The sequence below is a fragment of the Panthera onca genome, chromosome F1, assembly GCF_046562875.1.
Source record: "Panthera onca isolate mPanOnc1 chromosome F1, mPanOnc1 haplotype 2, whole genome shotgun sequence".
Classification (NCBI taxonomy): domain Eukaryota; kingdom Metazoa; phylum Chordata; class Mammalia; order Carnivora; family Felidae; genus Panthera; species Panthera onca.
Window position 1 is genome coordinate 37,337,916 of NC_138355.1, and position 270,329 is coordinate 37,608,244.

The following is a 270,329-nucleotide window of genomic DNA, read 5'->3' on the forward strand; positions in this document are numbered from 1 at the left end:
GTGGGCAGGGCGTTGGGCGCAAAGAAGCCCGGCGGCTCCCACTTCCCGGCCTTGGAGGTACGGACTGTCACGTCTTCGTCACCTTCGCCTCCTCGCCAGACAACAAAACTGGAGAAGATGGGTGTCCGGCCAACCGAGGTTCAGGCTCTGATCACACCATGTGCTACCCGGGTGGCCTCGGGACCCGCGGCTTGACTTGCAGGTCGCCAGGTTCTGCGTCTGTAAAATGGGCCAATAGTACTCACCTGGAAAGATTTCTGAGGATGATGCCGCACGTGGGTGTTCTGCCAAGCACCGTGGTGGGAACAGGGCGGGCACCCGCCCAAGCCGGCCCTTCCCATTCTACTTGGGTGACCATAAGCAACAAGGGAAGGTATCATTTAATCTAAATAAAGAAACCTGAGTGAAATGATCACTTGCTATCGGTTCTGAGAGTTTCGGATCTCAAAGGAACCAACCTCGCTGGCTTCATCCAGCCTCACTCCCACGGCCCCGGGCGTGCCCGCCGCCATCAGACTGAATCCCTCAGAGAGCCTGGCCAGCTCAGTTCCAGCCGAAGCTCTGAGAGCGACTGTCGCCTGAACCATCCTGGGCCACCGAAGCCAGGGAGGGCAGTGCGGGGCTTCCTGGCTAGCAAGCAGGGAAGGACCCCCCCAAAACGTAACTTTGTAATACATCTCCGGCCACCAGGGTCCATGCCTTTCTAATTCCTACACAGTAGAGGAGTGTTCACGGGGGCACCCTGGCCACTCCCGCTCTTCTCTGCCCGCCTGGAAGGCGTGGGTGTGTGTGCACTGCCCGGCAGTGAGTGCCAACTCCAATGTGGGTGTGTCTTGTGACTCCCTGGGGGAAGGTAAGTGGGAGGGCCTCTTTTGATCTGTAGCATTTCCCAGCAGAGACATGGGAGGGAAAGAGCCCCAAAGTGATAGGGAGACCATGCAGCCACCCCGTAAGCAAAAGGGTACTTCTAAGGAGCCCAGTTCTTTTCCCTGGAAAACCAAACAAGAGAATGAACTACAGTTAACAGCAGTGGAGAAGTAAGTTTGGCTCTGGAAGAAACTTCTAGATTTTAAGACAACGTCCCCATATGCTTGCCTGACTCTCCCGGATTCACAGCCAGTATCTTATTTGATTCTTGTGAAGCAGAGGATACAAGGCACGGGATATTGTTTCCACTTTCTAGATGAGGAAAGGGAGGCACCGAGAGGCTTCGCCAGGGATTATGTGACCCAATCGACGGTATCTCCTCTTTTTTGGAATCTCTTAGAAAGAATAGAGGAGGAAGGTCGTTTGTCAGACTCTCAGTGCCAGGCACAGAGCAGCAGCCAAAGTCATGAGCAGAGGACCTCACCCAGCCCTCACCTTCCGAGCTCGATGCCCAGCAACGGTCCACACTCCTGCCCTGACCCATTACCTTGCCCATTCGCAGGATTCTTGCAGACTGTTCCAGGGAATCATTAGGTAGGTGTAGGCTGCGATTGGTTGGGCCTCACAGAGAATATTCTCCTCTCAGAGCAGCATACTCGATGCGTGGGGGCGGGGAGGGGGCTTAGGGAAAGAGGGCGAGGTATACAGGACATAAGCTCAGCTTGTGCGAGGTTTAGCGAGAAAAAGAGTGAAATCCTGCCTTGTTTGATCTGGAGCCTTAACAGGCTCGCTACTGTTTAAAGTACACAGGAAAGCAGGATTTGTGAAGAGATGAGAGGGGAGGCGAGAGGGGGGTGACATCTTTATGAATGGTACTGAGGATCCCGGAGCAGGTGCCCTGCTGCTGCGTCCTGGGCCCATGTCCCCACCGCCCAGCCCGGGGCTCAGCACTCTGGCACCCCGGCGGCCTCTCCTCCATTCACCGGACTTGGCCCACACACTCCGGTTTGGCCCGTCAGACCAATCCCTTTGTTCCCAACAATGTGGGGGGCAGAGGAGGCTGCTGCTTCTGCACTGTGGCCGCCCCACAGCGTCTGCCGAGCGAAGGTGAAGCACAGCGTGGGAGACAGAGCAGCCCCCCCCCCACAAGGGAAGCGTGTCCCTGCCTTGAAATGGGAAGTCTCAGGGTCAGGGCAGGTGAAAGATGATGCTGGAGTAGAGACAGCTCGAGTTGGTGGCGGCATCGGGGACCTCAACTTTGGGAGCTACGTGCAACCCTGGCTACAGACCATGCACCGCCCAAGTGTCACCCGTTGGCAAGCATGAGCCCCTGACCTCTGACCACCGGTCCTCCAGTCACACAGCGTCCCAGGCCCAGCCCCCATCACACTCAAGGCACCCTAAATATATGCGCACACACACTGGCGGGCAGCGTTCCCATGCAAAACGCTGATGGCTTGCCACCCCCCTCCCACCTCTGAAAGGGAGCCGACTTCATGCTGAAAGCCTGCCAAAGTGTGGCTGGCTTCCAGCACCAAAAATACCTCCCGTGATTCGAGGGGCTACCGCCCTGGCATCTATTTGTGGGGCTGGAGCTGGTGCTGCGGCAGAGACAGGACTCCCTCTGGGGATCGGCTGGTGGCCCATTTGGGTTCATTCTCCCCAAAGTCGGCGGCCCGCCTTCAAGGGCCTGAGGAGGCCTGCTCAGCCAGACTTGCCCTCTGCAGGAGAAAGACTGACTCACTTCTCCCAGAGAAAACTCAGCTCCATTTCTAGAATGCTGTTGCCCGGTCCTTTACCACTTATCTGATCTTCCTCCCCAAGTCACCCATCTAGTGACAAGAGAAGAAGAGTCCTAGGGCCTGGAATGATAATGCAGCAGCCACAGATGACTTTGTAGGGGTGAGTTTCCAGGAGCACTGTGGCCATGGCAGGGGTGGGTGGGTCAGGGTGGAGGAAAACCCTGTTGAACTTAAAAGGATTTTCTAAAGATGACGATTTGGCATAAGACAAACAGGTGCCCATCCATCCATCCATCGATTCATCCATTCATTTGGTAAGTATTTATTAAGCACCCACGACTTGCCCGGAACTGTGCTAGGCTGTGACTATCTGTCCTTGTGGAAGGATGGACCACAAGGCATTGGCAAAGGCTCTGTGAGTCCCCAAGGGCTATGGGTTTGACATCGGCTGGACAGGATGGGAAGAAGACATTAAGGGCCAGATAGATATCAGGAAACTTGAGTTCCTGAAAGACACAGATCTGAGGGTATGGAACGTATTGGCACGATTATTAGCACGATTTCTTAAAAAAAAAAAAAAAAATACGTGTGGAAGAGATCATCATGCACGGTATACAATTCCATTAAAGGAAGAAATCTCATAAACTTATTGTTGATAAATAGTATTTGTAGAATGTATGAATGAATACCCAGTGATCAAAGGGATGTGCTTACTGGAGCACCTTTAAAGACCAAAGGCTCATGTATATTGTCATTGCCGCATGGGGTGTTATATTTAAATACAAACTTGAACTCGAGTTGTCCTTTTTTTAATTCCCGAGATATATTGTCATAATTACGTACTTCACTAATAAGACCCATGTTTGTTCTAGCCTATTGGGACTAAAAATATGGACAAATCTTTCCATTTTAATGATACGATGAATTCTTCTGGCACTTTTACATGGATCTATTTTAAGTCCACCAAATATCTGAAGATTGAAGGTAGAAATTCCCATCTTACAGGTGGACGTACTGAGGCCCAGAAGTGTTAAGTATGCTTCATCCAGGGCACCGCCCAGTGGACCGGGTTAGCGTTCTTCTGTTATGCTGACCACAAGTACTCCCATCACCTCACAGGACTCAGATCTTAGACCAAGTCCAGTGACAATGAGGAACCTTGGTGACACTGTGTCACGCTGCCCTACCTGTCTTCTCTCTCTCTTCTTTCTGTCTTCCTCTGTCTTCATTCAGGAAGCATAGGGGAGACTAAGGATGAAGGATAGAGTGAGTGGAGGGGTCTGTTTCATTTTATTCTTTCTTACTCTTCATTCTAGGATTTATTTCTGGACTGTGGATGGGGGACATAGTATTAAACAATTATTTAAATTGTATATTAATCTTCCCAAGATGTGATTAAATTGAAGCATGGGGAAGAGATGTGACCCACCCCCCCCCCCCCCCCGCCTTCCAGGGTCACACAGCATTTGATATAAAACCAGAAGGTCCTCATTTTCAGCCTCAAGCTTTATCAGCTGGATATTTTCAACCCTACCTCTGGCTCTCTTGGGTGTAGTGGCCAGACTGATGTTCCATGTATGCAACAAATGGGAGAAATGTTGCTCCAAAATCTTCCACCATCTTCTTCAAATCATATTCTTTACTAAATTGTGGTTTACATACAGCCTGCTCAGAGATAAGAGGGTAGACCAGACGGTCTGGATGGGGAGACAAGATCTACTTATAAAGAGAAATAAATAATAATACAGGGTAACTTATGATAATTGCCTGGAGGGGTGCCAACAATAAATGCTAAAGAAGTTCAAAGAAAAAAGCAGGTATGGATCAGGGAAAACAGCTTAGACAGATTCTGGGTGGCTCCCCAGGACACAACCAGGAGACACTGGTGAAAGTCACAGGGACACAAATTTCAGCTAATTACAACGGCGAAAGAACTTTTGAAGCATTAGCTAATTTCTGTAGATGAAGTAACGTCTAAATATTCCTGCACACGCACCCTATACTGTGTTGAATGGACGATTTGCACGACCACCTGTGAGTCTAAATTTCTAACCACCACCAACCCCTTTTTCTAAGCTCCTGCTCTAAGAATTTCAAGCGGTTTCCCTCCAGGGTTTCCGGGAGTGATTTTTTTTTTTTTTTTTTTTTTTTTTTTCCTATTTATACCACTGAGGACTGTGGCCACGAGAGGGCAGTAGATGGAGTTTATCAGAATACTTGAACATGTTGAGTAAACTCGAGTGTGCTCTAATGACGAGCAGGGACTACGCAGATCCTGCGAACTCACTGGGGTCCAGCTTGCAGGCCTCTTTTGGAAAGCAGAGTCCAGGCCCTGCAGACTTACTGAGACTATATGGCACGGAATCAATAGTCGTAAAAGCACCGAGGCATTGCCATCCGGAATCCAGAAACCTCTCACCTTAGGTTATTAAAATAAGTTATCTTACCTCCACCTCTCTGATTCCCCTACCAGGCAAGCTCCCAGAGCCTGAATCTGGAAAGCGCCTCTCTGGTCCGCCCCCCCCCCCCCACCCCACCCCACCCACCCACGCATGCCAGATGCCCAGGATCCCTAACAGAGCTGGAAGCTCGAGCTTCAGAGCAAGGCTCATCTTTGCATTATGAAAATAATAATTAATAACAACAACTTCAAACCTCATTTGACAGCTCGTTGGCTTTTTGAAATTCACCAGCAGAGGAAATTTGCTCCCACCAATTCCGAGACCTTCTTCTCAACCTCATTAGCCAAGGCCCTTTCCTCCCCACTCACCCCTCACTTATATTAAAGATGAAGAAGCGGGGTGTGTGTGTGTGCAGGAATGGGGGGGGTGACAGGTGATGCGGGGGGGGGGGGGAAGCACATCCTCACTGCCCTCACCTACTCTGCTTGAGTCCTGAGCTCCTCACACCCGGGGCTAAACCACCTGAGCTCTCAAGGCCTCCACCCGAATCCCCAGGCCCTGGCAGATTTTCCTTGCCCCCTTGGCCACTTAAGGTGGCCGGCGGGTCCGGGCTGAGCTGGGCGCAGGGCGGGCAGCCTGGCGGCCTCCCCGCGCCAAACCTGATTCTCCTTTGTTGACAGCTGGAGGAGGAGGAGGCAGTCCCGGCGGGCGGGGGCAGGGGCGAGGGGGGTTGGGGCGGGGGGGCTGGCGGGCGCGGCGGTGCCAGCGGCGGGCGCGGCCCCGGCCCGGCGGGCGCGGCCGGCAGGGAGAGGGTTAACGCGCGCGGCCTCTATGATAATGAGCTGCATGGTAATATAGGGAGGCCGGCGCTGAGGGCTCAGCCGCCGCCGCCGCCGCCGCCGCCGCCGCCGCCGCCGCCACCGCGGGAGCCGGAGCTGCCGGGCGCAGCGGCGTCCGCGCCAGACTGGAGCGGGAGGGTGGCCGAGCGCAGTTGCTGGGAATTTGTCAGCCGGGAGGGCGAGCGGTCGGGAGAGAGACCTCGCGAGCTGGGGAGCGGTGGGGAGCGCGAGCGCCGGAGCGAGCCGAGCCAGCCCCGAAATAGCTCTAGAAAGCCAGGTTCCCGGAGGAAATGGGACTGTGACCGAACCGGGGAGCAAGAAGGGAAGGAAGCGCCGGGCTTGCTGATGTCAGAGGAGCCCGTAAAGTCGCGCTGGAAAAATCTGAAGGCAGCCGGGGCTCTGCTGCTTCCCCGGGAGAGACACCGCCAGCCACCCCCACACGCCCCCTCGGCGCCTCCGGGTTCCCCCCGCGAGCCGGCGACAGCGCGCCGCGGGGCTGCTGCGGGGCGACGGGGGACTGAGGGGCGCGCGGACCGGAGACCGAGGGGCCACTTCAGGAATACAGATAAGTGGCTGGCGGCTGGACGTGGATTTTAATGAATTTGGACTCCATGTGGATTTGGTCGTCCCCGTGATTGGGAGCTGCGGGCAGCGAAAGGGGCAGCGCGCCACCCTCGGCAGCCGGCGGCCGAGGCGGACGGGCCGAGAGCGGAAGGACAGACCGACGTCGCCGAGCTGGGTAAGCGGCGCCTGGGGCCGGGCGCTCCGAGTCGCCGGCGTCCTCCGCCCCTCTCCCCCGAGCGCGCGCCGCTGCCGCGGCCGTCTGCCTGGTCGGGGTCCCGGGCCCGAGCCCCGGGGCTCGGCTGCGGCGCGCGAGTCCCCGCGCGGGCTCGGCCACTTTCGCGGGCCGGAACGCGGCGTGCGCGCCGGTGCGGGCGGACTCGGAGCCGCCGCCTCCAGCCCCCGGCTTCCCCGCCGGCCACCGGCTCCTGGCGGCGAGGGCGCTCCGCGGCGCGGCTCAGGCACGCACCTGCTGGCACTCTGCGGCTTTCGGGAGCACGGAGGCGGCGGGGCTGTCCCGAGAGCTGGCGCCCAAAGCGGGCCTCGGTGGCAGGAGCAAAGGGAGCCCGAGGCCACTGTGGCCAACGCTCCATTTGGGGGCGTTCACTCTGGTGCCGGAGTCCCTGGCGGCCGCTGGCTGTTCCTTCCGATCGGGGGACTCGGGAATGGAAGGGGAATGCATCCTCTGCGCGGGGTCCCCGAGGTTCAGGGAGCGATTTCAAGGCACTGAGTGGGGAGAAGTGCTCCACGACCCTCTCCGTGCTCCCTCGTGGTCAAGCACCCATCGGCACCATCCTCTGGTTTGAGCAGCCCGAGAGGATTGGGGGCTGAGGTAGGAGCTTGCCCAGGGTGGGAGAAGCTCCTTACAAACCATTTGAAAAGATTTCCCTCCAAGTGTTCCTTCTTGCCCCACCCCACAAGTGATGTAGGGATCTTAGAACATTCTAGCTCTCTTTCTCCATCCCACAGGTAGTCTCTATAAATGGTACTCATGGTCTGGATGGGCCAAGAAGAGAGTCGCCAGAAACTGCCATTCCAGGACCGTGGCAAATGTCCACCTGTTTGGCATGACCCTTGCTTTAGCAGGAGCTGCCTGCTCCAACTCAGCTCTGAGTGATAGATCATGGGGGATGGGGTGGGTAAAAGACTTGGAAGCAGTTAAGTCAGTTAAGAGACTAGGAATGAGAGCCCCATGAAATGGCAGTGGAATCTGATCAGGTCTCCTGTAGGAATGTAAGATCCTAGGGTAACAGTGGCATGCCAGAAGCGCCTATGGAAGGGAGATAGCAGGGACAAGACCAGTTTGAAGTCGGGGGGGGGGGGGGGGGGCTGCCAGCTGGAGCTCGCGGCAGTGGCGTGGGGGCCTGGCAGATCAGAGGAACCCACAAAAATTGTGAGATCCATTCATTCCCTTCCTGCTGTTCCTAAGCGCAGTGGACAGGGTCTATGACCTGCTGAGTAAGATAGGTATCTGGGCTGGGCTGGGCTTTTAGGACTAGGAGTCAGGTTTAGCCCTCCCCTCCCCACACAGTAGCAGGCTCCTGTCTTGCTGGGCTTCTTTCCCAGACCTTGAAACTTCATTCTTCCCTCTGGGCAGGCCTTGGATTCTGGGGCCTTCAACAGAGCAACAGAGCCCCGGAAGAGATAGCTGTGGCTGGAGGAATTCAGCCATTCCTAATTGAAATGCACAACTTTTGTGCAATCACCCCGGAAAGCTCCTGGAGTTGCTCGCAGCAGCCCTCTCTCCTCTGACCTCCTGGCAAGAGAGGAGAATTCATTAACTTCCCCTTCACCTCGCACAACACCGTTTGAACTAATTACCTGTGATCTCTCCTCCTTGGCCGGGGGGGGGGGGGGGGCTCGACGGGGGTGGGGAGTGGAATGAGGAGAGGGGGTAGGGAACCAAGAGCAATCTGTCAAGATGCCTTAGCAAGGTATTACCTGAAAGAGCCTTTCCCCTCTGTCCGCCCAGCGACCCTCTTCAGGGACCCGCTGATAAAGGGAGGGCACTGCAGGCTGCCCTCTCCGCTCCCTCACTGTCCTCAGCAAATTGCATTAGGACAGGGCAAATTGGCTTGCAAAGCAGTTAAATGGAAATGATATGTGGAGCAATGTGCATTGGGGGTGAGGATTAGCAGGATCCGAAGGGGTAAAGTACCGGAAGGTCTCCTCTGCTGGGGAGTCCCCCCGAAACCCTTCTCTTTAACAGGACGGGAGGATTGGGGTATCCCACTGTCCCGAGCAGGGCAGAGGGGCTGGTTGGCCTTTGAACCCAAGTCCCCATGAAGAGCAAAGGGTGTTGCCCCATATCCGTCCCCTAAAAGAAACCATGTCAGTGCAAGGCTGGCGACTCCCCTTTCAGAGTTGGGCCGAGCACCTATCCCCATCCCCAAAGAGCCGGGAACCATCCACCCCCCAACACACTTGACCATCAAAAGCCGTAGGTGTGCTGAATGTAAAAGTTCACCGTCTGTTAGGCTGGAGTCTGCTTAAAACGAGGTTAAAAAGAAAACCCTCAAAGGGTTTTCTCCAGTAGGCCCCTTTCCCATTTGCAAATACTTGCGATGAGTCCGTTCATCTTTATTTCATGGGCATGTTACAAGAAGACCCACGAGCAGGAGGGGAAACCGGTGACACAGTTAAATAGACGAGGTGCCGGCTGGCGGCAGGCTAAACTCCCCAGCTCAGGTACTATGGAATATTTACACCATTTGGGGGTGCATAGTCTCTGGCCTGCCTCCTTTGCTACAGCTGCCTCCCCAAAATATGAGCTTTGTTGTGGGGGCAGACGATTCCTGTCCCCAGCAACCACAGCCCCCCCCCCCCTCCCCAGCTGTCTCTCTGCATTGCCACACAGCTGTCTCCACGCACACAGACTGGGGCCCGATATACTTCCGTCTATCATGGCAAGTGGAGAGGTAGGGAGCTCCAAGCCAAGCCAACCCCCCCCCCGCCACCCCATTCTGATCATAAAGAGACGAGAGCATTGTGTTACAGTCTGTTAACTACAAATAATTCAGGACTGTCCCCAGGAAACTGCTGGAAACAGGCTCTGAGGTGCTGTCGTTTTGCAGCTTATCTGCACACCCACCCCCATCACTACCACCCTCACCCAGGGGCAGTCTATTATCAATTCATTAGACGTGAATATTCTGTTTCTACCCCTTCACATATGCTCTGTTCCAACAATGATGAATGGAACCGATTCCCTTATGGGAAACAGTTTTTTCACTTAGTTACAAAGATTTCATGCCTGATTAGAGTAAATGAAGGCTGGGTGTGCGTCCACTTCTTTTTTGGTCATTTCTAAAGGTGAGCCCTGTGGAGAAAAAGAAAGACAGTTCTTCCCGGGGTCAAACGGCCGGTTCCAAGGCACCCTGGGAGGGGTGGATGGTAAGAACGAGACACCCCTTTTCTCCTCGGCTTAGCCCTCGGGCTCTCTGGGGCCCCATTCCCTGGCACTGGGGCATATGGAACTTCTTTATCTAGCTCCGCACTGTTCCATCTGGAATTCGAGGGCAGAAATAGAGGCGAGAAAGTTCTTTGTTGGGGGGCAGGGTCCCTACCGGGTAAGAGTGTCAAGGAAGAGGAGGAAGGGAGGGTGAGAGCTGAATGAAAAGGCTCAGGCCTGAGCAGTGCAGAAGTTCCCTGCTCCTATGGTTGGTTAACCATTAACCCCCTGCCCTGCCCTGGCCAGATCTCCAGCTTGGGGGAAAGGATATGTCTCAGAAGCCCAGGAGCCTGGCAGGTGTTCTGTGACCCCCTCTGGCTCAGCAGAACATTTGTTCTGTCTCCTCTTCCTGCTCCAGCCGGAGGCACAGTCCTGGCCTCCGCCCACCCTCTCCCCTCCTCTTCCCTGGCAAGGGCACCCTCTGCCCACCCCCTGCCAGCTGTCCCTTCACCAGGCATCCCCTGTTGTTCGCGTGGCAGCACGCGTGTGTGACCGGGAAGCAGGGGGGATGGTGGGGCGAACTGATGGAGGGGAGCCAACTGGTTCCGCTCAAGACCCCAAAGCCAGAGCTCTAAACTCGGGTTATACAAGGTTTCGAGCATATGTATCAACCCGGGCCGCCCAAGTTCGCTTGGGGCATGGGGTCAGGGGGGAGTTTCTGTCCAAGTTCTCCAGGAACACTGGACTGTCCTAGTGCCTCTGGGATCTGGCTGGCGGGTCCCTATGTGGGCTCTTGGAGTAGGCCATTTGATCCCAGGCCACGTCAGAGCTTTTCCAGTTCATCAGACCTGGCGTCTTGAACTTCAGGAAAACAAACAAACAAACAAAACAAACAAACAGCAGATGAACCAAGCACGCAGACCAGGAGTCAGGTGCACAGGGACAGACCCAAGTCCTGGTGTAGAAACAGTCACAGATACACAGAGAAGCAGGGTGACAGCACAGGAAGATAAGGACAGAGACACTGACAGTGTGAACGGAGCACCAAGAGCTGAGAGCAAACACACAAAACAAGTGGGAAAGACCCGTCCAGTTGAGGCAGAAGGGATTTCTTCTGTCTTCCCAGGCAAGGGGAGGCTCTGTCTGGGCAGCCATGGGAAGCTGAAGTAGCAGGTTATGTCCACTAGAGGGGGCGCTTGAAAACCAGGCTTGGCCCTAAACAGTGGTTTTTGTGTCTTTCTTTCTTTTCTTTTCTTTCCTTTTTTTTTTTTTTTTTTTGAGAAGAAAAAATTAGATATATTAGAGACTCCCAGCTGTCACTACCCAGAGACTACAGCTGGTAGGGTCCTATTGCCAGTGGGACCTCTGGGCCACCATCATTACGTGGAGGTGGCCCATCACTGTGTACAGCAAGGGAGAGATCTGGCCCACAGGGTGTGGGGGGGGAGGGGCAGGGGAAGGGGATGCCCTCTCAAGTTAGCAGACAGTCCGGTCTGCTGGCTTGCCCGACAAGAGGCTCTTGCCTTTCTTTATCAGCAGTAGAAGTTCTTGGCCCAAGCCTTCACCTGCCTTTCCCACCCCCCTCCCAAAGTCCCCCCCCATCCTTCTTCCAGCTCCCTAAATGTGGATTTGCGAGATCCTTACAGATGATGGCAAAGCTGCTCCTTGAGGAGACTTTTTTTAAAAAGACTTTTCAGGAACTGAACGCATGTCAATGTCGTATCGCTGATTTAAACTTGGTCTTCATGTTCTCGGTGGGAACCTTTCTCTGAACCATAATTCCCCCCCCCCCTTTCATTTCAGCAGAGGACAATATGGAGAGGGAGCAGAGTCCAGAGGCTTTGAGATAATAACTGTCTAACAGGAATATGGAAAAATATTGAAGTTGGAGGATGGGCAGAGGGCCAGGAAGTAGCATCTCTTCAGATCTGATACCAGCCTCTGATATTCCTTCTGGGCTTCCCATTGGCTTCTGTTTACCTGGGGTCAAAGCAGAGGGAGGGAAGGGAGGAGAGAGAAAAGAAAAAAGAAAAACCAGATAAATGTATCAGGTTATGAAAGTTTAATCCTGCTTTTCCTTGGCTAAAATTACCTTCAGTATGGGAGATAAAAGGCAACGGAGTTGCCCTCGGAAAGTTCAACTTGTCTTTGAGAAGGGAGGGGTTGGAGGGATCCTGGGGCTCAGCATTACTAGCCCTTGAATGAACCTCTTTCCTCTGTGCCCCCCACAACAACATTCCCTCTGAAGCTGAGCAAGAGTGAGAGAGAGAGAGAGAGAGAAGGAGAGAGGAAGGAGGCTTCGGACAGAGGTACCTCCAGCACTCTTCTGCGTGGTCAGGGAGCTCACCTCCCAGGTTATCTCTTCCTATGTTTAAGCACCCTCCCTTCCCTCTGGCTTGTTTAGGGATGGGGGATGGGAGGGGGGTGAGAGAGAACCCCCGGGGAGAACCCCTCCAACTTTAGCCTTGGTTTTTGAATTGTTATGCCACCAGTCTCGCCCTTGCACTGAACCAAATAGGACACCGAAAGCAGGAATTGGAATCCATTTACGTTTAGACAAATAGAAATCTGTCGCTTGTGCAGTGGTAGGAATGTAGTACCAAGTTTGAAAAAGTAATAGATCCTCCCTTCTAGAAACAGTATCCTGCGGGGAGGGGGAATTAACATCAGCCAAGTATCCTCCAAGGAAACTTCAGTATAAGTCAGGATGGAGTTAACAGCGGGGCAGGGGCGGGGGTGGAGGGCGCATCAGGGGAGGTGAAGGCACAGACGCCCGTGGTGGAAGCTTTGGCTCCAGTCCGTGGAAGGTGCAGATTTCCAGGAGAGACTCACGTCCCTGAGAACTGTGGTTTCCTGTCAAGCATGACTGTCTGACATTCTGTCATTCCTCAGCTGCTCAGAACTACCCCTCATTCTCCTCCACGGATTTTAAAACTGACAACGCCGTAGTTTTCTGTTAGTCAACATCCGAGAGCATGATCTCGGAGGCCCCACACTCCCGAGGGGTTTTCACCTTGCATTCTATGCAAATTGCAGCCCTTTCCTGCCTCTAGAGCTGGCAGCATGATGCCGCTGTGGTTCATCAGGAAATGTTATTACTCATCGGTATTCACATGTAAGTGTCCAGAATCCTGCTGTTCCCTCGCCCACTCTTGCCTGAATGAACTCATTAAGTGGATCAGACCCCAGAGGAAAAAACTCGGATTTTATCCCTCCACCTCGGCTGGGCAAGAGAGCCATCTCTGGCCTGTTGGCTACCTGGAGGAAGAGCCCATCTCTTTTAAGGTTTCTGTCCAGAAAGAAATCAGGGAGGATAAATGAAAGGTGGTTAAAAGGAGATTTCGGGTCTAAGTAAAAACTTTATCCAGTCCTGTGTTGGAGGGTTGTGGTCTCCTTGCACCTTAAAATTGTTCACGTAAGATCTGGGGTGGGCAGACCCTGAACTGGGATGGAGGGAACAAGGGGGCGTCCTTGGGTTCTAAGAGGCTTTTGATCTAGGTATGCATATGTAAACATATATATATATATATATATATATATATATTTGTATGTGTATATGATGTGTGTGTGTATGAAGAGAGGAGTTTATGACAGCCCCCCCAGCCCCCCCAAATGTAAAGACCCACTAGACCCTAGTGCCTGCGGTCTTTTTCTGTCATCAGTTTCTACTTTCAGCTCTGGTTGTGGAAGGGGGTTTTCAGAACTAACCCCGGTACCTGCCCCATGTCCCAAAGTCGTAGGCCGCTCACTCTCAGAGTGAACGAGTAATCCAGGGACAAGGCGGGCTGAGAATGTCAGGGGAACCCGAGTGTCACTGCTCTGGAACTCTGGACACGCCGTTGAACTTCTCTGAGCCGGAGGCAAAGCAGATGTTCCTCCCATTAAGGGAGAGAGGGAAGGTTCAGGAGGAGAGGAAAAGGAGGTAAACAAAACAAAACAAAACAACAATAACAACAACAACACACAAAACAAAACAAAAAAAACCCACAAAAACCAAAAAAGCCTGCCTGCCCTGTAAAGGCAGGGGGACCAGAGAGCAGACAGAAGTGACAAGAGGGGATGTTGCTGCTTTGAAGTGGTTTCCTGCTTCATAAAAGCGAAAGCCCTCGGCTGGGCTGGGTAAATATTACGTTGGCCTCTGACCTCCCACCTCCCTTGACTGCTCCCCAGGCTTCCCATTTTTTTTTTTTCTCCCGAGCACCAGAGATACCTGAGGGAGAAGAGCCTGCTTCCTCAACTTCAGGGTCCCCAGCAGGAACCTTGGTCAAAGCCCGATGGGAAGACCGGGCTCCTTCCCTGTCCCCAGACACGAGAACCCTCTCTTGGGTCAGCGAGCCCTACCTGGTCTCCGCTCCGTGTTGGCGGGTAGCAGCGTGTTCCAAGAGAGAGGCGGTCAGGATTTCACAGTCACCTGACAAGACTGACCCCCACCCTCACCCCAGCCACCTAGACTTTCCCGACAAGTCCTTTGACATCCTGTGGAATTAAACCCCATACCACCGGGGTTTCTGTTGGGCAAACACTCCTCTGAGTTTTCTCTAGAAGTAAACAAAATTCAAGCCCGCCACCCCACTAAGAGTGACCCCCCAGGGTGTGGAGCCCTTCACTTCTCCGGGCCGGAGAACCCCTCTGGGAGACACTGAGGAAAATGTTGTGAGCTGCACGTGACATGGGGAAGCCACACCTGGCACCCTTGCATAGGAGGTTTGGACCCTACCGAGAGGGGTGTCGGAACAGATGGCCAGGAAGGATCTGGTGTCGGAAGAAGGTCCTGATGCACAGGAACAAAGGGCCTTCCTTCACACTTGTCACTTTTCCCTCCTCCTATAAGATTTCTCACCTGCCCACTGGGGCCCACCCACCATTTGCTCTCTGATTACAGGAGGGAGGCAAGGAGAGCCACAGGAAACTCTCTGAGAATTGGCTCCTGCCCCTTACCCTGCACCTCAGTTTCTCCATTTGTATGGCGGAAATGAGCGCTTTTCATGACTATCCAAGCACCCCCATTTGCCTTTGTCTCTGGAGCCAGGCATAGGAAGATGGTGAGGGGACTTGGAAAAATGACAGTTGTTGCAAATGTGCAAAACTATTCTAAAATTTAGAGCAGGAATAAAGCCAAGCTGGGGACATTTTTCTTCCCTCCCTCTCTCTCTCTCTGAATTTGTTTGGAACTTTCTGAGAAAATAAGATTTTATTTAAAGAAAATGTATATGCTAAAGGTTCTTCTATATAAAAGTAGTTAAAAGACTCAATGGAGACTGGAAACTGACAGGCAAGCCACGTGTATGGCTCATGGTTAACATTTAACCAGTGGGGCTGGAATTTGAATTCCGAATTTGCTACTGCTGGGGTTTTGGTGCCTGCAGCTTTAAGAGTAGAACCGAGAGATAGTATCATAGAACTGGTAAGTTGGCATTTTTCTGGGCGTCAGCCTCCCATGGCAGGACAAGGGGCAGATCTCACGGGCCCCTGGCCACCTGCCTGCAATGAGGCTTACATCTCTCCTGCATGCAAGGGACAGTCTGTCCTGTCGTGGGACAGACTCAGTATGAAGGACCCTGGCGGGAGCGGGGACCCAGAGCCCAAGCTGGACCATGAGCCTCAGGGATTAGGTCCTTGGCTGGTGCTGATCACTGGACAAAGCAGCAGGGTGTCTACTGAGATACATCGGCTGTCTTTTCTTAGCCCATGAAGCTCCCCTACATCCAGCCGAGGCACAAGGAGCCGTGGCCCTCGTTGGAAACACAGCACGGGAAGACGGCTCTGAGAGGACAGGGTCCTGTGCGTTGCCAGCCCTGTCCAGGAGCCTGCTGTGGAAAGTGAGTCCGACAAAGCACCTAGATTTTCTTCTGTAAATCACTTTGGAGAACACAGCTTGAATGACAATAGAAATGGGTGTTCTGTGTAGAATCCCTGAGAAGCACTTCTGAGCGTTTGATAGCTTTCACCCAGGCTCACGTCATAGGTGTGATGCCTGAGTCCACACTGGGTGAGTAGATTGCCCTGAGGCACACAGCGAGTGGCCTTGCACTGGCCTGCACGTTCGTGGGGGCTCCTCTGTCCCAGCCCACCCCAGCACTCTTGAACTGCCCGCTTAGCCACGTTCTCTTCCCGTCTCTCAGTCCCCAGCTGTGCCCAGCGACCTCCCCACTCTGTCTTGGGTTGGAGCAGGCAGGTGCCTCACGGTGCAGCTCTAGTCCCTGAGAACCCATGTCTGCCCTCCTCTGCTGGTCCCGGGACACCCGGACCACCTCTCCACGGTGCTGCGCCATGTGGTGTATGTAGAAAGGCCCCCCCCTCTTCGGTGGCTCCGACCGGCTTTCTTCCATCCACCACAAGCCTTGCTATTTGCACAGTCAATGGCTCTGGCAAGGCCGAGCCACCCCTCCCTCCCCGAGAGGCACTGTGGGCACTGTTTGTGTCTCAGTCTCTATAGACTCAGCATTGACAACTTGAAGAGGGTGAGACAATGACCAAAGCAGCTGCCCGCAGACTGTGCTGGCTGGGACACGGCCGGGGAGCGTCAGGCCGGCCAGAGTTTGTGTACCCTGCACCTGTGAGCTTTCTCAGGCAGCCACGGCCAACGCACAGGGGGAACTGGGATCCAGAGGCCCTGGTCCAGGCCACCTGATTGGCTCCCACCGCATGCCCACAGCTTTCTTGGCCAAGCTTTCCCCCAGCTGTGTAGTCCCTCAGGGCCTGGAGGAAAAAGCAGGGTCCTGGCCCCGGGAAGCAGCCATTTAGAACCTCGGGACAGGGAGAGGCAGAATGCCCGTCCAGGTTAGAGAAAGACAGGAAGCTTCGCCAGAAGCCTGCCCAGGTAGAAGAAAGGTACATTACTTGTAGAGATTGAAGTTATTGCAATATGATTTAATTTGATTTGAACATGCATTTATTGAATATCTACCACGTGCCAAGAGTAATGGGAGGAATGTCACCATCCGGGCTCTTGACAGGCTTGCAATATGGCAAGAGAGGCAGAGGGATGCAAATAAATGATGCTCAGACAGGTTGAGTGTAAGTATCGCAGGAGGGTGGCGGAGAGGGAGATTAACCAGAGCCATCTGACCCGGAAGGGGCCGCCGAGGGAGGGGATGAGCCCTACTTCATTTAGGGAATTTAAACAGAGGTTGGAAGGTGACAGCCAGGTCTCCAGAAGGGATTCCTCTGTGGAGCAGAAAGGTATAATGGGTGACGGCTGAGATCCCCACCCACTGGAGTCCCTGTTTGCTGCTCAGTAAATACGATGGAGGAAGAGGCTCCATTGGAAGTGAAGTTGACTGTTGGCCCTGGCTCGGGCTCGTGAGAATGACCCGGAGCTGCTGGCCTTCCTTCCATAGTAAATCAATCTGGTTCTCACTCCTTCGCCCCCACGACTCCCCTCAGAGCAGCGTGCCAGGAAGGCTAGGCTGGGCTAAGCCCTGGTCTCCCCTGGAGCCAGAATTCTCCGTAATCACGTTCAAATGAGTACTCCGTCTCCAAGCAGGGGCAGACCGGTAGGAAGCGAATCTTGGTCAGCTCTCTGCCTGCACAGCTCCGACTTCTAATCGTTGTCATAAGCGGGACGGAAACAGCTGCTCACTCCAGTCTATTATCAGCTTGGTTGGAGACAGAGAAATTTAAATGACAGTACGATGCTTAGCGAAGAAACGAAAGTCTGTGTTAAAAATAAAGAAAACAAGACAGCTTGTTTCATCGAAATGGAAGGGTTATTAAACAGCCCTGAATTAATCAGTGATCTGCCAGGGCTGGGAATTGCAGAGCAGCAGAGGGCCAGGGGAGAGACCTAGGAGAGGGTGGGTGGGTGGGAGAGCAGTCCCAGAGGGGGCAGGAGATGCCTTTGTCTTTGGGCTGGCTGCGGGGACGCGGGAAACGTGCTGGTCTTCAGAGGGGGAGGCGGCAGCTAATTCTCTGCCCCACAGATACGAACAGATAGGGGGCCCCCAGCTACTCCCCTTACAAAGCCCTGCTTCTGGAATCTTGCCATCAGCCACCACCTGCACCAGCCCTGGGGATTCTCTACCCTGTGCCTTCCCACCAGCCAGGACCGAGGGGGAGCCAAATGGCTTTGTGTGGATGGCCAGATGCCCCCCACCAGGCCTTTTCCTCTTTCATGGGGGTGGGTCCCCAAGAACTCAAGCGTGAGTTAGGCTCCTGATGCCCCACCCCCCATTCCGCAACACATCCCTGAGGATGACCAGAGTCTTGCCCACCTGGAGGCAGAGAGCGATCCCTGGAGCAGGTGATCTCTCCTGGGAGATCTCAGCTGGTGGCTCTTCCCTCCAACCCCAGGCAGCAGGGTGACATGTTTGACCCCGGGAGCCCGAAGTCCCCCCCTCAACACATCTAGTTCCTTTGCCAAAATATTCCACCCCAGATATACCTGTCTTCTCACCTGTGAGGGGGTCCTGCTGTGGCCGCTGTCCCTCACAGGCTGCGGGAGGGGTAGGTCAATGACATAGCATATGGGAAATGCTCAATGAACCCTCAAATCACTGCACACATGGCTGTTTGCATTATGGGGGAGGGGGGAACCAGGTGCTGAGAACTAAATGGCAGAAGAAAGGATTTCCAGAGGGCACAAGATGGGTCTGGTAGAGACACAGACTTGCTCACCCCTTGGCAGGGGCACGCGAGGAGAGGCGGTGGCCAAGCACACCCGCAAGCACACCCGTGTGCACGTGTGCACCCATCCGGGTGTGCAACATGTTGGATCTTGAATCAATCACTCCAAGAGCATTTTCTCTGCTCTTTGACCTCAACATTCTTTCTCCTCACCCCTCCCTCCCCCCTGCTTCCCTCCTGGCTGTTTACCCTTTTCCAGGCTCCTCTCTCACACCCCATTCATCATCCGGGCCAGATTCTCACTCAGGGAGTTCTTTTCATCTCCTGCCCCAGGTCCCCCAGCGCTGCACCAGCCTGCATTCCCCCTGCTTTCCCTCCAGCACATTCTTCTCCCCACGTCAGCTTCTCTGATAATTGTGCACTTCACTTTCCCTCAAAGTTAGAGCGGGGGTCCTCGATGTCCCGAGGGTCTCAGGAAGTCTCTCTTCTCCCCTGTCTACTCATCAAGGGGCTTAATGCCACTCCAGGTGTTAAGGGTCCTGCAGACCGCGTGCCTGTGCATCTCAGCTCAGACAAGCCCCGTAAGCAGACAGATCTCTTTCGGGAATGCCAACCACCTCCCAGCCCTACATGGCTCCCTTTTATCCGGCTCCAGAGCACTTCCCCTGCTCGGTGTGCATGAGTGTGAATGTGCCTGTTACTTAAGAGAGGCTGCCTGGCAGCTCAGGATCTTTTCTGCAGGAGCTCAGCGTCTCAGACAAAGAGAGGAAAATAATAGAAACAGAAGGTGGGAAGGTACAGGGTGGGGACCCAGCCTGCTTAAGAAGCTTCCCCTTAAAAAGGAGTTACAACTTTGTATTCGAAGGCGGGCTGTCAGTTCAGAAAAGCACTGGAGAGGAGGAGATGCGGGGGAGGATCGGGGAGGGGAGTTTCACCCTACATGCTGGCCAGAGCCGGTCTGGGAAGAGCCCGGAGAACACTGAGCTCCAGCTCAGGGACTGTCTTCAGCATCGTCTCCTCCTCCTCCTATGGGCCAGCTTTCCTCTCTCCTCCTTCCCTCCCTCTTTCCTGCCAAGGGCACCTGGATGAATCACCAAGAACAGCAGAAGTGGCCCTTAAATCACCCTCAAGGTGAGAGGAAGTGGGGGTTGAGGTGGAAAGCCTGGGGCTCAGGGGACTGGGGAGAAGGGCTACAGGGACCCGCGACACCCAGTTCCTCCCGAGAGGCCAGGACCCTCAGGAGGTTCCGCGGCATAAGAATCACCTGGCTGAAACGGAGCCTCCAGCCTTCATCCCCAGCACACACAGGGCAGCCCTTGCTGCCGAGGAGGTGGTGTCCTTGCACAGTGTTTCTCCAAAAACAGAAACCAGAGTAATTGATGTTTATTCAAAGCTTGTGGGGTTAGCAGAACGCTTTCACATTCACTATCTCGTTGAGCCTCACCAACAACCCTGTGAGGTGTCCTTCAACAGATGGAGGCTCCAAAAGGTTAAATAACATGTTCAAGGTCACCGAACTAGGAAGTGGTTGAGCGAGACCCGAGCCCAGGTCTCCTCTCTGCACCTGCTGCCTGGCTACAGGCACTGCAGTGAGCTTGACCCCCTGACGGAAGAACCCTGTTCTGAAGCCTCCCTAGGGGAATCGCAGCCCACCCCACTCTACTCTTGATCCCTCTCGCTGTCAGTTGGCCGCTTACTATTATAGACACGTCGTGTGATCTGTGAACTTGTGCAGGTTGTGGCTTTGGAGCCCTCTTGCCAAGACTTTTCCTGCATGAAAAGTTGTGCATCCTGTGCTATGCATTCTTCACCAGCAGAGCTGGCGCCCCGCCCCCCCGCCCCCACACACACCCCAGCTGATCCTTCTTCATCCTTCTCCCCACCTCATTCACCTCCCAGTGACACTTGCTCTTTCCCCAGCGGGTTCAAGATGAACACCAGCCAGGGTCCTTCACTACCTCCACCCGTTATGACAAATGGTTGAGCCCCGTGTGTTAGTCCACACCATGTCTAAGGGCAGACTAGTCGCTGAGAAATGCAAAGGGGCATCCCCGTCTCCCCCTCCCCTGCGCTCCGTGATTCAGACTGAGCACAGAACGGAGCGAAAGGCGTCCTGCTACCCCTGCACGAGATGCTGAAGAGCACGAGGGATTATTCCTGCACTCCAAGAGCCTCTGATTCGATGGATAGGACACAGTCGCATAGCGAGGGAGCCACCCTGGCAATGCAGTGTGTGCTAAAAACAACAGTTGCTGAATGACTTTGGAGGAGAGACAGGCAATTGGGGCAGGGAGGTCCTAGAGGTTTCCTGAAGCTTTGAAGGATGGATGGGGTTTGGATAGGCAAAGAAGAAAGTGGAGACTGGTGTTCCAGGCAGAGGCAGCTGCAGAGGTGAAATTCTGCAAGGTGTCCTGGGGACTCCACACGTGAACCAGTTTGTTGGGAGTGGAGTGCCTTTGGGAGAGGTGGAAAGGGAAGCTGGACAAAGAAGAGCCAGCTTGAGGAGAACTTGAACTTGGGTGCTTGGCCGTCCAACCTCAAGCCTCTCTGGGCAACCGAGGGGGTTTCCATGGGTGGATGTCACACTCTGGCCATGTGCCTGGCAAAGTGAGACAAGGAATTTGAGGCACGAGGCACACTGGGCAGGGTGTCTGTGGCTGAATTAGCTGCCAGTGGCTTTCAGGGTCCGTGTCTGCAAATAGTCTCCGGGACAGACTGACATGTGCCTTTTTCGGGGAGACGCCACCAGGCTTGCTGGTCAGGAGGCCCACTCTCGAACTTTGGGGAAGCCTGAGTTTTGGGAAAGGACAGTATTAAAAAATGTATCTCGATCTGGCACGAATGGCTCCTTTTCCTGCAGCGAGGGTGAAGCAGCAATGATGGGGAGAGCTTCTTGTTTCTAGAGCACTTCCGTGACCGGCCTTGGGAGCCACCAGGGAGGAGAGAGGCAGGGGCTTCTGCGGGAGAAGCAGGAAGTGCCGGGGACTCAGGCAGGGTGGGGGTGGGCCATTACAGTTTTCCTTCAAGAGGAGAACGACTGGGCAATTTATGGAGAAAGTAAGTGGGATTGAGGGCCAATCCATTGCCTGAGAGCTGAGATGAATGCCTGGGGTTTTGTTTGGATTTTTTCTTCCCTCTCCTTTTCTTTCCCTTTCCCTCCCACTGCTGTGAATCGGAGCTGTGTCATTATTCTTTGAAAACATTACGGTTAATGGCAGCATAATATGCCATTATATGGAGTAACTGTAATTTATTTAACAATTTAGTCAGGCACTTTCTACCCTGTGTCCTGCTCTCCTGCCCCATTTCAACCTCAGAGTTCGTGGCTCTCCTGCCTACAGTAAGGATGGGGTGAGAAGGTAGGAGACACATCTCCAGGCTTCTTGGAAAGGTCATTTGAAATGCCCCTGAAAAGAGAGGTCGCCAGCTAGCAAACCTCTTGCCACAAAACAGCCCCAGAATCCACCTTGTAACCGATATCTCGACCCGTGCCGCCCTACCCCAGCCTGCTCCATTACTGAAATAAAATGGGAGCCTCAGGTTTTGACCTTTAAAATAAAGTACTTGCCCGATCTTACTGATCATTCTACTGATTTTTTTTTTTTTCCCAGACCAGCGATAAGGGGGTTTGGTCACAAAAGTAACATCTAAATAGGTAGGCAGGGTGTAAGGGTGAGGACAACATGGGCATCAGAAAGTCCTGCTTCCTAGCAAAATGACACTGGCCTAGTTAGTCATCCTGCCTGAGATTCAGGTTTTTCATCTGTGAAATGGGTAGGAGAATACCCATCTTGCAAGATAATCACAGAATTCTCCATCGCATATGGAAAGGATATAGCACAGGGTGCCACGTAGCAAGTGGGTAATAAACGCTAATAATAACGTTAGCCCCCTTTTATTATTATTGTTCTAGGAAACAAATGGCACTTGCTGTTTTATGAAACTCATGGCCCTCAGGTTATGAAGTCTCCTAGTATGAATCTGACTCGACTTAGCAAAGCCGTAGCCCCCCTTTTATGCCTAGTCTGCCTTTGGAAGGAGCCTGAGAAGTCCTTTTTCTATCCTTTAAGCCCATAACGTTGACCAGAACAGTAACCCCACTTCTACGATGGTTGAAGCAGGGTCCGGCTTAGAGTCACGGGAAAAGCGGGGTGACCTTTCTAGGCCCCACGCAGTGCAGAGGGCAGTCTTGCTCCGGGGCCTGATGCTCAGAGTCCTGCTAATTCGCAGAAATTCTTTCTGCCCCAGGGGTGAGGTGGCCATGGCAAGGCGTGTTCCTCCCTGGCCATCCCCCAGAGGGGGTTGAAGAGGGCAGAGCCCACGGAAGGGGGAGGGGGAGGGGGAAGGGGTGGCGGGGAAGGCAGCTGCTTGAAATTGATTGCTCCTGTAGTTTAGTTTAGACCATGGGCTCTCTCAGCGCTGCCCGGGTGGCGACCTTTAGATAATAAAGGGAATTCTGGGAGCTTTCTGACAGGCCCATGACATATGGGGCAGGTCTGCGGGGTCAGGCGGTGTATCTCCCTGCTCCCGGCCCCAGGGTAATGAATCTTGTTTTGACTTTGCAAAGCCAGCCAGGCAGTGCCCCAGAAAGGAGCCGGGCCCCCTCCCCTCCGCCACCCCTCAAGTGAGTGTGCGTCTTTGGAACCCTTCATAATTCAGGGAGACAACGCCAAGCTTTTACAGCCTGTGAGGGGACAGGACAAACACTGCATGTTTTGCTAAGGCCCTGGGAGAGCTGGTGTGGTTTCCAGGGCCCCGTCAGATCCCACTGGGAGAGCTGGGGGAAAAAAAAAAAAAAAAAAAAAGCAACAGAAAACCCTCGCCTGGCAGTGGTTCCCGGGGGCAGGGCCAAAGGAAGAGCCGGAGTGGGGTGGAGGGAGTCGCAGCTTCTCCCATAGGGCTCTGGGGGCCTGCAGGTGACATACCAACTGTCCTGGGCGGGAGCAAGCAGACGGGATAGGAAACACGCTGCAGGAAGAGCCGGACTGGTGAGACATGGCAGATGCCGATTCTGACCCCACTGGTGCCAAAGCAGTGGAAGGCAGCGCAGCGGAGTTCTCCGGGTGAAAGGGTGTGCACCCTTGCTGCCCTCAGTTCCCACACAGATGTGAAGAACCCGATGTCTCTGATGCCTCGGCCCTGCGATGGCTTCTGCAAACGCGCGCGTGCATGGGCACGCGCGCACACCCATTTTCTTTAAAAGAACGACCCCCACCCCCCCCCCCCCCCGCCAGCCAAGATGGTAGAGTATCTTATCCACCCCCTGCTGTGTTAGCTGGCTAGGGCTGCTGTGACCAAGTGCCCGGAACTGGGCGGCTGCAGCAGCAGAAATGTGTTGGCTCACAGTTCCGGAGGCTACAAGGCAAGATGTCTGCAAGGCTGGCTCCTTCCAAGGGCCATGAGGGAAGGGTCTGTTCCAGGACGTTCTCCCTGCCCCATCGCTGGCCGTCTTCTCTCCGTGTCTCTCCACTCGATCCTTCCTCTGTGCCTGTCGGCCTCTGTGTCCAAGTCTCTCCTTTCTGTAAGGACACCAGGCATTTGGATTAGGGCCCAACCTAATGACCTCATTTTAATTTAATTACGTCTATAAAGTCACCGTCTCCAAATACAGTCACATAACTGGAGGTCGGGACTTGGATAGACAAATTTGGGGGGTTCGTGATTGAATCCCTGACGCCTGCCTGCCCGCCTTTCTTGCCAGCACCCCCAGCGTCTGCACTCTGCCCCATCACTCTGCCTCTGCCCGCTGTGGCATCTGAGACGTAGGGTCCATGGCCGTCACGTCGTCATGTGGGATCCAGAGCGGAGAACCACCCACAGCTCTGGTCACCAAGCCTCACTGCCTCACTGCCCGGAATATGGGTTCCTCTTGCACCGCTGATGAGGATTGGTAGAGCCTCCTCAGATTTCCTTCTCTTACTCCTTGGTTCTCGGACGTTGGCCCTGGCTTCCCCACCTGTGACAGGAGTCCCCCACACTGACTGGTAGGGCATCTCCCCTCTCACCATGCAAGAAGGTGGCTGGATAGAAACCATCACCAAAAGTTGTCTTCACGCCCAGGGGAGGGCCACAGTATCATCGATTTCACCTTCTCAGGGAAGGATGCCAGGAGGGCATGTAGGCAGAGGCCCGTTTTCTCCCTCACTTTCTTCCTCTCGCTCTGGGGCGAGATGTAGCCACTTTGCCTCACATAACAACACAGAGTCTGGGGAAAAAATGACATTCGATTAATGAAGCAAATGCAGCTGGTATAGCAGTGACATCTAAATTGTTCCTTTGGTCCCTTTATTTTCTGTAGGAAATTCTCCCTCTCCCCACAACCCCCCCCCCCACCTTTTCCCTTTAAATCGCGTGCATAAAATACGCTAATAACAATCTTCGGTGTCTGTGCATGAGTGACAGCTGAAATAAGAAAAAGACTAATCGTACCTCCTGCAGCCCTGTCACATGGAGATTAAATGAGCCTCCCTCCCGCCCCTCCATGTTCCCCGCCCCCTCCCCCACTCTCTCCTCTCTCTCTGGGTCTCTCCTCAATGAGAATCATGGGCATTTGAATAATAATATTATAGACGCCATCAGGGTGACAGTGGGGAAAAAATCAGCCCAAACCCATGATTATTCCTTCAATCTAATAATTATTTAAATACCAGATAGCTCCTTTTACTCTAATTGAGGCCTTTCAGCTGTCGGCATTACCCGGGGCCTTTGCGCTCGCCCTCTCGCTCACCTTGTGCTACCCAACGTGCCTGGACTACCTCCGAGGTCCGTGTTAGACAGAGTGACGCTCAGGATGTTTGCATGTATGACTGTGCGGATGACATTATGACAGGTCCTTCAAGATCGTGCCGCCACAGGGAACGAGCCAGGGCCCCAGAATCTCACACGTAGACCTTTTATCTTCGTAGACCTGAATTCATAGAAGTCTTAAACCCAAAGGAGCCTTCTGAGGTCACTGGGACCAGTCCCCTGCCTCTGGGTAAATGTATTCCTGGACAGCGGTGGGGAAAATTCACTGTTAGAAAAGTCCAGGCTCCTTGGCAGGAAGCCCAGGAGTCCTCTCCAGATGGGATGTCCCCCTGAATATCTAACTTCAGTCTCTCCTGTTGCAGTTCTAACTCTTTGGGAAGAAGGGGCTTCCTGGGCTGAGACTACATCTGACCCGTCTGTGAGGTCACCTACCCCCCAGAGGGATGTGGCATGGGATACCACAGCCCCCAAGTCACAATGTGGGTGCCCTTCCTGCATGTGACAACTGCAGAGGCTTAGAATAGGTCAGAAGAGGTCATTCTCCCGACACAGAAAGGAGCCATGGGCGGTGGCTTTCTCACCCCCCACGGCCCTCAATCCCTGGCCTCCTTGAGCCTGCCCCCTGTACCCGCTCCTCGCCCAGGCCAGGCTCAGGCCGGCCCCTCACGGGACTGCCACCAGCAGAGTCACCTTCTCTCCCCCAAACTGGGCGGTCTCCAGGCAGAACACAACTGACCCCCAGGACCCTTTCACCTGCAGCAGAGGAAGCACTAGACTTTTTGTCACCAGGTCCAGCCTGTCCCTGACTCATCTGGGGTCACAGTGGACAATTTGTCTTCTTTCCGTGGGCTTTTGTTTCTTTGTTAAAAAAGAAGAAGAAGGAGAAGAAAGAAAAGTAGTGGATTGAAGCAATCTTACAATCCCATTTAGCACAGGCCCCGCTCCCTGCGTGTCGGGCCCTCCTCCTCAGAAGGGAGAGCTGGCAGAGAGGACGGACTTCGCTCTGCCGCGGGCGAGGAACGAGCTGGAAGGGCAGCCCGGGAACAGCGGCTGACTCCTTCTCTGACTGCACGGCCTTCATTGCCACTTGTGCCTTCTCTCTGTCCCCATCCTGGCTGTGTGAGCCACCTGCTCGGTGCAGTTGCAATTACGGGCACCTTTTGCCATTATTGTTAGGAACGATATCACGGGCAGGATGATGCCGGTGATGCCGATGTGGTGGTCCCAAAGTGGTGGCCGTGCCAGTAAAATGGAGATAGTGGCGGTGGTGTTGCTGCAGAGGGGTCCCAGGGGTGAGATCTTCTACCAGGAAGGTTGACGCAGTTCGGCAAAAAAAAAAGGTATCCCGACTGTAAGCCCTCTTCCCACTGGCTCCTTCAGCAATAAGGGAGGCGGAATGAGCCCACAGAGGCGTGAGCACCCAGGTGTCCCAAAAAAGGCAACAGGGCAGGGAGGCAGGGAGGAGGGAGTCTGCCCTGAGCTGAGCAGCGAGTGTCTGATTGTCATCTCCTCCCTGCTTTGCCCTTGGCACCGACAGCAACGGGTCTGGGAGGTATTAGATGCCTCGACTGCCTGTCACCAACACCTGCCTCCTGAATCCTGATCGGGACGGGGAGGGGGGGGGGGCGACATCAAGCCCTCCAAATAAAATATTTAGTGGCACTTGCTTCCCAAAGAGGCAAGTGTGCCTCTCCTTGGCGTCAGGAGTGCTCTGAGTAAGGTGTCTCCGCGGGCTTGGCTGATAGAACGCACATCCTGGTTGGGACTAGGGTTGGGGAGAAGACAGAATAAGCAAGTTTCGCCTCTTGAGAATGCATGTGGCAAAGTGACTTCACAAACAGTCACAGAGAGAGAGAGAGAAACAGACAGAGAGGAAGAGAGAGAGAGAGAGAGAGGTGACAGGAAGAAGGAGGCATCATGGAGAGAAAACTCCCGAGGTTGACATCAGACAATTGGGGTTAGGAAGAAATGCTAGGGTCCCCAAGTCATAGGCACATGCTCACTGGTTTCTACCAAACCGAGGATGGAAACTTCATTCTAAGACCGATCATGGAATGATGGCGTTCAAGAAGAGCTGGAAATATTGACAAATAAATTATTAATAGCATGGGCTGATGTATCTCGAACATTTCCAACGGGCTGGACGTCATTCCAAGCACTTTATCTGTGTTAACGGACTTCTTTGTAATAATCTGATGAGGTAGATGCCGCTACTAATCCCATGTTATGTAGATAGTGACATAGCATCACAGAATGGCTGAGGACCTTGACCAGGTTTACACAGCTGTCAGCTCTGTTTGAATCCAAGCATCTTGAGTTCAGAGCTCATGCATTTAACCATTAGAGCACACTGCCCGTCACCAGAGGCACAACCGTTCTGCTTTCCGCTGAACTCAGACAGGAGACTCAATCCTTGCGAGCGGGGCCCCGCTTTGGGATGGCTACCTGGTAATAACCAGCCTTGGCATGGAGAGACGGAAGCTCTCAACTTGGCTGTTAAGTCTGTTGTCCTTGTGAAAGCCACACTCCCAACGTGGACTGTGAGCGTCCCCTGGCCAGCCCTGCACGACAGATCGTGCCTCCTCTTAACCCCAATTCACCAGGGCCCACGGCTGCCAGATCACAGGCCCTAGGGGCCGTCTGTCCCAGAGCAGATGCTGACTGAGGGACAGAAGGGAAAAGCCCACTGTGGCGGTCTGGTGAGAACTCCTGGCCTAAGCAGCCTTACCAGGGAGCCTGGAAGGACCTCAGTCTCAATTACACATTCTAGGAGCAAAAGGAAAGAAGCTCAAGGTATCACTTCACCTGAAAGAAGAGATCTTACAAACTGGTTAATTCAAGCCCCCTTAATTTTAAGATGAAGAAACAGGCTCAGGGAGATGCCAAACAAGATTAATGCCATAGTACTCCTGGGTGACACAGGCAGGATTTGAATCCCTGGCTCTTCCTCCTGCCCCATGACTTCATACCTTCTAGGCATCGGGCCAGTTTTCCCATTCATACTTCATAGCTCCCAGGATTCTGCACTCCACCAGCCTCCCTGCAGGCTGCAGAGAGCCATGTTGGGACTTGTGCAATAGTATGATAGAGAAGATCACCGTGGATCCATTCCCTTCCCGCGATTCAGGCTTCACTGGGTCAGAGAGCGCCAGGGTTCAGAGGTCTACCCGCAATGTTTGTTGTCATGGAAAGGAAGAATATGAACAAATAACGGAGCTCAAGAGCTCTGGCAGGATTCCTGAAACACAGTCTCCTCGAGAGGCTTCCGTGATAATAATCACGGCTGACACCGGTTGAGCACTCACCGTGCACCGGGCGCCGTGCTCAGAGGTCCCCGTGCCATCTCATTCACTCTCATGACAACCTTAGAGGTAGATTCTTTTTTTTTTTTTTTTTTTTTTGAGTTTAAGAATCTATTTTATCTTTAATTAGTACATAGCATAGAGGTAGATTCTATAATCGCCCCCAGTCTGCCAGAAAGAGACGGGAGACTTGACTTGCCCCGGGGCCCAGATGTGTCCACCAAGCCTGCCTAACAACAAAAGCCACCCCCTATTCACACTGCCTCACGTGGATAGTGGGCAGGGGGCTGAGGTGGTTGATCTTAACCTCACACCGTGTCCTTTGAAGTTATCTCTGCTCCCAGAACCTTCTTCCTCCTGCCACGGGCTGACCGTGTATGTGCGGGCGTGTTGTGGAGAAGGCAAGAGCATCACGCCCACCAGCTCGGTGCCCGGGTGTCTCAGAGCACACTTTCTAAAAGACCAAACCCCATGTGCAGGGCGGTGACACTTAACCACCCTCCTCACAGCTCCTGGTGGGAGACCGCACTCCGCCTGAAACCAAAGGAGCTTTTCTACCCAGAGACGGGGACATGCTCGGAATGGTCTCGCGTAGTTTCCGGGAACCGGCTGGAGAACGTGAGCATTCTGTTATTTCCTTTCCACAGCTCCTCTTGAGGAATTCACGTCCTGCTACCGGCCCCAGGACGCAGCTAAAAATAACCTCTGGTTTTCAAACCGAAAGCTCTGTCTGTCAGGAGGCTTTGCCGGTGCGCGCGTGGGGCCGGAAGGGCTGTGTCAGAGTCGCTGAGGTCAGCCTGGGCCTCATGCCGCTGTTGCCTTCCTCTTTCCAAGGAAGCCTGGGGCCTCATGAGTCACCCCAGAGCACCCCAGTGGAGCCTGGTTGGAAGAGGGCCGTCAGGTGGGGCCTCCCTCTGGCACCATGGTGGCTGTCGGGCCTTGAGGAGGGGCCTTTCTAAAGATACAGAGCGAACGCTGTGCGGATTTCCAAGGTGGCGCCTGTTCTGATTCTAACCCGTTCCGGCCAGAGTAAGGGGGCCGAAGGGGACGTGACGCTCCTAAGCTGCCTTGGAGCAAAGTCTCCATCCTTGGTACGGGTGTTTCCATTCCTGCCGCCCCCTGAGCCCAGAGTTCCGTCTGGACTTGCCTGAGAAGGTTGCTGGACAGTCTGTCCAGCTGGAGAACAGATTTGTCTGCCAGACAGCTCGCTGCCTCCTCCTGCTGCTGCCACCTGCTGCTTCAGCCACTGTCCCTGTCCCTAGAAGTCAGAGACGGTGCTTAGAGATGGGACAGGCTCTACTCTCTCATCCTCTGCCCGGGAGTCTAGAAGCTCTCCACAGGAGCCCCACCGTGCCCTTCTGGGCAGCTTCCGTAGAATACAGAAAAAGCTTTAGAGCTTGGGGATCAGAGAAAAAGGAGCAAAGGAGTCAGGACAGGAGGGCGACTGGGCTTCAGACAGGACAGGCTGAGGCCTGGCGTTGACTTCGCGAATCCTTAAACAGTCACGGGGCCCCAGCAGTGGCTGAATGAGGCTGATCCTCAACTCGCCTCCCTTTGTGCCCACATTTTCCAAACCCAGAACTCTTGCCCAGGCAGGTAACGCGGGACTCAGGTAGCCAGTCCCCCTCCGCAAGGAGGCCTGGCTCCTCCCGTGCTGCTCCTGCAGAGAAGCAGAAGTTGAAGTAAGTTCCACCCGACCCGGCCACCTGCTCACCGGAGAGGCAGAGCGACCCCCCCCCCCATCCCCACCCCCACCATCCCAAAGCAGGGTGGAAGGGATCCACCCTGCTCCCTGGGGCTCCTCAGGCTCCCGAATGGTCCATGTGGAAACCCCAGTCCTGACAGTGTCTGTGTGGTTCATTTTTCTAACAAGTTCTAACAGCTAACCATCAGGGCTTCTTCTTTCTGGAGAGGACGAGGCTGAGGGGCAGTGGCAAGCAGTTTTTCAGGATGAGCATCTCTTCTATTTCCCTGTAGAGCACAGAGCACGAGAAGGTAATGAAATGCAGCGTGTGAGGGGCTGGAAGTCTGAAATAAGAAGGAATTTTATTTGCGGTATCAGACTCTGGGAGTAGTTGACCTGGAGAGCCTGGAAGAGGGCCTTCTAAACAAGCTTTTAAAAAACAGGCGAGATTTCCACTCGACAGGGAGAGGACAGCCGTGACATCTGGGGAGGGAAGACCGGCCTTAGTGCCGATGCCGGGATCGACCGGCTGGGTGAACTTAAGCAGTCTTTTAACCTCTCTGAGATAAAAAACGATGTCTTAAGAAGACAGAAATAGAGATGCTTTGTAAAGTAAAAAAAAAAAAAAAAAAAAAAAAAAAAAAAATGTATTTTACAGCGTAAAGGCTGGAGACCAAAATAGATAACAGGATTCCCTGAACATCGCAAAGAGGGGGGAAAGTATATTAAAAATAGAAAAACCAAAATACAGAAGGAAGAGACTCAGAGCTAGTCGGGATTGGGACCCTGGGTCAAGCCATCCTATTCCCTCTTCCCAGGATTTATTTTCAGTCTGACCACCCTGCCTTGTGTTTTCCAGAATCATGTGAGGGCCGGCCGGGAAGGTGGAGTAGATGAGAACCCAGAGGATCTGTGTCCTCGTCCCCGCCCCACTCAGAATGGAACAGAGGAGGCCCTGGCCACGGGCTGCAGAGGTTGACGGCTGGTCTGTGGTCCTGCTCTCTGTGGTCTGGGTGCTGCTGGCCCCCGGGGCGGCCGGCATGCCTCAGTTCAGCACCTTCCACTCGGAGAACCGGGACTGGACCTTCAACCACCTGACCGTCCACCGAGGCACGGGCGCGGTATACGTGGGGGCCATCAACCGGGTGTACAAGCTGACGGGCAACCTGACCATCCAGGTGGCTCACAAGACGGGGCCGGAAGAGGACAACAAGTCCTGTTACCCGCCCCTCATCGTGCAGCCCTGCAGCGAGGTGCTGACCCTCACCAACAACGTCAACAAGCTGCTGATCATTGACTACTCGGAGAACCGCCTGCTGGCCTGCGGGAGCCTCTACCAGGGCGTGTGCAAGCTGCTGCGGCTGGACGACCTCTTCATCCTGGTGGAGCCCTCGCACAAGAAGGAGCACTACCTGTCCAGCGTCAACAAGACCGGCACGATGTACGGCGTGATCGTGCGCTCCGACGGCGAGGACGGCAAGCTGTTCATCGGCACGGCCGTGGACGGCAAGCAGGATTACTTCCCGACCCTGTCCAGCAGGAAGCTGCCCCGCGACCCCGAGTCCTCCGCTATGCTCGACTACGAGCTGCACAGCGACTTCGTCTCCTCCCTCATCAAGATCCCCTCCGACACCCTGGCCCTGGTCTCCCACTTCGACATCTTCTACATCTACGGCTTCGCCAGCGGGGGCTTCGTCTACTTCCTCACGGTGCAGCCGGAGACCCCCGAGGGCGTGGCCATCAACTCGGCGGGGGACCTGTTCTACACGTCCCGCATCGTGCGCCTCTGCAAGGACGACCCCAAGTTCCACTCCTACGTGTCCCTGCCCTTCGGCTGCACGCGGGCCGGGGTGGAGTACCGCCTCCTGCAGGCCGCTTACCTCGCCAAGCCCGGGGACTCCCTGGCCCAGGCCTTCAACATCAGCGGCCAGGATGACGTGCTCTTTGCCATCTTCTCCAAAGGCCAGAAGCAGTATCACCACCCGCCCGACGACTCTGCCCTCTGTGCCTTCCCCATCCGGGCCATCAACCGGCAGATCAAAGAGCGCTTGCAGTCCTGCTACCAGGGCGAGGGCAACCTGGAGCTCAACTGGCTGCTGGGGAAGGATGTCCAGTGCACCAAGGCGGTAAGGAGGCGCTCGCCTCACTCTCGTCCCCATCCGTGGTCCCGGCAGCCTCTTTCCTGCCGGCGCGCCGTTGCACACCCTGTTGTACCCAGCAGGAGTCTGAAATGAGAGAGGTTTTCAAGTTCCTGTTATCTGGTTGTGACCAGTAACACGGAGTCTGACCTATACCAGACACTTGGGGCATGTTTGTTGATCCATTGAGTCATTAGATTGATATGTATATATGTGTGTGTATATGTGTGTGTATATATATATATATATATATATATATATGTATGTATGTGTGTATACATATATATGTGTGTGTACATATATATGTATGTGTGTATATGTATATGTACATATATATGTGTGTGTACATATATATATGTATGTGCGTATATGTATATGTCCATATATATGTGTGTGTATATATATGCGTGTGTATATCTATATATGTATGTGTGTATATGTATATATACATATATATGTGTGTGTACATATATATGTATGTGTGTATATGTATATGTACATATATATGTGTGTGTACATATATATGTATGTGTGTATATGTATATGTACATATATATGTGTGTGTATATATGTGTGTGTATATCTATATATGTATGTGTGTATATGTATATGTACATATATATGTGTGTGTGTATATATATGTGTGTGTATATATATATATATATACACATACATACACATATGTATGTGTGTATGTGTGTATGTGTGTATACGTATAGTGCCTGCATCATACCTGGCACACCATTGTAGGCACTGCAGGCTTCAGTGGTGAACCAGACAGCAAAGTTCCCTGCCTTCATGGATCTTTCATGAGCGCAGTGAGATAAATAAATACATAAGGTGTGTTGTCTGTCAGAGGTCAGTAATTACTGTCGAGAAAAATAAAGTAGGGAAGAAGGAGAGGCAATACCCAAGAAGGTTGATTCATTGGAAAAGTGGCATTTGAGCAAAGACTGAGGAAGGTAAGGAAGTGAGTCATGTTGATATCTAGGGAAAACATTCCAGAGAAGGAGCAGCAAGAACAAAGAATTCAAGGCATGCTGGGAGTGTGTGAGGAGCAGTAGAGAGCATTCGGGAGAAAGAGTGGTAGGGGATGAGGCCGGCCAGTGGTGACGGGGACCAGATCGTCCACATGCAGGGCTCTGTGGGCCACTGGGAAGACAAGTGAGGGAGCCGAGGAGGCAAATGGATATGTAAGTTAGAGGAGCAGGAAAGGAGTCAAGCTTGACTGGTAGATTGAAGACTGGGGAAGAAGAATCAGGAGTCTGGACAAAGGGAAAAGAAGAGAGTAAGGGAGGCTCAGGATCCAGACCTGAGGACAACATATGTAAAAACATCAGTGGCAAACACTGTCCTGACAGAGGGTCAAGATGCCATCTAAGCGGTCACCACCGTGATCCATCCATCCATCCATCATCCATCTGCCTACCCATTCCTCCCTCCATCCATTCAGCACCCACCCATCCACCCATCTATCCATCCATCCATTCATCCCTCTCTCCATCCTTCCATTCATCCTCTCTACCCATCCATCACCCATCCATCCATCCATCCATCCAACCATTTAATAAGAGGGTATTAAATATGTTCCGAGTGCCTATCACTGTCCTGGGCACTGGGGATGCAAACATAAAACAATGTGATAACTACTCTTACAATATCTCATGATCTAGTGGGAGAGAGAGAGAGAAAGGGAGCGATAAAGAGAGGGAGATAGTGGCTACGAGTTTGGACTTCAGAGACAAAGATCACAGTTCAGATTCTATCTGTGCCACTTCCTCGCTTCAGAAGTAATGTAACATCTCTACATTATCATCCGCGAAATGGGGCTCATACCGCCTGCCTCATGGGCTGATCCGATGAGATAATACATCACAAAGATTAGGGCCAGGTTAGGTTTACCGTTATTAGTTAACTATTGTGATGTGTGACAAGTGCTAAGATAGATTTCTGTGCAAAGTGCTGCAGACTTTGGATCTGCAGCCTGGGGAAAAAAATCTGAGACCAAGGGGCCCATATGGCCTTCTGAGTATCCTAAATCGAGGGAGCCTACTGTTAGGACCAAAAGTCACTTCTTAAAGCAAGAAGACAGGTCATGCCTAGTCTATGCTTCTGTTCACAGCATCATTTGCTTGGTATGATAGGATAGTGGTTAGGACAATAGACTTTGAAGTCCAACGGATTTGTACTTAAAAATCGGTTCTGCCACTCAAAACTGTATCACTTTGGGCAAGCTATGTACCTGGTCTGAGCTGTATTTTTTTCATCTTTAATATAGAGCTAATAATACCCTCATGTATGATTATTATGGAGATCAAATAGAAAATGTTCATAAAATCCTTAGTGCAATCCTTGACACTTAATAAGCATTCAGTAAATGGAAGTTATAATTATTAATATTAGCCATAATAACAAAGAAACAGTTATTTGCTGTTATTTCACTTTTATTAAATGGGGACGTTGAATTGGATAATCTCCAGAGTTCTTTACGGCCCTGAAATTCTGTAACCTAGGGTCCCCAGCCAGTGAGAAAAAGCGGAAAGGGAATGCAAGGGTTAACCCCCTTTGCAGAGTCCTGCCTGGTTCCCATTGCCCAGAGGGGGCCTTGTCAGGAGGAAACCGCTGATTCCTGCCTGCTTCTGAGCCAGAGGGAAGAGGAAGCCACCACCCTTCTCTGGCTCCAGTGGCTTGCAGAGAGACAAGCCCGGGCTAGTGACCAAAGAGCAGCAAAGGCACTGGGATAGAGGTGACAGTAGGCGGGACCAGGGCCTCAAAGAACAGCCCCTCATCAGCCCCCCTGCCCCACCCCTGAAAATCACACTCATCTGGTGCAAACTTTACAGCATGGTGGGCAGGGAAGCTGAAAGAAGAGCCACTTAAAATCCTTATCATCTAAGGAGTCCCAGACCTGGGCATCCAGAAATCTTTGGTGGCCTTGGAGAGGGTTAAGGATTGGTGAGAGAAGCTGTGGTCCCAGGGCTTAATTTTAACATAGTCTCTGGACTAGCATGGAGCTCTCAGATGAAGAACTTGAGCTTTGCCCCTACAAAAGGGATAAGGAAGAGGGCTGTCACTCATTGAGTGGAAGCGATGTACTGAAGACTGAGCTGGGCAATTTAAGTGTCATCTCATTTGATCTCATTTGATCCTCACTATAACCCTATGAAGCAAAGAGGATCATCCCCCTTTGGCAGATGGAAAAACAAAGGCTCACAAAGATGAAGTCAATTGCTTAAATCGACACAACTATAAATGACCAAGCAGGGGTTTGAGTTCAGTTCAGCCCATATGACTTCTGAGTCCAAGCTCTTTCTGTTTAGCCATGCTGCTGCTAAGGAAAGCCATAGTTCAAGCTGTCACCATTTGGGCAAAGATAAAGGGGCTTCCGATGTCTGGAAACACCTGACAATTTAGAGAAGAGAGAAAGAAATACCAGCCAACTCCAGGGGCTCAGGAAAAAAAAAACCCAAAAAACAAAAACAAAAACTCAAAAAACCATTTCCCTTACAGTTCTGGAGATTCTAGAATCAGGAATGATAAAGAGAAATCCACAATCACTGGCAAGGTTTTTTGCTTCTGTCGTCATTACTCAGAAACTGGCTTGGGCTATGCCTGTGCCCAGACTCTGCAGCCTTACCAGCCCTTTTGTGGAAAGGAAGCTAAAGCCTTGAATCAAGAACTTTCAGGACTAAAGAAAGCTTGACCATCACCTGGTCTAATACTTTCACTTTATAGATGAGAAAACTGAGGCTCAGAGAGGGCCCATGACATACCAAAGTCACATGGCTAATTAGTGGTAGAAACAGGACCACAATGTAGATTTCTTGTGTCTTACCAGGGTACCTGCTGCCTATGGTGTAGGGATGAGAAAGGAAAGTGGAAAACCTAAAAAGTGGCAACTGATTCCTGCAACCTGACTTTCTAAGGAACTAGACATTTCCATCATTCGGTCTAGTGATGTGCTCATAAATATTAAATGGCTGGTTCTCTGCAGGCAGTCTGGGTGGGTGGGGGACACTTAATTAGAAGCATTAGCCAATTTTCCTGGTGCAAATACTCCCACCACAGCTGATTTTAAGCCACCAGCGTGATGCCACTGTAGTTAGACATGCACACAGTCATCCCTTGTGAGCTGTCCAGCAGGCCACTGCTTTGCTCCCTTCTCAAGGAACTTATCCCTTCTGCTGTGTGGGTCTCCCCATTATTTAGAGTTGTTCAAGGTCATCCTTAACCAGAATATCAGTCCCTTTCCTAAAGAATGCATACACACACACACACACACACACACACACACACACACACACACACATAAGGGCAGCTCCTCCTACCAGTATCAGCCCTCTACAGAACACCAAGGAAACACAAGGCGCAAGTCTCTATTCCCGTTGGATCCGAGAAGGGAATGGAAGGGAAGTCCCTATTTTAGCCATCACATGCCCCAGCTCATAAACCAATTATTCCAAGGAAATAGACTGTCAGTGAGTGATGCACCAGCCTGCTGTTCCCTGGGAAGGGTGAGAGGAGGAAGCCGGAGACAGTTTGCAGGTTTCTCCCTCATGCTTTCTATGTTTCCCACAGTAGTCATTTCCTTCCCCGCTCCGGAATACCTGTTCAGACCCAGAAGGAACAGCTGCTGCAAGACTCTGGGCTCTTTCTGGCCCAAAGTCTGCAGCCTCTGCCCGTGGGATTCTTGGTTGTGCGTCAACCGGGGTGCCTCGGAGGCCCCTCCTGGCCCAGCCCCAGGCTAGGCGCTGTGCAGGCAGGACAAACCCTTTGGCAGCCCCCCTCTTCCAGGAGCATGGTCTTTTTTGTTAACTGAATGCAATCTTAGAAATAATCCGCTTAATATCCCGTGTTCCCAACCCCCGAAGAGGATATGACTGTTCCAAGTTTACACAGCCACTTAGCAGCAGGGCAGAGGCTAGAATTCAGGTCTTCCCCCTTTGGGTTAAGCTATTCTTTCATTTGTTCAGGGTGATCGTCTTTCATAGATGCTCTAGTGTCCACCGAAATACACTCTTTTTTTAAAAACAAATATTTATTTATTTATTTATTTTTAATTTTTTAAACGTTTTATTTTAGTTTTTTGAGAGACAGAGAGAGACAGAGCACGATTGGGGAAGGGGCAGAGAAAGAGGGAGACACATAATCCAAAGCAGGCTCCAGGCTCCGAACTGTCAGCACAGAGCCTGACGTGGGGCTCGAACCCATGGACCGTGAGATCATGACCTGAGCCGAAGTTGGACGCTCAACCGACTGAGCCACCCAGACACCCCTAATGTTTATTTATTTTGAGAGAGAGAGAGAGAGAGTATGTGTGTGCACACAAACAGGGGAGGGGCAGAGAGAAAGGAAAGAAAGAATCCCAAGCAGGCTCTGCACTACAGAGCCTAATGTGGGGCTCGAACTCATGAACTGAGAGATCATGACCTGAGCCAAAATCAAGCGTTGGATGCTTACCCAACTGACCGGTGCAGACACTGCTGAAAGACACTCTATACAGGCACACCACCAGACCCTTCAAAAACCTGGTAATGGGAAGAATATCGCCTGTAGAATTATCTTTTATTTATATCTACATGAACATTATTGAAAACCTATCATGTACAACAGTAGAAACTGTATAATTTAACAAAATCTCTGCTGCACAGGTTATTTCGTCTGCTCCTCAGAAAAATGGTCAAGTAGTATCACAAATGAGGAAACTGAGGTCTATGTGACTTAAGTAACTTTGCCAAAGTATAAGGGCCTGTCCCATGTTTGATGACCCTTTTCGTTCTATCCCCAGTATAGCATGGGGTGAATAATTGAATGGCTTAAAATTCCTTATGCCTAAAGGGAGACCTTGCAGCCCAAGACACAAACAAGAACCCCTCTCCAGTTGGTAGAAATCCTACGATGCTGCCTCCAGACTGAATCTCCTCTGTCTAAAGAGCAGGATCCCTATACAATGGTATGGTCCGCAGGGACATTAAAGTGATCAGAAAATGAGTGCCTGAAATCAGCTTTCCCAGTTGCCCCTGGATCTCTCAGCAGAAGGGTAGATGGGTGGCTACAATATAGTGTGATAAAGGCTCTGGATCCTTCTCTCTGGTTTCGCAGGAGCCAACGTGGGATTTGCGAGTCAGTTGGTGAGATGCTTTTGTTTGAGGCGTATGTTAGGTTCCTGAACCTCGTGTCTGTACCTCTCTGAGGCCTTGTGCCCTAGGGCTGGTGGTTGGGTGCGGGCTCGTATAGGGACTCTGCCATACTTCTGCTGTCACTTACCCCAATTCCCTCCCTTCCCTCCAGCCCGTCCCCATTGATGACAATTTCTGTGGACTGGACATCAACCAGCCCCTCGGAGGCTCGACTCCAGTGGAGGGACTGACCCTGTATACTACCAGCCGGGACCGCATGACCTCAGTGGCCTCCTATGTTTACAATGGCTACAGCGTGGTTTTTGTGGGGACGAAGAGTGGCAAGCTGAAAAAGGTAAGAGTCTGTGAACCCAGACACGCCAATGCCTTCCAGCCCCTTCTGGAAGGTTGCTGTTGGTGGACATTTAACACAGGCAACTCTTCCCTTTCTTGGGCAGGGGGGTTAGCATGGGGGTGGGTAGGTAGGGGTTAATTTTGTGGCGTATCTTCTAGCTGCTGCTTCCAGTCATTAGTGAGTGAGTGTCTAGGGAACGTGAGCATATTTCGGTACTGCCCAGACTTCACGGGATTAGGAAGGTACATCACCCGAAGGGAGGGAAATAGAATCATCCTTTATCTCCAAATCAAGTAGAACCGATGCTTTGACCATCTGTATTTTGAATCGCCCACCTCACACATCCCTTCCCACGGTTTATAGAGTTGATTGTACTGGTCAGAAGTCTTTGCTGCGTCCTGGTTGAAGCAGGTCATGGGTCCCACATCCAAGGACCCAGGCAAAGGATCGTGCTGCTTTGATGATGGCCTGGGGTGGCTGGGTGACTTACCGCTCTCCTGCCCTTCCTCTTCCCACGATCACAGACTCTTCCCCGCCCTTCCACTCCCCGCGCCAGGCTTGAGCTGCCAGGAGGAAGTCGACATCTTATCTCATGCCTGCCCTGGGCCCCTCTGCCAGCTGGAGGGCACTGGCTGGCTGGGGCCGGCAGCACGGAAGGCTGAAACCAGCAGCTTGTGCCTGCTTGTCTAGCGCTTAGGGTGCAGAGACGAAGCACCGTCTGGTTCATTATGTGGGATTACAGCAGCCACATTCTTTCCGGTCCCAACTAATCCCCTTTTCCCAAGCTTACCCTTCTGCCACCTTTCCCCAGTCCCGCCACCTGTGGGTGCAAGACCTCACCGCATCTCATGCTTTGATGTTGACGTCACCCCTGCGGCCCTTTCCCCCTAATCCATTTAGAGCCTAGGGAGAGAGATGTCTTTGGGGAATGTGGAAGGAGGGTGGCAGGGAGGGAACCTGAGGAAGAATTTCCGCCTTCTGCTTGTGCTGAGCTCAGAGAAGGTGAGAAAAACAGGTCTAGGTTTGTGTGGAGGTGCTGAACTTTCCAGACCTCTTCTGGTTCGCCTGATACTAAGGTCCTTTAACCCTTTTCTCGCTCTGTGGAGAGACTGTCACTTGTTTCTGTCCTGTGCCCCTACTCTGCCTGGGACTGTGGACCTTGGCTTGCCCTCTAGGCACAGGGAAGAGAGTATGGGTGTGGTTCCCCCACTTGCCGTCCCAGAATGGGGGGAGCGGGGAGTTGCCTGAGGAGACTCTACCGAGATTTAAAAGTGGCATATTCCACTGGGCAGCGTTGAGGGTGAACCTCTAAGGCTGGCAACTTCCCTGCAGGGTCATCTACCTGTTCAGCCAGGTGGAGAGTACCTTGCTTGGGAGCGTGGGGCCGAGGAGCCTACAGGGAGTTGAAATGCAGCCTGAAGTCTCTCTGTCAAGCCATGCACCCTCAGGTCTAAAGATCCATCCAGAGGAGCTCCTCTTACAAAGTCATCTGCCCACAGAGACCGCCTTTTTCTAAATCGCACAAAGGTTTCCTGGGGGCCAGCGGCACCCACACGCAGGCTGGTGTTCCGTTTCCTCCCCTGTTCTTCCGGTGCCTTCCCTCCCTGTTCTGGATCGTTTGTGTGACTGTTGGTCTCCTTTATTCTCTTGAAAGCTTTGTGCAAGCCAGGGGTCGTGCTCTATTCGTATTTATTTACCTCCTTCTGCCCGGTTCTTGCACCAAGTGTTTACACAGGGGAGAGGCCCTGAAAGTGCTTTTGAAAAATAGAACCATTCTAAGACATCTGGGATATCGTCCGGCCCAGTACGCACATAGCTCGGCAGAAACACTGAGGCCCAGAGAAAACCAGTGAGTTGCCCAAGCATAGAGACCAGGACAAGTTGCTTCTTGCCCCGACAGTCCATTTGACACCCCCTTTTACTTAAAGAAGCAGCCACAGAGCACGGGGAGGTAGGATGAGAACAACCTTCAGGCCCAGGCTTGTTGAGGAGGTCAGCCAGGGACCAGTGCTCCCATTCTCGACGGTCCCGGGTCAGACTTAAGGAATGGACATTTGCCGAACGGGCGGACGAGGGCCGAATGAAGCAAGAACGATCCAGCCAGACGCAAAGCGATCCTTGTGCCGACGTTCCCCTATCTCTGTACGTCTTGTACACACAGGGGGCTGCTTGGGGCAGCTTTCCAAGCCACACACCCAAGTTAGCCAAGTTCTCTTGGCCTTGTTGGAATCTCGGCAGACGAGTCGCCACGGAGGCAAGTCAGCGGGTTCAAGGGCAAGGCTAGGGGCGTGGCTGCCCACGGCTTGTCCCAACCTGCAAGTTGGCTGCTCCTCTCAGCCTTCACTTGGCCTTTCTTTGGCTGTTTCTATGAGCTCATAACACCCCTCCTTCTCCTGTGCAGCCCGCCCTTCCTTTCCACCCACGCTCCTTTGAGGCACCTGATACTTACACCCTGGCTCCCACTGGCCTCCCATTTACCCACCCACTTGCCCTCACTCTCTCCAGAGCAACAGCCCATGAGGAATTTGTGGAATGTCCCCAGGAAACTCTACCGTGGCCCAAACCCCATAGCTCTTTCAACACAGGAAGGAAAATAAAGGAAAAAAGAAACGAGCTAAGAGCGTGGAGAGGGGAGGGAAGCAGGGTGCGTCAGAACCGCTCACTTCTTCCCTGCCTGACCAGGCATCTGTCAGACCGCCGGACTGCCCTCATCCAGTGCAGCCATAGGAACAGGATGTCCCTGTGTGGGGACATGTGGAGGAAGTGGAGACTCACCAGAAGTAGCATGACCATGAGGTGCTCTTATGTGCTGTCACTTGTTTGCTCATGTACCATCCTCCGCTAGACGCGGAGCATCCCAGACTAGGCCCCTGCCTCCTGAGTCACAAACACGTGGACAGAACAGGCAGAATAAGAGGAGACCTCAAAACCAAGGTGTGCAATACCGGCCTAGGCTAAGGGTCAGTGCATCACAGGTGATAAGACAGGCCGTGACTCACCCCAGGGATGGAACAATGGCAGAGAAACCAGCCACGGAAGTGTGACCAACCTTGAAGCCTTTACTGAAGAGGAGGAATAGCAGAATTTGCTTAAAGACCGAACGGGACAGAAAACGAATGAATTGACCAATGGGTGAGAGAGAAGGGCGTGCTAGACCTGGGGTGCCGCCCCGAGAAGGTGCAAACCGGTGCATGCAAGGTCTAGAGGGCACAGAGGGGTTTGGGAGATTGGTGAGGGGAAAGTCAAGGCGGAGCGCTGTGAGCGTCTGGCCCTGAGAGGACCAAGTGAAAAGGATCTTGGGGGTTTTGCTGACTCCAAGGTCAAGGGAGCCAACCGTGTGATGCAGCTTTCCTGATGTTAATTAGTCTTCACCGCGCTAACGGGAGAAGACTTTCCAGGTCATGAGACATGCTGGACTTAGGCTATGTGAAGAATATTCTTAAGAGGATAATAACTCAAGGAAAGAAGAGTGAAGGAGGAAGCAAACCAGCTTTCTTCAGATAATATAATTTACTGAGCACTTATGTGTCAGGTGTTATTCTGAGAGTTTTATATCTATTAACTCACTTAATGTTGACATGACTCTATGAGGTAGGTGCTGTTATCACCTCCATTTTACAGATGAAGAAATAGAGTCCAAGCAAGGTAAAGGCATTCATCTGAGGCCCCAGAGCTAGTAAATGGCAGAGCCGTGATTTGAACCTTCATCTGGTTTCCCAGTTTGCGTGCTTAGCCATTAAGCTGTGGAAAGTCAATTAGACTGACTTGGTGTGGCTCCAGAGGGCAGAATAGAACCAACGGGCAGGAGTTATAATAAAGCACATTTGTACTTATTATAAAGAGGAAGTTTCTGGTAGCCAAAACTGTCCCAGCATGGAGAGAATTGACTCAAGAGGGAATGATCTCCCAGTCAGTGGAGATAATATTTTTTTAAATGTTTTATTTATTTTCAAGAGAGAGAGGCAGAGCACAAGCTGGGGAGGGGCAGAGAGAGAGGGAGACACAGAATCCGAAGCAGGCTCCAGGCTCCGAGCTGCCAGCACAGAGCCCGACGCGGGGTTCGCACGCACGCACCGTGAGATCGTGACCCGAGCCGAAGTCGGTTGCTTAACCAACCAACCAACCAACCAGGCCCCCCGGGCAGTGGAAATATTTAAGCAGAGACTGGACAGTCACCGACCAGGCATGCTGTAGAGGGGCTCCTGCACCCACCACGTGACCTTTATGCCACGACTATTCCACGGACTCCCTCAGTAGAAGGGCAGGCTGTGGCAGAGAGGAAGCACAAGGAGAGGGAAGCCAAGGCACCCTGGGTGTGGGCTTTGAAGTCACAGGTTGGGTTCAGCTTGCTCCCAGAATGTAGCAGAAAGCCCTCAGCATCCAGGAAGAGGTGCTGGGCACAGACAGGGCAGGGCAGGCCTGGGGCGAGATGTAGGGGAGGGGAAAGCAGGATATTCTGCGGGGCGGGGGGCGGGGAGGGGGCACAGCGGACTGTGATGACACCCCGCCCCTAGGCTAAGGGCAGGCTGAGAGTCTAGACTGAGAAGGGAGGCAGGGAGCTAATGTCGAAGCAGATGGAAGAGGCATAGCGGCCACAGGAAGTGCAAACTCATTGATTAGGACTTCCCAGCTGGAAGGGAGGAGCCCAGGAGGCGGTTCGAGCCTAAGTCCTGGGGCATAGGAGGGCAGGAGGTAGGCTGAGGAGACCGAAGCTACCAGGACGTGGGAGGGAGGACTCTCTCCAGGTTCAGAGCAGAGTCCTGGTTCCTTGTCTCCCTGCCTCAGTCCCAGCTTTATATCCCCGCGCGTCTCCCTTAGCCCCTCAGCCCCGGGGCCTTACACAGCAGCGGACCTCGTTGGCTGTCTGTTCTCTGTCCCCACTGGAAAGCTCCCCTGCTCCTCAGGGGCTGGTGAAGTGTCCTTTACCCTGCCCCTTCAAGCACTGTGGATAGCACCCTCCTCAGACCCCTCACAGCATGTAATTTTGCTCTGACGGCATCCGACATGGGAGCAGCTACTAATGTGTCCACTTATCTTGAGATTCACAGACCCTGAAGGACAGGGACCCTCTTTTTCACATTTACGTCACCCTTTCCCGTGGTCAGATCCAACATCTCTCACACATTAGGTGCTCATTAAATTTAGCTCCCGTGTATTGGGAACCGCCTTCATGCCAGACCCCCATTTGCACCGACTGGGATAGAACCAGATGCCAAGAGTGACTGCTGTTGATGTGGCCGGTTTGCAAGGGAAGGAAGCTATGCTCTGGTGGATGTGTCAGGGGTTGGGGTGGCGGCGGGATGAGGAGTCAAGAAAACGGGAGAGCTGCTGGTGGGTAACAGGGAAAAGAGTCTGAAAAGGACATGTGGACGAGGGTGGGCGGTACTCTCAGAGACGATGACCGGGGTGGAAGAAGGGGACCGTGTTTATACTGTTGCCTGGAGATGCCCAGAATAGCATGGCCAGCCATCTGCCTCCTTTGGATCAGATGTGGGTTTGCTGACAGCAGGGAGCAGGTGCAAAGGCCCAGGTAACCACTGCCCTGCCCCCATCCTGCCAGCCCTCTGTTTATAGGATTCTCAGACGGCTTTAGAAATCCACAGAGATTTAGCCCTCTTCAAGTTCTGGGGAGAGCCCTGGCCTCTTCTGGCACCACCTCCTTTCCCATTAGCTAACCAGCATGGCCGCGGAAATGCCTGAGAAATTCTTGAGGAAAATTCTGTCTTTCCCTGAGGGACATACCAACCAACCCAAGGTCTCCAGTCCGCAGCCCACAGGAAGCCCCGGCGTCCCGATCCCATTCTTCTTTTTCCAATTTCACAAACGGTTTGCTCAGCAAAGCCAGGAAAACTGAAGCTCCTTTGCAGGAGCGGCTTAGGCGCTGGAGAGAATCCATCGAGAGCACCAAAGTAATAACGTTCCTAAGCTCCAGGGTGACTGCTCAGTTTTTTGATAACACTTAGTGTTTTTGATAACACTTAGTTACAAGATACTCTTCTGCTTTTCGTCTGGAAATACTTCAATTGCGTGTGGCCACGGGCCCCTACATCTCTGCCCCATTTTGCAGATGTGGAAAACTGAGCCACGGAGATATTAAGTATCCCACCCAAGGTTCTACGGCCCCTCCGTTGGCAATCTTGACATTGGCACTCATACATCCTCCCCAAACACACAGAAGTTCCGAACCTGTTACTTGGCTTCCTCGTGGGGTGGAGTCGTCTTGGTGGACAGAGGGCCAAATTGGATGAAAAGCTGAGAAACATGCCTTTCTGTCTGTGCCAGCCCCACCAAACAATAGCCACTCGTTCCTCTGAGTGGAAATGATTCACTCCTTTCTCAGTGTGAACCCCGAATCAAGTAAACAACCAGGGCTGCGGGTCCAGTTCTGGTAGACCTCGGCTCTCCTGGCCCTCATGACGGCCAACCCGACGCCCTACCCCTCCTCGGGCATCTCAGCAGTGCTGGGGGCTGGGGTAGTGTGGGGCAGACACCCTCGCCCACTTCCCCAGAGCCTGCATGGAAGAGCCGGGGTAGTGGCTCTGAGCTCACCACCCCATCCCTGGTAATGAGTTTGGCTCCCTGCCCAGGCTCCCACCGCCAAGCGCGCTGTTTGTTTTGTTGTTTTATAGGCCTCTTGGGTCCCAAGAACTGGTCTTCTGAAAGCTGGGAACGGCAGCACTTGGTCGGCACCCGGAAGGAGGCATATTTTTACAGAATCCCCCCACACCCCCACCCCGGGCCACCGCATCCCTCCGCTTGACCATGACAGGTGGAGAGAGAGGGGGCGTGGGTTTCTATCCAGAGCCCCAGCTGACCCCGGGGAAGGAAGTCCTGATCTCCCGGAGCCATTCTGAAAGGGGAGAAGCTACAGATTCATTTATGTTGTGCTCCTTTTGTGCAGCTCCAATGTATGCTTGAGTCCTGGCCCGTCCCTGGAGCAGGCATCAGGCTGTGTATTCAGCAGGCTGCTTGGCAATCCAAGAGTGGGCCCCTGGAGCTCAAGGCTTTATCTCAGGACAGGTGAAACGCAGGAAACTGTGTTTCAGGGCCGAGGTGGGGGAAGGGGAAATGATTCAAGCTCACAGAATCCGGGTGACCCACATAGTTTCCACCGAAAATTTAAGGGGCCAATGTGCTAAGGGGCAGAGCTCTCATCTTTAGGAAAATACAAAGCGCATCCTTTGAGGCCAGTGAGCCTTGCCTGCCCTTTGATACAGGACATGGGACGTGTATCTCAGGGTTGGAAGGGACCTCCAGGGACCATCTGGTCTGTTCTGCCTGCAGGTTAGAAACCGATTTGCATAGGAAGAGTGTATGAGCTTGTGGGCTATAGTCCTGACTTAAGCTTCAGTGTCCTCATGTAAAGTGTGAGCAGTGACAGTATTTGCCTTGTGAGAGTCTGATGGGGACGAAGTGAAATGATTCATTCCTGAACTATAAATGAGCGAGTACCTACTATGTGCCATTTTCCGGGTCTGCAGTTGTGGACAAAAGTGTCAGAAATGTCTGTCCTGTTGAAGTCTATATCTTACTGTCGGAAGACAGACCAAAAATAATTAATTAAAAAGTAAGCACAATATATACTATGTTAGGAAGAGGAAAAGCGCTAGTAGAACAAAATAGAGCATAACGAATTAATCCGTATATAGCCCCATGCCAGGTTTGAGCATATTTGCTCTTTTTTTGTTGTTTATTTTTTATTTTTTAATTTTTTTTAACGTTTATTTATTTTTGGGACAGAGAGAGACAGAGCATGAACGGGGGAGGGGCAGAGAGAGAGGGAGACACAGAATCGGGAGCAGGCTCCAGGCTCCGAGCCATCAGCCCAGAGCCCGACGTGGGGCTCGAACTCACGAACCGTGAGATCGTGACCTGAGCCGAGGTCGGTTGCTCAACCGACTGAGCCACCCAGGCGCCCCTTTGTTGTTTATTTTTGAGAGAGAGAGAGAGAGAAAGAGGCAGAGAGAGCCCAAGCAGGGGAGGGGCAGAGAGAGAGAGAGACAGAGAGGGAGACACAGAATTCTAAGCAGGCTCCTGGCTCTGGCTGTCAGCACAGAGCTGGACAGGGTGTTTGAACCCATGAACTACGAGATCATGACCCGAGCCGAAGCTGGACACTTGACCGACTGAGCCACCCAGGCTCTCCGAGAATATTTGCTCTTAAATATCACTACTGGTGTTACTTAACTTGCAAGCCTCAATTTATTTCTTCTGTGGAGTGGGGGTAGTAAGAAACACTTTGCGTAGTCGTCCGAAGGACTGAGCGAAGTCGTGTATGAAAAAGCGTTTAAACTATAGCGCTTGGCATAACCGTGCTTTGCGTTATTGTTACGAACATCTTCGAGGCTTCCCCCAAATCCCACTTCTTGTCTGACTCCCTTGGGGGGAGTGGAGCTGTCACATCAGCCTCCTTTTTTAGTGACATGTTTGCAAGGTCAGATAGAGGAAGAGAATCCTGCCCCCTTCCTCCCAGCCCTGAGTCATGGGAAAAAATATTTAGAAGACTAGACCAGCTGAGCCAAACTAATCTAATCCTGTTGGACATTGGCACCCAGCTGCATTAGTCACCAGTGAGAGCTTTCCGAGAGTTTCACCAAACAATATGAACTGACCCCGCCCCAGGGCGGGGCCGGGGGAAGCGGCTGGTTGCTCTTGCCGCTTTGCAGAGTTAACTAGAATAGAGCCATTCTCTGTCCTTTGCATGCTCCCAAGCAGACCACAATATCCTAGTGCTGTACCCCCTGCCTCAGATTAACTATGGAGTTGGGGGGGCAGGGGAGGGACGGGGGGCGCCTAGTTTCCTCAACTGGTCCACTGATGTTGTCTTGCAAGATGTCTCTGCATATCAGAGATGACAGATGTAAAGTACCGATTACAGAGCCCGATGCATAGTAGGTGCTTAATCAAATGGCAGCCATTGCTGCTGCTATTGCTATGAATGTGACTCACACGGTGTTCCTGCTACTACTTCTGTGCTATCACCATGCTTTTCTTCCAGGGCCCGGTGCCCCTTGGATTCTATTAGCTCATTAATCCCGTAACATTTTCTGATGAACAGGAAGGGTCGGGATATTTCTCTGCGCTGTCGCAGATGATGATATTGAAATTCAGAGAGGTTAAGGGCTTGCTCGGGGCTCTGGGGTCAATCAAGGGAAGATGTGGGAACCGGAATCGGGGCTACAAATACTTCACATGGAGGTGGGCCCAGCATATACCTAGGTCACTTCTACAGTCCAAGATGAGGAAGTTGAACTCTTGCAGCTGCTTAAACTTTGGTTGCCTTCTTACCCTGGGTCCTTCTATCGTGTGCTGAGAAAAACAGGAAATACATGGAGACACAAGGTGGTGAAGGTCGATCTCAGTTTCTGTCCTTTGAGGCCCTTCCTAAGATTCCATGCCCCTCCTAGCATGGCCTCTAGAAAGGTCTGTAGGCTCCAAGGTAGGACAGAACCTCAGGAGTGCGTGTCTCTGTGCTTGTCCTGCTCAGCCTCCACTCCTGTACCATGTTGTGGTTTTCTAAATTGAAAGTTACTGCCACCAGCTAGGTGTCCCCATTTCACCTGGAAGGACAGGCCTTAGTAACAAATTGGGGATTCTCACCTTTACAGTTCAGGGGTGGGTGAGAACAGCAGCCCCTGGGAGGGGGAGGGGGGAGGAGTTGGGCCCCAGCAGGGGGCAGGGCCCCCAGGGAGAAGGTGGACTCCCTCATGCAAGGTAAGAATCTTGTCCTGATTTTATAGCTGGAAAGGACCTCAGAGACTGGTCCAGCCTCCAGACTTCGCGTGGGTGAGATAGCTATTGTTATGTTTTATAGATGAGACAGCTGATGCCCAGAAAAGTGACATGATCCGCTCAAAATCACTCAGGTTCTTAGCATCAGAGGCAAGACTCAAATCCAGGGACTTCAGTTCCAATTTGTGGTCTTTTCTCTTTCTGTCATGTGGAAGAATATTCCCTCTGCACGAAACCTCAGATTAACCTCCGCCTTTCCCTGCCAGGCAAGCATTCCCTGAGCAGAACCTATGGGGTCATTCTCTTGGGGACAAGAGTCTAGCTGCGCTTTCTGTCCCAGGCCTGACTTGGGAGAGGGGAGGGGCGGTGACCAGCATCCAGGAGCCCTCATTCCACTGCCTTGGGGACCTTAGCTGAGCCTGGCCAGCAAGGAGGTGTACTTAACCACAAAATGCTTGCCTTGGGGCTGAGATGTTCTGACATATCAGAACAACACTGAATTGGGAGTCTCAAATCTTACATGTTAGTCCTCTCTAGACATGCCACGTTTTGGGTGGGATTTTTATTGGGGGGTGGGGGGGGAGCAGGTTCTGTTATAACTTTAGCACTTACTATGTGCTAAGCGCTGAGCTAAGTGTTGTTTGTTTTTTGTTTTTTTTTCAGTTAAGCCTCTTAGTACCCTAGTAAGAGAAGGTTGAATATTCTGTCTATTTTCTGTACGAATACACTGAGGCCCAACAGAGTTACATTGCTACTTAGTCACATTGCTACCTAGCAGACAGCTGGAATGTGAGTCCAGATCTGGCTCCAGACCTGTGCCTTGTTAACCCCTAGCTTTAGCACCCTGTCGGTCTTCTCTTCGAGCCCGTTGGTCCATCTGTAACCTACCACCTGCCCTTCAGAGCGATGCGAGAAGATGCACGAGAGAAGAGCGGAAGGGCCAATGCTTTTACACTCCTTCGAGCAAAAGTGCCCTGGAAACCCGGGACACGGCAGCTGTCACCTCGGCACACGCTGCCTTGTATCACCCCCTCAGGCCTCCTCCTCCCCCTCCCCACCCATCTCAGCCTGGGCCACAATGGATGGGGTGGCAGGCTTTTGTGCCACACGCAGTCCCCAGCTGACTCCCCTTTCTCCAGGCATCATTGTTTGCCAGGAGCCTTCTGAAGGGAAGACAAAGGAGTGTGGCTGACAAGGCCAAGAGCTGCCGTGTAAAGCGTGGGGCCTCAGCCCATCACCCGTGCGTCCCTAGGAGCCCCGGGGCTCTTCTTCAAAGATGCTGTCTGGGATCTTTTGTGTGCCAGTCATACCCATTCAGAGCTGGCAGGGCAAAGGTTCCTGGGGGGGTGGTAGGAGAACACCGAAAAATGGAGTCATTTTGATCTGGCAAAATTGGAAGAGACATTAATGCAATAGTTAACAGCTAGGGGGATGGGCCCGAATGCTTGTTCTCTGTTTATGGGGCTTATGCAATTCCATCAATATTGATGCCTGATGCCTTTGATTCTGACACTAATCATTGCTATGAATTAAATTTGCAGCCATATAATTAGGATTGCTATTAATAGGGCCCTGAGCTAAGCACTACGATGCCGCATGTCTTTTTCTTGATAGAAAATGGCATCCTTGGAACTCTGCTAATGGGGCGCACCTGGGATTTGCCAAGAATGATGTGAAAATTATACATTCTATATTTGTATTGGGCCTTTACTGAAATACCAGCAAGCAAAGGTGAGGCTGGAGGAAAGGTTGTCTCCTGCCCAATGATGTGGGCAGCAATTAGGTGGGTCTTCAGTTCTATAAAGTCTTTAGGAATGGATATTCCAGAGCCAATGTGGTTGCTCATGGTCAAGTCCTCGGATACTTCACTCAGGAAGGTCTTCCCAAAGTCTAATTGAGAATCCCCAATTTGTTACAAGGCAGCTTAGGCTAAGAGACTGGATACTGTGGTGCTTATTTTTCAAACTTTAACATGGCTATGAGTCACCTGAGGGAAGAGGAATGTTTCTTTATGCTCTAAGCTTGGTTGAAAGGGGCCGAGCCCCTACGGATAGGCCCAGTTGGGCCTCATTTCTAGGCAGCTGATTGGGCAAGATCCCCACTCACAACTGATTCCGAGGCCCCTTACCCAGAGAGTTCTCTGGACCACAGAGCCCTGGTTAACCTCACAGGTAAAAGAACCCACTGCTACACGCGGTGGGAAAGAAAGAGCTCTTTCTCATGATGAGATGCTTTTCTAGGTAAATTTGTAGCACGTTTGTCTACTGGGGTGTCCTGTCTGTGATTCGCAGCAGTCCCCCGGTTCAGCAGTACCCCATTCACCCTCAGTCTGGGTGATTCATCATGCACACGAGGCTTCGCTAACCCTTTGCTAACAAGAGCACATGTGGTGACCCCCACCCCCCGCCTTATCACTTGGAATAATAATATACACCAGTTGACATAAGGGATGCATTAGTCCCTGCTCTTTTGACCTTCAGACTGAAAATAATTTGTCCTCCAAATCATCATTTATTGATTTTTGTCCTCTCATATTTTTAAGTCCTCATGAGAAGACATTGGTTTGAGTTCAAGTCTTAACCCTACTATTTATAAAGCATATGACCCTGGCTACGTTCCTGAACCTCTTGGAAACTGGGAGTTGAAGGTGATGATCATACTGTCTGCTTCATAAAGATGATAATAAGGTTCGAAAAGTATCTGAATTGCTTATCACAGGTCTTTTGCACCTAAGAACATTCCCCACTCCCCTCTTCTCTGTCTCCTGTCACAGAGACCCAGGTACGGAGGACGATGGCTTCGGAAGAATGCTACTTTATCTTCCTCCCCTGCTCAGGGACAGCACATGGGAAATCAATTCCTCCAAAACAGATGGTGTGCTGGAACATGAGTTCCACATGTCCTCAGTCCTTTCACCGCGCACTGAAAGGCTCAACAGGGAATTGAGGTCCTTGAGGACCTTGACCATCCTTGAGGTCAGGGCCGACGGCTCCCACACTACTCACAGAGTACTTGGAGGCTGTGGGGAAAAGGGTGAGACCATCTGAACGTCACCTAGAATAGAGGCTCTTTTTACACAGGACTTGTATGCCTTTCTGCCTTCTGCAGCACACATCCACTGTACGTCTGACCACTCCGTGCAGGTGCATGCTTACAGGCAAACGTGTGGATAGCCAGCCATTGGCCAACGGCCAACCTTAACCAGAGATGCAGGTACTTTTTCACATGAACCCCTAGAACACAGTGTGTGTGGTTGAACCCTCGAGTACCTGAACTTTTCATTAATTAACCAACAAGTGTTCTACTCTTCATACCCGAAGTTGAGAGGGGATGGAGATTCTTCCTGGGCTATTGTTGGAGTTGCAGTTGCTTTTGTTTCCACTAGGTAGAGAACACTAATCACAGAATTTCAGTCCCTTAATATTGGAAATTAGCCTGAGGTTGCACAAGTACACGGTTACTCATATATGCCTTCAAGCACGCATTCAACATAATTATACTCACCGCGTCCGGTTGTCTTGTCACTTGCAAGGTCTTGGCTCATGCGAACAAGACCCAAAATTGGCTGACCCGAGGAGGCAGTATCATGCACCCACAGATCCTCCTGCACCTCCAGTCCTTCCAGGAGGTACTCTGGAAGCCATAAAACAGAGTAGCTTCAGTCTCGGACAGACTGATGGTATTCCCAGAGGAATGGCCACAGTCAGAGAAACAGAGGGAAAAATATGCCCAACCTCCCCCTACCATCAAATCAAAGAAATAAAAAATCTGTCTCCTTGGTGCCTCCCCAATATTTATGTCTGAGCTCAGCAGACACCCCTGGGCTGCAGCCAGTCTGTGTATTAGCATTAGTCCATTACGCTTTTTATGATGCATGTTACCCACCCTCCACCCCCCCGTGCAACATTTTATGACTGTCCTTTTCATTTCTGGAAAGAGCTTCACAGAATGGCAGATGCCTGCATTTCCCCACTCTTTGGGGAGCTATTTGTAGGCAGCCTGTCCCAGGCCATAAACAACGGGAGATAAACCACAGCCAGTGGCAGTAAATGCATCCAAGGCCAAGGAGGTGCAAAAGTAGGGGGGGGCTGGGGTGAGCTTGGTGCTGTGTGTACAAGGCCAGCGGCCAGGGGTTCTGGGGTAGATGCTACCCACAGAAGGAGAGCCGAGGGGCTGGTGTGGAAATGGGATGTCTCCCAGATTTCCACGAAAGTTAGAGGGCCATCCTACCACTCTCCCTCATGCCTGTCCCCCCCACTGAGGGCACTGGTCCCCTAACTGTGATCAGAACCAGTGAACTTTCCAGTGAGAAGAGGATCCTTCCCTTCGGCATCATTCTCTCCTGCCTGTTCCTATTGCTACATAGATTACTTTGTGCCACTCATCTCCCGTAGATGCTTCTGGATCTTGGAGCAACTCCCTGCAAGTTTCTCTTGCCTTCTCCCACCCTCTCTCCCCATGACACTCATCCCAACCTCTTCCTCCTCTAATACTCTTACCCTTTTTCATGCCCAAGACCAACTCTTACCAATCAATCACCACTACTTCTAGCTCATTAAAACTTCAGCCAGGACTCTGGTGGCCATGGCAGTGATATTTATCTATTTCAGCTTTGAGCTGCACCCACCAGCAAGTCACTTGTGACACTGCAGGAGACAGCACCTGGAGCCAGCTTTCCTCCATAAAAGGCACCCCTGGGAGAAGAAAACCAAATTCTGAATGAATAATTGGTCGAGTAGAGATTGCGGATTCTTCCTACACACACAAACAGCAACTGAAAGCAAAGAATAAAGCAAAGATAAGAGGGGGGTAGGATGTGGAGAAGAAAAGCTGGCAAGGCCCTGAATTATTAGCGCCTTGAATGGTTTTCTTTCTTATCAACCCCGTCTTAGGGGCAGGACGTAGACAGAGGGTGGAGGTGATGTTCTTGTTCTCCTCCTTATTTGGTTTTGGACTCCACATCAAGTGGAAACATGTAGATGAAAGTGATGTGCGTTTAAAATGTATGTACACATCAGACTGCTGGAGATAGTAGCTATTATACTGCGTGTATGTTTTTTTGCAGTAAGCTGCTAAATTATTTATTGGGCACTGGGCTTTAATCTCGTAAACCTGCCTGCGGGCCCCAGGCACCGGCAGCCTGAGCACTGCATAAAACACATACGTCGGGCGGGCGGCACAGAGCACTCTGGTGACTCTGGGTAGTGATTGTTCATTTTCACTTGTTCCCCCCGCCGCCCCCGATCAGCTCATTAACAGCAGGCAGACCCAATCAAGAGCCTTCTCGTTTCCCCATCACTGAGAATTTGGAAGTTGATTGGCACCTCCAACCTGAGCACAACCTTAGCAAGAGGCTATTCCCAGAGGCTGTCCTTAGCTGAAGGATAGGAGCCATAGACGAGGGAGCGGATGGATCCAGAGCCACTGGATGTTGCCAGGATTGTCCAGAGCTAAGCGCCCTTAAGCTATGAGTTCCCCCCGCAACTTCAAAAACTCATCGATGGGTGACTGGGCGAATCATTGCATATCTCGGGCCTGAATTTGTCCCTTTTAAGTAAAAGTGGTCTCCATTATCGTCTCTGGTTCCCAGTCCAGAAGGTACCTCTCTTGGTATGAATCTCCTATCGTCTCTGCATGCCACGATAATAACAACACCCTTAAACGTGTTTAGTGGTTTCAGGAATATAAAGAGCTTTCGTATATATTTTACCCATGCTGACTGAGCTCATCCAGTAATCCTAACAAGCCACTGGTTGTTGATTTTAGGGATGAAGAAACTGGCCCAGAGGGGTCAAGTGATTTACCCAGCATCACCCAGCAGTGGCACTCACATTGGAACCTAGATGCCCATCCTTGGTCTGTTCTAATCATTGCCTAGATACGGAAGCTCACTAGCATGAGGCTAGTGTGGAAACCGAGGCACAGATCATTTTTGACAGCCAGTTCCCCTCGGGCTGTGTGGGGGCAGCGTTAACACCCTTGTCATAGAAGGTTGTGCTTGAACCCGGGGCCTCTGCTCTTTCTGAGCAAACGAAGCAATATTCCAGGACTGTCTGGGTTTCACTATTCACTGTACTGTGACCCCCCCATCTTAGATCTCCCCTTTGCGACACAGAGGGAGGGAGACCCGATAGGAAGATATGGCAGAAGTTGAATGCACGGCATTTTAAACCTGTGTTCCAGGACTCAGGGGGCCATGATATACCAAAAAAAAAAAAAAAAAGAAAGAAAAAAATGTTATGTAAACATTTACATATCTATAATTTTTATGTGGACACCCCATTGCTTGCATCAGATTCTCAAAGCTAAAAATACGAAACTAAAATGTTAAGACTCCTTATCTAATGGCTTTTAAGCGGTGTGCCTCTGAGCCCTAGAGTGACCCAATCTCCCATCTCCACCCTTTTTTAATCAAAGCATCTTGCTCTCCTCTGTTTTTACATATGTCAGGGTTATGAGCCTGACTTTTTTGTTGCTGCTTAAGAAAAACAGGTTCAAATGACAGACGACGAAATGCTGGGCTAAGTAGTAGTTAAGAAGAGTCCAGACCCAAGAGCCAAAATATTCTGGAGTCCACTCCTGGCTGTGCCCATTCGTGTATGGTGACGTAGTAAGTAAGAGTCACTTCACTTCTCTGTGCCTGACTCCCCATCTGCACATTGCACACTAGTTTCTGCCTCCCAGGCTTGTTGTGAGGGACATGGAAATGAGTGAGTACATGTAAAGCACACAGATCAGTGTCCGCAGTAGAATCAGTGCTCAATAGGTCTATCCTATTATTGTTATATGTATTGTCATCGCCCTTTTTCCTTTCCCTGTCCCTCAGCAGTTTTAGGACCGAGGCTGTATTTATCATCTCTGTGCCTATAGTACCAACCAATGTAGCAGACATTCGGTAAATGTTTAAAAAGGAAGAAAGGAAAAGGAAGGAATGGGGAGGGGGAGGGAAGGAAGAAATCCTAAGACCCGGGTCATCTCTCTGTTCCAGTGTGAAGGCATCTTCTCGAAGTGAGTCAGAGGGACTTCTAGGTGTGAGCCATGCCACCAAGGAAGGTAGGACCTAGGGGCTCCTACCGACGTCTGTGGCTGGCCGCGGCAAAGGATGAGGTTCTCTGGGAAGTGCGTGTGATTCCAGCCGTCACAACTCATACACAGAAATTCAAGCCATGGTTGCTGCAGGAGAACCCCTTTGGGACTGGCCTTTCCCAGAGGGGAAAATTCCTTCAGCCTCACCTAGCTCAAAAGCCTCCCTCCTGTCGGTGCTCCACCGGCCGATCCTGGCAGGTTCCAGGTCTGCACCAAAAGACAGCTGGTGACGGAGACACCCATAAGGGGGGCAGTGGGTGCCCATCAGACCTCTCTGTGATCCCATCAACCTTCAAGGGGACAGAACTAAGGAGACTGTATTCCTGCCAAGGCTTTGAAGATGGAGTGTGTTCATTCATACGTTCACCCCCCCCCCCCCCCCCGTTCAAAACGGTGACCATTACTGTCAGTGCCTACCATAGGCTTTCAAATACCTTACGTGGTGGTAATATTCCTTGAAGCCAGTATTTCTCAACTGGGGTGATTCTGTGGGCATTTGGCAAAGTCTGGAGACATTTTTGAGTCTCAGGTCTGGGGCAGGAGATGTTACTGGCATCTAGTGGAGAGAGGGCAGGGATGCTGCTGAACATCTCACACGTGCGCAAAACAGCCCGCACAACAAAGCATCGTCCTGTCCTCAAATGTCAGGCGTACTGAGGTTGAGAAACGCCGATCGGGGCCACAAATACCTCTCGTGCCGACCACTGTGCTAAGCACTTCTCCCCGTTTACTCCTCTTCACTGTCCTGCATCACAGGTGCCGTGACTATGGATCTTGCCAGGTGAGAAAACTAAATCGCAGGGAGGCTAACTCATTTCCCCATTCGTTCATGTAATACTTACTGGACAACTCAGCAAGCCAAACCCAGGGGGGCCGGCCCCAAAGTCGCCCCAAAGTCTGTGCTCATTCCAAACCATGCTATAGCTGTCTGCACAAGGTCAGGAAGGAGAAAACATGAAATAAGTGAGTGAGGGAGAAGCCTACGTTTGGGGAGGAGAGTATGGTTGATAAATGCCATTGCTTCTGAAAAAAAGATATTACTTTCCCCTTTCCCGCCTCCTTCTTTCCCTCTCCCCCACACGCATGCGCATACGCACACATCAACAATGGAACAACATCCTGGAGGTCCCCGTTTGCCTTCAGGTTTATTTTGGTGTGGGTGGTGATTTTAGCTGGAGATTGCACCCTCCTGCCCCTCCCCACAAAGTGTTTCTCGTCTCACAAACACGGCCAACCCTTTGGCTGGGAAGACGGTGGAAATATTTCTCCTACTCCTGAAGTGTCTTGATAAAGATCTGCTCGCTGCCAGCCTCCGGCTTCTCCTCGAGCTGATTTAGTGCGTCCCGTAGGAGGTGTGGGATTTGTTGGTAGCTCCTGACTCGTGAGCTGTTTGGACAGGGGCAGCGTGTGTGATGGCAAGAATTCGGACTCTCGAGTCAGACCATCTTGTTTCAGATTGCATCTACCTGCTAGGTAGACGCCTTTGGAGGAATTCGCCTTCTTGAGCTTTGGTTTCTTCCCCTGCAAAACGAGATTGATGATCCCTACATCGAAGGGCGCTTTGAAACTTAAATGAGGTCAGGTATGGTCATCATTTAGTGTGGTGCTGGGCAAAGAGCGGGTACTGGGAAACGCTAGGCAATGTGCACATCAGCCCTGGCTTGGCTCTTTCCAGGGGCTCCGACAGATGAGAAGGGATAGTCCGTGCACCCTCCTGGTGGGCTTCCCTGTCTGCGCGGGTTTCCTCAGGAGTCCTGTGTGTAGGTCGTCCCAGGCACCTGAATCAACCGCAAGACCAACGTCTTGCCCTGTCTCTGTGGTGAGTCAGCTGACGGAGACCACAGTCACCACCCGCCCCGCCCCCCGCCCCGACGTGCTCATGTGAATACGAGTCAGACATGTTTCCCATCGAATCAGCAGAAACCCAAAGAATGGCATGGAAGCGTGAAGCAGTGGTGGCAGTTGAGCCTTTCAGAAGACGTATCATTTGAGACGTGAAATCATTGAAGGCTCCGAGGCTGGGAGGGATCCTCAAAATGTCCTCCTTGTTGCCCTCCCCTCACCACTGTCCTTTTGCTCTGCTCCTGGTCCTTCTCACGACAGAGGAGTTTTTAGAATGGACACTCGTTCATTGAAAGCCTACTATGCAACAGACCCTTCACCCCCGCCCCCCCCCCAACATAGCCCACCCTCCCATCCTGGGCACACGGCACGCAACCCATCTGGGGCAGGAGGCCACGTGCATTGCTCTAAGGAGCCTCGGAGGAGGGACTTCCTTATTTCTCTGCTGTCTTGCCCGTGTGGCCTCCCGAGCCTCAAGGTCAGGAAGATCCAACTTAATGCCCCACCGTGTGCAGTCTACTCTTGCATTTCTCGTCTCAGTCAGTTCTGACGGCAGTTCTAGAGGCGGGCATTCTTATCTCCATTTTGAAGATGGGGCAGACGACATTCCCAATAGATTATCTCAGTTGGTAAATCTTGAAGCCTAGACGTAAACCCTAGTTTTGTGACACAGAGTTCTCACCACCACCGCCCCACCCCCCACGATGTCTTGGGTCCCTTGTTGTACCTTTCCTTACATCCTAACCTAAAGTGGCCATTCAAACAATATATTTGGAAGACTGTGGGTTATGGGCCATGGGAGACGTAAAGGACCATAGGACAAGGGCCCTTTCCTCAGGTACCTTCTACGATCTATTGGAAGGCATGGGACGTGTTTGCCCCCCTTCCCGCTTCCCCTAAAGACAGGACATTGCACATTCTTCTCTCAAAGATTCTGGCTATGCAGCAGCAGCCATGAAGCAATGTGGAGCTGGGGAAAAGGAGTCCAGAAATCAAGTGGCCTGGGCTCTAGCCCTGGCTGTACAGCCATTGACCTTGGAGAAGTCACCCTGGTCCCTTACCTATAAAAGAGACATGGATAATTCTGGTTTCTGCCTCACAGGGTTAAGGGGCAGATTTAGTGAGACATAGTAGGGGTGAAAGCGTCTGGAAAACTGTAGCCCGCTGTCCAGATATAAGGGGTCGGTGCTCTCCACCCTTCCCTCCCCATGTGATTAGTTGCCCCAGACCCTCAAGACACATTTCTGTTGCTGATCACCACTGTACCCTGACCATATGTCCTGGAAGCAGGGCAATTATAGCGACATGCTTGAACTGCTGTCCCAAAGCCTACCCCCTTCTCCCCATCGATTTCATAGGTTACCCATGTGACGGCAGGTTAAAAAGCCACCCCCCATTAAAAACAAAAACATAGAATGAGCAAGTCCCTAGAGAGAGAACCTGACAGCCGCAGGTTATATACCAAAAGTATGTGACCTGGTAATGCCCTGCGGGGGGGGCGGGGGAGGGGGTGGGGGGACACAAGGAACTTTTACAAAATGTTGGTCATTGTCCCAACAGGAAGGGTAGCAACAGTCCGGGGAGGGGAGGGTACCCCGAAGACCTCTTCCCACGGTTCCAGCTGTGGTGGTCTCTTCCAGGGAAGGTGTTTGATTGGCGAGGCTTTCAGGTTTGCCTGCACGAAGTCAGCTAGAGGGAACTCAGCCGTAAGTACAGAGCAGAAAAGGATGTCCGACCTCGGGTGTTTCTGAGGAATGCGATCGTTGTTAAGGCTCTGTGGCTGCTGCCCGACTGCCTTCCAAATCCAGCCTCTTACACACCACGGAGCAGAGATCAGCTAGGTAACGGAAAACATCTTCCTGTGGCTGGCCTCCGACACGCCCCTGCCAGTCTGGGAGCTATTACCTTTTCCAGATGTGGAATAATTGCAGGGCTAATCACGCCTGGGGTCTGCTGGGATCCGTCTCCGAGGGACTCCGGGCCCTTTTATTTAATCCTCATGACGGTCACTAACAATAAAGAAGAAAGTGGCAGATGCTGAGTAGAGGAGCTAAGATAGCTGCCCAAAGACACAGCAAGCTGCCATGACTTCCAGCCGAAAATTCTTAGGTCCGCAAAACACAGAAAAATATGTCTCTTGTCCCTCCCCCTTACTTCCTACAGGAAGAATTTTGCACGAAATCACGTTGCAATTCTCAGAGCAGCTACCTCTCTGCAGATGTGGGGCCACCTACTCCCACCCCATTTTCTCCATCACCGCCCCCTGCCTCCAAAGCCTACCTTCCCGAAAGACGTTCTTGACATTGTCATTAAACAGCTGCCAGCAACACCTGCCGACATTCTCCCTTGCAAAGATAACAACCCAACTTAAAAAAAAAAAAAAATACCAAACAAGAAAGGCTACAGGAGGTATAACTATGGGTTCAAAGGGTTTTTTTTTTTTTTTCGGTTTTTGCCAAATTGCCTTTATCCTGCATTTCTCTGCCGATTCTCCTTTGCACTTTCCACATTCTACTTATGAATCCCCTCCTCCAAACCCTACTTTGAAAATCAAGAAAAGAAAACCCATTTCAGGACTAAATACTGTGTCAACATGTGGCTGGCATCTCCCTACCTCAAAGAGAAGCCGCAGGCAGGGGCTGTCTCCACCCACCGAAGGTATTATAGTGGAGGGGGAAAAGAAATGGAAGAGCCAGTCTTCCTCTCCTCCCTTCCTGGGCCTCCTTCCAACAAATGCTGATGCAGGCTGATTTAGAGAAGGTTCTCAGAACCTGTGCCTAATGATAACCGCCTTAGAAAGTCATTACTTGAGTGGCTTTGCCAGCTCTGTTCTCATACCCTGGAGTTTCTCCTGTTCATTCAAGAAGCCATCACAGGGAGACCCATCACGTCTCTGCTCACTGCCCCAGGGCTTGCTAAGCCTTGATAGAGGCCTTCAGTCGGCCCCGCCATCCTGCCCACGGGGGACTAGCCCACTTGGAAACCGCCAGCACCCCATCCTTACCCACAGCATCCCTCCATGCCATGGGATCCTGCCGCCCGACTAATTCCCTCCTTCTGCCAGCTGGAGCTCAGATACTAAGCCTATTATTTTTTTTTTTTAAGATGATAGGTCAAAAGCAATGGATTTTTTTTTTTTTTTCTTTTAGACAGAGGGCCAATGAGGAATAAAGTGGCAGCTTCAGGAAACTGAGCTGTATTTTGTGGTTGCCAGGGGCTTGGAGCCTGGTGAGGGCTGGAGGGGTTCGGTTTCTAGAAGCGGAGTTCAAAGGAGCTTTGCAAAGGTCAACCCGAAGCTGTATTTGTGGGAACCATCAAACCGATGACTCGGCTGGTTTTCTATTGTGTCATGGAAAAGGCTTCTAGGGAATTCTTGCCAAGTCTTTAGAAGAAAAGATATATATAGCTAAAGATGTGTATATTTATAGAGGGATGTATGGATATATTTATGCCAGTCATGCCCATTAGCTCTGCACGGAGGAGGAAGGGGCCTCTGGAAGGGAGAGTACGGCATCAGGATCTCCCTGCAGCTTTTCCAAGCCCTTGGGAGAAGGAAACGGGAGCATATCCTGGAAGTACAGGGATCTTTGGCTTTTGTCCCCAGGAGCCCCCTCCAGGACAGAGAGAAGCTTCCTAGTAGGAGCCAAGCCTGTGAGCCCCGAGTTTTCCTTTGAACGATTCAGGCAGGTCCCTGCGGTCCAGAGGACATCTTGGAAGGAAATCTTTCTAGGGGTCTGTGATCCCTGAGTAACCTAATCTTCAGAGCGGAGTGTGGGAGGCAAGGAGTCCATATGGGAAATTGCAGGGATGCCGAGGGGGAGGGGGTGAGGCCTGAAGGTTTGATGCCCGAAAGAAGGGAAGGAATGGCTCCGAAGTCATTTGCTTTCCACCTGTGGGAGCAAAGCTTAATTGGACTGTTGGCTTTGGAGGGGCCCCCACCCTGATTTTAGAGGCATTCGGAGACTTGCCTGCTTAGCTGGAACCATCTGCTGTCCCCCCCACCTCCCCCCGGAGCTTGGAGGAACAGCTGAGGCTTACTGAGAATGGGCCAAAGATCCTTTCCAGAATCTCCCTGGAGCTATGTGGGGTGTGTGTGTGTGTGTGTGTGTGTGTGTGTGTGTGTGTGTGAGAGAGAGAGAGAGAGAGAGAGACACGTGTGTGCCCACGCATGCATATGCAGCTCAGGGACCTGTGTGTGGTGTGTACGTGTGTGTGCGTGCAGGTGCTCTCCCTGACTTCTCTGCCCGCCGGGGGACCTCTCGAAGTAGGGAGAGCAGCTGGACCCATGAGTGAGCTGGTGGCAGGTCTAGCTGGGCGTGCCCGGGATCTGGCTCTGCATCTCTCATTCCATCTCTCGCATGTCAACAGCTTTCAAAATTGACTGAAGCGTAACCACTTGCCTCATCCCCAGTCTGTGCCCCTCCGTCCCCGTCCCTACCCACACCCACCCCAGTGGAGGCCCGGGGTGCGATGAGTAAGTCAGGTAGGCTAATGACGCTACACCCACCTTATCGCGGAGTGCCCTGGGTGTACCGCGCTTGTGTCTGCAGCAGGAGGTGGGGATGGGAGGCAGGATATGATTGCAAAACCCATTTGGCTGTAGCTCCCCAGGCAAACTGACAGGCAGCCTACTAGCAAAGAGACTCAAGGTCTGAAGAAAGCATACAGGTTGGCAAACGAACAGAAGAGTTGTGACATGCTTACACCTCTGCCCACCCCTCCTGGCCCGGCTGCCCCCACCGGCGGCCTGGGACCAGGGGGCGGCGCATGATGCAGCCGTGGACATCTGCCCTCCCTCCGTCTCTGCCATTTCATTTCTCATCTGTCAGCAGCAGCTCATGGCCGCTGATGGTCAGCAGAGTCAAAGAGGCCCTGCAGACCTCTTATTCCGGCTCCCTCTGCTCCCTGTCCCCTGCCGCGGAAGGTTAAGGGGGACAGAGGAAGAAAGAGACAGGAAGGGAGAAGGAGGGTGAAAGGAAGTGTTAGTGACATTTAAGAAAGTGACTTCATAGGGCTTCACTGCCCTGCCTCCGGATTCGGGATGAACCTTGTCTGCTTTATAAGCCATCAGTGGCTTCTCCCCTGTCTGAGTCGTCAGACCCTGGTGCCCACCCCCCTTCTCCCCCTGCACACAGGAACACATGTGCCTCTCTCGTCCAATGGCAGGTCCATCTGTGACCTTTATTCTTCTGACCTCACGGCTGGAGAGGAAGGGAGCCCCAGAAGAGCTTTCACTCCCTGTGCTAGACTGAGGAAATTCTTCCCTCCTCCCCGACCTCAGCCTTCCCGTTTCCTCCAGGTACAGAGGAGGAAGCTAGGAAAGGCTGTCTTTCTGGGCCGGGATGTTGGCAGCCCCGGCTGGATTCCACATGTGGTGAAAGCCTGGTAGGAGGGAAGTGACGCTTCTGATCCCAGCCCCTCGGCCTCCGTGGGCTCCCCTGGCCAGGGAGGTGACCACCCTGTGAAGTTCTATGAATTAACAAGGTGGCCCAGCAGCAGGTCCCCCCCCCACCCCGAGAGACAGCTGAGCTGCCCTTCCTGGGGTGGGCAAGAACCCCGCCCTACTGGATGCAAGCCCCCTGCGCAGCTGTGCTTAGCCTGAGCCAGGGCTTCGAGCCCCTTTCTTGTCTCACAACTGCAGGCGACAGCAGAAAAGCTCTCGTTTCTGCTACCAACCAGCCGAGGACGGCGGGTCTCCCTCCCCCTCTGCAAAATGAGAAGACCCTTCTAGAGCTAACCTTCCCCGAATGGAATTTCCCAAACTGCCCACCCCTGTGGGCTGAGCAAAGCACTTTTAGTAGCCATGGAAATGCAGTAGAACCCTCTCGTGGTTTTCTGCTGGTCCCGATCACTCAAGGAAGAGACCTGAGCGAGCATCTCCTCTCCCTGAAGGGGTCAGGCCGTTCACGGCGTTTGGAGCTGAGTTAAGTGCTGAGCTGGACTGAACAGGGCCTGGAAAGAAGGAGGACAGAGACCAGGTAAACGGGCTTCTGTTTGCGTAGCAGTAAGAGCACAAGGCGCTCAAGTGAGATCACGGAAGGACTTCCTACATCAGCTGGCTTCTCAGGGGCATCTAGCCTCTCCTTTCCCAGCAAAGTTTCCGAAGAAGAAAATGGGAGGTGTACGTTTGCATCTTGAGTTATTTTTCAGGGCGTGATTAAAAAACACATGTTCTCCTCGTATCTACACCAGCGCTGCCCGGCCCCAGCACCAGCCCTGGTCCCTACCTTCCCAGCCCTGCGGGGGCCTGGTCTGCAGATGGTGGCAAAAGATGGGCTCTGGGCGGGAGAAGGTCTCGCCAGAGAGCGGGGGTGACTCCCCCCCCCCCCAGCCCCTCACTGACTTCTGACCTCTGCACCTCTCTTGCTAGTGATTCCTAAATTACTGAGCTGTCTAACCCTCTCTGGGGACGAGAGGAGCAAGCAGGGCTGACGAGAGGTGGAGCAGAGAAAGTATGAGGTGGAGGTCAGGGGTCGTTTCACAGTATGTTTTGGCAAAGGAGGCCTGTGGAGCAGCCAGTGGGATCAGGCTTTCATCCTTCCAGAACTTCCCCAACAAGGAAAGCAAAAGCTGTCACTTGAGCGGTCATTTGGAGCATGTGCTCTGGGCAACAGGGCCTCCCTGCCTCAGGGTCCAGCGACCTGGGTGGGTGCGGTGACAGCCACAGCCTTACCTGGTGCCCCTCCCGCTACGCCTCTTCTCAGCTGGGGAGGTGACCAAAGTGCCTGGGAAGGCCACAGCCTCTCTTTGAAGGGGCTGCTCTGCCCTCGGAACAGAAGGGCTCCCCAGCGCCCCAGGCAGGAGGGAGCTTCTGTGATGCCGCCTCATTGCCCTCCGTGGTGCCATCTTGTTCCAGAGCACCACACACGCGCATTTCCGCCTCCTGCACAGGTCCATTAAGGTCTAAAAGGAAAGAGGAGGTCGTAGGCTCGGGTCTGGAGGATAGAGTCTCCCTGCTGAGTGAGTGCTGAGCTTAGGGATGGGGGTGGAAGGCTGGGAGTTTGGTGTTCGAGAGGAGCAAGCCCCCTGTTGTCCCTTCTCAAACCTGGGCAGGAGGGAGACACCAAGAGCGTCACCCGACCAGGGCCATAGCAGCTGCTTTCTTTCCCCTGCTGCCTCTGCTCTCCTGTCCACATCCCAGCTGAGGTGTCTTCTGCCCCAGCCGCCCGTGGCCACTTTGGGGTGAGGGGCAGTGGCCGCAAATAGGGGCGGGAGCAACCCCAGACAATGAGCGGGTCTTCCCTGGAGCAAGTCTCCAAAGATTTGGGCCACGGTGTTGCGCGGCGTGTTTCTGTGTTCTGTCCGCCACTTGCTAACCGTGTAACTTCGGGCAGGACACTTAGCCACCGGGACTCTCCATGGCCTCCTCTGCAAAATGGGGATTCACTGGAAGGTAGAGGCATGTGCAGGGCCCGACACATGGGAAATGCACGATCCGTGTTAGCTCTTTTTTTTGTTCTGTGCTGTCTCCCAGCTCTCTTCCGTGTTGGTGGCTCTCTGACACGTGCACGGTGACGGTCCACTCCCAGGCCGCTATGGCCAAGGCACGGACTGAGCAATGAGCCCTTTCCTCTCACCCTGCTTCCAGCCGTCCAGGCACAGAGGTGCCCGCTCAGGCCCCCCGACCCCAACCCCTGGTGCGGAGGCGTTTCCTCTGTTGACAGCCTGAAGACAGGTCATTTTTCTTCTCTTCCCATATAATGGCCTTTACTCCCCTCCCCTCCACCCCCTTTTCAAACCTTAATGACTTTAACATACACCCGGTTCTTTAAAAAAAAAAAAAAAAAAACAAGCCCCCAGTGAGCTGCCCCAAACCTCTTGTAGTGCAGGAGAAACAACCCAAGCACATGTTCACAAGTCACTGCTTGCGATGACAGGGGGCCTTGTGCTAATTTCCTCCTGTGTTTGAAGCCCAGCGTGGGGGTGGGGCGGCAGGCAGCAAGAGGGAAGAGACGGAGGGCTTGGGTATTTGGTTGTTCCCTTTGATCCTCCTAGAAACGCTGTAGCATTTGGGGAAATATTTCATCCTGGGAAATCTTGAAGAATAAGAAAGATGGGTTGTGCGGGTGGCGGGGGCTGATGTGGAAGGAGAATGCTACCAGATGACCTTTTCTCTCCTTGAGATTCTGAATCTCCACTCTGCCTTGTTTCTCTGAGCAAGGGAGGGAGGAGATGATCTCGAAGGGGAGACTCCAGCTCAAAAGCTCTCACGGATTTGCTGAAGCCTCCTACCCCAGCACACGTGGTTTCTGCATCTGGTTTCTCTGTGTGGCTTCCCCGAGAGGCATGGAGGCCAGCCAGGCCCCAGCGCCCTCACCTTCTCAATGTGGGCAGCATCCAGGGTGAGCCTCGTGGTAGATAGCCTACCTCTGGCTATCTCCTGGCCTCCTGGGCTGGCACCTGGTCTGCAAACTGAATAGCCCCGGGATGATCTTTCAGGCATAGAAGGCGGGCACTGCCTACCCCTTGGCTGCCTGCCCAGCCCTGCACCTGCCCCGACTCAGGGCTGACCCCCATTCCAGGAGGGGCAAGTTGACTGACCACAGGGAGGGGCCGGCGGAAGGGAGGGAGGGCTCCAGGCTAGGAGCCCCTGGCTGCACCCCCACCCATGGAGACAGAGCTGGCTGGGATCCAGGTTTTCCTCTAAAGCAGCAGCAAATGCACCAAAGCCACAACTCTACCCCTTGACCGAAGCCGGGAAAGTGCCTGTCTGACCTCACGTTATTGGTGCTATTATCATCATTATTGGTAATATCGCCATCATCATCCTGTAATTTACCAGTTTCAATGGCGGGGAGGCTTAGGCCCCCTCTGAGTGTTCATGTTAAGAGAAAATGAGCTGTGGCAGCCTCCCCGCCTCTCTCCTTCTCCCCCTTACCACCCACAGGGCCTCGCCTCCTGTCCTGTCACCATGGACGCTCTCTGGCCCCTGCCCAACACATCTTCACCCTTGAGGGGGCACGGTGTGGCAGGGTTAGATGCCAGGGCATGGGGGTGGCACCTGTCCCTCTTCTTAGAGACAAGGACAAGACTTCAACCCTTGCCCTAAAACCGGTGGTTCTCAAGCTTGGGACTGCATCCAAATCCCCTGGAGACCTTGTGATGGTCCAGATTGCTGGGCCCTGCCCCCAGAGTTTCAGATTTAATGGACATGGGACCAGCCTAAAAATGTGTTCTTCTCAGATGCTGATTTTGCAAGTTCCCAGATGACGCTGATGCTCTCGTTCTGGGGACCACACCTTGAAAACCACTGCCCTAAATCATCCTAAATTGGGTATGTTGAAGGGGTGAGCCACCTGAACGCCCCCTCTCCTCCCATCCTCATGGGTGCAGGTGTCTGCCTTGTGCCTCATTCACTACCCTCCAAGCTGAGTTCCCAGCCAGGGGGCGGAGGGCCCAGGTGCAGCGTGAGGTAAGACAGTGCTGCTCGCTCTCGAGCATAAGGACCCCTTGGAGAGAAGGCAGAAGCAGGCAACACCCCCGTGCCCACCCCCTGAAGATTTGTTCCTTCACTTGGTATTTTAGGCCTTCCTCAGGGGGAGGCTGAGGCCAGCCTGACTCACTGAGTAAACCTTTGTCAGGAACACTGGGTCCCCGCCAAGCTCTCCTCCCTCTTTCTTCCCCACCTGTTCCTCTAGCTGAGCCTCAGGCTCATTAGAGAGTGACAGTGTCCCCGTGTGCACTGTCCCCACGCCCGTGAGAGGACAGGTACCCAGAGGGCTCAACGCGTGCGTTGATTCTCAAAGCAAGCCTCCCACGATTCCGTGCTGTCGCCTCTGCCCTCCCCCCTCTACTACAAAGAGCTCAGGGCTTCTCCTCCAGAAGCGGTGCCCTGGGAGCAGAGATCTTCTCTCTCATCCCTCTGGTAGGAAGAGGAGGAAAGAAGATATGGGGTGACACTTGGTGAGCTCCTACTACACGGCGGAGACCGTGCTAGATTCAGTGCACACAGTCAGCACGACTGTTTTCCCCCCGATACCGGCTCCGGTCCTCCCTGATACTTGCTAAAACCCCAAGCTTGTTTTAAATAGCAGGTTCAAAAGCTCAGGACACACACTACGCCCAGGTAACAAATAAGGGATGGACAAGTGTGGCCCAGTGGGTCTCGAACTGGAGTGAGAGCTCATCAGAATTACTGCGAGCTCCTTAGGATACACACTGCATAGCCCGGGGCTGGGGTGGGGCCCGAGGATATGCATTTCTACTAAGTTCCAGGTGGGGCTGATGCGGCTGGTCTGGAGACCACACTTAGGAGAACCGATGGCCTAGCTCTGTGGCCCACTGAGTAGGCTCTGGCTGGCTGTCATGCTCTGTTTCACTTCATCAGAATGTTACTTTCACCCCCACATCAACTCATACTCTTTCTGAGTTCTTCTGAGTTCACTAAGGAAAAATGTGACCAGCTTGCTAATTCCATGTTGTTGCTTCATTCATTCAAAAGATAATCATTATTATCGTAAACACTTCTGTAGCGCTTACTAAATGCCAGTGTCCTGGAGCTTTGCATATATTAGCTCTTTTAATCCTCATAATGACGCTATGAGGTATCCGTAATTATTAGCCCCGTCTTACCGATGAAGCAACGGAGGCTGGGAGAAGCAAAGGTTACGCAGTTAATCAGGGGCTGAGCAGGGATTCACATCAGGCAGGTTGGTTCTGGAATCTGTCCTCCTAAGCCGTCCTCGACTCCCTGCACATCAGTTATGAGTTAGGCACTGTGCTGGACCCTGAGTGGGTTAGGTGGGAAAAACACAAAAATGCCAGTGGCGTTTTGCCACGGTGTAACAAATGGAATGTCCTGGGAGAGCACGTGCTGAGGGCCGAAAGCAGAAAGAACAACTGACTTGGCCTGGAAAAGTTGGAGAAGGCATCAAAAAAAGAGCAGGCATTCAAGCTCAGGTTATAAATACAAGAAGGAGTTTTCCTAAAGGCTGCTCTCCAGCAGCAGCCAAAACAGTCTCGCAGACACCGTGTGCACGACTGCAGCAAGCGCGGGGCCTGTGAGTGGGGTGACGCCCCAGGAACCCAGGGCTCCAGGAGGAAGGGAGGAGGTGGAGAGGACCAGCCGCTGCCGTGGCAAGCAAGGGCCAGGTGGTAAGCGATCTGGAATGGCAGGCATGAGGGTTGGACTTCGCTAACCGACGGGGAGCTCTTTAAGGTCTTTGAGCAAGTCAGGGACATAACCGGATGTGTAACTGTGAAAGATAACTCCAACTCCGAAGTTTAGCCTTTGATCCAGCATGGGCCAGACACACCAATAGCTAATCCCCACCCCACCCCACCCCACCCCACCCCCGCTTCTTCAGCCACTTACTTCCCCTGAAAAAGATCACTCTTTCCTTGGCTCCTTCTGTCTAGACAGCACCCCTTGACTCTGTTTCTCCCTTTGGGGTTTTTTTCTAGTTCTATTTCCCATTTTTCTCAAGGCTTTTACGACTGGTAACAACCTAATTCTGTCCTTCTCGCCCATTATCTCTGGTTCTTATTCTCTGTGACCCCAAGTCATGTTGTTATATAGCCTCAAAGCCCATGTTCGGGTTGACCAAGCCTCTTGCTCTGGCAAGTAAGGGAATGCTGGGATACATGGGGACTACAAGAACTACAGTGGTCATAGCCCTACCCACACCCATGGAACCGGATGGGTCCCAGAGTTAATTACAGGCCATTTGGACCCCCTCGGCAGTGCTCACCTCCGCTGAATTTCTTTTTTTTTTTTTTTTTTATTGTTTATTTTATTTTGAGAGACAGAGAGAGAGACAGAGAGACAGCAAGGGAGGGGCAGAGAGAGGATCCCAAACAGGCTTTGCACTGTCAGTGTAGAGCCCAACGTGGGGCTCCGTTCCATCTCTCGTCACGTGAGATCGTGACCTGAGCTGAGGTCAAGGGTTGGATGCTTAACCAACTGAGCCACCCATGTGCCCCGCCTTCACTGCATTTGAAAGGCTTTTCCAGGTCCATCTAACCTGACTCATCATCGGATTGTAAACGCGAATGGCAACTAATGCCAGGAGCAACACCCTTCCACCTTCATTCCCTCACCTGTTAAATGGCAATGAGTCTTTCCCCGTTTATTCAGCAGATATTTTGTGCTTTAGGTTAACCTGACTTTGAAAGCATTTTGTAAGCTGTGAAGCACCAGAGGTGGAAGGAAGGTACATCAGGCTGGTTGCTTGAGACAGAAATGGAATTGAGCCATCCATCAATTCACTTCAGACAAAACCCCAAGATACCACTCAATGGGAGGCCGACCCACGTCCAACCCTATACCCATCCTGATGAGTCCCTACGTATCTTTTAACTATCTTTTGAACTCTAGGGTCTTCTGTCTTGGGCTGTCAGGTCTTTTCTGGCGCTTTCTTAAGAAGCCTGCCTTTCTTACATCCTTTCTCCAGCCTGACCCTTGCCCCTGGGGCCTCGGGTTGTAGCTCGCACCCCTCCACTCGGACTGTGGCCAACCTTTCCAGATTTCCAGTCCTTTCCCCAGGAGGACAGTTGACTACGGGTGTGGAGGCAGCTGGTCCGGGACCTTCCAGCAGAGGCAGGATATAGAGCTTGCGAGGTTGCCTAGAATTTGAGGGGGTACGAATAAAGTTAGGCCTCGTCCTCCCTAGTAGGACCTTTCAGAGGTCATTTTACCTCTGTGTCTTCCCGCAGGCCGGGAAGCTTCTGTCCTTTCCTACTTGCATGCTGGAGCTTTTGTCTCCCTTTCAGAGAACGGCAGCCCTAGAGGGATCGAGTGGGGCAGGAAGGACGGACCTCCTCCCAAAATGAATGGCTCCACTTGCCCAGCAGCTGGTTATAGTCCATATGTGAGCCCACATTTCACTGTCAGGTGCTGAGCTGGGATGAGTGGACCTGAGCGGAACACCACCCCCGCTGTTCCTGACCTAGCGTATCCCTCCCCGTCCATCCCCCACCCGTGCTCCCCCGCTTAGCCTTCCTTTGCATTCTCCCTCAGTCTAGCTTCTGAGGCCTCTTCAGGTGAAGGGTCTCCAGATGTTCCGCATCACTCGTCATATGCCTCCGCCCGACGATTTCTGCTGGATCAGCCAGTTTGCTCACCGCTGCAGGGCTAGTCGATGTGCTATTGAGTTCTGTTTTCTGCAGGGTCTGGGAGCTCCCACAGACCTGCCAGCGTGCAGGGTTCCAACCACAGCTGGCTCCCAGCTGACCCAGCTCCCCCCCCAGTGACAGTGATTGGCCGGGCCTGGCCAGAGAGCTCCCGGCACCAGAGAGGTGTCAGATCAGCAGGGGCCAGATCCAATTGTCCTTACATCCCAGAGACATCGAAGGAGACCAGGAGATACCCGCTGATTTCCTTGGGGAGATTTCTCCCGAGTCCGCCGTTGCAGTCTTGGGAATGTTGTCACTTGGCAGCAGCAAACTTGAGGGTCTATAGGAGGAGAGGAGGCAGGAGGGCTGGTGCAGAGTGGGGGTCGTACCGTGGGGCGCGAGTCACGGGGGAAACTTCCAGCACCGGAAGTGGGCAGAGCGTTCAGCAGAGCGCCAGGCCCGGCCTGTGGTCCTGGCGTGCTAACCGCTTCTCACTCTGATGGTGTCTCGGGGCCAGTTCAGGTGAGCTCTTTCTCGACGTGCCTCTGATGCCCTTCTTAGCCCTCCCCCTCCTATTTTGTCCTCTTCTCCCCCACGCCCACCGCCGGCCCTTCTCCTCCATATGGCCTCCACATCTGGCTGATGACCCTCCAGAGATTTTGACAGTGTCCTCTCCCTTCCCTCAGCAGCTGTGATGTCCTCCCACCCTCACCCGCTGTGTCTCCTTATGACTCTGCCTTCCGTGCTCCTCCCTGCCTCCCCCAGGTGCCCTGTAAGAATAGAACAAGACCACGGGCTCTCCGAAGAGTTGTCCCTTCTCGCCCCATTCCCACAGCCCCCCCTCCCACAACCATAGGCTGTGAGGCCCTCCTTCCTGCCTTTGGAAGCCCCTCTCACTGACAGAAGCCAAGACCAGACTGTGGGCTGGGCCCCTCCATTTCCATGCAAGCCCCAGACAGATTTGCAGAGACCAGTCTCAGCAGGACTGCAGACTCTGGCCTCTGACCCCAGTACCCTCCTTGGAGGGGGCTCAGCATGAGGAAGAAGATCCACATATTTCGCTAACTTCTCTTCTTTCCAACCATCTGCGTCCTTGGGCCCCTAATTCTGTCCCTGGTGGGGCTATGTGCCTGCGTCTAGGTGTCCCTACACACATCACATTTGGCACCCCGCGGCCCGTGTAGCATTCCCAGGCAGGACGGAAGAAACGTTAAGTCCAGCAGACTGGGGCAGCAGATGTGGCTGAGAGCAATTCTGGCTGGCTCAGAGCTGCCCATCCCTCCGCGGGTCAGGCCTGTAATGACAGGGTTAATTTGACTTCCCCTCCACCTCAGCCCAAATATGGCTGGCTCATGCTAGTTCAGCTGGTAACATTTTCATTGGCAAATCCCCTGCCCGCCCTTGAGACGGCTTCCGCATACACACAGGGTCCAGAGCTGGGTCTGCCCGGAGCCAGAGCCTTGGCCCGAAATCTTGGCCAGACTTGGCGGCTTAGTACCAAAGCACTGGTCCTTTTTTCCCACGGCAGACGGACCGAGTAGAGTGGCAAGAGGGCCGAGCAGGGCTGTGCGTGGATCCTGGCTTTGCCACGTAATAGCTGTGTGACCTTGAGAACTTCGCTTACACACTCTGAGCTTTGCTCTTCTCATTTTCTAACGAGCATCATAACATCGGACTCGTAGGACTTGTTGGAAGATTAAATACGATAAGATAGTCACATGTAGTAAGCGCTCAGCAAATGCTAGTTAAGTCTGAATCTGAAAGGTGCCCACAGTGTGGGGAAATAGCAGCACAGGCTTGGTAAAACCCTTAGAAGGGCTCGCTGGCCCGACACGCTTGTTTGGTGATAGTGGGACGGCAGTGCTGGGAAACACACTGAACGCTTCCTGTGGCAGGTCAGGCTCTAAGAGTTGGGCACGGATTCGTAATCCTGCACCAGCCCATTTTACGAACGAGGAAATTCAGCTCATGGAGGTTAACTGCTTGGCCCCAAGGGGCACAGCAACATCACGCTACAGCCAGGAGTCAAACTGAGTGAGCAGGACTCCGGGCTTCGCTCTCAGCCACTGCCCTCCTCTGCCTTCAGATGTGCCATGGAGGCAGCTCCGGCCCAGAGAGGGCAGGGACCTACTCAGGGTCACCCGGCTCCTGATCTCCTCTCTCCCAGGCCTGGGTTTCTTTCCATGGCATCGGGCTGATTGGCCACATTCTTCAGGAGGTGTTAGAGGGACCCATCTTCTCTCAGCCAGCCAGCCCCAGAGCAACTCAGTTACCCCTTTCTCCTCCCCTGCTTGAGAAAGTGTCCCCTGAACACAAAGAACAGCTTTGTTCAGGTTCAAGGTGATTGCCAGGTGAGGCCAGAGTCCAGCCAGCCCTCCCTTCTGTACAGATAAGCAGTGGACCTGGTACTTCTGGGGGGTACTCTGCGGTCAGCCCTCTCTGCCTCCAGAATCTTTTAGAAAGAGAAGACAGCTTCTTTGGGACAGTTACCACCCCAAACCTCAGAGGCCTAGCTCTCCAGCAGTGAGATCAGGGTCAGGGCACGTGCTCTGCTCAGCCTGCCCTTGCTGAGATCAGGCTCCTGTGAGCCCTGCGCGTCACCTGCAGACGTGGGCAGTGCTGTAGGCATATCTAGCAGGTGGAAGCATCAGAAATGGAAGAAGATGGGACAGCAGTAAATCGCAGGTACTTAGGAGTTGTTTTTAAGGCAGTGGCAAAATAAAGAGCTAGAAGTAGAACAGAGCAGTCCCTTTCCCAAGGCAAAATGCGAGCATCCCAGGCGTTTACTAATGGGATCCCACCTACCTTTCCCATTATACTTCCCCCAGCTCAGAAATGTTACTCTGTGAGTTAAGAGACCCGAAACAGGGGCTTTCACATAGGTCTGGAAGCCTAATGTGAATCTCTTTCTCAGAGCCACGCTTCCTGATGCTGTTAACTGAGCACCTACTATGTGCCAGGCACTATGCTAAATGCTTCCCATGCCGTTTCTTAATTACGTATTTGTTTTTAAATGTGTATTTATTTACGTTTGAGAGAGAAAGAGAGAGAGAGAGCACAAACTGAGGAGGGGCACACACACACACACACACACACACACACACACACAGAATCCGAAGCAGGCTCCAGGCTCGGAGCTGTTAGTGCAGAGCCAGACGTGGGGCTCGAACCCACTGACTGAGCCACCCAGGCACCCTGCAGTTTCTTATTTGATCCCCACACACAATCCTCTAGGTAGAAGCGATTATCCTCATTTAATAAAGAAATTAATGTTTAGAGAGTCGATTAGGTAATTTAAGCAAGTTTCTTAAACTCTCCGTGCTTCAGTTCCCTTACCTCTAAAGCAGGGACTAGCCTTCATAATTTTATTTTGAAGACTAAATGAGATGGTGCATATAGAATATTTACAATAGCATTTGGCCATAATAAGCGTTCAGTTGGAGTTAACTATGATTATGAGTACGATTGCCATTATGTCTGAAAGCCCCCCACCCCATTCCCCAGATACTGAAATCTTACTAGTGCTTTAGGCTGCAGCAGCGGCAATGCTGTTCTCTGATAGGGACAGTTTGCCTCTGCCTCTTTCCAAGTTTGTCAAGTGCGAAGCAAACCGACCCACTTACCTTTAATCTGTGTCCCCTTGTCCCATCTTGCAGTCACATTGCAACCCTTGATGAGATGGTACCACTCAGCTCAGCAGCACTGAGAGTGACACTCCCTCCAGGAAGTCCTCCCTCCCCAGCCCCACCCGAGCCCTGAATTCCTGGCACGACCACCATCTGTATCAGGCCCTTGCTCACCAGCATTGCTCCCTGTTATTTTTCTTTCCCTGTCTTGTCCTCTTTATTAGATCCTGGGATTCCCTAGAACAAGGACTGCATTTTATTTATCTTCATCCTGAGAGGATGTGTATCGTAGCTTAAAGGACTTGTTGGTTGGTGGATCGCCCAATCACGGTTAATGGTTCATCAAAAACAGTACGGGTTAGAGGGTAGAAGGCAATTTTCGCCAGCGTGAGGTCTCTTCCAAAGGCCCAAACAATTGTGGGATCACGGAATCCTGTTGCGAAGGCTATTTGAATTCGTCCACCAGATTCATCCCGTCTTCTTGTGCTTGGCTGAACTGGCCCCTTTATGAGCACCCCCACAGATAACTCTGGCCTGCTAGCCAGCCTCTTACCCCCCATCTGGCAGGCATCCAGCCCCACAGGGCCTCCTGTTCCCCTGCCTCTGTGGGTGGCTGGGCCTCTCCCCCTGGCTGTGGTTCAGATCCCACCCGCCCCCCGCTTCCCCTCAGCCTGTCAATCACCAGTCTCTGGAGATGGTCCCCAAGGCCCATCCCATTCTCCCCAGCCTCCAGTCACAAATGACTGCTCCAAGGCAGGCTGGTCTTTGTTTAACGTTCCTTTCATTTGACTTTGGGCTAAAGAGGAAGATAAATGACACTCTGTCTCTTTAAGGTAAAAAAGAGGCATTTTTTAAAAAAGACCTCTATTTTTTTTTTTTTTTTTTTTTTTTTTTTTTGCCTTTTAAGAGGAAAAAAAAAATCCTCCAAGTTATTAGGGGAAAGAAAATCATTTGACTTAAGCAGCCTCTGGCAGTCTGGTGATGCTGAAACAATATACCTGTCAGCATCTATCAGGTTTGGAAAACAAAGCCATCTGCATATGGGGAAGTGAAGGGGGGCTGGGGAGTGAGAGGAGATGGTGAATATCTAATGAGGGATGCACAGGGCACCCCCATACCTCACTGCCAAAGTCCTTGGAGATCCTGGTTTCCGCGGTTGGCGGGGACCAGAAAAGCCCAGACATTTGGGGAGGGAGTAATAAGCCTGGAATTTAATATTTTTTTTTTTTGCAACTAGTAAAGGTTTTTAAAGTGTATCCAACCTAAGCCCTTTATTTGGTGGGTGGGGGACAGGTAAAGAAAGTCAAGACCATAAAACAGAAGTGACTTGCTCAAAGCCACAACTGATTTGTGCCCGAGACCGGGACTAGAGTCCGCTATTCTTAGACCTGTGGGGTTTGTTCTCCTCTGCTGACTGAAGTCCCCTTTCTCACCTGTTGAGCATGCTGTCTGTTCTTCCCCCACCCCCATCCCCCCAAGCACTGCCCCGAATCTGTCTTCCGCCCCCCACCCCGGGGGGGGGGGGGTTCTCCAGATTCCGCACCTGTGATCCCCAGTGTCACCTCCAAGTTCAGGTCTGAGTCTCTCTGACTCCTTGGTACTCCCAGCTCCCCAAGGCTGGGGTCACTCTGGAGCGTACAGGAGAGAGGCACCCCTCTAGGAGAGGCGGCATGGCTTATTTCCAGATAGGGCCACGTGCACCCAAAATAGACTTTTGAATGGGGCACAGTCTGCCCTGGGGCTGGGCCCCTGCAACGTCTAGTCCACTGTGGGAGACAGAGAAATATTCACGACGAGTCCAAGTTCCAGCAGCCTCAAGGCTGATGGTCCACGGCTCGGCCAATCATGTGTAACCCATCTGAACTTTCCCTGGGTCTTGTCGTCACTCCATTAATCTGCACTCGTTTATCAGCTTTTTAGTATGTGTCATGTCTGGGTCTGGAGCGTGTGGCCTGTCACTCCGTCTGCTGTGACTCTCAAAGGTCAGCGTCTTCTTTCCTCTGGCTCTCTGCAGCAATGGGGCACGCAGTACAGGACGGGGCGGGTCTTCACCCCAGCACTGGTGTTCCAAGTCCAATAACTTGGTCTGGAAGCATCGACAGACCTGAGTGAGGACAATCACAACTCTCTTTCTCTCTCTCTGTCTCTCTCTCGGGAATTCACTCTGAAGAGTGCAAAAGTGGGCTCACAGTCAGCTCTGCCCAGTAGAAAACTGCCCAAGGACCCCGGGGTCTTTTGAAGTGAATATGAGGGTACAGTCTAGGGTCCTGGAACCCGAGGAGCCCAGCCTTCTGCCTCACCGAGGTCCCACTTCCCGCACCTGCTGCAAAGTCCTCTTTCCATGGCCTCATGTCCTGGTTAAAACTGGGACTTACCGGGATGATATAACCTGGCCACAGACGGCCAATTGAGACTGTGTTGGGCCCGTTAGCCCTCAGGAGCAGTGTCTGTCATTCTTAGAAAACTCACACACACTTCATCTTCTTTCGGCCTTTAGTTTCCTTTTATCAAAAGATGAGAAGTGCCCCAAGCACGTAGAGCCTGCTGAAGGCACCAGAAAGAGCCCTTGAATCAGACACCTGAGTGTTTAATCCCAGGCTAGCTGTTGGGCTTTGAGGAAGACATTCAACCTCTCTGAGCCTGTTTATTCTTCTGCAAGATGTGGCATTTACACCCATTGCACGGGATTGGCATGAAGATTAAATAAGAGAGATTATATCTTTCAAGTATTTCCTGAACATCTGCTACATGTCGGTCACTCTTCTAAGGGTTGGGGATACATCAGTGAGCAAAGCAGAGAAGATCCTGTTGCCTTCTAGGGACCTGTTTAAAATTCCAGTGAGTATGCCCCGAACTGAAATCTGAGCGGAAGGCATCGTCCCATCCCTGTAGCTCATCCCCCTCCTCCGACCAGGTGCCCCCACTCCCCATCCAGATGTAGGTGTCACTGTGCCCGCTTTCCTTATAACAAAACCAAAGGCCCAGAGGTTTAGGTCACTTGCCCAGTGTTGCACAGCCAGGAAGTAGCCCCAGCAGGATTTGAACCCAAGCCTTCGGACTCTAACGCCCTGCCCTTCCGGGTCCACGGGGCTGTGTCCTATCGCAGGTCCGCTTTGTCACCCATCTCAGTGGTAACAACGCCGGGTCCCCAAAGCCAGAGGGTGATCGTCTGGATGGAGTCAGGGGGGCAGAGTGGAGGCAGGGGCAGCACGCAGGCGCTGGCGTTTGTGTCTGTGTGTGTCGGGGGGGGGGGGGTTGACGACGGGGAGCTCAGTAGGGAATTGGTATTTGGGCTGCTAAATAACCACAATTTGTATTAAGCAGAAACATAGTCATTATGCACCCTGGGCAGGCTGCTGTGGCCGACTCCGTTACAAGGCGGGAGGCTGACGGTGCTTTGGCCAAGAGCTTCCACCAGGGCTCCTGAGATGCCCTTCCAGGGGCAGGATGTGAGGAGCAGGTGGTGGGGAAGCAGGAAGAGAGGGGGACTGGACTTAAGCACCTCATCTTCAGCTGACGTGTGCCTCACCCCTCCTACCTCGATGGGCCTCTCGTCCGTCAGGCCGTTCACGTTCTCATTAACACAAGCAAATACGCATCCCAGCACTGGGCGGGGGACACATGTGTTGATATTTAATTATGTAGCGTTTGCTGGGTATATTACGGCCCCTCCAGGGAATGGCGGCTGCAGACAATGAGTTGCAATGGAGTCCATTCAAAACTACTTAGTTAATTAATGCGTTAGCTGCTCCCGTTGCCATGAGAAGGCTGCGGGAGACAGGACACCAGGTATTTTCCTGGGGTCTCCTCTCCCTTCCCGTTCCTCTCTCCCTCAGAGCCCTTTTCTTCCAGATGCTGTATGAAATTCTCAGCAGTCAGGGCAGCCTCCGTTAGGAGCTGTGGTCCAAGATTTACTGGGCGAAGGGGGTAGTAGCTTGGCACCGACATAGGCAGGTGGAGCTTGGAAGTTACAAGTGGATTCCCTTTGTCTGTTGGTGCCGGTCTCCAGGACCTAGAGACTCTGCAAGTCAACTTGCTGACATGCCAGCATAGCCCCGAGCCCCGCGCTCTATTTCGGGAACACTCTCTCCCGCTGTAGCCGCAGGTGCAGAATCAGGTGCTGAGTTGCACAGAATCCTCTCGCCTGGGATTGAGAGTGGCTTGGGGCCTGGGAGGAAGGGGTGCTGTGAGGGTGCCTGGTGAGGTGTGAGGGACGGAAGCCAGAGGTTAGGAGCCCATCCATGAGAACTGCCAGGAGAGAGACCCTTTCCCCCTCAGTTCCTGCCCACATGTGTGTCCCCCACCCTCCTCCCCGTTCCCGGCCTCCTTCCTGCCTGTGGTTAATTATCATGTCAATGCATGACGCCCTCATTTTGTGTTCTTTGCAAATCTCATTACTGCACCGCTTTGCACATTTGTTGATTTTCCTTTCCTCGCCCCCTGCCCCATGGACTTTATCTCTCATTCTTTTGAACTCTCCGGAACAATTTCCAAATCAGTCTACAGGCACTTGTCATTAAGCCTCGAAATTTTCTGTATGGCTTCCTCAGGGCCGAGGCCCTGATCACAGCCCACTCCCCGTGCCTAGCACCAGGCTCAGCACCGTGGGCATTCGACAGCATCTGAACTGATGCATTCCGTCCTCCTCAGCTCTTCAGGACCTCCCTGAGGTGGGTGATCATGTCCTTTTTTCTTCTGGAATCCCTGCTCCCACATCAGTGGGCAGAGCCTGTTGAGGGTTCAGGCCACTCTGAATGCCTGTCTGTGTTACTTCCAATCACCTGGTATCAACTCCTCTGGCAGCTACCTGAGGCTGAGAACTCACCTTAGGAGGTGGGGCTGGGGGTGGAACCAGGTGACTCCCGTGTCTCTGGGGGAGTTCCCAGTCAGTTGCGATTTCTTTTTCCTCTTCTCCAAAATCTTGCTATTTTTGGTTGATTTCTTGCCCTACTGTTGTCACACCATGATTTTTTGCCGTACTACGAGAAAGGTAATGTGCTCTTACCTGGGGTGGAGGGATGGGGGTCCCTTCTCAGCGTCCTCTCTCCTTGGGCCATTGGAGACTGGTCCTGCCTCGTGTGGAAAGTAACCCTCTGTTTATCTGCACAGAATAAATAGTCCTCAGCTGTAGCAGGAAATTAAGCCTTAGGGGAGGCTTTCTGAACAGGAAGGAAGAATATAGTAAGCACTGAATCAGCTTGCTGATGAATGTTGTAGGAAATTTGTTCTCTTTAGTCCAAAAATGAGACCCAGATCCCCTGGCCCACATAGAAGATGAAGTTTCACCCGGAAGCTCGGGGCTCCTGTCGATTTTGGGGTGCTGCAGCCACAAGCTTCCGTCTGGGTCCTGAGGGAGTGAGGTCATGTGGCCCCAAGGCCAGCCTAGTGCTAGACCAGCCTGGACCCCGTAGAGGCAGCTGGGCCCGTGGGCTTTAAAGACAAGTATAATTGAGTGAGGATTTGCCCTAGGTTGTTGGGGATAGCCCCAGGGGGTTCTCCCTTGTAGGAAGATGAGGGGGAGCGAAACGTTGAGAGAATAAAGAATGCAAGACGAGCCCTGGACAGGGGATCAGAAAACCCTCACTGGAGTACACACTCCCCCACTTCCTAAATACGTGACCTTGGGCAAGTCTCATAAACACTCAGAGCCTTGTTTCCCCATATATCGAATTAGGATAATAATTCTCACCTCGCAGGCATGTTACATGGCGGCAGTGAGGTACTGCATGTAGAAACACTTCAGAAGCAATAAAAACCTTCTATAAATGTAGGGTATTATTATTCCCATCCATCCAGAACTTGGTTCCTTTTCTTGGGTAAGAGAACGTACGCTATAAAATGAATCAGAACCTGGGTATCCACCTCCCCGGGCAGAGAGGCCCAGGCAAATTGTGCCACCTGATACGCGGCTACCCAGGCCCTTATAAAACAGGCAAAAGGAATCCCTCCCTCTCCACACTCCTTTGCAAGTTCAAATGCAAAGTGATGGCAGATTCAAGTTGGAGGCAAGAGAGAAGCCAAGGGTCTAGCACCTTTGGTTCCATTCCTGACTTCCTGTCCCAGAGGCGTCCCATCACTGTAATCGTCATGGCAGGGCCCCCACCTAAGCCTCTTTGCTAACAGAGTATTTTTAACCTGCCACCTCCTTCCGCTTTGCCCATCTGCAGACAAGGGTCCTGGCGAGATAACAGAATCCATTAGTGCCGCTAGCGTTAGGCAGTGCCTGCTAAATACGTCCGGAGGAGCTCCCCCCCACCCGGACACTCGATCGGAGGGTGAGGCCGCCTGGCTCTGGGGCCAGGGTGAAGGAGGCTCCAGCTGGACCCTGAAAGGCGTTCGCGGTGCCCCTGCCCAGGAGTCTGCACAGGATGGTTCCCGCCCTGGCTTGGTGGGGACACTAGTGGATTATCTCGCCCCGGAGCGCAGAGATCAGATGCTCTCCTCTTCCCTTTTTTCTCAGAACCCCACAAGGATTTGGAAAGAAAGCATTTCTTAGAAAGTGTGTGCAAGTGGACCTCAAAGAAAGACACCACCAGGAGGAAACTGGTGGCAAACTTGTGGGAGGGAGGGAAAGAAAGACCTACTCGCCCTCTTACCTTCCGAGCCGGAGGCAGAGGGAACGGGGACTCAGGGAGCGATGAGGCCGAAGAGTTTGGCGGAGCACAGAAGAGGCACGTGTGGACTGGCTGGAGGGGCTGACCGGGGCACGAAAGCCCTAAAGATCTCTTCAACTAGAGCTCTGCGGGTCTGAAGGTGTCCCCTAGCCAAATGCTCTGTCGCACACGCGCACGCCAGCCCCCTCCTGCTAAGGCCAATTTCCATGCTAAACTGTTCATTATTGCCACCCAGCAGCACTGCACAGAGGTGTCAGAACCCATCAGCGTGGGGAGAGTGGACAGGTGAACACATGAATACATCCCCGCCCTGCGCTCCACAGGGAGGCACAGACCCTGGGGAAATGACGATGAGAAGCCTCGGTGCTGATGTCCAAGGGTGGGAGAAGGGCATCCGGCCCAGAGGCAGAGCTCCGTTCACGGAGCAGGTGCTTACTGAGCGTAAGTACCAGCACGGGGGCGCAGGACTGCCCACAGCGTGGGCTGATGCAGAACGGGACGCCAGCAGTAACTGCTTGTTACAGTGGTGACCAGTTTAAAGAGATGTACAAGGTCCCGTAAGCAGGTGAGACCCTGTCACTAGGGAACCAGGGCCATTGGGGGTGGGGAAGGGTGCCTGCTTCTGCTCCCTCCCCGCTCCCCGAGTTAATGATCACATTCTTTCCCCTCCTGAAAGGCTCCCCCCAGCTTTTAGGATATAGCCCAGGCTGCTGAGCAAGGTCCTGTCACCCCGCCACCAGGGACGCTTCCGCTCTTCCCACGTCCCTTCCCCATTCCACCTCGGCTACCCTTGGTTCTAGCTTTGCCTGTTCCCTTTTCTTCCCTAGGTGCCCCTCTCAGTCCATGCCTGTGCCTTGGCTCAAGCTGTTCATGAGGCCCCACTCAGATCCCACCTCCTCAGTGAACCTTCGTGGATTTGCCCAGTCGGCTGAATCCTTATCATTGGTGACATCACTTAGCAGAACCAGCTTTATATGTAAACCACTTAAGGGCCTTTCCCCGAGGCAGTGTGCAGAGGGGTGAGTGTCACAGACTTTGGATTGGAACTAGCTGGGTTCAAAATCGGGTCTGTGCTTTTGCTGGCAGTGTGACCTCAGAGAAGTAACTGAACCTCTCCGTGCCTTACTTTTCTCATCAGCAATACAGGGCTCAGAGTATAGAACCTAGACCCTGCGTCACAGGGCCGTTGTGGGCATTTAATTGTTCTTATGTGTAAAACATATTCCCCCCCCCAGAGATTCTGCTTCTCCCCGTAATCTCTCATAACGTCTCCCCAGAGAGAAAATCTAGAAAGGACCCCGGAGGTCATCTTGAGCAAACGCTAGTTTTACAGACCAGCAAACTGAGGCCCAGATGAGCTGGAGAAGGTGGGCGAATCAGGTAGCCGGTCAACAAGAGTGCTAGAAACCCAGGGGTCAGGAATGCCACCGCCTGGGTCTAACTCCGCTCTTTCTTGCTCCAATACAAATGCTATTTCTGTCTTCTCTTGAGAGAAGAACAGATGGTCAATGTCGTCTCCAGCCTTGGCTGGGCAGATCACTGAGCCACACGTTCAAATGGCCCCCGCCAGCCCTCCGTCCACCCTGCAAATGGATCTCAGTTGTCCTCAGCCCTGGCCCCTCCTAACGAAGCCGGTTTTCCCAACGTCCTCTCAGGCTGCTGTGTGCTCTTCAGATAGAGAGCTCTGAGTCGGACTGGTCCTAACAGAGACTCCAAGGGCAAAGAGGAGGGGCGACCAAGTCCAGCAGACCCAGGCTGGCCAGCCCCTGGTCCCCGCCCCCTCCCGGAGCCCACCCTGCCAGGCACCCAGGCCTCTTGCAGATTCCTCCCTTCACTGTGGATCTGATACAATCTGGAAAACGCATTAAACATTACACAGAGTAGTTGACGCGTAATTAATAAAGTACAGATTTTGGCTGGGAGCCTCAACTTAAAATAGCACCAGGACTGGGGAGAGGAAGGGCAGGCGAGGGAGGCTGGGAAGATGGCATGGCGTGCGATGAGAACCAAGACTGTTATCTCTGAGAATAACAGGGCCGCTCCCCCCACCCCCGAAATTGGGGAGGGGGGGGAGAAAGAGAACGGTTCTATTTATTTATTTATTTATTTATTTATGGTCAGAAAGGGCGAGCCCGGAACTCAGACAGGCTGTCTTGCCCAAGGACGCTTCATGTCCCAGGACAGAACCAGGGACCCGAGCGGAGGCCAGCGCCTCTGACACCTGTCCACACTGTGTGGACATTCGTGTTTCACTGAGCCACTCTCTCGTGAAGTTTTCACATTCCGGGCCTGTTTTTAATGTGAGAGATGTTTTAATGGCATTTTGAGGCAGCCTGTTCCCTCCCCGATTCTCCAGAGAGGCTGGAGGGAGCTTCGCAGCGTCTTTGAAGCAGCAAAAAAAAAAAAGGCCTTTCTTCTGCAAGGATGTTCAGAGAGCCCTTTGCCGCAGTTAACCAGCCTTCTGGTGTGAGGGGAGAGGTGAGGAAGGGGCTTGAGGAAGTGGAGGGAGAGGGGAGAAAAGGCTTCTGTGGTTAATTCAAATGCCTGGCCTCAGGGGCATTCTCTATTGAAGCCGGAGCCCCTGCTGCTTTCTGCCAGCCTGATCCCAAACTGGTTTTCGGAAGCAAAATGCAAATTTCAGCCCAACTAATCAACCCTGACAGGGCAGATCACCTCCAGCCTGCCAGTCATTAACAAACGACCCAAGGCAGACCTGAGAGAAGAGGAGTGCCAGCCCCGGGTGGAGGAGGCTAACGTGGAAGGTTCTAGAAACTTCAAAGTCAAATCACCGTGGAGTGGACCCTTGACCCCAAAAGGGAAACTGAGGTGCATTTCATCAGACAGGAAATCCTGATGTAATCCCCTCATTCGATTTGCAGTATTTCCTTCTTCTCTCTGCAAGGCAGACATGAACCTGATCTTCTTGTCTAAACCACAGTGAATGGGTGAAGACGTGTGAAAGTCTATTATATCATGAGATCCTGAGGGCCCTCTATGAGAATAATTAATCTATTAATTATGTGACATAAGGAAAACAGCACTGGCTTCTAAGGCAGGATCTCTATGTTATATTTGTTCCTGAATCCCCAAAGCATAAGCACCCTCGTCAAAAATACTTCTTTGTGGCCAGATTCAAGAGACCAAAAATACATTTTTGCTCCAAACCTCCCAGAGCTTTGGTATATTCATCTGTAGGACGGGGATAAAGACAGCTTCCCTGTCCTCCAGCCCATTGGGTTGAAGGAGATGCTATTCTGGAAGCCAGGCCATGGTGTGCTGCCGTGGTGATATCCGGTATCTGGCTGTCTTATTCTGAGTTTTCCTTTCTCCCCTCCCATGGCTGGATCAGAGCCAACTAGACCGATCTGACAATCAGAGGGACCCAAGGGGTTCCTGCCCTCTACCTCCCGGGCTCCCCGTGTAGGCACCTTGTTCTCAAATATCCAGAACTTGAACCCAGAGCCTTACAGGCCTCCTCCTTCTCTGGGGAGAATCGGTCAAAGATCTCAAACTGGGGGCCCAGCCGTCAGCCACATCCCCTCTCTACTTCTGGGCGCGGGGGAGTGTACTAAGGAAGGGGAGAAGGGACCCGGAAGAAACCGGCAGGGCTATCTCTGGGGCAGAGGGAGTGAGGGCGCAGCCAGGGGGAGAGGCCGTTTGGGTTTCACTGACATTCCACAGCAAGCTTTTGCCATGCGGCCGAATCAGAGCTGAAGGGGCTGCTGAGACCAGAGGAGCCTCAGTGTCGACTCCGGGCAAACCTGATATAGCCCATCTGGAATCCATCCATGGCTTGCCTCCCTCCCCCACACCCGGAGCTCCTCGGAGGGGCCACAGTGGGGAAGCAGGGCCAGGCGCCTCCACAGGCAGGCTGGGCAGATCCCCCAGGTGCCAGCCCACAGGCCCCTGCTGCTCCCTTCGGGCTCTGAAAGCACGGGTCCCCCACACTCCAGACCCGGCTTCCACTCCTGCCCTTTGCTCTTGGAACCAGAGTGAGCTAGTCTTATGGCTCCGAGTGGTGCAGAAGGAAAGGGAAGGAGACTCAGAGTTCCGGCCACACGAGGGTTATGCAGGGGGCCTGAGAACGCCAGCCCCCTTCGACGGCAGGACAAAGTCTGAATGAACATTAAGGTAGTGCCCGCCTTTCAGAATCTTGCTGGAGGAGTCCACCCGCCCTCGGCTGTCAGAGCCCTGAATCTCCCTGGATATTGGCGTCCCAACTCCTCCATCATCCCAGTAGCCTAAATGCCCAAACTCACAACAGAAGGATCTCGGAGCCGGAGGACGTGGGGTCGTGCAAAGGCCAGGGAGACGACCGGCCGCGTCCTTGGACCTTACCCCCGGCAGTGCCACGGTGGTTTGCTTGGTGATCTTGAGGGAGTCATTTGCTTTCTCAGGGACTCAGGTTTTTCTTCTGTCATAGGATACCCACCCCTGCCGGCTGGTCATGAGGGTCGCAGAAGGAAAATGTAGGTGACAGACACAAACATGAAATGTCTTTACCAGGGCACGTTCTCCGCAGAGCGATGCTAATGCAGTGCTGGCTGCCTGCATCAGGTGCCAGCCTCAGCTGGGAGAATCGGACCCCAGGGCCCCCATCCCCTGCCTCAGGAGTCCTCCCCAAAGCCTGGAAGAGAGGGAAGGGACTTACTTCTCCATTTGCCTGGCATCTCTCCTACTCCCTGGGTCAGGGAGTCCCGACGGTCTCGTCACCCATCCAGCATATGAGGGTGGACACCTTTGGGGCTGCCCCTCCCTCCCTCACACAGAGACATGCACTCCCCTCCAGGAGCAGGAGGGATACCTTCCCTGGGAATCCCCTCGATCTGATGACCTGCTGTAGGGAGGAGCCTGCAGGCTGAGGAAAGGTGCCCGTCTGTGGGAGGACCTGATAGGGTCAGAGGCAGCTCCGATGGCCAGGCGGGAGACAGGCCTCATCCCCACCACAGATCTCTTTCGACAACAAACTTTGCGAACAGCCTGTCTCCCGCTGCAGCTTCCTGCACGGTGTTTGCCTAATCTGTCTGTCCAAACTCCCTCTCCAAACACGAGGTTTCCTGCCCTGCACTGGCAATCAGACAGCTAATTATCTGGGATTAGAGATGGAGTTGGGGGGGGGGGTTCCCTTCTAATTACAGGAAAAATTAGCCCAACTGATGTTGGCAAGGCCACTGGGATTAGAACTGGAATCTCAGTTTGGACGCAGGTCAGCTAGGGAGGTGGGAGCGTCCTGTGCTCCGGGCTGGCGTCTTCTGTTCCTGACTGTCTCCGGAGTCTGTGAGATGAGGGCTGGAAGGAGGACTGCAAGGGCTTCTTTCCTGGGGATCCGGGAGAGGGATGTGTATGTGTTCACGTGTGCACACATATGCCAAAGAGAACTGGAAAGGCAGGGAGACCGCACAGAGAAAGACAGAGATAACAGACGAGCAGAAACTGGAGAGACCCAAGGAAGAGCAGGAGAAGGAGACTAGAGACTAGGAGACTAGGAGACTAGAAGGAGATTAGAGGTGCAAGGAGATTGCCAGGGCAGACAGACAGACAGACAGATGCGTTTGGAGACCACCGTTTCTCTCTCCACCGTTGCTGTGGGCCGCTTTCCCGTTCACGGCAGAAAAACAGAAAACCGCAGAAAGAGGTTTCCCGCCTACCTCCCTCCTTGCCTTCTTCCTACTCGCCTTCTCCTTGTGTCCAGCACTGACCCAGCTTTGCCACATGCAGTGCAGGTGACGAATGCTCTTGGCCTGGCCAGGGGCAAGAATGGGATGGGGAGCCCGGACTCCACTGGGCTCCTAGTGGTCTTGAGTTTCTTCTGTGGCCCGAAGATGGGGCCTTCTGCTGCACAGTCCTTGCCTTCTTTCCTACGCGAGAGAATCTCCTGGCTCAGAAACATTCACTCGCTCATTTATTTCCTCATTCTTCCATTTTGCAAATAGAGGACGTTGCTGTGGGCAAGACCCATTGGAAGTAGCATGGCATCATGCAACTTCAAATCAGTCTCTGGGTTTTTAGTGGTATCTCCCTACTTCTTCCCTCTCCTCCCATGTGACGTCACCTGTCCTTAAACCATCGTAGGAGTGGTCCAGGCCCTCGCTCAGAGGGCACAACTCCTACCCGCAGAGAAAGGAGATGAGCACACAGTGCAGAGACTGCGAACGTATCGCGGCAACGAACAACAGAGTGCAAACGTATATGGTGTAAACAGAGCGTGTGAGTGTGTGAGTACAACTATTTGTATGTATTCCCATCCCCCTTCTTTCCAAATGAGGAATTAGGTAACTTACAATAAAAAACTTGGCAAACATATGTAATGAAAACTAGCATGGAACCAGAAAAATCCACATCATGTGAGGGGAGTGGAAATAAGTGGGCTAAGCATAAAGCAAATAGAAGCAGCAGGGCCCAGCACTAGATTTGGCCTGAGGATCCTGGTAGCCAAATCAAAAAGGGAAACGGGATGAACTAGAAATCCTTCCCCTCAGATAGAAAGAAGTAAACCTATTTTTCGGGAGAGACGATTCCCAGGCATTACCTTCTATAAATGATTTATCATGTGAGACCAGGTACATACACCAGGACAGAAGTTTGACATCAAAATCAGAAGTGTCTTTTATATGACAATTTCAGGTATTAACTCCTGCTAATGTGCGAAGGCTGCAACATGCATGTAACAATCAATATCCCATGAATTCCTCTCATGAAGGAACCAACAAGAAAAAGCAAGTGGATAAGGCCATTTAGGAAAGTGAAGCTTGCTGGTTAAGCTTTTGTAGTCCAAGGTTGTGGCTCTCTAATGCTGCAACTTGATTCAAGGATAGAATGCAATTTCTTAAGCACCCCACTGTGCTTGGCACTCTGCTAAAAGTTGAATAAAATGAACTGTAGAGGTTCAGCTTCTACATCTGGGAATTTATAATTTTTGTTGGCACTTGTACAAGGGCTCAGACAGCAGAATAAGAGCATTAAAATGATAGACAGGAAGATGGTAACATCACACACAAGACAAAGGTGAGCGCATTTTCAGGAAGCATGTGGCTTAGTAAAAGATTGTATAATCAAAGTGACCCAGGCTCAGATCTCTCTCTACCACTTATTGTGATCTAAGGCAAGCTACCTAACCTCTCTGAGCCCCAGTTTCCTCATCGGTGAGATGGGCTGTGGAGATGAAAGTAGATATTTTCTGTAAGGCACCTGGTGCCCTGCTCAACACGGAGTATGTGCTCAGTACGTGGTAACTATACTCCATTCTAGAATTGCTAAATAAGGCTAACTTCCTGGTGTGGGGAGAGGAGCCCTGGGCAAGACCAGGAGAAGACAAGGAGTTCTCTGATCCCTGCCAGGGTGCCTGGGGACCCACGGGCCCTTCTGAGAAACGCCTGTGGAACCATCGGCTTCCTAATGGGTGGGACTGTCCGAAGCCAATTCTGCCTATGCTCCAACCCGGGTTCCTTCTCAGGAGGCCCCAGAATTCTCCCTCTCTTTGCCCTGCTTCGGCTACAGCTTGACTGGGAAATCCGTGACCCTCTTTTCTCTCTTCCTTTATCCTCTTTGGAAATGCCCAGGGTTGGGTGTTGGGGCCTTGTAGGGTCACTGTTTAGGTGCGCCCTTCCTTCCTTGCCCGGCCCTCCAGTCAACTCAAACCTCAGCCCTCAGGTGCCCCTCCTCTGCTTGTCATGGGGAACCTCAGGGCTCACGCAGAATGAGGAGCATTAACTCCTTCCGCTCCTTAAGTCCTCCCTGGTCCCGACTGGATGTCAGCTCACCCCCAGCAGCCTCTAGGTGACGGCAAAAGGGGGTGAGGCTAGGAAGCTGTGGGAAGCTCCCCACTCGCCCCACCACACCTCCCTGGCAGCTGGGGACCCAGAACTCCCCTGAGCCACGGAGCAGGGGCGGGGAAGAGAGAGGCAGGTAAAGGGCATCCAGGTATCAATCCAGGGTCCAGGACCACACCAGGCCGGGCCTTCGGACACACCCCTCTCGCCCACCCTCTCTCCTGCCTGCTGCTTTGCAGTTTCTCTGTGCTTTCCAGCTCACTGCCAAATTGTCAAAAGCTATGAGAGGCAAAGTGCTGTTCAGTTAATGATTCCAGTCCCTGGAGAGGTGGAGCGCTCTTTTAAGAGAAAAAAATAGAGAGGAGTGGGGGTGTGGGAGGGGCAGAAGAGGGGGATGCTTTAGTACTCCGTACAAAAGCTAAGCTGTAGCTCCTTCCAGCTCTTTGTAAGGAGCAGATTAGAAGTGGGTAGCTCTGCCCCAGCGGCCTTCTCTCTGTGGGGAAAAGCCTGGAGCCTCCCCCTCACTTTTCTCCTTCGCACCAAGTAAAAAGGGTTTGCATCAGAAAGCTACCAACCTTTTGGCCCCAGTGGCCTCAGCCCTCTGTCCCCAGCACAGGTCCTGTGGAGACCCTAGCAAAACCATCCTTCCTCGCTCAGAGGCTGCCTTCAAAGCCGGCCACAGGCTCCCGTGATGCACAGGGCTCCTGCTCCGTGCTCCTGCTGCTCCCTCCTCTCCTCCTCCCTCTCCTTCTCCTACCCCTCCTCTCTCCTCCCCCACCGCCTCCTCCTCATCCTCCTTCTCCTCCCTTCCTCCCCTCCCCCTCCTCCCCCTTGTCTTCCTCTTCCTCCTCCTCCCCCCTTCTCCTCTCCTTTTCCCCTCCTCCCTCTCCTCCCCCTCCTCCCTCTCCTCCCCCTCCTCCTTCCCCTCTCCCTCCTCCTTCCCTTCCCCCTCTTTTTCCCTGTCCTCCTCCTTCCTCTCCTCTTCCCTCTCCTCCTCCTCCCCTCTTCCCTTCCTCCCCTCCCCCTCTTCCCCCTCTTTCCCTTCCTCCTCCCCCACTTCCTTCTTCTCCTCCTCCCCCTCGTCCCTCTCCTCCTCGCTTTCTTCCTCCCCCCTTCCTCCTTCCTCCTCTCCTCTTCTTCTCCCCCTCCCCCTCTTCCTTCCCCTCCCCCTCCTCTTCCCTGTCCTCCTCCTTTCTCTTCTCCTCCCTCTTCTTCTCCTACCCCTCCTCCCTCCCCCCCACCCCCTCCTCATCTTTCTTCTCCTCCCTTCTTCCCCTCCCCCTCTTCCTCCTCCTTCTCCCTTCCTTCCTGCCCCCTTCCTCCCTTCCTCCTTCCTCCTTTCCTCTTCTCCTCCTCCTTCCCCTCCTCCTCCTCTTCCCTGTCCTCCTCCTTTCTCTTCTCCCTTTCCTCCTCCTAACCCTCCTCCCTCCCCCACCCCTCCTCCCCCTCCTCCTTCCCCTCCCCCTCCTTTTCCCTGTCCTCTTCCTTCCTCTTCTCATCCTCCCTCTCCTCCTTCTACCCCTCCTCCCTCCCCCCACCCCCTCCTCATCCTCCTTCTCCTCCCTTCCTCCCCTCCCCCTCTTCTTCCTCTTTCCCTTCCTCCTCCCCCACTTCCTTCTGCTCCTCTTCCCCTCGTCCCCCTCCTCCTCCCTTTCTTCCTCCCTCCTTCCTCCTTCCTCCTCTCCTCTTCTCCTCCTCCTCCCCCACTTCCTTCTCCTACCCCTCCTCTTCCCTGCCCTCCTCCTTTCTCTTCTCCTCCCTTTCCTCCTCTTGCCCCACCTCCGTCCTCCCCACCCCCTCCTCCTCCTCCCCCCTAGCCTGCTCCCTTGGAAAGGACAGAAGGGGGGTGGTGAGCCCTTACCCCAGTGGGCGCTTGAAGAATTTCCTCCCTGCCCAATTTTCCTCCTCAGCCTGGTCCCACCCAAGTCTACGGATCAAAAGAAAATCCATCAAAAAGTCCTCACCTCCCTGCAGCCCTTTTCAGTGTCCCAGATGCTCTCACATCCCTTATCTAATCTGTCCCCACGGCAGCCTCCAGCCTCGTCATGTAGGCAGTACTGTTCCTACCAGTTTTGCAGATGAGGAAAGTTCGAATTAACTCCCTTGGCTGAGTGCCCCCCCCCCCGTGACCTCCCCCCCAGCGAGTTAGGACGCCAGCCTTGACTGGACAGTCAACACCTATCAGCAGGGAAGGTCCAAGTGTGGGGCTTGAAAGACCGAGAAGGGAAACCGCGAAACCTAAGAGGCTGCTGGAGACCAGACCCATGTGCTCTCTCATTTCCATCATCTCCACGTGTGATCTGGCTTTATGGTGGGGGCGGGGAGTAAGGTTGTTTTGTTCCCAAATGTCCCCAGAGTAGTTGCCATCAGTCTCGGTTGTAGTCGTCCGCCCACAGCCTCCTGCAAAGAATTCCATCGGCTGCTGAAATGCGGCCGCTCCCTGGAGGAGGTGATGTCGGCTGTCCCCAGTCCGGCAGCACACAGGGCACCCTAGGCCGCGGAGGAGGCGGGGAGGGCGGAGAAGGACAGAAGGCGGAGAAGGACTCTGCTGACCCTGGGCCCACTGGGTACTCTGCCGATGCTCAGAGCAAGGCAGTACAAAGTTCGCTCCTCCCAAGACCGGGCGCCTCTTCCCTCCTTCCCCCTCCCCAGTGAGACCCTGGCACCAGCTGTGCCCTCTTAGCCGGCCCCCAGCGGGGTCTGCGCGCTGGCACAGTGCCCGGCAGCTGCGGGGAATCCGCGCAAGGAGGGGCCGGGCATCGAGGAGAAGCAGGTGTCCGGTTAAAGGCAACAAGGTGACCGGGAAGGACCTCGGAGCAGCGATGTCAGGGAGCGGAACTGGAGTCAGAGGCAGCCCCCACCCCTCCCCACCTTGATTAGAATGATCTGGCCCCAGAAGAATAGCAATGAATTAATTAGGGGTCTGTTGTCATGAAGCAGCTTATTATTAAAGTCCCTCTCCTGGGAGGGAGGGGGATGGAGAAAGGTGTGAAGAAGACAGCTAGTCAAACAGAATCTTTTAAAAGAGCCAGACCTTCCCCCAGCTGTCTGTCCTGCCCTTGGGCTCTGCGGGGAACTCAGACATGCCCAGCACAGGGGTACCAGCTCTGCTGTCTCAGGATTCCGGGGGGGTGGAGGCCTTCTGGCCTCACTTCCCTCCTCCTCTTCCGCTATTTCTCGGCCCCCAACTCTGAGCCCCCCTCTGCAACTTTAACCCTTGCTTTCTACCTGCCATTGAGCCAGCGTTGAGCCAGCTGAGCTCCAGAGTAGCCACCCTGGCGTCCTTTCCTCCTTTCCGCAGCAGCACCTCGAACGGTTGTAGTGCTTTCCTCCCAAGAGCTCTTAGCAGCCCAATGGGGAGCCAGAAAGATCGTGTCAACACAAGCAGGTGTGTCCAACGTGTTTATGAGTCAGGTTCCAGAAGATTGGGCAGAGGGCGGAGGGAGGATGTGTAAAGCAAGAGTCTCTCTTTCTCTCCTCGTTATTTTCCAGAGATGGGAAAACAGGGGCCTAGAAACGTGAAGGCCTCTCAGAGGTGAGATCGTGGCTCTTCTGCCCACCAGCTACGTGACACTGAGATTACCTCCCGCCTCTGTGCCTCTGTTTCTTCCTCGATACCGGAGGAATAATAGGATTGTTGTGAAGAATTAAGGAGAGAGTGTGGAGAGAGCCCCCTGAGCACAACGTCTAACAATAACGGGGGTTACATCTACGTGAGCTGTGCCTATGCCTAGTGTTCTGTTCCTACCCAGTTTCAGTAACAGGGATTCATTCATCCCATCGCGGGGTGTGATTGAAGCCCTACTATGTGTCAGTTGTCCTGAATGCAGGAAGGCGTAGGAAGCTGTACCAGTGCCTGTTTCCTAGAAACTTACAACCTTAGGAACCATAACCGCGTGTGTTCACAAGTAACTGCCAGGCGACGCGCCAGGGACCATGGGAGTTCAAAGGGGAGCTCAGGATGGGCTTCTTAGAGGAGGTGGCATTTGGATTGGGCCCTGAAGGATGGTCAGGATCTGGGAAGGACAATAAATTGCCAAGCAAAGGCACGAAGACCAAAAACCCGGAGACATAATTGGAAAATGGGGATAAGGCCATGTGAGCTAGACCCCTGAATGACAGTTAAGGGGCGTGAACTTTTCTAAACTCTCAGTGGGGGGCAATCAAAGGTGCCTTGTGCGTACGTGCATGGGTGCAGGCGATGCTTTGCGCTCTTTTCATATTCCAAAAGTAGTCTGTGTTCATCGTAAAAAAAAAAAATTAGGAGTGAAATAAGCAAGAGAAAGAAAATTACAAACACCTGAAACTTAAGGATTTTGCATACAGAAAAGGCAGGATCAAATAAGTGTTTTAAGAAGATTAATCTGGTGGTATTGGTAGAACAGATTAGAGCGGGAATATGCTGGAGGCAGGGAGATTTCTCAGGTTATTGCAGTAGCACAGATAAGAGGCAATAAAGACTCAGACCTTGCCCGTTGGCAAAGGGAAGAGAAATACAGTGACACGCGTGGTCTCCTCATTCCTCCCCGTTACCGCACACTTTCTACACCAGCGTGTACGCGGGCCACATGCATTTTCTAAATGACTCTTCCTTTTAAAAGCTCAGGAAGCCTTCTGCGTGTAGGCGCAAGCCCAGTGTCAGATAGCCGCACTCACAAGTCTAGACCTCCCTTCCCATCCTTGCAGCTTGAAATGTCACCCTCGGTGTTAATGAAAGCAAGAGATTACTGTTCCAGATTATAAAATGCAGGGCAATTTTAGGCCATTGAAAAGAATGAGTTAATTAAAGAGGGTAATAACCCTCTTAAGCGCCCCACCCTTTGCTCTTTTTCCAGACTGCAGGTGGCCTTCTTTGTCACCCTGGAGAAGAGAGCTATATGATCTATTTTGTTCCCCAGGACTTATCTCCAGGGGCAGCGAGCACTTTTGGGATGTAATTTTTAGTACCAGGGCAGGCATTGTCCTCTTGCTTGACTTAGGGAAGAGCGAGGCCCCAGAGGGAACTGAATGAAAGAGACAGAGTACAGGCTTTGGAGTCAGGCAGACTCAGCTTTGAGCTCGGCTCTGCCACTAACTTGTTCTAGACTCGTAACGTTTCTGATTCTCATAGTTTTCAAGATCGTTCGTGTTTACGTCTCCAACCTTTTGCGCGCAGGCTGGCACGTTCCATGGACGCTGGATAAATACATTGAACTACATTGGTAGAGGGAGATGTGGGATTCCGGAGCCCGGTGTGTCCAGTCCCAGTGGGGTGGGGCTGAGCATTTCCCAAGTACTTAACCTGGGTGTCCCTGTGCCTGATTGTCACCGAACCCGGTTCCAGAGCTTGGTGAGGAAGCCCGGACCACCCTCCACGTGGGCCCTCAGGGGTGCTTCTAAGTCATTCCAGTCCAGACAACCTAAGAGGTTAGTTGCTATCCTGAAACAGGCTGGGGTCCCCAGGCAAGGAACCTGTGTGCGGTGACTTGAGTGGAGATCCTGAGAGCCCCAAGTCGCTAGAGCTTTGGGTAAATAGAGATTTCTCTTTGACAGAGGTTGCTCATTATTCCTTATTCATTCTTTCCCCCACCCCTTAATGCTACCCCCCCCCCACCAACTCTGTGTGCTCCCTGTGAATTACTGCTTTGCTGCTGTGTGATGTCATTTCATCTGAGGCCACTTAATGCTGCTGTTGGCCCTCACCAATGTTTATCTTATTGTTTCCCAGAACAATCCAATGCTTCCGCTGCCCCCGACAACTTCATCTGGTTCCTGGGTCCTCTTGCCTGGCCCAAGTTTCAGAGCTGAAGCAGGGTTGAAAGGTGGGGCTGGTCCAAGGCCAGAGCCCCACGCCCTGAACTGCCCAGTGTATTCACCTCGATGAGCTCTTGCCCCATCCTGGGCTTGGCAGCTCAGAACCCCCCCTGACAAAGTTAGAACCAAGAGACTGGATTCTTTGGCTTCTAGATCTCCATATCACTCTCTGCTGAGTCATAAAGGGAGAGGCCCCTGGAATAGGGAAGCCGATGCCCTTGTGAAATGCAGTTGGTTATGAACCACATGAAGGTCTGGAACAGAGGCAGCTCCTCTCAGTTCTGCGGGCCGCATGGATCACTGGTCACCTGGCCGTCTACCACTGGCTGATGAGGCACAAGGAAGCCACAATTTGGGGGAAGAAAGGCCCTCACTCCAGCCAACCTCCTCAACCTCATCTTTGAACACTTTACTTATAGGAAGTGCTCAAGAAATATTCACTCCATCATTTATCATAAGCCAGGCTCTTAATTCTCACTGTTCAAAGATGCAGAAGTCCAGAGAACCAATGGTTTCTCCTGGGACCCCCTCCTCACATTCCAGGAGAAAGCCCTCCATGGCTTAGCCTTCCATGAGGAAGAAATGCAGGAGCCTCAACCCCTGTGCTAGCTCATCCACCCCTCAGTTTAATATCTAGGGCAGATTCCTAACATGCACAGAAATAGAAATAATTGTACATGGAAATGTCAATCTCCAGTGTCAAAGCCCCAGTGATTGACCGACAACTCACTGGGGACCAATGCTGGAAACATCTGCATATGTGTGGGAGGCTGTGTGAGTGTGTGTGTGTGTGTGTGTGTGTGTGCGCGCGCGCGTGCGCGTGGGCATGTGTCTATGCACATGCACTGACGGGGGCAAAATTCTCAAAGGTTAGCATATCTCAGTGACCTCCTTCCTTTTCAGGGACAGGAGGGATCCTTGGCCTTGTCTCCCCTCTTCCTCTGCTCTCCTGCTTTATTGCAGCCCACAGCCTGAGTTTTCCCAGGTCCTGTGTCCCTCTCCAATTGTCCAAGCATTTAGGGCCAGGCTCCCATCTGTCCTCCGGGGATCCTCGGCCTGCTGGGCTGTGACTCTGGATGGTTAGTTAACACTCGCACAGCTCTGGCAGAGAGGGAGACAGAAGCGCCCTGGAAGGCGTGTGTGCGCGTGCGTGTGTGTGCACGCGCGTGTGCATGTGCGTGTGTATAAGCAGAAAAGAGGGAAGAAGAATCTCAGAGACTGAATTTACCAAAGACTTCAATCTATAAATAATTTGGGTCATAAAGCTCTACAAAAATAAACTCCAGCTTGAATCCTCTCCCGCGCAGCACTAAATGCACACTGTGGATACGCTCGTTCCCTAACTCACCCCAAGATCAGTCTGAGCAGCACCAGCCCCGCCTCACCATTCCCCCCTGTAAAAGTCTACGCGTGCGCGCGCACGGGCACACGCACGTGCAAACACACACGCACACACGTTTATATAGCACGGGAGCCCGGAGTCCCGAGGCACAGATAAAATCAGGTAATAAAGGCCTCTTCCACAGTGAATTTTAGGACATAACGTGACCAGACCTGCTGAAATTGTTGTCGAGCCCTCAATAAAGGCAGATCAGAAGTCTTATCCTCTCCAAGCGCTCAGGTCTGAGAGACCAAGAAATCCGGGCTCAGACATAACAATCACACTCGTCTACTGACGTCACACTCTGAGTTAGCCAGAGAACTCACATTTCCACGCCTGTCTGTCCATTTAGGCGTCACCTTCCCCGGGGAAGCCTCCCTCTCTGGGCCTCCCTCGGGCCCCACCTCTGTGTTGGCCTCCCTGGGATCTCCATGCAAGCTCTGCCACAAGGGGCAGCCCGCGTGTTTGTGGAGACCGGACGGCTTGTCAATTCCCAGCTCCTCCTCGGGCTTCCTCGGGGGACCCTTTCCCTCGGTGTCCCCGACGCGAAGCGTGGGCCTGGCTCATGGCAGGCATGTAATAAACGGATATTGGACGGGACTGAAATTCATAGAGCTAATAACTCATTGTATTCTCCATCCCTTCTGTGCTCATAAGGACAGGAGTTCCCACCTTATTTGGCAGCTACAGAAACCACTGCACAAACAAGGGAAGTGACTCGCCTGCAGTCACAGAGCCAATTAATGAGAACGTTGGGATTAGGTCCCAACCCTCCAGACATGAACTCCCCCTGCATGGCGATGGCTCTCAAAACCAATCTGTTTCCCACTGCGAGGCCCCAGAAAAAGAAGATTCCCGATTCCAGTGGCTGTTGCCAGAATACATACATGTATACAATCTATTACCACTTATATTACTAGGACTATGAATAAAATGCTCTTAAGAGTGACAGATCCCAAGCTAGGCCTCCATAATTTAGGACTAACGATAGAAATTGATGCACGAGATAAAGGGTTTGGAGGGGCCTACAGGTAAAAGCTAGTTAATTGGAACTGGATATGCTGATTTGAGTTGGATGTTCAAGTAAAGAGGCGGTCATTAATTTCTGCACAGGCCTCGCTGTGGTTTAAAGGAAGGTGCTAATAGGATTACTATTTCCCTCTCCTCGCACAGAGGCCCCTCCCACCTAGAGGACCAGGCAGTCACTCTCCCCTGATTCCATCTCACATCTTCCTGTCCCAGAGCCCACCGTGATAAACGGACTGTCCCCCCCCCACCACAACCAAGGTCCCTCAAAATTAAGTTCTGTTGATTGTTGACTCCCTGAAGTGGGTGACTGCCCCACTTGGGCCTCGGGGTCCGGAAGAGGAAGAGCGGGTGAGGACAGAACTTGGACTTTCCGTCTTCCCACCTGTTCGGGTCTTGGCGGCCGTGAACAGCTCTGTGTGCCCGTCATTAGCCTCTCTTCAGGGGGTCACGGAGCGTCCGAGAAATCGGGCTCTGTGCGGGAATCCCAGCTCTGCCACCCTTCAGCTGTGTGATCTCGGGCGAGCCGCCCAGCTCTCCCAGGCCTCAAATTTCCTATCTGTAAAATGGAATAACAATAACATTTACCTCAGGGGGTTCCTGTAAGGATAAGAGAGTTGATTTTTAAGTACTTTCAACAGCACTGAGCACATGGGGCAAGGGATGGCAGGGTAGATACTAACTATTCAGTTCTCGAGGCCAACGGGGCCTTCTGAAAATTCACCACGTCTATGCTACCGCCTTCAAGCAGGGCCATACTGAACCATGAAGCAAAATCGTCCTGAGAAGGAGGTTGGAGTGTCCTGTGGCCACTCTTTCTACAGCCGGGGTTCTGCGTGGCAGGAGTTCTTACTAGAACTACCTAAATCCCCTTCTGCGACAGTATGGGCACATTTTGTCTTTTGTCGGTCTCAGTAAAGACAGTCACCCTCCTCTCAAGCAGACTGGCTTTCTTTTTTTTTTTTTTTAGTGTTTATTTTTTGAGAGAGAGAGAGAGAGAGTGAATGCGTGCAAGCGGGGGAGGGGCAGAGAGAGAGGGAGACCCAGAATCCGAAGCAGGCTCCAGGCTCTGAGCTGTCAGCACGGAGCCCGACACGGGGCTCGAACTCACGGACTATGGTGAGATCATGACCTGAGCTGAAGTCAGATGCTTAACTGACAGAGCCACCCCAGTGCCCCTGGTCCACTGAGGCCTAGCCCTCTCGGGAGAGGGGGAGCCCAACTAGAAGGACAGAGTAGAGTGATGACTCGCTTGTCCCCGCATGTGACACCTCCCTCCTCTGCCCCACCCCCTCACCCACCTGAATGGGTGTCCAGGCCCTGTGCAGCTTGGGCTGGCAACACCCTTCCCTTGGGCTGGTTTGTGACCTGTTTCGGTCTGTTGTTGTCCTTGTGGTCACTGAAACCTGGCCCCGGGGACACAAGCGTCAAAGTTGAAAACAGTGTCACAGCAGTGGAGTTAGTCTGGGACACCACCGGCTAGACTCGCGTAGCCAGATTTGAAAATCCCACCTTTGTTCCGGACTCCCTGACGGTCGCCTCACCACTACCATCCTGTGTCTGGCGAGGACAGAGACAACCTTGAACTCAGAACTTCCGATCCAAAGCAGAGCAGTCCGGGAAATTGTGTGCCTGAACTGCAGGAGGGACCTCGTCCCCCCATCAGTAGTCGTGGGGCGTTGTCTGCATCAGCCTTGTGCTCTCCTCTGGCTCACCCCAGCTGCAGCCAGTTGGAGCCCCGGTTCTGCCGCTGGCTAGCTGTGTGCCTGGAACCCAAGAGCTTAGGGGAGGGGGGCTCCGACGTCCTTACAGCTCCAGCGCTTTCTACCGTGATTGTCCTGTGGCAGGCACTGAGCAGACCGCCTCTGCCTGTTACCCAGAAAGGAAACCCGAGGCTCGGGTGAGGTAACTAGACTCAAATTGTACCATTAGGCAGAAGTCAAGCCCAGGCCTGAGCAGAGTCAGAAGAGAAACCCGGGAACCCTGCACCCCAGGCCTACACTCTGTCCGCTTCGGTGCGTTGCCCAGAAGGGAGCACGGGGCGTTAGGGAGGGGAAAGTTCTCTCTTCTGCCACCTGCCTGCCGGCCCCTATCCTCACCCCGAGCCCTGTGACCCCCTGGCCTCCTGGCCCCATTCTCCACCTTCTCTGCCCTCCTGTAGGTATCTCGGCGGGTAGCAAGCCAGAGGCAGATAGCATGGGGTGAGGGAGTAAGTGGGGAGGCACCGACTTCTTGGGCAATAGTGCTCTTCCCTCCAGGGATCTCGACGGAATGAAATAGGATAGCTTAGTTCAGGTTCAGCACCAAGAACATTTTCTGTTCTGGTTTGCTTTCGGCTTTGACGTTTCAGAGTTATGTAGGTTTGATTCTGGCTTCAACTGCTTTACGAAAAGATTGGGGTTGCAGATGGAAAAAAGAAAAAAAAAAACCTGCTTAGATCTCTGATTCAGGAGACAGTTAACGGCTGGGATTGGTCCTAACTGGGTTGCAGCGGAGTGTGTGATGATAAGTTGTCTTTGGTTCAGTTCCAGCTCCCACCCGGCCATGGGTACTATCTAGTCCCAGGGACCACAGGGGGGAAGGCCAGACGTGTGGCGTTCCTCCTTCTGACTTTGTGTGCAGGCCCTGCCGGGATTGTAGGCAGGTGCCCAGGCTCACGGGAAGGAGGCCGCCCCAGCTGGCGGAAGGTTAACTAGCCTCCCCAGGCAGGGAGAGATCCTGGACCAGGCCTGAGGGAGGAGGGTACTGGTTCCACAGCTCCCGGGAATGAGCCGGCACCTTGAGGAGACTTAAATCTCCCTGGAGAGGAGCAGCTATCATAGGGAGGGTGGTGACAACCCCTGGGCCATTGGCCCTTCAAACAAACAGGGCCTGAGCTCCCTGTATGATGGAGACAGAAAACTGAGGTCAAGCCAGCCAGAAGTCACAACTATCCCATCTTCTCTTTACTTTCTGAAATAGCCTGAGTACCGTTGTGACTAAAAGCTACTACATTCCTGGAAGGATCTCGAGGAAATCTCGGATCTGTCCATTTAACAGAGAATGCTGCTTCAGATACCAAGGGGAACCTTTTTCACTGTTGGCCATTTGCCCAGAAAGAGACCCTTCCCTCTGACTGAATCCACTATCAGATTTGCACTGGGGTAGAGGGTGGTGACCTCAGCCTCGTGACCTCATTGCTGACCCGAGTCCTCCTCCAGTCTATGAGAGTGAATTCAGTGACCCCAAAGCCCCTCTCGTGGAAGGAGGGGCTTTAGTGACAGTTGCACATGCCCCAGCTCTGGACGCAGGAAGCCACGAGCAAGGCAGAAAAAGGGCAAAGGAGAGTTTATTGTGGCGTCAGGCACCAAACTTGGCCCTCGGGATGAAAAAGTCATGGTCCTTGTCCTCAGGAGCTCCTGGTGCGGTGGGAGAGATGGGCAGAAGGAAGGGCATGGTTATGAGTACAAGAGAAAAACCAGACGGAATGTGGAGGGGAAGCCTGAATCTTAAAACCTTACAGAGAAAATGCCTTTTGACCTCACTTTGATTTGGTGCTAGAGGCCACAGTCCTTTATCACCTGCTTCACGTCCTTTCAAAAGTATTTCTCAAGCATCCCCTTTTATCCATCACCAGCTATGTTCCCAGCCCCTATCTAGTGCTCAGAGGGTTCTTAGAGAAAGAGAGGACACATCCCTGTCTTCAAAATGTTGACAGGCTTAGGCACATGTGAAGCAATGAGAGAACGATTTGAGTAGGTAGTCAATACATGTTAGCCAGTCCATATGCAGTGAACAAATCAATTGATTATAATCCTAAGACAAAATGTCTAGTGGCAAAAAAAAAAAAAAAAAAAGGCATCAGGGTGATGAGTAATTAGTGTGGAGGAGAGATCAAGGAAGGCTTCACGAAGGAGGCAGGGCTCGAGCTAGTCAGGGTTTCGATGGGCAGAGAGACAGAGAAAACAAGCCAGGGTAGGGATTATCGGTCAACAGTCAGCTGCCGGGGCGCCTGGGTGGCTCAGTCGGTTAAGCAACCGCCTCTTGATTTCGGCTCAGTTCATGATCTCATGGTTCGTGAGCAGCTCAGAGCCCGCTTGGGATTCTCACTTTTCCCCTCTCTCTACTCCTCCCCCACTCATGCACTCACACAAGTGCTCTCTCTCTCTCTCTCTCTCAAAATAAATAAACATTTTTTTAAAAATAGGCAGCTGCTGTGTTGAGAACAAGAAATCTGAAATGCAGGAACATATGCACACTGAGGACTCCTGGACACGAGCCTTTTTATATGACCTCAGAGACCATCTTCTACCGAGTCTCAGAATTCCGCACAGAACTTAGACTATCCCTCGCGAACCCCCAGGCCAGCCGCACCCACATCACCTGGGAATTTGTGAGAAGTGAAAAAAATCTCAGGCCTCATTTCCACTGAATCTGAAACTCTGGGCGCGGTTCAGCCATGCAGCCCCCCAGGTGATTCTCAAAGCATGCTGGCTTGAAAACCAGTAGACGACATCAGGGCTTCTAGACCCTGGCTGTTCGTCAGATTCGCCTGGGGGAGCTTTGAATCCCGACGAAGATGCCCAGGCCCTGCTCGCAGAGGTTCTGATGAATGGATCCTGCCCTGGCATTCGTATCTTTTAAAACTCCCCAGACGATTCTGGTGTGGAAGCAGGGCTGAGAAGCCGTGGACTAGACGGTATCCGAGTCCTTTCTGACTTATTATCTAGAGCTGGGCTCTGACGGTCTGAGCCCGGATTCCTGGCTCCCCCAAATCACGGGGTGAATTTGCACACAAGCGGGGGATATGTTTGGGGGAAGGAAGACCTTCCCGAGATCCTAAACTCTTGCATCTCTTGAGGACCAGCTTTTTGATAGTTTACATGATTGTTTCACCGTTCTTCCTTACGTGCCTGAGGCAGAAACACTGTGAACGGGTGTTGACTCTCTTACCCCAAACACCAATAAGGGTGTGCCAGCACACGCACACCCATCAGTGCTATAAATATCTGTAGACACACGCAGAAATAACCACATTGGGATATTCAGAATCGCTCCTACTGGCGCATATGCACATGCAAATGAACCCACCATCAGAAATCCCAGACGTGGTCCACTCAAACCACTTGGGAAAGTATTTCTCTCGGGGAAAGCCGGGCTGTTTGAACAGAGAAGCACCTCTACCTTCTCTGAAGCCTGGTCTGGTTCAGAGTCACGACCGGGGGCAGGGAGGGGGCCGGGAAATATCTTCTGTAAAGCGACCTGCTCTAGTCCCGTAAGGGGACCGCTGAGTCCAGGTGCTGACGATGCATTATTTCTCTCGTAGATTCGAGCCGATGGTCCCCCCCATGGAGGGGTCCAGTATGAGATGGTCTCTGTGCTCAAAGACGGGAGCCCCATCCTCCGGGACATGGCCTTCTCCGTTGATCAGCGTTACCTGTACATCATGTCTGAGAGACAGGTAAGTGCTGACACCCAGCCCTTCTTTCCAAAGCCCAGGAGCGACTGATAACCTGTGGCCTGACCTTTGTTCAAAAGCTGTTTCATCTAACCAGAGAGCCCTCTGTCTGGGCTCGCTGCTCGGGGGTCCTGGGAGAGGCAGAGTCCTTGGAGGCTTTTGCGGGGAGCCAGAGAGAAGCAGCTGGGGCCAGCCACTTCCCGGAGGCTTCTCTCTAGGCCACAGCCCCTGTCTCGGTGCGTGATGAACAGCCCCGCAAGAACGGGCCAGACTGCTTGGAGCAGCTTGGTGTGATTAAGCGGTAGATTTACAGCTCCCGGGCCCACAGAGTCTGCTGCTCAAGGGAGCCAAAGAAGTGTAAATAATCCAGGCCTCCTGGCTGGGCCTGATCCTGGGAGAGACAGACCCAAGATAGGGCCCCAGAAGGAGATAAAAATCTTGGCCTGAGTCACAGACTGATGCCAGTAGAAGCCGGCCAGCTCTGGGAAGGCGAAGTCTGCCTGAGAAATAGACTTCCACCCTCTGCGGGCTAACGATCAAGTAGGTTCCCCACCTTCTCCGATGGAGCGTTATTCCCCCCGGATTGTATTTGCTCTGAGTACGTGTGGGCAGAGAGAAGGTAAATTCAGGAGAGCCGTGGTGATGGGCAAGAGACACAGGGTAGAAGGCGGATTTGGGATTCCCAAATCAATGCAGACGCAGGAAGCAAAGCAAAACTCTTGGGAAAGGCTGGTTACTTCCATTCGTTCAGGCGGTGGGTGTGCAGGTGTTCAGCAGGAGCAGTGGTCTTGGCATTGACCTGAACACGACAAGTAAGATAAAGGCCGAAGAGCAGAAAAAGTGTTGTGCACCTGCCTTGGCTGACACCCCTGATTTAGGCAAGACAAAGATGCCGGGCTGGAGGACCAGTGAGCTTTCACAAGGTGCCTTCCAGCTCTTGAGGGGTTGTCATTCCCAAAATACTCGGCCGAGCTTCCAGGGGTCCTTGAGGAGCACCCCCTCTCCCAACGTTGTCTTTTCCTCCCTTCTGTTCGAATGTAGGAATTCTGAATCCGGGGATGAGGGAGGAACGGAGGGAGGAAGGAAGAGACAAAATGGGCACATGACAGCATAAGGGAAGCAGTGATGCAGCTCTAACTCAAAAATTGCCTCTTGGGAATAAATGCCACAAATCATATGCAGATTGCATGCATTGCATCCAGGTCCTCCTGAACCCACCTGTCTTCTCACCTCCTTTCATGTGGCCCCTGCAGCTGAGGCATAAACAGGTGCAGATGGGAACTTGGTGGAGCTAGAGGAGGCTTTGCCTAACCTAGAGTGGTAGAGTGGCCTTGGAAATAAACGCTGATGTCTCGTTCTACTAAAACAGTCCGCGAACCCTAACAAAACCCGTTACTGGGGACATATCGGTTGGGAACAGTGTGCTGGGAAAACCTCAAAATGAATGGGCCTCGGCTGCTGCCCTCACATTGCTTACACTCTAACAAGGGACGGGGGAAAAAAGGGAAGGAGACACATAGCCAGTTATCTAGAACATCCCGTTGAAGTCTACGAATGTTCTGCCTTTTCTTCCTGTTCTTTACTTGTGGATACAAGGTTGTTTCTTAAGCAAAAACAGTAGCTGCCCCCCGTGCAAATTCAAACAATATATACGGAAAAGAAAATAGCAACGAGTTCCCAAATGGGACTGCCCAGTTTGTAACACCATGTTAATATTTGATGAACACCATTCTGGACACTTTGGCAGGAAAATAATCAGAGGGACAGATGGATCGATCAGTGGCAGTATAGATAGGTGGATAAAGTGATGGTCGGAGGGATCAAATAGACCCATGATAAATGTGGTATTTTCAGAAGGCATTGTGTATGACTAAGGACCAGGCGGGTAGCTCTGGGTAGAAGCTCCTTTCTGGGTCCCTAAGGCAGTACAGTGGAAAAGCATAGAGAGCATGTAGAAGGAACCAATGCAACCTTACTGGAACGAAGAAGATGCCAAGGCTCGTATTTTGGCTGCATATCTGTTTCTCAAATGGGATGCTTTCTGAAATTGCATTCAAAATGTGGTCAGAGGAGAGGGCATGAGCCAGAGCCGGAGGCTGGTGAGTGGCCTTCAGGGGCTATGGTGTCCTCCTGAGATCTTATCCTGTGTCACCTCCAAAAGCATCAGCACTGGCTCAGCTAAGTGTCCACATGGCTTATTTATAAATATCCTCTCCTTCGTCCTCATCTTTGGCCACAGCCGCCCAGTTCTTGCTACAACCTCACCAAACAGAGGGGTTCCGTGGTAGCCGTCACACCGAGCAGATACAGGAAGAGTTTGGGTTCGAAGCCACGGGGCTGTCTCCAGGCCGGTGAGATATTAGGCCGGAGAGCTCCCTATGCCAGGTGGAGCTGTGATCAGTGGGCAGAGTCTAAGGGGGATTTGTGGTAGCACTCTGACACCTGTCACCCTGAGAGCTGTAAACCGTGTAGAAGTAGGTAGCTAGGTGATTTCACCTGGGGCTGGGTCCAGGAATGAGGTCCGAGAACAGCTCAGGGGGCCCATCTGTCTGAGGCCGAGCAACTATGAGTACAGAATATTCATAGACAGCTCGGACGTCTTTTTTTTTTTTTTTTTTTGGAAGGTTATTTATTTATTTATATTGAGAGAGCACGGGGGAAGGGCAGAGAGAACAAGAGACAGAAGCCCAAGCGGGCTCTACGCAGGGTTTGAACTCAAGAACCGCGAGATCATGACCTGAGCGGCGATCAGGAGTCGGACACTTAACCGACTAAGCCACCCAGGTGCCCCTCAGACGTCATTTAAGAAACAGTTTAATGGGAGCGCCCGGGTGGCTCAGTGAGTTAAGCGTCCAACTCTTGGTTTTGGCTCGGGTCACGATCTCACAACTTTGTGGGTTCGAGCCCCGCACCGGGCTCTGTGCTGACAGTGCGGAAGCTGCTTGGAATTCTCTCTCTTTCCCTCTCTTTCTGCCCCTCCCCCCACTTGTGCTATCTCTCTCTCTCAAAATAAATAAATAAATTTAAAAAAATAATAATTTAATGTGAGGCAAGAGAACAGTCAATACAGATGAAGTCGGACGGCGCGGGTTCTAGCCCAGCGGTTGCTGTATCTGGAGGCATGACCCCCTCGCACGTTTGCTTTCCCCCCTTCATGAAAGGGAGGAGTCGAACGAGATCCCAGGGTTGTCTCTGCAGTCCGAAACTCTGATTTGGATCCCGTCTCAACGTTTCATAGCCACGTGGCCTTACATCGGTCACTTCACCTCAGTGTGCCCCACGAGAGTCGACGTGAGGCTCAGTAGACACTCTGCTCAGCAGAGGGGAGTTTCCTTCCCACTGCCTCGCGTGCAATGACCCCTTGTCATTGACTTTCTATATGGCCCCTTCCAGCTCTCAGGCCCTTATGATTCCGGCTCTGGAGGGTGGTGACTGTGAGTGATGATTAAGAGGAAGTGAGGTGGCCGTGTGGCACCACCGGTGGTCCCCAGGCGGAGCCAACAAGCCTGTGTTCCGGTCCTGACCCACCTCTAACGAGCTGGGTGGACTAGACTCTTAAGTTCCTAGGGATTCCGTTTGCTCCCCTTCCAAGACGCAATTAATAAATCTAATCCAGAGCCCCTTTCATGTTAAAGAGGCTTGTCTAAGGTCTTGGGGTGGAGACTCTTCAACACCTCTAGAGGGCGACACCAAAATGACAGTAGAGAGACAGGCCTGAGGTTAGACCAAATGAAAAAGCTCTTGGAACCAGAGTTTTATGAGGCTGTGGGTGCCCATGTGAACGCCTTCCCCAAAAGATGAACGCTGCGGAGAGGCTAGAAATGCTGGCTGGCTGTGGAGAAGTGTATTCCTGTTTCGAGGCCGTGATTTAAGACTTCGGCATTCCCTAAAAGACCTAAGACCTTTATAAGACATCGTGGGACGGGGGCTTCCCGTCACCTTGTAATAAACCTCTGAGCAACCTGCTGTCATCCGCGCCTTCCCCTCGTCCCCACCTCTTGTCTCTCTGTCCCCCTCCTGTGCCCCCAAAACACACACCGGTTGTATCTTCGGCACCACGTCAGTGGAGAACCAAGTCTCTGGTCTCAAGTTCTGCTAAGGGAGGTTTACATCTCCTTACAGAGCGAGAACAGTCCAGTCCAGCTCATTCTTTCTCCCTCCCTCCCCCTCTCTCGGTTAATTACACCTAATTAAGAACTAGGACTAGTAAGAAGTGTTGGGTCCTAGTGCCACCGCCTAACAAGCCGATGTTAATGTACTGTTAATAGATCTAGGGCCAGCCAGTCCCAGGGGAGCATTTGGGAACTGATTCCCCAATCCTGCTAATTGCCCGGGGGCCCCGCGGACAGGATGCCTGGCTCTTCCCTAGAAAGTCCGCCCCTGCTTCCTCAACAGCAAATCGACAGATGCTATGGGTGTGAATACAAGTTCTCCCGTATCCTCAGTGTCTAATGGAAGTCAGACAGCAGGTCCAGGGAAAATCAGGCTGCGAGCCAAGCGCAAAACTGAGCGAGAAGATGAAAAGAAACTTGATAGCCCCCGTTTCCACCCAACTTGTCAGGTTGGCCACTCCCCGATAAAGAATATAACTTCTGTACTCAACGTGGATGGGAAGGAGTATGGGGATGGAAGCAATTATTCTATTTTATACTTTAATTAGTTTGAATTAGCAGAGGGAATAGAGGCATAAAATGATCCAGCGAAGGGTGAAATAGAAAAAGGGAGTCACAGTGGAGAATGGCTCCGTGCAGGCTGGAAAGGGCCTTGGGAACAGCAGAAAGGCTGGTGACGGGGGCGTGCACGTGTGTTTGGGGGGCGGGTGGGGGCATGGGATGCTGCTCTCTATTTCGAGGCCTGGAAAGGCAAGATAGCATAATGGTTAAGAGCTGGAGCATGAGAGTCAGACAGAGCTCCATTTAACCCATAGCCGTGTGCCAGACGTCCGGCTTTGAGAAAGTTATCGCACGTCACTAAACCTCAGTTTCTTCGTCTGTATAACGGGCCTAATAATGGTAACTGTTGCGTCTGACACACAATGCTTTCAGCGTGAGGTGTGATTGTTATCATCATTGCTGCCATCGGTCGTGTCAGAAGTTCTTTTGCACCCCAGAGAAGGCTAGAAGCCTCTCCACTTAAATTACGGCTGGGACAGAGTTCCCGAGTGTTTGACCCCAACCTGTCATTCCTGCTGCTCCTTCCCAAGGGACGCTTCCAAAGCCTCTGGCCTGGCCGAATGACAGCATCAGGCTAAGTTGCTCATAATCTGCTATTTATTTTAAAAATCCAGGAATGTGCCCAGCAGACTAAACAGTCCCGCTGCCCTTGATACAGGCTGAGGCAGCCCTGGGCCCATATGTGAGGCCCAGGAGGCCAGTATTGCAGGCATCTGTGGAGAGAAGGGGGGTCAGGCCCCAAGCCCTCAGGGTCTTGTCTGGCTGCAAGTGTGGACACGTAGCCAGAAAGGGACTACCCATGGGGCTTTTCATTTCTGGCCTTTCCAGGTAAGGAAACCAGGTCCCAAAAGATACGGCTGCTGTTCTCCAAGTAGCGGGCACTCGGATCCCAGTTTTGAAGGCAAAAATGCCCTCACGTTTGTCTACAGTTGGTATACCGTTCTGGTCACTTACTGCTACATAATAAACTGTGTCAAAATTCTGGGGCATAAAACAACCATTTTATTATGTTCACAAACTATGTAAGTCAGGGTTCCAGCCATGGTGCACCGAAGAGGGCTTTTCTTTTCTTTACAACACAAATGACTTGGGGCGCTTAGAATTCTAAGGACTAGAATCATCTAGAAGCTTCTGTCTGTCTGGGAACTAGAAGACCGGGCTCAGCTGGGGCTAGTGCCCCAGAGTGCCTAGTGATCCGAGTGCCTAGGAGAAGGCCTTCCCATGTGAAACGGGCTCGCCCACAGCACGGTGGCCGCAGGAGAGCCGGACTTCTGGAACATGGCAGATCCTGGCAAACATGGCAGCTGAGGGCTCGAAGAGTGAGGATTCCCACAAATGAGGTAGAACTATTGCCTTTTAATGACATCGCCTCAGAAGTCACAAGGCTGTCTCTTCTGCCTGCCTCTTTACCTCTCCACTGCCAGTCACCTCGGGTGATCCTGATTCGGGACGCCCACGACCACACCTGGAGAGACAAGGCTCAGGGAAGATAAATACGTGGTTTCCTGACCCTTCAGGATCATGGAAGCACAGAACCTCTGAGCTGGGAAGGACCTCGGGGCTCACCCATCATGACCCCACATGAGAACTCAGAGGCCCAGAAGGCATCTGAGCAGGGTACCTGCCCCTTCAGTGTCAGAGTCATCGAAACTGGCTTGATTTCCCAAAACTCACGGGGAAGTTCTGGTAGCTTTTAAGCCTACAACTGATTTGGTTAAAAGTTGCATAAGTCCTAAATGAAGCCCACATCCAATGTGGGCTCTGAAAGTGCTTCCGGGAAGACTTTGAGGGAATCCATGAGGAACAGGATCGCATTGCCAGGAAATTGCCCAGACAGTGGCACACAATTTTATTTATTTATTTTCTTTTTTATTTAAAAAAATTTTTTAACGTTTATATATTTTTGAAAGAGAGAGAGAGACAGACAGAGTGCACGCGGGGGGAGGAGTGAAGAGAGAGGGAGACACAGAACTCGAAGTAGGCTCCAGGCTCTGAGCTGTCAGCACAGAGCCCGATGTGGGGCTTGAACTCACGGACCGTGAGACAGTGACCTGAGCCAAAGTCAGACGCTTAACTGACTGAGCTACATAGGTGCCCTACGTCTTTCTTTCTTTCTTTCTTTTTTTTTTTTAATTTAAATCCAAGTTAGTTGCCATACAGTGCAATAACGATTTCAGGAATAGAATCTAGTGATTCATCACCCACACACAACACCCAGTGTTCATCCCAACAGGTGTCCCCTCCCACAATGCCTAGCTCCCATTCAGCCCATCCCCCACCCAGCACCCCACCAGCAATCACCAGTCTGTTCTCTGTATTCAGGAGTCTTTGATGGTTTGTCTCCCCCTGTGTCTTCCTCTTCCGTTTGCTTCCCTTCCCCTCTGTTCATCCATCCTGTTTCCCAACCTCCTCAAAGTGAGTGAAGTCGTATGATGATCTGTCTTTCTCTGACTTACTTCGCTTAGCCTAACACACTCCAGTTCCATCCACGTAGTTGCAAATGGTAAGATTTCATTCCTTTTGAGCACTGAATAATATTCCATTGAATATATATACCACATCTTCTTTATCCATTCATCAGTCGACGGACATTTGGGCTCTCTCCATTCTTTGGCTATTGTCGATAGCGCTGCTATAAACACTGGGGTGCATATGCCCCTTCAAATCAGTATTTTTGTATCCTTTGGATACATACCTAGTAGGTGGCACACAATTTTAAAGGGTTCCCCCCGGCAATGTCTCTGTGGCAATATCGCCATCAGCCCACTGAGAAGGCGGGCCTCCAAGGTACCCCACTTTTGCTATGCAGGGCAGTGGTGATTAACCCCGGGGGATACATGCAGGAAACTGACTTTCTAACTATTGCCCACCGTAAGTAAATTAAGAGAGTTGGAACGAGAAAAATTTTTGCCTGGAGTTAATAGAAACAAAATTCATGGGGTGCCTGGGTGGCTCCGTGGGTTGGGGGCCAGCTCTTGGTTTCAGCTCAGGTCATGATCTGAGTTCGGATCAGTTCATGGGTTCGAGCCCTGTGTCAGGTTCTGTGCTGACCGTGCTGAACCTGCTTGGGATTCTCCCTCTCTCTCCCTCTCTCTCTCTCTCTGCCCCTCCCTTGCCTGTGCACCCTCTCTCAAAATAAAGAAGTAAACTTAAAAAAAGAAAAAGAAAGAAAAGTCATCTGGAAGGATTGTGAGGGCATCCTTCTCTGAGTGTCTCACGGGCAGGAGGGACCCCTTCCCAGGCCCTCAGTCCCCTGCCTTGGTTGAAGATGTGCTGGGTGGGGAAGACAGGTGGGAAGACAGACCAGACCCTCTAGCGCGCCATCCGGGAGTATATAGCCAGCTTCGCCCGAGAACTCATTTTGGTTTCCTTGGTTTGGGGGAGGGCCTATCTACTGCAAACCTGGACCTAGCCCCCAAAATGAGCATTTTCAAAGGGCCTATTGTGACTCAGAAGCAATAGTAAGTCTCCTACCTGTGGCTAAAGCCACTGAGCTGCCAAACCCCTAAGGCAGCTAGAGACTTGAGGAAGGCAAAGGAAGAAAAAAAAAATGTGGGGAACCACACTTCCAGATGTTCCCTGCTCATTTATTTTGACATCTCAGACTATTATTTTGATTGTGCACATTTGTTTAGTCCAGGCGATAAGGCTTCCCAGGGCGCGGGCAGAGCGTGCCAAGGTGTATTTGTACAAGGCGCTCTGGGTCTCAGTGATGGGAGCCCTCCCTCTGCCTGGGCGGGAGGCCTGGGCCCAGCCGTGGGGGAGGAGAGGATGTGAGGAGGCCCTGGGCTGCAGCAAGGCCTGAGGGGCTTCGGGGAGAATTACAGAGTTTGCGGATTAGGAAAGTGAGGATAAGCGAATTTCGGCTGCACTTTTGTTTTCAAATGTGTCACTTTCAATCCAAGCCTTTGATGCACATGTGTTTCTGGTTAAGGGCCTGGGACCCCAGTGTGGCCCAGGAGCTAAGCTGCTCATATCAGTGCCTTTCCCCAAGCGGGAGGGGGTGCGGGGAAAGGTGACCACCCCAAGCCTGGGTTTTGATTTTCTTTCTTTCTTCCCCCCTCCCCACATCCCCCATTTCAAAAGTCAGGGAACAAAGAGGCTGACACAGACCTGATTCCCTGGCTATTAATATTCTCACTGGAGCATTTTTCTAATAAATATTTTCACATGAGAGAAAAGAAATGCAAACCCACCCTATTAATCAGACGCTTGGCTTGTTGTATTTAAGAGAGAAAACTCCAGCCTCTTATTTTAAAATCCTTTGGTTTGGAAAGAAATGATTGAACACAATGCCCAGGCTGGAAGGACTGGTGCCAAAAAAACTCATTTCTCTAAATGGGCAGGGGGGCTGGAGACTTTCTCTAATCCTTGGCGAGGGACTCGATTTCTCTTTCTAGGCAGGTCGTGTGAACACTGACGCTCTGACTGCCCAGAATGATGTTTCTGTGACTGAGGGATGGGAAATCATAGTGTCTCCACACCAGCAGGAAACCCACTCCCTTTTTTCTAGAGGTGAAGAAACTGATGCCCCAAGAGGGGAGTCACTTGCCGACGTCTTCCCCTGACTTACCAGGAGAAGCAGAAATTAACCTGGTCCAGCCCGGCATTCTTTCCCCAACTTGAGAACAGCCTCGCTCCGCACAGGCAAGAAAGGAAACTGGTTGTCTTTAAACACTTGCAGTTAAAAAAAAAAATTAAAAACAACCTGGGCCCAAGAGAGTCACTGAAGATGTTCCCAAGGGTCAAATTAAAATAGGGAAAGATTTGCATATCATTTGCATACACTGACTCATTCACTCACCAGACCGTTAAGTGCCTACCATGTATAATGCATAGAGCTGTCCACTGACAAGTCATTTGCATATGCAGATCTAGGCAGGGCAGTCTCTCTAAGTAATATTCCAGCAAAATGTTATAAACCCGGCTGTCTGCACATAGGTACCTTCTTGACTTCTTTCTGCTCTTTCCAATGTTTAGCAGCAGCACCGTTGAGTGTGCTTTTGTGTAGCAATAAATAAAATCGAATCCCTGCCCTCAGGGAGGTCTCATTCTGGTGGGGAAGAGTGATGTATAGATAAATTAAAATATAAAGTGAACAGTGCCGGAACAGAGACCTACTGTGTGTTCCGTGACCCAAGTAAGTCACACCGACCAGGGAGAGACCTGTCCTTGTCCTTCCATTCTTGGGGTCACTCAGACGGAGGACTCCTTCTCTCTCTGACACAGCAATTCAGAGCTTATCTAGTGAGGGGCTCAGAGATTATCTAGTGAGGAGCAGCCTTTTATTTTACGGATGAGGACAGGAGACCTGAGGGGGAAGCAGCTCTGGAGAGGGGAAGGTCTGCCAAACCAGGATGTGAGGAAGCAGATAGTGACTATGATGGGCAGTTTCCTGACCCCGTGAAGAGTGTGGGCTCTAAACTCTGCCTGCCTGCCTGCCTATGTTCAAATCCTGGCTCTGCTACTTACTGCTGTGTGACCTCGGACAAGTTGCTTTACCTCTCGGTGCTTCAGTTTCCTCATCTGGAAAATGGGCACAATTACAGCATCTGCCTGAGGATTAAATCAAATGAATGAATACATAAAAAGCATCTGAAAAGTATCTGGCGCATGGTACGTGCTTAATAAATGTTGGTAGTCGTAATTGTAGTTTTCTGGTTGTGCCCCATGCATAATCACCAGGCCAAGCCCTGCAGATCACGCTCCGCACGTAGCCGCACCTAAAAAAGAGACTTAACCACCTCGCCCTGCCTCTCAGCTCTACTTTATTTAAGATGTGTTGAAATCTAGCTAACATTTAGGTTCGGTTTTTCTTATGTTAGTTTACAAACACGTCCTCGGCTAATCCAACAATGCCATGGGAGAAGTAGTATTGTCCTTGCCTCTTTTGGAGACAGGAAGACTGAAATTCAGTCTGGCTAAGGAATTTGCCCACAGCCACCAAGCTGGGAAACAGCAGAGTTTGCACTCCACCCAGCCTTCGGAAGCCAAATCCACACTTCCGGCTTCTCGAGACAGCGCCCCCTGGCTGCCGCGTGTTCGCAGAGGGCACCTCCCTTCCTGCCCCCTCTCCACCTGGCTCCGAATTTAGGAAAGGGCTCAGCAGCGGCTTTCAGGGCTCCAGGAGACCAGCACAGACTCACAAGTCCTAGTTTGACACCCCAAGGAGACTGGAGCAGTGCTCTGTTTTATTTAAACATTTTTTTAAATGTTTATTTATTATTGAGAGACAGAGAAAGACAGAGCATGAGCAGGGGAGGAGCAGAGAGAGAGAGAGAGAGAGAGAGAGAGTGAGACACAGAATCTGAAGCAGGCTCCAGGCTCTGAGCTGTCAGCACAGAGCCCGACGCGGGGCTCAAACCCACAAACTGGGAGATCATGACCTGAGCCGAAGTCGGACACCCAACCGACTAAGCCACCCAGGTGCCCCCCCACCACCACTGTTTTGTTTAAAACAAAAAACAATAAAGGAAAGCGAGCGCTCCCCTGGGCCTTAGGTGCACAGTCACAGGAGGGGCTCTGGTGGTCAGAGGGGATGGAGGAAAGGAAACTACCACCGCTGATGTTTAGCCAGTGCAGTGGGCCAGGTGCTTCCCAAGCAGCCTCTCGACTCCTTACAAGCTTGAGAGGTATTATCTCCCCTACTTGACGCGCAAGCAAGGCTCAGCAAGGTGAAGTGACCTGAGCGAGGGCCTCATAACACTCTCAGGAGGCAGGGCTGGGGTGGAGACGCAGGTCTATGTGCCCTCACCCCACCATCCTGGAGGCCGAGCAGGTGACGTGATGACTCCCCTGCACCCTCTCTACCCCCCATCCACAGCTGGCCCGTCTCTGCAAGGAGGGCAGGAACGGGACACAGGAGGCCCCGATTCAGCCTCTCTGTGCAACTCCTATGTGAACCAGGCAAACAGGAACGGCTGCAGTCACTGCCCTAAACGGGGGTTGGAGGGCTCTAGAAAGCCTTCTGCGCTTGCCGCCTCCAGATCTTTCCGGCCCCGCTGTGACTGACGCCCCAGAACTCTGCAGCCTGCTCCTTAGCTCCTCCACGGAGCTCTCCCTCATGCTCCCCGTGTTGAGTTTCTGTAATTGAATGTGTTTTATTTAGACCATAACATTTAGTGCCACTTTGGATTTCCAATTAGGCTTCAATCAAACGCCGAGGGTCTGATTCGTTTTGTTGTTTTGATCAACACAAAAGATGGCAACATCAGAGGAGCCGTCGTGAAAAGTTATTTCCATCCGCCGATGACTAGGACAGTTGCTTGTGATGTGAAGATACAGCTTCGGAGATGCCAAGAGTTGTACCAGGCGTGGGGGAGGGGGCGGGGGGAGGGAGGACAGGGGAAGGCGGCGAACCCTACAAGGACCGCGGTTTGAAGTTCTGGGGTGCACCCCCCATTCTCCACACCACCCCCCCCGCCACCCCCCGGCAAGAGAGGGTAGGAGGTGGGTGCTGGGCATTGAGGCCACTTGATGAAGCTCCTTCCTCTGCAGGCCAGGGTCCTGGGTGCCCAGGCGGGAAGGGGAAGGAGCTGGTTCCTCGTACAGAGGGCTTGGGCCTCTTACCCAGGAAAGGTTCCATGAACACAGGGCTCCCATGAGACCGGAAGCTGACCACGAGTTGCTTTCTCCAGACAATGGCCCCTGCATTCCTCAGCCGGAAGTGAGCAGCTGTGCAGGCTTATGGAAACCCGGGGGGGGGGGGGGGCGGGGGGCCTTCCTCAACGCCCAGGGGTTCTGGCCAACCAGTCACACACGCTGCCTGTCAGACAGCTGTTCTCTCAGGGGCTGGTCCTAGGGACAAAGTTGAGAATCCAGTGGTGAGCTGCTAAGGAGGTGGTGGGGGAAGGGTGACAGGGGTGACAGGAGAACGACAGGGGAGTGGTAAGCTAGGATTCTGCCTTCCGTCACTCCCTGGAGCCTCACCGCTCGCTGGAGTCTGAGTGAAGGCCACGTGGAGCCTCAGTTTCCCCATCGATAAAATTTATTTGAACGTCCCCCGCAACCAGGACATTTCGCACATCCTTTTGACCGCATGCCTGTGTGGGACAGAGGCTGGCCCGGGACTGGGAGTGCGCGTGCGTGTGAGAACGGCGTTCGTGGAGGATGAGGCCCACAAGAGCAAGCATTCCTGTGTGTTCTTTGAGTGTGCAAGGACATCCGCCCCAGCACGGCGCTTTCAGACGCCAGGCCAGGGCTGTGCTCACTGAGGGGAAAGCCAGTCTGTGTTCCAGCGCCTCGGGCTTGCCCTCTGAGCCTTCTGGACCCCGTCCGGCTCAGGGACCCAACGTCAGTCACAGTCCCCGCCTCGTGGCTTGCGTGCCCCACAGTTAAATGCCCCGGGGCCTTTGCCACTCTGCACGGAGCGACCTGTCTCACTCCCCCTCCTGGTTATTCCCACCCCCCCTCCCCTACTTCTGCAGACAGCCTGGGGTTTGAAATTTGCACCAGGTGGAGGGAGAACTGCCTGTGTCATCAGCTGTTGGTGGCTCAGCAAACAGTCTGGGTTCAGCCTCTGTCCCTCAAGTAATGTTTAATGAGTAGAAGGAGATGGGCAGAGATGAGAGTCGGGCGGAAGGAAGATTGGAAAGAGAAAAATGAACGGAGCTGAGAACAATGTCTTCGTTAACCACTCAGCTTCCGGGCGATCTATCAAACAACCCTTGAGGGCCTATTGTGAGCACAGAGCCCTTCCCGACAAAATCACACATGCACCAGGGAAAGAGTATTGTGAGACAGTTTGCAGGGTGCTGGGAATGCATGAGGGGATGCTACCCAACAGAGTCTGTCAGTCAGGGAAGGCTTCCCGGAGGAGGTGTTGCTCTAGGTGAATCATGAAAAGCAGGGGAGCTTTTCCCCAGATCTGGTACTGTTGGAGCAGAAGGCAAGGGTGGAGAGGTACCTGGCCTCGGAGAATATCCACAGCCCACAGGCGGTGAACAGACTGCAGGTGGACTCAACCTACCTGCCCTTACCAAGATGAAAGGAGCCTCAGCCCAAACAGAAGGTGCTTCAGGCTCCTTCAGCCCCTACCATTGAACCAGAGAACCTGGGAGAAAACGATCATGCAGCAAGCTTCCGGTGTTTTGCCTTCCCTGGCAGCGCCCCCCTCCCCCCCACCCCCCCAGCAGGTCATGGATCTAAGAGGCACAGTCAAGAAAAAGGACGCCAGCACGGCTCACGGTCTACCACCAAAAGCCCTCTGTAATCACGCCAACCCCCCCCCCCCGCCCCCCGCCCCTCAGGACAGCTACTTCCCCGTACGGTGAGGACACCCCCTGCTCATCTCAGGTTCAGGGAAGAGGAAAAGGGAGCTCGTGTGCCCGGTCCCATTCGTTCACTCGGCCATTCCAACCACATGTTTTGGTAGCAGAGACCTTGCCCTCCCGGCTGCTTCTGTGTCCCCAGGAGATATTGCAGTGGTTGGCCCTGGTGGGTGCTCAACAAACACTTGTCATGGGATGGGAAGAGACAGGCAGGGAAGACGGGAGACAGGAAAAGAGACAACGCGTGCAAAGGAGACATTGTAGGATAGTGTGCAGAGCTCACGTTTGGGGGCAGTTAGGCCCGTGTTCAAATCTGGGCTCTCCCACTCTTTGGTAGGGCCTGGCTTCCTCTCCTTAAGCCTCAGTCTTCTCCTCTGTGAAGTGGGGATAATAATAATACCGGCCTTATAGGGTTGCTGAGCATAAATGATCCCTGCAAAGTGCCTGGGACAGAGCAAGAGCCCAACCCTGGAATCAGCCCCAGCTAAGCCCTCGTCCTTCTCTCTGGTTCACTCGTGAGCTCCCTGGTTCACTGCCACGGAGACCCCCCTAACTAACATGTTGCTCATTTTTCATCCTTAAGTCATCTGCCAGTTGCATCTATTTCTAGCCTCTGTCTTGTGAGACGAGAATAAGGAAGGGAAACAGATAGCTGCAGAGGCTCATTTGCCAATTGTCAGCGCCCGCCGTCAGCAGAGCTCTCTGTCTGCTTCTCCCTGGGTGCCTGGAAAAATCACTGTGACCTTTTATTTACTGGTTGATCCAGTCAGCGCAGGTCTCTCTGCCTCCCCTCTCCAGCCCACCCTCCACATCCCCACCCTCCGCCAGCCCAATGCTGGCTTCCTGCCTCCCGCGCCCCATCCCGCTGCAGGGTGGGCACGCTCGGCTGGTCCCTCTGAGCCTCCCTGTCTTCATGATCAGATTCTTAAAAACCTGTGGGCACAGACAAGAGGAAAACCGGAAGTATTGATCTTTTCCGCCCGGTGCTTCCGCCGGGGAGGATTTTTTTTTTTCCGTTGAACGTCTTCTGCGGGCTTCCTCTTCATTCCCATTTCACCGAAGAGCCAAACTGAGGTCAGTTTAGGCCAGCAAGTGACCTGCCCGAGGGTGACTCGGTACGTCGCAGCACTGCCTAGAAGAGCGTATGCTTCTCCCAGGCCCTCGCCCAGATTTTTGCCCTTTGACCTCTACCACGCATCTCCTCCGTCATCCATTTCCCCGAAACCCCTCCTTCCTTTTCCTTGCACCTCTTCTGACCCTCTGGCCTGTGCTGGCCGGCAGCTATTTCTACTCTTGTTTCTTCTCCCTCCCTTGGCCCAGCCATGCATTCACCTATGCCCCCCCACCCCCACCCCCGAGCCAATCGGGCTGCGGTGTGCAGCCCTGGGGACATGGTGGTGGCAGTTGAGGGTGGTGACAGGGAGACCGAGATGGCTAACAAGTGGGTACTTACAAGAAGACAATCCCCAGAGGTTCCCGGAGGCCAAGAGTGAGCTGGGCAGACCCACACTACCCAACCCATGCCTTGATTAGCTGCAGGAGTTAACTGTGTGAACAGTGTGTGTGTGTGTGTGTGTGTGTGTGTGTGTGTGTGTGCGCGCGCGCGCACGCGCGCACGCGTGTGGTGCACAAGCACACATATGTGTGTCACACATACTGGCTTCCAGAACAAAATTACCCAAGGTAGAGTATGGCTTTCTTACCCCATCGCCTTCAGACCGCCTGCCTTGGATGACCCAGAGCCTTCCCTGCCCCTCTCAGACTTGGGCGGCCATACATCTCTCTCGAATTTGGGGAAAGGAATTTTAAAAGCCTCTTGTGCAAGTCAGCTCCCTGCTTTCCAAGCTCTCTTCTTGGCCCTCGCTGTCAGCATCAATTTTCTGCAGGGAGTGATTTAACCTTCATTTATTCATTAATTCTTTTTTCCCCTTTAACTTCATTAGGTAAGATTTATAAAGGTGCTGAATTGGAAAGGTCACCTGTCCCTGGGCCCAGGACACAGTGTGCCTGCATCCCTTCTCATGAGCTTCCTTCCAGGAGCGCTCTGGAGGTGGGGAGGGGAGGGGAGTAGCAGAGGAGAAAGTCAAAGCCGAGCCTAGGGCTCCCCAGGAAGGCAGGGCAGGCACCCGCTGGCTGGTGGGAGGCCCAGGGACATGGGGGAAGGGCGGGCTCTGTTAAGCACATCTGGAATCCCGGCCCCACCTCTCACTGAATTGACCTTTGCCGAATTATCTAATCTAAGCCCTTGGTTTCCTCTTAGATAAATTGTCAATAATGATAGACTCTACGTTATCAGGTGGTGGCAGGGATTAAATTGGCGATATACAGAGAACCCTGAGCACGGTACCTGACGCACAGCAAACATTCCATAAACAGTAGCTTTTTAAAAAGATCTTCAATTGTCCTGGTCGAACCCTGACAGTACTGCGCAGTCGTTAGCTCACTAACCACTAGCGACTGGTGCGCAGGGAGTCTGTCTGATTGCTCCACGACAAGCAGGCCCACGTATCCCGTGATTGATGCCATCTCCAGAACCACAGGCAAAGCCTAAGCTCATAGAGGAGCCAGAAAAAAAGCCAAGCCACCGCCTGGATCGAGATTGCTTCCTGAGGCCCAGCAGATTACTGCACGAAGCCAGGCTAAGCTGGCATCCTGCTCTCTGCCGTGGCCCGGCCACGCTCACTGTCTGGCCCATCCCGCAATGATCCATAGTCGTGGGCCTTTCCCAAGCCTCTGAGGCCTGCCGGGCTCAGCCTTCAGCCATCTCGTCTCGAGGAGCTGTGTCTCTCATTAACAACCTCCCCAGATGAAGGAGAAACAGACTAGAGGCTAAAGAACCGTGCAGGTGTTTTGAACTCATAGAAAGGTAAGAGTGTCCCCTTGCTGCCACCTCCGTGTGTCCTTGTTCCTTATGCCCCCCCAAAGAACTCAAATCCATCCCAGTTTGCTGTAGTCAGAATGAATTCAGCTCTCTCTGAGCTTCTTTAACTTTGTGGTAAAAATGATGTGTCTGTTAAACGTCCGCCGTCTCCCCCATTAGGCTCTAGGCTTCTAGGAGACCGGATGCAGGTCACAGGCACCCTGTCCCCTCCCGGCATCGACTACAGCCCACACTCAAACGGCGTTTGAGAAGATAATTTTAATAGGAAAGCGCAGAGGAAAGCGGGCAGGCGAACCTATTCCGTGGCCCAGGCTGAGAATATTGGGTTTGACTATGATCACAGAGGATTACAAGAATTAATTTTATTTTATCTAATATTCTTAGACTTAGGGCCTCTGGAATTCAGCATGCAAACGTATGCTCCTAGTGCAAATTGGAGCATGCCCAGATTAATGGAGAAAATTCTAGCCGCCTCACTTTTTGCAGAATCCCATTTCCCTCACCTGGGATCACCCGTTTGTTTGCAATGCACTGAGAAGTAGATTGCAATAGAGGAAGGAACGCCGGGTGGACGCATCTGCCCGGGGTCTCTTTGGTGCTAGACGGGACGAAGACCGATGCTAAGCTCGGGACGGCACCCCTCCAAGGAACATGGGGTCCTCTGAACAGGACCCACGGGAGAGCTAAACTGCTGATCTGGTCCCAGGGCGGTCCTCCTTGGTATGCAGATCACTTCACATGTATGACATTAGTTTGTTCTGTCCTCACGCTCCCAGATTTAATGAGATTCTTTGGGCATTGTTAATAAACAATGCCTGACCTTTCTAGAGTGGCAACATTGTGTCGTTTTATTTCATGAACTAAGGCCCCACACAACAGGCCGTTTGGTATAGTCATTGTTCCATTTTCAAATGAATTTAGTTCTAAAAATGAGTTCTGCGACTCTCACAGTACCCATTGAGATCACCAGACATCTCGATCACTTTTTGAACAGCCCCGATAGGAAGTGACCAGCAATCATACCTGAACTTCGAGGGCATTCCTCATTATGTGAGTCCTTCCCTGATTCTCCAGCTGTGGCTGCCACCACGGCCTCCATGCCTGGCATCTAAAGACACTGTATGGGGCACCTGGGTGGCTCAGTCGGTTAAGCACCCGACTCTTGATTTCCGCTCAGGTCATGATCTCACAGCTCCAGAGTCTGAGCCCCGCGTCGGGCTCTGCGCTAACAGTACGAAGTCTGCTTGGGATTCTCCGTCTTCCTCTCTCTCTGCTTCTCCCCCCACTTGCTCGGGTCCGCTCTCTCTCAACATAAATGCATAAACTAAAAAAAAAATAAAAATACAACGAAGACACGGTAGCTTGTAGCACTGTCTGGGCCTGCCTGTGGACGATTTCCTGTCCCTGCGATTCAAGCTAGATCAGTACTGGAATTTGTAGGAAGGAAAGCCTCTGTCGTTGGGCGTGCCTAAAGCCTAAGTATCAGTCAGTGGTGCGTCAGCTTCCATCTTGCGTGACGTTCAGTTTCTTTACCTGTGGCCCTAGACTAACATCTAGTGGCCGTGGGGTAATGGTGATACGCACCAGCACGGAGAGTGAAGCCAGCCACACACGCAGTTTAGTCTTTAAATACTCTCTGTCTCTAGGGGCAGCCAGATGGAATAGAGACGGCCCTGTCATTGCTGAAACTCTCAGAATGGCTGCCCTCGGGGACACAGCTCCCTTCAGTGACAGAACAAAGGTGATTGACATCTCCTGAGTCCAGTGACTAGCCTCGTCCTTTTCACTCCAGCTTACAAGCCCCTCCTACCTCAGGGACTGCCGTCGGCCCACGGGTGTCGCTTTCTTGCATCCTAAGGCTACAGTCTTAACATATAAAATTACTTTAAACACAAACAATGACAGATAACCATTAGAGGAGAGTCATCCTTTTACATTGTAAAAATAGAGTTGGGAATTGTCACTTTTAAGAGATAAGAGAGAGACATATGGGCAGAATACCAAGAGACTCTCATTTGCCTCTTAACATTAAATCTAAATCATAAAACCATAGACAAGAGACTCTTACAATTGGAGCTTATTTTGTTTTCCTTTGTTCGTGAGAAGCATATGGAGGGTACAAAAGGCACACATTCGAAAAACGTTATCATTTCCCTACGCTTTGGTTTCCCCAGTGGTAAAAACGAAGGTTCCAACCGACTGACCTCTAAGTCTATAACTAACTTAGTGACTAACCTTGATTCAGTGAGATTTCTCAGGGTGAACAGTTGGCCAGTTTCCATTATAACACTTGCTTATGTGTAGGTATATTAAGCTGTCTTCCTTCACCTTTTTGGCTTTGAATGAAGAAATTTAAGGGGCTCCTGGGGCGCCTGGGTGGCTCAGTTGGTTAAGCTTCCGACTTTGGCTCTGGTCATGATCTCACGGTTCGTGGGTTCGAGCCCCGCGTAGGGCTCTGGGCTGACAGCTCAGAGCCTGGAGCCTGCTTCGGATTCCGTGTCTCCCTCTCTCTCTGCCCGTCCCCTGCTTGCATTCTCTCTCTCTCTCTCTCTCTCTCAAAAATAAATAAGCATTAAAAAAAAATTAAGAAGTTACTAATATATGCTACAACACGGATGAACCTCGAAAACATTATACTAAGTGAAAGAAGCCAGCCACAAAAAGCCTCATATTGTATGTTTCTATTTATATGAAATACCCAGAACAGGCAAAGCCACACAGACAGAAAGTCCACTAGCGGTCGCCTAGGGCTGGAGCCATCCTCAGGGGATGGGAGAGAGGGGCAGGGGGAGGGACTGCTAACGGGTGTGGGCTTTCTTTTTGGAGGGGATGAAAATGTTCTGAAATTGACTGTGGTAATGGTTGTGCCATTCCGTGACTATGCTGAAAACTGTTGAACGGTACGCCTCGCGTGGGTGAATTTTATGAGAAGTGAATTCTATCTCGATAAAGTGGTTAATTCAAAAAATATTAGGAAGGCAGGACCAGTGTGGCCACTCCGTAACCTCACCTTCCCCCTAGAGGGCAGGGTCAGCCCACCCGGGATCGTGCCAGGCTGTAGCATCCGGAAGATGTGCCCTCCTCCCTTCATTTTCTTGTCCTCTTCCTGTCTTCTCCCTGCTCTGTTCCTGCCTCAGTTTCCTGCTCTTCCTATTCCTTCTCCCTCCCTTCTCCCTTTTCCTTTTCTCCCTCCCGCACCAGCCAATTGGCTCTCCTTGACCCCAGCAGGCTGAGGAGGGGAGGGAACAAGAGATAACAGCGAAAATTAATCCTAACTGTAATAATAAATTATTAATATTATTCTAAGTTATTATTAGAGCTGCGCGGGACTTGATTTAACCTCTACAACGTCCCTGTTAGGGGGATAATTATCCACATTTTATAGATGAAGAAACTGAGGCTCACGTAAGCAGAGTAGCATATGCCCACGCCTGTCGGGAGCGAAGCCAGAATTCACGCCTGGGTCTGTCCGGCCTCAGAGTCTATTCTTTGAAGCACGATAAGACCTCACATATGAGGCTGCGCTTGGTTATTTATTGATGAATTACAATAGAAGTAATTTGATGGGGTTCAGGACTCCAGTATCTGAAATCTCATCTGTTGGTCTGATATTTACGGCCATTAATGGATGGTATCTGTGTGGCGCTTCTATTCATTATGGTTTTCATTAAGACTCTAATCCTGTTTAGAAGTCCGTTTGTCATTTTTAACTCCTCTGTTTAATCTTGGGCGGCCCTAATCCCTCTTCACTATACACCCGAAGGAGACGGCTCCTGAAGGCTCTCCCGACCCACAGCTGTGTGCAGGGGTGGGGCGGCCGGGGGGGGGGGGGGGGGGTGGTCGGCAGTGAGCGTGGTAGGAACATCAGCGCGTTGTGAGTGTGTGTGACATGAACGTGTTTACGGAACGTCAGCATGAGCATGTGGAGGGAGTATGTGTGAAGAGTGGGGGGGGGGGCAGTGTGTTGGTGTGGAACGCCCGTGTGTTTGTGTTCACGAGTGTGTTTGTGTGAGAACACGAGTCCGTGGGGCGATGGGGCACGTGAGCATGTCATAGCACTCTTTTTTCAGAAGTACGGGAATTCTTGAGCACCGAGCTCCGACGGGGCTTGTAAGAGGCACTGGGTTCACCACTTGAAAATATTCTGTCTCTGGCACCTGGTAGCTCGGTCAGTTAAGCGTCCGACTCTTGGTTTTAGATCAGGTCGTGATTTCACGGTTCGTGGAATCAAGCCCCTCATCGGGCTCTGCGCTAACAGCGAGGAGCCTGCTTGGGATTCTCTCTCTCTCCTTCTCCCTGCACCCCTCCCCTGCACACGTGCTCTCTCTCCCTCTGCCTCCCTCTCTCTGTCTCTCTCTCCAAATAAAAAACCAAGCATTAAAAAAATATTCTATCTCTAGCTCAGCTAGGCTGAAACACCGGTAGACACACTATCCATTTCAACTCTCTATTCCCCTAGAGACTTTGGGGATCATGGCCGCCAGATATGATGGTTCAGGTTGTGTACTCCACAAAGGCATCTGACTGAGCGGCAAGTGGAGGCTGAAAAGGAGTCCTCACTCATCTCAGCAATCATGCGCCTAGAGGGGGCGCCTTTTTCCAGTTGCACAAACTGTGCTGACCTGGCTAGAGATGGCCCAGAGAGGGAGCTTCAGAGAGTTCAAGCCTGTGGTCTCAAGGCCTCCAGTAGCAGCCAGAAGAATGCTAATGAGGGCACGGAGAAGGCTGCCTCCCCTTCCTGGCCCCACGTCCTCCTCCGGAAGGCCTTTACCCCCTTTCTGATGAATCCCGCCGTGTTCTGATCACCACTTAACTCTGAGTGCCCTTGCCCCACTCCAGCTTAATTTTCCCTTCTCAGTATCTGCCTTTTAAGTGTCCTAAATCTTGTTTTCACATCTTTGTTATGTCCTTCCAACTAGCTAGCAAGCTCTAGGAGGGCAGAGAGCGTGTTTCCATTTCCTTTGCTCTCAGCCACCCCTGTGACATCTATCCAAGGACTCTGCCCCCAGTGGGGGCCAAATCAATGTTGACACAACTGAGCCGCCCGCTAAGGAGAAACCAAAGCTCTGTACTCAGAGCCGGGGCAGTGATCCCGCTCCCCAAACACCAGCTCAGCCAAACGGCTCAGGGGACACAAACACATCCCCCTAGCCTCCCTCCAAGCTTTGGACCTAGTTAACCACGAAATGTCCGTAAGGACTGGAAAGTTCTGGAAAAGCTCAGCCCATCTCACCGTCTCTCTCTAGGGTGACCCAGAGTTCTGGGTTTGGGGAAAACTTAAGAAGCGGTCCCAACCCTTCACCAGATTAACTTTTAGTTAAAGATCGATCGGATTTCCGATAACCACGGCTTGGCCTGGGACTAGAGCTGTACCCGCCTGGACCCGCGTTCGGTTTGCATGACAGGCAGAGAGAGCATCCCGGGAAACGGGAAAGGGAAACGGCCCTTAGCTGGGTCTGTGACATTATGGCTTGCTTGCTCCCCCTGCGGAACGATGTATAAGGCATGTCCTGCGGCGGGACAAGTATCTCCTGCCTTTCCTTCCTGAAGACCTCCAACCCCGAGCCCTTGGCTGACCCCCTTCACTTCCATCTCCAGCTTTTCAGCATCGGTGCCCCTGAGCCTCCTCAACATACTCTCACACTCCAAAATAAAGCATTCAGGCAGTCGCTAAATGGCAGTATTGATGCTCTGTCCCCACATGCCCTGAAATGATAATGCATCACCCGTGTGGTGCGCATCCAGACGGAGCCAGATTACGCTCAGGTGGTTAAAAGTCCAGGTCTAATTAGAGTTCCAGGGAATCAAGCCATTGTATTATTAATGATTCTCCAGCAATGTTCTGATTAAAACAGTAATTTTAATAAGCACAGCTCGATGCTAAGTGTTCACTGAGCACCTAATTACATCAGTTATAACTCCAAAATTATTTAAAATTCCCCCCCCCCTTTTTTTTTTCCAGCAGACCCGGCATGCACCCAATAAAATAGAGACTCAGACAACTTGGTGATTATTTTCTCTAATTAATTTCCTAAGCACCTGTTAAAAAAAAAGGGGGGGGGGCGAAGAATCTTTTGTTTCTCATCCGTTTCCTCAGGTTCCCCTCCACCCCTCTCTATCCCCAGCGGCTCCGTGACATTGGTTACATCTGAGGCAGCCACTGAAGGAGGCCAGGAATGGAAAGCAGGGCGGAAAGTACAGATTCAAACATTCCCCGCCACCACCCTCCAGGCAGGGTGGTGGGGGGAGGTTTAGAGTGGTAATCCCCATTGATTGAGCTGCGGCCTGGGGGAGCGGGGACGCAGGGGCACCCAGAGGGCTTCTCACCGGGGAGCCAGCTCCTGGCAACACCCTTATCTTCATTAGACCAGCTTGGGATGTCACATTCAGTGACTTTACTTGAGTCTCCTGAGGCATCCCAGTGGGGCAGTTTTCAAATTCTGTTGACCCACAAGCCACTTGACTTGAAAAAGAGAAGGCACGCCTTCTGTATACTTCCTGGAAGGACACCAGGGTTTCAGACAGAACGTTCTGGTCAGCGGAACCACCTGAGAGTTGACGCCCCGAGCCTTCTCTTTATTTCAAATCACGTTATCGGGAAGGTATCAGTTTGTCCCCAGAAGTAACACACGGAAGGGGTGCCTGGGTGGCTAAGCATCCGGCTTCAGCTCAGGTCACGAGTCTCATGGTTTGTGGGTTCGAGCCCTGCGTCAGGCTCTGTGCTGACAGCTCAAAGCCTGGAGCCTGCTTCAGATTCTGTGTCTCCCCCTCTCTCTGCTCCTCCCATGCATCATGCTCTATCTCTGAATAATAGATTTTTTTAAAAAGTTAAAAAAATTAAAAAAAAAAAAAAAAAAAGTAGTAACACAAGGAATTCCCCCCAGATGTGTATAATAAGCCTGGTCCTGAACCAGGCTGTGCTGTGGCTCTCACTTCATGTGACTATCACCAAGACAGTTGAGATGGGGATGCGGTCCTTCGCATTCTCATGTCCCCCAGTGCGTTGGGGGATGTACCAAATCCCACTGCTTTATTCTGTCTCCTGTGGTCCCTTCGCCTCTGTCCGATACCTGCACAGCTCATCAGCTCACTCTTGGATATTAATACCAAGGCCTTCGGGTCTCAAACACAGTCTTAATTCAGAGTTATAATGTCCAGTTCCAGACCAGAAGAAAATTCTGGCCTTGACCAAAGCTCAGATCTCCCCCATCCCGTGGCCTGGGCCTCCTGCACTCTCCCCATGGGGAGCCACAAGGGGTGGGAGGGGGGTTTCTGCTCCTTTTCTCACTTATCTTCCCCCTAGCAGAGCTGTTGTTACTGAACCCTTCTAGGAAGCAGAGAGGAAGGGTCAGAGAGACCCTTTCGCACTTGAACTAGAATTGTCACAAGATAGCCTCCTGCTCTCAGGGCTGGCCAATGCTTCTGACTCTTTTGAGGCTGGGTCCTTCATGGGCCCTTGGACACCCCCCTGCTGAGCTCCTCTGGCTGAAGTTCGGGCAGTTGGGCAGTGTTTCCTGCCCTCTCCTCTCAGCCCTGATTTCCCAGCACTTCTCTCCACATAGAGCTCAGCTCCAGGGGTTTCACTTGGACAGGTCACAAAATGCTTCCGGGCCAGCTCTCCTTCCCGAGGTGACCGCATCTGGATTTGGTGCAAGGTAGCATTTGCCCATCCTTGGCCTACCACTGTCACCAGGGTGAGGGTGCTCAAGGACTCCCCAAGGTCCTGCCTTCACTCTGCCTCCCAAGAGCTCACCAGCTGACTCTCTGGATTCCCTGTCCACTCTGTCCCCTACAGTCTGGGGCATGCATCTCAAGCTTTCCTCGTAAGGGTTCTATTAAAGGATGCCAAGGGCTTCCTCCAAAATCTCACAATGTCTCCTCCTTTTCATCCCTTGACTCTTGTATTTCTTTGATCTGGGACCAGGACCCAGGATGAAGGCCAGAAGAATCTTGAGACTTAACTCTGAAAAATTGTGTGGTAGTCAGCCACCTTAGTGAGCCTACAGCGTTCATGGGACCTTGGTGCTTTGATATCTGATAATACTTACAAATGTGGAAACTGAGGCTCAGAGAGTTTAAGAGGTTCACCCAGCACAGCTGAGTACGTGGTGAGGCCGAACCAAGTTCTTCTAACTTTAACAGTCATGTCCTTTCCAGGACACCATGCACTTCCGCTGGGTTATAAACATTAAGTCTATTTAAAAAGAAAATGAAAAAAAAAAACCCAAAAAAACAAAAAAACCCTTCACATCACCTAATGGATCCCAGCAGAATGCCAGGGGCGTCAGCCACACCTAGAGAACCTTCGCATAATTCTTAGTACATTTACTTAAGAAGCTTAAAATAAAACCTGGATCACTGGGCAAGTGTGATTAGCTTCTCAGCAGGTATTTATAGACCTATTCTGTGTAAGAAACTGAAGTTGGAGCGTAGAGGGATATCTCATACGAGGAAGTAAAAAGCAGAACCGTTTGAGTAACCTAAAAAGATAGAGTCCTAAGAAGAGTTTACAAAGTGTATTAGAGTCCTGCCAACTGGCCAGGTAGTCAGATTCTAAATTCGGAAAGAGACATCATAGAGGTTGATCTGGGAAGGCTGAACGGAGGAGGGGAAGCCCGGGGATGTGCACGTGATCAGAAGAGGGGAGGACATTCTGATTAGCAGGATTGTGTAAGCAAAGTTAAGGAGGAGGGGGGACCAGAGCATGAGAGGCCACCCTAGCGGGAGTGGGCATTGATACTGACAGAGGGAGCCTGGAGTGGAAATGTCAACCTGGTGAGGGCAGAGGTTAAAAGACACAAACACCGGGGGGGGGGGGGGCATTTGGACTATAAACTTCATCCAAGAGGCAATTTTTCTTGTTGTTTTTTATTTATTTATTTATTTATTTATTTATTTATTTTTAAATTTTTTGGTATTCTTTAGGTTTTTTTCACTGAGGCCATCGTTCTAAAACACTGCCTCCTGGAAGCCCTCTGTGATTTTCCCTTCCTCTTTGCTCTTGTAGCGCTACCACATGTCAACCATAGAGCTAATATTTCATTCTTAGGATCCCCTTCAGGAGCAGCGATGTCCTAAAGGCTCCACCTTCCCTCTTATAGAAGGATTCTCTGAGGGGCGCCTGGGTGGCTCAGTCAGTTAAGCATCCGACTTCGGCTCAGGTCATGATCCCACACTCCGTGAGTTCGAGGCCCGCGTCGGGCTCTGTGCTGACAGCTCAGAGCCTGAAGCCTGCTTCGGATTCTGTGTCTCCCTCTCTCTGACCCTCCCCCGTTCATGCCCTGTCTCTCTCTGTCTCAAAAATAAATATTTTTTTTTTAAAAAAAGATTCGCTGAGTCCTCATCCCCCAAAAACACTAAAGGTAGGACCCACCCTCTACCCAGATGGCTGCAAAGGTATTCTTACTCCCATTCCTGACCAGCCTCTTCTTGGGCCCTGATGATTCCCACCCCAAATCTCACTTTCCCAAGCTTATGCACCATAGAGGCTTCAAAGAGAATTTGGAATTAACTGGTGCTCCAGACCCTCTGGTCTTGCTCTGCGGGTAACTGGAAGGCAGGGGGAGCAGAACTGGAGGGGCTGGAACCTAGAGGCCAGGGCCTGCAAGGCAGATGCCCAGCTCTTAGTTAAAATCAGGTTCCGTGTGGTAAGCTTATTCTTGGGCTCTGTGCATCCAGGGGCCTCAGTGGAACCACCTGGGCAGGTGGAAATGTGAAATGGATGGACAGGAATGGGTGAATGCCGTGGCATCCCTGCCTCGTTACCCCATTCCCTTGCCCTCATCACCTTTCCCCTCTTTGAGTAGAGCAGTTGATGTTGACTCCATGGGGAACTCTGTGGGACCTGGGTCATACCAGGCATCTGGATCCCAGGGGGATATCTGTTAAAGTTATTTCTTAGGCCCCATTTCTCCAACCCACTCGTCCCGTATTTCCTATCCCACCTGCTTTCCCTAACGGAATAAACCCACGGTTGTCATGGAGACAACATAGTCTCTACATCTCTGCCTCTTTGTAGATCCTTCCGAAAATAAGAACTAGAAAGGCCCTACGTCCACTCCCCTCGTATTTCTGGCCCAGAGCTCCTACCTAAGAAAATATGGTATGGCGTCTGGAATATCTACTTTGCCCATTGAGTTTCCTGCCCTCCTTGTACTTTTTTTTTTTTTTTTGCCAATGTTTTACCTTGATCCTTAGGAGACTAAGCTTGATTTGACTTCTTTCAGCAGAGGAGCGTGAGTCTCAGTGCACTTTGGCCTCAGGTAGGGATTCTGTCATTCCTAAGGACAATAGTTTGAGTGGCTGCACTGCTCTTCCTGCAAAGGGCACACATAATTCTCCCCGTATGACAGACCAGCGGTCTCAGCCCGAAGAGGCGAGGTGGCTTGCTCAAGGTCACTCAGCACAGGAGTGCGGAGCCTGGGTGCCCGCCCTTTGCAGCTTTCCCGTGCGAACACTGCCACCTTCAGTGGGGTCTGCAAATAAAGACAGAGCATGATAACTACCACTATTTAGCACCGACTGTGTGCAAGGCTCTTTGTATACAGGTGTTGCAGAAACCCCCAAACAACCTTGTGAAGTTGATATCATTATTGTCACCATCTTACAGAGGAGAATACGGAGGCATAAGGAGAGCTGACAACTTAATGTCATATCGCCGATAAGCATAGGCACTGGCTTTGAAACTGAGGACTGTCTTCTTCAGAGAACGCCTTCTTAGCCGGTACAAAATATGGCCTCTACCTGGAAAAAGAAAAAAAAAAGGATCCAGGAGAAGGCAAGAGGCCGTTGCTTTAGTGTTCTTCAAAAGGATAAATGTCGTCACTGTTAGGGGCCAGAAGTTTCTTTTCCCACCACCCTTTCCCCTTTGTCTCCCGCATAAGTCTCTGCTGAGTTTTATGAATGAGGAGAGAAAAACTGTCATTGAAAAGTTCAACCAACTTTGGATTCCACTCTCTGAGTGATAGATAGCTTTAATTACTCCGAATTACTCAGCCACTCCACTCTTCTCCCCCAAGTCATTAAAAATAGATTTTCTCTTTGAACTCCACTCCGCCCGAGGTCTCCAGAGTGTCAGGAGCTCTTAGGAGATAGCCCCAGGGTCAGCTCGTGGCCAGAAGGTTCCGTGTGGCTTTAGTTGCAATCACAGGCTCCGGAACCTCTAGCTGGTTTTCTGGGGGTGGTGCCTCCTTTTTCTTAATGATATTGATCACGTGACTGTTCACAGCTCAGAGCACAGGCAAGAGGCTGGGCTGGTGTTTACTTTATAAGGATTCAAGGAGGTCTCATAGGTGGCTATTGATTTTTAAAGAACGGGATCTAACACTCGGAACAAACCATAGTGAGTGCTTCACATTAACTACCGGCGAGTTGATAGGAATGATCAAAGCTGAAAACGTGAGCTCAGAGGTGCTATGCTCCCTGAAGAGCAGGCATTGTTGTCTCCGTTTTAAAAGTAAGAGAATGGAGGCTTGAAGAGCCCCTGACACCTCCGTGCGGAGGGCTGTGCTGAGGGGCTCCGGGACATTCCTAGGAGGCTGGGGATGGAAAATGCTCAAGCCCCTCAGAACCCCGTCCATTACTGTGCTGGTCCTGTCCAGCCTGAAGAAAAATCTAGCAGGGGATCCTCAACCTTCACCAGCCTTTCTTCCTTTTGACTCTCTGACGATCTTTTCTCTGTTCGATCTCTGACGAACTTTTGTTGCATCTGGTAGTTCCAGATTCACCATCTGAACTGTTGCTAGCAAACAGGAGAGTAAAATGAGCTACGAGGCATGCAGTGGTCGTGTGGGTGAATGCACACATCTTCCTGGTCTTAGGAGGGGGTTACGTCCTGGTAAACCCATCTAACTTGAAATGCATTTAATACACCTAACCTAGCCAACGTCGTAGCTCAGCCTAGCCTACGTTAAACATGCTCAGAACACTTATGTTAGCCTACAGTTGGGCAAAAGCATCGAACACAAAGCCTATTTCCCAATAAAGTGTCGCATAGCTCATGCAATTGATCGAATATTGTACTGAAAGTCAAAAACAGCACGGTTGTGGGGCGCCTGGGTGGCTCAGTCGGTTGAGCGTCCGACTTCGGCTCAGGTCATGATCTCATGCTTTGTGAGCTCCAGCCCGCATCAGGCTTTGTGCTCATAGCTCGGAGCCTGGAACCTGCTTCAGATTCTGTGTCTCCCTTTCTCTCTATTCCTCCCCCACTCGCGCTCTGTCTCTCTTTCTCAAAAATAAATAAAGATTAAAAAAAAATTTTTTAAATAAAAAAAAAAACCAGCACGGTTGTGTGCGTACAGAATGGTTCTAAATATGTCGGGTGTTTACCCTCAGGATCACGTAGCTGGCTGGGCGCTGTGCTCGCTGCCACCGCGGGGCATCAGGAGAGAGCATCGTACCACATATTGCTAGCCTGGGAAAAGATCCAAATTCCAAATTCCAAATACGGGTTCTGCTGAATGCGTATCGCTTTCACACCATCTTAAAGTCAAAAAATCTCAAGTCGAACCATTGTAAGTCGGGGGCTGTCTCCAATTGCAGTGTCCAAGGGTATGGCTAAGCACCGTGGCTGGCACCTGATTTCTAGGACAACGAAAGGGGCCCCTGACTGCCAGCTCTTGGGGCAACTTCAGGAGGTGGGGGGGGGGGTGCTTCTTCTTCCGTGCTGCCTGTCTCCAGACCTTACTACCTCAACCTGGGACTCAGACTAACCTGGACTCCAGTTCTGTTCTGCCACCTGCAGGGCACGTGACCTTGGGCAGGTTATTTAACCTGAGACTGTTTTCTAATAAGTAAAGTGAGCCTAAGAACACCTTGCTTGCAAAGCTGGCATAGGATTAAATGAGATAATCTACCCAAAGTGCCTGGCGTGCACTAGGCACTGGGTAAATGAAAGCCATCGTTATTATTATTCCTGCTGCTTCATTCTGTTCCACAAACTCAGCCAACTTCCCGGCTCAGAGCAGGGTGATGCCAGCCAGGAGCCTGCCAGCCATCAGCAGGAGACCTCAGTCCCTATCACTTCCTCACCCCTCCATCCTTGGGGAGCAGATCCAAGGAGGGGATCCCGTGCCTCTACCCCCACCCACTCGCAGTAGGGAGTTTTCGATGAAGATGAGGTTTCAGGCATCCAGTCGACAGTTAGCTCTTTACCTGTAAAAGACAGGAGACACAACTTGTGTTTTTCCGTGGAAACTTACAGAACTGTGGGTGATAGGAGGTTGTTAGGAGCCGGTGCAGCCCATCTTGTCCCTGGAGGGTCCGCTGTGGCTTGGGCTGGCCACTGGGTTAGGCCTCTCTGACTGGCTGCCCATGTCCCTCTCCCTGTGAAGTCTCTGAACCCTGGCCCCATCTGGAGTGAAGGGAAGGACAGAGCCCCAAGCACCCAGGCCTCCCAAGACTGATTGTACCTGTGACCCCAGGGCTGCCGGGATTTGGGGAAAGCCTGTGAAGAGAGACTCCCCCCCCCCCAATACATCCGCCAGTGAACAACTAGGGGTGCCAGCAAGCTACGAAGAACTGTGGGGACAGAGAAGCAAAGGCCCACCTGCCCCCGGCTTTGCTTCCTGCCTCCTGAACCCTGCTCTGACCTCACCTCAAACGTCATCTCTTGGAACGCCCCCAGAACCTGCCGTCCCTCCTCATCCTCAAAAGGATCCCTTACAGGGGCGCCTAGGTGGTTCAGTCGGTTAGGCGTCCAACTTAGGCTCAGGTCATGATCTCCCCGTTCGTGAGTTTGAGCCCCACGTCAGGCTGGCTGCTGAGAGTGCGGTGCCTGCTTCAGATCCTCTGTCTCCCTCTTTCTCTCTCTGCCCCTCACCCACTCATTCTCTCTCTCTCTCTCTCCCCCTCCCTCTCAAAAATAAATAAATAAATATCTAAAAAAAAAAAAAAAAGCTTAGGAAAAGGTCCCATACGGTACGTCCCCCAACTCTGGCAATGGCGGACTCTCGAGCTGGCCACTTTGCCAGTCACTGCAAGACCGAGCCCAGGGCTAAGCCAGCCCTCCGGGGGCCTCTATTTCCTGGTGGATCAAATGGAAATCATAATACATAACAATGCCTAACCTGGCTTCCTCCCTGGGGAGTTGTGCAGATCAAGTGAGATCAAGTGTGTGAAAGCACTCTGAAAAGCTGGAACCCTCCCCCGGGCACTGTGGGGACAGCACCAGGGATCTGGGTCCACACCCCAGGCCTGGCCGGGGCTCTCCTCAGCCTGCCTGCAGCTGTGGATGTAAAAGAGCGTCAGCTCTTTGCTGGAAAACAGCTTTGATTGGCGGGAAAGGAGAAGGTGGGTCTGAGACCCTACTAACTGGAAGGGGAGAGAGGGTCGGCTGGTGGGACCACCGAGAGAAGGCGCAAAGGAAAGAATGAGGCTCAGGGAGGCAGCTGTGCTTCAGCTGCTGCGCTGTGCGCTTGGCCAGGCCCTGGGGACCAGGAGGCTGTGGATGAGGCCAACTGCATGCTCCAGCCAGGCCGCGTCACCTCCCACCCCCGCCACCTGGCTCCTGGCCACTGAGAAGGCCTCTGTTTCTTTCCTTGTGTCAGGAGGCTGGGGACACGTGTGGGGACAGGTGTACCATCTGGCAGGGGGCAGCAGATTCCAGGAGGGCAGGGGATTAAATGCTCATTCTCTGAGGGGCTCCCCCAGCCTGGAGAACAGCTTCTTACTTCCTCCTGCTGTCTTGTGTCTCTTGTGCACGATTGCTTAGGAATCCTGGAAGCCTCTTGGACGCCATGGCCCCTGAGGCGGACCTCTGCTCTCTGGCCTTTGAGCAATGACTGCGTCTTGATTATACCTTTATTGTGACATCTATCCCATTGTATTGAGATTATCTGTTTCCTTGGTTTGTCCTCAAACAAACCCAGCAAGGCAAAGATTATAGAGCCCCAGTGCCCAACAGAGTTCACTTTTTTTTTTTTTAATTTTTAAGGTTATTTGTTTATTTTTGAGAGAGAGAGAGAGAGAGAGAGAGTGAGAGAACACAAGTCGGGGAGGGGCAGAGAGAGAGGGAGACACAGAATCCAAAGCAGGCACCAGGCTCTGACCTGTCAGCACAGTGCTCAGTAAATGTTTAAGGACCACAGGGACCCAGGCACAATCTGTTGTCAAAATCCTATGTCTTGTGCTCCTTCGACTCGGGTGCTTCTCCAGTAGACGCATCTGGGTTCTCAGAACCATGTAGCTCCTTCCAGGTGTCCACACAGGATGGCAGAAACATGGTTTCTCTGTCCCCAAGCTCGCTTGGCAAAGGGCTCTGGTTCCTCTGTCCGCCATTGGAGAACACTTGTCACTGAAGAGAGATGATGTGTTTGCACCTGAGGAAGTCACTGTCCAGGGCCTCAGAGGCCTTCCTGGCCTCACCTTGGGTGGTCCAGGCCCCGCAGGTCTGCCATGTTCTTCAAGATCTTCAAGCATGAGGCTGGTTCCCACCATTTTCTCAGTGACTTGTCCCCACAGCCAGTAATAATCTGATATCATGTCCCTCACAGGGCCTCACAACTTGTGGACTACACACTGTGCTGGAAAGAGGGAGAGTGAGGGGAGCCACCCCAAACTCTGCACATCCCCGGTGACCCCTTCCCACAGAGTCCTCCAACCCCACTGAATCAGGCCATGGAAGGCACTAGAGATGCGGGGCCCCAGGGCCAGAGGAGCCAAGAACGCAGTATGAGTCACCTTTAATTAAGAGTATTTCTTAAGTAAATGACTTAATAGGACAGTTATATTCATTAGAGGTATAATTACAAGACATAAGATCAAGCAGAAAAGAACGCGGAGTGTGAGGGCAGAATGGGTCCGAAGCAGCTCTGGGTTCGCTGGGAGAAGGCGGCGGAGGAGTCAGGGGAAGGGCGTTCTCCCGACTGTAGGCTTCTTCTTGCCACCCTCACCTCCTAGCCCAGCTACCCAGGGATCCCAGCACTCAGCGAAGGGGGCGGGGGAGCCTCAGGCATAATTAAAATGCAATCATAATAAACAAACACTAATTAAAGCATCACAGAGTGTCCCATTAAACTCTGAGTCAGTCCTGATAAACTGCCTCCTGACTCAGTGGACGCTCTCCAGGAGAAAGCTCTCCCTCCTTCTTAAAGCTTCCAGAAACAACTCCCAGCCCCACCCCATCCTGCCCCACCCACCCCAGCCACCAGGTCCCAGAGCAGGGCGCCTGTCACCTGGGAGGCAGGGTGATGCACCCAGACATCAGGGATTCGACCTTGGTCCTTTAGGGCTTTTATAGACTCAGAGTAAATTCTTAGGGGCAATTTCTCCCTGGACGCTAAGCAGTGCCCTCTCCCCCCTCCCTCTCCCCCTCCCCCTCAATCGGGCCTCTTCCCTTCCACAGCCCCAAGGCAGAGTTCTAACCCATTTCTTCCTGGCCCTGGGACCTGACGTTTCAAAAGCCTCCCCCAAGGAGCAAGGTTATCTGTTATCAGTGGTTCGCAGTCTCTAGGACAGAAGAATCAGTGGGAGAGCTTGTCAGAAACATTTCTCAGGCCCCATCCCAGAGTTTCTGACTCAGCGGGTTCTGGATCTTCTTGTCTCCTAAGCTCACAGGTCGTGCCAGCACTGCTGGGTCCAGGACCCCGCATCGAGAGTCATTGCTCCTTGAGAGAGGTCCAGGGCCACCTCTTTCTGGAGGACGTTCTCCTGGCTGAGAGGTGGCAGGCTGGAGAGCTCAGAGACTTCATATGTCCCCAGTTCTGTGGTCTTCTCCCTCCTTTCCAGCTGAACCCACACCTGCCCTTCCAGATTTCTACCCAGTGCTCCCTTGCTCTCACACAAGGTTTTCTGAAGAAACTCTGCTTCCCCTTTGCACAGGGGTCTTCCCGCCTGGAACGTTCTTCATCTGCGTCAATGTTAGTCACCCTTCAGGACCCGGGCACGTGCCTTGTTTCTCACAAAGCCTGCTTGGGACCCCCTTCTAGAGCACCACCGTCCCATGGAAATAAAACACAAGCCACAAGGGCAAGCTCTGTGTACAATTGTAACTTTTCTAGCAGCTATATATATTTTTTAATTTTTTAATGTTTATTTATGTTTTTAGAGAGAGAGAGAAACAGAGCAGGAGTGGGGGAGGGCCAGAGAGAGAAGGAGACCCAGAATCCAAAGCAGGCTCCAGGCTCTGAGCTGTCAGCACAGAGGCCAACGCGGGGCTCCAACCCATGAACCGCGAGATCATGACCTGAGCCGAAGTCGGAAGCCTAACCGACTGACCCACCCAGGCGCCCCTAGTAGCTGTATTTTTAAAAGTAAGAGGGAAAGAAGTGACATTCATCATCGATTTAATTTAACCCAATATTTGAAATTTTTCATTTTTTTAACGTCTCAATAAAAAATTATTAATGTGATATTTTCCTTTTTTTTTTTTCATACAAAAATCCTCAAAACGCAGGGTTTATTGTGTCCTGATAGCACATCTCGGTTTGAACTAGCCACATTTCAGATGCTTATAACCGCAAGAGAGAGTGGCTATCACATTGGACCCAGAAGACGTAAAAGTATTTTCTCTTTGCTCTGAATTCCCTGAGCTCTCTTGCAATGCCTCTCTTAGAACACACATCACTTTCTTGGGGTTGGTTTGTTTGTTTGCTTGTTTTATTGCTAGTCTGTTTGCAACTTGAAGGTGATGGCTGTGTTTTACTGCGGCTGTTGTTTTCATTACCCCGAAGTGCCTAGTGCTGGCCTGTATGTAGGATGTGGTCCGTGAGTATCGGTTGATGAATGAATATAGAAGCACATGAACGTAGCAAAGACAGAGAACCCACAGAAACATGTCACGTTGAGGGTCTCCTCCCGGTCCCTGTGACATTTCTGGCTTCTGGTTTGTGCACGGCTATTACATCTTTGAGAAGGGCATCATTCGAGTCTTAAACCGCACCCCCCCCCCCCATAAGTTTCCTGTTTCACTTCTCTCTTCCACTCAGTGCATTACAAAAAAAGAGAGAAATTCCCACCAGGAGGGCCCAGGAAACAGGAAAAATAGTTGTGCTCTTGGTTTCATGTTTGGAGAAGAACAGGGTTCTCACTATCTCCGTGGCACTTGGCGTGAAAGTGGGCTTTGTTGCTGGGGACACTGCTCCCATTCAGGGCCCCCTTTCCCAGCTGCTGAGAGCCGGGCTGTGTTTTGACAGACGGGCCGAATGCAATGCAGACAGTTGTTTTAATTTCCAGCCAGATGCAGACATCACTCACGCGGATCCCGAAACCCAAGAAAGGGAGGCTGGGCGCTGGGTTGCTGCGCTCAGGCCTCAGAGGGCGGGCTGGAGGGAGCGGGCGGAAGCCATCCCAGGCAGTGGGGTCACAGCTATCCTGAAGGGCTGAGAGCCTCAGGCCCAGGAGAGGCACACTAAGAGAGTGCCTGGCAGGTACCTTCCAGAAGGGTGCTCCTTGTAGGAATCACAGGCCATGAGTCAGGGGGGAAGGGTTGCTTCTTAAGGCAATGTGATGCCAGTGGCTGGTGGGTGGCTGGTGGCAATGGCTGGATATTCGCTTTTAACTGTACCAAGTCGTTCAGGGCAGAAATCCTAACAGTCTCGGGGAGGAGTTAGGTAAACCGTGGGAAATCAAATCCCAAACATCGGAATCGAAGGACAAATGCGGCCTCCCTCGGAGGGAGGGCAGCAATGGCTTTCACAGCCTTCCAGGCACCTGTCACCTCGACTCTGCTTAAGCATTCCAGTGACGGGAGTCCCTTCCGGAAGTGAGGGCTTTGCGTTATTGGACAGCCTTGACTTTCCTAGGTTGGGCTTTCCTGAAACTTCTTACCCATGAGTCGCCCTGCGGCCACATCGCCGCCCTCCGAACATTGGGAAACCGCCTCCACGGCCACCTCTAAATAAACATCCCATGTCCATAAGCTGTACCTTGGATGCTGCATCTAGATCAGACCCATCAGACCCATCAGCCACTCTTCCGGGAAGGATCTACCCGGTTGAACAACGCCGCTCTTGGAGCAGAGGCCTGAGCTGGGAAGTCCCCAGAGTGGGGTGGCCTGTCTCCATCCTGACATTATTTCTGCAGCCCATGAACAAATTAGCCCCTTGAGCTCTTATATCACCCCGTCAGGGCACACTGGGCATCGAGTCGATGCAAACCCTCAGGTCGGGTACACAGGAGCTATTTCAGACCAGCCTCCACTTACACTACCAGTGTTTTTAACTGACTTGCAAGGCTTTACGATTATCCTTCCTGCATTTCTTTTTTTTTTTTTTTTTTAAGTTTATTTATTTATCTTGAGGGAGAGCGCACAAGCATGATGGGGGAGGGGCAGAGAAAGAGGGACCGAGAATCCCAAGCAGCCGCGGGGCTCGAACCCACGAACCACAAGATCATGATCTGAGCCAAAACCAAAAGTCGGACACCTAATAGCCTGAGCCTCTCAGGTGCCCCTCTATATTTTTGTTACTAAAAGGAGGTTAGGAATGTTTAGAGCTGATTATGCCACTCACTTCTAGGAAAGCCTTGTCATGTGACTCTTAGGTGTTATGAGGTAGTAGGAAGGAGGGACACCCGACATAGAAAGGACGCTTCCTGGGAGCTGGTGCACGAGACCCTTCATCGTCTGGCCCCCGAGTGCACCCCCCTTGCGTCTCACCCCGGCCCATCCGGGGTACACCCTTGAGTTATGCTGAACTTAACCACGATTACTTTTGCTCGTGATGATCACTTCTCGCGCTGCCCTTCTGGGTCTGTGCGTGGGCCCACTACTACCCTGACTCCCGCTTACCCAAGTGGCCCCTTCTCCAAACAGGTTGTACCCTGCACCCCGCCTATAAGTTCACCCCTGTCCCATGTGAGGAGCTCCATCTTTGCAGTGACAAGCTCCCCCCGGACTTGAGCTCTGCAGGGCAGGATCTATGCCCTGATGGTTGGCACTTCTCTCTCACCTGGCACCCGAGCCTCCCTCTAATGACTTCTGATAAACATTTGCTAGATAAGCATGTTAGATGTATCCCAAGCCTCTCAAGATGATGCTGTGAAAGTGCCTTCGCGGATCCTCTGTCCCTCTGCCAGAGGCAGAGCACCGTGCGATAGGACACTGGCTCGCATTTGTACTTGAGGTCACGCATCCGGTGGGGGGGGGACCTCTGTACCCCGACAGAGGACAACCCATCCCCAGCCCGGCCAGTGGTTTTCGCAGCCCAGCAGCCCTGCTGCCCCAGCCAGGGGTGGTACTTAGCGTGACAAATGGAGGACTTCTGTCCTCTGGCCCCCTTACCTGGCCTGAGTGTCACACACGCTGGACAGGTGGAGGTGCCCGGTCCAAACAGGCCTGGCTCAAGTCCCTGTTGGGGAAGCTGGCAGGAGTTCACTGGGGCTACATCCTTGGAGTGGGGGGACAGGGGCTTGGTCGGTAAATTGTCACTTTCCCCAGCAAGGCGGAATCAGGCAGGCAGCTCATCTCCGCGGATGTTCCCATGTAGCCAGCCTTTTCAAAGGATGCGAGATTTACTAGAAAAACTGAATGCAGACATCAGAGAATGGGATAATTGGATCCAGGTGGTATGTTTGGTTGGCTGTAAAGAGACTGCCATGCAATGAATATTATTTGATAGGAAAAGTTTCTCCTTCTCTCCCTTTATAAATTTTTCTGTGCGGGCAGGATGTCTCAGCCCAAGCCCAGCTGAAAGCCCTTCAGAGACAAGTTGGTGGCACTCAATAGGCTTTCAGCAGAGTTAACCATTTTCAGCACTTACCGCAAGCCCATTTCCCACACGGACTTGGGTGGCAGGCAGAAGGACTTTGGTGGCAGGCAGAAGGACGCAGGATGATTTGCTGCTGCCTCTGGCGATGGCAAGAAGCAGCCTTGCGTCTTCCGCCCCAGAAACACACGCCCCGCCCCCCCGCCCGCCCCGCACCAGGCGCACAGATGAGAACACAGAACGGCCATCGATTTATCCCCTAGCGTCACCTCTTTCGGGGCAGTGACCTTGCAGGTGTGGGTAGGTGTCATCCCTACCTGATCTAACCGTGCTCTCTTTCGTCTCTCTGCCAGATCACCAGGGTCCCCGTGGAGTCCTGTGAACAGTACACGACCTGTGGGGAGTGTCTGAGCTCGGGGGACCCTCACTGCGGCTGGTGTGCTTTGCACAACATGTAAGTTGGGGAGCGTTCTGAAAAAGCGCCCGGGGTGTAGACCACCAGGTGCTTTCCTGGGAGGGTTGATGAGGCTGTGACAGTGGCTTGCGCGGGGAGAGGGGAATTTCCAGTAATTCTCATCGAGGTTGAAGAGCAGGAAGAGAGGCCAAGGGCGGGGGGGTCCTTCCTTCCCAGTGTTAGTGCCTTTGCCTTGCTTTCATGTCCGAGTTCTGCCCTCCTGGCTTCTCTGAAGCTGCACCTTGTCAACACGGGGAAGGGTAGTGGTACGGGCAGAACTCACGAGGGCGGGTGGAGAACCCCCGAGGACCTCCTCGGTGCACCCTGAACGAGGTGCCTCCTGCCGTCAGCGTGCAGATGGCAGTGCGCTAGGGTGGGGGAACCCGGATTCCAGCGCGCCGCTGTGTGTCTGTGCATGCTGCACTGACCGCCCTGGGCCTCCACTTTCCCGGCGCTGAATAGGAATAATGCCTACCTGGAAGGTAAACCGTGAGGATTCAATGAAATAATAAATGTTTTGGAAATACGGAAGCCCAGAATAGGCTCTCCGAATCAAAATAGTTATCATGAGCTCTGAACCTCTGGGAGGACCCTTCTGGCCTCATTAATTCAAGATTTGGAGAAGTCTGCACCTCACTCTAACTTGCCTCACACCCCTATTCAGACGCATCCCTGCCAGTAGAATCCCAGCTCCATAGAAATGCAAAATCACACTTGAACTTCCTAATTCCAAGAGCCCCCAGGGAGGGAATAGGGTGACAACCCAAAGGCGGGAGCTGGCCAGGAATTCTGTTCCCCAATGGAGCTGGAAGCTCTGTGGCTTCGTGCCAGCCAGCAAAGCATCTCCATGAAATGTGCCGGGTTTGGGGTGGAGGCGGAGGCGGGGGGCCAGAGTTCAGGGTCCTGCACAATAGCTCTTGGCTTCCAGCCTCTGCAGCAGGTGTTGCGAGGGCTACGGAGGGAGGGAGGGAAGCGGGCGCCTCACAGATGCAAAATCCGGACTGGATTTGAGCCCACAAATACTGGGTTCCCTGCTTGGGTTTGGAGGTAAGAGACTCCTCCAGAAGTTTCGCGCGCGCACGCACACGCACACACACACACACACACACACACACACACTCACACGATGCTGTCACCAGAACCCAGGCAGTGAGGGAGTCACCATTCAGGTCAGACAAGTGGTACAGATTCCGACGCCCCAGGAGTGGCAAAGGCGGCTAAAACTGTTTCCCCTCTGTGAGGCCGAGCAGCCAGCCAGCTGAATCTCCCACCAGCAGGGTTGATTCCTCCTGAGAACCTGCCAGCTGCCCCCGCTCTGTGGAAGTGTCCTAGACTACCTGTCCTCTCCCTGTGCTGTGGGCGTGCAGCCACACCATCCGCACCTTGCCCCCTGCCTGGCCCTCCCCGCTTCTGTGCCGGTGCACTTGTCACACAGAACACACCCCTTTACAGATGGGGGATCATCATTTATTCAACAGCACGGACAACCGTGCTCCCCAGCCTGTGCCGGAGGCCACTGATCTACCACAGTGCCTGAGTCTCCCGGTGGCCCCACACCACCCCTGTCGTGCTCCTGTCTGGGTAGGCTGTGGCTTCTAGAAGGGCCGAGCCACATCAGGATTCCCTGTGATTTCCTCTGTCCTCTACCTGTGGCAGACAATCAGTCCCTCCCACCTATGGGCACATCTCTTCTTCTGGCACCTCTGCTTACCAGGAGCACTCCGGAACAAGCTTCTTCCTGTCTCTTTCCAGAGCTTTCTCCCCTTAGATCTTTTTCACGGTCACCCACGCCCCCGCAGTGCCCTCCCACCTGCCACTGGCGGCCGGCCTAGGTAACAGGAAGCAGACGATGGGCCCATTCTAGTTCCCAGGCCCACCCGCTGGACTTGAACGGAGGCAGAGGCCGAGGGAGATTGCTGAAGAGGCTCTGGGTCTGGGGGGATTTGAAACCTTCCTGTCTCTTCTGTATGCCTTGCTCTTGCAAGTCTGTTATTGTCTCCAAGGCTATTTATCTCTGTTAGGACTGTTGCCATAAATAGTATGATAAAAAAGAGCCATTTCAGTGAGTCAATGAGATAAAGGCTCCAGTCAAGAGCTCACTTTAGAGCTATCTTAAGGATTCACTTAAACCTCAATAATTCTTTTCTTTGACAGCATTCATATTTAGATCCATTATGTGCCTGGAAAGGAAGAGGGGAGGGGCTTGGGCGGGGGCGGGGAGTTTGGTGGGAATCAGTGCCAGATTGTGGGATTGTGGCATCTTGTATCTCGGTGGCTACTTGGTTGGAGAAGCACCGGGCCCGACAGCGTGTTCCCATGTGACACCGGTGACAGCCCGACGCTCCTGCGTGCAGGCGTCACCATGCCCACCTGCCACACTGGGCAGAGAGCCTCCAGCCAGGGATGAAGCTGTCGGGAGAAATGGCCACACGGCTTTCTGACAGAGGCAGCCCTGGCTGACACTCCTGGCCTGTCTCTCTGTCTCCAGGCATTATTGCACACCGCAAATATTTATTTAAAATATATCATGTGACAGGTAGAATACCTCAATGAATAAAACATGGTCCCTGCCTTCAGAGAGCCATTAATCCAGCCCCAAGATCACATGTGCACCGCCCGATACAGCTAAGACTTGTCCAGATTTTTCCATTTTTTTGGAGTAGAATAATAACACGAAGAGTCATCATCATTATTATTATTATCATAAGGGCCTAAAACCCATTTTCTAAGTACTAACTGATTTAATCCTTATAATAGCCCTATGAGGTAGGGTAATGTCACTATCCTCACCATTTTATAGTTGAGGAAACTGAGGCTCGGAGAGACTAAGTAACTTGCCCAAAGGGACACAGCTAGTATGCAGTTGATCTGGGGGGGAGGGGGTAGAATCCAGGCAAACTGGCTCCAAAGCCCATATCCTTAGCCTCTTGTGTGCTAATTCTCACATTCCCCAAATGTCCCACCGTTGCTCACCGAACATCCTATAAAGATACTATCTGTCAGGAGCTATTCTTTATGCCAAAATTGTACCTCCTGTATTGAGAGTTAATCCCACTTCCTCTTAGTCTGTGTTTAACTGCCGTCAGGACCATCTGGGAGTCACCCAAGCCCTCTGGGGTAAGTGAAAAGCATAATGAGAAGACAAGCCACAAGCCTCAGAGCAGCAAACCCCTCTTACAACCCCCCAGGGGACAGTGGAACCAAACAGATGGGTCTCCGTGGCCTGACCTCTTGTGAATCTGTGTGTACGGCAGGTGCTCCCGCAGGGACAAGTGCCAGCGGGCCTGGGAACCGAATCGATTTGCTGCCAGCATCAGCCAGTGCATGAGCCTCGAGGTGCATCCCAGCAGCATCTCAGTGTCTGAACACAGCCGCCTGGTAAGTAACTCGTCCTACCTAGGGAGCTCGTGGAGGGGACAGGCACAGAGCGCCTTTCCGTGTGTGCGTGTGTTCCTTTAACACTTGCACGTGTGTCGGTGACTGGAGCACACTTTAAAGGCTCCAAGGAAACGTTGTGTTTGGAGAAACCCTATGATAACTCTTAATGTAAAGGGCACAGCCCCTCTCCACACCCTGCAAACTCATCACCCGTTGATCTGTTTTGTAAATCTAGATGTTGCATTTAGTAACAAACAGCTACGATATGGTGCAACCCGATACGAAATAACGCATTTTTCTTCACTGTAGGCTGTATTTACCTTCCTCCACCTACCATTTTTCACAGAGACCTTAGAATTGTGTGTGTGTGTGTGTGTGTGTGTGTGAGAGAGAGAGAGAAAGGGAGAGGAGAGACAGAGACAAAGAGACTGAGACTTAATTCACAGCCCAGTATGCACTTAAAGAGAATATTAAAGAGAATAAAATAGCCCTTAACCACCTGTCGAGGTACAACCCAAAATATTTCGTGTCCTCAGGCCCTGCATGATCATTTCCTTCTGAAGGTTTTATGAGCGTTTACGGATGTTAATTAGTTAATGAACCTTCCAAGGTTTCTGTTCATTCATCCCCACCAGGAGGTTTTGGCTCCCATGGAGCTGAGGGAACAAATAGCGGAGTTTGTACCTAAGTCTCTGGCCCCATGGAAACGAAACTGGGGCAGCGATTCAGCAGCAAACAAATGCCTGGAGAGGCTAGGTGACACTCATTGTGCTAAGAAACCACTGCAAATAAATGCAGCCAGGTGTTGGTAGGAAGACAAAGGGAGACCTACCTAGTGGCTCCCAACTTGGAGGCCACCGCGGGGGTGGCGGGGGTATTGTCCCCATGAACCCTTGTGGCCACTCCCTGTTGCTAGAGGAAGCCGGTCTTCAGATCCTTTACCTGTTGTTTCAAATACCGCTTAGATGTTCTATTGTGGTCATTGAGAACAAACTCATTTCTGGCAGTCTGAGGAATTGTTACCCTTCCGAGGAGGGCACTCAAACTTGCAAAGGCTGGGAGGTGCTGGCCTAGATCATTGGAACCCGTAGACAGCAGCAGACATCCTCCGAGAGGCTGGTGTCCGAGTCCCTTGCTTTCTCTGACCCCCACAGCTCCCTGTGGAGCCACTGCCCTACTCGAGGGGTGCTGTCCATGAGCAGAGCACCCAGGGTAGGGGGGTACAGAGAAGCAGAAGCTCCTAGGACCCCCACCGACCTGATAAGCAGCCCCTGAATAACAGCTAGGCTGTCCTCCCCCAACGTGGTAAACCTCCAGATTGGTAAACCAGTGTTAAGACTTGTTTGTAAAGGGCTCAGCTCATGACCTGCTTTCCAGTTTCACAGTTTCATGTCAGAATGATGAGGGTCCGAGATGGACTGTGGTAACTTTCCCTCCAGTGCCCCTCACTCAGTCCTTTCTGATGCGGGGCAAGATTGAAAAATAAACTAATAATGATGTTAATAAAGACCATTGACTGCTGTCAGGGCTGCTGTAACTGTTCCGTGTCAAAGCCGGAAGATCACCTGGACCAGTGTCTTGCCTTAACAGATGAGGTCTGGGGAGATTAGTGAGCACCCGGCCACGGCAGGGCCAGGTCTCCTGAGCCCCTGGGTCTCTTCCTGCGGCATCATCTCTTTGATCCTCGGCCTCTTTGCTCCTCCCACAGCTCAGCCTGGTTGTGAGTGATGCTCCAGACCTGTCTGCGGGCATCTCCTGTGCCTTTGGGAACCTGACAGAGGTGGACGGACAGGTGTCTGGGAGCCAGGTCATCTGCATCTCACCGGGGCCCAAGGATGTCCCTGTCATCCCTCTGGATCAAGGTAAGAAGCGTGTGCCATGAGAGTCACATGCCAGGGACTGCCCTTACCAGAACGGCCAAGAGTACAGGGCACAGGGGATGGGGGGTGGTGAGTACCAGCACAAAAGTTGCCTGACCTCGTCTTCATATTGCAGACCCTAATACGGGCTTATGATATAACTCGTTTGAGTTTGAAAGCTGCTTGTCATGCCCCGAAGTGAAATTCCGGAAGAAGGAAATCCCCTGCTCCCATTTGGGCTAAGTCTGCACAGTGAGCCGAGAGTGTTTCCAGACTTCCCTCCGAGGGCTGCAGCCAGTGATTTTCAGCGGGGTTCTCCCCATGGCACTGGGGGCTTGAGGGGCTCTGGCCTAATATTTCTGAAAGGCTTTCAGTAACTGAACATGCCTCAGCAAAAGCAAGGGGTTCTGTGGGATCGGATTCATCCTGTTTTCCCTAAGAGGGGGTGTGGGGCAGTCTGGGCCTCCGTGATGGGTGTCTCAGCAGGACCAAAGGGACTCTCTTGGGACCAAAGACAACTCAGGCAGCGTCGTGCCCCAAGAGAGCCCTGCAGTGGCTTAATGGATTATACCCAGATTCTCCACTGGGCCCCCAGATTGCTACCTTCTCCTTTCTCCCCGCCCCCCCCCCCCCCCAGACTGGTTTGGGCTAGAGCTGCAGCTGAGATCCAAGGAGACAGGGAAGATGTTTGTCAGCACTGAGTTCAAGTTCTACAACTGCAGCGCCCACCAACTGTAAGTACTTACCGGGAGTCTCACTCTGGGCCTGGCTGTGGGTGTGGCGTTTCTCCAAGCTGGAACCGGGTTGTATTCACCTCCCAGTCTCCCCCCAGGCCCTCAGTTCTGTCTGCCTCATTCAGTGAGAGTCAATGGAATGGCATTCACTCTCCACGGCCTCTGATCTCATGCAGACCCCCATGCCTGGCTCCCCAACCGCCCTTCCCCCAGTTCTCAAGCCAGGACAGTAAGAACAAAGTGTGAAGAGAAAGGCAGTGGTCATGGCCCAAGGATCGTAAGAAAATTTCTCCATTTCAGACCAGCGGGTGGTAGCTTTGAGCGCGGAGATGGACAGTGGATGGAGTTTAGACACATCCTCCACGACCAAGTCGAGAGGGACTCATTAAGAGGCAGCTACGCACACAGCTACCCCTAGAGAAGGATGTGATGTAATGACCCCAGGCTGGGAGGGGAGAGGAGACTTTAACTCCACTGTGGTCCAAATCCAGCCTTCAAATTTTTAAATTGTTTTAATGTTTACTTATTTTTTGAGAGAGAGAGATCGAGTGCGAGGGGGGGAGGTGCAGAGAGAAAGAGGGGGACACAGAATCTGAAGCAGGCTCCAGGCCCTGAGCTGTCGGCACAGAAGCCTGACGCGGGGCTCGAACTCATGGACTGTGAGATCATGACCTGAGCCAAAGTCAGACGCTTAACCAACTGAGCCACCCAGGCACCCCTAGCCTTCAACTTTTTAAAGAGGAGAGGGTAACCAGACCAAACCAGCAGCCTCCAGAAGGGCTTGATAGAGCCCAGCTGACCTCACCAGCTATCTCCAGCGGTGGATGCCCACAAGGTATGAGATTCTGCAGCTGTGCAGGAAGAAAGACCCATATTTAGCTTCTAACAATCTTCTCTGGAAGAAAAACTGAGGCTCCTTCCATACAAACTGGGAACTTGTATGCTACTTAATTTAAAAAGAGGGAAACAGGTCTCTATAATAGGGCCACGTAAAGGCCACTGGACCAGTGACCATGGCCATTCCACAAAGAGAGAGATCAAGCAACAATTCCATACCAAGCAGAGCAATAATTGGGAATATTCCATGGACCCTCTTTTCCATTCCCCAGAACAGGAACAACCTGAGGTCTATGTAACTCCAAGGTGTCAAGTCTGTGGGGTCCCGGCAGTGGACATGAGGAGTTCAGCAGTCCACGTGGGAAGAGGGCCTGTTTGCGGCTAAGCCCAAAAGGGATCATTAGCCATTAACATAGACAAATGAGCCAGTCCTCCTTAGTCTCTCCCCTCCTCTGATCTTGATTTTGATGATGAGAATCATCTACTTGGAGTTTTAGGGTCCCTGCAGTAGTTAAGGAAGGAGACACAGCTGAGCCCCATCGGGACAAGTCAATAGCTGTGCCGAGATCAACAGGACAAGTGGTAAAAATGGCCTGGGGGGGTGGGGGGTGCAGGGCAGTAAGTATTGAAGCTGAAGAACAGTCGCCCACTGACCGCTGCGTCCCAATCCCAGCTAACCCAGTTTGGAGGGGAAATGCAAGCATCTTGGAGAAAGAAACTCCCAACCGCCTTCTCAAACTCCAACACAGCGGTGATGGAATTCATTGTTTGTGAGAAGCACCCTCATTTCCATGGCTGTTTGCTGTGATGTCACCACTTTGTATTGCTATGGCAACAGAAATGCAGTCATAGGCAGCAAGTTTTAGCCAAAAAAAAAAAAAAAAAGAAAAGAAAGAAAAAGAAAAAAGCAGATCTCCTGGACAGCAAAGATTCCATTTTACCCCAAACACTATGTGTCTTACCCTTCTCTGCTCCTGGCATTCGTAGCAAAAAGTCACAGAATCAAGTTCAACCCTCTGCTTTTAATATGGTAAACTAAGGCCCCGAGGGGATAAGTGCTACAGCAAGGATCACAAAATCACAAGTAGAAGAGCCTGCAACCCCTCTCATCATTCTCTGTCCATTTTCATTATTTACTTGCTGAAGCACAGCACGTTAGCAAGAACCGGGCAATCTGGCCTAAGCTCAGAAACAAAATAACTTTGGGCATTTCCAGAAGGGGATGAAACTGATCGGCATGGAGAAGATGAGGTGTCATTGGGCTAATGCACCCACAATAGGGTGGCATATTAGCCAGTCACCCCCTGGATGGACACCCATCGGCCCAAATCTAAAGACAGCACCCACCAGGTGGCGCCAGATTGCAGACCCAGCGGTGTCCTTTCCAGGTTGGTCTAGTTGTGGAAGGCTAGACCAGGGGAGCTGACAAGGAGCAGGAAGACCCCTACAAAACCCAACTCTCTTGTAATGGGTGGGTCACACACAGCCAGCATAACACACACAGCCTCAGGAGAAACCAGACGAAAGAAGCGCTCACCCTGGCAAGAAATTGATCAACCACACACATATGGCCACATACCTATGCCTGGCTACTTGGAGAGTGGTACAAAATTACCACTTAATATCGTCAACTCCCCCAAAGCCCAGAAACACAGGTGACTGAACTAGTTGTTAACACTCGAAAGTGACTTAAGAGCTTAAAATCACAGGTAATTTACGCATTTGAAAATAATGCTCACATTTAACATTGTACCTTTCAAAACCATTTCCTACACATTATCTTGTTTGATGCTAAACAGCCCTGTGGAGCAGACAGGAAAGTTTTATGACAGATGGATGAAGAAATTCCAGTGCATAAAGTGAAGTGACTTACTCAAGGTGACCCCAGTGGCAGTGGCAACACTGGAATCCTATCTGCCCAGTTTCTATCCCGGTGCTTTTCTGTATTATAAGCTGTTCTCTTGTAAGTGGTGGTAGGCTGATAAATGTTCCACTGCTAGCAATTGGGGGGTGGGGGGGACCCAGTATGCAGCATTTTCCGATGTCTACGGTGTAAATACTCTGCCCATGGCTGGTTTCAAGCTGCTAACATGATGCCAACCCACTTGCAAAATTCCTGAAAATGTAAATAACCAGCTGTCATGAGCTAATGCAGGCCAGTTCTAGCACATCATTGCTTCATAAGTTACGTTATTTCCACTTTGGATTCCTTTTTTCCTTCCAATTTTCTGCTCCTATGAATGTCTTCAAGGCAGAATGCACAGTTCTCAGTGCTGGAGGATGCCCCCACAAATCAACCCTCCTGAGAGAGAGACTAGGAGAACAGCCTTCCATCATGACCCATGGGCTACCTGGCACCCTTACCTTCCCTGTCTGATCCCTTCTCTTTGCCCCTTACTTTCTCCATCCTTGCAGGTGCCTGTCTTGTGTCAACAGCGCCTTCCGCTGTCATTGGTGCAAGTACCGGAACCTCTGCACTCATGACCCCACCACCTGCTCCTTCCAGGAGGGCCGGATCAACATTTCAGAGGTAAGCAAGGCTCACTTTGGCATGTGATGTTCCCAGTAAAGCTGAGTGGCCCTCCCTTTTCAGATGGGCAGTCCCATGGCTTGGCCATCTCCTTGCCCTGACCCATCTTGGTCTTCTTCCTGGAGATTCTACATGTTAGAAAACCACGTTATTATAAAACTCAAAAAAAAAAAAAAAAAGTGGCAGAAAATACCCCAGAGGCAGAGAAAGAGGCTGTATCTTCTAGACTCTTAAGATTCTTTACATTCAAAGGCTTGAGGGAAACTGAGGGTTGAGACTGAAAGCTAAGGGGACATATCCGACCAACCAGACTCCATTGTCCAGAAGAGTGCAGTGAATGGCATTTATTCTTTGAGTCTAAGCCCTTTGCTTGGCTGCAGACATAGTCCAGTTCAATAGAACATTCACTCTCAACCATTCTTTCATGCCAACCTCTCTTCCAAGTCTAAATTTCAATGATTCTTTGACTCTGATGTATGACTGGGTGGGTGGCCTTATAGAAAGAGAAGGAGATTCAGCTGGTGGAAAGAACCAGGCCTTGCTAAAAGTCCCAGTTTATCATACAGGCAGTGTTCCATCCCTAGAGCCCGACCTACCTTTGTTATTCACACAGTGAAATATCAAATTGCCTGTCTTTCCATGAATATCACATCCAGTTATTCACTGACATTGACTTGGACGTTGACAGCTGGTGGGGTTTGAATGACTATAAAGACCTAGTATTCGTGCAAATCGCACGGGTGTGTATACATGTGCAATTCCCCTCTTCTTCCACCGTTTAGAAAACCTGCAAATGTCAATAAGGGACAGTGTAGCACTTTCATACTCCACTATACTCTTTGTATACACCTGGCCCTCTTGCACTAGACTAGAAGCTCCTTGAAGGCAAGGGCTGTACCTAATCTTTAAATCCTCACTGTCTTCTTCAGGGAATGTTTGCAGAATGCATGGGTGAAAGAAGGAAGGAAGGAATGACCGCTTTGCCCAAATGCCATTGATAGGAAGGGTTCCTTGGATCTACGTGTCCAAGATGTCAAGAAATAGAGTCCTACGTGTCTCCGAGTCTTGACCGCAGTGCTAGTTCCTTCTCTGAATAAACATAAGAAAGTCAGCCTTAATGTACACATATCAGATCGTCATGACATATACGTTTACATATCTTACCATGTTGTTTATCAATTATACCTCAAAAAGCTAAACAAATTAAATAATAGTAGGCCTTGACCCGTTTCTCAAACACACACACCCATGGCCGTGAATTCCGCTCAGTGTCTGAAATAATATGTGTTCTATTCAGCCGGAAAAATGGAATTTGCCGGTCTTGAAAGAGAGAAACATAGAGGGGGTCCACAGGTGGTATTGAAGACAGGCCATCCTCTGGTGCCCCTAGCGTGCTGGAACCAGTTATCTAGTGCCCTGAAAACCTTTCAGAAAAAGATCTCCCCGCAGCCAGTTGGTGTGCTTTGATGTATCTGACCCGAAAGCACTAATCTGGTCTTAGTGGACACTGGAAATTAATCCCAGCCCTGGGATTCTGCAAGAGTATGGAACTGCTTTCGGGCCAATCTTCTCATTCAGAGGAAACGGCCCAAGGGCCGAGGGTACGGAGTGGAGGGTGGTCCCCCAGCTTGGGAGTCAGCCGAAGAATGGCGAAGGGAGGCGGGGCAGACGAGGAACGGCAGAAACCACAGCCGGGGCTGCTCAGAGGCAAAGTCCTGGCAGTGCAGAGATGGTGATAAAGGGTCTCGGAAACTGAGCTTCATATGGGCCGCTTCTACGCTTCTGAGTTCCTTAATTAAAAAAAGGCAAGGCAGACCACAAAACACAGAGAGAGAAAGAGAGAGAGAGAGAGAGAGAGAAAGAGTGAAGTGCAGGTCTAGACAAGAGAGAGCAGCTGCTTCATTGTCTCCCAGGGGCTCCCCCTCGGGCTGAGAGAAACCCAAAGCCAAGCCTGAAAGCGGCCTGCAGCTGGAATAAGGGCAGGGGGAATGGCTTAAGGAACAGGACAAATAAACTCTGCCGGGGTGTGGAAGCCAGAAGGCTAATTGGAAACATGCCGGCCTCCCTCATGCCCTTTAGAAGTCACTGGAACACGGTTCCCTCTCAGCCACGGGGGAGAGACTCCGATGTTCCAGAACGCTGGACCTGAGAGAAGCGGTTGCCACCAGGCAACTCAGGAGTGAGTTAATATTCAAAGAACCCTGGGGGCGAACCCAAAGACTTCCCACCGCCTTTCAGTTTCACTTTCCCGAATGTCTGTGGCTTCCGGGGAAGAGGTGCCCTTTGTCCCTTCCTCACCTCCCACCTCTGCTTAGTGGGATGGGACTGGGCTGCCATTCTCTTACTGCTGATGTGCGCCAGCCCCTGACGTGGGCCCTGGGATCGGCCGTCTGGAGGCCCGGTGATGGAAGCCTGGTCTGCAGCCGGCTCCTAACTTCACTCAGGAAAGACGAGCAGTGTGCATTCCCAGCAAGCTTGTGAGGGCCACTTCCTCAGCTGCCTTGAATACTGCTGAGGCTCTTGGCCACAGCCATTCACACATCCCTTCCCAACAACTAGCTCCCAGGCCCTACTCTTTTCTGTCCAAAGCTCTGCTTCTGGAGAATTCCACTCCTGAAAATGCAGAGGACGGCTAAGGTGCACGTATCCAGCTTGGGGGGGTGCGGGGCGGTGTTTCTTGCTGTATTAAGAGTCCAATCGGACGTCGTTAGATTGTTCTGGGGACTGGAAATCCATGAACTGCCTCTTTGAGAGCCCTAGAATATTTCTTTGATACTTCCAGTAAGAGCCCCCTAACGGTGAATCCAAAAATCAAAATTTTGTCTGTGTACTTCCTAGAAACAATATCTAACCAATTAGCTCCATTGATCTAGAGAGCAACATTAATGTACACACGTTTGTAACTCTCTCACGTGTGACAAGAGGTCTCAAAGCGTCTATGTCAGCGCAGGGGGCCAGCAGCAGCATCCTGCACCTGAGTGCTTGTTAGAAATTCAATTTCTTGGGCCCCCTCCCCAATGAGTCTAAAGATTGAGAGTCACTGACGTACAGCATCTCAATTGATTCTTGAAACAGACCTGTGGTGTCCCATAATTCATATTTGACATATGTAGTAACCAAGATGCTAAAAATTTAGGGTTTTTTTGCCCAAGGCTACAGAGAACTCAGGCATCCAAAAGAGCTGAGTACAGCACGCTTTCTGCAGAAAACCAGAGCCGGTTAGCTTCCTTGTCTCTCTCCATGGCCACACTTGCCGGCAGGATCCCGATTTGGCTTTGCGCTATTTGGTCATGAGGGTTCAGGGTGTGCAGCTGGTGCAAATCCACCTTCACAGATGGAGAAGCTACCCATGGAAGATGGGTCAGTTGTCCCACTTCTAGACACACAGCCAGCCAGCACATTGAGGTAAATCTGCCTGCTGTTTCCAGAGGTCTGAGGGACCAAGTCCACACTTAGGCTTGACAATAAAGTACCTAATTAAAAAAAAAAATGTACACACACACACACACATTCTCATTTAACCTACTCTATGAAATGGATTCTATTACAGATTAATAAACTGAGGTTTAGATAAATTAAACAATTGTCTTAAGGTCATCAGATAAATGCAGACGCCATGACTCAGAATGTATGTCCCCAAGTTGACCCTGGATAAGTTGAAGTCCTCTGATACTGCATTTACATATACAACACACACACACACACACACACACACACACACACACATTCTCATTTAACCTACTCTATGAAATGGATTCTATTACAGATTAATAAACTGAGGTTTAGATAAATTAAACAATTGTCTTAAGGTCATCAGATAAATGCAGACGCCATGACTCAGAATGTATGTCCCCAAGTTGACCCTGGATAAGTTGAAGTCCTCTGATACTGCATTTACATATACAACACATACACACACACACACACACACACACACACACGAAATAAGCAGTAGTATTAATGGTGTTAACCCAGTTGATTGCTGTTTACAGCATACTTTCTTTTTTTTTAATTTTTAAAAATTTTTTAATGTTTATTTTTGAGAGAGAGAGAAAGCATGAGCGGGGGAGGGCAGAGAGAGAGGGAGACACAGAATCTGAAGCAGGCTCCAGGCTCTGAGCTGTCAGCACAGAGCCCGACGCGGGGCTCGAACTCACGAATGGTGAGATCATGACCTGAGCCGAAGTGGGACATTTAACCAACTGAGCCACCCAGGCGCCCCTACAACATACGGTCATATGCCTCTTTCATGCAGTCGAGGGTTGTTGGGTATGACTGGCCCCATTTTATCGATGAGGAAGCTGAATTTCAGTCGCACTGAAATTCAGTCTCTTGAGCTCTTTTAAGGTTATGAGCCAGACCTTCCCACTGCTCAGAGCACAGTCGATCTCTGATGGGGCCCCCCAAATCTCTGCCTCCCTGGGCTGGATCAAGCTGTGACATGCTGTTAGCAAGCGGGTGTGCACAGGAGTATGTATGGCTTTCAGCTTTAAAAGCTCATCTCTCTCCATGGCTAAACCAGGCCTAGTGAGATGTAGATACATAAATATCTTCTTTACGCCCTGTCCCCGGGGAAAGATAGAACCAAATAAATCCGATTAGCTTCCCGGGATACTGGCTGCTCTCTCTCTTTGAAGTCCAGTGGGTGAAGATAATGCCATTTCCACATGGGAGAAGTCGTTTCCGAGGGCCGAAGGGTCCCCCGCGCCCCAAGCCGGAGAAGCACAGCTAAACAGAGGGGGCGATGCGGTGGCAAGGCTCACGGGGCTCCCACGCCAGGGTCCTACGTAGCCATGGCTCCTCCTCCCCCGCCTACCCCCACCCCTGGGATGTTCCCAAAGAGGACATCTATTCATCCTGACAGAAACTCAAATTGCTGCCAAGGAGGTGATCCTGTTGCCAGTTGGCTGAGAGACAGAAGAGTAAGATGACCTAACGACAGTGAGGACCAGCAGTAGCAATGGGCATTTTAACAACACTGACAACAGTAGTAACACCCTGCAGAAAAGGAATAATGTGATGATGTGCTCTCTTCTTAGGACAGGAAGTGTGTGTGTGTGTGTGTGTGTGTGTGTGTGTGTGTGTGTGCACGTGTGTGTGCGTGCACACGCATGCTCACAGAAGCAATCAGGATAGAAGTGGCCTCATTGTATCTGATGAAACCCATCGCCTTCCCCAAGGCCCCAAGCCGTTGAAGTTCCCACAACTTGGCGGTTTTCTGGGCTGCTGACTTTCCCACACCTGCCATCAGCCTTCCCTTCTGCCATTGCTACCCAGGACTCACTGCTTCCTCATTAATACATTCACCAGAACCATTCATAACCCAAGGGTTCTGCATCTACCCTTGTTTTCCAAGAAGAAAAGAGTATAACCTGGTTCCAACCCCTTTTTTTTCCTTTGCCCTAGAGAATAAGAGAAAGAATCCCACTCTGTCTGGCCTCAGGGAAATAGCCAAAAACAAACAAAAGATAAGACATCTGTTTTCTACTGAGGCAGTTTTGGAACCTGTATAGGCATTCGAGAAGCCCCTAATCATTGTCTTTAAATTTACTCCCAGAAGGTCTGAAACAGCAGACCATGGGTATCTTCTGTAAAATTTTAGAATCCCTTTAAAAAAGAAACAAACAAACAAAAAACTCCCAAGAGTACTCATAAAGTGTCTTCTTAAGATTCTCCAACTCCAGGGGCGCCTGGGTGGCTCAGTCAGTTAAGCGCCTGACTTTGGCTCAGGTCGTGATCTCACAGCTGGTGAGTTCCAGCCCCGAGTCGGGCTCTGTGCTGATGGCTCAGAGCCTGGAGCTGAGTTGGATTGTGTCCCCTTCTCTCTCTGCCCCTCCCCCACCTGCACACTCATGCACACTTTCTCTCTTTCTCTCTCTCTCTCTCTCTCAAAAATGAACATTAAAAAAATTTTAACACAAAAATAAAAAAGATTCTCCAACCTCCAGGTTGGACCAGACTTAGCCCAGACAAAAAAGATGAGGAGGTGCCCACCCATGTGTGTGTATATTATATGTAAATATGTATACAATATAATAAACGTGTCTATAAATACATATATTATATATGTGCATATTTGTCAAAGTTAAAAGAATTCTACAATCTTGTTTACTAACCCAAGACATTCTACTTCCAAAAACACATCTTTAAGACCTTGCTGGTGAAATTTGAATTTGTTCTCTGAGCTCAGTCTCTGTCACAGATACACACACACACACACACACACACACACACACCTCATTATGCCTCAGCCTTTTTTCTAGTCTAAATTAAAATTCTAATTTATTAGACGTGACAGGGATTTGTTAGCCACCAATAAGAAGTATCTCCTTTTCCAGGGGATGCCTGGATTTCCCTAGAGTGGTGTTCATTTTTTTTCTTGGCTATAAATATATGAAAGACTCTGTCAAGAATGCCCTCAGGGCATGAAAGTGAAAGTGCAGTAAAGAGCAAGTTTATGAGTTGGCAGCTTGACTGACTGGCTTCTCGACAGGGACCCATCTGCTCTGGGCTTGCCTTATGATCCTGTCTCTTGTAGCAACCTCGCCCACTTGGCATCCTCACATGCAGTTAGCCTACAGGTGAGGGAGGGCACCAGTGACCCCAGAAGTTCATCCAGGTCCTCCCAGAGAAGTGTCTGTGGAAAATTGCCCCAGCTTTTCATAAATTCTGAGGACTCCTTACTAGATTTGGACGTGTCCACTTAGTAATCATGTGACTCCAGAAACGGCGGCCATGTCTAACCCAAGCTTTGGGAGTCAAACTCCTTCTCAGGTCTCTTGGTGTTCAGAAGGCAAGGCTTTCCCCTCATCTCTGAAGAATCTAGGAAGCTGGAGGTAGAAAGAAAACTTTGAGATCTTATCATCTGAGGCGAGTAAAATGTAGTCTGATCCCCTCGGGGCTCACACACCAGGGAGGAATACAAGTTAACAAGATGTTGCAATTCTGAGGGCAAAACTCCATCATGGGAGACTACTCGTAACCCACCCAGAAGGCCAGGGCGGGGAAAGGGTCAGGGACAGCTTTCCAGAAAAGGAGCCGCGGAGCTGAACTTGAAGGCTAATTAAGAGGCATTCAGCTACAGAGAGGCTGAGGCGAGGTCCGGGAGGACAAAGAGGGCCAGGAGGTGGTAGTGAGTGGTTCTAATGGAGAGAAAAGCATCTTCAAAGGACCAGAGGCCCATAAGTCAGGGACACTGTCTCTCAAAACTCATCTGAAGTCCCATGTGACTGGAGCAGGCTGCACGGGGACCTTCTTACAGCGTAAGAAGGAGGCAGAGGCCAGGTGGAGAGGGCTTGTACCTGAGGCCCTGAGAAGAGAAGCAACTGCCTCAGCCCCATCTGTGGTCCAGCAGGCCTTCCAATCCCATAGCTGAACTGTCCATTGCTCAACACTGCCTGTGTAAAGAAAGGCTTCCTACTAGGAATAGCCTCTAGAGATGGGACAGGGACACTTTTTCTGTCCCACACCTTGTGGGCAGTTCTGAGCAGGGCACTAAATGCCAATGGCACCCTTGGCAGGAGAGCTCCATCAACCCCCACGTGTTCCCAAATGCTCCCTCTGAGAAGCACCGTAGAGGGGAAGGGGGTGGGGAACCAGGTGCTTCTTCAAGAATTTCCCTGGTTGGTCCCTGGAGACAGGAAGTGATTGCATGTGGAGGTGACTGGGCCCTCACCGTCCTCCCTGCCAGAGACTGCTGGGGTCTGTCTTCCTCAAGAGGGAGAGAGTGGCCAAGGGGTCCGAACTGTGGGAAGGTGACAGTGTGACCTTCAGGCGAGAAGCAACACCTAGCCGTAAAGCTCAGGAAAATCGATCCCGCTTTCCCAATTCGTGGTCTCTCATGGTCCTTCCCACAGCCCCTCCCCACCAAGACTTTCTTTTTTCGGTTTTGTTTTCCGAAGCAACATGGCTTTCACGCAGGGCCTGGTAATGAAATGAGATAAAAAGCCAGAGCAAGTGTTTAGAGCATTGCCGGGAGGGCTGGTCCCCCTCCTGGAAAGGCCGACTCAGTCGGAGCCGAGAAGCTGAGGCTTCCGATAACAGAATGCCTCGGGCCGGACAATGCATGAGGGACAGGAGCCCGGGAAAGGATGAAACCGGGAGGCGGGGGTTCCGGGTTGGGGACAGGGACACACAGGGGCCTCTTTTATCCTCTGTGGCGGGAGATAAAATCCACAGCCTGCCACACCGGCGCTTGGAAATTAATTCCTAAATTGTAACATGCACACCAGATCCGGGACAACTTGTGGGCTGGGGAATGACAATATCGAAGCCCCGGGAGCTAAGAGATAGGTTTTATTTTCCCTGCTGACTCCCCATGCCCTTGAGATGAGGTACAGCCATCTCGCGGGCAGCCCACCCGGCCCCGAGAGGGTCTGGTTGGGCATCCGGGTCCCGTCCCCTGCCCCGGCTCAGGTGAGTAGAAAGGTGTCAGCCAGGACAGACGGGACCTCTCTGCTTGCTCCCCAGGACTGTCCCCAGCTGGTGCCCACGGAGGAAATCCTGATACCAGTCGGGGAGGTAAAGCCAATCACGCTTAAGGCTCGAAACCTGCCCCAGCCGCAGTCGGGCCAGCGAGGCTATGAATGTGTCCTCAACATCCAGGGGGCTGTCCACCGGGTCCCCGCCCTGCGCTTCAACAGTTCCAGCGTCCAGTGCCAGAACAGTTCGGTAAGAGGACTCGTGCTCGGGCCCCGCCTGGAGCAGGCCTTTCTCTCACACCCATGCCGAGGCCTGACCCTCCCCCTTTCCCGGAAACCTTCCGGGTCCACAGGCTGGCCCCAGGAACAGAGGAGTGTGCAAGCATCTAGCGCCCCTCAACCAGAGCGGGGCAGGGTCATGGTGACAGAGGAGGCGGGGTTCTGTGCAGGGCCCTAATGGCGGAAGTTGAGAGCTTTGTGTCCTTTCTGAGTTTAAGGAGACCTCTGGGCCTTCAGTGAACTTTCAGCCAAAGCCGGTGGACTCCACCGCAAGCCCCCTTCCCCACTTAGGAATAACCCAGAGGAAACTGGGACAGGAGCTCAGCAGAAATAGAATGGCGCGAGGGGAGGGGGGAGAGGGGAGAAGGAGAGAGCGGTGAACTTCCAGAGCAGCAAGGGTTAAACCAATCCTGCATGCCAGACAGAGAGCACGAGGTGTTTAATTATAATACTAGCCCAGAGAAGATCTTTTTTATCTGCCAACTCCTGTCTCTGACTATGGGGGGTCAGCTGGAGATGGGGGGGGGGGGGGTGATGTGACAAAGGTGTTGAGGGAAGCTAATTCGCCTGGGAGAGATAAAGAGAATCTGGGCTTCTTATCAGGCGGCTGTCAGATTCCCAGGTCACAGGCGCTTGATAGAATTTGTAATCGGTGGAAGGCCGCCAAGTGCAAGGGGAAGGTGGGATGAGGGAAAAAAAAAATGCAACAGGACAAAGGGAGGAAGGTGGCAGGAAGGGCCGGGGTCAAGAGGGCGGACAGTAACATGACATGCCCCGAGTGGCCAGGGCTGGGCGGGTCTCTGAAGGGGATTCCCAGAGGTCTTCTTCACCAGAGGCAGGGGCTGGGCCACCAGAGGGCCGATTTCTGAAGCGTGTGAAGGGCTTACAAGTCCCCTGTGGGACCAGCATGGGAGACAGAGCGGACTCCTGGCTACAGCTTGAGCCTTTAATGGTCGGGCTGATCAGATCTGTGACCAGAAGCTCTGAGCACTTTCCCTGGTGGGCTGTTGGCCGAAATAAAGCTCAAGTGCAGCCAGGAGACCCCTGCGGTGCCCAGCCCCCCTCCACCGCTGCACCCCTGGCTGTTGTGCACATGCTGTCCTCAGGACCCTGGTGGGGTTTGCAGAGCAGTACGTGAACTTGCTGCAGAGACCGGACTTGTATGTGAAGAGGCAGACAAGCTCTTGGGAAGACAGAGACAGGGACTGGCAATGCCAGGGGACAGAGAGGGTGGGGAAGGGGCGGCAGGGATGTCAGAGCAAGCACCTGGGGAAGGCGAGTATGGGCTGGACCGGAAGAATACAGGCAAGTTGAAGGGTGGAGGCTGTAGGGAGAGAGAGGCATTCTTCACAAGATGTGAACTGAAAAGAGCCAGAGAGGTGCCGGGGCAGGTGTGTTTGGAGACAGGCATCAAAGATTTCTGCAGGAGGGCAGTGGAAGAGAAGTAAGCTTGGATTTGGATTATAGGGGGCACCGAACACCAAACTAAGGGGTTTGGCTGGATCCTGTTGGCATTAGTGACTGGGAGTCGGGGAGGGCGCCATAGGGATAATTCAAGCAGCAGAAGGGGTTCCCCTGATTCTCCCTTTGCTCCTTCCTCAGCCCAGAGGGAGCCAGAATCCCTGGTTTCTTTCCTGCCGTAGTCCTGGTCCCCCGAGATGCCAGCAACCCCGTGTGATAGGGAACCTCACAAGCCATGTGCCCTCTGCCCCTCTCCCCGCAGTACCAGTACGACGGGATGGACATCAGCAACCTGGCTGTGGACTTCGCCGTCGTGTGGAATGGCAATTTCATCATCGACAACCCGCAGGACCTGAAAGGTGAGCGGCTACTTCCGGGCAGAGTTTTTTGATCTTTTCGTGACCCCGGGAAAGACCGGGGCTGGAAGGATCAGAGCCAGCCAGCCGCGGTGCCATGAATAATACGCTCCCTCTGTCAGCGGAACTCTTCAGAGGATCCTAAAGCAACATTTGGAGCCATCAAAGGAGTCCTGTTGGGAACCCTGTTTTATTACAACCAGAGCATCCGCCAGGCAGCTGCCGGCTCATCGCATTTTTCTCTTCGGCTCCCAGAGACTTTGAAGTGTCTGTAGAACCTGACCTAGGAGAGCAGCAAGCAGGAATGTCCTGCCAGTTTCCAGAGAAATAGAGATTCTGTTTCCAATTCAGGTCTGGTTCCGCTGTCCTTGGTCCTTTGCTGCACAAAGGTTTCTAAGGCTGCTCCCCTGGTCCTGAGGTGGGTAGGGGGGGACAGTGCCAGGAAGCTCAGGGCGGAGCTGGGCTGACCTGAGAAGGACACTCCATGAGGACCACCCTTATTTATGGCCCTATAAACTCATGGGCAGCTCCTCCCGTGTGCCAGGTAGCCAGCCGTACCCGCCACACGGCAAATATCAACATGCCACCCTGCTCTCAAGAGTGACAAAGGCGACTCCGATATTGTGAGCGCTTGCGGTGGGGAGGCATCCACTACGTGATTTGGGGGGATTATTTCCCTTAATCGTAACAGCCCTGAGATGTTTGTACTAGTATGAATCTCATTTTACAGATAAGGAAACTTGAGACCCAAAGAGGCTAAGAAATGGACCAAAGTGCTCGCCTCGGCAGCACATATCCTGAAATCGGACAGGTGCGCAGAGTAGCACGGCCCCTGACCAGGATGACGGGAAAATTCACGAAGCATTCCAGACTGTTAAGACTTAAATAAGTGAAATCTTAAAAAAAAAAAAAAAAAAAAGTCGAATTCACGCAGAGGGTAGGAAAGGGGTTGCCGGGGGCGGGGAGGAAATAAAGAGGTTGGTAAAAGGGTGCAGACTTTCAGCTCTAAGGTGATCAAAGTCTGAGGAACCTAGTGGAAACCACGGTGTCTGTAGTTGAGAGCAATGCTTTGTATAATTGCAATTTGCTAAGAGAGTAAAACCTAAATACATATTTGTAATTGCTCGCTCTCTATGTATGTGTAGGGTGATGGGTATGCTAATTAGCTAGGTGGGAGGATCCCTTTCACTATGGATATGTGTTTCCAATCATTACGGTATGGTATAATAACTTTAAATATCTTACGATTTCTCTTTGTCAGTTATACCTCGGTAAAACGGAAAAAGGAAAGAAAAAAAAAATAGGCTGAATCAGAAAGTTAGAGCCAGGATGCAAAACAAGGGTGTCCAATCTCAGAGTGCACGTGCTTGACCAGACAGACCACTGTCCTTCCAGTGGTTCAGACCACCGTAGGGCATGAAGCCTTCTCCCCCCGAGACCCCTCTCCCTTACCATGAGCCACGTCTCACTACACTTCAAGTAGCTGGGGCTGCCCCAGCTTCTCCGTCAGCCTGATGGTTGCCCGTGGGTGCAGAGAGGGGCCAGGGCCACCAGAGGCCCCCACCCACAGGCTGTCATGGAAATCGATACCACTTTGGCTGGGAGAAAGAAATGGAACCAGGGAGATTTCTGTTCTACTTCTCAATACCCAGGCCAAATTTCCTCACTGCTGAGAGATAGACGTTCTCCCTGCTGAGGATCCGGGGTTAGTTCCCAGAGGTTGGCTTTGCACCTGGAGCTTAGAAGAAAACAGCCACATCCAAGCTCTCTCATCAGAACCCCCCCTGGTGGCACTCAACAACTTGGGAGTGTGCGGGCACTGCCATCTCCACCTTCATCCCTCCTAGAGCCCAGTGTTTCTGGAAGCTGTGCACCGTGTTGGGTGGAGAAGGCCATGGTGTATACAGACTTGGGTTCTAGAATCCAAGAAAGCGGGATTCAAACTCCTGGCGTTTTCACTTAGTGAGGGATGAACTCAGACTATTTACTGTCTCTGCCTTGATCCCAATTTCCTCATCTGGGAAAGGCAGGAAGGGACGCCCTCCTTCTGGGGTCATCATGAAGACCAAATGAGGTGTTAGATGTGGACCATTTGTGCACGTTAATAAATGCTCACCACGTCGTGGTTCACTTGAAGAGTCCCGTTCCCCGCACTTTACCGTAAGAAGCCGCGGGCATGAGGATGTTTGAATGTATTCCCCACAGCTGGGATCGCAGAGGGAGATGAGGACTAGAGCAGTAAAAAATGCCCCTCCCCTGGGGCCTGAACCTGACCTCCAGCACAGGCACTCAGGCCCCAGTCCTGAAAGCTTATGTCTGCTTGACCAGGAGCGTTGAAAATGAGTCTCTGAGCATTCTACTCAAGATTCTGAATTCAAAACATCAGCAGGCAACAGCTGAGTGCCAGGCTCCCAAAACACATTTCTGCTGACTGGCCGGTCCAGGGCTTCTAAATCAGTAAGAGACAAAAGCAAAGGCAGAAGGTCTGCAGATTCCCAAAGTGACCTGTTATGCAGCCAGGTTGTCCTCTCTGGGGACCAGGAACAGGGCTGGGTGGACTTTCTCTCCTCGTCAGTTCTGCCTGTACTTTGCAGGCCCCCCGGTCTTCCCTGAAGCCAGGCTGACCTCTCTCCCAGACCAGCCAGGTCCCAGTGTATGGGCGGGATGCCTCTCTCTTCTCAGGCTCTACAGTCCAGCCGCCCACAGAGTTGGAATATCAGAACCCCAGCTTGGGGCACTAATCTTAGGAAGCTTCGAGAGTCGTGATATACCTCTTGGAGTTTCGTTTGTATCTGAAATGGGGAAATGAGTCCTTACCTGTTGTGATGAGGGCCACACGTGAGGAAGAAAGACTGTGCATAAGAATGTAGTGTGACTTTCACAGAAGAGAGAATAAGTGTGTGTGCCACATCAGGGGTATTAAGGCACTGTGCCAAGCACTTAATACACAGCACCCCAGTCAAACCTCACAAAAAAGCAACGGTCACCCCCCCCCCCATCACACATTAAGTGGACGAGGTTCAAGGAGTTTACGTTGTGTCACGGAATGTGGTGATGCCACGATCAAAGCCCTGACACAATTCGGTCCGGAGCCAGAACTCTTAAATAACATTTTCTATAGTCCCTTTCAGCCACTATGAGGCTCAGTTTAGTATTAATCCGCCATCAGTGATTCTTGCGATGATAATGGTGATCGTTGGTGTTATCTGTGCTGGGGGGCGGTTTCTGTCTTGCCTCCAAGAAGAGGCCCGGCTGTGAGAGCACTCCTGAATCCCGTCGTGTCACCCCCTGTCTCGACAGTCCACCTCTACAAGTGCGCGGCCCAGCGGGAGAGCTGCGGCCTCTGCCTGAAGGCCGACCGGAAGTTCGAGTGCGGCTGGTGCAGCGGCGAGCGCAGGTGCACCCTCCAGCCCCACTGCGCCAGCCTCTCCAGCCCCTGGCTCGACTGGTCCAGCCACAACGTCAAGTGCTCCAACCCCCAAATCACCGAGGTGAGTCCAGCAAGTTCCCAGAGCGGGGAGGGATGGCCAGGCGCCGGCCCGGGGTGGGGGTGGGGGCGGGGGGTAGCGGGAGAGGAGTTCAAATGGAAGAATTGTTAAGTGTAGAGCACTTAATGTGGGGTGTGGGAAGCCTCTCTTGAGCGCCACGATGGCCCGTGTCCAGGCCCAAATGACAAGCCTCTGGATGTGTGTCCTCGGGCCAGTGCCTGAATGTGCGTGCACGTCGTGTGCACGTGCACACAAGGGAGGCAGAGCCAGCCCAGCCCCCACTGCCAGGCGGGCAGAGCCAGGTGGGGACGGGAAATTGGCTGCCTGATGGGTGCACGTTTTAGAGAGCGGGCTTAGCTCTTCTCAGCAGAAATGCGATTTGGGGAGCTGCAATTAGCTCAGAGTTGCAAAGTTGAACACGGAAGAAGAAAGTCAAGGCAGGCGCTACATTGGCCACGGTGCCGTTTCCCAGGATTTACTCCCTGTCCCAATTTGTTTGTGCATTTTAATGGAAGGAAATAGGTAATTAATTATCCTGGGGGGAAAAAAATGATGCTTCCTGAATAGCAAATTGCGAAGGAAGATGAATAGATGATGCGGATGAAAATGCAGCTGCTCGGGGTTTGAATGGCCGGGGAGAGGAACAGTTGTATTTAACTTTGGGTGCATTACGCGTTCATCACTCTCGGCGGCTCCCTAGTCACCGACTGTCACTCGTGGTTTGAAACTTATTGCACATTCCTTATGGTGATGAGGAGTGAAGAAGGCCTGGGCAGGTAGCACTGTGGTCTGCTCATTTAAGAAAGCAGCGACGGGCTGCTCCTTTCCTGCCTCTTCCTTGAGTGGGGTTCGCTGCCCTTTTTCCTGGCTCGTTTTCCTTATTAGCCGCAGAAAGCACCTTGGGTCCTCGCTTATGTCACGGTGTATTGAGCAGTTCCTGGCGCATCCCTGCGACCATGTTGAAACTCCAGATCAGTAGAAGGACACCCCTCAAGAGCAAATGAGTGTTGCTAACCTACAGATGGTTGAAGATGGAGTGAGTGTTTCTTTAGGGTGCTAGGCGCTGTCTCGTTTAATCCCGTGACTACCATGGGAGGCATATAGTCTCACCTCCATTTTACAGATGAAGAGAATGAGGCTCAGAGGAGTAGAGTGGTTGCCCCAGATAAGTGGCAGAGCCAGTATCAAAGTCCAGATTTATTTCCTTATAGAGCCATTTGTAAAGTCTCTGATTTGCCCAAGTGATGTGGAACGGGAAGCAAGGTGTCCTCTTCCTTGAGAGCCAACCTTCCTTCCTAGCTGACGTAGGCCAGGCAGATGCCATCCACCCACGTGGCGGCATACCCGAGGGAAAGCACAACACTGTGTCTGGCACCGCCTAGGTTCTCATTCATCCTGGTGGGAAGATGCTATGATGGTGTAGACGCTGTCCGTCGAGCATCAGGCTTCCTCAATTTTGTTTCTGTCTTGGGCACGACCGTGATAGTGCCCACTGACTCCAACCTGTGCCCTTACCTCGCTGGGCAAGGGCTTACAGGAACTTCTGGTTGGTGGTGCCCCAGCCTCTGCCCTCAGACAGCCGGCTCCTTGAGCTGCTCAGGGCTCCTTGCCTTCTCCCGGATTCTAGTGATTTCCAGCAACCGCTGGCCTGAGAACATGTTCCGCCCTGTAAATCTTGCAGCTGCCGTTGTCCGTCTCTGCGTCTCTGCGTCTCTTCGCCTGAGGTACAGGGGAGCTTAGATTAGGCAGGGACTTGCTTCCATCAGCACCTCTCACCTCCCCCAACCCTGGCTGCTGCCATCCCATCTACTCCCCGACTGGCAGGGGCGCCTTCCCAGCCCTGAGGCAGGCTTCTCCCTGGGAAATCTCTGCCTCGGTGCTGCCCCTGCTCACTGACCGGGGACTGACGGGCTGCTCCCTTCACAGAGGACACCCAAGCTACATGATGCTAATTAACCCCCTGAGGTAATTAGGCTGTAATTGATTTTCCCAGTGAACGTTAACAGCAGGAGTTGGAGGCCCCAAGCAGTGGGGTCTCCTGTTGGCGTTTTTTTTCAAACAGAGGCTATAGAGAAATGAAAGATACTCTTTGGGGAAAAGGAGAGACAAATCCATGCTGTGTCTCAAGCCACGCAGGGGGACATCATTCTGGACGGGACATGTAGGAGGGAGGATCCAGGCCTGGAATATCGTATTCACTGTTATCAGGAATATTTTCTTTCATTTTGTGTCTCCTTCCCTCAGCCTACCCTCCTTCCCCTGTAAAAGTCATCTTCAAGTTTTTCTTAACTTTTCAGTTTTGAAATAATTTTAGACTTATAAAAAGGTACAAAAATAGTCCCAAGAACTTTCATATACCCTTCACCCAGATTCTCCAAAATTAACATCTTACATAACCGCAGTGCAATTATCCAAATCAGGAAATTAACATTCATACAATAATGCCATGTATTATACATGCCTGATTTATATTTTGCCAGTTGCCCCACTGATTGTCCAGGATCCAATCCAGGGTCACATGTGACATTCTGTTATCATGTTTCCTCAGTGCTCTAATTCTCAGTCTTTCTTTGTCTTTCATGACCTTGATACTGTTGAAGAGTACGGGACAGTTGTTTCGTAGAATATCCCTCAATTTGGGTATGGTTAATATCTCCTTATGATTTAATTTAGGGTATATATTGTTGGCAAGGAGTACTAAAAAAAAAAAAATGTGGAATACATGTCAAAAGGGCACGGGAACCAACTTGATTTGGCCCCAGGGGCCAAATCTGGGCCCGTCTGTGCAAGAAAATACATAATGATACTAGTTGACTTTAGCAATAGAATAAGATCAGAATCTATGGTCCTTATAGATATAAAGAAACAATTAACGGGGGAGAAAGGAAACCCTTCTTCATACTGGAAGTCTAACTGAAACATGTAAAAGGACTTAGGGAAATAGAAAATCATCAGTTGGCAAAATTCACAGTAATAATTATTTCAGGAAAAAAGGCCAATGAATTGGTGAATGAAAGTAGGGTGAAAAATAGGATGTCGGCCGTCTTGAGCCATCGCCTCCCAAGGTATGTACTAATTACAACAAGAAAAAATAGTAACTTTACAGAGAAGAAAGCTGGTAGACACTACCTATACGAGGTGATCAAAGATAATGTCACCAGTAATGGGAACAAAGCACCCTCATGTGTCTGTGGCATCTCTTACCAAAAAGGTATCCTTTGCTAAAAGTAACTTTGAAGAAGAATCAGCTCCTTTTCTTTACCGTAGCTTCCCGGGCTACTTCCTTGACACTGGCACAGATCTTTTAATCTTTTAATCTCTTAATAATCCGTATTCTGTGAGACCCAGGCCCTTCTATATGTTCCTCCCGCCTTGTCTCTGGCCGTTGCCTTGCAAATGTGCGGCCTCGCGCATGTGTGCCTGCAAAACTGCAGGCCCACGTGCAAGAGCCATTTACGACGAAGATCCTTCTGGAGGGGTGAAAAGGGGAAGGATTCTAGGACGGCCTCGTGGTGTCTGTTGCAGACAGCAGAATTCCCAATGCTGGAAACCAGTGGGGACCCGAACGGGCACTGCCCTGTTCAGGGGCCTGGAAATCAACGAGATGACCTCAAGTGAGTCCTGCTTTAGGAAAAGGAGTGGGCTCCAGCTGAGTTGAGTGGACTGGACCGCTGTGTTCCTCCTTAACCCTTTCTTACCCAACTGTGTCCATGGCAACCAAGCCCACCCCGAGAGACCCGTCTCCTGTGACAGCTTCATGTAGGACAAGTCTTACAGCCTCCCGAATTTCCCAGTTTATATAAACTTCAGGTTAGAGACCCCCTCAGGACCCAGCGTCTGCTCCTTCCCAGTCAGCCCGTGGTGTGATAATGATGCTGTCCCCCGTGGGAGGCATCCCAAGCTGCTCTCGTCCTCACCATCATCCTGGTGTCTGTGCACCTGTCACCTGTTCAACCCCAGGAACAGGAGACGCGCAGAGGTTCGGGAAAGCCCGCGACATGCCTGGCCCACCACGTTGCTGCGCCTCCAGACCTGCCAGGACCCCAAAGGGGAGGACATCGCAAGCCACCCCCTAGAAAGGAAGGCTCAGAAGAAGCATTTTCGGAGAAGCTGCGAAGGGCAGAATTGGGCAGAAAGGGGAAAGAGACCGAGTATGTAATTGGGAAGAAAAATTTAGGAAGGTTCAAGGGGATCTAGAGCTCAGGTGACAGAGGTCTCCACTCCAAGTGGGTACGTTGGTCGGCGAGGGCCGCGGGGACAGAGCACCCCCAGCCGGGTGGCTTCAACAGCAGAAACGAATTGTGTCACGGTTCTGGAGGCTGGAGTCCCGGGTCCAGGTGCTGGAGGTGGGCTCCCTCTCAGGGCCGTGAGGAAAATCTGCTCCGTGCCCCCTCCCCTAGCTTCTGGGGGCTTGTGGTGTCCTTGGCCTGTAGACACATCGTCTACATCTCCGCTTGCATCTTCTCATGACCTTCCTTCTTGTGTCTGTCTCTATTTTTTTTTTTTTTTTATTTGTTTAAATAAGGATTTCAGCCATATTGGATTAGGGCCCACACTAGCGACCTCATTTGAACCCGATTGCCTCTGGAAAGTACCTGTCTCCAAATACGTCACTTCCTGAGGTAACAGGAGCTACGGTTTTAACTTGAATTTGAGGAGGATAAAATTCAACACATAACAGAGCATTGCAGTAAATAAACCCTCATTGATGAGCGACTACTGAATATGTGCTGTGCTAGCCTTGGAAGTTATCGTGTGGATAGGCGAGGTCTGGGAGGGGAGGCAGGGGCTGCAGCCTCTCACTGCAAAGCCCCAGCCTATCCCTCAACATGAGCCACCTGGAAGAGGCTGGAATCTGCTTGTCCTGCAGGCCACTCTGCTTCCTCCAAAGGGCCTAAGACAGAAAGTTCTAATCTACACCCTTTGCTTTTGTCTCCCGTTTCGAAAGAGGGTAGCACCAGGGATCTAGGTCTTGACACCTAATGAGGACACTTACCTCAGGCCAGGGACCAGAACAGATGATCCATATCCTAGTTCTGGGAGTATTAATAATAACAGTCAGGCTCGACTGTGCCCCAGGACCTTTGCGTATCAACTCATCCTAACAATCCTTCAAGATACCTACGGTTATCTTCATTTAAGAGTTGAGGAAACAGTGCTTAGGGAAGTAAATAATTTGCCCAAAGTCACCCATTTGGTTAGTGGCAGAGCAAACTCAAAACCAGGACCTTCCGACTCCAGAATGCAGACTTTCCCCACCACACATACCGCCTGTCTTGGTCAGAGGGATAAAGGGATCTTCCCTGGCTATACACTTTTCCACCTCACTCCACCCCAAGTGTACCAAAAATATCTTGGCATTCTCTTGGAAGGCCTCAAGAGATGCCAGAAAAACTGGGAGCACTGGCTACCCTTTGTGTTGAGCCTTAAAATAACCTGTCTTCCTACACATAATTAGGTCTACACTTGATCCTATGAATGGTGAGGGGGCAGGAAGTGCATTTTGGGGTTGTGTTTAAACTTAGGGTGACTCCTTCTTACCTGTACGGGATGGATGTGACTTTCATTATGTATGTTTATGAGAGTTATCAGACTTGATTTCATTGGTTTCTGATGGTGCCTGTCAGCGGGATGGTGGCTGAGATGAAAGTAGGAAATTACCGAGCCTGGTAGTTCTTTCTTTCCAAGCATCTCAGCTGGATGAGAGCCCAGAGGATGGAGGCCAGGTGGCTCGCACCTGCGGGTGACAGTAGAGATCACGGTGAAGAATAAACAAAGCTGGCTTGAAACGCCAGGGACCCATCTCCAGTGTTGGGGTCCTCAGGGATTGACCAGGAACCCGTCACCGTCTGGGTACCAGAGAATATCCCTGTGTGTGTCTGAAGTCACCTGCCGTGTCGCCCCGTAAGGGCACACTGGTGCCAGGCTGTAGGGATGCTGGTTTTGCAGTCATCTCTCCACTGACCACATCGTAGATTTTACTTTGTGAATATTTCAGTGTCACTGGCGTACCCAGTCCCCTCACTGGCTCACGCTCAGGGAGGACAAATTCTCTTTAACACTGTCTTAGGTGTGTGTACCTGGGAAAGAAAAGCGAATGTACAAAACCATGTACATCCTCTTTAAAACCAAGCCTAAGTAATAGTTGAGACAATATTTGTCTGAGATGATCCATTGTTCTTGCATTCCTTCTGTTCTCCATTTGCCCAAATAATTTAAAGTAGGTTTCCCCCCGCCCCGCCCACCCTGGACTCTTCTGTTGTGAATGCATTTGTGAAGTTGTTCAGGGAGTTGGACATTTACAAGCATTTATCTGTAAGGCTGCACCAAATCTCTGCAGGAAAGGCCAAAAGCCACCTGCCCAGGGCCAGGAAGACTCGCTGCAAAGTTCCTAACAAATAAATAAATACGTCAGCCAGCTTTCCTGAGAAACGAGTCAGCGCTCTGATCTCCCCGTTCATTTATTTGCAGGCCTCATTAATATAACATCACTGCAACAAACAGCTAACGGGGGACGGTGTCAGGATGAATAATGGAGTTACTCTGCTGAGATAACAATTAGGCTTTGAATGTACTATCAGCTAAGACAGAGCCAGCAAGGATTCGCGCCGGGTAGGAGAGCTGGTGCCACCGAGGCCAGAGACTCAGAGCTATCAGCTGGGCTCTGGCCTACCGTGAAGAGTGTGCACACTCACATGCACACGCGTGCTTACACACACACACACACACACACACACACACACCGAAGTTGGAAAAGGATGTGACGACTTGCCGTCTTGCATCCAGCTTCCAGGTGTCTCTGGCCAAGAGCCCAGAGGCCATCAAAATCTTTAGGCACAAAGTTGGCCCCACTGCCCTCGAAAGTCAGGAAAACTCTAAGCAACAGGAAAGGAGTAAGTGGATTAGCCAGGAGAGGATTAGCTGTCTATATACCCCCGACGTGTCCTCACTGGCTTGTCCTGATTAGGGGGCCACTTGGGGCAGAACCCTCTTGATCCCCTTCTCAGACACAGAAACTTTTAATACAAAGCAGGTCCGTCAGTTGGGGGTGGTCCCTCCTGGAGCAACTTCTCTGGGACCCCCCCCCCCCCGCCCACCCCCCGGGCTGCTCTGGGAGATTCTGATGTCACTCTCTCCCATGTCCTCTTAAGGACCCAGTCTAGGGTGCTGACAGCCTGCCGGAGACCTGCAAAGCGCTGGACTGGCCCAGGGGAGAGGCAGCCGACACCATGCTGGGCCATCTCTACAGCAACCAGCCACTTCTCTGGACTCCAGCTAGCCTGGCTTCTGCCCAGATTTCTTCATCATAAAATAGCAATAAGAAAAATAATAGCTAACTTTCACTGAACGCTTATCTGCCGCTCAGAACTGCACTTAGCACCTTACGTTATCTCGTGCAGACCTTACGACAACCTACGAGGTAGGAGCTTTAGCCCCATTTTACAGATGAGGAAACCAAGGCACTGTGAGGGGTGACAACTTTAGCAAAGTCACACTGCTACAAAGTTCTAGAACCAGCAGTTAACCTTCAGCTACTTGGCTCTAGAGGCCCCACGTGTGACCCGTATACTCTTTTTCCTGGGCTCACTTAGGAAAACAGAACTCTCAGTCCACGGGGCAGGAGGGGGGAAAGGGGCTGGCACCCAGCTCTTTATCCAGCCTGCTGCAGAGATGGAAAGAAAGCCAGTGGTCCCCATGCCTGGCATCACGTGGAGAGGCTGAACGTGAATGGGCCCGGGGCAAGGTGACGAAGGGGCAGGGCCCAAGGGGGCGTGTGCACATTCGCAGGGGCAGGGACAGAGAAGAGGGAGGGGGAAGCTCCCAGAAGCTCAGAGACAAGGCAGTGACCAGCAGAGCCAGGGGCAGAGCTTCTTGGAAAGCAGCAAGCTCTGGCCTGAGCCAAGGGGGAGGGGCTGGGGGACCTCAGCAGAGGGAAACCCACGAGCAGGCTAGGGCGTGAGTGCCCACCGCTGATGACCCAGGGGTCTCTTCCCGGACAAGAAGGGGTCATCCTGTCACCCCTCGAACCCCTAGCCTGCAGGAGCCCCCAGCTCCGCCCTCCGGAGTGGCCCCAGCGGCACTCCCCGGGCTGCCAAGCCCTGAGGCCTGGGGCACCTCGCTCTCCGCTCCCCGGCGCAGCCCCTCGGAGCTCCCCAGCTGTAATTAATCGGCTGCATCTGCCGTCGCCCTTGGGCGGCTTTGTGGCACAGTTCCCTCCGAACCTTCAATTAGTGGCTGTGAGAATCAGGGCAAGGGGAGCGTCGCGGCGGCTGCTTTCCAGGTCACGGCACCCACGGTGGAAAACAAACATGTCGCAGTCTGGCAGGAGCCCAGATTCGGCTGGGGTGCTCTGGAGCTCGGTGGGGCTCAGTCGGGTTGTGCGGCTGGCAGGTGGGGTCTGGGTGGGTGTGGAGGTGGCTCCCCAACAAGAGGCGCCGGGAGGCTTTGAGAGGGCCCAGCGGGAGACTGGGAACCCCCCTACGATGAGCACACGCCAGCCACATCCCACATCCCACTGTCTGCTCATCCTGGCTTGCGATCAGCGGATAGAGTACTTGGCTTAGATGTGGACCAGTCACCTGTATACCCGGGCACGGTCGGGGACTGCTTCCGGGGCACCGGGTAAGGCTGCTGGACTGAGCCCTCTGCCCAAACACCTTTCCCACATTCTCCTTCTGAATGCTGCGCATAGACAAACTTCTCATCCTACAATGGGCTAAAAGGCCAGTACTCTTAAGGCAAGGTAATAACACAACTTAAGTTCCCATTAAGATGCAAATAAAGGTTTCTTTAGGGAGAAGAGACTAGCAGGGTGAGAGGTACCTAAAATAGGGGAAGGGACCCCAGGGAGGGGGAACAGAAAAGACACCTGGGAAAGAGACCAAGATTTCCCCTCCCTCTGGGATTTGCCCAGGGCTGGCCTGGTTAATGGTGTATGTGAAAGCGGAGGGAAGTCACCTGCGCAGGCCTTCCTTACTACACACCCGGCAGGCCTTTGCTCAAGCCACAAGCCTACTTTGGGTCATTACACTCTCAGAGGATGCCTGGACGTCCAAGGGTCCAAAGAAAAGCAGCTGAAATGATCAAAGGGTTTAGAAAACAAGATCTTCCAACAAAGGGCTAACAGAATTACAGAAGCACAGGCCAGGGGTGACTTAATTGCTGTCTTCAGTATCTGAAAGATGTCTGATGAGGAGGCAGCTGTTCAGTCCTCCATTCAATGAGGAATCACACCAGAAATTGGCTTAAATTGAAGGAAGAGAGATTGCAGGAAGGACTTCTTGAGATTCCGTTACAATACTACATCACTCCCCAGCCGCACAGACACCTCCATTCTTCCAGCTGTCATTATAGAACACAGTTTGTCCTACAATCTGGCGGGACCAGCGTTTCCCAGTAACAGAGAACGGGGGATATTTACCGAAGGCTGCCATGTTGCAGGCCGTGTGCTAAGTGTCAGGTTGCTAAGCAAAAGTGAGACTGTCTCTGTCCCAAGATAGTTACTGTCTCATTGAGAAAAGAAGCAGCTTACAGCCCGGCGGGGCCATTACCTTCTTGGGCGTGTTCACGAAGGGCCGAGGGAGTGTAGGAGAAGGTGCTACCGAATCTGCCCAAGGGGGTCCGAGGAAGCATCACAGGGGCACATCTTTCAGCAGAGCCTTGCAGGAGAGGTAGGCATTTGTCAGTGGACTTGCTGGACCGGGAGGGGGGATGGAACATCGCCTTTAGACCCTATGGGCCTGGGGATCCTTAGCTGTCCCCGGGAGCATACGAGATACGTAAGAGAACTAGAGTTCTGGGGAGTAGGCGGGGAGGAGTGCACAGTGGGAGTCGGCACAGAACATAGGGGTGAGAGAACCCCCTTCACCCCCACCCAGCAAGAGCAACTTGCTTCTGGGCACATCGTTATCTCATCACCTACTTCTGAGGTCCACAGGCAAGAAGTCAGATTTCCTGTCCACGGTATAATATGGGTTGGAAAGCATGGGATTGAAGTGGTCCATATCTCAAGATCCCAGCTGATTTTACAGGCTCCCAGCTCCTCTCCCCATCGCTCCACACCCTCACTACCCACACTCACACACACTCGTACACATCCCAGACTGTCAAACCATTTGTTTGTGTGGGTGTCTCATTCAGAATTACTTTCCTGGAAGAATTCACTGAGTTCATTGTGAAATGCTGTGCCTTCCCCAGAATGGCTGATTGCCAGGGGAAAAAGAAATGGCAAAGAGGGAGGGAAGAAAGAATGAAGACCATTCCAGACAGGGCCTGTGTCTTCCCCCAATTTATTCTGGGTGAAAGGGTGATGTCTGGCTCAGAGTCTGCTTCTGTGCAGGGCCCAGAGTCCACCAAAGCCAAGGTCCTGTCCTCAGCAGCATGGACAAGCTCAGGCTCTCTCCTGTCAGCCCCCGGGCAGCTCTCTCTACCCTCATCACTCCAGCATCTAAGCTCCCGGGTCCCTTTGGCCTCCTTCCAGAGGAACAGAAAAGATTCCCATCATCTCTAAGCTCCCTACCAACACCACCAATCCCGTGTTTTTGTGATCTGGGAAGGCACAGGTGCAGGGGGAACACCAGGGAGGAAATTGCAATTGTCAAGACCCGCCCTCTAAAACCACCGTCATATTAGGGATTTTCCAGATGTTGTCTTCCTTAACCTTCAGAACATCCCTGTGAGGGGGAGCATTGTTATCTGTTTTCTGATAAGGACATGGAGATTGAAGGTCACATAGCTCATGCCTGTCAGAGGGAAAATTCAAATTCTAGTCTGTCTTACTCTCTCCCTGCACCGACGCTACTCAAGTCTCAGATGGGCTCTCTTCCCTGCCCCGCAGTAGCCAGCAGCCCAAGAGCCATCTGAAACCAGAAGCCAAGACCTGTGGATCTGGTCACCATCCCAGCCCTGTCTTGATTCCCCTCTGTCAGTGGGGGGATCTATCTAACTCCCGCCCTGCCTTTTCACCCTCACCTCTGCTGGATCCCCACTACTGCCTGATCTGGGAGGCCTTCCTTGTAGTTCTGCCAGCAGAGGACTCCACCAACCTGCCTCATTATAGCCCGTGTCATTCTCCCAAGAGAATCGAGCTCTGCAGATACTACACTGACCATTCTGCAATCTAACGCTGCTTGGGAGAGAGAGCCTTTGTGGGCAATCTCCAGGGTAGACTTGGGACCCCGCTGCCTGGTCCGAAGTGGTACATATTTTTTTCATATAATTTATTGTCAAATTGGCTTCCATACCACACCAGTGCTCGTCCCCACAAGTGCCCTCTTCAAAGCCCATCCCCCATTTTTCCCCTCTCCCCCACGCCCCTGAAGTGGTATCTTAAAAGATCCTGTTCACGTTCTCTCTGGAGAATACGTCATTTTCCACCAAGCCTCCCCTCTGTAGCTTCTCCCCAATACTTGGTCCTGGGAAAAACGAGGAAAATAGGATGCCTGGGTTTTTACCACCCCAGACCACCACACGGACATCAAGGCCCTTATACTCATTCTCAGAGTCTCCTCGAAGCCCTCAGGTCGTTAGGGCACGTTTCCTGCAGGATACCTTTCTCTGCGCCTTTATGCCCTGAGCCCAGACCTCCACCTTGACTCACTCTGATTTTAAGCTGGCGGAGAGCAAGTGAGGTGCAAAGGCACGGAGATTTCTGAAGTGCATTGCGTGGACAGGAACCGCTGGTATCTGCGTAGAACATGGACATAGTATAAGAGAGCAGATGTGACTGAAGAATTAACGAAGATCAGAACCTGAAGGACAGGGGCACCTGGGTGGCTCAGTCAGTTAAGCATGTGACTCTGGCTAGGTCACGATCTTGTGGTTCATGAGCTCAGACTCTGTGCTCAGACAGCTCGGAACCTGGAGCCTGCTTCGGATCCTCTCTCTCTCTCTCTGTCAAAAGTAAACATTAAAAAATATATATTAAAAAAAAAAACAAAACCTTTAAGGACAAGTGTCAAGCCAGGAATTAGGGACTTTGCCTTAACAGTGGTCAGAGCCATTACGGGTTTTCAGAGCAAGCAACTAGTAACCTGCCCAAGTATGTGTTCGTGAAGGTCACCTGGTGGTAGGAGGAAGTTCAATCTAATGGGAGAACATGGAAACCCTCGCCGTTAGCGTGAGTGAGAGGTAGGGGACCTGTGCTCAACACCGACTCAGGAAGACAGAGCGGGACACAGATTCCAAAGATGCCAGGGAGTAAGATCTCATAGTGCCTGGTGACTGTTATTTATTGTACGTGGTAGGGGAGGGAGAGGAATCCGTTGAAACCACTTGGAAGGTTCCTGGCTGGGTGCACAGTGATTCCATTAACCTTGAAAGAGAATCTGTGAGGATAATCAGGTTGGGGGTGGAAGGAGGAAAAATTAAGAGTTCATTTTTAGACATGGTGAAATTTGAGGTGCCTGAGGGACACACATGGGGAAGTAGAGATGTCCAGTAGCAATTGGATATATGGATATGGAGCTCAGGAGAGAGGTCTGTGCCAACGATATAGATTTTGAAAGTCATCCCTAATGGAGACCTTGGGAATCCTTTTGCAAATCAAATGCTCACCACCTCATCTATGTTTGGAAAATCCTGACTTTAACACATCAGTTTTGTTCGAAGCAAGGAAGATATAAGCTATGTCCCTTGTAAGTCCTAGAACGGGGTGCTTACTTAGAGCCTTGACCCCTGACTCCTTTGCCACCTGCCCCAGGTGCTGGCAGCATGGTGCATAGCATATGCTATGTGGGAAAGAAGACCCCAGGGACCCAGTATTCCCCAGGTATTTGCCAATGACCTAGGAGGACTCTGATTCTCCACGTTCGGATTCCAGCAGCTGGTAAGCTAGCTTAGAAGTGATCAGGCTGGTGTCTCCACACCCCAGACTAGCTATCTCTTTGGCATGCATCTTCATGCCAAGATTATAACACTTGCTAATGACAAAAAAAAAAAATAACAATAATAATAATCTTTCGTCTCTAAACAATATAAGCTGGCGTATGCCTCTGAGCAGCTCTGTGTTGGCAAATGGATCCTGCAAACCCCTCCAAGTGACCCTGGTCATGTCTCGGACCCCAGCCCTTGAATGTCAGAAGGGGACACTGCAGCGACTTACCAGCTGAAGAAAGCGGCCTCACAGAAGCTGCCAATGCCGCCAACTATCCACAGTCCAATCCCCACGCACTACCTGCAAGATGGAAATATTTTTAGCTTTTCCAGAAAGATTTCGTTTCACAGTTTTTCTGAAAGGTTGTAATTAACTGCAGCGAGCAAAAGAATGTATTTTTAAAAATAAAAGTGGGGGAAGGAGCGCAAACCAATCCCCACAGTTTTGCCAGTTACTTTTGGTAGGTGGGTTCTTGTCCTCCAGGTGGCTGGGGGAGGGGTGAGAGGAGCCAGTGGGGCTCATTCAAGTGGATCAAAGGAGAACCCGGGCAGTCAGATTTGCTCAAAGCAAATTCTTTCCTACTGATGTCTCCTGCAGGGGCGTGGAAACATCCCCTTCCCTGGTCCTCATTAACAAGGGTCCATCTCACAGAGCCCGGGAGGCCCAGGTTGCAGAGGAAACGGCACCCGGGGGAGGGTGCAACAGACAAGATCCGGTTCTGGTTAATTTCAGAATCCCCAGGGACAGGAAGGCTGTGGGGCTACCTGTTCCTCCTGCCAGCTTCTCTCTCTCCAAATTGTTCTTCTTCCCCCCACTCACGCCCAACACACAGAGATGCCTCTGAGCTGCCTCCACTATCCCACCCTTGATTCGTTTCATGAATCCTGTTTATTTTTATTCCTGAGGTGGGATATTTTATTCCCAGAAAAGGGAGTGAGAGCCTCAGACAAGGTGACTTGGGTGAAATGGGCCCTCCAATGAGAGAGTTCCTTCCCCCAGGGAGGGAAGGAGGCTCCACCGTGTGAGAACTGAAGAAGAGGGTGGGGGTCAGGAAGTCTGAGTTCGAATCCTGACTGTGCACCCAACTTCCCGAGAGCCCAGGAGTGGGCCTGGCAGAGAGGGAGGCCTGTTCCAGTCCTCCTACCGACGATCGTGTCTTCTCTGCCCACTGTCACCTGGGGATTCATGGCCAAGATGGTTGTACAACTCATGGTGCCCACATCACAGGAAGAGCGCAGTGCCCCTTTGGGGAACAGAGAGGAGGGAAAAGTCTCCAGAACCTTTTATAGCATTTCATTGTATTGACTTGTCATCTCTGCCCCAGGGCACACTGGCTCCACTGGGTGTCCCACCAGGATGAACAGGGTTTAATGGGAGGCTCCCAGTGGGGCTCAAGCACAGAAAGTCCCGGGCTGCAACTCTGCCCAGACGCTCCCTCCATCTGGGAGATTCTGGTAGACTCTTGGCCTTGACCAACCCACCCTTCCCTCTCTCCTTCCCTCCCTGTCTTGCCTTTCTTACAGTGTAGTGAAAAGAGCCTTGGACTTTTTTTTATAACTGTATGTATAAGTTGTACGAGAATCTGCGTATAAGATACTCGGAGCCTGCTTCCAGTGATTGAGTTCACTTCTAATTTCCTCCTCCTTCAGATAACTGTGGACCACAAAGGATAAACTTACTCGCTGGGATCTATCTGTTCTGTCCCAAAGAGCGGCATTTTTCCAAGAGCCTGATCTAATCCCAGAGAGAAATTTACACCTTGGGAGAGCCTGATTCTGCCGTTGGGCCCGAGCAAAATGAGACAGCATTTGGTGACTGAATTAGGAAATGAATAACTAGATACATGATCCTCGTTAATGAGAAGCCAGGAAAATTTGGGAGATCCTAAAGTTATCTTTTTCATGGTTCTGCCATGCATCCTGGGCTGTGTTTTTGCAGCCCATGTCCGACACACTTTCCATCTTGAATCTTACCCCTGAAGCAGCACCTAATCTTGGACTCCTCTGGACTCCCACAGCTTCCCTCCGAATCTACCTTATCACTGTGTGCGTGCCCTGCATCAGGGAGCGTTATGTATGGCTCCCTTTTTATCTCTTCCTCCTGGACCAGAAGTTCCTGGAGGGCAAGTTTCCTGATGTCCTGTGTATTCACCATTACCCCTATGGTGTCTAGCCTGTAGGGGTGGCAGTAATAGCACGTGACAATTACAAAGCCCTCCCTGGTTTACAAAAAGGGCCTCCTCTGTGGCCCAGCAGGTTTGTGACCCATTTCCCTCCCGCAGATTTTGACGGTGTCTGGACCACCTGAAGGAGGGACTCGAGTGACCATCCATGGCGTGAACCTGGGCCTGGACTTCTCTGAGATCGCCCACCACGTGCAGGTGGCTGGGGTGCCCTGCACCCCCCTGCCGGGGGATTACATCATCGCTGAGCAGTGAGTCCAGCCCGCTCTGGCCCGCCCTTTTCCCATGGAGCTTCAGGGTAGGGGCCGCCCCTTTCCCTTTTCTGGGACTTCTCCAAGATTCCCTCCCACCCTTCTGCTCCCGTGGACCCTGCCCCCAAAAGCCTTCCCTGGGCCCTCTTCTACCCCACCTCCACTTTCAAAGGCTCCTATGTGTGTGATTCCCTGTCCCCTGGCTCCTGTGGCATCAGAACTCCTAGCGCAACACTGTCTCTCATTCAGTCTTCACCTGCCCTGGCCACCGAGCCACGTTCCCAGCCAGCCCAGGTTCCTCCTCGGTCTCCCTGCCCCTCCGCTGCCAGCCCCCATTGGAATGCATCCCGCACAGTGGGCTGCGGGCAACAATTTGTTTGGCTCATGGGGCTCTGACAGCAGCTTAATCCGAGCAGGGCCTCCGCCGGAGCAAATTCATTTATTTCACTAAGGGAAATGTCAGCTGGAAATTAGAAAATAGGCATGTAGCCGCGGACAGGCGAACGGGGCTCCAGGAGTGACATATGTTCCAATTTGGGGTGTTCATTTGGCAGTGGTGACCACTGTGGAGTTGGTGGGCGGGAGATGGGCACAAAACTGGGGGCAGGAGCCTGGAAGGAGGGATGCTCCCCCCACCCCAATCCCAAAGAGAGACGGAAGGGAGATCATTCTGGATGATTTGTCATGTAAAGTGGGGTCAAGTCTCCCTAGTCCTGCTGAGAACACAGCTGTGCTGTGCGAGGGGGAGGGATGTGAGGAGGGAGCCCCAGAGCAGGGCTTGTGGGAGGGGCTTCTCTGCCCTAGCTCCACCCCCCTGCAGCCCCAGGCCCTCCCCCTGACCTGCCCAGACCCAGCCTTTAGTAACCACCAGAAAAATGAGATCACTTTCTCTTCTGTCAGCCCTTGCCCCTTCTCATCCATTTTCTCATTTTTAATTGGAAAGGACTCAGAGGTGGATGCTGTTATCTCCCTTTACAAAGCAGGAGAAGGCAAAAGGCTTGGGGAAGTGAAATGACTTCCCCAGTTCACTCAGTGCACAAGTGGCCAAGGCAGAGCTGGAACCCGAGTCTCCTGACTTCCACTCCAGGTCTCCCTGTCTCATAAGAGTGGATAGGGCAAGACTCCCGGACAAGAATGGCCTGAAAATGTCATGATCCTCCGGGGTCAGGGGCCACGATTCCGGTGTGGGCCCAGAGCAGGGTCAGAGTCAGAGGAGTGACTTCCCAGGCTTTGAGGACCCCATTGATGTCCGCTCACCACCTCGGGGGAGAAAGAGCCGTTCTAATCCTTCAGACCGGCTCCTCCCCTGACAACCTTCTCCCTGCAAGGGCTGAATCTTGGAGGGAGGACTGGCTGGGGCTACAGGAAAGAGATGAGGGAGAGAAGAGGGAAACTACAGAGGCTGTGGAGCCAGAGAGGAGGTGGACGCATCTGGGGCAGGAGGCGGGACAGTCTGTGGAGTCCTTCCGGGTCAGAGCCCTGCCAGGCTGGGCGAGACCCTCGGTGCCACCTACCCCGAATCCACCTTGGCTTTAAGGACCTGCCCTGGGCCTCCAGACAGAAGTCAAGTCTCCAACTTGGTGAGATGCCACAGGACTCCAAAGGAAAGGGTTTGGGGGACCACTGGGTATGGCTTTGAGCTGAGAAGTGCAAACTCTTGGGCAGCTGGACACGGAGAGCTCATGAGATTTGGAATTCAAACGTGTTCTAGTCCTGCCTGCTCTACTGACCAGCCCTGAGGCCTTAGCAGACTGTCAGTCTCTCTGACCTTCATCAACCTCATGGAAATCGTGATTCCTACGGTACGGGTTTTGGGGGGAAATTCAGTAAGATGAGAAAATGGAGACTGCGATGTACCATAGGAATGTGAGGAAGTATTCTATCTTTGGAATCAAATGCACCACCCTCACCCAGGGCCAGGGGGGAAAGCGCCCGTAGAATCCACAAGTGAGGCTATGCAGGGAGCCTAGGGAGGTGACCAGTCGAGGTTGGTGGCCCGGCACTCCAGAAAACCAACGCTGCCTTCGTGTGGGGCGCGGTGTGGGCAGGAGGGAGCAGGCCCTCCACACCTCAGTTGGTACAGCCCTGGTTTCCAGCCTCCCCAGGCTCCTTACCACTCTCGAGGCTTCAGAGTTTGTTAGCATCATTAAAGCCTCCCGCCCGGGCAGGCAGCAGCAGGCATGATCATTACAGATGTCCGGGAGAGATGAATTTGGCTACACGGGCCAGTGCAGTGTCCCGGGTGCGGGCAGGGTTAGCGGGCACGGTAATGGCCCGCCATATGCTTGTGCCACACCATCTATCACTCAGCAATTAGGTTAATGTTGGTTAAAAGGCCCCGCTTAGTCTTGCAATCAGCACCCCACCGGTCTGTGGAGGGCTGGATGATTCCATCACAGGACGTTTCCTGGGTGATAAGACTCAGGTGGGGGCCGAAGCTCCCCACCCCCAGGGGTGCACGCTTGTGCGGAGAAAGGCACCATCCCTGCCGGTCTGTGGGAGGTGGTACAGTGTGTGGGATGAGGACACCACCGGGCTGGGTGCCAGGAGCTCAGCTATTGGGGAACCGGGTGACTTGGGGCAAATCACTTTGCTCCCAGATTCTCAAAAGTCTCATCCGGGGAATGGAGAAATGGAGAAATAGACATCCTTAGGATGTCAGAGGAGGAAACTGTATGCCCCAGGGAACCGCACTTCCCACCGTTAGAAAGCCTGTCGGTGTCACTAATGTGTCCCCAGAAGCTCCCTGTCAACCAGGGAGGAGTAGAACCTCCAAATGTTGAACGTGGATAGTTGTTTAGTCAGGCCCCTCATTTTGCAAGAGAAAAATGTCGGCATCCCCAGCTGTCATCTCCTTATAATATACTGGGGATCCTAGAGCCACCAGAGACACCAGGAAGAGGCCAGGAAGGCAGGAGGCCCCCAGAAATCAAACCACAGGAACTTTGCCAACGCGTAAGGCTTGAAGGAGGAAGTGGTGCACACACTGCTGTCTGTGGTCATCAACACCCGGGAAGGTAGGGGGCACCTCCCAACACCCCAGCAACCTCAACTGCACCCCGACATTGCTGCCACGTCCACCCTGTCCCCTCCCCAAAATACATAGAAAGCATTCCATTAATTCTGCAAGCAGTAGAGCAGAATGGTCAAAGGCTCAAGCTTTGGAGTCAGGTTGACCTGGATTTGAACCGTGGCTCTGCCGCTGTGGCCGTGGACAAGTCACGTGGCATCTCTGAGCCTTGGTTTCATTGCCCATAAAATGGAGCTAATAGGACCGCCCTGCAGGGGAGCTCGAGATGACACGAGAGCCTATCTTGTACTGTGCCTGCTGTGATCACAGCTCAGTAAATTGTAGCTCTTATTATTATTAAGGTCCCCAATCTGCCATGGCCCGACCATCATTCCTCGGTATAACCCTTTTTACTCCCAGCAGCCTCCCCTGCTTCTTCCTTACCTTCCTCTCTCCCTGAGCTCAGACAACAAATGATACAATTGTATTCTGTATCTTCCAACCTTCAGTGCGAGCACCGGGCAGGGGAGGGGGGTGGACCGGGAATAAAAGGAGGGAGAGTGAGAGGTCATTGGGGTTCTTCCGCGTGCTTCTCAATTCCTTAGGATTCTCTCCCAGTTCTTCCCTACCACCCCAAACCCTTTGCTACAGCTCACAGCTTCCCCCTGCCCGCTTCCCACTCACAGGTGAAGGTGAACCTCATTCCTTGGGTGGGGAGAGGCATCAGTCACAGTGCCAAGGAAGGGAACCCAGGGTAGTGCTCTGGCACCTTGCTGCAGCCTACCCCTGCCCCCCTTGCATCATGCCCTTCGCGGTGGGGCATTCAGGGCCAACTGCGGGCGCTCAGCCTTGGACACTTGGGCAGTACTCCTCTCGCATCTGTCCCCCTTCTCCCAGGTCCCTGATATGTAAAGCTTATGTTTTGGGACATAAGGAAATGTTCTAGAAAAGACGGCGCACCAAAGGGTTCTAGGCCATTGTTCACACCCTACAGAGACAGCTGAATGGGCCATTCTAGGCCTTCTCCTCTCCTGCACAGACCCCTGGGTCCCAGGAGGAAAAAGTAGGCCCATGGCTTTCACAGGTTGTCATATCTCCTCCCTCCGTGATATCAAGCCTACCATGATCTCTTCTTCCTCCTTTCTTCTGGAGGATGACTGTAGCACAGAGTGTCCAGGGGGTGGTGAGGGAGGGACGAGAGAAGGAAAGAGATTTATCTGGTCCCCTTCTTCTTTGTCCTCCTCTTCTCCTGCAATGGATGACAGAATCTCCTCTGAAGCGTCTCAGGAGTACAGGGCATGTGGTTTGCAGGACGGCAGGGACCCCAAACAGGTGCAGGCACTAGGGCCCAGGAAACGGGATGAGAGATTTGTTACTCCGAGCAGGTAGCGGCCTGAAAATAACCACACACAGTACCTTAAATTAAGCTTCTCAAATGCTCTGCTAATGAGGTTTAAGAAGACAGTTCTGTGTAAAATACTAATTGATCGTCCCTATCAGCTTTACTCTGGGTTCGTAATTAATTTATTTATTCATGGAGGAAGGGAAGGGAGACTACCCTTCCATGCACATTCAGTACTTTCTTGTTGAATCTAATATGCTAAACGTGATAAGACAGTTATTGCATGTTAAGTAAATATTCACCAGGAGTCAAAGTACTTATTTGGGATTAACTGTTATGAAGGAGGTGGAGATCTGCGGCATGGCGTGTGTGCGAGCGTGCGGTGTGTTTGTTTAATGCAAGTTTTATTACGTCGAAATGAAATCTCTGTTTAGTTACCTTCCTTCCTGGAGAAGCCGTGGCGATAAGCGCCTCCCAGCTAGAGGCGGATCTACCCCCATGGTGCCGGCGTAATGCTGGGAATGAGTGCACCGGGGTCTGTTTTCCTGCCTCCCCGCTAAGCAAACCTACCGGGGGCACCAGACTGCTCCGAACTCTTATGCGGTGTTGGGAGGAATCGAAAGTCCTTTCTTCCGTCCTTGGGTTCTCTTGCGGAGCCTCATGGGACCCCGTGCCTTCTAATTCTAAGCGAGAGAGCCCCCCGCGAACCTGATTTCTTCAGTCTCTCCCGTATCCGCCAGCTGCCCGCCCTTTCGAGAAGGCTGCTGTGGCCAAGGCAACCAGTGTCTAAATGTGCTTGTTGTAACTGATCTCAGGCACCAGGGAGGTCATCACTGGGGGTATTGATCTGCACTTCATGAGAGAAAACACTGTATCCCCCTCTTGCCTCCAGCTACCCAGCCTCTTAATGTGAGACGTGACTTCCAACCCCACGGCTGGTTCGCTGCCTCGCCCACCAGCTTAGGGCGCTCAGACTTTGATTAAGTGGGAGTCCACTGTCAACTGCCGTCCTAATGAACTCATCCGCCATCCACCCCTTCTGCTGCCGAGGGACTCGGCTCCTCCCTTTGGCCGGGAGCTCCTGGTTTGGGCGTTCACTATCTCATCAGATTATCTATTCCCTTTTTAAACCTCACTGTAGGAAACAAACCACTTTGGCAAACAGGCCCTCACTCACTCCTTTAGGGCGAGTTGCCATTTTGGCTTGTCACACAGGAAGGAACACGAAATTACTGCCCCTGGGTGTCCCTGTTGGACATTGGGTTTTATCCCACAAATACTAGGTAACTACCCCGTGCTAGGCACCTCAGAGGCACTGGGAATACAGGTCGATTCCGAGAGTTAAGCAGCATAGCATTTGGAGGCACTCCGGACTCTAGAGGTGATCTCATTCGGCTTCTCACTCTACAGATGAGAGGCTGAAGCCCAGAAAGGGAAAGCACTTTCCCCGAGGTCACACAGCTAGATGGGTGAGCAAGCTGAGTCTTGGTACAGCACCAGTGCAAGTGTGTGATGAGTCATTCGTTGGGACGGGGGTGGGGGGGTGGGGGGCACGGGGGAGGTAAGATGAGAAGTCTAGGCAGGGATGTGGGCTGTGGCCAGGCCTCTCACGGGAAGATTTGCTCTCTCCTCAGGATCGTCTGTGAGATGGGCCATGCCCTCGTGGGAACCACCTCCGGGCCTGTACGCCTATGCATTGGCGAGTGTAAGCCAGAGTTCATGACCAAGTCCCATCAACAGTACACCTTTGTGGTGAGTATTGGGCTATGGGGCTCCCAGCCTGTTCTAGGCTTCTCCCACAAAGGCCCCACACCCCCCTCAAGCCGGGGGTAGGATGGATGTGTGACTGACGATGCTATGAGAGTCTCAGAGAGTCACGGGCCAGAATTCTAAATAAGGCAAGATCAGGTCTTTCTTAGAAAGTGGATCCTACCCGTAAGGGAGGGAGGGGGCCACCGCTTGTCCTGCCAGTGTGATATCTTAGTCTCATTCCAGCCTAATGAGGACAGATCCCCTGAGGGACCTAATTAAAAAGGTCTATATTTATCCACATGCTTTGTTTTCTGCCAAGGCTATCGCGAGTGGGAGTTTAAAGAAGTCACTTCAAATCCTGCAGAGACATGTGTCTGTGGCAGGACCATGGGAGCAGGGGGTACTGAGTGAGTTGCTCTGTGTGATGGTGTGGTTAGGCACACCGATGCACACTCACAGCTGAAGACATCTCTTCGTGCTCGGGCGGCGGGTAGCAGAATCATGACAACTTTCTCGAAGGCCGGCACTGTATTCCTGCTGAATCGATAGCGTGCTTCTGGGGCCTTGGAATCTGCTGGGGCTACCTTCCTGCTGAATCAATAACTTGCTTCTGGGGCTCTGGAGTCCCTTTGCTGACACTTTTCTATATTGCCACATTGAGTTCTTCATTAAAAAGTGTTAACACCAGCAGATGGGGTCAAACCAGCCTTGCTAAGAGTTTTGAAAAAATCATTAGACCACAACATTTTATTCTCTCTAAAGCATTTTACTGCTTGTTTTAGGTTTTCCAGGCTCTGCCTTCTTATCTTGGCATCTCTGTCCGTTTCTCGTAGTCATCTTTTCCTCAGATTGGAGAGTACCATTGTCTGCCTGCCACCGGCTTCCCCTATCTTCAACGCAGGACAGACAGGGTCTCTTGTGAGCAGCAAACACAGAAAGACGCGGGGGGGGGGGAGAAAACCGTAGAATGTCCCAGATGGGAGAGGCTTTAGAGATCATTTAGCCCGCCCTCCTCTCTTGACATTGGAGCAAACAAAAGCCCAGAGTGATCTAGAAGCTTGCTTCAGGGCCAATGGACAGTGACCGGCTAATGCGGTCTAGAATTCATGCAGGTATAGTTGTTCAGTTAAAAGCACTTCCCACTCCCCCAGCCTGGCCCTCCAGGCAGGAGCAATTCCTTTCTGATTTAGGTCAGCTGCCGGATGCACCGTAGGCCACATGACATTTCTTTCAAGCTTCGGATTTTATTTTACAGCTTAGGGAGTTGACTAAAATGTGCTGGCCATCGATAGGACATCCTCCTGATGAAGGTGGGGGGGAAGCTGTATCTAACACTGACTGACAGCCGTCTGTACAGGCCCGCGGCCGTACCCCTCACATGCTTAGGAAGGGACAGGACATGTGCAGGGGCCATTAATGGAGGACTTTGGCCCCTTAGTGGCCCAATGCAGACAAGGATGCTTTATTCAGCCTAATCGATTTTGTGCCAAAAAAAATCAGTGCAGGCTCTAGATAGAGAAGCATTTTCAAATTGCTCTCAATTTGTAAACTAATTGATAGATTAGTCGGTGTTACCTCTGCCTTCCCATTGGTGTTATGAGCATGAGACTCCCCAGGGAGTTAATTAATTCTAAAGCGCGGTCCTTCTGCCTTCCCTGGACATGCCAAGAGCCTCTTAGAAAGGGCTTCAGCTCCAGGAGAAGAGAGGAGAAAGGGCAGGAAAAGTACCTGCACTCTGAGCAGGGACACAGCTCCTCCTTTGGTCGTTACGTCCAGCATGGGTCTGTCCCTTTGGCCCAAACCTGAGTGTGACCGTTTCTCTGTTTTTTTCCAAAGAACCCTTCTGTGCTGTCGCTCAACCCCATCCGAGGACCGGAATCGGGAGGCACCATGGTAACCATCACAGGCCATTACCTCGGGGCAGGCAGCAGCGTGGCTGTATATCTGGGCAACCAGACCTGCGAGTTCTATGGGTGAGATGGGCTCAAAGGAGCACTGGAAGGCTGTACGTGTGAGGCGTGTGCGTGCCTGTTCCGGGCGTGTTCACACAGGTGCCCGCCCCTTTACTCCCACGGTGTGGGCCACCACGTCCTGGGCCCAAACACCATTCCAGTCCCTGTGAGCAATCCATCCCACTACTCAGTTTATAGCAATATAGACCACTTAGTCAATGTATCTAGGGGCTAGATACTTCTAAAAATAATGAGAACGAGGGCCGTAAGAGCTGCTGATGGGGAAGTTCCCAGAAACTCTTCAGTCACCATCAGGACCCAGCATTCATTAGGTCCCCACTATGGGGACTCGAGAAACATGGAGACTACATGACCTCAGTCCTCAGCAAGCACACAGCCTTATCCTCAGGGCATCTCTTGTGCATGAAAACCTGAACAGCTGCTATTTGCTGGATACTCCAATGAGGCCTTGGGGATATAGAGAATCCTGAGAGAATCCATGGGTGAGAACCCAACGTGCTCAGTATTAGCCAATCATCTCCTCCGGTTATAAACTCCCTGAGGGCAAGGACTGTGTTCACTTCTCTGCATAGTAGGTGCTCAGTGAATACTTACTGAATGACTGACCAGACTCTAAGCACTGGCTAACTAGCCTATTCTAGAAAAATCCAGAAAAGAAAAGATCACCCAAAGCCCACGAAGCCCTGACCCCTGCCCCACATTCTCCAATCCCCTTCTTCAACGTGTTCCCTCCCTCGTCCAACCAGAGTCGGATCTCCAGTAAAAAGAGGCACTGATATACACCGATAAGGGATATGTTCCGTTGTGTACAGTATGAAGGAACAGAGCATTTTGTGGGCCATACATACCCTCAGACTGAGGAAAATCGCCTCTGAAGCCAGAGAGCTCTCCTCATTGCCAATGCCTTTCTTTGCAACCCTCTTGCTGTCTTCCTGTCAGGCGGTCAATGAACGAGATCGTGTGTGTCTCACCCCCGTCATCCAACGGACTGGGCCCAGTCCCCGTTTCCGTGAGTGTCGACCGAGCCCGCGTGGATAACAACCTGCAGTTCGAGTACATAGATGACCCCCGGGTGCAGCGCATTGAGCCGGAGTGGAGCATTGCCAGGTGAGGCAGAGGTGGGACGGATAACGCCCAGCCGCCACCTGACAGAACCCCTGTCTTGTGAGGGGGCCGGGGTCGAGGTGGTAGCCGTTTGAGAGGGCTTTTAACCTAACCCAGCCTCTGCTTGTTCCCAGTGGCCACACACCCCTGACCATCACAGGCTTCAACCTGGATGTCATTCAGGAGCCAAGGGTCCGAGTCAAGTTTAATGGCAAGGAGTCTGTCAACGTGAGTAACCGCTGGTCCGCCTGGCCCTCCCTATAACCACAGCTCTGCGTCTGGGTTTGCAATGTGATGAGGTCCGCGTTAGCTCCCTCTTCCAAACAGATGCACTGGAGCAGCCGTCTATGGGGGAAGAAAGTTAGTTCAAGACCCTGAGCTTGGAATCATGGCCCCAAACACCTGAACCTTCCAAGGACTCTTGCAATGACAGCATAATCATTTCTCGTCAGAGGGCGAGTATATAAATGTACTGGCTTCTGAGCTTAAGAGAGAGCACAGAAGGGCTCCTGGTTTCATGCTATGTTTGCTTTGAGGTCCCGTAAGAAGCAGTGTGGAAGGGTGAAGAAATGCTGGCTCCAGAGGCAGATACATCTGAATTGGAAGCAGGACGCTGCCCTCCATTAGTCGTACGACCACGATCAAGTCGTTTAACCTCTGTTATCCCCTATTCTCCGCCTGTGTAAACGCTGACGATAAGACTCTCCTCGCCGATCTGTAACGCGAAGCCCTTGGCGGGCACTAGGTTAGCGCTTGATAAACGGCAGTCACCGCGAGCAGCTAGTCCTACCCCGGCTGCGAAGGTGATCAGTCGACCATTTTACTTTACTCCTCGGTGTGGAGCCATGTAACTTAATTTTTTTTCTCTACGGACGTTTGTGGTTTTTAACGAAGTTCCCTATCATAAAAGTAGAATGTCTGAGATGTCGTTACACATTTTTTAGTTAGTTCTGGTGGCTTCCCCCTCAGTCTTGTTAGCCGGTATTCTCCGAAACACTGTTGTATTCGTAATTATAGCCCAGGAGATGCTATTATGGCCATTATTTTTCATATAATTGCTATTATTGCTGCTTTGACCTCAGGGGATTGAGTAGCTGTGATAGAGACAGGAAAGATGGTTCTGTGCCTGCCCTTTTATCCCTGACAGACCCCCCCACATGCTGGAAGCTTCCTTAGGAAACACAGAAAGGCACAAAATGACACAGCATTTGAAGGCAAGTTCTGGAAAAGTTACAGGGATCATCTGGTCCACCCCCCTCGTTGTATAGCTGAGGAAACTAATGCCAGAAAGGAGTAACGGCTTGCCCCCAGCCATGAGGGTAGCTGGAGGCAGAAGCAACCAGATCCCCCCAAAACCTGGACTCTTCATTACCAGACCCCGTGAGATGCTGGTGATCTGGTTATGGTGTTCCATCAAGGCAGACATCCAGGGACACCCGTATCACACCTTTAGTTTCCACCCTGGTCACAGCTCTTTGGGCCGGGAGAGCACGTGCCTCCTTATCCCAAGTGGAGAGCCTGATCCGGGGGTAAAAAGACCCATGCTCCCACTCCACTTCCAGACTGAAGCCAGTGTTCCCAGTAGCTCACAGACCACCTTGTCAAACTCCAAGGACTAAGTGGGAGGAAGGAAAATGAGGGGTGGAAATGGGAACAGTGGACTGACACTCAGGAAGGATAAAACCCCTAAATAAATTAGGTACGTGTTTTGAAATAAAGGTTTTACTATTACTCAGGTATGTCAAGGCCAACAGCACAGGAGGCAACTGCCATTGGAAAGATAGTTTGTTATACTCACAGACCCCCAGGGAAGGGGGCTTCCACGCCAAGGGGGACGCACCCGGGGGTGGTCTGGAAGCAGAGGGAGGAAAGGGCACTGTGGCGAGAGCCTTTATTATGGCTTCTGCAGGAAGGAAGCATGAAGGCAAGGTAAACAGGCTTAGGGTTGCCCAGTCCGAATCGTTTTAGCGGCCTCTGGGGCACGGGGGCTGTTCCTGACTGTACCGTGCCCGGCCTGGTATGATTAGGGATGGGGGATGGGTGCTCAGAGTATGGAAAAGGAGGCGGTCGGGGGTCTGGGCTCCGGACTGATTGGTTTGCATTAGAACACGTGCTCTAGCAGGCAGGTTGTTTGTGGTCTCTAGGCACTGGCTGGTCCTGGGAGGGGGACCCCTCCAGGTCGTAAGGCCCCAGATGTCACAGCAGTAGAAGTACAGGAAGTAAAAGACATGGTCAAGGCAGCACAGAGTACGTATGTGACTGACGAGGTTAACCTCCAAAGCCTGCGGCCTTAGTCCCCACGAAGCCATTTGAAGAGAAGACTGGTCTGGAAAGGCCTTCCCTATACCTGACATCCATCTGCAAAGGCTAAGGTCCTAAGTGTCCTCTGCCCTCACCAGGGTGCCCCTGCAACCCTGAGCAGGAATCTCCCCAGCAGTTTCCCCAGCCCACCCACTGTGCCCTCCGTGTTTCAAGGAGTTAAGTGATAGTTCCTCCCTGTTGAGAGCTGGGGGTCCTCAGGCTCAGTAGTGACCTGCCTGGAGCCTGCAGGCGGACAGGCCTGGAGGAGCCACCTGGATGTGGTCTCTTCATCAAGCCTGGCTCCACAATGGGAAGGTGGTGACCTCTGCCCCCTGCCTTTGCTGTCGGGAGCTCTCTGTCAGGAGCGGTGGGGACAGAACTCTGCCCCCCGCCCCCACAGGCACCTCTTCAGCCCACTGGGTCTACCTCTTGCCTCTGGATTTTGAAGCATCCCCAGTGAGAAGTGAGAAGGGCCAAGGCAAAGGCCGCAAAACCCCCAGGAATTTTGGCAAATAAAGTGCCGATGCAGCACCGGGCAGTTAACGAACAGAGCCTGCTTGTTTGGGAGTGATTTGCTTATTCAGAGAGGAGTCTGGTCTAGGGAGCGCCCCCCCACCCCCGCCCGCCTGGGCATGCAGCCCTCAGCAGGCTGTTCTAGTGAAACTCTTAAACTCGCTCTGGAAAGTGGGGGTTAACACTTGGACTTGGGGGTCTGACATAATCTCTGTGCCAGGGTCAGCTTCTCTGCGATTTCACACGGGGTCTTGTTTTCGGAACATGAAGCTCGTGTGTGTGTGTGTGTGTGTGTGTGTGTGTGTGTGTATGTTGGCCAGACTCACGACACATGTGAACCTGCCAGGACAGCGTGTACTTGAGCAGGCCAAGCTCTCCCAGATGCCCTTGGCTGTTGCTGGGACACCCAGAGCCCCAACCAGGACCGTGCTGAGCGCAAGCCAGGAGGAGAGCGCGTGGGAATCGGGTTTTGTCCACATGCCACGCGGGGTCCTGTGGCGGTTTCTTCGGTCCGGCCACCGCCCTGGACAGCCCTGGAACTAAACCACCAGAGAAGGGAATGGCGCCGCTCACGCTAAGTAGAGGCCAGCTCAGCTAGGATTTTAGTACAGACACCAGGGTCTACCCAAAAAGGAAGGACATTATGACCTCAGTATCCGTACCCGGGCTACTCCCTTGTGCAGAGTGAGGGGGCGCCTGGCTGTAGAAGAGAGAGATCCTGAACAGAATGCTTCAAGACTTGAAGGATTCTTTTTACTCATCAGTGTATTCAGTAAACATTAACTGAACACCTACTAAGTGCTGGCAGAGTGCTCATCTCATGCTACTCCCTGCGCCCAACACATACACACCCTGTCTACACTGCTGTCCTGCTTTGTCCTCAAATTCCCTCCTCCCCAGGCCTTTGCTGCCCTTCCTTCTGCCTGGGACTCGTTGCCCCACCCCTCCCCCTCCTTGTCTAGGAGAGTCCTACTCGTTCTTCAGGTTACATTTCACTCCTTCTGTGCAAGGAAGAGTGTCCCTGAGTCATCCTCAGGCCACGGCCATGCGCTCTCTCTCACACACACACCCTCCTACCCTGCCTGGTCCTTGCCCACTGGGCCTTTCACACAGGCACTCATGTATTTAGCGGTGCTCGAACCCCTACTGCAGTCCGGTCCCCGTCTGGGACTATGTTATAACGCGTGTTTGGTCATTTGTCTCCTCCTCTGGACGATGACAGTGTCACTAGATGGCCCCAGCTGCTAGCATAGCGGCTGACACAGAACAGGCCGTCAAACGACGTTGGTGAATGAATGAATGAGGTTAACATGTGTGCCCCAGTCTCCGAAATTTCACAGTCCTTTTTCTCAAGGGGCTCACCGTCTAATGAAGACAACCAAGTAATCAGGGGGTGACAAGCCAAAGCAAAGAGAGGGCGGGAGGTGGTAGTGTGACCCCCCCCCCCTCACTCGATCTGCATTTAAATGCTGCACTCTGGGCCTCCCAGGTTTGTAAAGTTGTGAACACCACCACCCTAACCTGCCTGGCACCCTCTCTGACCACGGACTACCGGCCCGGCCTGGACACTGTGGAACGGCCAGATGAGTTTGGATTCGTCTTCAATAACGTCCAGTCCTTGCTCATTTACAACGACACCAAGTTCATCTACTACCCCAACCCAACCTTCGAACTGCTCAGCCCTACCGGAGTGTTGGATCAAAAGCCAGGATCCCCCATCATTCTGAAGGTAGGATGGGCAGAGAGCAGTGCCTGGCCCGTGCAGTGATGGTGACAGCCCCCCTCACTCCCGGCCTTTCCTGTTCGCCTCTCTGTGCTCACGGCCTCGCAAAGCTGCCATCTCCCCGAAAAGGGAGCTTGTTTATAGATATTGACCCATCCAGCCATATATCTGGCCCTTGGGATTCTCAAGGAGCACTTTACAATGTTGCTGTTTGTTCTTGTGAGCTTTGGGACGCGAAAGTTCGGCAGCGCCTTGGAAGCAAACACTTCCTTTCATTGACCGCTCCCATGGCCACCGTAGCCCGCGCGCCTATTCCGAGGGGTCACGGTGCCCCGGAACGGTTCGTCCACCTGTTTTGTTACTTTCCTTTATATCCCACGTGCTCTCCTCCAAATGCTCCCTGGTTTGGAGTCTGTCTCTCCTTCCAGTCTTCTTCCCATCCCTTCCTCCCTTGCTTTCTCTCCTCTCCGCATTTTCTCTCTCTTTCTCTGGAAATTGGGGCTGTTTGAAGTTTTCCCCAGAAACTCTGCACGGAGTCGTCTATTGGTTTTTGCACGGCTGCCCTTCCCCCCGTGGCTTTCATCTCTTTTTTAGGCAGTTAACTTCTGCGTCCCTGCGTCAATTGTTCCTTTTAAGATTACTGTTCTCCCCAGGGCAAAAACCTCTGCCCTCCTGCCTCTGGAGGTGCCAAACTCAACTACACCGTGCTGATTGGAGAGACCCCGTGTGCTGTCACTGTGTCAGAGACACAGCTCCTCTGCGAGCCTCCCAACCTCACGGGGCAGCACAAAGTCATGGTGAGTGAACCCTCTTCCCTTTATGACCCCCCCACCTCCTCGCCGTGCATGCATGATCTGTCACAAAGTGAGGCTGTCCCGTCTACTTCCTCCATAGCCCCTCCTCATCATGTTCCACATTGAGATGGGTAGAAGTTGAGAACCCAAGAAAGGAAAGGGAGATGATAAGCAGGAAGTTGTTTCATGTCCAAGTCTGTACTGTGTGGCCGTGGTCACTCATTGCCCTTTCTGAAACATAAGGATCGATGGCATGCCAGGGCTCTACAGCGTCTGTGTGTGTGCAATGCACAGGTTCACGTGGGCGGGATGGTGTTCTCTCCTGGCTCGGTGAGTGTCATCTCAGACAGCTTGCTGACCCTGCCAGCCATTGTCAGCATCGCGGCGGGCGGCAGCCTCCTGCTCATCATCGTCATCATCGTCCTCATTGCCTACAAGCGGAAGTCTCGAGAAAACGACCTCACTCTCAAGAGGCTCCAGATGCAGATGGACAACCTGGAGTCCCGCGTGGCCTTGGAGTGTAAGGAAGGTAGGTGGAGGCACTGTCTCGCTTCCTGGCCCCATCTTTCGTCACCAGTCCTTTACCGCCTCCCGGGAAACAGCTCTTATCGCTATTTCCATCCCTCCCACCCTCAGCCTGTTTTCCCAGAAACTTACTTTGCTTTTAGCATTAGAGAAGTCCCATTAAGAATGCCCAGGGCGAGGCCCCAGGTCTGATCATCTTGTTCCCGGCCTTCCTGAGCCCTGACTCATCTCCCAGTCTGGGAGCCTTTCTCTCCCTTTCGGAGCCTCGGTCTCCCCACAGTCAGAGCCTCCCAGGCTCGGCGGTCGGTTGCTATATGTCCCCCAGATGGGAATCCGGCTCCTGTTTCTTGCATAGCTGCTCTCAGAGCATGTGGAGGCAGCAACAGCAGGAGAGGCAAGGGAGCTCTTCACCTGCCTCCGGCCTTATCTCCTCCCCTCCCCCAGGGCTTGTTTTCCACCCGTGCCACAGGCTGAACGCTCTGAAGGCCACCACTCGCTGGTGGCCTCGGCCGTGGACACACGTGGGAGTAGCGATTGCTTCCTTCCATCTCCCACGCAACCACAGCCTCGAGGTGACACATATACCTGGTGTCCGGGCTCTCTGGGTAAACATTTCAATTAAGAATCAAAACGTTTCTCCCTTTGCTGCAAACATCAGGATCAGGAACAAGCCCTCTGCTGGGTTAAAGGGAATGGCTGGGCTGGGGCCAGGTGGGGAATGGCTTCTCCGGTGCCAGGGCAGGGGAAGGGCGGGGAGAAGGGCATTAGGCAGACAGACCTGCCACCGAAGGAACGCTCCCCTGTCAGCTGAGGGCCTGATGGCTGGGGCGCCGCAAGGCTGGCTTTGGTGTTCTTAGTTACCTGTGTGTGTGTGTGTGTGTGTGTGTGTGTGTGTGTGTGTTAAAGTACACATAACATCACATAAAATCTGCCATTTTAACCCTCACTGTCTCCACACCCTAGGGCTCTTCCTTCCAGCTAGGTAGCATTAAGTACATTCACATCCTTATGGAACCACAACCGCCATCCAGAACTTTCTCTTCCTCCCCAGCTGAAACGCTGCATTCATTAAACAGTAACCATGGCCCCCTCCCCACCGGCTGCTGTCAGCCACCATTCTACTTTGTTTCTATGAATTTGACTTCTCTAGGACTCTCATATAAATGGAATCACACGGTATTTGTTCTTTGCGTCTGGTTTACTTCATTAAGCATAATCCATGCTGTGGCACCCATGTGGTTGCAAGTGTCAGAATCTCTTTCCTTTTTTTTTTTTTTTTTTAACATTTATTCATTTTTGAGTTACAGAGCGTGAGCAGGGGAGGGGCAGAGAGAGGGGGAGACACCGCATCTGAAGTAGGTTCCAGGCTCTGAGCTGTCAGCACAGGGTTCCAGTTTTTCCACATCCTCGTCAACACTCATTGTTGTCCATTTTTCTGTTATAGCCATCCTAATGGGCGAGGTCTCATGGTGGTTTTCATGTCCATTTTTGTCCAAGGTCTTTGCATCTTGATTCATTATTCTCTTGCTTGGAAGAAAAAGGGGAGGGAGGCTGCCTGTTCTGCGCTTGGCTTCATCCCCTTGGCCGCTGCCTCTCCGCTGTTTCGAGAACCTGCAGCCCCATGCATGATACTAGTCATGCTGTTCTTCCCTTTTCTTTGTTTTAACGACACTTGTAATACGCAGAAAGAAAAGGCAAAATTAGGTGTTGGCAGACAGGAGGAAATGATACAGAAATCGCCCACGTGCCTACCACCTAAGAAGGGAGGCCCGGAGATACCTCACACCTTCTGGAGATGCAACCCAACAACCCTCCTTGTCTCCACACCCCAGGCCTTCACAGACGTCTTCTCCCGCCTTTCCCCTCCCCTGCCCCGGGTCGCCCTCCTGAGCCTCCCTGTCTCCTTGCATTTTCATAGCCTTTGCTGAGCTCCAGACAGACATCAATGAGCTGACCAGCGACCTGGACCGCTCTGGAATCCCCTACCTGGATTATCGTACCTATGCTATGCGAGTCCTGTTCCCCGGCATCGAGGACCATCCCGTGCTGCGGGAGCTGGAGGTAACGCCTGCCTCTCTCCCCAAGTCACCCGGCAGGAATGCTGGACCTGGGAAATGCAGATGGGGCCCAATAGCTCAGAGAAAGGTCAGGAGTAAGGAGGAGAAACGGCTTACAACAGCATCCCCCCCCCCACAGGGATGTTTCTCATCAGGCGGATCACGGCCAAGGTGGGGGTGGGGGGGCACCCAGGCTCTTTAGGATGATTCCAGGGGAAGGCTGATTGTCATTTTTTAATTAATGACTAAATTAATTAACTACGATTCTGCCACATTCTCAAATGGATTTAAGGGGGCTTAAGGAAAGACCTCCGATTCTGTGAAGTTTGTTTGCTCATTTGTTGGCTTGTTTTGCCAAAGATAATAAATCAGGGCAGAGAGGATTAAAGGGAGACTAGCAAACCAAACAAGTCTGATGGAGTATCTCCTGTGATACCCCTGGGACAGGCGGACGGACGGCATCCCCTGCGAGGGCTCTGCCTGGAGCCGACCCCCACAACCGAGGGGGCGGCCAGAGTAGATGGTGGACCTCAGAGCCCAGCCATTCCTACCCCATCGCGGGTGCGGGAGATGGGGCGGGGTGGCTGTAGGCGTCACGGACAGAGTCTTACAGCTCTCGCCACGCAAGACCCTCGGGGAGAGGCCGGGCTAGGAGGCCGGAAGCCTGTCCTCTGAGGGGGCGCCCGTCCCGTCCACCCCAGGTGCAGGGAAATGGGCAGCAGCACGTGGAGAAGGCCCTGAAGCTCTTCGCCCAGCTCATCAACAACAAGGTGTTCCTGCTGACCTTCATCCGCACCCTGGAGCTCCAGCGCAGCTTCTCCATGCGCGACCGCGGCAACGTGGCCTCGCTCATCATGACCGGCCTGCAGGGCCGCCTGGAGTACGCCACCGACGTCCTCAAGCAGCTGCTGTCCGACCTCATCGAGAAGAATCTGGAGAACAAGAACCACCCCAAGCTGCTCCTCCGCAGGTGCGCCCCGCGGCAGGGGGCGGGGAGGGGGGCCGGGGTCGCAGCAGGCTCGCGGGCCCTGCTAGAGCGGCATGACAGGCTCCCCATCGCAGACATGACACCCACGCGCAGTGGCCTGTGTCCGCGCCTCTCGCGGCGCAGAGTCTGATCTCCCCGTGGCCCCGGGAGGCTGTGTCTGCACCTGCTAAGTGTGAAGGAGGAGCCCAGAGCTCGGCTCGAACCCCGGCTCGAACCCCGGCCCTGCCACCTGCTAGCGGTGTGGTCCTGGGCCCATGACGCGGCCTCTCTGCTGTTTATCTTCCTCACTGACAAAATGGCATCGGTAACACTGTCTCCCAGTCTCTGTCCCTCTTTGTGCCTCTAGAGCTGCACTGTCCAGTGTGGTAGCCACACGTGACTGTGAATTAAAATGAACTACAAAGTGAAATTCCGTTCCTCCGTCGCGCTAGCCACATGCCAAGGGCTCAGTCACCGCATACCGGCCACCATATTGGACAGCGCACTTAGGGAACATTTCCATCCTCGCCGAAGGTTCTGTGGGACAGAGGCTGGCTGGAGATTTGCTGCAGCCTTTCCCTTCCGCGCCCAGTTCCCAGGACCCGAATCACCAGCAGCCACCACAGGCTCCCTCCGCCTTTGCCATTTTTACTGGCAGGAGAGAGGCCTGGAGACCTTGGCATCCATCCCCCAAGGCCACCCTCCCTGGAGGCCCCAGGGAGCAGAGCAGAGCTCCTGAGCCCCTCTGGCAGCAGAGGTTGGAAGGCACCATCCCCATTTCTCCACCCTTCTCTTTAGCCTGCTCCCAGCCAGGTCGCAGGCTTCCAGACCCCACGTGGGGTGAGGAGGGAGGAGGAATGGCTTTGTTTTATGAGTTCTGAGCCCCCATCCTGCCAATCTGAGCATTAGAAACTCTCATTAAGAACTGTTGTATTTAAATTAGAGCTAATCTCAGGCACAATGCAGGGAGAGGGTGCTGGGAGGGGCCAGGGGACAAAGCTACAATTTCTTCTGCCATTGTCACTCTCTCCCAGGCCCAGATTGCAGAGCAGCCCTGGCAAATGCCTGGGATTTACGGCAGCCAGAGGGTATAATTTGCACTACATGTAGGGTGTTAAAATACCCTTCGGCATCCCCATCCCCATCACGGAGGGTCTGTTACATCCGCTTTGTTCCTTCCCCGAGTCCCCAGATCTGCAGCCCAGGTTGGGGGATGGGGAGGGGCGGTGCTTGCAGAAGCAGATCCCCTGTGCGCTGAACACTCATGCACACCGCTCTCCACTTGAGTGGCTGGGATCCACAAGCCCACTCGATAGCAGTAACGACAGCTAATACTTAAGGAAGAGTGCTCACGGGTGCCAGGTGCTATTCTTAGCGCTTTACATACTTAACTCATTCAATCCTGATAACAGCCCTGTGGGATAGATATTATCATGGTCCCCATTCAAAGATGGGGAAAACGAACCCAGAGACTGTGGAAATGACTTGCCCGGGGAAATGACTTGCCCGAGGTCACGCAGGCAGTCCGTGGCAGAGTCAGACTTGGAATACTGGCAATCTGATTCTGAGTGGCTGGAGGGGCAGGTACCAGGGTCCTTTGGGGTATGAAAATGGAGTATTTAAGCATGCAAGGAATCCCAGAGGGACAGAGAAACTCAGTTGATCATCCTCAGGCCGGCAGGAAGTAAGGAGAACTGGTCATTGATAGCCCTGTGGAAGGGGGTACCTGGCACCTTCCTATGCAGACCCGTAGTGCCAGTTCCACAGGGAATTGTGGCCCAGAAAGAAGAAGCCTCTGGCCTGAGGTCACACTTCTTGCTCTGGTGTCCTGGCTCCCAGCCCTGCATGCTTTGATGCCCTGTTGCTCTCTTGGGCCACGGTGCGTACAAGCCAGACGACCCCCCTCTCGAGACACCCTCCACAAAGGACCGCCCCTCACCTCTTCTCCCTCCCCAGGACAGAGTCTGTGGCTGAGAAGATGCTGACCAATTGGTTTGCCTTCCTCCTGCACAAGTTCCTGAAGGTGAGATTGGGAGCGAGCCGGGACCTAGAGCTGAGAGTAAGATGAGAGGGGGGGCTGCTCCAAGCCTGGCCATCGGGGCTTGCAGGGGGACCCCTCAGGAGTAGTAACCTGCCTGGTGGGGGTGCTCCAAAGCAAAGCAGGCCTGGGAACATGGCCGGGAGAGGGAGAGGAGGAGACTGGTGCCCCCGCACAGCCCACGCCCTTGCCTGTGCCCACAGGAGTGTGCGGGAGAGCCACTGTTCATGCTCTACTGCGCCATCAAGCAGCAGATGGAGAAGGGTCCCATCGACGCCATCACGGGTGAGGCCCGCTACTCCTTGAGCGAGGACAAGCTCATCCGGCAGCAGATCGAGTACAAGACCCTGGTGAGGAGGCTGGAAACTTAGGGGACACAGCAAACCTCCTGTCTCAGATCCATTCTCTGCCCTCTAAGCACAAAGCCAATCAATAAAGAGGCTAGGATATGGCCTGGGGGCAAGTCTAAGGGGCGTGCCAAGTGTTCCAAGAGTGTGGCAGACATGCCTTTGTTTCCCTTCCCCATCTCAGCTGGTGGGCCTAAAGAGCCCTGTCTGTCTCAGTTTACCCTGGATGATATGGTGGGGGTGGGGGTGAGACCCCTTCCATTAGGTATGGGGAAATTAGCATTATGGGAAAGAATATGAAATTGCTAATTCCTAACATAGAGGCTTTGAGAGGTGGGTAACCATCCCTGGATACATCTGGAGCCATCTCTGAACCCCTAGGACGCCTCATTCCGGGATTACAGTGGCTCTTACTAAGCCAACCAGGAACTAGAAAGTGGAGTCCCAATTCTTTGAGAAGGGCAGGGTACCCATGGCTCAGGTTATCATTTGGCAGATGGCAGGAAGGAGAGAGAACCCGAGGCATGGACATTTCTCTTGTAGGGAGGGTAAGTCTTAAAAGGGGAGTAGTCCAAGGGCTTCCTCCCACTCCTTCAAGCTGTCCCTTGAACTCCTATCCTGCTCCCCCTCCGTCGTCACTTGTAGATCCTGAACTGCGTCAACCCCGACAACGAGAACAGTCCTGAGATCCCAGTGAAGGTGCTAAACTGTGACACCATCACGCAGGTCAAGGAGAAGATCCTCGATGCCGTCTATAAGAACGTGCCCTACTCCCAACGGCCAAGGGCTGTTGACATGGACTTGGGTAGGAGGCCTGGGCTTAGAGTGTGTGGGCAAGGGGTAGAAAGTGGCTTCCAGGAGGGCCTTTGGGCCATGGCATGGAATGAGGTGAGAAAATGAGAAGCCCCGTCCTGCATAGGCCCCTCCTGGGGACAGTCCTGCCCCAGGCAAGGGGCCGTAGGAAATACTTCTCCCAGGGCACTGCTTGCTCAGATGTGGCCACCTCTGGTGAAGTCCACACTTCTCCCCAGCTGCCTTGACCCCATGGGGCCCTTGAAGTCTCGAAGCACTATGAGTGGCAACAGCTGGGGTTGCCAGGCCCCTAGAGGAGGCAGGACTGGGTGACTTTGGTTCACAGCCCCCCCTCCGCCCCCTCACCTACACCACCCCCTCCCCCCAGAGTGGCGTCAAGGCCGGATCGCCCGGGTCGTGCTGCAAGACGAAGACATCACCACCAAGATCGAGGGCGATTGGAAGCGGCTGAACACGCTGATGCATTATCAGGTGAGGGCAGGGGCTTTGAGCCGCGACCTTTGACTCCCCAAAACGTTCTTTTCACTCCAGGGTTTGCTCTCAGGCCCTCAGAAGCCTGGAAGAGATTTTCTCATCTACCCCTTCCTCCTCCCCTCTAAGTATAAAACAGAGATTTTCAGCCATGGCTACCTATGAGAATCACTAGGGAAACTTCTCAAAAAGACGAGTGCCCCGACCCCGCCTCGAGAAACCGACTTAAGTGGTCTGGGTGAGGCTAGGCATTTCTATTCTGTGTGTCTCTACCTCCACCGAAAAATGGCATATTGTGAAGTCCTCTGAAAGGACACTGACCGTGGGTACCTGCTGCTTTCTGTCCTCAGCATCTCATCAACGCAGCTTACACTTCTCACTTGCCACGGAGCAAGAAATTGGGTAGACTTGTCTTCCGGGTCTTGCATTCTGCCACTTACTAGCTGGTGTCCTTGGGGAAATTACTTAAGTCCTCTTCTTTCTCATCTGTAAAATGGAGTTCAAAGTGATCCCCGCCCCATAAAGTTGTGTGAAGTCGATTCAGTGCAGTAAAGTGTTCAGCACAGAGGCAGATGCACTGAATGAATGAACAGTCAAAAAAAAAAAAAAAAAAAAAAATTCCGGCAAAAGAACAAAAGATCCAGGAGTATCTATTCCTGCCTCCCCTTCCCTCCCATGGTAACGACTGCTCTCGTGGCTGGGGGTCTCTGTAAGATTAAGCACAGGTAGGCTGGTTGGGACTCAGGAAAAATACTGAAATAGAAGCTGGAAATGAGAGACACCGAGGGAAATTAAACCAACCAGAGGAAGCGCCGCAGGCTGTGAGACCCTACGGGATTGCCTGATTAATAACATCCTCCCAGGTCCACGCCGCGCACAGGGAGGGTGCGGAGGGACTGGCAGGCACCGGGTTGCCATCAGCCAGGCCACTGGGGGTCCTGAAGGCCAATAGGAGCTGGCTGGGAGGCTCCGAAGCACAAAGGAAGCTAGTGGGGGACACTGGGGACAGCCCCAGAAACGCTCCTCTGCAGGCTCCATCCGCCTTACTGGCCTGCGTAAACTGTGCCGGGTCCCTGACCACACCCAGCCCCAGACAGAGGAAGTGTGGTGTCTGAGAAGAGTAAAGGCTTTTCAAGCTGTATTAAAACCCCCGCTTCTGCACTCACTGGTGGTGTGTGACTCTCACCTCTCAGAACCTGGGCTCCCCATCTGTAAAATGAAGATGACAGCCAGGGCTTGTGAGGGTGGTTGGAAGAATTAGAAATAACAGGTGAGGGACACGGGAGGCAGACTTATAGCCATTCCCTGTTGATTCCGCCCCCATCCCGCTCACACGGTGCCGATGCGTCCTGTAGAGCACTTGTAATGAGCTGGTTATAACGGCAGAAGAAAGCGCAAAAGAGAATAGCATTGTGCCTTCAAATCATCAGTTTCTCAAGGGCAGGAGTGAGCCCTTTCTTTTCTGTCTGTGATGCCCTGACGGTTGTTCCTGAGCCGTCCGTCCTAAGGCTTCCAATCAGAATGGAATGTTCTGTTCTTACAGTGCTCATCATACAAAGCACTTCCAATTCCCCGATGTCATTTATCATTCATGTATTCATTCGTTCCTCAAATATTTACTGAGCTTTGCCGAGTGCAAGGTACTTCCCACATGCTGGCCCAGAGTGATGAGAAACACCAGCCATCATTCTTCCCTTTGGGAGACTGTGATGATGATGGTGATGCCCATAATAACCACACTAATGCCGATACTTACCGAGTGCCCACTGGGCGCCAGGCACTGCTGTCGGCCTTTTTGTGTCCTGACCCCTTTAAGCCTCATGATACACCTACATGCCATGAGTATCCCCATCGACAAATGAGACGACAGAGACACGGAGAGGTTAACCGACTTTCCTGATGTCACGTAGCTAGTAAATGGCAGAGCCGAGGTCGGACCCAGCCAAGCATCTTGACCGTGGATTTGCACCGCCTGTCAGTCAAGAGAAAGAAGGACCGAGCACTGAAGACGAGAGAGATTTAGTGACGAGACCTGGAACTGAATTGAACTGTGGTCATTCACATCACCTTGTGAATCTTCCTTTAGGTGACAACAAACCACACGTGGAGAGCATCATCTGTTCTTCTTGGGAGTATAAACCCCTGCCCCTGCCAGGCTTTCAGAGTATCGTTTCTAGACTGCCAGTTGCAAGGAGAGTTCCTGAAGGACAGAGGTGGAGAGGTTCCCTTCAGTTCCAGACCCGGTACCGATGGTGCGGACCACTGGCAGTCCAGGGAGCCACCCCGGCTGGGGAGTAACGGGGCACTGGAACTTTCCAGATGCCATAAAGAGCAAAGGGCCCTTCAGCTTTATGCCATCAAGTCAAAGCATCGCCCCCTTGTTACTCTCCCTGGAGTCAAAGGTCCTGGAAGTCCCTCCAGGAGAAAATCTGCATAATCTTAATTAACAAAGAGATGTTAAAAAACTTCCTGGGTTCCCGCAGATTTATAGGGAGGGTAAAATTAAACACCACTACTAAAACCGGCTATCAGGGAATCTCGTTAGCACTAATGTTCATTTATAGTTTGACTTCCCAACATTTAATTCTTTTTTGGTGGGAGAGAGGGACTGACAATTTAAGACCCAGAAAGATGGTTTTACGACTGGTGCAGCTATAAATCAAACTTATAAAGTTCATAAAAATTGTTAAAATAAAAAATGGTTTAATAGGAATGTTTTATGGCCCATAACATTATTATAGCTGTTTTATTCCCTCTGCGTTAAGGGTTTAATTGGATCGCCACAATTCTGGGGATTCTCCGTTTTTATTGGATGGAGGGTAATCTTAAATCAAAATGGCCCCAAATGTCTTCAATATGGCTTGTCATTTATCAGCCCTTTCCCTCCAGGCCGGGTGCTGAGCCTGGGTACCCTCACAGAGGACAGAGCGACAAGCCGCCTTTCTCTCTGCCTCTTCGAGAGCAGTTGCCCTGTTGGTGGAACCCCTCAAGGTGGTTTTATAGGACCCTGGCCAGAGAAGAAATCAGAGCCAAAAGGGAAAATGGGCTGCAGACCAGTGTGACTTGAAATGAAATCCCAAATTAGGATATAACGAGGAGAACATGTGCTCTGGAGCCTGACAGACCTGGCTACAAAGATGGGCTGTACCATGTATTCATTGTGTGGCTTTGAAGATATTGCTTAGCCCCTCTATGCTTCAATTTCCTCATCTGTAAAATGGTAATAATCGTGCGAACTCACAGCGTTGAAGGGAGGCTTCAGTCTAGTCCAGGCTGTCCAATGGAAATATAATGCCAGCCACATGTGTAAATTAAAAGTTTTTACTAGCCACGTTTAAAAAGTAGAAATGAGCCGATGAAATTGATGTTAACAATATATCTTCTCTAACCTAATTGATTCTAAGATAAATATGATTTCAACATGGAATCAATATGAAAATTATTAATGAGATAGTTTGTGTTCTTTCATTCATGCTAAGCTATTGAAACCCAGCGTATATTATGCGTTTATAGCATAATAATTCGTGTTATAGTTTAGACACTTACAATGTATCTCCGTTCGGACTAACTGAAGTTCAAGTGCGCGATTAGCACAGGTGGCGAACAACTACTGTGTTGGACGTATTGGCGAGTAGCAACCATAGTATCTTCGATATCCCTGAACTCCTTGTGCTCCACCCCACGCCTCCTTCGTTACCTTCTAGAAGTACTTGATAATTCACTTTACCGGTTCAACCACACTCTACCTTTCCTACCCTTCTCAGGTGTCAGACAGATCGGTGGTGGCTCTGGTCCCCAAACAGACCTCCTCCTACAACATCCCTGCGTCTGCCAGCATCTCGCGCACATCCATCAGCAGATACGGTGAGGACCTGGAAAGGCAGCCTGGGCAGCCTGGAGGCGGCTTCTGTGATCTACCACGGACCCCTCACCAGCCCTTTGGACGAGCAGGCAGCCCTCGCAGCTGCCCTTGTCCAGTCAAGGACGTTCGCTCATTTCCTTCCCTCCCCCCTAGTGCAGTCATTCCCGGCACGGCTGCGTCCTCAGAGCTGAGGGAGTTGACGCACCACGTGCCCTTCCTTTGACAGCCTGCACCTGCTGAAGGAGGTTGAGGGGCCCAGAATCAGGGAGGCTCCTGGGTGGTGTTTCCCACATGCCAGTCCTTGGTCCAGTCCCAATTTGTACCTGTTGTCCTGGCTGAGTTATTACTAGCCCCCCTTTACTCCCAAAAGGGTCCCAATTTGGCAAGTAATTGACCATCCTGGCCTATCCACCCCCGAGGGCACAAGGGCCCCCAGTGCCTGCTGGGCCCTGAGGTTACCTTGCTTCACCCTCTCTTGCTCCATTTCTTCTGGCTTTGTATATGCAGGAAGGCTTTGGGTTTTCCAGCTCAAGGACCGAGTCCAGTGGCTCCAAAAATGGCTTAGGCAGTGCCATATTCTAGGCTCCAAGTAAGAAGGACCCATTGACTCCCAAGAGGGAGCATTATAAGTTACAGCTTCTTAGCACCCAGAGTTTCAATCAAAGCCCCTATGAAAATATTGGGCTGACATATTACCTATTGATTATTCTTTGCCGTGCAAGCATCAGGGGAGGAGAGCTCCCATATTTGCAAGGCTGTCTCCAACTCACAGAATTTCCAAATTCCTTTTTATTTTTAATTCGTTTTAATTTTTTATTTAATTTTTTAAATTTTTTTAAAAGTTTATTTTGAGAGAGAGAGAGTGTGCACGCACATGTGCACACGTGCACACACACACAAGTGTGCACAAGTCGGGGAGGAACAGAGAGAGAGGGAGAGAATGAATCCCAAGCAGACCCCAAGCTGTCAACGAGGAGCCTGATGCAGGGCTTGAACTCATGAAACTATGAAATCATGACTTGAGCCGAAATCAAGAGTCGGATGCTTAACCTACTGAGCCACCCAGGTGCCCCTGAATTTTATTTTAAAAGAAAGGGTTTCAGTCTCCTCTGTCATCATGCCAACCAAGGATCCCTACAATAACCCACCAAATATGAAGTCCCAAGGGTCCCCGTCCAATCGCAAGTAGTTTATTCTGAGTGAGTGCAGTAGGCGGGCAGAGATTCTAGAAGGATTCTACAAGCAAGCATGGCGAAATCAGTGTCTCATGGGCTTCCACTGCCCCCTTCTCCTCAGACTCCTCCTTTAGGTACACCGGCAGTCCCGACAGCCTGCGGTCCCGAGCCCCTATGATCACCCCAGACCTGGAGAGTGGGGTTAAGGTGTGGCATCTGGTGAAGAACCATGACCATGGGGACCAGAAGGAGGGTGACCGGGGCAGCAAGATGGTGTCTGAGATCTACTTGACCCGGCTACTGGCCACCAAGGTAACTCCTGCTCTCCCCAACCCGGGAGGGTTCCTTAGAGGGGTATGTCTTGCCCACCCCACCCGCCCACCAGCATAAGAAGGCTTTCGTGGAGTCTGTGCTTTCAGGGGACCCATTCAGACGATCAGACCCAGGTCCCAGAGCAGGCTTTCCAGAGGATCGGGCCACTGCTGTTTTTCCCCTACCCTTTGGCAACGGTTGCAACAATATCATTGCCCCTGGCCCATCAAGACCACCATTACTCTACCAAGGAACTGCTCTCTCGGCTCTGGGTGCCTGTACCTTTTAGGAAAAAGTTAGGGTTTTCGTATCGATGTCAGCTGGATATACCAGCCTCCACCACCACTGCCATTTCTACCCGCTTTCCGGCCACATCGGGAGGGAAAGCATAAAGGCCTGGACCTGCCAATAATTGGAGAGAAGCCTCCCCCTTCCCCATCCCGTCCCACCTGCCCCCGAGTGCTGATGGAAGTGAGGGGGCCACGGTGCTGGAAGCTGTGATCTAAAAGCCGTCTTCCAGCTTCCCTCGCGGAGAACAAATACGCCTGTAAGGATGGCAATTATGTGGCTCATATTTGCCAGCACAGGTCAGATTTCAAATGCTCTCCACCACAGACCCCACAGAAATGCCGCTGAAATTCTAACGCAGTGGCATCCAGATTGCAGCTCTCAGACTCGCTCCCAAAGATGACATAGAAATACACCCTCGGACCACGTGTCTCCAATTTTGCTTTTGCTAATATGCTGATAAAGAGACGAACACAGGACACCAGAAAAAAAGTTGGACGTTTACCTAACCGTCAGAAGTGTTCCTTGAACCTGTCAACTGTGGGATGCAGGCCCGGCCTTGTCCCTGCCCAGAGATCCTCCAGGGCCCCGTGGGTCAAGGCTGGGCCTGGCTGTCCTTGGATCTGGACCCTTTACCCACAGCACCCACTCCCAGGCGCCACTGATCCCAGGCCACTGATACCACAAACCTCCTCACTCCTTTCAGTCAGACCCGTTGCCGTCCTGCCAGGAGGCTCATCGTCCTCCAGGCTGTTCCGCAGACACCCTCTCGTCCCAGCGTGCGCCCGCCATCCCCTGTGGGCAGCCTGGGCTCCGAGGACTCACGGTCTTCCCGTCCCAACACCCTGTGCCTACGCCCGCCCGGCACGGACACAAGCATACACGTGCCATGTGGCTGCCAGTTGGAGGAGAGGTTCTTCCCAGGAATCTGTAGCCTCTCCAGCCCCTCCCCACTCCCCGACACCCCCGCAGCCCCCTCCCTCCCCACCCCCCCACCACACGGTCTGCGCAGCCTGGTGCCGCAGACAAATTTCCAAGGCGGGATCAGTCCAAGGCACCATCTGGTCTGCCCGTCTGCTGCCTGCACCCCCACCCTCCCCCACCCTCCCCTTCATACTCTCCCACCGTCCCTCCCCCAGGGCACCCTGCAGAAGTTCGTGGACGACTTGTTTGAGACCTTGTTCAGCACTGTGCACCGGGGCAGCGCCCTCCCCCTGGCCATCAAGTACATGTTTGACTTCCTGGATGAGCAGGCGGACAGACACGGCATCCATGACACAGATGTGCGGCACACCTGGAAAAGCAACTGGTAAGCCCTCGGGGGGCCCAGGGGGAGCTGCGGCCTGGAGAGGCCGCGAGGTGTGGGAGGTGGGACCGGCCCGGACCCGGGAGATGCGGGGAGCCCGTTCCTCGCGGGGCCGGGTACTCTGAGGTTCCTAGAACAAATAGTGCACATATGCTCTGCATCCCCAACACGGTCCCCGGGCTGCCAGCGCCCAGTGGGGCCCGCCTGGCTTCGGGCCCGGCACCAGGACGCGTGCTTGAGCTCTGCCCTTTCCGGTGGAGATCCTTTCCCAGGGAGCACTTCCTCCCTGACCCTGAGACCTCTGGTTCTCAAGAAAGGATGCTGGAGGAACCTACATAAGGAGCCACCTTTGGACCGAGCCGCACAGCTACGGAGCCAGTCAGCATCAGGCATTCTGAGGGGGGCAGAACCCACGGCCCTTCCTGAGACGGGGAAGCCCTGAACTGAACATAGACCCCGGGGAGAGAGCTTGCACCTGCTATAGATTTGAGCCCACCAACCGGGAGGATGTCGTTGCAAACTTGATCCCTTAAGGCCAAGTTATTACCCCGGTGCCATGGCTTTCAGGAAGCAGCGGGCAGGGTGTCCTGCAGGCGTGACTCTTCCCTAAGGTAACCTCGGCAGCCAGACCGCGGTGGGACAAGCGGCTCCCGCAGGCCCCTGGCAAAGGACTTTTCTCTCCTCGGTTTTAGACCCGCATCGCCAGCCAAGCTAAGGACTGGCTCTCAGGTCAGACGGGGCCTGGCCAAGAGCCGGAGTCAAAAACCTTCCTCCAGGAAAGAGCACCGAGAGGGGAGAGCGGAGGTCCAGGCATGTGGGTTGGGCAGGCAGCCCGCACAGCTGTCTGGAGTCAGCGATCTCCTCAGAAAACAGAGCCGACACAGATGGGCCCCGGCTGTTATTTGGGAATCAAAAATCCTAGCAACCGGCAAAACACTTTGGAAAAAACCAGCCCCCATCCCATATAATCCTTTCTTCTCCGAGATGCGGTGGTTGCTGGCCCTCTGGAGCCCGCAGCTTTGATCACAGGATAGTGAAATGGGGAGATTCCGGTGGCCGGTGGTCGCGGGGGAGAAGCCCACGGCGCGCCTCAGCAGGGCAGGCCTTTCGTCTGGATTCCCGGGGGCAGAGCCCTGCCTGTCTCCTTTGCTTTGGAAGACTCCCCAGCCCAGTGCTGCGGTTTCAGGGAAATGAAGAGAAAGTTCTGGATTATCCCCGTCTCTCTGCCTTCTGTTGCCAAACAGGCCCCCGTCATAGAAATGCCCTGCCCTGGGGTTGTGGCAGGAAGAGTCCCCTTCTCCAGACCTCAAACAGCTAATGTCCGAGGAAAGAATATTAGATGCTCCCCAGAGCTGCCAGAGGAAGGGAGAGTGGAACAGATGAGTCACCTCTCGGCCGAGGCAGCTTCTCCTGGCTACAGGACAGTGTCTGATCCTGTCGTCCTTTGAAAGATAAGCAGAAATCGTAATGGAAGTGTTTGGAGTGGGCAAAGTTGCCCTTCCCAAGACTTGGCATGACTGAGGCGTTTGGGAAAGTCTGGGGCGCTTGAGGGTCAAGAGAAGATGAAGGCGAGAAGAAAGGTAGGCTGGATTTCTGGACCGCCGTCTCAGGCCAGAAGGACAAGCCCGGGAACAAAGCTCACTCACACAGGAGCCCGGGAGTTAAGGCCCTGCGGGCAGCTGGAAGAGAAGAAGCTGGAAAAGGCACAGAAACAGCAGCTGTTCTGATTTTGAAGGGGAATAAATGGGCTTTTCCTCCTTATGGCCTCAGGAGCAGAGAAAACTCATTCTCCTCTGACTGTAACTTCCCAAGCCGCAGAAGGAACACTCCTAACGACTGATCAGTTCCTCTTGGGGTGGGAAAACGCTGAGCTACACTAAGTCGTTCCCAGCATGCCCACAATGGCCTCCTCTCCTCCCTCTGCCCCTGCCCAGATAGAGGAGAGCCCCGGGGAGAGCCCTGAAAGAGGCGCCCCCTGGGGGGCCCACTCCTCAGCCCCACCCACCGGGCCTGGCCTGCCCTGGGAAGTGGCGCAGGGGGCCAGGCTGGGCGGGAGTGCAGGTGGCGCCCTTTGTGGGGCTCCGAGGCAGCGCCTGGGGCTGCTGGCTGCGTCCTTCCGGATGACGGCCATGGCACTGTGTAAAGGGACTCCAGGAGTCTGGGGGCTTTGTTCGAAGCTCTGAGAAAACCGTGCAGTTCTCTGTACTTAGGCTTCCCTGGGGGCCTGGGAGCCTTTGGCAAAGGCTGCCGGGAGGGAACAGAACCCACCTCCGTCTAGCTACCTCTCGGTAGGGATCAGGGTCGGCCCCCCCCCCCCCCCCGTTAGGGTACAATGGCGCCTCTCCGCTTCTCCCAGGGTCAAGAATCAGGCTAAATTAGCAGCCCTGGCTGGCCCAGTCCTCTGTGATTACATTCCCTTGCCCTTGGGAGAGAGAGGTTTCACTTGTAGAAGGAGGAGAGGAGTGTTAGTGGATGACACCAGGGGCACGGCGGAGGCTCGGCCCTCAGGGTCCCTTCTGCCTTTACCCACAGCCTCCCTCTGCGCTTCTGGGTGAACGTGATCAAGAACCCCCAGTTTGTATTCGACATCCACAAGGGCAGCATCACGGACGCCTGCCTGTCCGTGGTGGCCCAGACTTTCATGGACTCCTGCTCCACATCAGAGCACCGGCTGGGCAAGGACTCCCCCTCCAACAAGCTGCTCTATGCCAAGGACATCCCCAGCTACAAGAGCTGGGTGGAGAGGTCAGTAGCTTCCCTGGGACAGGTCCACACCCCTGCCTGTCTGCTCCATTCCCCACGCTGTGGGCTTCACTGAGGACTCACAACCGTGTTTGAGGTACCTTCGGATCTCAGGTTCCCCTCTTTCCCCCTTGTCCAAGCTTTCTGGTAGAGGAAGGAGGGGAAGCCCTGTGCCCTTGGAGCTCAGATCATTATCATTCTGATTACCTGTTATTGAGCACATGTTAAGCAACCAGTCCCGTGATAAAGATTTTTTATGCACCATCTCATGATAATATCCAACAGAGTGGCAGAGTAAGTATTATCGTCATCGCCATTTGACTAATGAGGAAATTGAGGTACAGAGAGGCTTAGTAACTTGCCCAAGGTCACCCAGCTAGCAGGGAGTAGAGCTGGGATTGGAATACAAGGAGTCTGGTTGGAATCTGGTCAGAGTCTGGGCTTTTATGCATTCTGGGGGCGGGGGGGGGCACTATAGTGGGAGCTCGGAGCTGGATGGAGTCTGACCTCCTGAGCAACAGTCTCCAGGCCTTGCCCTTAGCTTGAGGCAAGAGGCCAGAGGAAACACATCAAAAGAGACATTGGAGGCAGGAGTAACTGGGGACATCCAGTGCTCTCAGGGGCCCGAGGTCAGAGTAGTGTAGGCAAATGTGTGCCAGGTCCCCATTACGGAGTCTGTCCTCTCTATGGCAGATACTACGCAGACATTGCCAAGCTCCCCGCCATCAGTGACCAGGACATGAACGCCTACCTCGCTGAGCAGTCCCGTCTGCATGCTGTGGAGTTCAACATGTTGAGTGCCCTCAATGAGATCTACTCCTACGTCAGCAAATATAGCGAAGAGGTAAGGCAGGGCCCTGGAGGGGACAGAGACTGACACACAGCCAGAAAGGCAGTTAAACAGAACGCCTGGTCCAGCCTCTAAGTAACAGCGACAGAGGGTAATTTAGAGAAAACACTCATGGAATCAAAAACCCATGAGCTCAAAAACCATTACCATTCCCTTAGAAGGTAGCCTTATCGTCTCCAACTCATCCAATGCTTTCTTACACATTCCATTGTCTTTCACTCTTTGGTAACATAATAAACAAGACTTTGATGATGTAATTATTTTTCCTTTCAAAGTGTTGGACAATTAATTTCATTCCTTCTTAAACAGTGAATCAGACTATTCTTTGCACTTGGGCACATCCGTCAGTTACATTTTAGGTACGCAGGTGGACCTTAACATGAGGAGAGGTTGAATAAGACAGCTTCAGAGGATTTACAAGACCTGCATTGACACTGTACCTGAAATTAGCATTAGTAATAATAATAATAATGATAACGATAATAGCTAACACTTAGCACTTCGTCGTATATGCCAAATATTGTTTTATTTCTTTGAAAAAAATTTTTTTACATTTATTCATTGTTGAGAGACAGAGAGAGACAGAGCACAAGCGGGGGAGGGGCAGGGAGAGAGGGAGACACAGAACCCGAAGCAGGCTCCAGGCTCTGAGCTGTCGGCACAGAGCCCGACACGGGGCTCGAACCCACGAACCGCGAGATCATGACCTGAGCTGAAGTCGGACGCTTAACCGACTGAGCCACCCAGGCGCCCTTGCCAGATATTGTTTTAAATATGTTGTTTTAAGATACACCCAGGCACAGATGTGCCTAGGCGGCTCAGTCGGTTAAGCGTCCGACTTCAGCTCAGGTCATGATCTCGCGGTTCATGCGTTCGAGCCCCGTGTCGGGCTCTGTGCCGACAGTTCAGAGCCTGGAGCCTGCTTCGGGTTCTGCGTCTCCCTCTCTTTCCTGCCCCTCCCCCGCTTGTGTTCTGTCTGTCTCTCTCTCAAAAATGAGTAAACGTTAAAAAAAAATTTTAAAGATATCTCCATATACATATATACACTCAATCATTTACATGATTTCAGGTCATGCTCCTTAGGGCGGGATGGAAAGGCAGAAAGAAGGACGAAAGACTCAGCACATGGCTTCTTCTAAACTGAGTTCTGAAGTCTCCCCCACCTCTGTTTTTGTTCCTCAGCTCCTGGGGGCCCTAGAGCAGGACGAGCAGGCCCGGCGACAGCGGCTGGCGTACAAGGTAGAACAGCTCATAAATGCCATGTCCCTGTCCATTGAGAGCTGAGAGACGGAGCCTCACGTTCCCGGGAAGAGGGACCCATGCAAGCCGTCACCCTGCGAGTCTCAGAAGAAGGACAAGTGAAGGGGATCAGACCCCAGAGCTTGGTGTCCCCTGAGACCCCATCACGGGGAGAGGGGAGGGCCCCTCTCCCCACGCCAGCCACGTTTCGTCACAGCCGGTTCCCGCAGGGAGAGACCATGGGTGCCGTCCCTCCACAGTGAGAACCAGAGAGAAGCAGGGGCCCAGAGAAGGCGGTTCTTCAAGCCGAGAGGCACGAACTGGGGACAGTTCTGCCTCTGTGACTGCTGCTTTGCATGAAAACTCATTTGATGTATATTGGGGAAATAATGAGAACTTTATTTAATTTTTTTTAAGAAAAGGAAAAAAAAAAACAGAAATAAAACAAAAAGCCTCCCTGTTAATCCCGTCCAACTTCTGTTTCATTCTGATTTCTGCCCCCCTTCCTTCTTCCCTCCCCCCTTCCTCGAGTGACTCCTCTTTCCACATGCCAGAAAAAGCCTACAAAGAGAACCTGAGAGAAATTGGAGGGAAAACGATCATTTCCTTTCCCTTGAAATTACGAGAAAATGAGGAGGAGGAGAAGAACGAGCACAAGTTCACCCCAAACACTTCGCCGAAACAGAGGCCAGGAAAACCTGGAATTATCCCGGCAGCCACAGGAGCATGGGAGCTACAGAGCGCGGTGCAGACGGCAGCGCTGTGGAGGGGGCTCAACCCGGCTGGCTGGGCGCAGAGCTTCACCTGCCACACCCCCGTGGGCTCTCATCCCTGGAGAGGAGCTCTGTGTCCATAGAGTTACCAGTGCTTTTTGCTACGGCTTTTGTGTGCGTTTTCCTCTTGTCTCATCTCAAACCTCAAGAAGCGAGGAGCTGATCTTTGGTACTTTTCCCTTTGGTGTCTGTAAAGTTACTAGGAGACGCGGCGGAGAGCTGGGCCTCTCCCAGACCCGACGCCTGGCCTCCCTGCGGACACCGGGCAGCTTCGCCTTACATCAGTCACGGTCCTGAACCGGGCACCCTGGGGAAAGGGCCTGGAGGTGTGTGGCCCCCCCGGGAGATTCCATCTGGGAGCTGACTGGGGGACATGGGTGTCTGGCTTTAGATTGCGCTCCAGTCTGCCCGTGGTTTCTTGGCAATTCGAGAGAAAGCAAAAAGCAAACACTGTTTACAGCAAGCAATACTTGAAGAGCGTAGGGTAAAGATGCTGCCGTGTCGATTGTGACGCTTTCTTTCTATCGTTCTCTTGTGCCTGCAGAGGGGGAGACGGCCCTCCGCTCCTGTGTGGAAGCTTCTGGTCGGCTGAGCCCTGGCCTCAGTAGAAGTGACTGTAGCATCCCCACGTTACTGTCTCCTGCCTCTCTCTCCGCCTCTCCTGTCCTCATGAGTTTCAAGGACGAGTGGGTGGCTTCTCACTGGGCTCCTTTCTTTCTCACTCTCTTCTGCTGACACCTAAAACCATGGATGACCCACTCTCCTGAGTGTAGTTTCTAAACCAAGAGACCAAAGCTCCACACCCGGGTCCAAAGGCGCCGCGAAAGCCAGCGGGAGTCATGGGTCTGTTGGTGGCAAGACCTAGGTGACCGGGACAGCCACCAGAGTTTCCAGGCCTCCCACGCTGGCAAGGATCCAAGCAGGCAGCTCCAGCTTCTCTGTCAGAGCATCAGAGGGAAGGAGAAGGAGGGCGAGAGAAAGGCCAAGGGGTGGGGAGGAGGCAGGCAGGAGAGGACCACCGCTCCCTTCCTACTTTCTACTTTCCAAGGGTCTGCGGTGCTGAGAAACTGGACCAGGCAGCCCCACAGAGACCAGACCAGGGTCATTTCCTCTGTAATTAACTGTGGGCCCCAGCTTCTCTGTGCCATGATTTACCTCCAAACAATTCCAATTTCCAAAGGCTCTGCTGACCACACTGGATTGCCAGGAAAGGACTGGGGGAGGGGGAGCTCTGCGGGCTGGCTTCCGTCCCCGGCGTGTGGCTGTGGAGTGCCGTGCTAACCACACAGCAGACATCGCCCGGGCTCCTCAGCTCCAGTTTCTTGCTTGAATGCAGCTGACAGAGGGAAAGAGAAAAGCCTTCAGCAAAATACTCAGGAAACTCGCTCTTTTCATTATAATTCACAACCAGCCATGCCAAGGCCACTTTCTTCCGATAATCCACTTCTGCTAAAGTTTCTCTGGACCCTATTAATAGCCTGAAAGAAATACTAATGACTGGCCTTCCGCACTAAGCCAAAGTGTTTGCTCTTCATAGCACCCAAAGCTTCTCAGCTTGGAGCCTGTGATTTAGGGCGATGAAAGGAGAGAGGATGTGAGCAAGAGGCATGTGAGCCGGGGACTTGATCCCACCCACAGAAAAATCCCAGCCCGCCCTCCTGTTACATGTGAGCTGCGAGTGAAGGTTTTCTGATCACGCCCCTGCACGGACCAGCATCCAGGGTTTTGTTCCACCAAGAAGGAAAAGGAAGTTTGACGTTTCAACAGCTTCTCAACCAACACTTACCTCTATGCATCTCGGGTGGACACCCGAGTGTCAACCAGGAGCTACTTTGGGTGACTATTTGCTGCCCTGGGGCTGTTCCTTGAAGGTGTTTGGAGAGTGGGGAGAAGGATGGGGGATAAGCCAACTGGAGAGTGGGGAGGAGAGGAACCAGAGCTGGCGTGAATGGTCTGGCCACATTCCTCAGGATTCCGTAAGAGTGTGGGGCATTGGGACGGCAAAGGAAGTGGCACAGGGGCGTCTCTGAGGAAGGAATTCAAGAAAGGACGACTCAGTGCGACTCAAGTCAGGCCGTGAGGGTGCACACTTGTCAAGCCTTGCCCCTTCGCCAGCTTCCCCTCTGTCCCTCCTCCACCAGCTCTTGGCTTTGGGTCATCAAGAACCAATGGAGTCCGTGCCTGTAGGATGGGGAGAACGGGGAGTCGATTGGCCTCTCTCCCCCCTATTATCCAATTTGGAGATATTTGGAGCTCATGTAAGGAAAAAGTCACAGCCCCCACCCCACACGAAGCCAGCCATCTTGGAGGGAGGCAGGAAGGGCAATGTCTCTCAAAAATCAACCCAGCTTCGTTGTGTTTCGTTAATCTGCACCAGCGACAGTTCTCTGGAAAAGGCCCCCAGCAATGTGCTTGGCAAGACAGAAGGTGCTAACGGACAAGACGAAGATGGGCGAGATGTCCATTTTGGTGGAGCAGGTCACTTTACCTGGTCTGCTGCCTCTGCCCTCAGCACGGGGGTGGAGGGCAGGTATTTCTGTGTATGCCCTCCTACCTCTCCCCACGGCACATCTCTCAAATCATTTCTGATCCACCACTGCAGAGAGCTCCCCTTCCTTGTGAATCAGCTGTTAACCTCGCTGGAGGGTGGGGACTGGTTCCTACATTCATCCATTCAGGGAACCTTCATAACACTGCAGCTATCTGCTAGGCACTGTTCTGGGTGCTGAAACACAGCCATGAATAAGACCAAGAAGGACCTTCTAGCAGATTTACTCTCCAGGCTACTGGTCCCTGCCACCAACTTAGTAGGTAAATTCTCCCCCACCACCTGCAGAGGGCATGAGTTTTGCAGAAAAGGGACCGGAAGAAGGAAGAAAGTGGACCAACCCAGCTGCCTTACCTTATTCTGGGGACATTCCTTGTGCAGTGAGAGGCTCTATCCTTTCTCCTGCCGCTGTCCCTTCTGGTGGCGCGTCCCCTGCTGCTTGAGCTCCTGACCTTTCTTCATTTCCACCAAATGGGGACAAGAAATAGCGTTCAAGGCCTCTGGCCCTGCTGAGCATGAAGCAGAAGCGATGGATGGGTGTGCTGGACTAAAAATGATCCGGGCAGAACAAAAAGAGAATGTTTGAAAGCCTCTGGCTGAGAAATCTCCAGGTGCATCCCAGTTGCCACACAGGCCCCCATTAACCTGCAGCAGGTCAACACTGGGCCAGCAGTCGCCCTGGGGGAGGCCATTTTTTTCCCCAGGCACACTGTGCTGCATCTGAGGCGCCTGGAGCCTGGCTACTGATGGGAAAGAGCTGAGGCTCTTGGGGCAGGGGGAAGGGGAGCGGTGAGAAAATGCAAAACAGCCTCATACTTACAGGGCTTTGGCAGCAGATCTCGCGGGAAGATGGGGAGATGAAGTTCAGGGCCTTGTCTCCGGAACAAGCTTTGAAAAAATGGCAGGATCCCCTTCATAACTCCAGGGTCTCTCTTCTCGGTCTCTTGACTTTCTCCTGGTTTCCCCAGAGGAGGAAGTTTTAGCACCCGGGCCTCAGTGTTACCATGAATGAAAGTTTCACTCTTGGTATCAGGGATGCCCTAGGAGCTGACCGATCGAGATCACTGCTTGTCAAACAGGGCCCCAGCCCAACAAGCAGACTGGAGATTCTTGGCTTCTCGTGGATATGTCTGTCTCGTTCTCCTCGCTGTAACAGGGCTCCACCTTCAGACGGGGCTCTGTTCTTTCTGCTGTGAAGCTTACTCCTCCCGTCTAGCCTCCAGGAAGATGGGAGGCACCTTTGGACATCAGTCAAGGCCCTGCCTTTGGCTTTATTTGCCCTCTATGTTGACATTTCAAGTGGAGAACATAGTGGAACGTGGTCCCCCTCCATACAGGGCAGACATTAGCAAGTCTGTTGGGGAACAAGGGACAAGCCCACGAAACTAGGGACCTGAGCCCAACCTGCCTCTCCCCCCAACTTCTCCTACCCAAACTCACTCTTCTTGACACACTGGAATCTGTATTATATATATTTTTAAGAAAATACAATGATAGTTGTCTGGTTTTGTTGTTTTTACAGGTGTTGTGGAAAAAAAAAACTGTAAGAAAATTAAGTATTTAAAATGTTCCAATAAAATGGGGTTTTTTTTTTTGGTTATTCTAATATATTATTGTGTACTTATTGTAAATACGAAACACTCCTATTTTGCAAGCCAAGGACACCATTTGTACTGTTGTTATATATAAATAAAGTTTACTGGATAAAAAAAAAAAATACCTTCTATCTTCAAATAAACCTGGTTGTTCAGCCACATAGACGCCGAATAACATTTCACAGGCATATACAAGAAGCAAGTTACTCATGGGAAGATGAGCTAAGTTGTTTTAAGGGACTTCTAGAATTCTCTCTGGAACCAGAGCTTATTAATGTCCAGTCATCATCATCAACACACACACACACACACACACACACTCTGCTCCAGCCTGTACCAATAGGTGAACACTGCCCCCTAGCCCCAAGACCCCAGAATACAGGGGTTTTTTTTCCAACAAAAGACGAATGGTGCAGACACTTTGGGTTGAGACCATTTGCCAGGGAAGAATGAGGTCTCGGGAGAATGAGGAGATCCATCCCTAGTCCTTCCTGAAATTTACATTCATTCATATGTACAAAACATTTATTGAGTGTGATGTATGGCATCATGGCACGGTGGGGTGGGGGTGGGGTGGGAATCATAAATGAAGAACACATGATCCTTTTCCCCTCATCAACCTTTTAGGGGGGTGAAAAGCGCAAGGATTCTGAAAAAGGAATGTCTTGGCCACACCACGAGAAGGGTGTTTTTGTGGTTTTCCTTTCATTTTCAGTTAAGAGACTAAGGATAAATCAGGGAATGATGCCAGAAAGTGTGTGCCTTTAGATCCAGCACGGGCAGGGTGTGGGAGGGGAGGGAGAGGGTGGGCCCTGGCCCCCCGGGATCAGTTGGGCTGATGGGGAGTCCAGTCAAATAGCCTGAGAGGTAGGGACTTGATGGGTTGACCTGAGGATGCCACACCCCTTCCTCTCTTCTGTGCTTCCGTTTTTCTCTTTCTCTCTCTGGTACCCCGAAATGTCCACTCTCGGCAGGTAAAAGGAGGAGGTGAAGGTAGCCCAAGAGACTGTCAATCTGACATCTCAGAAAACTGTGTGCCAGGAAACCACTGAGGGCTCTCTTTACGATGTTGAGGTCAGAACTCTTTTCCGGGCACACAGGCTTGAACTCACGTCAAGAGTGGAGGCTTCTGAAGGATGAGGTGCAGCCCTGCCCTTAGCGGGCCTCCAATCTGCTGGGGGAGACAGCCCCTGCCTTCAAGGTGCCTCCAGCCTGACGGCGGAGACACGGACCCTGCTCTCAAAGACAGCCCCGTCTCACGCGGATGCCAACACGTGGGTGAATGGGGCCTGGGACTCGAAGCACCAAATCACCTAAAGAGGTGCATGTACCTAAATACAGTGCATGCTGGGGCTATAGACTTGTCATGGATTCAAAGGGAGAATCTCTGCTACGACTTTTCAGTCCTTTCTCCGCAGCGTCTGAGTTTATGAGGTTTGTGCGCATGCACGTGGGGACACACACACACACACACACACACACACACACCCTGTTCCCTGAGAGACAGGAGAGATGCAAATGGTAGTCCCGAGGGTGAGGAAATGCAAACACAACACCCTGAAGAGCCTGGAGAAGAGCACAGTGCTGGGGCCTGTGTATAATTAGGACACTGCCACTGCACAGAGGGTTTTGTTGGTGAGTGCAGAAACCAACATAAAGCATCCTCCGCTTCTGTTTTAAACGCAGACCTAGAGCACTGGAGGCCCTCTGTTCCACCACAGGGGGAAAGGTGCAATCATTTCATGCGGCCCTGGTGAGCCCCATGGCCTGTGCCCATGTGGGGCGGGGGCAGTCGGATGGGGTCGGCCGCACTGGGACACTGGGCCTCGTGGACTCGATGGAGGGGGCCGTTTCTCTGTTTCCCCAATCTTCTTGCGCCTCCCCGTCTCTTCCCTCAGCAACTTGGACTTCAGGCACCTCCATTATTAAATATCTGCTGCAGGAACTACCTTCCTCAGGGAAGGAAGAGATGGGGGAGGAGGGAATCTACAGGTGCCTGTCAGGGAAGGAAGCGACGGGGAATCTACGGGTGTCCGTCTGTCCCGCTCTCTGTCATAGGCCCAGGACAGAGCACAGTGAGGGTCCGGCCCGCAGCAGATGCCAGTAAGAATGTTCGGAAAGAATGAATGATTGAACACATACGGTTTGGGGACCACCTACCGTATTCCAGGTACTAGAACATCTCCTCCTATGGTAGGCGTGTTCCATTTTTGTAGTCTGAGGCTCAGACAGGTTAAGGGATTTGCTGAAGGTCACACAGCGACTGCAGAGTTCGAACTGCATGTTCTTTCCACAGCACTACGCTGCCTTTCGTTAGCTCTAGACCATTTAATACTCGGAAGTCTTCCCCAGAAACGAGTCCTCCCTCTTGTCACAAGCAGGTGCTGTGGGAGCACTCGTCAGCCTTCGCTAACATTCATATTTGTTCAATACAGCCTCTGTCTATTCATCACTCGCAGGGAGCACGACACTGGATTAGGCACTGTCAGACGTGTAGACGGGAAAAGAAAGCTAAGCTTTTAAGTTGCAACTTTCCCAGAATGTACAGTCTAATGTCAATACCGAATCATTATTCTAAGAGAGAAGGACCCATCCCTTTTCTTAGTGGGAATGACATACCATTTTCACTATAAGTGCAAAAGAATTTCACCGAACTGCAGCCGTAGGATGATCAGAGAGCTGGGCCCCTCAACTGAGGAAACCCCTGCGCGATCCATAAGCCACTCGAGAGAACCCGGGGAAGTAGGGGCTGCTGGAAATCTGTGCCTGATCAACAATGACACCATGAGCTGATCACACCTCTCGGCTCAGCGAGCGAGCGGAAACACAGAGGAGGCTCCCACCTTATTTGGCTGCTAGAAGCTTGGAGCCAAATTCGTGGCCCACCCGTGGCACACATTCAGGACCTTCTGATGCATATGCGATGGTGATACTCATCCTATTCCTGATTCTGCTTTATATCTGTCTTATCTATCTTTATTCCTCATTCTTCTCTCCTTTCTTTTCCCTTTTCTCCTTTCGAGATAGTGTTCGCGAATCTATCCCTGGCTAAGAGCATAGGACTTGGATTCAGATTGCCTGGGGTTGAATTCCACTCCCATGCGGTGTGATCTGGGACAAGTTGCAGAACCTCTCTGTGTATCAATTCTCCAATCTATAAAATGGGGATACTATATATTAAATAGGGCTTTTGAATGGCTCAAGTAAGATAATGTATATAATGGACTCCGTAGATACTATTATAGATAAATGAGGGAAAGTATTAACCATCCATCCTTCTTTTATAGGCCGTCCAGTAGGACCTACAGGCAGGAGGAAATGAGAGTCTCTATCTGGCTGTGGGAAGAAACTGAATTAATGCTCATACGTTTCACAAAGGCATCTGGTGCCTGAGAGTTAAGCCCTAAGGAGCCTAGGCATGGATGTTGACCAAGGAAAATGGGAGATGAATCAAGGCTTTACCCAAAGGCAAAAACAGCCATGAAGCAGCCAGGAAATCTGCTAAAAGCAGATAGAAAGTAGCAGAGAGAAGTGACTCCAGCCAACCCCCATGTACTCAAGCTACAGACAGAGTCCAGCAGGTTCCAAAGTCAGTAGGTGGCTTCCTGAGAGCTTGAGGAGGGCCCGGGTCCAAAAAGTATTTGGGGTCTAGTAGGAAAGATGAGCCTTCACCCAGAGAGCCAAGGGGCAGGTCAGGCCCACAGGCCCAGAGAAGGGGTCCCGGAGAAGGGCACATAGGCTAGAGGCAGAGGACATAGATCCCAGGAGGGCCGATTCCCAGCGAGAAGCCAGGGCAGCAGAGGAGGAGAAGAAATGAAGTGCTCACCAGACCTGGGAGGGGTGCTTTTCCTATCTCCCATCAGGGACAAGTCTGGACACCTCCCTCCCCAGTTGGATCCAGGTAAGTGTATGAGTCACGGTTTCCCAGAGAACGAGAACCCACAGAACAATACGGTGCGGGTCCAGGCGTTGGCGTGTATGCATAGGGATGTATGTGGGGAGGAGGGTAGATCGACAGAGACTTTCTGGAACTGGTTCAAGTCTGCAGGGCAGGCCGGCTGGCAATTCGGGCCAGAGCTGATGTTGCAGTCTCGAGCCCAGACGCTGTCCGGAGGCAGAATTTATTCTTCTTTGGGAACCTCACTGTGACTCTTAAGGCGTTCAGCTGTTAGATGAGTCCTCCCCATACTGTGAAGGGCAATCTGCTTTATTCAAAGTCTACTGTTTATAAATCCTACTCACATCTAAAAACTACCCCCCTTTGTTTTGAGAGACAAGGAGAGAACACGTACGCACAAGCAAACAAGTAGGGAAGGCACAGAGAGAGAGAGAGAAAGAGAGGGAGACAGGGTCTTAAGCAGGCTTCACGCCCGGCACAGAGCCCGCCGCAGGGCTCGATCTCACGACCATGAGGTCAAGACCTGAGTGGAAATCAAGAGTTGGACACTTAACCAACTGAGCCGCCCAGGCGCCCCTGGAAAGAACCTTTGCAGCAACATTGGGACTCGTGTTTGACCGCACACGTGGGCACCATAGTGTAGCTGAGCTGCTCCGTTAAATTAACCATCACAGTGAGCAAAAGACCACTTCCTGTCAAACACTGAGGCGAAACTCCGTGTAAGGGAATCTCTAAATCCATCTACTTGGATGCTTTTTTTTTTTTTTCTTTTAAATTGTGGTGAAATATACATAACGGAAAATGTACCATGTTAACCATTGTTAAGCGTACGGTTCAGGCACATTAAGTACATTTACATTGTTGTGCTTCTATCACCTCCATCCATCTCTAGAACTCATTTCATCTTGCAACACTCTGTATCCATTAAACCATAACTCCCTGTGCTCCTCTCCCCAAGCCCCTGACATCCACTATTTTACAACGTGATGCTTTTTTTTTTTTTAATCTGATTTCTTTCACTCTTAATTTCCTGGTATAAACTGCTTTTGAAAAATCCCAACCGTTGCTGGCAAAGCACAGAAGAAAAGGGACGAACGTCAACGAGGTGGGCAGTGACCTCGAGGCCAAGCCTGGCAAAGGGACGGTGAGGGTTCCAACTCCAGACTGGGGAAGAGGGGCTGACTCTCTGAGTCATCACGGGGAACAATAGAAAGTGGGAAAAACCAGAAACCATTCCCTTTTCTGGCTTTTCTCCTGAATGCTCATAAATGTCCGTCATCCTAGTCCATTTATAAGAGCCCCACCAAGAAGCATACACCAGGAACTAGTACCAAAAACGTTAGTTGTTTAATCCCCAAGAGTCGCGCGGAATTCCGTGATTCCAGGTCCGTCTTCCGAGTCTCATCTTTCCTTGGCTCCCCATCTTCATTTGGCTCAACTTCTCAGTTGCTGGCTGTCACCTCAAGTGCCCCTGACTCTGAGGATGCATTTTAGAAAAGCTGAACCTGGCGCTCTGGTGGGTCCGAAACACCCCCAGCTCCCCGGGAGGGGAACCCGAGGGGGCGGGCCCGGGAGGGTAGGAAGGGAGCCCTCCATCCATGCGCTGCCACAGTCTGCCTCCACCCCCACCCAGGACGACCCACAGTGATTCTAAAGGGCCCCAAACCACAATGGGAGCTAAATCCCAGCTGACAACAGCAAACCTCGAGCTTCGGGAACTACAGGAACTCTCCTCCTCTTCTTTTACGTTAGAGGCAGCTCTTAGCCTCTATCTCAACTCGGTGTCCCTGTAAGGAGGGTAAGGACACAGACAGAGAACAGAAGCAGACGTCATCACTCCTCTCGGCCAGTTCCCCCAGTGTTGGGGTCCCGAGTTCTTCGTCAACCTTGTTGAATGGGGTAAGGTAAGGTACAAGGGGAGGAGACGTGCACACACGGGCGAGCTAAATGGAGGCTCAGAGAGAATACATAAAAAAATCCAGAATCGCGCTGAGGTTAGTGGCATCCTTGGGACTTGACCCCAGGTCTTCACAAGCTGTGACATCAGTGGTCTTCAGGGCTTATTAAAGGGGCCTCATCTGTTCCAGCACAGAGCGCTCCCAGACCCAGCCTGTGACAACAGCACTCAAGTTTTCCGGGTCCTCAGTCCTGTGCCAGCCAAGCGAGGGCAACCCACAGCAACCCACAAGACTTCTGGAGGGGTGGGTCAGGCCACCGAGTCAGTGTGCTCGGGGGTCCGCCCCAGCCACTGGGCCTGTCCCCTCCTAAATCCCTAATCCACCGCTAACTCACTTGGGTGACCTTGACAAATCCTTTGCCTTTGTTCCATCTCAGCTTTCTCCTTTATAAATTGAAGGGGCTTAGAAAAGATCAGTCGTTTTCAACTTTTTACCAAAGAAAGGCTCATACAGAATCCAGATCCAAGTGGAGTGGCCCTGGTGGAGATAGAGACAGGGAGCCAAGCCCCACCCCCCCTGCACCTCCCCTTCCTGCCCCAGGTCTCCCCCCACCTCCGCCTCCCACGTCGCACCCTGAATTGCCCCCTGAGCAAACTGGAAGGACTCCAAGGAAGAAGGTGGCCACCAAGGGGCCACCCTCCTCCCTACCAGACAGAGGTGCCTCTGACCCACAACCGAGGTGTAGACCAGGTGTAGACCAGGTCTGAGACACAAAGCAGAATCCAGATTCAAACCTCAACCTCAGATCCAAGGAACTGTGAGGAGAGCAAGGGCCAAATACGGAGCCAACATGGAGATAGTGATTTCAGATAGGGTAAAGCTGGAATAGCCAAGAGACAACAGTCCAAGGGGCTTGGAGCAACTCCAGAGTTGAGAGTGAAGGATGAAGTTGCTTTCGATAGACTTCCAGCCCCCCAGGGGGGGAATTCTGCTTTCCTGCAAGGAGCTTCCACGGGCAAGCATCCACGTCCCCGAATCCAGCCTCGGCTCTTTTCTCCAAATCCTCAGTAGTGTCCCCGTGTCAGGAAGTGGTCCACAGAGCACAGGGGCAGAGTCCCTTAAGCCTTCTGAGCAAAGAAACAAAAGTCACTGAGTCCTGGGGCACTTGTTTCCTATCTCCAGAGAACCAACAAGATTCCTGCTAAACGAGGAGACAGAGAACAAGGGAGAGGCCTGGGGGGGAGGGTGGTTCTGGGTGTGGGGGGAGGTTGAGAGAGACCCTGAGGCACCACCCGAGGAGGAAGGAGAGACGCGGACTCCGAGGTTGGTGCACCCAATCCGTTTACACTTGAATGAAGACCCATGAGGAAGGGTTTTGAGATTTATTTAACCGTTACTGGCCCCCGGTCTGTTCTCTTGTAAACCCTGCCTGTTTTCATCTGGTGAAGAGCTGAGAGGGTCTTAAGAATGCACGGGGACTGTGCTGGCGAGAGCCAGGCTCCCAACCAGAGCTGACCTGCAAACAGGACAGCTGGTAACGAGACAGAGGAGCCGGCCAAGTTCCTCCTCTAAAACCAAGAGAGAAAGGACCAGAAAGACACACAGGAGCATGTGTGATGGCGGGTGGCCACGGGGGGCACTAAACGAGGCACTTCCCTTTTCTTTTTATCCCCCTTCCGCCTCTCTGTCCACCCAGGCAATGAGAAACCTCCAGGGACAATGCCTCCATGTCGCCATCTTAAGGAACCCTGGGCAGGAGGGAGTCAGAACATAGCCCTGCACTCAGTGTTGGGGAGGCTGGACTCCAGTCCCCTCCCACCAGCCCAGCCTGCCCATCACCACTGCCCGCCCCCTATTCTTATGCTCCCGTTACCCTTTCCTCCCCTCCTCTATGTGTCTTTGCCCTGAACTAAAACCACATTTTATCTGAGACACAAAAAAGAGCCAGGAGGACAGTGGACAGAGTGCCCAGCTCAGAGAGCTCTCGTCCAAAACATCCCCTTTGAGGAAACCTCCTCTGATGTTCTCTGATCTCAGTCTTTAGAAAATTCTGAACTTGGAAAGCTGTGATGTGCTTCTCTATTCTCTCGGTGCCCCACCTTCACTCCCCCCAGGATGCCCACGTCTCCTTTCAGGGGCTCCTTCCTTTGGTCCCTGTAGGCGATGGAAAGGGACGGACCCACCTACCACCGACGGCCATGCTTCCCTCCTCCTCAGCCTTGACCTGGTCTCACTCCTTTCTGGAGCCGCCCTATCCCTGGTTCAGCAGCATCACTGACTTGGTCTTGTTCTATGAACGCGTTACATGGACGAGACCTGCTCCTAGGGCCTCGTTCCGGTCCCTTCCACACAGCAGAACAGTTTCCCTAGGGGAGGCTCCACCAGAACCCGAGACTTCCTAGCTGTCGATTTTCTGATCCAACCCCACCCTGTCCCCGTCCCCCTCGCCTGCTGTGCCTGTGTCTTTGTTCACTTTGAGCTTTCTGTGAACCGAGATAGAAACATAGCAAGATGGTGAGATAATTATGACAAGCCAAATAGTTCACAGGCTCTGCCAGTGCAGAATAGCAATGCTGCGGCTGCTTTGGGCTGTTCCAAAAGCAGCTTGGAGGACGGCTCATACGGATGGAAAAGACAAGAGCCGTGAGACGGGGGGGGGGGGTCCTGTAAGGAAACAAGGGAGCCCCGGGGCTCAGGTGGAAACCTCATGGCCCTTGTCTCCTTTTCCATCAAGTCTGGTCAAGTCAGCCCCACGGGGTGTCCAGAACAAGAGACAGAAGTCCAGGAGGTACACGCCAACAGCTCAGATGGAAAAACACTCCAAAGGTTCCCCGGGGGGCGGGTGCGGAGAGCTGGCGTGAGTAATGATGAAGGGTCTTTCTTCAAGGCGGTGCCAAGCCTTCCGTCTCTGATGCGGTTCCCAGAGCCTCGAGGCTGGCGGGGGTGCGTCTGCAAGGCCCATGGCTGACTCTGTGATCTTGAGCAAGTCACTTGACCTTCTGGGCTCATTTTGTCTCATCTGTAAAACAAGAGGATTCGACGGAGTCATCTGTAATGTGCTTCCGTCTCTGTGGCTTCTTGATTGCTGTGACTGTCACAAGGGAACAAGTGAAATCTGAGAACCGGGGGAAGAACGTATCAAAGATGCACAAAGTAAATACCAGAAAAGGCCAGGCTCAGAACCTAGGTACCTAGGCTCCTAGCCCAGAGCTCTGCCCGCTTCAGAGGAAGGTCTTCAGAATAACAATCTGCGTTATGACATTCCCCATGCCCCCCGAAAGGTGAAATCCCCCACGAAGCAAATGTGTCTTATCTCCTTGTGACCAGACCCTTCACTATCATGAACACTACGTCTGTTCGTGCATTGCCTATTCCAGACAGCATTTGAAATATGTTTTGCTAAAATATGGATCGTTGGCATGCTGGAATGCGACAGGCCATACTAAACTAAATGTGGGAAATATACCGATACTTGGATCGGTGCATGGAAGTGGAAAAGGGGAGGTTCCGCGGGGACAGGCGAGTACTGACCACGCGAGTGGTAAAGTGACCGTGTTGACCAAGGTTAGAGGCAAGTTTAGATTATAGTCTTTTATCTATACAGATTAAAGGAATGAATGCTTGCTATTCTTAAATTTTAGCCACTGGTTCGGACAGAATGTGATCAGGGCCCCAGAACCCTCTGGTAAGCAACAGGTTCTCTGCTCCCCCACCCCGCCCCCTTCTCCCAGCTTTGTCCCCAAGCCCCAGACCTCTGCTTCCCACCCTCAGTGGGCACACAGGCTCTGCCCTGCACACACCGAGTCTTAGAAATCAGCAGCTGAAAAGGCAAACTTGCCTGCCTGGCTGGGAAGAGGGAGGGAGGGGAGGCAGGACCGGAAGTACAGCTTCTGCCATGGCTGCGAATGGCATGGACCCTAAGGGGACCCCACTAGCCTGGATGGAGAGCTGACCATTGAGTCTGCACTCAGGTGACCAACTTCAAACGCCTGGACCTCGCATGACCAGATTCTATCACCTCAAAGCTCAAGGTAGCCTCAACCATTTTCTCCAGGTGATACGTTCCCCAGTCAAAAGGGTCTAGCTCTGCTGAGTCAACCACAGCACAGAAGGTAGGCACGATGGGGGCGAAGCATAGGCTTTGCCACTTAGTAGCTGGGTGACGTGAGGAGTTTCTTACTCCCCCAGAGCCCAACTTCTAATGTGGAAAATGCGGTATTAGCTAAGGTGGTTCTGGAGAAAAATTAGACAAGCGTATGTAATGTCCTTAGCCCAGGCCGGGCACATAGCAGGCCCTTGAGGAATGAGGAGGGCTCTCCTGTGGCAGCCTTAACTCGCACCACCTCCCTGCAACGTTCTGGCCCTTCTTTCTCCCTCGTCCGCCCTGGAGACTGGAACTCCCCCACAGCCGACATCTGGCCGAGCTGAACTGTGGGAAGGACAGAAGCAGGGATCAGGCCTCGGTCACCACCGTCCTCAGTGTTTTCTCAACTAAAAACCAAAAACCTGGCCTCACACTGCCCCATCCCAGTCCCCTGGGCACTGAAAAGCTTCTGACCAGAGGCCCAGATCAAGGGGCTGACTCTGTATTCAGGAAATGAATCCTGGTTTGGGAGAAGCGGGAGGAGACTCCAAGAGCCATCTGGAAGGTGGTAGCGTTTCCAACTCGTCCTGGGAAAGACCAGACAAGAATCGAAATGGCGTGGCATTAGCCCAAGAACAGACAGATCAACGGGATTAGGCAGCTTCGAAACAGACCCTAATATATATTTAAGGACTTAATAAATGAGAACAGAGCTTTGCAATTCACCGGAGAAAGTGTGAGTGAAGCAAATGCTGGGCTTGTGGGAAATTGGCTATTTGAAAAGGAATCAGTTTTGATCTTCATCTCACAGTGTACACTAAAATCTCACTCAGATCAAAGAGTTAAACCTGCAAAAACAAAGAAAAGCGGGGGGTGGGGGGGGGGAGGCGGGGAGGGGGAAACAGAACATGTCATTTTCCCGAATGGCCAGACTGAATAGTACGAAGATGCAAACAGTTCATGAATTGAGATATATGTTGAATCTAATCCCTTTCCAAGTCCCAAATGGGATTTTTTTTTTTTTTTTTTCTGGAGCTAGACAGCATGATTCTAAAATTCATCTGGAAAATGAGCAGGAAAAGCCAATTTTTTTTTTTTTCAACAGAGTAATTGTGGGAGATTTGTTCCACCAGATAATAAAATGCTACATTTCATATACAAATATGTCATATTTTAAAATATGTGAATGTATAAAGATACAATAATTAAAACAGTGTGATTATAATGGAAGAACTAACTGAACAGAATAAGACAGCTCAGAACAGTGAACTGTATATTAAAAAAAAAAAAATTCAGCATGGGATAAAGGTGGCATCCAAGCCAATGGGGAAAGAAAACATTCTTTAATACATGATGCTGGGATTAATGGTTAACTATTTAGGGGGGAAATCTATTTAAACCCTTATCACACAAGATAGAACAAAATAAATGTCAGATGAATTAAAGGGTTAAGGGTAAATAAAATAGAACCGTAAAATACTTCGAATAAAATATAGATTACTATTTCTATCTCAGTGTGGAGATGGAATGTCTAAGCACAAAAGCAATTGGAGAAATCACAAAGGAAAAAAACCCAGATATATTTGACTGCATAAAAATTCAAACCATCTCCATAAAAAAAATCATAGAAAATAAAAATAAACAGCAAAATCAACCTGAGAAAAATGTCTGCAACAAAAACATCAAAAAATTAATGTTCTTAAAATATAAAGTAGCATTTATACATGACAAAAACCACTAAACCCCAAAGAAAAATGTGCAAAGAACAAGAATAGGCTATTTGCAGAAGATATACAAATAATGGTTAAGCACACAAAGAAACGTTGAGCCTCACTGGCAATCAATACACAGGAAGAAAACACAGTAATGAAATACATTTTTTTTTTTTTTTTTGCCCTACCAGATTAGCAAATACTTGTAAAAGTCGATGCAGAGTATCGAGGAAGCCACGGTGCAACGATAGGTCCTCTCACACTTTGCTAGCACTGTAGAAATTTATACAATGTTTCTGGAATGCAATATAATGCAATATAATAAGCCTCAAGGGTCTTTAAAATATTCATTCTCGTTGTTGCAATATTTCCATTTTATTGGAATATTTTATTCTGATTTTATTGGAATAATTCTATTATTCAATTTCGAGCAAGTAAAAAATAAGGACACACATATACGTGTTCATCTCTTTTATTTACAATAATAAATACAAACAAATATTCACCGAGGTTTGGATATTCACAAGTTTTGGAAAGTTAAATAAATTATAGTATACCTGCAAGATGGAATATTATATTATTGTTTAAAACTACAGCCACAGGGGTGCCTGGGTGGCTCAGTCGGTTAAGCGTCTAACTCTTGATTTCGGATCAGGTCATGATCTCATGGTTGGAGAGATGCAGCCCCTCATCAGGCTCTGCGCTGACAATGTGAAGCCCGCCAGGGATTCTCCTTCTCTCTCTGCCCTTCTCCTGCTCACACTCTGTCTCTCAAAATAAATAAATAAGCATACTTTTTTAAATTAAAATAGGGACTCCTGGGTGGCTCAGTCGGTTAAGGATCAGACTTTGGCTCAGGTCATGATCTCATGGTTCATGAGTTCGAGCCCCGCATCAGGCTCTGTGCTGACAGCTCAGAGCCTGGAGCCTGCTTCAGATTCTGTGTCTCCCTCTCTCTTTGCCCCTCTCCCACTTGCACTCTGTCTTTCTCTCTCAAAAACTAAATAAACATAAAATTTTTTTTAATTAATTAAAATAAAATTAGGGGTGCCTGGGTGGCTCAGTTGGTTAAGCATCCAACTTCCACTCAGGTCATGATCTCACAGTCTGTGAGTTCAAGCTCCGCATCAGGCTCTGTGCTGACAGCTCAGAGACTGGAGCCTGCTTTGGATTCTGCGCCTCCCTTTCTCTGTCTGCTCCTCCCCCGCTCATGTTCTGTCTCTGTCTCTCAAAAATAATAAACACTAAAAAAATCAAAATAAAATAAAATTATAACCACAAAAATGTTTTTATGATTTAGAAAAGTGTTCATAATATGTTACAATGTGATCTGAACAGTTTCTACAAGCATAATGATGATTGTCGTTTAAAAAAATTTTTTTAATGTTTATTTATTTTTGAGAGAGAGAGAGAGTGAGACAGAGTGTGAGCGGGGGAGAAGCAGAGAAAGAGAGAGGGAGACACAGAATCGGAAGCAGGCTCCAGGCTCCGAGCTGTCAGCACAGAGCCCAACGCGGGGCTCGAACCCACAAACCGCAAGATCATGACCTGAGTCGAAGTCGAACGCTCAACCAACTGAGCCACCCAGATGCCCCGGTTTTCATTTTCTTTTAAAGAAAGTACTGTATTTCTGGACTCATCTTCCCCTCTCATAGGGTAGCAGAAGGTACTCCCAGACCCTCCTCCCAGCAGACTCTCTTCTTCCAGGTCCTAAACTGCACTCCTTGGTGACCTCTGTTCCTCCTCTGACGTTAGGAGGGCAGATAGACCCTCACGCAGTCTGCTTTGTGGCCAGCCAAGCCACCCACGGGACCCAGCCCCCAGGAGACGGCAAAGTAATGCTTCAGACTTTGCCCTTGGCAGAACCTATTATCTCAGTCCTACTACCTACGTACGAATGCTGGCTGATGACCTTGGGCAGCTCGCCATCTGAACCCAAAAGTACGCTCCAGGGAGGCAGGCTCTTTCCCGTCTGCTATTGTGTCTCCAAAGATTCGGGATTCCTCCTGAACGAATGAGTGAGTGAACGGGCGTTTCTTCTGTGAAGTGCGGGAAATCAACCCATTTCGCGGAGTGTTGCGAGAAGCAAATGTACTCACGTGGGTGACAGGCCCGCCCAGCGGACGCTCTTCAGACCCCGGTGCTCACCCCGCACCGAGCTGGCCACACGCGGGGCCCCCGGCTCCCTGCTCGCCTGCAGTGAGAGAGCTTTGCTGAAGGTATAAATGGTTTCGCCTCGTCTCTTTGAGTTTTCCCAGATGGTCCGAAACACGTGGCTTTCTTCCTCTTCTTCTTCTTTGCCTTTTGGTTTCCTGCGAATCGATTCTGCCGCTGGTGAAGGGCAGTAAATTAATAACTAGATTTCCCCCCACGACAACAAGTCCCACAACTAATTGGCTCGATATCTCCCTGTTGCTGTATCACTTTGGGATTTTCTGGGTGAGATATAAATAAGCCAATTCTATTAATAAGCCATTTGGCCAAGGGAAGAAAATACACTTCCGAGATCCCGAGGGGCCCGGGGAAGCCGCTCAGTGGCCCATGGAGCGAGGCACTTGATTACAGGAATGAAGCATGCCGCCTCTGTGCCCTCCTCCCTGCAAATCTGTACTCCCGGCAGATTCCTCTCGGTCCTGGGGGGGCGGGGAGAGGAAAGCTTTGTTAAGTTTAAAAATTATAATTTAGATAAATCTGTGCATTCATTGGCCTGAGCGTGTCTCTGGAAAATAATAGTTAGCAGGGTAGAACCTGCGCATTTCAGGGGCTTTATTGTCTCCTTATAATTAAGTCCTGCACAGAAATCCAATTACAAATGTTCTCAATCGCCCTGCAGCTAAGTGCTAACAGAAGAGGGGAGGAAGGCTCCCGGACTTAAATAACTGTGGATAAAAATTAATATCGTGGCCGTGTTGGCTAATTAAAAGTGCCGCCTCTATTAGCGGGCCTTTATATTAATAAATGAGACTGTTATTATCATATCCGACAACCAGGCTGCTTATCAAGTCTGCTCTGTCAGCCTTGCTCTTGAAAGCACAAGTTCATTGCCCTGGGTGCAGGCTCCTACGGGAACAGAGGGGAGGACTCCGTTCTCGCCAGGCACTTACCGAGCTGGGCGCCTTGGCATACACTGCCTGTGTGCTCCTCCCACCAGCCCTGTCTGGGTTTTGTCATGGTTCCTGCTTCCCAGTTGAGCCAACCGAGGCTTCGATGTTCAGTAACTTCCCCTGAGAAGAGGCAGAGCGGGATTCAAACCTGCAGCCTCAGGACCCGGAGGCTGGCACTCGTCACGTTACACGAGCTGATTTTCCTGGCTGGCTGGGTGGGGCGGGTGGAGGTTTTTCACAATGTATCCGTACCTGGAAGGTGGAAAACTTGCCCTCCGTAGGTCTGGCACATTCCTTTGTGGCCCCGCGACTTGTTGATTAGTCCCGTGCTGTGGACCAGGCACTGTCTGAGGCCCGGGCCACGTGGCTGGCCCCGCGCTGGGGAGGAGAGCAGGCGTTCGTGATGGCGGAGAAAGCAGAGGGTGCCGTAGGACCCCACCAGGAAATAGCCAACCCGGACTTGGGGGATAGCGGAGATTTCTCGGGGGACACGGCATCTAAGCTGAGCTTGGAAGAAACCCAGGCCAAGTAGCGAGACAAGGGGGAGGAGATACCCAGGCCAGGAAATCCCGTGTCCAAAGGTGTGAGGGAGGAGCTGTGCCTGAAAGATAACATTCAAGGAGTGTAATGAAAAACCGGGTAAGGCTGAAGAGAGAAGCAGGGCCAGATCACATCAGGTGAGGCCTTGCTGCCTCTCCTCAGAACTTGGGCACAGCTTACCCAAGGGCAACTGAAACATCTTTGAATCATTTTAAGCAGAAAGTGCTGTGAACAGAACTGCGTTTTGTGTTCATGTCTCCGGCAGGAATGTGGAGATTACCTGGCTACAGTCTATCCTGGAAGCGAAGGACCAGTTAGGGACAGTGCAGGAGGGACAGGAGTGGCTCCATTCAACAGCTATGTGGTCAGCGACTGAACACGGGGGCTGCGTCAGGAAGTGGGAGGAGTCACATCTGACCCCAGTTTTCTGGCTTGAGCAACGTGGAGGGATGCTAGAAGATGGGAAAGAGAGGATGAGAAGCTGCTCTGGGTGAAAGACGTAAGGCGCATTCGGTTCCTGTGTGGCCACAGATGAAATCATCCAGGGGGAGTGGCAAGAGGGGCCAGACAAGTCCTCAGTGGGCTTTGTTCACCCTCTCATCAAACACCATGCATCTTCTCTGGGCAAGGCACTCACGTCTTGTTACCAGGCATTTCTATCTATTAGTATACTATGTCCTTGATGACAAGAGGTGAGGAACTTCCAACCTAGGCTAGGTGTCCCCCAACCCCCACAGAAATGTCAAATTTATTATTTTTTAATGTTAAATGGTATTTTGAGAGAGAGAGAGAGACTGTGTGCATGTGTGTGTGTGAGAGACAGAGAGAGAGAGGTGGGGGTGGGGAGCAGAGAGAGAGAATCTCAAGCAGGTTCTGTGCCATCAGAACAGGGCTTGATCCCAAGAACTGTGAGATCACGACCTGAGCTGAAATCAAGAGCTGGATGCTCAACGGACTGAGCCACCCAGGCACCCCACGTCGAATTTATTTTGAATCACTAGTATCTATCATAGGCAATCCAGTGAATGTGGATCAAATTCTGGTTCTGTACCCAACGTTGAGTCAGCCGTGGGTTTACTCTGAGGCCTGAGAGTAAATCATGAAAGCAGGGTGACTGAGAAAAAGTAGCCACAGACTCTCTCAGTCTCAGAGCGTATTTACATATTTAGCCTAAGTCACCAGAGCCCCATAATGGAACCCAGACTCGATCATTTTAACGTCTAAATTTCAAAGATAATAATAATAATGAATGAAATACCGACTAGACTTAACAAATGAAAGCTTTTCAGGGAAGCGGAGGAGGGAGGGAGACGGAGGAAAGATAAATATCTGAAAACAACATCTTGTTTTTACAAAGCAATGGACCAGTCATTTGCCATCCATCAGCTAACAAATGCAGGAAAGTCCGGATTGATAGGAACGCTAGCAGAATGGGGACGAAGGGCTACAATGTATGAATTTTCTCATGATAAGAAGGTTGTTTCAGCCTTCACTGAAAATCTTTCCAGAGTGTCTGGTTAGGCTTTCCTGTTCTACTAAGTCAAGCTGATTTTCTGATCCTGCTTCTGCATAGACCTGGAGCAGGTGAGAGGTGAGCCTGGCCAGAGTAGAGTTTAGGAGTTTATAGTTTCTTACACAAGATTATAAAGCATGGTGCCAGAAGGCAGATCCTCAACGCTGTGTCTGAAGAAGAACCAAGGTCAAAGCTACATGATAAGGCCAAGACCTGACCATCAACCCAAGAAGCCAGGCAAGAGGCCAAAGACCGAAAGGGTCAAAATGAGAGGTTAGGGGGTTAGGGAGCTAGAGTCAAGGTGCTAGAGAATGGTGAGTGGAGACAGTGGTGAATGAGGGAGTCTGAAGGAATCCCCGAGATCAAGGATTGGTGATATACAGGTTTATTAGTTATCTATCATTCCGTGTAACAAGAAACCCCAAAACTCAGTAGCCTAAAACAGCAAACATTTGCTATCTCAGAGTTTCTGTGCATCACGAATCCGAGCATGTCTCTGCCGGATGACTGGGGTTCAAAGCCTCTTACGAGGTTGGAGTCAAGCTGAAGACCCGAGCTGTGGCTTCCTCTAAAGGCTTTCTTAGGACAGTGGGGAGGATCCACTTCTAAGCTCCCTCCTGTGGTTGCTGGCAGGCCTCAATTCCTCCTCCCATGGGCCTCTCCATAGGCTGCCTAAGCATGGTCGCTGATGACTGGAGAAAGAGAGAGACAGAAACCAGAAACTGAGAGATTAAATTAGGAGACAGCAAACCCCCAAGATGAAGATCACAGTCTTTTTATAACCTAATCTTGGAAGTGACATGTTCTATTCATTAGAGGCAAATCAAGAATCCAGCCCATGCCAAAGGGGAAGGGATTATACAAGGAGGTGAAAACCAAGAGGCAGGGACCTCTGGGGGCCATCATAAAGATTCCCAAGCCTGGTTCATTTAAAGGGACTTTACAGGCTGGACACCAGCGTGTGGAGCAGACAATTTCTTTGATGGATGAGAATATTGCAAAATTTCTGGCTTCTTCATCATCCATATTGGTTATTGTTTTCCATGGCAGCAGATGTTGAGATAGAAGGTATAGACAGCTAAGGTAACTATTTAGCGATTTCCAGATATTCTCGAGAAGTCGACTTTTGCCCAACTCGTTGACGTCATTCTGACACTTGCCGTCTCATCGCGTCGATCCCTCCTCAAAAATTCCTATTGTCTGTGCTACAAATTAGCGTCTTCTCTAAAAGGCACTATCCTCTAATTGTCTGTATTTTCTCACAGTGCTGCCTTGACTGATAAATCTTCTGGGAGCCGAGCTCCAATACCTAGTCAGTTGCATCGGGAGGACGAAGTCTATTTCTGACGGTGGTGCGTGAAAGGCTTCCGCTCTTCTAAAGGAGTGTGACACCAACAGGTCGAGTGGGACCTTGGGATATGACGTGTGGTCAGAGTAACCCAACCAAGTCATATTCTGGGCCTGCCCAGCCCGGCTGGATGAAGTGTGACTCCTCCGAATGCCTTGGAGAGAGAAGTGACAGGTGGATCCTTGGAAGGACCCTGAGAGGAGTGCACAGTGGGACCCTGGTTCCATGTTTTCACACTGGGACTGGGCTTTCAGGGAAGTCCCTACTGAGAAGTCACGCTACAAATACACCTGCCCATATGGTTGTAACAGCCAGGGACCGGGTCAAGTTTATGGAGAAGATACAGAGAAAATGAGAGAAGAAAAGCTGACAGCACTAGAGTATGAAGAAGGGAGGACGTACAAGAAGAGAAAGAAACTAGATGGGAGAGCCCACAGCAGAACTGTCTGAATGCCACCACGCCCAGCTCCGGGCCCAGCAGCCATCTCTCTCTCATGGGCAAATCCATGTAACCAATGTTAGTGACTTCCTGCTAAGTTCTAGGCCCAGAGGACACAAGGATGAACAAAATGGACATCACTGCTACTCAGTCGAAGTTCACTCTGGAGGGGAAACAGAAATAGAGGCAGGACAACGAGGCTCACAAGGAGGGCATCAGGCCCTTAGGATGAAACTGTACCGACAGACATATCGAGGCCACCCCACCAGCACAGCAGAGTCGGTGGCCTTCTGGTTTGTAGCCCATCTATAGGGGACCCCGCCTGAGGAAAACACCCTCCAAACTTTTCTCACCCCAAGCATGGGCCCTGGCTTTGGGCCACAACCCCCAAAACCTAGTGTTGGGCTCCCGCCCTAACTCACCTCATTTCTCCCTTGGCCTCTCCCTACACTGACCATCTCTCAGGATATGGGCCTTTTCATCCTTTCCCTACCTCTTCCTTGCCCACCCAGAATCTTTGGGAGTGGCAAGAGCAAGAGAAGAAGCCAACGGCTGTCATTTGCCATGGGTTTGTGAAAGGCTATGTCCTCCCGTCTTGGTGACAGACAAAGGAAGGAGGTAGGTCCAAGAGAACTCTACATGGGCGAGGTCGAGGGGCATCTGGCCAAAGATAAGCAGAGGCCGAGCGTCCCCTCTCCCCTACTCCCTACTACTCCCCTACTCTCTTAATGGCACTGCACTCGCTTGTGGTACTAGGAGGGCTGACCCTCCGGGCATACTACAAGGAAGACAACTCAGCTACGGAAGAAAATGGTAGCTGGTGAGTCTTTAGCTCCCAGGTAGGCATCTGGCTTTAAGTCTGCTCAGAGAACCCGAGACGTCTGTGGTTGCTGGCCTCCTCCACAGCCTCTGGAGAGGTCAGCTATCACAGCTCTGGAGTAGACTGTTGAGATAACCCCCATTTTTTCCATTCCTCACCTACTTTCATGAGTAAGAGTTTCTTCCCAATGTCTGCCCTAAATCCCTCCCGCTCTTATCTCCTTCTACAATTAAAGGCAAAGAACGGGAGTCAGCGTAAGGTCACAGCTTCTGGACACTCTGCAGCACACAGAGGTCAAGAGCCTGAAGGCGTTAATCGTTCACACTGGAAAGCTGAGGATGCGGCCTGTCGAGTAGGACTTCGGGGGGACAGAAGGAAAGCCAGGGTGGGGGGAAGCCCCGCCAGAGGCCCTGGGACTCCAGGAAAGCTGAGGGATGCGTGTCGGTGAACACATCTCCCAACAGCCCGTAGCCGCGTGGACAGGCCACGTGAATGCGCTTCCGGGTGAAAGTGGCATTCTCCACGATGGGAGCTCCCTGGCCCAGCCCTGCCGGTGCTTGACATGGAGCCCCTCTCCGTAGCCCAGCACCCCCCTCGCTTCTCTGACTCTTGCCTCCCCTCTCCCACCAGGGCTCTGCATGGCGAGCCATCTTTCGGCCCTCCTGGTTGGCTTGGCAAGTTGCAGACACCCTCTCCCAGAGCTCCGGGCCTCTGTGTGGCCTCCATGTGCACGTGGCTGCGATGCCCCTTCTCTTAGCTCTCTCCTGCTCATCCAGCGCCAGACGCCAACTCCTCCATCAAATGAGCCTCCATGATGCTCAGAGGCTGGGCCGCCCCTTCTCCTCTGCCCCCCAACCCCAGGGTGGTCTCCCTCCCTGATCCCCACCCCCGGACTCAGCAAAGGGGGGGGCCGGCTCCACAAGCCAAAAGGGGTGGGGGAGAGGGAGCAGGGAGGGGAGGCTGGGAACGCAGAGCCCCGGCCCCCTCCACATCCGCTGCTGCAATCACAGCCCACCCCCAGCTGACAAAAGGCCTTGTCAGAGCCAAGGGGTCTGGTGCCAGCCCCGCCCCTTGGAGCAGTGACAGCCGTGTGCTACATTTGCCCAATTCTGCAGCTGGGCTAATTACTGTGGTTCCCGAGCTTGGGGTCCAGCCCCAAACCAAACAAATTAGGACAAAAACCATAGGCTTCTTCATCCCTCTCATTCCCAGCCAGCAATTGCTGAAGGACCCCTATAATTGATGACAATGAAATAAAACCCCACCACCTGTCCTTACTCCTAAGGACTTGGGAGCCCGGCCAATACCTCGGCCCACCCCTCCGTGGCCACAGCAACGTGGAGTTGCGCAATGCTGCATTCCCAGTGCCAGCATCACCCCGGGAACAACCTGGGGCCCGTCACGGCCCACGACATGATCCAGCCCGGAAGAATAACGCAGCTGGCGGGCGGGCTAAGAGGTGAGTGGACTTGCGGCCAGGACTGCCCCGGGGGTGGGCCAGCCCCGTGAGGCCTGGGGCTGGTGTGGATCTTGGGGGGGGGGGAAGGGGTGGTGTGGAGGGGATGGCAGCAGCTCGCGGCCCAGGTCTTCAGGAAACACAGAGGAAGGAAGTCCCAGGTGGACAACTCCCAGGAGGCCATACTCAGAAAAGTCAGGAAAAGCAGGAGTAAAAGCCAGCAGTAAGGCCTGGAAGTCAGTAGGAGGGCCCTGGCTTGAGCATCTAGGTTCAGGGACAGAAATTAAAACAAGGACCCAGTGATGTACAAGACCTGGGTGCTAGGGAAGGAGATCAAAACACAGGTTAGGCAAGGCTCCACCAGCAGCGCGGGTACCTGGCGGAGATCAGATGTGGGATGTGGACGCCCTGATGAGGGTCTGGCTTAGGTCCAGAAATACGGGTGATAAAAGAGACCTGGCCAGGGGCAGAGAACCAACTTGTGATCCTGGCTACAGGGCCCTACACTGTTCTCCAACTCTGCCTTGCACGGAATTGCGCAGAGGGCTTGTTAAAACACAGACTGTGGAGGGCGCCTGGGTGGCTCAGCTCGTTAAGCGTCTGGCTTCGGCTCAGGTCATGATCTCGTGGTTCGTGAGTTCGAGCCCTGTGATGGGCTCTGTGCTGGCAGCTAAGAACCTGGAGACTGCTTTGGATTCTGTCTGTTCTTCCTCTCTCTCTCTCTCTGCCCCTTTCCCACTCACACTCCATCTCTCTCTCTCTGAAAAATAAACATTTAAACACACACACACACACACACACAGAGTGCTGGAGTCCTTGACTCAGGAGGTCTAGGGGTGGGGGGAGCGCTGAGAATCTGTATTTCTGGGTAGTTCCCAGGGGATGCTGATGTTGTTGGTCCAAGGACCACGCTTTGAGAACCACTGCTTTAAATATCTGGGGACAAGATATAATCCTCAGGCTGAAAGTGAGTGACAACCCGGGAGCCAAGAGGAAATCACCCAAGGTAATGTTGTACCCTGAACGTGTGTATTCTCCTGTCCCTTCCACACCTCCCAAATTCGTGTGTTGAAGCCCTCACTCCAAATGTGACTGTATTTGGAGACCGGGCTGTGAGGAGGTGATAAAGGTTAAATGAGGTCACGGGCGGGATGCCCTAATCCAACAGGGTTGGTGCATTTATAAGAAGAGGAAGAGACACCAGAACGCACGTTCCCTCTCCTTCCCCTCCACCCCTCTCCCTTGTGAGGACACAGCAAGAAGGCCATCTGGAAGCCAGGAAGGGCTCTCACCGGCACTTTGATCTCGGACTTTCAGCGTCCAGAACTGTGAGAAATACAAGTGTGTTATTTCAGCCCCCAGTCTGGGGTGTTCCGCCATGGCCACGCAAGCGGACTCAGTCAGCAGACTCAGAAACCAAACAACGCGAGTAAATACTGAGACTTTGTAGAAAGAGAGAGAAAGGCCTGCACGTACACCTCCCGAGCTGGCCGCACGGACGAGCCCACCTGTGGTTTCTGCTCGTCCAGACCCACCCTCACCTCTGACCCAACTTTCTCCGTTGCCTGCATTCCCGCACAATCCTAACGAGGAGGACTTTAAAAGCTCTTTCTTATCTCCGCTCCTCTCTCCTTTTCTCTGCCACAGCCCCTGCCCTGCCCCACGGCAAGCCTTCATCTCTGGTTCAAGGTCATGTCCTGAGCGTCCCAGCTGCCCCCGTTTCCTCTGCCTCAGTCTCCCTTCACCTCTGCCCTCGGCTCTGGCCCCGATCAATCACCCTAAAGCACAGTCAGGAGAAGCAGGGGTCGGTGGGGAAAGTGAGGACCGAGCCAGCCAGCGAGTCCCTGCGGAGGCGGCAACCACAGGTCAGGGAGGCTCGAGGAAGATTTATTGGCCACTGAACTCAGCCGGAGGGCGTGGGGTAAGAAGGCAGAGAGTGTAATCAAAGTGATATTTTATGTTCCTCCGTCTCAGGAAAATAATTGTTCCACTGGAACATCATTACACTATCGTTTTTCTACTCCTGTGCCACTTATAGGGAAATAGAAACTCACTTTCTTCTTCTTAATAAGCTGCAATTTCAATAACTCTAAAGGCTTTTTCTGAGACAGAGCCATCCTCCAGTGATGTGGTGAGGACAGGCGCCCTCTCCAGACTCCCAGGCGGGGGGAAGGCCTGACTGGCTCCTGGGGACAGCTGTCCCTTCTTCTTGATACTCTCCTTGCCTGTCATCCGGGGAACCAACTGTCCCTATTCGCCTGGGACTAAGGGGTTTTCCAAGATGCTGGACTTCCAGTGCTAAATCCAGGTCAGCACTGGGCAAACCAGGACAGTTGGTGACTCTATCTTCCACCCACTGGGGACAAGAAAGCAACATTGTGCATTTAACAAGTATTTGTTAAGTACCTACAGCATGCCAGACACTTTCCAGATGGCTGGGAAACAGGCAGATGCCAACAACCAAACACTAGCCCTCAGGAAACTTGCATTCTAGTGGAGAGATAAACAATAAACATATAAGTAAGTACGTTATAGAACATACTAGAAATGGATGGAGGAAAGCAAAACAGGGAAGGAAGATTGGCAGGGAGGTGTGGGAGGTGGCCATCTTAAATATGGTGATCAGGGTGGGCTTCACTAAGTTGGTGGCATTTGAGCCAAGTGGGAAGGGGGTGTGGAAGCAAGTTATGAGGATATCTGGGGGAAGGGCATTCCAGACAAAGGGATCGGCCAGTGCAAGGGCTCAGAGGCTGAGCTTGGCTCACATATTCAAGGAATTCCACAGAGGCCCATCGGCTGGAGCAGAGTGAGTAAAAGGGAAGGGCAGGAGAGAGGTGGAAACTATGGCCAGACACCAAGCCTTGTAGGGCTCTATAGATCACTGGGAGACCATTTGACTTTTACCTGGAATGAGAAGGAGAAAGAACACACTCTGATTTGTGTTCTCATAGACTCGTTCTGACTGCTATAGAAGTCCATCAGGAGGCTGTTGCCATAACACCAGTAAGCAATGGCAGGCCTTAGACCAAGATGGTAAGGGTAGAAGTGGTTAAAAAGAAGCTGGATTGGGGCGCCAGGGTGGCTCAGTCGGTTAAGCGGCCCACTTTGGCTCAGGTCATGATCTCATGGTTTGTGAGTTCGAGCTCCGAATCAGGCCGTCTGCTGTCAGCACAGAACCTGCTTCAGATCCTCTGTTCCCCACTCTCTCTCTGCCCCTCCCCCACCCGCGTGCGTGTGCGTGCACGCGCGCACGCACGGGCACGCTCCCTCTCTCTCTCTCAAAAATAAATATTCAACAAAAACAAGAAGCCAGATTCTGGATATATTTTGAAGGTGAGGCCAACAGATTTTCCTGGGTATGAGGTGAGAAAGAAAGAAGAGCTGGTGTAACTTCCAGTATTTGAATGCACAGGGGCCACAACGAGATCTTAGAATAAATACTATACATTTCAAAGACCCAGTGCACCCTCAAAGGACTTGCACTTGAGAGATTGCTAGGTTTAAGCTGGAGTCCTAAGGTTCACTTCCAAATAAGCCCATTAAGGCTGTGGAGCATGGTCGTTAAGCGCAGAGCAGATTTGTACTCTTCCCTGGGCCCAGGGCTGGAGAACGAGCTACTCAAGGCCTAGCCTGCTAACTCAGGATAGTCCAGTGGTTAAGAGGTTGGGCCTGCACTTAAACTCTCTGAGGCTCAGTCTTGTCATCCAGTGATTGTTGTAAAAATGGAATGAGACCATGTTAACAAAACATTTAGCACAGGGCATAGGCACAGAGCCTAGAAAGCGTCGTTCCTGGTGGAGAGGTGGAAGATGTGGTGTTGAAATTCTAGCAGCGGCCAGCAGAGGGCACCGCCAGCAAAAGACAGTAGTGCTGCGCTGCCAGGGAGACTGGCTTATTTGCCTTGGATCCGCTAACCCGGTGAAAAAATAGACTAGCTTCCCACAAATAACAGGCTGGGATTTAGATTTATATCCCCTCACTGCCGAGATCTACCGCTGTGAAAAATGGATCTCCTATCTTAGGGTTTCTCTTGCTCAAAACAGCCCCCCCAAGCCCTGGCATTAGAGGGGAATCATGCAACTGTCTCCACCATTAGCCCGTTCTTACCTCCTCCCCAGGACCCTGCAGGATACCCAGAGACCGGATGACTCCTCCAGTACCCTGGGCGTGGGGAGGCTAGAGACAAGCACAGATAAGGTTTGTCCAATTTGTTCTGGTCCCTGGAAATTCTGCTTATCTCCTCTCCCATTGCTTCATCACATTGCCAAAATTACCTCGATAATATATTTTTTAATTTAAGAATTCATTTTCACTTCACGAAAGAGGAACACTGCAGCCAGATAAGAAACTCCATCTGTCTTCAAGAAAAAGGGTCGTGGATTTGGGTGTCACGAATCCTGTAATGTCTTAAATTAAGGTGCCACTTCTGAATGCTTTCTTCGTATTTATGAAATGATTATTCTACAGAGGTGCATTTAATATTGTTAAAATAATGACTGTGCATGTTTAATACATCAATTTAAGTTATTATCTCCCATGCTATAAAATGTGGGATAATTTCATAAATAATTATAAAGCATTTACAAATGGTGCCTTAATGCAAAGCATTCTTGCTAATCCTTTATCTTTCACAAACACAGAAATAACAATTAGGTTCCTGGAATGAAAACGGGAGGTTATGTTCTAGAATGTGTCACCTCCTCACTGAATGCAAATAAGGAGACAAGGAGAAGAATAAAAGACCTGGATAGAAATAGTATGCTTCCCCACTTCTTGACGGATGCAAGGTGTCCGCGTTTTCATTATTCTAAGCACTGGGCCCTTTCTCCGCGGGGACAAGGAGGGCTTGCTGCCTCAGGGTAGGGGCAATTCTTTGAACCCTCTTGGTAATTTATTTTGGGAACTAGAGAGGCCTAGCCGCAAGGTTGGAATAAGAGGCATTTACACACACACACACACACACACACACACACACAGGCACACACACACGCATGCACGCACATGCACACAAGCAGGAGAATGGACGTGACATCCCCAGGTTCCTGGAAGTTTGATCCAGGTCTTCAACCATTCCAGAGGACAGGCTGAGTCACAAGTCACTAGAGACCATATATGATGAAAGAACTTCCGTTTTGTCTTTTTGATCAAAGAACTTCCATTTTCATCTTTTAGCCTGCCTACCAATAATACAGACTTAGGGAGGCAGGAGATACCCTCAAGGAGCTTACATTCTACAAGAAGACGCTGAACGTTCACATTTAAATTTACAGAGATAGCACAGAACTGAGGTTAAATTAGCTAAATTAAAATTGGGTTGATGTAAAGTTAATCCAGGAAGGCTTTTTGAAAGAGGTGAGATAGACCTGGTCACAGATCCATGAGATCAAATAAATCAAAGACAGGCTGAAGATGCGAAAGAGACAGTTCATTTAATGCCCATGTGCTCGTGTGCACACATGTACACACACACATACACGTGGTGAGAACTGGCTGTGTACCTAAAGCAACAAGTGATTCAAGCCAGGACATCAGGCTTGATCAATCCTGGGAGATATTTTGGGATAATGCTCTTTGAGCCCCACCAAGCCAGCCTGTCTCTCAATGGCTGGACAGTGACAGAGATGACTGAGTAAAAGAGAAAGGAGGTCCCAACCAGCCCATGAGGCACCCTGCAGCTGATCCAAACGCCAGCTCTGCAGGAACAAACAGCTCCCTAATTCAGGCAACCGTCTTTTTTTTTTTTTTTTTCAACGTTTATTTATTTTTGGGACAGAGAGAGACGGAGCATGAACGGGGGAGGGACAGAGAGAGAGGGAGACACAGAATCGGAAACAGGCTCCAGGCTCTGAGCCATCAGCCCAGAGCCAGACGCGGGACTCGAACTCACGGACCGCGAGATCGTGACCTGGCTGAAGTCGGACGCTCAACAGACTGCGCCACCCAGGCGCCCCAGGCAACCGTCCTTTAAAGCCAGGTTGTGAAGGAAAAAACAGAAGGGGCAAAACCTCAAGGGTCCTGATGCTAGGACACCAGCTCCCATATGGGTGCCTTGCTGCTATCTGCATATCAGCAGAGCTAAAAGGAATCCCAGTTACAGACTGCCTCCAGATCTGGGGAGATGGTGGGGCAGGGGAGGCTGATCGAGATTAGACGACACTCAGCGGACCGGCAAGCCGGGCTGTGTCAGGCTGCAGCCTTAAAGAGGAGGTTACCCACAGCTCCCGAGCAGACCGGGAAGCAGGCTGCTGTCACAACTCGGAGGGAAGGCCCTCAAAGAAGCTGGAGGCCACCTCCTCCACTCCTGTCCGTCCCAGGGCCGGCAGGAAGGGCCAGGAGACAAGAGGGACTGAATTCTTACAGCCAGGCGGGTTCCTGAGCCCTCTCCCCTGCAAAAGATAGATCCATTACTAGGAATCCATGTTGATTGCGCCTTTCTCCTCCCACGCCTGCGCCCCTCCACCACTATTTTGACCTCGTCTGTAGAGGCCCCATCCAGGTTCTCAACACTCAGCTACTCCCAGCCCTGGCAACAAGGCGCTGGGGGCTGACCACACACAAAAGAATGACCTTCTCTGGCTCTCACACACAAATCCCCAGTCTTAGCGACCCGAGAGCCCTCATCCTATGTCTCTAGCTCCCTCCTAAGGACGTCCTCTGTCCTACAGTTACAGCGAGTCCACATTCCCAATCATGAACTCATCGAAATAGAATAGTCGCATAGCTTCAAATCACCTCCCCCCCCCCCCCCCCAACCAAAGGGGCATTATTACCTGGTGGTTTTGCCACATCTCCAAAAATCCTTCGCTGCTCTTTCCTCCAGAAGGTGGAGCTTCATTTCCATCTCCTTGGGTATGGACTTAGTGACCCGCTTCTAACAAAGCATGGGAAGAGTGAGCTAGTAATGTTTCCACAGAAAATCCTGATGATCAATTATCCACAGAGGATAAAGCACGCAGTTTCCCAGGGGCAGGAAAGATTTTCTAGTTCATCTGGATACTAAGGTACGTAGAGGCAGGAATACTAGATTATTCTGGAAAATTAGGCTGAAAGAGAGAGCGAGCGAGCCTTCAAGAGCTCGTGTCCCCAGTAATAAGTCATAGTGAGATCATGTGCCTCCTGAGATAATTCAATGGGAAGGATCCTCCTCCCCTGTGGTATTCTTCCTAAAAACCAAAAACATGGGGGAAAGCTGAGAAATGGTCACAGGCCGGAGAAGACGGAGGACTGAATGGAACACGGTATCCTCGACGCGATCCCGGAACGGGAGACGCTCAGTGGGAAAGCTGGCAAAAGTGGAATAAATCTAGTTTCCATACTAGCATTGTACCGGTGTTAATCTCTTAGTTTGGATACATGTGCCGTGATTGTGTAAGAGGTTAACATTAGGGGAAGCTGGGTGAAGGGTACATGGAACTCTGTACTATCTTTGCAACTTTTCGGCAAATCTGAAAAAACTTCAAAATCAAAAGCTTTTGGTTTTTACAAAAGAACTCATCGTCTTGTTCCTCCCTCCCCACGTTAAAAAAAAAAACAAAAACAAAAAACCGACAAGACCTCTCTATCCTCACATCCCCATTTATGTTGCTTTATTTCACAAAGTCCATGTCGCAGGGTTGTTTCCCTTCCCAGAACACACCGGGCCCCCTCTTGCTTCAGGAACTTTGCTCCCAACGGCTCTTTTTGAAACTTGCCCCCTGCCTTCCTGCCGCCGGCCCTGTAATGCTGGTCCAGAAGGGTCAATCCCGGGCTCAACTTCCCCGTGAGTCTCCCACAGTCCACACTCCCCACTCTGGATGTTGGGCGTCTTTTGGTCTGCAACACTCATCTCCATCTTTAGAACTGGAGAATGCCTTTGCAGGAGGAACACTCAGCTTGGAAAGGTCCACCACCACATGCTCTCTCCCTCCGGCTTTCCCCACCTACTCCTCAAAGGCACCTCACCCCCCCCCCCCCCCCCCCCCCCCCCCCCCCCCCCGCCTAGGGTGAGGACAGCACAACAGTGCCTCCTGGTGACCGGCGCGGGGCACTGCAGAGTCCGCAGCTCCGCATTCCCTGCACAGCTTTGGAGCTGGGCTCACAGCTGACCCTGGCCTCCTTTGCCCCTTCCCATTTCGGTGCACACCCTTTCTCAATGGTTTGCCGGCTTTCTCTCTCTAGCTTTTGCTCCCGCAGCCCCGGATGCCTTTACTTCCTCTTTTTGTTACATTTGTGGACAAACTAATGGTTTTAATTGAGACCAATAAGAAGGAGCCTCATTATATAGCAAACGGGGAAGGGGAAGAATAACCGTGAGTTCCGAGCAGAAATTAGATCAAATAAAGACTCGGCCCCATCGGCTTCTAAAACCTTCGAAACCACTCAGAAACTCCATCCAGATTTTCCATAAGTCTCTCTCTACTTGCTCATCCTTTCCTATTTTTCTTCACACTCCAATGTTCAAAATGAAAAATTTCATCTATTTTTATTCAATACTATCATATTTCTCTTTTAATTACTAGCCTTGCAAGAGTATTGTTTTCTACTATTTTTCATGGCAAATGCACAGTACTTAATCTATACTACGGGTTAAATAGGTTTTTGGCAGCCAGCCCTGGAGCCGTGCCAGCACTGATATCCTTGTTGTTATGGGAAAAAGCTTCAGACAACTAATTCAAATGAATTTTTGGAACTCAACCCATTTATAAGTCAGGAACTGCCTGTGCTGCCTTGGATGGTTATTTGATTGGTTTGGGGGGGGGTGGGTAGGTCTTTCTTGTTTTCCAAATGAACTCATTCAGTGTGCAACAAATACATATTAAGACCTATTACAGGAAGGCCCTATTCTAGGCCCAGGGGATGCTGGGGGACCCAGTCAATTCCTGCCATCGCAGAAAGGGAACCAGGTCCCCTAGACCTTGAACCAGATCCAAGACCAGGTTGAAGGTAAAGGCTGCGGGGGCGGGGGGGGGGGGCGGTATGTATTAGGGTTCACCAGAGAAACATTTATAGGATATATACGTATCATGAACATCATATATCATGTATAGGTACGGATACAGATATCTATCTATAACACATGTACTGAGAGAGCGAGAGGATTATTTTAAGGAATTGACTTATGTTATCGTGGAAGCTGGCAAATCTGAAATCTGGAAGGAAGGTGGGCAGGCTAGGTAAAAGTTGATGCCGTCTAGAGTCTGAAATCTGGGGCGCCCGTCTAGCTCCGTTGGTTAAGCGTCAGACTTAGGCTCAGGTCATGATCTCACGGTTCGTGAGTTCAAGCCCTGCATCGGGCTCTCTGCTGTCAGCACAGATCCCGCTTCAGATCATTTGTCTCCCTCTCTCTCTGTCCTCTCTCTCACTCTCTCTCTCTCTCTCTCTCAAAAATAAACAAACATTAAAGAGAAAACCCTGCAGGCCAGCTAGAAGGTGAGAAGCTTCAGGAATTTTTTATACTGCGGTCTTAAGGGAGAATTTCTTCTTCTTTGGGAAACCTCAGTCTTTGCTCTTCAGGCCTTCAATTGATTGGATGAGGCCCAACCACATTATGGAGGTTAATCTAGTTCTCTCAAAGTCTACTGGTTTTACATATCAATCACATCTAAAAAATATCTTTGCAGCAACATCTAGACTGGTCTTTGAGCCAACAACTGGGCTCCACAGCCTAGCCAAGATAGCATATAAAATTAACCATCACGTAACAGAAGCTCAGTGAGCCCTAAAGCCCAAAGGTGGGGCTCTTATCCTGCTCTAGGGAATAAGGTACAAGCAGAGACTAAATTCTGAGCCCGGTGAACAACGGCACAGAGAACTAGCACATCTTTCCACGTCCCCTGTGTGGTCTATCCCATGACATGCCCGCAGAGTACTGCACTGTATTGTACTCACCCCCACACTCCAACATGAGCATGCCCCCCACTTCCTCAAGACCCTAGGAGGCTGGGCAAGCCACCTGTCCGCCCTGAATGCTAACGGCAAGTTCAGGCTCGCTCCGCTGGGTATCCGCCTAAAGCCAGCAAGGCAGAGCGGACAGAGTATCTCCGCCACCCCTTCTTTCCCGTGGGCTCCTCCCTGGCATCCGCTGCACATTCACGTGTAAGAATGTGACTCTGTCCCTCAGACCCCTGAGGCGCAGCGCAGATGGCCCCCTGCCCACCTTGGTCCCCCGGCCCCTCCCGCCTCCCGAGGAGGGGCTCGTCAGCATCTGGCAGTGCCGCCTGAGCAGTCCGTCAGCCTTACACCGCTGTCACCATGAGACGTGGCGGAACGAAAACAAAAGACGTGACAAATTTGTCCTTTTCTCTTTCATAATTAACCAAAATATCTCAGCATGTAGCAAAGCACGGCTCCTAATTAACAGACAGGCAAGAGGCGATTAAGAAAAAAAGCTGCCGCCCCTCTCAACACCCCTCCCACACACCCCTCCCCTACTCCTTACCTTGCAGCACCCCCCCACCCCCCCCCCAACCCTGGTAATTATATTTGCAGAAGAGAATGATATTCTGGTCAGACACGACAGACAGAAAGAGCCCAGTCCCCAGTGAGGCAATTAATATTTCACACCTGCCAAAGCAAAGTGGCCAGGGGAGGGGGAGGCATGGGGAGGGCGACTGCGTTGTCACAAGGCCAGAGTGTGCAAAAGCCAAGTGGGGACAGGCCTTCTGTTGGGCTGCGGGAATGGGCAGGCCGGGTTGGCACAGAAAACAGCCCTTCAGGGTGTGCATAGAGTGGGGGCAGGGGACCATTGGGCAGAACAAAGGATCCGCGATTCTACATCCTCCTTGGGTACCCTCCTACCCTGTTTCGCAACTCCCAGCTCACTTATGCACTCCCTACACACTCCACCCCCTGGGGGAGCAGCACGAGATCTAAGGGGTGGGGGTGAGCAAACACAGAGGAAGCAAGCACAAAACATTCACCAGTGACCTGGAGCCGCATCCCCCCCCTCCCTTCATATGCTGCATGGGAGTCGTATACAGCAGAGGCAATGTTTATGGTTGACCCTGTCTTCTACAGGCACACATCCTCACAGCCTCTCTCGTGCTCCCCGGTGACCCATGTGCGCACACACGCACGCAGGCGTACTTACACGCACATGATCACACTCGCACGCATGTTTTTACGCACGCACACACAACCGTTTCCAAGTCAAGCAATCAGCCGAGAGTCAGCGACTACTTATTATGTTCGAGTCCCGGCCCCCCGAGATTCTAACAAGAGCTATGGGGATGGAACTGCTGTCGATTTCAAAAAGAAAGCAGCTAATACACCCAAGTCATGCTGGCAAGTGACACGGTGTGATACGAGTGGCTTCCCGGCTTCACTGAGCACTTCCTAGTTGCCAGGACGGCTCACTAATTACTCCATGTCCCTTACCTCATTCGTTGCCTGTGAAAATCCTAAAAGGCACATGGCACTATCATATTTTATATGGAAGAAACCGGAGATTCCTGGAGGTTAGGTGTCCCACCCAAGGCGGAAAGGTAACAGAGCTGAGATTTAAGCTTTGTTGTGTCTGATGCAAAACTCGTGTCACTTACTCACTCGCGGAAGCCAAAAAGTGGAAGCAACACAAATGTGCCCCCAACAGAGGAGTGGATAAACCACATGTGGTCTAGACGTACAATGGAATATTATTCAACCTTGAAAAGGAAGGCAATGCTGCCACAGGCTGCCACATGGATGAACGTAAGGATGTTACGCTACGTGAAATAAGCCAAGAGGACAGACACCGTGTGATTCTGCTTGTATGAGGTACCTAGAGTCGTCGAATTCATACAGAACACGGAAGGCTGGTTGCCAGGGGCTGGGCAGTGGGGTGGGGGGGGCAGAAATGGGGAGTTCGTGTTTAATGAGTTGATGAGAAAGTTCTGGACGTGGACGGTGATGATGGCCACACAGCAACGTGAATGTACTTAATGCCACAGAGCTGCACCCTTCACAATGGCCAAGATGGTAACTTTTATGGTATGTGTGTTTTACGACCACTGGAAAAACAAAACAAACAAAACCCAAAACAGCTCGTGTTGTTAACTACCACCCCAAGGGGATAAAGAAGAACGAAAGGTCACTGCTGGCTTGGTGGCTGGAGCTTAGCGCTTGGAGGCGTGAGGTTTGAATGGGGCCCTGAGGGAGGGACGGGCCGCCTTGGCAGGAGTTCAGGCACAGGAAGTGGCAAAATACCAAAGAAAATGCACAGGAGCTTCTGGGGCCTCCTTGGAGAAGGAAATTGGTGGAAACCACTTCGATCCAGAGGGAACAATTTAGTAGAGATGAATCTAGAAGGAAGTCCTGAGCTGAGTGAGAGGTTGGATTAGATGTCATTCAGGTTTCTTCCGGAGTAAGGATTTTAGGACTTCCAAGGACAAATTTTGAAGAGTAATTGAGTCTGACTGACGGGGAGCATCCTGAGAAGGCAAGAGGCCACCAAGGCCAGATGGAAGGCCACGTGTGGGAGGTGAGGCCAGGCTCAGATTGTGGCAGATCCATAGAAGTGGGGAGCCCTTGCACGACTGAGCCGGGAGTGGCAGGGGACCCTGTGCCTTGAAGACACCGTTCTGACAGAGACGGAGATGCAGATGTCCAGGAACAGAGTAAAACCTAGAGAACTGGAAGGAGAGAGAGTCCTCATACGGTCCGGAGCAGCTGCTTTTGCGGACACTGGATGAGAGAAGACACAGGGTGGTTGCAAGGCTTTGTGCATGAAAAAAGAGGAGGTTTTCAACACCTTTGGACAGAGGAGGCAGCCCGGGTGGGGAAGAAAGCCAATGAGGGACGGAACATTCATTGTGGCCTGCAGTGCAGTCCTATGCCTCAGCCAGGAATGATAATGACCATCCTTTACGCCGACGATGCTCGGTGATTCTTCTCCAGTACACATCTACGCCCCATCTGCTTCTCTCCACCCCGACTGCCGGTGCCCTGGTCCCAGGCATAGCCCCGTGCTTCCCTATGGCATGGCTGAGTGGTCGACGTGCACATTATCATCCCCAATCTACAGACCAGGAAACTAGGTTCTGGGAGGTGGAGCTATTTGTTTAAGGATAACTAATACTATTCAAAACCCTGAGTCCCCCAACTCAAAATCAGGGCAATTCTTGGGTGCAGGGTTCCCCTCCCTGGGAAGTTTATAATCCACCTGGGCTGATCCAAAATGCACGTAGGTAAAATGGACAGTGCATATCTGACTAGGGTGAAAGGCAGGTGGGAGGTTACAGGCTTTAGTGACCCATGCACACAGCTGGGATCTCATTGTGGCCCCTTCTCATAGCAAGATCATGAGATCATGGAACATTCCTTAACGACCTTCAATATATTCATCTGTAAAACAGCTGTCATTTCTTCATTTACCCACTCTTTCCACCGGTTCATTTAGTCAAAAGTAAATACTGTACAGGGCATTGTACTGGGCACTGGAGACTGAACTCTGAACAGGACAAGAAAGGTCTGCCCTCAAGAAGCTTCTGTTCTAGGGGCACCTGCAAGGCTCAGTCAGTTGAGTGTCCAACTTGAGCTCAGGTCATGAACTCAGAGCCCCTGCATCGGGCTCTGTGCTGACAGCTGGGAACCTGGAGCCTGCTTTGGAGTCTGTGTCTCCCTCTCTCTCTCTGCCCCTCCTCCACTAGTGCTCTCTTTCTCTCCCCCCCCCCCGCCCGCCTCTAAAAAAAATAAATAAACATTAAAAAATTTTTAAGAAGCTTCTGTTCTAGTGCGTGGGGTCTGGGAGAGAGTAAAAAGGGGCTGTGCTGTAGTCCAGGCAGGAGACAAGTCTTGGAATTGGGGGCCGCAGTGGGGATGGAGAGACAACAAATGCAAGTTACCTACTAGAGGTGAAATTGACAGACCTGACTGATTGTTGCAACTTTAGGACCAGAACAAGAGGCAGGGGAGGGGGGAGGGACCCCTATTATAAGAATGAAAGGGGCGCCTGGGTGGCTCAGTCAGTTAAGCATCGGACTCTTGATTTTGGCTCAGGTCATGATCTCACATTCGTGGGATTAAACCCCTCATCGGGCTCCCGCCTGAACACAGAGCCTGCTTGGGATCCTTTCTCTCTGCCCCCTGCCCGCTTGTGCGCGCGCGCTCTCTTTCTCTCTCAAAATAAATAAATAAACATTAAAAAGTAGAATTAGAAACAGCATACGTGAAATTCTCAGCATAACACCCAACACGAACCGCTGCTCCAAGATGGTGGCTTTGCTTCTTGTGAGCACTGAGGCACTAAAAATGAATCAGAGAGTAGTTTCTGCGGAGGAGGGCTAGAGAAGCGGAGAACAATTTCTGAGGGAGGTGAATTCTGAGCGAAGTTTAAAGCAGAGGAGGGAAGCGGATTGACGTGAGGGTGTCAAGAATTTCTGGTGGGAGGCAGAACGGAATGGACCAAACTCAGGTTTGGAGGCGAGAACCGTGAGCCATCAGACTTCAGAAGCAATCGGGGTTGCATATATGCGGCTTGGGCTCAATACACCAGTAAGATGTATGTAGCACTTTAAAATGAAGTCAAACCAAATCCAGATCCTCAAGACGAATTCCTGACTCCCCTTCAGGTCCGCGAGCTTCGATTGGGAGATGTTAGCCCTCCATTTGCAGACTCTCCCCTTCTATGCTCCTAAAGAAGGAAAAACAGAGCCTAAACGGCCCCGAGACGCTGGGGGGTGAGGGACCAGGTGGGCAGGCGGGGACCAGAGCCCGAACCCAGAGCCATGTCAGCGCACCCGTAGCCAGTCTCCTGGGAGCGTCTGCTAAAAAGCCCACTCAAGGGCCCTTCGGGATCTTTCTCTTTAGCAACTGCTGCCCACGCGATTTCTGCTTCACTTCCCGTCCCCCACTCTCTGAAGGCTGCGTTGTCTAACTTGGCAAAGCTACTTGAGCCTCCAGTACAAGTGTCTATCCCGGGCCCACCAGCACCCCCACCGCAGCCCCCACAGGCCTGGATGCTGCCGTCTGTGCGGGCAGCAAAGGCCCAGCCTTGTGGAGGGAGTGGGGACGTGGCCGGAAGCAGGTCCTCCCACAGCAGGGGACACCTTCCCAGTCGTGGCTGCCCCCTATTCCTGATTCTGTGGCCCAGCGCTTCTCCAGGTAGAGTCCACAGATCCCCCGGGGTTCCCTGAGACACTTTCAAGGGTCCTTAAGGTCAAAATATTTTTATAATAATAAGACATTATTTGTCTTTCTCAGGGGGTTGACATTTGCACCATGGTGCGAAGGCAGCGGTGGGCAAAACTGCTGATGCCACGTGAACCAAAATATTAGCATCAAATTGAACTAATACTCATTTTATTTTTTTCCTCGCCACATGCTCACAGTAAAAAAACAAAAACAAAAAAAAAGCCAATTTTACTTATGGACGTTTCTTATGAGGCAGTGGAAATCATTAATTTTATTAAATCTCCACCCTTGAGTACTTATCTTCTTAATATTCTGTGTGACTGAGAAGTACACATTTCCTGCTGCATATTGAAGCCCAGTCCTCGTCTCAAATAAAAAGCATTTGTGGGATCAAGTGGAGAACTGAGCTAGTTACTCCTTACACGAAACACCATTCCTATTTGAAAGAACTGACAAGCTATGGTTATCCCGACTTGTGTTTTGGTAGAGATTTTCTCGAAAATGAACAAAATGAGATAGAAAATCTGAAAGACCACCCAAATGCCGCCAGAACCGATAAATGAATTCAGGATAGTCACAGGATTCAAAGTCAACGTACAGAAATCTGTTGCATTTCTATACACCAATAATGAAGCAGCAGAAAGAGAAATTAAGAAAACAATCCCATTTACAATAGCACCAAAAGCAATAAGACACCTAGGAATAAGCCTAACGAAAGAGGTGAAAGATCTGTACTCTGAAAACTATAAAAGACTCATGAAAGAAATTGAAGACAACACAAAGCAATGAAAAGATATTCCATGCTCGTGGATTAGAAGAACAAATATTGTTAAAATATCTGTACTACCCAAAGCAATCTGCACATTTAATGCAATCCCTATCAAAATACCAACAACATTGTTCATGCAACTGGAACCAACAATCCTAAAATTTGTATGGAACCGCAAAGACCCTGACTAGCCAAAGCAATCTTGGAGAAGAAAAGTAAAGCTGGAGGCATCACAATTCCAGACTTCAAGTTATATGACAAAGCTGCGGTGATCAAAACAGTATGGTACTGACACAAAAATAGACACGTAGCTCAACAGAAAAGAATAGAAAACCCAGAAATCAACCCACAAGTATATGGTCAATTAACCTGTAACAAAGCGGGAAAGAATAAATACATATGTGTATATATATGTGTGTGTGTGTGCGTGCGTGCGTGCATACGTGCAATGGAATATTATTAGCCATTAAAAAGAATGAGCTCTTGCCATTTACAACAACATGAATACAACTAAAGAGTATAACGCTAAGCAGAGTAAGTCAGAGAAAGACAAGTACCATATGATTTCACTCGTGTGTGGAATTTAGGAAACAAATAGACAAAGGGAAAAAGAGAGAGAGAAATCAAGAATCAGACTCTTAACTATAGAGAACAAGCTGATGATTAACAGAGGGGAGGTGGGTGGGGAGTGGGGGAAAGGGATGATGGGGATTAAGGAGCACACTGGTTGTGATGAGCACCGGGTGATGTATGGAATTACTGAATCACTATATTGTACACCTGAAACTGCTGGAATTAAAATTAAAACTTAAAAATAAAAGCTGTTGAGGCACCTGGGTGACTCAGTCAGTTAAGCATCTGACCTCAGCTCAGGTCATGATCTCACGGTTCATGGGTTTGAGCCCCGTGTCGGGCTCTGTGCTGACAGCTGGGAGCCTGGAGCCTGCTTCGGATTCTGTGTCTCCCTCTCTCTCTCTGCCCCTCCCCTACTCGCACTCTGTGTTTCTCTCAAAAATAAATAAACATTAAAAATTTTTTTAATAAAAAACAAAGTTGTTGGTTTAATTACACAACCAAAACACGAAAGGGAACAAAATGAGCCTGTCACTTAAACCAATTGACAAATTTGTGCGCGATGGTAAAATTTGGCTTTCAGGTGAAAATTAGAATTTTGGAAAAACGTGTCCTTGTCACCATGAACTGGACGGCTTCCCCAAATTTGAAATCTTTCCTGATGAGGTCAGTGGTGATAATAACAAGTCTGATGGGTTTTTTTTTTTTAAATCTTGTATAATGAAATGTGTCAGCATTTGGAAGATCCACATAACTCAATGAAATAATAATTTCCAAATGTCCAATGCACGATTCTACAAGATCATGCATGGATAAAAGAGCCATTGGAAATAGAAGAATCACCAATGTACTTTCATACAATACATACAACTGAGTACAAAGGGTTCATTGATATGGTTTAAAACTCTGCATTGCAAATAACCTTTAGGAAACTGCCCTTTATTGGGGCACCTGGGTGGCTCAGACGGTTAAGTGTCTGACTCTTGGACTCTTGATTTCTGCTCAGGTCATGATCTCAAGGTTCACCCCCACATCGGGCTCTGTGCTGACAGCGTGGAGCCTACTTGGGATTCTCTCTCTCTCTCTCTCTCTCTCTCTCTCTCTCTCTCTCCCTCTCTCTCTCTGCCTCTCCCCTGCTCTCTCTCTCTCTCAAAATAAATAAATAAACTTTTAAAAATGTAAAAGAAGAAACTGTCCTTTTTTGAGTTTTAGTGTAATATCAAAACTGAATAGCCACATTCTGATAAAAACGATTAAAAACTCCTACCTACACATTTGGATGGAGCTGGACTTCCTTCACATATTTCATCCAAAACAGCATATCCCAACAGATTGATTGCAAAAGCAGATGGGATCCATTTAGACACTAGAGAGATCTGCAAAAATATAAAACAATGGCACGCTACTTACAAATTCTTTGTATTTTGGAAAATATTTTTCACAAGGCAATGTTATTTATATTAACACGTAAGAGCTGTATTACTGTTAATTTTTAACAAATTGAAAATAAGTGTTTTAAAATGTCCGCTTTGGTTTCCAGTACAGGAAAAGATTGCCTTAGAAATACAACCTGCATAAACAAATGCTGCTTGGAGCCCTTGATGCTTTTTAAGAGAGTGAAGGACTCCTCAGACCAGAAAGTTAGAGAATCCCGCTCTACCTCACTATTCCCCACCGCCACTATCACCTCTCCTTGGGCCTGGGGCCCTAGTGTTCTCCATGCTTCCAAGCCTCAGCTCCCAGATCCTAATCCATAATGTCTGACCTAGACCATAACGCCCCCCCTGCCTCCCCAGGGATTCCATTTCAAGGTAGCAGATGAGGGCTCCAACCTTCTGTGTGTCCCTTGTCCTCGCCATCTACCCCTGCATGCTCTCTCTCTCTCTCTCTCTCTCACACACACACACACACACACGACAATGTGTGCTCCTATAGACAATAAAGATCCAATTATTCCTTGGAGTAGCCTTTGATCCTGGAAGAGTCAACTTCTCAGGCTTTATTTTCATCAGCCCCAGATGTTAATGGTTACAGGCATCCTCCTCAGATCGTTGTGCAAATTAAGTGAGACGGTGTATACTAGATTTTTCCATCTGCGAGCCCGCTCTCCACCTTTCCACGCCCTGCGCTGAACCCCTGGAGGGAGGCTTTCAGTTGGGTTTGGCCAATGGCAGGCACTGGTGGGGGGTGCCAGAGGGCGGCCGGAGAAAGAGCCTGGAGGGCTTGTCTCCCTCCTACAGGGGCACACATGTGTGCACACCCACAGTTGGGCAGTGTCCCTAGAGGAGGCAGAGCTCCTGTCGGACAGCCTCTCACATGGGGCGTCTCCTTCTCCCATTGTCCTCCAGGCCCCGGGATGGGCCATCTTTGGCCCTGAGGTGCCTGACCACTCCTTGTTGATTTCCTTCAACAGCTCACCTCTTTGCAAATAGCTCCTTCCTGAAATTCTTCTCAATTACGTTGTCTGGGTGTGCCATTGAGTTCCTGCAGGGACTTTGACTGAGAGATCCAGGTGTGAAATGCGGTAATGGAGGACATGTCCATACCAAAGAAATGTCCTTTTCTTTCTTTTTAAAAATTTTTATCTTTCAAAAAAAAATTCCATGTTTATTTATTTTTGAGAGACAGAGACAGAGCATGAGCAGGGGAGGGGCAGGGAGAGAGGGAGACACAGAATCCGAGGCAGGCTCCAGGCTCTGAGCTGTCAGCACAGAGCCCAACGCGGGGAGCAAACCCACAGACCGCAAGATCATGACCTGAGCCGAAGTCGGATGCTTAACTGACTGAGCCACCCAGGCGCCCCACTTTTTCCTTCTGATCTCAAGTCTTCTGTGACCACTGGGCATCCCCAGCTCCTGGCTCACCTTCCTAGGAAGGAAAGAGGAGACAGGGATTTTTATCTCACTCAGTGCGGATTATTCTTAATGCCACTTATGTCCAAGGCACTGCACAAGGGGTTTGCAAAGAAACTCAAGAAAAGGAACAAGAATCCTGTCTTTATGCCTTTGCTCCTGATGTTCTCTGTACCTCCAGTGTTCTTCTCTTTCCATCAGTCAAAACCCTCAGACTCACCTTCTTAAGAGAACTTTTCATATTCCCCAACCATAAATAATGTCTTTCTCCCCCAAACACCTCTTTTAAGGCACTTATCTCTTTTTAACTTGTATTATTCAATTCGACTCAACACACATTTATCCAATACTTATTTTACGCCAACCCCTAAGCCAGACAGTAAGCAGTTCAAGGAAAACTATTTAACAGTACCTGCCCTAGGGGAGCATGTGCTCTTGCTGTGGAGACAGAAACATAAATACTTATGATGCAAAGGGAAAGAGGTCATAAAAGAAGTTTATACAAAATTCTATAGGCTATGGTTAGAGGCAACACTATGGAAACATCTAGATAGATGTGGGGAGATCAAGAATAATAGAAGAACAGCAGGACCCTCTTCAGGGAGTAGGTTCAGGGAGACTAGAGATCTCAATCTAAGAGAAGCCCAGTATCCAGGCAGCCAACTGACGCAGAGTGCAGGGACAGCCTTGTCGAGGATGCTTGCTACATCAGTGAGCCTGAGGCCACCGTTGGGTCCTTGCTAGGTCTTCTCATGGCCTGCAGGGGTAACACAGGACCTTCCTGTGCCCCGGTGAACAAACTCAGAGCTGGCTGGTGGGCTAATGGACCAGCGGAGCCTTGAGGTCTGATGGAAAGGCTACCTACAGATGCGTCCCACACAGAGTCACAAAACTGGACCATAGATGTTAATGGTGAATTCCAGCATGAGGCCCCAAACAGCTAGTTGGGGCCTCAGGGGTCATCAGGCCAGGCACCAGCCCAGATCAGCCATCCCGCAGGAGACAGCAGGCCATTGGGAATGATGTTGCGTGAGTCTAGAACATCCTTCTCCCCACGGCAGCATCGGGTCTTATCAAACACAATGAAGAGGACCAGGGAGAAGGAGAAGGCATCTCCAAGAAAGAAGGCATTTACCCAGAAAGAATGAGTCACCAGTTCCTGAAAAGATGGCAAACTAGCATAAGCTGCTGGCTTCCTCACCCAAAATTAATGTTGGAGAGACGAGAGCAGAGAAAATAAGTCGTGTATCTGAGGATCTAAACATAAAACTGTGAGAAATCCCTGGGAGACAGAAGGCTCCTGAAAACTGGGAATAGTTGTGTGTGTGAAAGGCACAGGTGGATGGGTGAAAGGGAACAGAGGGGGAGAAGCCCCATCGGGAGACTAGGTGGGTTCTCCAGCTCTGGTCCTGTATGCCCTCCCCCCCCCCCGCACACCCACACCCTCACCCACTCTCTCTCTCTCTCTCTCTCTCTCTATCACACACACACACACACACACACACACACACACACACACACGAGCTTCCTTGAGATGACCATTGTCTACTTAGGACAAGCAGCATCACAATCCAGACCTCTGGGATTCCAAAATTATCAGAGAAATCTTAAAACTCTGCTGGAGTAAGAGTTAATGGGGCCAGCAGTGTGCTTCCAGGTGCCCTTGGGTGCTCCCTCATCCAGGCGCTCTCTGCCTTGGAGCTCATCCCCTCCCCTCTTTTTGAAATTCACCAGAAGGTAACAGACTAGGATTTCAGACCCTCCCCCTACATATTACAACAGAATAACTGTATCCCCAAGGGAACATAAGTTTACAGGTCAACATAATTTGACCCTTAGGAACAATAACACTTAAAAAAAAAGAGATAACAGGGGCGCCTGGGTGGTTCAGTTGGTTAAGCCTCCGACTTCAGCTCAGGTCATGATCTCACAGTTCCTGAGTTCCAGCTCCACAGCGGGCTCTCTGCTGTCAGCACAGAGCCTGCTTCAGATCCTCTGTCTCTCTGTCTCTCTCTCTCTCTCTGCACCTCCCCCATTTGTTCTCTCTCTTGAAAACAAACAAATAAATAAGTAAATACATAAATACATAAAATTAAAAAAATTTTTTTAAGAAAACAACAAACTGAGCATCACGCGTCCCGTGAAGCAGGATAATTGGGACAGATGGACCAAGATCTTAAAATGAGCATAATAAATATTCTGAACAAAAGAGACACTATTGAAAGATATAAAGCAGCTGGAAGCCATAAAAAATAAACTAATAGAAATATTGTGTGCAAATCATAATCGAAATAAGTAGAAGAGATAAATAGCTAGATGGATAATCCACAAGACAGAATATGTAAGTTGGAAGATCCCATTGGGGAATCCTCCTGGAAGGCAGCAAAGAAGATACGAGGATAGAAAATTTTAAAGTAACTCTAAGACAAGTTGTAAGCACACAGAAGTACTAACATCCAGATAACGGAATTTCAAGAAAGTAGGGAAAAAAAGAAGGGAGGAGATATTTGAAGAAATAAGAGTAAAAGATGAGGGGCACCTGGGTGGCTCAGTCGGTTGAGCGTCCAACTTGGGCTCAGGTCATGATCTCGCAGTTTGTGGATTCGAGTCCCGCGTCGGGCTCTGTGCTGACAGCCTAGAGCCTGGAGGCTGCTTTGGATTCTGTGTCTCCCTCTCTCCCTGCCCCTCGCCTGCTTGTGCTCTGTCTCTCTCTGTCTCTCAAAAATAAATAAACGTAAAAAAAAATTTTTTTTAAAGATGAAAGACCACAGACTGGAAAGAGTTATAGAGTCCCAATAGGATAATAAAGAAACACGCACACCTAGACATATTTTGGTGAAATTAAGAAATCGAAGACACACAAAAAAAGTCTAGGTTTCCAAAAAGAAAAACGAGTCTTCTAAAAATAAGTTAAAGACTCAGATTTTATCAGATTTCTTAATAGTACATTGGATATAGGAACACACAGAGAACTTTTTCCAAAGTATTAAAAGAACATTGTACCTAGGATTTTATATATAGCCACATTGTCATTTATGTGCATGAGTGCCATCAAGATATTTTCAGGCATAGGAGGTTTGCCACACAAAATCCCATTTTGATAACTCTCTTGAAAGCGCACTCAAATAAAAAGAGAAATAAATCCAGAAAAGCACTGCAAGAGAAATTTGACGGAAGAATGATCAAATTCCTTAGTAAAGCTTGTCTAAAACAGCAAGTATCAACAGAAGATTAGAAAAGAAAACACATATTTACAACCCTCAAAACTAAGGTTTTAGATATTAGCAGGCACATAAACATAAGTGCAGATTTTAAATTGAAGACAACCACCGTAATAATAAAATAGAAGATACAGCTTTTAAATAAGCATAAGAAAATGTATCTCTGTAATGGAAACCGTAAGAGAAGAAAAATTTTTAAAAAACAAACATAGAGTAAATGGAGAATACGAAATAACACGGCAGAAATAATATAGAAACAGGCCTGAGTGCAAAAGGCAATTAATTATATGGTAAAGGTGGCATCTCCAATCACTAGAAAAAGGTGGAATTTTAAATAAAGGATGTTGAGGCAACCGGATAATCATTTGGAGAAGAGAAAATTGAAATCATACCCCACACTCTGAAAATGGATCAGTCATATTTGATGTATCAATGAAACTGCACAAGTATTAGAGGAAAACAGGCGAATTGCCTTATCATTTTGGATTGGGCAAAGGCTTTCTCACGAGGACTCAAAATTCAAAATCAATGGAAGATAATTCAACTGCATAAAAAAGCCTTTTACATGGCCCAAGTCACCATAAACAAAGCCGAAAACACATTACATACTGCGAAAATATGTGCAATGCACAGCACAGATGCAGAGCTAATATCTTATTATGTAAACAACTCACAAACATCAAGGAGAAAAAGTCCAGGCTAAACCAAAGAAAGAGGGAAGGGGTTGGGGGGTGAGAAGGAGACGGGGAAGGATCCTTAAATATATTCAAAGATCATTAGAATATGAAAAATGTAAATTAAAACTACATTGACGCCATTCTGCGACTCCAAGATAGGCAAAATTTCAAAAGCGCCGTAAAACATTCTGTTGACAAGGGTATGGGAAGACAGGCACTCAAAGTTACCACTGGCAGGAATGCAAAATGGTACAACCCCACAAAAGGGATTTGACAGTATCTGACACAACTACATATGCATTTAACCTTGACCCACTAATCCTATTTACATTCATTCACTCTGAAGCTCCAGCTCCAAAAAATAGGAAACAAGAGGTGTGCAAGGTTATTCATTGCCGCATTATTGATAATAACAGATTATTGGGGGCAATCTGTGTATGTACATGCAGAACAGATTGGTAGAATGTCATTGTATGTCTATACCTTGGCATAACACGCAGCTGTAAAGCCGAAAAATATCTTTATACTTTGATGTGGATGTGAAGTGATTCCCAGGATATTTTTATGTAAAAGACTTGGATAGTGTGCTACATTTTTGTAAGAAGGAAAGTGTAGAAAGAATACATGCCCATTTTTGTAAAAGAAACATAAGAAGGATAAATCGGTGAAATTGGTTACCTGCAGGGAGGGATTCAAAGCAAGGAGTAAGTGCTAAGGGAAGGACAGAAACTTCTCCAAATGTACTGTTGGTATGGTTTGGATTTTTGACCCATGGAAATATTTTACTACACACAAAATAACATTAAATCATGGCACATGGAGGAACGACCCTGAAGTTGAATGTAAACAGAAACAAATGAACCTACGTGCATCTTAAACTGATAAGATAACTAACTATACAGAAGTGAAAAAATTCAACCCAATTAACTTTTGGGCATGGTATTTGGGCTGTACATTCTCAGTGAGACATTCTCTAAAAATAAGAGCGGCAAAGAAATTTTGAACTTTATCCAACAGTATTGTTTGGTGGTGGTATGGGCATGGCTATTCCAAAACTATTTTGTACGTATTATGACAATGAGCAAATGAGTAAATATACTGATGTTCCTGAGAACCAGGGCGGTTGAAAACCTGTCGGAGAGAATCACCGTGCAAGAATGAGAGACACATAAGGAAGGGGAAAAGGAGAGAAAGAATCCTCCTGTAGGAGTAGATTGGAATTAGAGGTGTGAATATCTGATTTTTTTTTTAATGTTTATTTTTGAGACAGAGAGTGAGCAGGGGCAGGGGAGGGGCAGAGAGAGAGGGAGAGACACAGAACTCGAAGCGGGCTTCAGGCTCTGTGTTGTCAGCACAGAGCCCGACGTGGGGCTTGAACTCACGAACTATGAGATCATGACCTGAGCTGGAAGTCGGACACTTAACCGACTGAGCCACCCAGGCACCCCTGAATACCTGATTTTTTTTTAAGCATTCATTTCTCCTCAAATTTATTGCAATATAACTGAGGGACACTAGCCGCATATACTTAAAGTATGCAATTTGTTCAGTTTTGACAAGTGCACATTCAAACAAAAACATCACTACCAAAAAGATAACATTTCCATTATTCCTGAAAGTTTCTTTGTACTCTTCAACATCCATCTCTCCTGTACCTCTGTCTCCATGAAACCACTGATCTTTTTTCTGTCATTATACAATAGAGTACATTTTCTGAAATGTTGTAGAAATAGGAGGATAGGATATGTATTTTTTCTTTGATTCTTTCATTAAACATGATTTGAGGGACGCCTGGGTGGCTCAGTCGGTTAAGCATCTGACTTCGGTTTGGGTCGTGATCTCACGGCCTGTGAGTTCGAGCCCCGAGTCGGGCTCTGTGCGGACGGCTCAGAGCCCGGAGCCTGCTTCGGATTCTGTGTCTTCCTCCCCTCTGCCCCTCCCCTGCTCGCACTCTGTCGCTCTCTCAAAAATAATAAACATTAAAAAAATTTTTTAAATATGATTTGAGATTCATTCATGTTGTGTATCAAAGCTCATTCCTGTTTATAGTTTTCATTCCTAAGATTGAAATGGCTCTGTTATTATGTTCCTATAAGCTTGTAATTATTATACCTTCCTAATGAATTGTCCTTTTTGTCATTATGAAATGTCCATCTTTATTTCTAGGGATACTCTTTATCTTGAAGCCTATTTTATCTGGTCTTAACATGGCCATTCTACCCTTCTTATGCTTACTATTTGCATGACATCTATTCACTTTATACCCAGCTGTATCTTCGTAGGTACAATGTGTCACCTGAAGGCAGTGTATCGTAGGGACTTGCCTTTGTATCCATTTCTGCCTTTTAATTGAAGGGTTTAGACCATTAGCAATTAATGTAATTATTAATATTGCTGGATTTTTTTAAAATTTTTTTTAACATTTATTTATTTTTGAGACAGAGAGAGAGCATGAACAGGGGAGGGTCAGAGAAAGAGGGAGACACAGAATCTGAAACAGGCTCTAGGCTCTGAGCTGTCAGCACAGAGCCCGACGCGGGGCTCGAACTCACGGACCGCGAGATCATGACCTGAGCCAAAGTCGGCCGCTTAACCAACTGAGCCACCCAGGTGCCCCTGCTGGCTTTTACTTCTACCATTTTACCATCTGTTTTCTGTTTTCCCCTTTATTTTTGTAACTTTATCCTCCTTTTCTAGTTTTCCTTGGGATTATTTAAATAATTTTTAGCATTCTATTTTAGTTTGTTTATCAGTTTACTTACCTATTTATGTATGTATTATTTTTTTTAATTTTTTATTATGTCTATTTATTTTGAGAGAGAAAGAGAGACAGAGTGCGAGTAGGGGAGGTGCAGAGAGAGAGAGGGAGACACAGAATCTGAAGCAGGCTCTGGGCTCTGAGCTGTCAGCACAGATGCGGGGCTCGAACCCATGAGTGCAAGATCATGACCTGAGTCGAAGTCAGATGCTCAACCGACTGAGCCCCCCAGGCGCCCCTGTATGTATTACTTTTTTACAGAGAGAGAGAGAGAGAGAGAGAGAACGTGAGGGAGTGCAATTGAGGGAGAGGAAAAGGCAGAGGGAGGGAGAGAATCTCAAGCAGGTCCCACATCCAGTGTGGAGCCTGATGTGGGGCTTGATCTCACCACCGTGATGAGATCATGACATGAGCCGAAATCAATAGTCAAGAGTTGGATGCTTAACCAACTGAGCCACCCAGGCATCTCTAGCATTTTATTTTAATTTGTCATTGGCATATTGGCTACATCTCTTTGTATTATTTTGTACTTTTTTCTCTAGAGATTACAAATATATATACTTTCATATTTGAGTAAAATGTAGAAGTTTTGCAATCATATAGACTCCCTTATTATTCCCCTCAACTGATCTTTATGTTATCATTGTCATTTGTATCATATCATCATGTAATCTTTGCTTTTGGTGATAACATGTGTTTTAAAAAACTTAAAAGGAAAAAAAAATGGTCTCTTATACTTACCCAGTTATTTGTTTCTGTTCCTTTCTGGTTTTCTTCCTTCATTCCTCAAGACCCAGCTGTCTTTTGTTATCATTCTCCTTCAACATGATGAATTTCCTTTAACAATTCTTACAATACAGGTATTCTTGTGACAAACTGTCTTAGTTTTCCTTCATGTGAAAATAGCTTCATTTTGACTTCATACCTGGAGGATATTTTTGCTGGCTATAGAATTCTGGGTTGATGGTGCTTTTCTTTCAGCACTTTAAAAATGATGTTCCACTGTCTTCTGACCTTCGGGGTTCCAATGAAAAATCTCCTGGCATTAGAATTCTTGTTCCTTTGTATGTAAAGTGTAGTTTTTCCTCTAGCTGCTTTCAAAGGCTTTTCTTCACCTTAATTTTCACCAATTCGATTATGATGGGTCTACGTGTGGTTTTCTTTAATTTTATCCTGCTTGGGGTTCATTAAGCTTCTTGAGTCTTGAATCTATCAACATGAAATACAATAAAAATTCAGTAAGATATTAATGGGAGCCTGAAGCAGATACAGTGAGGGGCCAGAAGAGAAGCAGTCGGTTCTACCAAGTTGATGAAGGGAAAGAGATGCCCAGGAATGGATGTGAGCAGGCATGCAGAGTGTGGGAGAGGCGGTCTAGACTTAGGGACAGTGTGAGCAACACCGTGCCGTGTGACCATGCAGACCTCAGCTCCTCATTCTCCAGGACTCTTCAACTTCACAGTACCTTTTTAAAATGTTCTTTCTTTCTTTCTTTTTTTTTTTTTTTAAATAACCATCTGGCTTTGTTTTGTGAAACTCTTCTTTTTTAATGTTTATTTCTTTTTGAGAGAGAGAGAGGCAGAGCGTGAGCAGGGAAGGGTCAGAAAGAGAGAGAGACACAGAATCTGAAGCAGGTGCCAGGCTCTGAGCTGTCGGCACGGAGCCCGACGCGGGGCTCGAACCCGTGAACCATGAGATCATGACCTGAGCTGAGGCCAGAGGTTTAACCACCTGAGCCACCCAAGTGTCCCTGTTTTGTGAAATTCTTAACGAAGTCTCCAGGAGGGACATGGTTTCTCACTCTGTCCTGCCTTTCAAGGGTACAAATAGCATTTCTCCTTTTCCCTGTATCTTCTGAGGAGGTCTAACAAGGGGCTTCACAAATTAAAACAAGCAAACAACACAAAACAAAAACAAAAAAACGGAAACACCGCTATGCTTTGGACAGCATGTGGGGACTAATTCTGGTTTGTCACTTTATGAAAATACAGTGGCAGAACAAAGAAACTCAGTTTTTCCTATTAAAAAACCTGCCTTTTTAGATAGTAACAAGTTAATTGGTTGAAGCAGTTTGACTCTTAGAAACAGAATAAGTAAAAAAAAAAAAAAAAAAAATCATTTTCTCACCCAAACTTATACCAATTAAAACTAACCCTCCAAACCTTAGAAGTTTATCCAGCATTAATTACTATATTTAAGGGGCTAAAATTAAGTGCTTTGTTGGTTTCTCCAGATAATTTACATATCATTACTTTACAATTCATGTTGCAATGATTTTTATTAAAATTAGTAAGTGAAAATGGAATAATATTACCTCTAAGCTTTCAGGATCTTAGGGTCAGAGCCATTTAGTTTTTTCTTCTTTAAAATTGTAATTGTCAATTTAAAATATATATATATGTAGAATTTAATGATTTATTTTAAAAAGGAAAGCATGAAACAAAAATGAGTTAGTATTTACAATTTCACTGGGTTTGCATCAGACCCACAATTAAGGCTTTATAATACAGAGGGCAAGAAGAAAAAAACAGAGAGAACCAGAGAAAAATCAGAGTAGAGAAGAGAAGGGCAATTTAAAAAAAAAAAAAAAAAAAAAAAAGGAAAACAGAGGAAATGACATTAACTTGGTTGACCCAGCATCTTCAAATGTATGCAACTGTGGAGCTCAGAGAACAGCCGAGCACCCACTGGTGCTCCCGGGGACACAGTTTGGGAGACTCTGGCTACAGGCATCCTCGAACCGCCCCCAGGAGTAGCATGTGTCATTTGTGCAAAGAGCTTGGAGTTCAAAGACAAAGACTGGAGCACTTGCTGGGAGCACAAATCGCCAACAGAGGGAAGCGGCCCTGGGTGACGACAGTTCGGTCCACGGCACTGTCTCGCCCACTCTAGACAAATGCACCCACCTGCCGTGCTCCTTCCATCCCCACGTCGAGACATCACAGGCACAGGGGCAGAGCGGCCTGCCCCAAATTCCTCAGATGAGGTTGGAGGGGTGAGGATGGGGGTGTTTGTCGTCCATGTCACCGTATGTCTCTAAGTGGGGAGGGGGGTGGTTGTTTCTGGAGCAGAGTCTCCTCAGAAACCCTCTCGCCACCCACATCCCTCTGCAGAGAGGATTTGGCCGGTGTGACATTTCCTGACAGCTCTGACAGGCCTCAAGGAGACAATTAATGCCTCACAGCTGCCTCTACTAGGGAAGGTCCCGGAAGAGGAGGAAGGCGGGGAGGGAGGGAAGTGTGTAAATTTGCAAAAAGTTTTGAAATCATAGTAGAGAATAGCGAGGGAACTGAATCAAAATCTTCAGAGGCATTGAACAGATGCCTCTTGGAATCCCCTCAAGGGCCGGAGAGTGGACACCTGAGGCAAACTTATGGCATCACCACAGAGAGAGGCTAGTAGAGCCTCTGTCGGAGCTTCTAGAAAGAAAAAGAAAGCTGATGGCAGAGCCTGTCTCCCTGGCCTGGATTCCTGGGCTGTTGGACCTTGAACCCTGCCTGCCTCATGCACGGGGATAGAAGGAGTCTAAGGTTGCAGGTGCCCAGCTGTCAGGGCCGGGGAGAGGGAGGGCCGCCCCTGGGAAAGTGCTTTCTGATAAAAAGTCAGACAGACAGAGATGAACGGGACTCCTTCCTTCCCAGACACCCCCACGTCTGCCCGGGCAGACAGATGGGCCTTTCCTCTGGGCTTTATAGATTAATGCGTCCTTCTTATCAATTATGGAGACAAGAAAGTGTAATTTTCTCCCCATGTTTATACTGTTCAGGATTAATCTGCCTGTAAATGGATAATCTGTCAGGTTTCCGAGACACTGAAGTGGGTAGGGGGTGGGGCAGGAAATGGGGAAGAGATTTACCAGTGGGTAATGCCATCTGCTTTATTAGGTTGTTTTATAAACCTGACATTCAATTTGTTCTGGAGGACTCGGTGACAGATTATTCTGTAAATTCCCAAATAATTACGATAACCGGAGAAAGAGAAAAAAGGGGGAGAGGAAGGTGGGTTTGGAGGGGTGGGGGTTGCCAGCACCTCTGTGAGTGATGGTTCCAGGGGACAACAACGTCTGTCCCCAGCCCCCTCTAGGGTGGGGGGAGGTTGACAAAAAGGGCCTGGGCACCCTTCAACCCCTGGTCTCATCCATTATCTCCCTTCCCCCATCTTCCAACATTCAGAGTCTCTGCTCTCCCCAACAAGATGGCGAATTCAAGTGAGCCGGGATGGTGTTATCAGGGTGTACATCATAGACTTTCTCCTGTCACCTGAGTCTGAATCCCGGGGTCTCCTTACTAGCTAAGCGAGCTTGGGCAAATGACTTCAACTCTCTGCGCCTCAGTTTTTTTTTGTTTGTTTGTTTGTTTTTTTGCTTGTAAAATGGAGACACCACTGGCACTTACCTCCCATGGCTGCTACTAGGATCAGATCAGTTCCTGCGTGGAAGGCACTTAGACCAGTGCTTGGGGCAGACTGAGCGCTGTATAAACTACTGTCTATTGCATTTTTATCCCACAGACCCGAGCCTACTGCTGACCATATAGTATGCTCTGGATAGATACCGGATGGTTGAGTCTGAAAAATCAGAATGGGAGAATCAGAATCTCAGTGCTGATAAGCCCCTTAACAACCTGAGCCTTCACCACCCCACCCCACCCCCCACCCCGCCATCCCCTGCCTGAACACTGCCAGGGACAAGGAGCTTTCTACCTGCCATGCGGGTGGCTAGTCCCATCTCAGTTCAGTGAGTCCTCAAATAAAGACCAAACCTGCCTTCCCCTAGCAGAGCCCTCCCAAAGGGTTAACCCTGCTGGGTTTGCAACGGGAGGCAGGGGAGAGCCCCTCCGGTAAAGCATAGGCTTGATTATGAGCTCTGAGAGCTCGTTTTTCAGCAGAATGCTATTCAATTACCCCGTGCACGCTTATCTTTTAAATTTCCAAATGCTGCCTTCCACAGCTCTGTAATCTTATTTGCCACTTGTGCTTGGGGTGGGAGTGGGCGGGGGGAAAAGAAGCCACACAGTGTGTGCCCATCCTTGTGTTCTGGGGTACGAGGGGGTGGTCACGGATCCCATGCAGGGTGAGAGAGGTGGCAGGACTGGAATCCTTATTGCCTGCTCTCTCTGGCCACCTCTGTCCCTTTGTCTTTCCAAGCATAGATGTGTTGCCACAGTTGGTTACCCAGATAGAGAGGTTCAGGGACTGGAGCCACTCTCTGCCGTTTGCTGGCTTTACACTGGCATTTACTCAGACCCATCTTCTATTAAGGGAGCGCTACAGGAACTTACAACTATGATCAGAGGACATAAATGTGGTGCTCACTTCCTTCAGTGAGTGTCCTGCCTTGCCACCAGGCCCCCTCGGGGACCTTACGAGTAGCCACCCTTCACCACCTGCCGTCCTCCCAGAGTCTCTGGCTGAGCTGACCAGTGAAGGCAGTCTGTAGAAACTGGAGGAGGTGCCTGCGTTTTCAAATGTGCAGACACCAAAGCAAGGCTGCAAGCATCACGAAGGATCGGGGAAGCATGACACCATCAAAGGAACAAAGTAAAGCCGTAGTAATTGACCCTAAAGAAATGGACATCTACGAGCTGCCTGACAAAGAATTCAAAATAACTGTCTTAAAAAGAAATGAAAAGGCCAGCCACAGACTGGGAGAAAATATTCACAGTTTATACATCCGACACAAGACTCACCTCTGGAATATACGAAGAATGTTTGTAATTCAATAATAAGAAAACAAACAACTCAGTTTTAACATTGGCAAAAGACGGCACTCCCAAAAGAAGGTAGAGAGATGTCCAACAAGCACGCTAAAAAGGTGGCCAACACCTGTAGTTAAATTAAAACCACAATGAGATACCACTTTGTACTCAATAGCGCAACTCAGATATTAAGAGTAGACGATACCAAGAACTGGCAAGGCTGTGGAGGAACTAGAACTTTCATACGCTGCTGGCGGGAATGCAAAACTGTACAACCACTTTAGAAGTGAGTTTCGCAGTTTCTTAAAAAGTTAGACACACACCAGCTCTTCAGTTATCACGTATTTACCAAAGAGAATTGAAAACACGTGTCCGTACAAAGATTTGTATACAAATGTTCACAGCAATTTTATTTGCAATAGCCCACGACTGGAAACAACCTAACTGTCTATCAACAGGTGAACGGATAAACAAATTGTGGTACGTCCATACAATAGAATACTACTTAGCAGTGAAGAAAAGAGTGAACTATGGGGGCCTATATAGCTACCCGCATCAATCTCAGAAGTGATACGCTGAGTAAAAGGAACCAGATACACCAGAAAGGACATTTTATGTATGTCTATGCATATGAAGTTCGAGAACAAGCGACATGACTCTGCGGCGCCGGAAATGGGGTCCAGGATTTCCAGGGGTGGAGATGGGAGCCTGACAAGGAAGGGGAACAAGGGAACTTTCCGCCGTGATGGAAAGGGTCATTGCTTAATGGCAGCAGTGGTTGCGTGACTGGATTTATTTGTCACTGCAAATCAAACTGCACACATC

General features: G+C 51.4%; 1 protein-coding gene across 2 annotated transcripts; it reads left to right on the forward strand.

The window, feature by feature from the left end:
* The first annotated feature begins 5,836 nt into the window (after positions 1-5,836).
* Positions 5,837-212,607, forward strand: PLXNA2 (plexin A2). 2 transcript variants are annotated; one of them, XM_078440905.2, is made up of 32 exons: positions 5,845-6,589; positions 30,960-32,226; positions 38,530-38,712; positions 101,940-102,074; positions 139,890-139,990; positions 143,245-143,368; positions 145,077-145,230; positions 145,865-145,961; positions 149,214-149,328; positions 157,798-157,998; positions 159,751-159,847; positions 163,145-163,335; positions 178,488-178,639; positions 184,626-184,743; positions 186,580-186,716; positions 187,656-187,823; positions 187,955-188,048; positions 192,124-192,363; positions 193,011-193,154; positions 193,446-193,680; positions 195,595-195,737; positions 196,435-196,703; positions 198,657-198,723; positions 198,942-199,088; positions 199,731-199,890; positions 200,266-200,369; positions 204,134-204,233; positions 205,528-205,718; positions 207,146-207,315; positions 209,845-210,057; positions 210,748-210,898; positions 212,087-212,607. In XM_078440905.2, the coding sequence occupies exons 2-32, from the start codon at positions 30,994-30,996 to the stop codon at positions 212,186-212,188; spliced, it is 5,736 nt and encodes a 1,911-aa protein (XP_078297031.1). In that variant the 5' UTR covers positions 5,845-6,589; positions 30,960-30,993; the 3' UTR covers positions 212,189-212,607. The 2 variants fall into 2 exon arrangements, with proteins under 2 accessions (XP_078297032.1, XP_078297031.1); XM_078440906.2 differs by lacking the exons at positions 178,488-178,639; positions 184,626-184,743; positions 186,580-186,716; ... (15 more) ...; positions 210,748-210,898; positions 212,087-212,607 and adding an exon at positions 170,484-171,341 and having other exon boundaries at positions 5,837-6,589.
* The last annotated feature ends 57,722 nt before the right edge of the window (positions 212,608-270,329 follow it).

Excerpts from the sequence above, each read along its gene's own strand:
- PLXNA2 (XM_078440905.2), top strand. The coding sequence starts at position 30,994 with ATGAGAACCCAGAGGATCTGTGTCCTCGTCCCCGCCCCACTCAGAATG. Across the intron at positions 139,991-143,244 it reads TGGTGTGCTTTGCACAACAT|GTGCTCCCGCAGGGACAAGT; the intron begins GTAAGTTGGGGA and ends TGTGTACGGCAG. Across the intron at positions 186,717-187,655 it reads CAGACCTGCGAGTTCTATGG|GCGGTCAATGAACGAGATCG; the intron begins GTGAGATGGGCT and ends TCTTCCTGTCAG.